Source organism: Halichoeres trimaculatus, unplaced genomic scaffold (genome assembly GCF_033239565.1).
Source record: "Halichoeres trimaculatus isolate MK-OKI-2021-1 unplaced genomic scaffold, fHalTri1.1 fHalTri1_scaffold_20, whole genome shotgun sequence".
Taxonomy (NCBI): domain Eukaryota; kingdom Metazoa; phylum Chordata; class Actinopteri; order Labriformes; family Labridae; genus Halichoeres; species Halichoeres trimaculatus.
This window is the reverse complement of record NW_027437198.1, coordinates 9,838,810-10,099,165: the sequence shown is the minus strand read 5'-3', so window position 1 is coordinate 10,099,165 and position 260,356 is coordinate 9,838,810. Positions and strand designations below refer to the sequence as shown.

At 41.8% G+C, this 260,356-nt stretch overlaps 18 protein-coding genes and 1 non-coding gene across 28 annotated transcripts; 7 read left to right on the top strand and 12 right to left on the bottom strand.

The window, feature by feature from the left end:
* Positions 1-3,542: 3,542 nt before the first annotated feature.
* On the bottom strand, positions 3,543-6,572 carry csf3b (colony stimulating factor 3 (granulocyte) b). Its single transcript, XM_074697327.1, has 5 exons — positions 6,297-6,572; positions 4,398-4,570; positions 4,184-4,294; positions 3,835-3,966; positions 3,543-3,740 (listed from the first exon to the last, which is right to left on the bottom strand). Exons 1-5 carry the CDS (start codon positions 6,310-6,312, stop codon positions 3,543-3,545), a joined length of 630 nt encoding a protein of 209 aa, XP_074553428.1. The 5' UTR covers positions 6,313-6,572.
* Positions 6,573-8,895: 2,323 nt separating this feature from the next.
* psmd3 (proteasome 26S subunit, non-ATPase 3) lies at positions 8,896-13,245 on the bottom strand. The gene is made up of 12 exons (XM_074695819.1): positions 12,902-13,245; positions 11,829-12,019; positions 11,568-11,708; positions 11,320-11,456; positions 10,954-11,144; positions 10,770-10,873; positions 10,528-10,642; positions 10,274-10,393; positions 10,056-10,159; positions 9,796-9,951; positions 9,291-9,341; positions 8,896-9,166 (listed from the first exon to the last, which is right to left on the bottom strand). The coding sequence occupies exons 1-12, from the start codon at positions 13,071-13,073 to the stop codon at positions 9,089-9,091; spliced, it is 1,560 nt and encodes a 519-aa protein (XP_074551920.1). The 5' UTR covers positions 13,074-13,245; the 3' UTR covers positions 8,896-9,088.
* A 1,395-nt stretch (positions 13,246-14,640) lies between these two features.
* LOC141810211 (serine/threonine-protein kinase WNK4-like) lies at positions 14,641-30,795 on the top strand. 2 transcript variants are annotated; one of them, XM_074697595.1, is made up of 23 exons: positions 14,641-14,847; positions 15,380-15,860; positions 18,840-19,012; positions 19,288-19,508; positions 19,596-19,753; positions 19,829-19,917; positions 20,053-20,272; positions 20,360-20,584; positions 20,672-20,849; positions 20,969-21,147; positions 21,254-21,327; positions 21,503-21,638; positions 21,730-21,846; positions 22,082-22,246; positions 23,546-23,600; positions 23,707-23,817; positions 25,639-26,186; positions 26,438-26,507; positions 26,671-27,136; positions 27,215-27,420; positions 27,512-27,606; positions 27,712-27,778; positions 29,896-30,795. In XM_074697595.1, exons 1-22 carry the CDS (start codon positions 14,843-14,845, stop codon positions 27,733-27,735), a joined length of 3,996 nt encoding a protein of 1,331 aa, XP_074553696.1. In that variant the 5' UTR covers positions 14,641-14,842; the 3' UTR covers positions 27,736-27,778; positions 29,896-30,795. The 2 variants fall into 2 exon arrangements, with proteins under 2 accessions (XP_074553696.1, XP_074553695.1); XM_074697594.1 differs by having other exon boundaries at positions 20,669-20,849.
* A 783-nt stretch (positions 30,796-31,578) lies between these two features.
* Positions 31,579-38,502, top strand: LOC141809720 (uncharacterized). The gene is made up of 4 exons (XM_074696884.1): positions 31,579-31,637; positions 33,546-34,317; positions 36,038-36,207; positions 36,615-38,502. Exons 2-4 carry the CDS (start codon positions 33,592-33,594, stop codon positions 37,519-37,521), a joined length of 1,803 nt encoding a protein of 600 aa, XP_074552985.1. The 5' UTR covers positions 31,579-31,637; positions 33,546-33,591; the 3' UTR covers positions 37,522-38,502.
* A 9,123-nt stretch (positions 38,503-47,625) lies between these two features.
* LOC141809823 (properdin-like) lies at positions 47,626-53,319 on the top strand. Its single transcript, XM_074697022.1, has 11 exons — positions 47,626-47,741; positions 48,371-48,509; positions 49,068-49,243; positions 49,383-49,550; positions 49,631-49,828; positions 49,911-50,078; positions 50,337-50,528; positions 52,089-52,262; positions 52,350-52,547; positions 52,639-52,750; positions 52,859-53,319. Exons 1-11 carry the CDS (start codon positions 47,681-47,683, stop codon positions 52,977-52,979), a joined length of 1,707 nt encoding a protein of 568 aa, XP_074553123.1. The 5' UTR covers positions 47,626-47,680; the 3' UTR covers positions 52,980-53,319.
* Positions 53,320-55,237: 1,918 nt separating this feature from the next.
* Positions 55,238-64,019, bottom strand: LOC141809054 (uncharacterized). Of its 2 annotated transcripts, XM_074695866.1 has the most exons (10): positions 61,789-64,019; positions 61,152-61,210; positions 60,872-60,976; positions 60,625-60,750; positions 60,352-60,491; positions 60,048-60,216; positions 58,928-59,056; positions 58,699-58,834; positions 58,459-58,601; positions 55,239-58,236 (listed from the first exon to the last, which is right to left on the bottom strand). In XM_074695866.1, exons 1-9 carry the CDS (start codon positions 63,540-63,542, stop codon positions 58,481-58,483), a joined length of 2,739 nt encoding a protein of 912 aa, XP_074551967.1. In that variant the 5' UTR covers positions 63,543-64,019; the 3' UTR covers positions 55,239-58,236; positions 58,459-58,480. The 2 variants fall into 2 exon arrangements, with proteins under 2 accessions (XP_074551968.1, XP_074551967.1); XM_074695867.1 differs by lacking the exon at positions 60,872-60,976 and having other exon boundaries at positions 55,238-58,236.
* A 1,143-nt stretch (positions 64,020-65,162) lies between these two features.
* kpnb1 (karyopherin (importin) beta 1) lies at positions 65,163-81,109 on the bottom strand. The gene is made up of 22 exons (XM_074695868.1): positions 80,731-81,109; positions 79,759-79,817; positions 73,912-74,094; positions 73,629-73,829; positions 72,983-73,135; positions 72,844-72,903; positions 72,654-72,743; positions 72,399-72,509; positions 72,203-72,304; positions 71,874-72,098; positions 71,594-71,785; positions 71,331-71,461; positions 70,919-71,066; positions 70,751-70,822; positions 70,101-70,245; positions 69,926-70,008; positions 69,080-69,187; positions 68,857-69,000; positions 68,662-68,767; positions 68,134-68,248; positions 67,717-67,878; positions 65,163-66,560 (listed from the first exon to the last, which is right to left on the bottom strand). Coding segments are annotated over exons 1-22 (2,631 nt in total). The 5' UTR covers positions 80,771-81,109; the 3' UTR covers positions 65,163-66,559.
* Positions 68,484-68,624, bottom strand: LOC141810251 (small nucleolar RNA SNORA79). The gene has a single exon (XR_012600067.1). It is a non-coding gene; the product is annotated as a small nucleolar RNA SNORA79 (small nucleolar RNA).
* Positions 81,110-82,597: 1,488 nt separating the features above from the next.
* fbxl19 (F-box and leucine rich repeat protein 19) lies at positions 82,598-97,502 on the bottom strand. Its single transcript, XM_074696168.1, has 11 exons — positions 96,774-97,502; positions 94,331-94,531; positions 91,903-92,046; positions 91,592-91,678; positions 91,154-91,339; positions 91,033-91,065; positions 89,599-90,878; positions 89,308-89,471; positions 88,446-88,607; positions 88,042-88,263; positions 82,598-87,922 (listed from the first exon to the last, which is right to left on the bottom strand). The coding sequence occupies exons 2-11, from the start codon at positions 94,514-94,516 to the stop codon at positions 87,654-87,656; spliced, it is 2,733 nt and encodes a 910-aa protein (XP_074552269.1). The 5' UTR covers positions 94,517-94,531; positions 96,774-97,502; the 3' UTR covers positions 82,598-87,653.
* Positions 97,503-99,217: 1,715 nt separating this feature from the next.
* ube2m (ubiquitin conjugating enzyme E2 M) lies at positions 99,218-105,609 on the top strand. The gene is made up of 6 exons (XM_074695806.1): positions 99,218-99,520; positions 100,832-100,926; positions 101,495-101,533; positions 101,620-101,723; positions 101,848-101,911; positions 104,210-105,609. Exons 1-6 carry the CDS (start codon positions 99,406-99,408, stop codon positions 104,348-104,350), a joined length of 558 nt encoding a protein of 185 aa, XP_074551907.1. The 5' UTR covers positions 99,218-99,405; the 3' UTR covers positions 104,351-105,609.
* Positions 105,610-106,168: 559 nt separating this feature from the next.
* On the bottom strand, positions 106,169-115,561 carry btr30 (bloodthirsty-related gene family, member 30). Of its 2 annotated transcripts, none has more exons than XM_074696718.1 (13): positions 115,460-115,561; positions 111,805-111,924; positions 111,268-111,714; positions 109,361-109,465; positions 109,152-109,247; positions 108,749-108,982; positions 108,476-108,653; positions 108,257-108,346; positions 108,121-108,147; positions 108,004-108,030; positions 107,720-107,895; positions 107,485-107,640; positions 106,169-107,307 (listed from the first exon to the last, which is right to left on the bottom strand). In XM_074696718.1, exons 2-13 carry the CDS (start codon positions 111,916-111,918, stop codon positions 107,101-107,103), a joined length of 1,857 nt encoding a protein of 618 aa, XP_074552819.1. In that variant the 5' UTR covers positions 111,919-111,924; positions 115,460-115,561; the 3' UTR covers positions 106,169-107,100. The 2 variants fall into 2 exon arrangements, with proteins under 2 accessions (XP_074552819.1, XP_074552818.1); XM_074696717.1 differs by lacking the exon at positions 115,460-115,561 and adding an exon at positions 115,100-115,154.
* A 1,042-nt stretch (positions 115,562-116,603) lies between these two features.
* utp18 (UTP18 small subunit processome component) lies at positions 116,604-121,449 on the bottom strand. Its single transcript, XM_074696604.1, has 13 exons — positions 121,035-121,449; positions 119,189-119,328; positions 118,991-119,086; positions 118,840-118,907; positions 118,658-118,761; positions 118,416-118,541; positions 118,149-118,323; positions 117,971-118,071; positions 117,795-117,885; positions 117,551-117,674; positions 117,283-117,457; positions 117,046-117,188; positions 116,604-116,933 (listed from the first exon to the last, which is right to left on the bottom strand). The coding sequence occupies exons 1-13, from the start codon at positions 121,263-121,265 to the stop codon at positions 116,909-116,911; spliced, it is 1,599 nt and encodes a 532-aa protein (XP_074552705.1). The 5' UTR covers positions 121,266-121,449; the 3' UTR covers positions 116,604-116,908.
* A 105-nt stretch (positions 121,450-121,554) lies between these two features.
* Positions 121,555-134,001, bottom strand: wipf2b (WAS/WASL interacting protein family, member 2b). 2 transcript variants are annotated; one of them, XM_074696346.1, is made up of 8 exons: positions 133,770-134,001; positions 131,845-131,941; positions 131,163-131,460; positions 127,130-127,249; positions 126,204-126,863; positions 125,883-126,122; positions 125,461-125,562; positions 121,555-125,358 (listed from the first exon to the last, which is right to left on the bottom strand). In XM_074696346.1, the coding sequence occupies exons 2-8, from the start codon at positions 131,908-131,910 to the stop codon at positions 125,318-125,320; spliced, it is 1,527 nt and encodes a 508-aa protein (XP_074552447.1). In that variant the 5' UTR covers positions 131,911-131,941; positions 133,770-134,001; the 3' UTR covers positions 121,555-125,317. The 2 variants fall into 2 exon arrangements, with proteins under 2 accessions (XP_074552447.1, XP_074552448.1); XM_074696347.1 differs by having other exon boundaries at positions 131,328-131,460.
* LOC141809360 (uncharacterized) lies at positions 133,469-137,685 on the top strand. 2 transcript variants are annotated; one of them, XM_074696350.1, is made up of 9 exons: positions 133,469-133,582; positions 135,356-135,449; positions 135,630-135,753; positions 135,840-135,997; positions 136,173-136,315; positions 136,396-136,573; positions 136,655-136,794; positions 137,041-137,203; positions 137,420-137,685. In XM_074696350.1, the coding sequence occupies exons 2-9, from the start codon at positions 135,432-135,434 to the stop codon at positions 137,483-137,485; spliced, it is 990 nt and encodes a 329-aa protein (XP_074552451.1). In that variant the 5' UTR covers positions 133,469-133,582; positions 135,356-135,431; the 3' UTR covers positions 137,486-137,685. The 2 variants fall into 2 exon arrangements, with proteins under 2 accessions (XP_074552451.1, XP_074552450.1); XM_074696349.1 differs by lacking the exon at positions 133,469-133,582 and adding an exon at positions 134,969-135,055.
* A 1,779-nt stretch (positions 137,686-139,464) lies between these two features.
* nr1d1 (nuclear receptor subfamily 1, group d, member 1) lies at positions 139,465-150,880 on the bottom strand. Its single transcript, XM_074697316.1, has 8 exons — positions 150,524-150,880; positions 143,692-143,961; positions 143,454-143,542; positions 143,017-143,161; positions 142,176-142,921; positions 141,819-142,004; positions 141,403-141,613; positions 139,465-141,162 (listed from the first exon to the last, which is right to left on the bottom strand). Exons 1-8 carry the CDS (start codon positions 150,573-150,575, stop codon positions 140,942-140,944), a joined length of 1,920 nt encoding a protein of 639 aa, XP_074553417.1. The 5' UTR covers positions 150,576-150,880; the 3' UTR covers positions 139,465-140,941.
* Positions 150,881-156,083: 5,203 nt separating this feature from the next.
* On the top strand, positions 156,084-166,559 carry med15 (mediator complex subunit 15). 5 transcript variants are annotated; one of them, XM_074697334.1, is made up of 18 exons: positions 156,084-156,258; positions 157,249-157,336; positions 157,455-157,506; positions 159,384-159,407; positions 159,576-159,740; positions 159,967-160,220; positions 160,353-160,739; positions 161,025-161,147; positions 161,330-161,470; positions 163,288-163,409; positions 163,502-163,629; positions 163,730-163,864; positions 164,291-164,354; positions 164,443-164,509; positions 164,778-164,935; positions 165,023-165,189; positions 165,642-165,740; positions 165,936-166,559. In XM_074697334.1, the coding sequence occupies exons 1-18, from the start codon at positions 156,191-156,193 to the stop codon at positions 166,070-166,072; spliced, it is 2,379 nt and encodes a 792-aa protein (XP_074553435.1). In that variant the 5' UTR covers positions 156,084-156,190; the 3' UTR covers positions 166,073-166,559. The 5 variants fall into 5 exon arrangements, with proteins under 5 accessions (XP_074553435.1, XP_074553434.1, XP_074553433.1 ...); XM_074697333.1 differs by having other exon boundaries at positions 159,964-160,220; positions 161,028-161,147; XM_074697332.1 differs by having other exon boundaries at positions 159,964-160,220.
* A 328-nt stretch (positions 166,560-166,887) lies between these two features.
* Positions 166,888-170,907, bottom strand: thoc6 (THO complex 6). Its single transcript, XM_074696725.1, has 13 exons — positions 170,771-170,907; positions 170,080-170,171; positions 169,924-169,988; positions 169,737-169,840; positions 169,608-169,645; positions 169,463-169,511; positions 169,232-169,303; positions 169,020-169,122; positions 168,880-168,929; positions 168,615-168,677; positions 167,650-167,760; positions 167,141-167,269; positions 166,888-167,047 (listed from the first exon to the last, which is right to left on the bottom strand). The coding sequence occupies exons 1-13, from the start codon at positions 170,783-170,785 to the stop codon at positions 166,967-166,969; spliced, it is 972 nt and encodes a 323-aa protein (XP_074552826.1). The 5' UTR covers positions 170,786-170,907; the 3' UTR covers positions 166,888-166,966.
* Positions 170,908-172,617: 1,710 nt separating this feature from the next.
* On the top strand, positions 172,618-198,291 carry LOC141809746 (uncharacterized). Its single transcript, XM_074696919.1, has 5 exons — positions 172,618-172,920; positions 182,875-185,648; positions 185,769-186,878; positions 187,946-188,805; positions 194,054-198,291. Exons 2-5 carry the CDS (start codon positions 183,094-183,096, stop codon positions 194,479-194,481), a joined length of 4,953 nt encoding a protein of 1,650 aa, XP_074553020.1. The 5' UTR covers positions 172,618-172,920; positions 182,875-183,093; the 3' UTR covers positions 194,482-198,291.
* A 2,943-nt stretch (positions 198,292-201,234) lies between these two features.
* stx1b (syntaxin 1B) lies at positions 201,235-257,927 on the bottom strand. The gene is made up of 10 exons (XM_074696927.1): positions 257,439-257,927; positions 225,564-225,638; positions 224,814-224,913; positions 219,115-219,189; positions 214,403-214,476; positions 213,406-213,514; positions 211,970-212,043; positions 210,856-210,993; positions 210,657-210,767; positions 201,235-210,561 (listed from the first exon to the last, which is right to left on the bottom strand). The coding sequence occupies exons 1-10, from the start codon at positions 257,466-257,468 to the stop codon at positions 210,481-210,483; spliced, it is 867 nt and encodes a 288-aa protein (XP_074553028.1). The 5' UTR covers positions 257,469-257,927; the 3' UTR covers positions 201,235-210,480.
* Between the last annotated feature and the right edge of the window lie 2,429 nt (positions 257,928-260,356).

The following is a 260,356-nucleotide window of genomic DNA, read 5'->3' as shown; positions in this document are numbered from 1 at the left end:
TCCGTTTCCTGTTCTTAGCTGACAGGAGGGTCACCCGGTGTGGTCTTCTGCTGCTGTAGCCCATCTGCCTCAAGGTTGGACGTGTTGTGTGTTCAGAGATGCTCTTCTGCAGACCTCGGTTGTAACCAGTGGTTATTTGAGTTACTGTTGTCTTTCTATCAGCTCCAACCAGTCTGTCCATTCTCCTCTGACCTCTGGCATCAACAAGGCATTTTGGCCCACAGAGCTGCTGCTCACTGGATATTTTCTCTTTTTGGGACCATTCTCTGTAAACCCTAGAGATGGTTGTGGGTTAAAATCCCAGTAGATCAGCAGTTTCTGAAATACTCAGACCAGCCCGTCTGGCACCAACAACCATGCCATGATCAAAGTATCTTAAATCACCTTTTTTCCCCCATTCTGATGCTCGGTTTAAACTACAGCACATCGCCTTGACCATGTCTACATGAATAAATGCATTGAGTTGCTGCCATTTGATTGGCTGATTGGAAACGAGCAGTAGGACAGGTGTGCCCAATAAAGTGATTGGTGAGTGTGAATCAGCAGGTGATCACAGAGCAAGTGTGTTGATGTAAAGTGGGCGGTGTCAGTGTAGAGTGGAGTTTTGACAGACAGGTGTTTAAACCAATGTCATGACATCAGGAGCACAGCTATCCATTTTACCTGGGTTACACACAACCAAAGAGCAGCAGTCAAAAACAGACTGGTAATAAAAAACTTTATTTTCAAAAGTTAAAAAAAAAAATCCATCAGCAGCTAGCTGCCTTTTAGCATCTCATAAAAAATAAAACACTGAAATAGAAAACGAACAACACTTATCTGATAAAAAAAAGTTTCATAAATAGAAAATAAATCAATTTGTTCTTCCACAGTGTTAAATTTAACATTGAGTTTCATACCAATACAAACCTTAAATATAAATAAATAAATAAATAAATAAATGTTTAAAACATTCAAATATTGCTTTACCTCTTCCGCCATTACCCCATCACCTTTTTCTAAATAAAGAAAATACCCTCACATCTATCAAAAATACACCAGCTCACAAAAGTAAACTTTTACCACAGAAAAAAAACAGTCTTCAATAAATAATGCACAAAAAAAAAAAATCAATAAATATTATTTAAATAAGCAAATTTCAGGTTAATTTTCTTTGTAAATTAGCACTTAAGATAGTCTGATAATGGCTGTAGAATAAGTCAGTCATTGATTTTATATTTTATACAACAAAAAAGGCACACTTTGTGAGGAAGAAGTGGCTGTTTTCAGCACAACCGTTTCTTTTCCGACATCACATCCTATGACGTAGCAAAGGGGACTCGCTTTTGGATCGTGTTCATCGCATTTTTCCACGGTATTATTTAATTTGACCTTTCACTTAGATTGTTAAAAATTGCAATCACACAGGATGTAGAAATACTGCTGTCACAGGACATCGAGTCCACTTTTTCCCTGATGGGAAGAAAAATGGAGTCAGCTTTCATGCTTGGGTTTGTTTTGTGCAGGTGAAGAGACGGGACTTTGTTTCTGCATCAGTAACAAAAAAAGTGGTTGTCTGTGGTGCGCATTTTTGGCAGGGAGATTACGTGCCTGACGATGTGATAGAGCTCAGGATGGGATACCGGAGCCAGGTCAGGTGAGACTGATGTGGCCCCATCAATATAGGCAACTACAGGTTTTCCCAGCAGCAGCAGCCCCTGGCCTTGCTCTCAGTGACAAATGTAAACAAGGTTTGTCAGAGATTCAGCCCAATGGAAATGTGTTAAATTGTATAAAATATAAATCTGTGCAAGTGTTAAATTTTGTTTCCTGACACTAGATTAGAGGACGGACCAAAGGACAACATCTGGTTCAGAAAAATGAAGCCTATGTGGAAGTGCTAAAAGTTGCTGCTCACCGAGAACCAGCTTGAGGCTGGCTGCGGAAACACTGGAAACCACATAAACACCAAGCCAAAAAACAGACTTCCAAGGCATTAAAATACCTTTTTACAGCTGGGTTCAAAACATGTCTTATAATACTAATTTCTCTACCGATACACACTGTACTGAGGATGACTTTCATTATAGCTCAGTGGTTAGAAGATATCAGGATCACGAGTTTGCCCAATCAGACGCACAGCTCAGCTCATGTGATCAACAGGCACCTATAGCTGTAACAGAGGAAGCTCAACGATTGGCTTCATTACCCCGCATCAGGAACAGACAGGTGACGCAGTCTGTGGGATTCACCTTTGATAGACCTTCGTCTTTCTCTCTATTATAACGACACAAAGCACGTTGTTTCATGATCAGCACTTACGCTTACTACTTATTTTGAAGTTATTTATCTGTTTTTAAACTTTACACATGCTTTTGTGAACATAGGAATGGGCTACACATTGCTAGCTAACAGCGCTCATGCACCGGGACACCTGATCCATTCTTCTCACACCATAACTCCACTGCTCTCCTACGGCCATCATTCCTCCTAATCCTGCTCTGTTCCTGCTCTCCATCTTTGCTAACAGGCCCATAATCATAACCCTGAGGACCATCACATGTATGGGAATACAGATTTTCTTCATCCTCATGGGCGGGGGTGACAGTCAGGTCCATGTTTATTCATGTTAAACAGAGGCAGTATCAGCAGGACTCCCTCTGTGACGTCACGGTCAAACGCCACTTTTAAATGCCTCCCGAAGATAATATTTCTTTCAAAAAATTATCTTTAAGTAATTTTTCTCTGAAGTGCTTAACTGTTGTTTTCAACCTGCAATATGCCCTTTAACACATTAAAAAAATCAACAATCTTTTTTCAAAAGGTGTAAAAAGATGTGAAATTTGAGCATTTAAATGATCTTAAAAACACTGGTCTGGTTTCAGTTTGAGACTGACTTTTCCCACTGCTAATCTGTTTCATGTTAACTGCTTTTTCAAGTCAGGTATTTCTGCATCCTCACGACTTCTACAAACACTGTAAACAGAAACAGACTCAGTCAGAAAGAACCAGAGGTTTCAGGAGATGCACAGGTTCAGACCTGCATGTCTCAAATCCATCAAAATCCTCCCTTAAAATTCCTTCACATTCCTGCTCTGTGGATTTCTGGGACAGAAGAGGCGGATGCTTCTGCTGATAGAGGAACATGCTGGAAAGTCCTACATCACTGATGCACGTCAGCCAGTCTGAGAAGAGATCATCAGGAAACATCTCGAAATATAAATAGATAAATAAATAATTCTTCAAGTGTAGCAGCAGTCAGCAGAGATGGTCTCTGCAGACAGATGAGTTGCTTGGTAGAAGTTTGTTTTTTAGTCAGAAAGAGAATCTGTTATCTGCCGCAGCAGTCTGGTGTTTGGTGTGCAGCAGCTCCAAGATGAAGCAACAGGTGGTTGCGTTTGAGCAACAATAAATACAACCCTCTCATGGGGTCGTGCGTGAGCTGATCCCTTCAGAGTTCACGACTTTTAGACCTTGTGTTTTTTGAAGAAACTTTAACTCCAAGGCTGTCCTAATTTTCCCCATGTCCCTGAATGCAGCATCTACCCAGCCCAGAGAGTGTCTTAACGTGCTCCTGAAGCTCTCATCCTGTGGGAGGAGATGGCTCTCAGGCTGCGTTTCAGGTCTTGGCAGAAGGAGCGGAGTTGCGTTAGCGTCAGGTGGACCGCCACCTGAAGGTTATAGCTGCCCTGAGCAGCCAGGTCCAGACTGTAGTTCTGGTCCTCCTCACCCCCGCTGCTGAGCTGAGCCACCTCCTTCATCTGAAACACAGAAACACGCAGAGACAACGAGTCAGCTCTCAATCCAAGTGAGGCACAGCAAGACAGGAAGTTCAGTGATGTCACATCCTGGTACCTTGTTGATATGTGTCACTAAGTTTCTGAGGTCTTCTTGCAGGTCGCTCAGTCCACTCAGTCTGTGAGATAATACTCCCAGCAGCTCCTGGTACATTTGGCTTCCTGCTGACATGCGGTTTACACATTGGTCCTGTAGAGGGCGACAAACAGCTGATTATAGTGGGATCACAGACTAAGAACAAAACTTCTTCATCAAAATCCAATCAGCTTTCTCTGAAGACCTTAAAACCCAACAAACCTCTGAATCACACATCGCTCAAAAACTCTCCTACCGCTCTCCACATACCCCAAATGAAATCAAAGACCCTGAGGGACTAAGGAGACCCCTGTACAGCATGCAGACTTACCAGTGTGAAGCGCTCAGACAGCGGTTTGAGAACAGGTGAGGCTGGTATTCCCAAGGATGCCACCATCATCTGCAGGTTTTCCGTCTGAGTGGATGGATCAAGAGTCAAACCCTGAGGAAAACAAAAAACAGGTTATAAACCTGTGAGGAAGAAGAGGAAGAAGAAGTAGAAAAAGAGCCAGTCAGAGCTCAGCTCGACCACATCTCTCAGGTACCTCTGTGTCAACAGTAGCTGAGTGCACAGCTGGTATGTCTGTTAAGATTTTCTCCACCAGCGTTTTTGCTTGCTCGGCTTCTTCTCTGAACGTTGGTGGAAGGTCTGACAGCGAGCTGAGAGGAGCTGATCGAACCAAAACTGCAAACAAGCAGTGGTGCAGCAGGACACGGACTGGAAGAAGAAGACGCATGATGTCTGTTAAGAACTGTTCTCAGCCTGGAGGTAGAGATTGACCGCTGACTTTTTCATTGTTATTGGTTAACAGAGGTGGAGAAAAGTGACCTTTAACCACATCATTAACCCTTCAAACTTCTACCAACATATGCAGAGAAATTGCCCAACAGAAAATAAACCAAAAAGTGAAATATGAATTCAGATTCAACATATTCTATTATTGATACTCCAAGTTTAAAATCACAATACTACAAAAAAAAAATCAAAAGTTAACCAAGTAGTTAAGTTATGAGGTAAAAGAATTATGTTGAGAGAATTAAGGTAAAATTCAGACCCTTAAATCCTGATGTTACAGAAATAGAGTTGTAGCATGAGAATAAGGTTGTAATGTTACAAGTTACACATTGTCATGCTAAAAGATTACAGTTGTAATGATACAATATAAACAATGCAGATTTATGATATTGAAGTCTAAATGTCTCATGACAATAGGGTGATGTTACAAGTTAAGGTTACTACTTCTACTACCACTAACAATAATAATAATAAAAATAATAATAATAATAATACATTTTATTTAAAAGTGCCTTCCTTGATACTCAAGCTCAGTTTGCAATTAATTAAAACACATTTAAAAAGAAAAAAATACAATACAAATTAATAACAACAACAGACAAACAAATTGTAATTTGTAAGTTGTAATGTAATGAGAAGTAAGCCACAATGCTATGAGATTTAAATCGTAATACTGAGGCAACATTTTATTCTTGTAACATAAGAATAAATTTGTAATGTTACAAGATAAACATTGTGATGTCACAAGATTGAATATATGATGTTTCAATATGAACATTTTTGTTTTATGACATCAAAGCTGTGATGCCACAATATAAACATGTTGTGAGATTAAAGTATTATAAATAGGATACACATTACGATGTTATAAGACAGGAATTGTTATGATACAAGAAACCAGCCATTATGCTACAAGACTAAAGCTGTAATTTTTCTGTAAGTTATTTTATGAGAAAAGAGTTGAAATATTAAAAACACAGTTTTGATGTTACGAGATAAAAGCAGCAACATTATGGGTTGAAAGGCGTTACAAGATCAAAGTTATAATGTTACAAGTATAAAGTCGTAATTTAATTATTACTATTCTCTGTATATAAAGCACTTAGAGTTACTCTTTTATCGTGTATGAAAGGTGCTTTACAAATAAAGCCTGACTGATTGATCTTACAAATTTAAAGTTATGATACAAGTTATAAAATTACAGTCTTGGAGTTTAAAGTTCTTGTGTTACCAGATTAAACTCATAATGTTGCAAGAATGAAGGACTGGCTGATGATCATAACATGATCAAGCAATAAATTAACTGGGAGTCAAATGTAAAAACAGGATAATGGTGATTTATGTCTGGACAGGTAATTCTGCCTGACTCCAGGCCTACATCCTGCTGGTTACAAGAGGCTTTCTATCCCTGAGCAGCGTGTGGCATTAACTCACCCCCACGGGCTATGGACCGTGGCACTAACAACCCCTCATACAGCAGTGCAGCTTTGCAGGGTGAATATCACTAAGTTTCCACAACTGTAACTTTGATTGCTCAAATCTCTTTCCTTCTCCACCAAACCATGCTTATTCACACGACATCAGCAGTTCCTTCCTTCACCAGTACCATGCGATAATAATGATTATAATAACAAACGTTAGCTCTTACCTATAAAGGTGTGCATGGCTGTCAGGGAGGCTGTCGGTGGTTCTGTCTCGGTGTTTGTCCGCCGCTAAACTCGGTAAATTCTGATTTAGGTTCCATTTGCAGGGATTTGGGTCTTATATTCGTGTGGTGGGGTTTTCCGTGGCGTGGAGTCATCTTATTAAAGTCGAAGTCACGAAGTTTGGGGAAAACGGATTGCGTCACAAGTCGTCACAAGGCGATCTGCGCGCAGTGCGCGGAGGGGCGAGTCAGACTCAAGGAAATCCGCAGGGTGGTGGGGCTTACCTGAAGCCACGTGACTACACACCTTCATTTCTTCACAAATCCAATTTTTTTCGTTGTTTTCCTTTGACTTTAAATTCCTCAAATTCTCTAATTACTTTACCTCACGGGTTAACTGTGGGAATATTTTTTTTTTATTTACTAAAGGTGTGAGAGAGGGTTTTTCAGGGTGTGTGGTCGTATTATTCAGCCGGACGTACTTCCTGTGTGTCAACCAAACTCTTTCATTTTAAGAAATCCTGGGCAGACTGTGAGTCAGCAGTAAAAATCAAACATATTTCCTGGAGGAAACAGAAAATGCACTTAAGGAAAAATACTCCAGAAGTGATGCAAAAATGCAGGTAAAAGCCCTGAATTTATACACAGGGGAGGTTATGGGGATATGATGTACGTTTTAAAAACCGTTTAATATTTATGAAGCCTCAGAAAAGCATTTAAAGTAATTAACATGATCTGATATCTTTTTAAAAAGATGAGTAAAATAAATCTATTGATGATAATTTTACATTTTTAGATGTACGTTAACTCTAAACAGATTATACAAATCATGATAAATTAACAAGTACATAATAGAAAATCAAAGTACATTAAAATAAAATTAAATTTAAATTTTCTCATTTAGTCCTGTTTGTTGGTATGGAAGCTCTAGTCAGAAATGCAGTCATACACTTTTTAAATCATTGTTTAATCATGATGTGAATTTAACTTTTATTCTAGTTTTAGAGCACAAAACACATAACTTAAATTACTGTATTTTCCTGAAAATTGCACCACCTTAATTATTTGATAATCCCATTTTTTACAACAAAATTTTAGAAAAAATATTTTTTGGAGAGGAATATTTTGTACAGGGAATAATGAAAGAATAAACTTATACAATGTCTTTTGTATGAAGATGAAGCATGGGTTTACTTCTTTTAAACAATTCTGTACACAGTGTCTTTTCATTTTTCATCACTGCGGCATCATCGTGGTGAGTCATGGCTGGCCTCGGGCATAAGGGATTCACTTTAAGAAAAAAAAACAAAAACATATTCTGATGGGTATTCCTGCTTTAAATTGGGGTTTAATTTAAGTGGCATAAATTAAATATTTTAATGTGGTTTCACATGTTTCTGCAACCACTCTTCGCACTTCTCCATTGCCTTCACGTTGTTGAACAGGAAGTTACTGCTTGATTTCACATACTGTTGACCTCGGGGTGAACTTTTTAAAATGCTTCAATTCTAGTTTGACTCAGATGGAATTTTGGGACACTGATTCAGATGAATTTAGATGATAATGAAAATAGTAGTAGATAGTGGAGTCTATCTGTTCATGGGCCAAACCTGTGGTTGTGTTAAAAGTTATTGTCTCAGAAACAAAAACATTCAGAAAAATGTAAACTATTATTGTATTTGAGCTTTTAAAAGTCATGAGAACTAAAACTTTCCACTGACTGAAGGAAGATTTTATTGTTTGTTACACAGAACATATTTTCCAGTGGGGCACTGAAAGGGTACAGCCTCAGTGGAGCAGAGCGTAAGCTGACTCAGAGGATTTCATACAAAGATTATGAAATAACCTGACACGGCAGCTGGAAGAGCTCAGACTGAAACTACAAACTGCGGAAGTGAAGGAAATTATACTTTAGCTGCATCTGTTCTCAATTTTAGTTTTTGGATTTGAACATTTTGTTTTTAATATGAACCAAGAGCAGCTGAGAACAAGTTCTTCTATTCAAATGTTGCAAGCCAAGTTTAACTATCTGTTTTAACTAATTTTTGTCACAAAACAACCTGATAAAAACTTTTAAATGTGAAAATGTAGAATCCTGTCTGTCTATAGAAAGCATTTTATTTTATTTTTTTCATATACGAATTAAAAACGAATAGGGGTTTTTTTGGTGCATGTTTTGAAGAAGAAGCAAAACAACAATTGAAAATACCAGTAGAACTTAAGTTCGTCTATTGGTCAGAAGAGGGCGCCACAAAGCTTTACAGTCAGTAAAACCGATCAGCTACAGTTCAATATCTAAAGTTTTTCAAAAAATTCAGTTGTACCTGGAGAAATAATGCATTAAATATTTAAGGATGGAACTTTTTGGAACTTCTTTTAGCATACAGCTTTAATAAAAAAGCCTCTGTGGGACAAAATTCACAATTTCACATTCTACTGGTCTGAGACAGGAGGGACAATTTATGTCCATTATTTTGATGTATAACCACATTGTGAACGTTAAATATCACAAAATAAAAAGTATTGTCAGTGTTTTTAACTTAAACTTATCCTAAATAGTATATGAGTGAAGTTTAGAGAGAAACCCACAGACACCACAGTGTAAACAAAACCAAGGTGTATTTTATTCGTGTGAGAGAAAGAACAAACAGTAGAGGTCCCAGCAGGAATACACAGCAGAGAGAAAGAAGCAAGGGAAGAGGGGGATTGTGGGTAATATCTGTATCACTAACATCAGCAAGCAGACAAACAGTATATATATGATTCCTGTCTGCATGGGAAGTCAGCAGAGAGGCTCATGGGAAACTGTCATCATCATCTTCAGCCATTTCTTTCGCAAACTCCAGATCCTGCTGCTCTCTTTCCCTACGCTCCTAAACGCACCATGAACGCAGAAACATCAACATGTCAGAGGTGGCGGGAAGTCTGACATTCATAGGGCTCATGATTGTTACAGGTGTGTGTGTGTGTGTGTGTGTGTGTGTGTGTGTGTTTTACCTCTGCTGACTCCAGGTCTTTGTTGTAAGCTTTAGGAGGAAACCTCATGGCCTATGGGAGAGACAAGGAGCTCAGTTATTTCTCATGTGATGAAAAAAAGCTCTTCATGGTTCTAAGAACAAAGCTCCAATTATTAAAAAACAACACGCATTTTTTTTATTATTATTATTTTTTTCACACTTATTTGTGATCTTTTTCCTTTTTTTATGTTTTATGAGATAAGAAGGGTACGTGTTAATAAGCTTTGCTTCAACGTACACTCTTTCAGGTTTTCTTGGAAATTTCAAAATTTTACTTCGAACTTGCAAATTGTGTTGCAAGGGAACTGAAATAAATTTCTTTCATTCATTGATTCAAAACAATAATAAAGCAGATCTGAATTTTTTGAGTTATTACATATTAAGCACATAAATAGTTTATGTCTGGGGTAAAAACAACACCAGGGATGTGAGTGGACCTTCTGCTCTTGGTGTGGGTGTCTCAGGAGCGTGGAGTGTGTTAATACCTTGACAGACATGTTGTGGATATCGAGGCAGAAGGAGATTCTCTGGTGGAAAGCCAGCTGAGGCTCTCTGGTGCCGTATATGTCCATCGTTTCTTTCGATTGAACAAAACCTTTCTCGTGGTTGATGCTCGCCTCAATCACTCCGTCACGGATAGCCTGATGGTCACAAAGAGGTTATTCTCTCCCAACATCCTCCAACAACGTTCTTTAAGGTCACAATTTCAAAGTCTTTAGCATGAGTTAGAGTAAATCCTGTCTACCTTGGCAACAATGAACTCTGCGTCCTCTGGGCTGTCGAGCTGCAGCTTCTGAGCGATGTCGGCCAGAGAGATTCTTGAGTACGACAGGCTGATCATACGCACACCTGCACACATACACACACACATACTCAAACAATGACAATCAGGATCAAATACACTCACAGCACAGATATGTTAACACGAGGTGTCAGATGTGTGGTGGGCTGTGATTGGCTCACCTGTTTTGATGACGTTGTGTCTCAGGCGGATGATGAGCGTGTACGTCCCATCTGTCTGAAATTTCTCCCCAAACTGCTCCAACACCTGGTTAAACTTAGCCAGGTTACCTGTTCTCACAGCTATACACACACAAACACACACACTAGGTAAGTTTATTCAGGGTTTCAAAGAAAAGTTGAGTCTTAACAGTTTGTGGGGATAATATTTGATTATTTTGAGTCTGTTTGGATTTTATCTTTTTATCTGAACTGACCCTGTGTGAGCAGGAAGTAGGGCATTAGAGATCTCTTGAGTGACGGCTGTCTGAACTGAAGTCTGTCTGGAATCTCTCCCAACAACAGCTCGACTACGATCAGCAGCTTGTGAACCTGTAGACAGACCAAACATGTGACTCACCTGAATCGAATTTTAAAAACATGTTTTACTGAGTTACTGACAGGCAATGTAGGTGGCTTCAAAACACAGTGTGACAGAGAATTAATATTTGTGACGGACCGTCTGTTTGAAGCCCACAGCAGTGTGTTGTGGAGCTTTCCTCAGGGCATTAGTAAGAGTCCTGCGAGCCTCAGAGTATTCCAACTGAATGGCCTTAATACGACCTGCAGGTTGACATCACACAGATTAACACACACATCACACAGACAGGAAGTCACCTGTGTAGTCAAGGTAACAGACCCACCTGTGTAGTAAAGGTAACGGGCCCACTCATTGTTGTTGGCAAGTTCTGGGAACACGGACTTGGACACGAGCTTCTCAGCCTGGTCGTACAGGTTGAAGTGCAGGTAGTTCCTGAGAAGGAGGTTCAGGAGAACAGCCTGACCGTCAGCATCGTGACGTAGAGTCGCTGTTCGCAGACGAGTGTGGAGGAAACTGAGGAGAGGAAGAGCAGCTTCAGAGTGGAAACTTACACGCTAAAAGTCATCCTATGAGCAGTCTGGTTGGTAAGAGTATTGGTATTAGGATTAGTGACTTTGAGGGAACACATCACACTCCTCTGCATGTCTCCCTGTAAGCTGCAAGCTATGGAGAGAGTAAGTGTGGGTACCTGCGCATGGTGTCAAACTGGTTGAGGAACTCGTACACTCGAGCATGATAATAGTAGCATTTGGCAGCAACCAGATCCAGGGCTCTGCGGTTCTTAGAGCCGATCTTCTGCAGCAGGTCATCTGAAACTTTCTGAGCCTGAAACACAGAAAACACAGCTCTGTGACCAGCACCACCATCATAATCACCATCATTATCTTTAAAGGCATAAAACAACACTAACAGTGTTTAGATGACATGAAGACATACCTCTGTGTATCTTTTGTTGTTTGTCAGGTAAACCACTAGCAGCAGCTGCAGGTAAGCCTCCACCTCCGGCAGCAGAGGAGCTGATGCAGCTTTACCGGTCCTTGGGCGAAACTGGACATCTCCTTCTGCCATCTCCATTGGCTGAGAAACAGAGATAAAGATGTTTTTCTCTGAACAACTCAAACAAGTTAAAACCTCTTGTGTGAGTTTCGCTTTCAGAATACTCCTGCTCTTAAATTCTGATGGTAAGATGATCCTCACCTCCTCCAAGTAGCCAAGCAGGAAGTCTCTGGTGGTGGCATTGTTGGTGAAGAAGCCGTGGATGGTTTTATGCAGCACGTTGGTGTTCAGGCGACGGCTGGTGGAGGGCAACGCGCGCAGGGCACGCAGCACAAAGCGAGGCTCTTTTCCCGACACTGCCTTCTCGATTTGCTTCACGTGCTCCTTAATGTCTGAGAAAGACAGGAAGTTGGATCAAACCAGGCAAGAAAGCAAATATCAGAACAAGAAAACAAAAATGAGACCTTTGCTAAAAATTCCAAACTGCCTAGCTTAATGTTGCTTCAACTGAGAGAAAACATTTCTGAACACTTTTTCTCTTTTAATTCAGCTGAAACCTAGGTCAGATTGAGGAAACTGCAATGGAATACAGACAGTGCTGCCCATTTACTCAACACACTCTGATTTACAGCCAAATGAGAACATACAGATTTCTCATTTTTACCCTGTGTACGATCATCATCTAAGATTGATAAACTAGTGAGCCAACAGCACTTGCCCTGCACCCTGTGGTCCAGCCCTCAGGATGCCAGGAAGTATTGCTAGTCAACCTGTACAGCGGGTCATGTCGGGATGGTTACCAAGCCAATTCGATCCCGTTTAGTCGTAGGGTCTAAAAACACCTTTATTGCATAATGCCCCAGGCATGATAATGTATATCCAGAAAATGAGGTGAAACTATTGTATGTTAAGTCACGAGTATGAAATTTGTCACAGAGTGTCCTGAAAGGGAGGATTGCACCAACAAAAACAGATTTCCTGATCAGAGGATGATGCATCTCTTTTCCAAAGCAGACTGCAGTGTGAGAATTCATGAAAATATGACAGGCCTCAGGCTTCTCTCAGTTAACCTTCCTCTGTCACAGAAGTGACTGCAGCTTGGCTTGTTGTTTGTTTAATAGTTACCTTTATTATTGCGTTAGTTAGCCATCCATGCTAACAGGCTAACTGCCGCTCCATGAACGTTTCCTTCATATAACCGGACTAACCGTTAACTTACACATCTCTCGGTCTCTCCTGAAAGTTGTAAAGATAAATTAAAGTATCACTCTTACCATCCAGAGTAAGGCTGTCCAGTTCTTTCGGCTGTTTAGCCGCGTTAGCAGCGTCTTCTTCAGGCATCTCCACGTCCTGCGGCTCCGGGCCCGGCTCCTTCGGCTTCTCAGCCTTGGAGTCCCGGTCCCGGCCTCCCGCTTTGTCCCGCCGCTTAGCCGCCGTTTCTTTCATGATGTATAAAAGACAAGCAGCTCAGGGTACGGATAAATACAGAACTCCTTGGTTCAGGGATGTACTTCAGCCCTTCAGAGTCTCCTCAAACTGTTTAGTGTGATCCTTCAGACGATGACTGGCAACTATTTTGAAGAGCAAGGGATTGTGGGATACGTCAGACAGCACAAGTCGACCGCTGAAACAACTGCACAGACAGAAGAAGAAGAACACAGATAAATAGATTCATTTTTTCCTTGTAACGGTGCTTTCTGCATTTTGTTATTCAGTCTATAGCTTTCTGTATCAAAATAAGTTTTAATGAAAATTTAATAAAATATCAATAAAACTATAATCAATAAAATTGATAAACATAAATCTTTTTTTGAGTCAGCACTGGTCGGGTTATAGAATATCTCATTAACAAGTGTGTGTTACCCTTGACCATACCATGTGTGAATGCATTTTATGTTCAGGAAATTATAAATAGCCTCTTTCATAGTTTTATACAAGCTACTAGGCTAAAACAAAGCAGTTGAAGTTTTAAAAACCAGTGTGTTGAGTAAAGTATGAAAACAAAACAATGAAATACTTTAGATTACAAAATATTTTTCTGTTTTTCTTTTGTTTTTCCTCTTGTAAAAAAAGTGCTAGGCTATAGATTGTACAGATTTGGGATTCCCCCCCCAGCAAACAGGAACTTTCATTTCATTCCTTAGACTTCGAAAGAAGATAACATGTATAATTTTTTAGGCTTTGTTATTATTTTATAATTATGAATATTGCGTTCATTATTAATATTGTTGGTTTTTAACCATTATGGCATTATCATTATTACATTGTATAATATTTCCATTATTATTTCATCATTTATTTATTTCATATTTTCTATATCTTAATTTATCTACCCAAGTCAAACCAACACTTCAACAGATTCCAGAAGTCTAAACAAAGTGCATGGCCAGTGGGACGGGTCGATTGTCAGTAAGTTACTTCACTTGCCACAGGGCGGCGCTAACGTCGCATTATATGCGACTTTATTTTTTTTCTCACGGGTCTTATTGAATTGAACGTGCAGTTTTAGACATGGAAACAAAGCATCTATGTTTTACTTTGCCATGTAAGTAAAACATAGGACACTGTATTAAAAAATAAGAACATAACACAAGAGGTACAAAATTCAAAATGCACTCACAGTGAAGTAATATATTTTTTGTGCCATGCATTATTATTATTATTATTATTATTATTATTATTATTATTATTATTATTATTATTATAACTAAGACTTCATATATGGAACTGGCTATGTGTACAAAGTATATTTTTCACGTTGTTTACAATACAATAAATTATATAAATAACAAGGTAATTTATGCTTATGATAGTTATGAAACGATAATACAGATATTATTATGAATAAATAGATAGAATAACCGTAGAACATTGTGACGTATGTCCGGTGTGTCTTTATCAGGCAGGTGACAGGTGACAGGTGGGCGGGGCTCGCTGTAGACTGTGCAGCCTGCTCACCCCTGATACGGAGCCCGTGCCCTCGCTCTGCACGTCAAACTGGTGAGGACATGCTTATCGGTAACATGAAGAAGATGAAGGATTTATTTACGTTTTCGAGGGTTTTAACACCCAGGGGTGTACTGAAGAAGTTCTCATCCTTCTCCTAACTTTGAAGAGATCTGGACCACAGAAAGCCCTTTTTGAATGTGGACTGGGGAGAGCCTTGCTGCTGGTTTTACTGGTTCCGGTTAAACGGATCAGCTTGATTCAGCTACATGCAGTAAGTAAACTTTGACCAGAACAAATTCATGTAAGCCTGTATAATATAATATAATATAATATAATATAATATAATATAATATAATATAATATAATATAATATAACACAATATAATATCTAATACTGGTTTATTGCTGGGCAGGTAAAAAATGTGAAACGTAAAACAAGTTAACATGTTATAATTCTGGAAAAGATGCATGAAGGGCACCCAATAAAATTAAACTTAAATATTTTGTAATTGATTTAATATCAAACTGTTACATAAAGTATTTAAGTTAATAATGAATCTGTGGTTCCTGGATAATCTGAAACAGTGGCTCCCAAAGTTGGGGTCTAGACTCCTGTGGGGTTGCCAAACACTCATAGGGGTTCTTGAAATGTCTGTATATAGCAGAAATTAAACAAATTATTAATGTGATTGGATATCAAAAAGAAGTCAAGACTGTTGTTACTCAAAGCATAAAAGTTGTTTTTGGATAAAAGTGAACATGAATCAGATAACAGATGGTCACAGTAAATGTTCTTCCATCAGCTCCATCTCATCACCAAGGGGCTCAAACCAGGGACACAGAGAAAACAACCTGCTGAGCGGGAGGATGCTGCCTTACACTGCCAATCAAACAACAAAAAGACCTGAAGAAGATGGAGAGGATGAAGAGGAAGAGGAGGAGGAGGATTTCTCTGTTTCTTCTAAACTTTCTCCAATCGACTTCTCAAACGACAGCCCTGCTGTCCAGTCCGATTCTGCCACCAACCCTCAATCCAATCAGGACATGAGCTCTGACTCAGGGGAGGACATGGCGGCCACGCTTTCAGACCCTAACAGGCTGCTGTTACCATGGCAGCATAAGGTGGAGGAGGAGCACGATGAAGCAGAGACACAGGCAGTCGCATCATCCCCAGATGGACGATTCCTCAAGTTCAACATCGAAATCGGACGAGGGTCTTTCAAGACGGTTTACAGAGGCCTGGACACTGAGACCACAGTGGAGGTGGCCTGGTGTGAGCTGCAGGTAGGCATGTTGGTCGTGGTTCTGAATAACACTGTCATATGTCAGCTATAGTTCAGGTGTCAGATACATGTTTAAATTACATACAGGAGTAAGGGTGTAGTTTTGGTGTTTGCAAATCTAGTTCAGGAGGAGTTTAGATGAAGTTCAGATCTAGTTCAATTGCAGGTCTGATACTTTTCGGGTGTAGTTCAGCCCAAAGTTTGTAGTTGGAAGATCAGGGGTTTGTTTGTGTGTGGATCAGACAAAGGTAACTTGTACTTTTGAGGCAGGTCAAACCTTAATCCCATAAGGTTAGGTGATCAGGTGTGGTCTAGGTGTAGTAAGGGTGTTGGTAAGTTGTTGTTTCAGTTTAGTTGAGAGAAATGGAAGCTGCCACAATTTAGATCCTGGGTAAATGACCAGGTGTAGTGTATGTGTAGTTCAGGTGTACTTTGGGTGTTTGTTAGTTGTAGTTTAGGGATAGATCTGCTGCAGATTGGCTACTACTACCAGGATGAGGTGGAGGTAGGGTAAAAGTTAGTTGTTCGTCGGCTGGTGTCATTTTGGTGATGTTTGATTTCAGTTTGGAATAGTTCAAGTGTCTGTTTGTGTAGTTTTTATGTAGTTTTGTTGGTAAAGTAGCTGATGTTTGGGAACACTCTGGTGTAAACATGAAGCAAATGTGCTCTCAATATCCTTTAATTAAAGTCAGACCAGTCATCATTATGACTGCGCTGATTAAAGAGGTCAGATAAAATTACATAACAGGGGATGGAGACATAAATCGGAAAGGGCATGTTCCTTTTTATTGAACCTTTGGAAATAAAAAGGAACAATGTGCTTCACAACTAATAAAGGAGAATGAAACAGGAAACAGTCAGTTATGAGTAATAAGTAAAATCTAAATAAAAAAAAAACTTGATCCTGCAGGTCAGTGAAGGTGTATGTTTTTGTTATCTGAGGCCACAGTGTCACAGACTTTATAGTTATATTGGATGCTGACTGGGAGCTCTGATTGGCTGAGAATAAGGAAGTGTTTCCTGAAACATTTATTACTCTTCCAGAGTAAATATTTAACACGCACACATGAACTGGTATCACTGTGAGGACATTTCATTCATTCTTTTGGTGAGCTCCAGTTGTGTCTCACTTTCACTGCAGGTCTGATGGGCTTTCAGTGGAATTCAGGATTTATTTTCCCTTTAAACATTAACTGTTTTTATATTACAGAAACTCAACTCGTGCTGCAGCATCAGTCAACATTTGGTCTGTGTTTCTACTCAAAGAATATAGGCTTCTGGAGCGCAGGTGGCCCAGTGGTCAAGGTTGCACTCAATGAAGTTTGACTTCACACAGGTGGTCAGGGCTCCAATCCAGCCCGTGGCCTCCTCTATCCAACTCAAGGCATAAAAAGCCCAAAATATATGATGTCATCACATGGAGCTTTGCATTTTCTTTTTCTTTTTGCATTTTTTTTTTACTGATAAGACTTTTTTGGCGAGAACTAAGAAGACTCTGTGTGTGTGTGAGTGTGTGTGTGTGTGTGTGTGTGTGTGTGTGTGTGTGTGTGTGTGTGTGTGTGTGTGTGTGTTCGCATTTGGGTGTGTGATGCAGAATTTGTCATGACTCAGCATTTTGCTGTACCGCACACACTATCTGATCGGACATTCGGCTGCTGGTTGATGTTGATAACAGTTCACACACAAACATACATAAATAGAAACAAAGTTAATGAGGTCAAAGGTGGCCTTTTTGTGGTTTTGTGGTTCCCTCTGATCAGATCATTGTGTTTATCTTTTTAAATATGTTTTTTTCATGGTGACAAACACCTTAACTGTCCTAAACTTTTGTTTTTAAACCAAAAATGTTTATAAAGCTCATAAACATGAAATTTGTTTTCTCCGTGCAGAACATTTTGTCATTCAGCCAGGACTAGGGGTTGCAAAATTCTGGTAATTTTCAAAGTTGGAAACTCTCTTTCATCCGCATTTACCTGTTCATACACATGTGTAAATATTAAACTTTTTGGTTTGTTATTAGCAGACATGCAAGCAAATGTCTAAAATGTAATGCAGTACTTCTAAATGCCATCTGTCTACCTGTTATGAGTATAGGCATAAATATTTGTTGTTGCTAGCGACTGAAAATGATACACATTTTGATGAGGATGTAGTAGCCAAACTTTAATGTGTTCATTACTTTAACTGAAACAATACCACCAGATATATTTACCTCAGTGTTATCATCAAAACTCTGCTTCACAGGAGTTTAGACTCCAAATCCAGAAATGTGGTCTCCATGGAAATGCTCTATGGTGGCGAAGTAGTGATTGATGATGATCAAATGTGCTCGGAATTGTTTGCACATGTGATTCAAGGTACAAAGTTCAATTTGCATTCAGTTATGTTGTTTTAACCAAGATCATTTTTAAAACCTCATTTAAATTGATAGGAAGAAAAAAAGAAACTGGACAATTTCCAAAATTTCCTGGGGATTAAAAAAAAAATATTTAAATTGATGGCAACAAACCCCTAAAAATGTCCTAATTCCTGAAGTAAAATTTCCATAGAAACTTTTATGAACATTACCTGAAAAGTTTACTGTAAATTTTCCACCACTCTGCAGCCCCAGCTGGGACTCACTAAAATTCTTTCAGTTATCTTGTTAGAGCTCTAGTATCACTTTTATTAAATATGTTTACAAACAGTTCAAAGTTCAAATCTGTACTCAAAATTCTTAAAAAAAACACTTCCATATTATTTTATTTTTGCGTTTAATGTATTTTACTGAACCTCTGATTTTCTCCCTGTTCTTCTTCATACAAGAGACATGTTTGTTTGTTTAAGTGGTTTCCCAGCATGCTCAGCAGTTATGTGAGATGTGTGTTTTCATGTCAGCAGATTCTGTCTGAGGGCTCAAAGTTGTTCCTGCTGCAGGTGTTTGTGTTCCTTTGGCATCACTGCATTTATTGACTGTCTGTCTTGACCTCTAACCCCTCAGACTCATCGACTGAACAGGGCAGAGCGTCACAGGTTCAATGAGGAGGTGGAGATGCTCAAAGCTCTGCAGCATCCCAACATCGTCCGCTTCTTTGACTCCTGGAAAGAAACACTCAAGGGACATAAATGCACCATCCTGGTGACGGAGCTTATGACATCAGGGACCCTGAAGACGTGAGTCCATAACAAGAAACCTTGTTTCTTGACGTGGAGTTTTACCCTTTATCTTTCCTATGAGTGGTGTTCCTCAGGGATTTATCCCTGTTCCCCATTCATTCCTCAAAATTATCAAAAAACATACTACCACTCTTTTCACAGAAGTTACAAAAAGAGAAAATACAAGAGATAGACGGTGTTGATGTGTAGCATAAGAGCCATCAGAACAGAACAGTGCTGTATGTGCATCTCTAAGCGTGTTTATAAGCATGACCACGTCTGCTCTGGTTCAGGTACCTGCGCAGGTTCCGCCAGATGAAGCTGAAGCTGCTGCAGCGGTGGAGCTTTCAGATCTTGAAGGGGCTGCAGTTCCTTCACACACGCTGCCCCCCCATCCTGCACCGAGACCTCAAGTGTGACAATGTCTTCATCACTGGTCCCTCTGCCTCTGTTAAGATTGGAGATCTGGGCCTTGCCACGCTCAAGAAAGCCTCATTTGCCAAGAGTGTGATCGGTAAGAACACAGAGAGCACAACCAGCCGGCAGAGGTGACTATGTAGAAATTATTTTTCCTTAATGTTGTTTCTGGTTGTGCATTCAGGGACCCCTGAGTTCATGGCCCCAGAGATGTACGAAGAGAAGTATGATGAGGCTGTGGATGTTTACGCCTTCGGCATGTGCATCCTGGAGATGGCAACATCGGAGTATCCATACTCAGAGTGTCACAACGCCGCCCAGATCTACCGCAAAGTCACCACCGTAAGCCTGCGCCCACATGAGCGCTGATAGAGTCCTGACACTTTTCTTTTGTTTGACTGTTTGTTTGGATTTCAGGGAATCAAACCGAATAGTTTCCACAAAGTGAAAGTCCCCGAACTGAAGGAGATCATCGAAGGCTGCATAAAAACCAACAGCAGCGAGAGGTAGTGTGACCGTTCACAGCACAGCATTGTGGTAGTCGTGTCCAGCCTGATGATCCCAATCATTTAGCAGTTAATCATACCCTTGATAAATGATTTCCCAAAGCTGCATTTGTTTAAGAAAGCTTCCTCTTACAGGTTCACGATCCAGGATCTGCTTGATCATCGGTTCTTCCTGGAGCAGCTTGGAGTCCATGTGGATCTGGCTGAGGACGACGATGGCTCAAAGACAGCCCTGAAGCTCTGGTTAAGGATGGACCCCAACAAGAAACTACACGGGAAGTACAAAGACAGCAATGCCATCGAGATCCTGTTTGAACTTTACAAAGACATCCCTGAGGAGGTGGCCCAGGAGATGGTACCTGCAGCACAACATGAAGGACATCGATGTGGTCATTTCACCTGGCAGGTTGACTCACCTGTTCCTCTCTCTGTCTGTTTTCAGGTGGTGCTGGGGTTCCTTTGCGAAGCAGATTATATACCTGTTGCAAAGGCAATCAGACACAGAGTAACTGCCATTAAGCGCAAACGGGAGGAACAGCGCCGGCTGGAAGAAGCTCTGAACAATCAACAGGAAGATGTCAAGAAGATTGAGTCTGATACTGCCCAGAAACCACCAGAACTGTCCAATCAGAAACCTGCAGCTGCCACAAGCATGTCTACCACTCAGGTGTGTCTGAGACAGATCCCTTTGAATTTGTTAATTCAGGAGACGTATCACTGGATTATACTTTATTAAAATTTCCACACCCAGCAGGACTCGGAAGCCGTTTCAGGCCACACCCCTGCCTGGATACCACCCACACACTTTGCAACAGCGACATCATCAAGTAATGGTCGAGTGGATTCTGGGTTTAGTAGTGTCTCCAGCAAAGCAGATGTAGACGAAGAGGACGACGCAGCCACCAAGCACACGTCCCACTCCACAGCTTTGTGTAAGGGAATGACCCCAATATTTCACCCACTTCACTTTGAATCATTTTACACAAACAGTAAATAACGATTTGTTTGGACTCACTAACTTTGAAAATGCATGTCACAATCTGTTCCTCAGTTTCCACTGGACAGGACTCTGAAAGCTCCCACAGCTCCTCAGGTGCTCCAGGGAGGGTTGAAGCCACGCCCCCTCATCTTACCAACCCCACCCATATCCCCTCTGCCCTTACTCCTGCTCCTCTTGTCAAACGGTCTCACTCCAAACCTCCGCCCCTCCCTGTTCTGCGTTTTCCCAGGGTGAGTTGGGGACGGCCTGGGGGAAAGCCACAGGTTGGGGTCGCTCCTTGAAAATGATCCGTGTCATCACTGAAATCTGTTTTTTGTTTCCTCTGTTCTCCTCCAGAGCATTGCTGTGTCCCAAAATGCAGAGAAACCCAAATCTAAATCAATCTCTGGCTTCTCCTCACCTGTTGACAGGTAAAACACACAACTGTTTCCATGCGTTTGGCAATTTTTGGCTTTAACCTGGAGTTCATACAAGAGGTCAAATGTCCTCTTTGTGATATTCAGTCCACGAACCCCTGAAGGTAGCATGCTTGTGTCCTTAAAAAACTTGCATTCACCAACTTTTTTTCTCTGGTTTGTTTTGTAGCTACGCCTCTGATGTGACCTCAGGCTTGAGTGATGGCACTGATGGCCCATCAGACAAAGGCAACAAGGAAGGAACCAGACAAGCAGCATCGAAGCAGTTCAAGAGAAAAGCGAAAGCTCGTCTGAGGATCACAGGGGTAAAAACCTGAGCGGAAGATGCTGTGGAGTTAGTAATACAATAAACATGACATTTAAAAAAACCTTAAGTGGATGTGTTGGTGTTTCCAGGTGTCAGAACTGCAGGACCGGGTGGTCGAGTGTCAGCTGCAGACTCATGACAGTAAGATGGTGACGTTTAAGTTCGACCTGGATGGAGACAATCCAGAGGACATCGCCTCTGTGATGGTGAGAATGCCAGTCGCAAAGCTGCTCTGATCCAAGCCACGATCCTAAACCAGTATTGTTGATCATCATGAAAGAACAGGACGTCAAGTTGATAAGACACTGTTTGAGTTTCTGCAATGGAGGAAATTAAAAACAGATACTTGGAGAAACAGGTTTTTTGAGTCATACTAAGAAATCAGAAACATTTAGTTTGTAAAAAGTTACACTGGGCTTTGTTTCCCTTTTCTGTGCTCAGATCCACAGAGACTTCATTCTGCCAGAAGAGCGACAAGAATTCATCGCCCGCATGTATGACATCATCACAAGAGCAGAGTCTCTGTGTGCTGAGCAGCAGCCGGCTAAAAATGACAGATCATCTCAGCAGGCAGCTGACACTGCCTCTACTCCACCTGAACCCTCGGTGAGTTTGAGTGTGCAAGTTTTTCTTGCGTTGACATGAAGGTCAAGCTGGTCTTTGGCGACATCTAGAGGTGGAATAAAGTATAACAGTCTAATATGACACATGAACAGGAGTGAGCGGAATTAATCCCAGGTACAAATACAGATAAATAATGTTATCAAAACTGAATCAGTGCATCATCATTTGTGCCTATTCTTAGTATGTACCTTTGTTTTTTTTTTACTTTTTAAGTTGGGTGCTTAGTGCATCTTCTTCACCTTTTGCCATGTATGATTTAGGATATAAACTACCTCAATACAACAAAGAGGCTTAAAAAAAATATGTAGGAGAAGTAATGTACAACACTTTGTAAGTCTGCCACCATGTGGTTGACACATAGTAACGCAACCAAATGGGTTGAAATAATCGTACAATGGCTACAACTGCCTACTACATACTACATGTGAATATAGTATGTAGTATAACTGTTCTGTTGGGTCTGTTTTGTAGTATACTACTCTGGTTTCCAGTCTTGGAAGGTGAAGCTACAGATGATGATGTTTTTTTAGCCTTTAATGTAAAAATACAAAACAAGCTGTGGGCAGATCTCGGTATTTAGTTATTTTGTCAATCATATCAAATAGAATCATAATTCTGGATTTCTAATCTTACACCAAAAGTTAAATCATTGACTGAAAATAAATCTGGATTTTTATTTTTACAGCTGATGAAAAACCACTTCTATATAATCCACTTATGGTTTAAAAAGTGAATTAGTGGTTTATATGTGCTAATGAATTTGTAGAAGTAAACACCTCTTTTACAACTGGAAGTGACAAGATTCACTGATGTTTCTTCACATTATTTCACTTCTATCTCACGGACCGTAGAACATTAACATTGTTGTATTGTAGTTATAGTGCTGACTCATTCCACTAGATGGGGGTAAATCACCAAAACCTGCCACCCACATCAACAAACAGCGTCAGTGCCATGCATTGTGGGAAACAGTATGCTTGGGAGACTGATCTGTCACATGCTGAGAAATTTTCCTGGATCAGTAGAACATTCAGGGATTTTTGACACACTGCAGGTTTTGCAAGTTTTCGCATATTGACTACTACGTACTAAGTTTCGGCCAAAATAATAGGCACTGCTAGTGTAATAGGCAGTTTGGAAAAGAGCCAATATCTCCCTGCTTTTGAGTGAAATGAGCTGGTTACTTTAGATAATCACTTTGGATAATAAAATAAATGGATCAAACTTTTGTTTTAATAGACAGAGTTCTCTTTTTTTTTTTTTTCATCCTGTTATTTTCAGCCAAATACAGCGGCCCCTGCTCTCTCCAGAAGTCATTCTTTTACTTCACTTCCTGGTAAGAAACTGACAGATAGTTTGAGGCACTCTGCTGCATATTTGGCATATTTGACTGTCTCAGAGTTTAAGCAGGCATGTTAATACATCTGTGTGGCTTCTTCCAGATGCTGCATTGTCTAACCCCTCCCTCTTGAAGCCCAGAGATTTCTACACCGACTCAGAGGCTCTGACCCCCAACAGACCCCAGAGGTCGCAGTCCTTCCACACCTCGTCAGGTACGAAAACACCAAGAAACAGCAACAAAACACAGAATAAAGTCTGCAATGATAGGAGAAGAAACATGGAGGAACATCTTCTGACGAATCAGGTTGATTTGCAACAGGAGGGTACAAAAGACAGGATAGCAAAGGGTGTTGTGATTTAATTATCTCCAAGATATTATATTACAAACTCAGAGACATGTCGGTAAGGGAAGTCTCTGCATGGTCATGACATTTAAAGGGGACATATCATGCTTGTTTCTCCTTTTCACTATGCCAGACTAGGATGCCTGGAAAGCATTTCTGCCCTCAGTACAAGTCATTTAGTTCCTTCTTTGCTCCACAATAGCGTTCTCAATATCCTCATTTTAGGCCATTCTGAAGATCTCGTTGAAACGCTCCGTTTGGAGAATGACCTCCAGTAATCTCGCAACGTCACAGCCCTTTGTGCTCTGATTGGTCAGTTCTATCAGAGAGGCGGGGGGGGTAGAGCCAGGGGGCGGATTTTGCAGCATGGCAGTATTTACAAAATCGCCACAGTGAATGGAGCAGACCGAGCGAGTTTGCTGTTTGCCAAAACTTCACCGTAAGGCATTGATAGCACTAATAAAATGACAGAGTGTAGGATACGTCCTTTTGTACTGGACCCCGAGTCAGACCCGGACGGTTCTGCAGCTCAGGAGGAAGAAAATCCACCTCAACACAGATCATCTCAGGACGCTTCAGTGTGGTGAGTCAAACCGGTACTGTAACATGTATAGTTTATACGTGGAAATATCGGCAGACTTCACCAATAAACTATTTCTATAACAGGGCTCCATCCTGCTCCTTCACTTTTCTCTGTCTGTTTTATCCATCATGCTGAAAGTTTAGTCTAAAAATTGCCTCTACCGTCAGTTCGTCACCATGTTATTACCGCAGCATTATTGTGGTCCAGGTTCACAGTGCATGCCAGAACAAGCATGCAAATATCACAGTCTCACAAGTATTACAACGTCTGCTAAAACTACAGCGTTTAAACTGCTAATTCACCATGTAAAGCCGAGCTGCTCAGCAGAGCAGAGTCCCTGCATCCAGCACTCAGTCAGTCGGTTCTTTGTGGGTGTATCCCTCGGTGGCGGTTGTGTGACTAACTGACATCACAGAGGAGGAGCTGCTTTATCAGATTACTCCAATAAAAAGAAAGGATCCTCGTGTCGTCATGAAGGTCGAAATCTCGAAGCCAAATGGCAATGACCTTTTTTCAGAGGCATCAAATCTCATTCTAGGATATCAGAAAAAATACAATATCTCATTTTTTTTTAATTCAGGGGGTGAAAGATCTTGTTTTCAAATGTATTATATTAAATGCAAGTATTAAATCAGGGATCAGCATGATATGTCCCCTTTAATCATTTTAAAACTTCATAACTAGGGATGGGTACCTTTCCCATTTGAAATGATAGGATACAGATTCCCAGTATCTGGCAATCGGTATCAGTACTCAATGGTACCAATTTTCTGTACTTTTGTGTGTACAAGTAGTAAGAAATATCAATTTGTTTGATAATATACTGTTAATTCTTTTCAATTTAACCGTGTTCATGTCTGGCATGGAAAATCACATACTCTTCCACTCCCTCACAGTCACAAGGATGCATTTAGGTACCTAAACATGGTACCTTTTGTTTTTACGTGAATCAGTACCCAGTACTTTTGACAGAATTCGGTCAGTACCTATAAAAGTACCTAATTCGGTACCCATCCCTAGTCATAACCTGTTTAGTTAACATTAAACTCATTGTCTGTTTTCTAAGGATTCACAGTTGACAATTTCTCCTCTTGCTCTTTCTCCAGCTTCCTCCCATCGTTCTCCTCCGTACCCCCTCCATTACTCCCACCAAGACTCTCTTCCTCCTCCCCTCTCACCCTTTCCTCCTCTTCCCAGTTACCAGCTCCCTTCTTCTCCTTACTCCCCATACACCTACCCAAATCAAAGCCCCCCCAGAGCCCAAAGTAACTCTTCCCCCCGCACACCCCCATCTCCTTCCTTAGTACTTCCTCCCCCTCCTCCTCCTCCTCCTCCTCCTCCCCCTCCTCCCCCTCCTCCTCCTCCTCCTGCTCAGTGGCACCCTCCTGACCAGCCTCTCTACTCCCTGGCTAATGTACTCTCTCTAGCCATGAGCATGGCCCAGTCCCTCATCCCTCCTCCTGGGACCCCCAACCAGGGATTTCACCCCCAGTCTCACCCCATGTCACCCCCCTATCCATCCGCTCAGGCCGCCCTCACTCCCCCCATGTCTCCAAAGCTGGGCTCCAAGTTCCAAGCGCCTGATGACGGCCTGAAGGCAATGCAACCTGGGAGGACATCAGACACACCCCAGACAGAGGAGCATCAAGGACAGGTGAGCTGCTGTTTATTGGGCTGCAGATCTGCTTCAGTAGAAATCACATCAAAACTAAACCTCCGATCATGAGCCTTCTAGTCCCGGGGACGGGACTAGATAAGCTCTGCTTCTCCCGTCTTCCCTTTCGGACATGTACAATGTGATCATCTATTGACAATGTGTGATGTTGTATAAGTGTGCTTACAAGACCGAAATAAAAATCAATTCAATTCAAAAAATCAATTCAATTCAATTCTTGTCTTCTCCAGGTGTCCTCACTTGGCTCTCTGTCACGCAGACTGTCCCTGGTGCTGGAGGATAAGAAAATCCCGGTTGTTGGTACGCAAAGCAGTAACAAGTGAAAATCCAAAGAGAAAATAAACATTTGCTCTATAATGAAAAGATGCTTTGAACACAGAACATGTTGCTGCTTCTGGCTCATAGTGATCCATATCTAGCCCAGTCTGGTTAGACCCTGATCCCTGGTCTGTTTCTGTTTCAGTGAAGAAACCTTCAGTCTTCAGTGTTGGTCGTTTCCAGGTAGCGCCCTCTAAAGACAGTACTAGTGACCAGCATCAGGAACCCCGCCCCCTCAACAAGACCACACCCACTATATACTCCCCACCTCCTTTAAGCCCTGACCAATCAGAAAGCTCAGAGAGCAGCACAGACGATCAGACGAGTGAATCTGAGAGCTCCTTTAGCACAGTGACATCGCCTCCACCTGGACATCTGCAGTATCATGAAGGCCATGGAGTTCAGCTGAAAAAGGAGGAGGAAGAGGAGGAGACGAAGAGGAGAGGGTGGCAGAAGAGTGTTAACCTGTGGGAGGGGTCTGCCAGCAGCCATGGGATGAGCAGCAATAGTTCTAGCCACTCATGGAGCCGCCCTGCACCCTACGTCAGCTCTGACGAATCAGACAGCGAGAACGATGAGATGTGGGCGGAGCTGCAAGAGCTACGAGAAAGGTGATTGGTTAATGTGAGTCCTGTCTTTTTACATTTCCTCACATTCTCATGAATGTCTTTTTCATGTGCCAATTCCAGACACCTGGCAGAGGTTATCAACCTGCAGGTCAGTCAGAAACAAGAAATTGAGGACATGTACCTCAAGATGGGGAAAGTCCCGCCCCCTGGCATTGTCCCTCCAGCTGCCATGCTGAACAACCGCCAACGCCGCCTCTCCAAGACTGGAAACCACCCTCCGTCACGCAAAAACAGCCTGCAGAGGATGGACATGGTGCCCCCTGCAGGTGGGAGGACACATGCTTAAACAAATCCTGGCTGTAAAATCGGATATTTGTGATATTAACAGATGTTTCTATCAAATTCAACCTGTCCCAGGTATCATGAGGAAAAGCTCAGTCAGCGGCAGCAGCAGTGGGTTTCATGAGCGAGCGGGGAAAGGTGTGACCTTTGTCCCAGGATACAGCCTCATGGTGAGCTCAACAGGTCTCCTTTAAGACCCCAGGCTACAATTCAGTGCCTGCTCGAATGTAAAATGATTAATACTCTTTGGTTTTTGTGTTTTTTTTTCTTCTCAGGGCTTCCAGGATTCATCAGCGTGACAAAAGCCAACCACAAAGTTTTATTTTGAAAAGTTGAAAAAAGGTACAAGAGAGACAATTGGCTCAAAAGCACAGGAAAGGAGTGACAGAGAGATTATCCTTCTATCTTCATACTAAGTGATTTTAAAGCTACGGTCTACGATCTGAAACCCAGTTTGGCTGATGAGACACATTTGAAAAAGCCTCACTCACCCCTCCCCTCTGTGTTCCAAGATCCCGCCCCCCAGCTTGTATCGCCCTTCCCCGCCTCCTAGCAACATGCCCCCTCCAACACGCCCCCTCCAACAGAGCAGGAAGCTGGCCGGCAGAAAATGTAACAAACAAGCCAGTCATCCTCCTTGTAACACACAGTGGGAGCTTTTTCAATTAGAGCGGCGCGATCAAAACCATGAGTTAGCTGGCGAAGCAGGTCTGGCATTGCCACTGTTGTGTCAAGGTAGCTACCCCCGCCGGGATTTCTACCCCTGCGCCGGGTGACAACTGCGGCGGATGCAACAACAAATTGGAAGGCGTCTACGCTCACAAACCATGGCGACAGACGCATATGGAATTATAACATTATATGTGGAGTATCTGAGGAATAAAACACTTGTGTAGGACACAGACCAGGCTTAATATGGGGGGGGGTACCTATAGTTAGTGAGTGCAGGCGCGCTCCAAAGTTACTTTTGCGGTGCAGGCACTTTTGTTGTTGTATCTGCCATAGTCGTCAACCAGCACAGGCGCTCTCCTGGGGCGGTTTCTGCCACGGAGGGGTTAGGAATCCTGGTGGGGTTAGATACCTTGGCATAACACCACTGCTAGCTGATCAGAGCAGAGCCAACTGTGGGCGAGGCTTTACCTTTCTCTGCGTGTCTTCACCAGCTCAGTTTACAGTGCTAAAGATGTGCTGCTAACTTATGCTAAAATCTATTGACAGAGCCGACCCGTTCTGACCAGCAGCCTTCAGTCATTAGCCAGTATAGACACAGACTAACCAGAGTTATTCAGCTGGCATCTCCCACTGTGGTAAACTAAGGCCCCGTTTACACGGAGACTCGCGTAACGATTCTTCCTTTGCGTTTCTAAAAGCCACCCGCGTTTACATGAGGACGGCGTGAAAACGATCCGCGTTCATACGACTCCAGGAGGACAAGTCATTTCTTCTGTTCTTTCTTTTTCTGCCATTTTGTTGTGTGACACGTCGGCAATCCAACCATGACGCGCATTACCGCCACCTACTGGACCGGAATGGCTCAACTGGAAATGTGGCTGAGCGCGGAGACGTCAGCATTTCACCCTGAAACGCTCTGCTCTGTGTTTACACGAGGCTGGATGGAGGAGCGGATTCAAATCTTTGCACTCTGGGGAGCGTTTTCAAAAGATTGCGTTTTCACTGAAAACGCAACGTGGTCTCATCTTATTGAGAGGCCAAAACGCAATGAAATGTTTGCGGAATTGACCATTTTCGGTGTCATGTAAACGGGGCTTAAGTCGTTACCTGTTCAACAGAAACTCAGCTGTCTCAGCATCAGTCTTCAGTCCCAAATCCCTCTGCAGCTTTTTCCACCGGTGATACATTTCTCCAATATTCAGTCTCTGTTGGCACCTGTATCGCTCATAATTCTTCCTTGCTTCAGCCTTTTCCTTGAAACTTTATCGTTTTCTTCCATTCGCTGTGGAGGATAACAGTAACAGCTTCCTGGTTTCGGTCTTCTCTGGCTCTATGACGCTTCGGTAGCTGAGCAGCTAGCTGACGTGAGAGGGGTAGTGGGGAATGACGAGGTGGGACCATGGGCATGACGGTGGTCCCACCTCGCGCATGCCATGCGCGGTTCAGATTGGTCAACTAGTATGCAGCTTTGCAGCGGATATACTGAATGGATTTTTTTCGTTCTTTTTGGTCTTTATATTGTGTAGATTGGACCATAGGACCAGTACAGCCCTATAAACGGTGTTATTAAGATGACCAAAGCTTCCAATTCGTAGACCATAGCTTTAAAGAAGACTTCACATATAGCGCCCTCTGCTGTTTAAAAAGAATGACACTATTCCTTTTTTTTTTTCTCACTGATTTATATCAAACTATGTGCTCTGAATCTCTGAGCTTATCAAAGAAAAAAACCTGACCTTGATGAGTAGACAACATAAAACCTCTGACCTTTGACCTTTTCCTTTCAGTGAGACAGAGAGGAACTGATGAAGCTGGTGATGAAGAGGAGTCCTCCCTAAACACAAAAGTCACTTTATAGACCCTGCAGAAATATGAAAGTCTTAGTTTTGTAAAAACTTTCTTTGTCTTTTTTTGTACCTTTTTCTGTTTGAAATGGACTCCTTGCCTTAAACTACAAAAACAGATGTGAATATCTGAAATGATGTAAATAATTCAGTATTTATGATTTGTTCTGATGTGTGTTGGTTTTCTGTGAGAAACTAATATTTTACATATTTCAATGGCATCTGAGCACTTTAAAAAGAAAATATATAAAAATAAGTCATTAAACAATTATTTATCTCTAATCATTTATTTATTTGTTTGATTGCCTTGTGGTTAAAAATGCACTATGACTCAAATGTGACGAAATCTTTGTCTTTAATCTCTTGCTGCTCAACAGTCCCTGCTCTCTCTTTTACATTAGAAGTATTACATGTACACATAAACAAAATCATGTGTTAAAATCATGTAAGAATTTACAGATTTCCAAATCAGTGACACTTTAAATCCTCAAATGTTATACTTATTAAGATTTTATGAACATCTAATCCAACAATGTTTTTAAAACGTGTTTTTGAACTTTCATTAAAATACTTTCAGTTTTGTTTTATGATGGAAATTTTCAGAAGTTGTTAAAACTTTTCTATTTGTGCATGTTTTTCTTAACTGTCATTCACTTAATAAAAAAAGTGTTCATATTTAGACTACATGTGCTAATACAGGTCATACATGTTACATACGGGGACTCTGAGTTTTACCAGCAGATGTGATGTACAGTGTGATCATTTCATCATGTGCCTTCTCAATAGATAATCCAGAGATTTTAACATTATCAACTGTTGTGTGATTGAAAAAGGGTAAAGGATAATGAGCTATGCAATGATTTGAATAAAATTACCTCAAATATCTGAGATTCAAACGGACCATCTCAGTGGTTTTTGTGACAGAAAAAAGTATTTGGCGTCCAAACGTGTTGGTTTCTCCCATTTGAAGTTTGATGATGGTCCAATTCTGCTTTGGTGAGGCAGAAGTGAACATTAAAAAAGATTAAAGTGAACAACCCTTCTATTAGAGTTTAAGTGACTTTATGATCTCACCTCTCATCCAGCAATATAAAAATATCTATTAGACGAAATAACTGTCTTCACTTCTGGTGTTTCCTTTTTTTATTATCATTATAAAAAGATTTTTATAAAAAGCTGTCCAAAGATGGCTATTGCTCTATGTGCACATTACTATTCTATCTTTATTTACAGAGAACAATAAATAACACAGTTTAATATGTTATGAGGAATCCTTCATCAGTATTAAACCTCTGATAAAAGACAGGCGGATTACTACTACTATGTCAGTATAAGTTCACTCTTAGCTCTTAGCTAATCCAAGAGCTAGGAAATAAAAGAATCAAACATGAAAATGAAAACGAAAACGTATAGAAACAGGATGTTTCTGAGACAGTCAGGCACAGATTGGTATCTCAGTGGGCCCTACAGGGGCTGGGGTTACTAAGTTTATCTCAGTTTCCACTGCTGCTGCCGGCTTCCTAGAAGTCACGTGACCTACAGAGGCTGAGCTGACTTGTGGTGGACCCTCGGCAGGGACCATCGGACCAATCACAAACTTACTTTCAGTTTGACTGTTACTTAAAGAACACAACAAAAAGATTTTCTCTGCAGACTCTTCGAACTACACTACACTCAAATCGCAGGTATGTTCATATTTCCCTGTTTTACTTTTCAGATATTTATAAAAAATGTCTTTTGCTAACAGAAAAGCTATATCAATATCACAAAGTGCTGCTTCTTCACGTTTAATGCACCAGGAGAATACGCAGACTGATCATTAACTCAAGAATGTGAAAACACGATGTCATTCCGCTTAATGCCACTTTGTACATTATTTATGGATAAATTCAGATGTTTAGATCGAAAGGATCTCAAATCAGTGTTTGTGACTTTGTATTCAAGTTTCTTTGACTCGACACTGCTTCATCTCCACATTCACATGAGTTTCTTTGAACTTTACAAAACAAAGTTTGTCAGACCTAAAACTTAATTTATTAAATTTTTAATCTGAAAGAATCAGCAGCTCTGCTTTGTGTCGCACCGTTTAGCTGAGGTGTCAAGTTTCTTAAGCCACAGTCAGGACGCTGGCATGGTTGGGTTGTTTATTCTCATGACATGGTTATTTATTCACACGTTACTGTGTCTTGCTCAAAAGATGAATCAGAAGAACCCACTGAGAGCTGGCTCCAACTTTTTTCCTCTTCCTTTCTCAGCTCTCACTCAGTCTCTGAGCTCTGATAAAGCAGCACTTTGTTTTGATTGACAGCATGGCAGCCAAGCAGCCAATCACATGTGAGGATGTAGGATCGTACCATTATGTGATAGCAGAGAGGGGAACACTCAGGACACCGTCCTGTGTATCTGTGGTCCTATCCCCACTGGGTGAGGCTGCAGACAGCAGTGAGGGGACAGTACATTACGGAAACAAAAATATTAGTGACAACCGCAAGGGAAGCAGCATCTGGCGTTCATCTGTTTTTTTTTTCTTTTTCTTTTCTTTTTGTTATTTTTTTTGACGCAAAAAGTTTAATATAACCAAAGTAAAGTAACGCCTGATTTTGAAACAGAATAAATGTACAAACTATGACAATTATACGATTCATTATAAAAACACTAAATGCAAAAGGGTTGATCAGTAACCATTCGTATTGCCCATGAGGCTACAAATAATATTAAATTAGGAGTTGTTTGGCGTCTCTGAAAATGAGCTGAACCTTCGATCACTACAAGTTGCAGGAAAAGACTTCAGCAACCGCAGAGTTCTGATACTTTAGTCTCTGCATGGTGTACATGATAAACTGCTCAGCACTGAACACAGGACCAAGCCTCAAGTTTTGGCTGGCTTTCTCTGTGCATACTTTGTGTGGAGTAAACATCCTGTCCCCAAAAGATGTGAGATTGTAGATGTGAACAGAGATTTTATGGCGCTGCCCTATATCAGCGATTTACATGCGCTTACTAAAGAAATAGCATTGTTTTTCCACTAGCTTTAACTTATAACATGTCACCAAATCTAGGTGCTTTACAAATTACAAATAAATACCAAAAGACACAGTATAAATATCTAAAGAAAATTATGTAAATAAGTGAATTCATGAATAGCAGTAATAAATTACAAATGCTACAATGAACACCTTTGTTCCTGATGCTGAAAAACATAGATGTGTTGGACTATGCATGGGAAATATACAATGTATGTTTTCTGATATGTGTATTGAATCAGATACAACTTTGTTATCATTGGTGTGAAACATTGATTAGCAAAGAAAACCATATACTTCCTCTATGAGAAGTGATTAAATTCTAGTTTTACTAATTGCCCTCTCACCATAGTTTGTGTGACTTTCTGCTGTTAAAATTATGTTTGTGTTTTCTGCTATGTTTTTTTTTTTATTTGCCCTTTGTTTTTTTGTCTTTGGATTATGTTGCAGCTCATTCCCGATTGACCTCACTCCTGCAGCATATTTCTACCTTATTGGTCACTGTGTTTTATAGTTTTTTTTTTAAAATACATTTTGATTAATGTTTAGGTGCTTAACTGTATGTTTCAGTCTCTCTCTTTGGTAGGAAAGTCAGTGAGACACAGAAACCTCCACCATGTCCACCGCTGACAATCTGCTGAAGGAAATGTTCTCCTGGATCGAGCAGAGGGAGCGATGTGCAAAGAAGCTGAAGAAGCTGGCCCAGGAGCTGGAGTCGCTCAGGGAGAATTGTAACGTCAGTGAATGCGTTGGCACCACAACAGCAGTAGTTGGAACTGCTTGTTTGATTGGAGCAGGTTTAGCTACTCTGATGACCGGTGGTGCAGCTGCTCCCCTGTTAGGGATCGCAGGAGGAGTGTGTTCAGCTGCAGGTGTTGGCATATCTGTGGTTACTAAAATCACTGAGCACCTCATGTCCAGCGACACCATGAAAGATGCACAGAAGATAGAAAGTGAGAGCAATGAAACCACGAAAACAATCCAGAAATTATTTGAGAAGCTGAAGGGAGAGAAGCAGCAGGTGAGTTCCTCTGCAGACGACCTGGACCAAAGGGTGATGTGTGAAATCCTTAAAGCCATGGCCAGACGAAGTGGACTGGAGCATCGGTTCATCCTGGGAATGCTTGATAAGGAATTTAACTTCTTTGGTGGAGGACCAGGCAACGCAGGGTTCAACCTGAGCTTCGACCCGATGATACTCACTCTTGGGAGTGTTTTATCATTCTTCACACTACAAGCCAGTGGGAGTCTCTCTAAAACACTGTTTGTAAAAGGAGGCCAACAACTGGGCAAAGAGTTCTCTAAAATTGGACTTAAAACAGCCCTGAAAGGAGGTGCCATGGTAAGTTTCTTCAGATGTAGATAAATAAACTGTTGGGTATGTAAGAGATTATTTATAACGGTCAGGGTCCGTATGCACGTTCAGTCCGTAGACTGTATATAGAGTGGACAGTGTGGCTCCGTCATTTATTATTGTACAGTTTTGAAGCTAAAATTCCACCGTCACAGGCGCAGCCATTGTAGCAGTTGTGCAGCCAGAGTCTGCGCAGTAAAGACAATGAGGGATTCTGGGAGAATCTGAGTGGAGCTGGGTGACAAAAATAATATATATTTTTTTTCTTTCAAGAGTCTAATCCAGTGTTTCACAATTCTGGTCCTGGGGCCCCCCTGCCCTGCATGTTTTACCTGATTCAAATGATCAGCTCATCATCAAGCCTGATAACGAGCCATTCATTTGAATCAGGTGTGCTGGAGTAGGGTAACATCTAAAACATGCAGGGCAGGGGGTCCCCAGGACCGGAATTGAGAAACACTGGTCTAATCACTTCTTGACTCTACCTCCCGACATATTTTACAACCCCCCCAAAAAAATACACGAGGACAGCAGCTGTCAATCATTGTTTAACGTAACCTAAAACCTTGTTTTTAACCTCGTATTTCTAGTGAAAACGAGACGTTTCAGAAAAAAGAGGACTTGAATACAAGACAGCCAAATGATATCTTCAAATCACCACAACAATCGGACGTGAGAAACATTTCTACGAGGTGTATTACATTTTTAAAAGTTTGACCACAGCCCATCTGGAATGACTGGAAAGCCGTATTTTTTAACCTATACTGCAGCCAGCCACCAGGGGGAGCAGTTTTGAGCGGAGAAAGCAGACGTCCATTTTTTTTACAGTCTATAGTTCAGTGATTAAACAAACAGGGCTATTAGTCCCTGAGGAACAGCCTGCTTAGCTGTAGTGTTAGCCGCATTGTTAGCCGCATGCACAACTTTAAATAATTGGCCAGTTGACTAATTACACCATGACAGTAACACGTGCTGATTACACCATAGTTCCAGGGAACCTCCTGGAAAACCCCGTCCAGCAAATTGGAACTGCGCATGCCTACTATGCATAAACAGCAATAAACCTGGTGAGTAGTAACGGTGTAACTGAGAGAAAAACAGTGAAAGAAATGGACATGAATAACTCTACAAGCAGCTGTTTGATGAACTCCAACACACTTTGGAAGGACCCATAAAAGCAGAGAGGGAAGCAAACTTGTAAAACTTACAGCAGCGGGCATTTCTAGTTTGAAACCTTGACTGCCTCCCTTGTCTCATCTGTTAACTGAAAAATGTTGTGTCTCCTAAATCTAGATTTGCTGTATAGCTCCACATCATCACACTTTTCCAAAGGATTATTTTGATCCTAGTGTTTCGATCCCTTTTCTTCATATTATTATGCAAAGATGATGTCCGCCTTTAAACAGCCAAACAGGCAAGGGAATCCTAACGTTGGTGCCTGTGATGGTGGGGTATACCATTAGTACGGTTCGTACAAAAAAATTAGTATTGTTGGTACAAACAACCTGTTTCCTTACTGATAGCTGGACATGCATACGGGCCTTGGTTGTTTTACATAATGGAATCCCAACAGGGCAAGGCAGATGGGTGATTTGTATGAGTGTGAAGCAACTACAGAATACAACATTATTTACTTTCCTCACATTGTTTTATTCTAGTCTGTTCTTGAATGATCATTAAACAAATAAAGTGTCCTGTTCATCACCAGGCTGTAGGGGGGGTGATCGGTCTGGCATTTGAGCTTCCTGAGGCCATTGATCAATGGAAAGAACTTATCTCCAACAATCATGTGACAGCAGCGAGCCAATCACTGAGAGATACAGCAGACGACCTGCTGAAGATCAGCCGAACACTGAGAGAGCAGCTGGACAAGATTCGGTAAGACAGTTTGAATCACCCACCAGAACCAAGAAATCTAACATGTCTGTAAAGAGCAGCTGCCTGTGCTGTGACACAATCTTTTTCAATGTTTATTCGTGTCGCCATAAAATTTTATTGAAGCACAATTTCACAGGGAACTAACAACAGACAAAGCGGAACACGAGTGCTGTAAAATCAGCTTTCATAGTGTAGCAGCAGCAGGAAGAAGAGAGAAGCACTGTAACTGAGGTTGATGGTGCTGTGAGCACAAAGAAAGCTAATGGTGGACACAGGCCCTCATGCTTCATTACAGTGAATGCAGGAATGACAAAAATACTTCTGAAAAAATCCCACCCTTTGGTAGAAGTGTTTTTTTTTAATCTAATGGCATTTTAAGTTTCTATTTCGGTCTTTTACTCCTGCAGACGGATGTTCAAGGATTTTGAAGAAATGAAGAGCTGCATTGAAAACAGCAACAGAAGCTCAGAGCAAATGAAGAAATTCATTGAAATTGTTAAAAAGTACTGTAATAATGAAACTGTCTTGAGATGGCTGAATGAAGTTTATAATACTGCAATCTTCTTCAAACTCGTGGACACTTTTTACTTCCTGAAGCAAGAGCTTGATAAGAAAAAGAAGAAGACAGACCGAGGGAAAATCGACATCATCTTTGTTGCACATGGATCCATTGAAGAGCCTCTGATCCCAGCCAGCGCTCTGCTCCCCTTGTCCACAATCGAAGACGTGGTGCTGTATTCTCCCTGGAACTGTCTCATTGATTCGTGTGCAGCTTATGGTATTGCTACAGGAGACCTAATGCCTGAGGACAGGTACTTCTGCTGTTCCAAGGGCAGTCCCTGTTCAGTTCCTGACAATGGCCACTGGCCCACCACCTTGCCCCCTTACTGGAACTCAATGACAAATGCTAGAGAACAGATTATACCAAACATCTTTGTTAGCCCTTTGAGAGTACCAAAAGATGGAGCATGGGACGGCTTCATGTTCCTACAACAAAGATATGGTGAGCCTGGGAGAAACAGAGTTGTCATTCCGTATATAATTCCCCAGTTGTTCGGTTGCACTATGACAATCCCGCTCTATGTGGTAACTCTGGCCCTGTCCCTGGTGCTCTTTATATTTCCATTTGATGCAACTTTCCACCTTGCTGCTTGTCTGGGTAGATCATCATCAACAACTCTGACCCAGTGGGACTGGTACCTAAACCAGCAGTACTCCGTCACTATTGACCAGACAGTGATGTCATGCTCAGAAAGTGTGTTCTGTCAATACCCTGAGCTGTACAGAGCCTTGAGGGCTGTGTTTGATCGATAGGTCATTTCAGTGTGCGAACAACAGAGAGTCTGAGAGCTCAAAATCATAAGAAGAGGCAAAATTAGAGGACACAGAGACAACATTTTTGACCACACATACACATCATTCAGAAAAAAACACCATATGTAGGCAAAACGACCAGATCAACAGCTTAAAAGTTTGTTAGCTGTTTGATGTTCAAGAGATTCTCTTTAAACTTCACTTGGCGTCTGATCCTGACATAGGGTTTTGTCAAAAGTTACTTACCAGGCAGCAGACAACCAATCAAAGTTGATGTTTAGATTTGTTAGACTAGTGGGTGGACAATAACATGATGTACAATATCAGCCAGTCACTAAAGTGGTCGTTAATGTTTTGATACAATCAAGACATAAGTTAGAGCGAGAAACCTGGCAATAGCTAAATGATTCATGTCAAGAGTCTTTGACCGTTTTTTTGTTGAGTTTAACCTCTGACTAATTATGTTGATCTGCTGTAGATTTAAAGAATAATTTTGAACTTCTGTTGGAAGAAATTTGTTATTCATGATATATAAACATGGAAGCAAAAGCTCTGTTGGCTTTCTGATTTTTGGACCATTTGCTGGGTCATGACCATTGTTTGATAGTTGGTCACCTGTGAAACCACGATGTGTTGGAGTCATTTTTATAACCTAGGTCACGATCTTTTCCTAAACTATGAAAACCAAACTGTGTTAAAATGCTTCTTATTATTGGGTTAGGTTTAAGAAAAGTTTAGGTTTTCAGTGGACACCTGCATGAAAGTGTTGTGAGATAGCAGGGGTGTAGTGAGGACTGGAGGACTGATATTTTTTTGTTACTCATAAATCTGTGTAACCACTGCAACTAACAGAACCTATTAAAAGTGGACAATAAAAAGTCCAACAGATGTTATACTTGTTCATTTTCATTTCTTATAATACCCCGTTAGTTTGAGTGTTTTTCTGAATCAAATGTAACCTTATATATCTATATGACTCAGCAAGAGAAACAGTCATTGTTTGTAAATGACTAAAATCGTGTTTTCTGCATTGAGGAAATCAAATGATCATCACTTATGTGTCGTCTTAAAGTTTCAATAAAAGATTTTTGCTGCATCAATTTTGAGTGTCTGAAGTCAGCCCTCCAGCCTATAGACCAGAGGTCGATCAATCCCGATCGACTGGTCGATCTTTGAAGCTTCCCGATAGATCTTGAAAACAATTGAAAAATGAATCACTTCGCATCACGCATGATAGAGTTCCGCTCCATAGCTCACACATTATAGAAAAATGTGGACCATGACTAGAAAAGTTGCTTCAGGGAATCAAATCCGCGCTTCCTACGATCATTTACCAGTGTTTTTCAGACGTGCTATCATCTACCTCTGTGATTCCTACACTGTTATGATTCGTCATATCCCGGCTTGAGTATCCTGTAAGTTGTGGAGAAAACTTCCGTTTTATGCTATGCCTGGGTTTATGAGCTTTAGCAGCAGAAGTTCCCTCTGCCAGTCTGTGTGGGTTATTTACTTATATTTACTTTAACTTTCATCTTAATCAGTCTGTGGATACTGTAATGATGAGTGCTGTGCTCTGGCGCTCGTGTGTATTTTGCATCAGCTGATCGTTAATCCTCCTCGCGCTCATAGCCTACAGGAGTCACCTTTCTGCTCTCTCTGTGACAGAAGTTTTAGTTTGTCTATCTTTCCTCTCATTATTTAAACCAACAGAGGAGTTTTCCTCCAGCTTTTGGGGGTCAACCCTGAAAGTCTGTCAGCTTTCATATCACATTGTTACTGTGTGTCTCTGTGCAGGGGTGTGTTCAGACTATCAGACTGGGGTGGCTCAATTAGGGCGGGGGGGTGGGGGGGGAGTGGGAGGGTGCACACTTACAAATTGTCCCCATTTATCTTATTTAACTTCACTCCCTACTTTAAGAGCTATGAATAACTATAATTGACAAGTTATTTAATCCCAGTTTTTGGTTTTAGCATAAAAAAATGTATTATACATACAGTAATGTGTGTCAGCCAGTCTGATATTCTTAAGCAGTACTTTCAAGAAAAAAATGACAAAAAATTCAAAGATAAACCTTTGAATTACTAAAAAAGGGAAATTTAAAGCAGTAATGACAAGAACATACTTAATGAAAAAATCCTGTATGTGCAACATTTCTTACAACTCAATTAATCACATGTTAATTTGATAGACACGCAGTCACATGCATACAAATCAAATAACAGGAGCCATCTTATTGTCAGCCACCCTACTGAGTGTCTCAGACTGGCTGTTTGTAGCTATGAGCCAGACAACAACACATGTTAAAGTTCCATTCATTCATAATGTAAAAGGAAAAAGTTGCAACATCCAAAGAGTTTCAGCAGGTAAGCCAAACAACGAGGGACTTGAGAATAATTCATACATCTAGGCTTGTTAAAAATGAAAATATATGATGTGTTTTCCTTTTTTCCTCAAGCCTTCAATAGGTGGAGCTTGCCTTCACGCCGGTTGGGTTTAGAGATCTTGGGCTCAAAAAGGTTAGTGACCACTGCTAAAACTGTATTTAATAAGTGAACTGATCCACAGAGTAGTCACACACACACACACACACACACACACACACACACACACACACACACACACACACACACACACACACACACACACACACACACACACACACTCCCAGTCTGTCATTTCAGCTCTCTGGGTTTGCTCTGCATCCTCCTTTGTTTTATTTGACACATGGGCACATTTTTTGCAAGACAGAAGATAATATGAACCGCAGGAATAAATCTACAGAGATCATATTTCCACAGACTTCTTTCCGCCATCAGATCAGGTCAGAGCTCTCCGGTGGACACCCCATCCACTTTTTTAATTCTGTCACAGGTTTTCACATTTTTCTCTCAGCACCAACAAGAACTAAAAAAGTGAACCTGGGCTTTGACTTTGTTTTCTTTCTTTAAGTTAAATCCTCATAAAAATGTGTTGTGTGTGCTTTGAGACGTACGTGCATCATGACACGTATGTAACACAAAACAAGGTTGTTTCCAGAAACTCAGCAGTTTTATCTTTCTTAAACAACAGATCCAAAGTCTTTTATTATTTCCCCGGGGAACTCCTCATTGCAGTGGTTTCACTTTCATAGGCAAGTGCTTTATAACCACCAGTCAACAAAAAATTTAGATCTGTACCTGCATCCGTCTCAAGCAGGATTTAAATGAAGGAAAGGGTCAGACTTTATATATTCCAACAACAATAAGCTGTGTTGATGAAAAATCTGGTAAGATACTTTATTGATATTTAATAGTTAATCTATTCTTCTCTTCTGCAATTTCTCCCAATAATATCATGTAATAATAATACTAGACTTTTAATTATTTAGAACAATATTTTGTAGGCTTTCAGGTGTTTTTGTTTGTTTGTTTATTATAATTATTATTTATTTATTTTTCTGCGGTCTTGGTAAGTGTTTCTGTAATGAAATCATTTTTTTTAATTAAATCAGGGGCCTAAACCTTTTTAATCCCAATTTATTCCCTGCAAAATAAATGGATGCATTTCATTCTGTACACCTCCATAGTGCATAATACATATGATTTTTTTAAGGTTTTGATGTTATTGTTTTATTATCTCTCATTACTATCTACTCATTCATTTATGATTAATTTATTATCTATTTTTCATTGTTTCTTATTTCATTTTATTTCAGTTTGTTTTATTATGTTCATATTTTCATTTTAAAACTTAAATCAGCTGCCCAAAGCCAAACTAACACTTTAAGAGATTCCAGAAGTTACAAAAAAAAAGTGTGTGGTAACTCTTGTTTCCAGTGAGATCGGACAAATTAATGATTACAAAGAACATGAAGATGTTTTTTTGATCAGGTATGATGTTTTAGAAACCTCGGGGAATATCGCAGTGAAATCCCCACCGTGGAGTAGATTCACTTTCATCTTCAACTCCTTTATTACACCTGAATCTCAAGCAGCCAATAAGAAACCTTTTTTTTTGGTATCCACCCCCTGTTGAACACACATTAAAAGGGCCAACAAAAGGCTGATTCTTCTCAGAGATTTGAAGCCATCACACTCGAAATCAGGTAAGATGTTACTGTATGTTAGCTATCCTTTCAATGACTATATTTGTTTAAATTTTAAGCTTTGTCTTTAAAACTTTATTTAATCTTTATCTTGATCTTTTAATTTAATTCTTAACCTACTGTCAATGTTTTTCTTTTTTCTTTAATTGGCTTAAATATAAAATAAATGAATAAACAAATAAATAACTTAATTGGTTGTCCATCCCTAAAATCAGGGCATCTGAACCTGTCTGCTTTTTACCTGTTCACCTTTCTACCTGCCTTCATGTCTGCCTCATAATACCTAGCATAAGTTGATTTTATCACGCACAGTGTCCTGGTCTGAGATGATGGTGCTTTGAATACAAGCAAAATTATCCTTTCTCATGTCATTAGTGAACTTGTGATAACCTCATTAGCTGCATATTAACTTCCTAGCCTCACCTGCCTGCCTCCATGTTACCTTTAACCATATTACTCACCTGTGTGGCTTTCTGCTTCTCATGTCTTTTGGGTCTCATCTCTTTTGCCTGATAATAAGAAATGAATAAATTTCTACTCTACTTTACTCTGCCAGCTCTTCTTTGTTCAAAGTCTAATTTGAAAAAAAAAAAAAACACAGAAAATTTTAATCCTATACAAAAACTAATCCAGCAAAAACTGTGGTAAAATGTTAACTTTGACCTGAGAACCAAAAAGTAACCACAAATACAGTCAGTCAGTTTCCAAGCCACAGCACTTGTATTTTATTGTTTTTTAAGGAGAAGACTTCAGCGCTTTAAAGAAGATCTATATTTTGCAGCAAATAACTAATGTCCCTGATTGTTTCTCTGAGTTTTTTACTGGTTGGAAGACAAGTGAAACAGAAACCTCCATCATGTCCACCACAGACCAGAAAATGATCCTCAATAATTACATATCATTTTACATCAGACCAATACAAAACTGGAATTCCCTGCCCAACACCACTGAAAATTTACTTAGATACTCCACCTCAACAACACACCTTTGAATGTGGCTTGCTGACAACTTTAACAGCACACATTGATCCCTGTCAGATGGGATATGTGTGTCTGATGTAACATAGTCATTGCTGCTGCCTGACCCCATGTTATGTTTTGTATGTGCTTCAAATATGGCCTCTATGATTACTCTTTTCCTTTTATTGCATGAACTGCTTTATTGTGCTTTGTGTGTGTCTGTGCCAACTGTGTGACATGTTGTTTGTCTTTTCCTTTTGCCTAAATCTGCTGTAATCATAAACGGGACTTTCCACAAAACAATAAACAAACAAATGAAACTGAAAGAATATCACAGTCCTGGTGACAATCAGTAAAAAAATAAATCTAATTCTGATCCTGCTCATCACCAGGCTGTAGGGGGAGCTGTTGGAATGGCATTTCAACTTTATGAAGCAATAAAGCAGTGGAGAGACCTGATCAGGAACTCGACAAAAACCAGCCACACACTGAGGGATACAACTGATACGCTTTTAAAGACCAGTCAGACATTGGAGGAGAGACTCAATGACAGAAGGTAAGAAGGAAAGAAGGAAGACTAGAGGTTGCAATAAAGAGGAGGAACACTGCTGTTATCTTCAATATCAAATTCAGAGAATGACCAAATGCAGATTGACCAAATGTTTGTTTATGCAGAAGTCAGCTGTGGAAAATAGATCAGTGGTTCATGATTCAGAATGAGAGAAAGACAGAATAAAAACCTAATGCCTCTTTTTTTTTTATCTCCGACAGGAGACGTCAGGAAAATGAGAGACTGATGTCTTTGGCAATAGAAAAGTGTGAGGATGAAAGTGTCAAGAAATGGCTGAAACAGAACTATGGATCTGCAGCCTTCAGAAAACTTGGAGATTTGTTTAACTTCCTGAAAAAACACATCACTGAGGAAGAGAAGAAAGACCACGGTGACAAGATTGACATCACCATCCTGGCACATGGAAACATCAGTAGTTCTATGATCCCAGCATGCCACCTCCTACCCCTGCCCACCATCACAGATGTGGTTCTGTATTCTCCCTGGAACTGCACCCTTCATGCAGATGCAGCATATGGCATCGCTACGGGTGTCATGAAGCCAAAGCACAGAGTGTTGAACTGTGCAAATAATGGCTGTCTAGTTCCAAAGGGGAAGCATCGTCCTGAAAAACTTCCAAACTACTGGAACTCAATGAAGACAGCTGGAGAAGAAGAGATACCAAACATCACACTCACACCTCTAAATCCACCAGAGGATGGCTACTTTAAGAAGTTTCAGTCACTCGCAAAAGAATATGGCCTACCAGTGAGAAACCGAATCATCATCCCGTACGTCATCCCAGCAGAAGAAACATACCAGCAGGAGGAACACAGAGTCCCGTTCTATGTTGTATCATTGGCCTTTTCACTGGCGCTGGTGGGCAGCAGGTTCAAAGCCACCATCCATCTCGCCACTTGTCTTGGTGATCGATCTGCTGGGACGAAATGTGACACAGAGTATCTGAAGAAGCAGTATGCCTGCACTGTCGACAACACTACCATGACAGCTTCACCAGACATGTTCAAGAAAAAACTTTTTTAACTTTTAGGGGCAGAAAAGAAATGTTCAGTTTTAATTTGTGCAACACTTTATCAGGGTTTCCTCAACAAAACTATCAGCTGAAAATTCAGCTACAGTACAATCTCTGACACCACAGGCTAAAATCTGCATACATGAATTTATCTTTTGATGAAAAAATTCTGTTTATTAGACTTACCCTAAATTCTGTAAAGAAATCAAATCTTCCGTTCAGAGTTTCAGTCAAGTTTTCCGTAAAATCAATGTTTATTTTCTTCATCAGAAACAGTGGTTGACCCTTTTCTGATACTTGATTCTGTGACTTTCAGTTTTGATTCCTTATGACCTATGTCATAATGGTTTGTTTATGTCAAGGAAACAGGGACAGCATTGTGCATGCAATCAATTTTCTGTACAAAATACTGGCTTTAGGCAATGTGTGGAGATAAGCTGGACATAAAGTGAATTTTGTATGTCAATGGCATTATTTCTTCTTCTTTAAAAAAAAAATACTTAATTTTAATTTCTAGATTTTTCACATCACTTTTTTTTATAAAAAATATTTATTTTTAGTTGAAAATAAATTTATCTAAATGATAAAAGTCTGGTTGTTTTTTGATGAATGTTGTGTTTGTAACCCTGCAGGTGTAGGTGTAGACAGCGAACAGTCTCATCCCAGATCCCAGGTCAGCAGGTTTGCATCAAGTATGAGGACAGAGTGAGGCTTTCCACACAACTATTTAATCTATAAAACTAGAAATTAACCACATGAAGCCAGGTCTCCACAGCACTATTTTCAGTAATCATACATGAGTAGTAAAACAGACAGGAGACCCTCACCACCAAATCCTCCTGACGTCTCGGAGCACAACAGCTTGTATGACTGAACAGCTGGCACCATCTACTGGCGCTATACGGTACTGCCATATAGTATAATGACATCAAGATTCTGGTACAGCAAAGGTATGTACTGTATTTCTATATGACTAACGTGTCATTATTCACATTAGTCTGATGATCTGTTGCATATAAAAGTCGGAGGGAAATTTACATAATCCCCTCAAAAGAACACATGTTGAACATTCATGAATTATCAAATTCACCCACAATGGGAGCATTTTGCCACCTTCTTAAATCAATTGCCCCAGTCAGTTGTTTTTTCTTTTTATAATGTATTCCTTTTAACTTTCTGATATTTTTAAAATCTTTTACTCAACGAGGTTATGAAAACATATCACTAGTGCAATGATAATAATAATTAATAATACTAATAACAACCAATTATGTTATTTTTACATGAGAAAAAAAAATTAAGCAAATTTAAAAACATATATATGTGACTTGTACAATTTATCAACTTGAATTGTGTCAACAAAAAGCTAACAAACACACTAACTTAATAAAATCCTGAAGAGGCTTATGTCACTCTTCAATACTTCAATAAAAAAAACCCCTCAAAACTTGAAATAAGTTATACAGTTCATTTCAAGACTGAGTTTAAACTTAACACTCTTTGTCCAAATAGCTGAGCAACACTGCTTAGTACATGCAAGTCATTTAGCTAGCTTTACGTAGCTAGCTATTTTTGCTAACCAAAAATACTGAAAAAACGATGATATGATATGTTATTAGCCTAGCTTAAATGACAGTAAACATAATCACTCACCAATAGGGAATAAGCCTTCAGTCATGTTATTTACCAAGTAGGTTTTCAACTTCCTTGAAGCAGCCACCTCTTGACACTTGTTCACTTGCCTGATGCTGCGTTACAAACATCTCGGACGTTAGGATTTTCCGAGTTCAGAGTGTACCAGACGTACCGTGTCAGATATTAAAAAAAATCTTGTGGGATTAAATGTAATTTAGATAAGTGTATAAACACCAAATAAAGCGTTTGAAAGGAAAAAGGCTGTGAAATGCATACAACTAGGATTAATCAAGGAAGAGTTTGATGTTGGTGTTCTCTGAGTGAGAGCTCTTGTGACAGATTTAACTAATATATATGATTATATATTTTTGTCATAACTTACTGCCAAATCAAGTTAGTTATTTATCAATGAATCAAATTAGCTACATTTTTTAACTGTCCTTGTGTGCTCCCCCTGGCGACTGGCTACAGTATAGGTCAAAAGCTCAGTTTCCTCTGTTCATTTGAATGGGGCTGTGGTCAAACTTTAGAAAATAAATACACCTCCTAGAAATGTTTCTAACATCCGTTTGTTGTGATACAAAGTCATTTATAGGCTGTATTATGTTCAGGTCCTCTTTTTTTGAAAAGTTTCTTTTTCATTAGTTATTAGAGTTGAAAACAAATTTTTATGTCACTTTTTACTATGATTGGCACCTGCTGTTTGTGCATATAGTTCTTTTGGGAACAAGAAGATACATTGGGAAGAAGAGCCTAGAAGAGATTAGAATTTCAAGAGAAAGAAATAAAACTTTTTTTTTTTCCTCTGGCTCCACTTTGGCTGCAAGATGGCGGTGCCTCAGAAGGGGGTATTTTGGCTTCAAAACAATGGTCAAAGTCAGAGCCACACTGTTTATTCTATATGTGCAGTCTATGGTTTAACTGTATAATTGACAGTGTTATTACAATGGAGAGCTGAAAAATGCCAATAAAAAAACAATTTCTGATAAAGTTTTACTATTTACATGTGACTTTTCAGTGGATTCTGTCATTGTTGTGTGACATAAGATATATCTTTGTCTGTAAAGTTGCGTTGGATTTTTTTCTCTAAATTTTTAAGTTGGAGCTTTTCTATTGCACTTTTTTGCACGTTGTAAGTTGTGAAATCCCTTCCTCCAAGTTGTTGAGAATGCAGCAGCAAAGTAAAGTGGCCTTAGTCACACTCTTGACAAGGGCCAATCATACTAAAGGTGTAGAATCACGTTATCTGTTAAACTGAGGTTGTAGGCAATTTTACCAAAGGTGGGTGGTATCATAAGGAGTTAAACTAGGCGGGAAAAAAGGAGCTTCAAATATGTCCAGCTGTTTTCATGACTTGACTTTTACATACTGTTATAAACCCTGACTTTTATCATTCTCCAGTTTCAATATTCTTAAACACCACTTTGGTTCACATTATTAGACACTTCAGATGACAAGAGTGATAAAAACCAGAACATTGACCCTGTGACTCCAAGGGTTACATTTGTGGTCTTATCCTCAGTGTTGTTGCTGCAGGCTAAAGAAAACTATCGCAGAAATTCCAAAACTTGTAGACCATTTGGCTCCTCAGATACAACAAGTTTATGATATATATGAGAAATGTTTACTTTTTATAAACAGATAAAATAACATTAGTTTACAACAATTTCTTGTTTATAGTTCAAACATCTATTTGAATGCATTATGAAAAATAGCAGACAGCTCCTTTCTAGGTCTCAGAACATTGATCCTAACAGGAAGTGCTCTGGTTGGAGCAGGCCTGGTTTACCTTATATGGACGCTCCTGTTTGTCCAAAAACGAAACTTTTCCAAACAAAACGAGCAAAGAAGACACGCTGCTCTGACTGTGCTCTCACGTCTCTTCAGCAGCAGCAGGATGCAGGTTCTGAGGGTTTTGTTGATCGTGGGTCTAGTGCTGGTTTCTGCGGAGCTTTCTGGTCAGTCTGAAAATTTGATAAACATAATGTTATATGTTAAAGTCATATTTCAGAGCAGGTTTCTGTTTCAGCTAAGTGAGGATATTTTAACTGATTTAACATTTACACCTATTTCATCATGAAAAGGTGTGAAAGAAACCTCTGCCTGTTATTATTTCGTCTTATTTGAAGTGCTCATGAGTTAAGAGTACAGCTCTGTTTTTTAAAACACTTTTGGTAGAGAGTGATCTGTCAGATTTTATAGAAAGAGATAGAATTACAGATGAACATTTGCCTAAAGCAGAAATTGAAGTTTTCTGCTGAAGCAAAACAAACTTATTGATAACAGAGTTTTTGGAAATTTGCCTGAAGTTGTGTAACTTTTTATGGGAAACCAAAGCAAACTCTTCCCTGTGTTGAAATCCTGGAGACCGCCCTCTGTAACATAAACACACACTCACACTCACTCACACACACACACACACACACACACACACACACACACACACACACACACACACACACTCACACACACACACACACACACACTCACACACACACACACACACACTCAAATTCATGCACTGCAAGTTTAGTAAGTTTTAATCATCTGTCATCCTGTTCTGATTTGTGTGTGTGTGTGTGTGTAGAGTGTGTTCAGTGTTTTGCACATTTCAGCCTGGACTCGGGTCAGTGTGATGAACTGATTGGTGAGGTGGATGAAGATGACTGCTGTCAGAATCCTCTGTATGGCTACCAGGCAGAAGATGGAGTGTGCCGCTCTTGTGGGTCAGTATAAACACACACACACACACACGCACACACACACACACACACACACACACACACACACACACACACACACACACACACACACACACACACACACACACACACACACACACACACACACTAGTCACACAGAATCTAATTAACTCTGTGCTATAGCTGACACATCCAAACTTGTGAGGACAAACCATCAGAGGCCTATCACACTGTTACCCACCCTGTCACAAACTCCTGACATTTTCTAGATTTTTACAGCCAGGATTTTCTGGATTTCACACTCCCACCTGACAATTGGAGATGCTCAGTCTGAATGAAGAGAATGAAAGAGAGTGAAGAGAATCCACTCAACATGACGGGGTCAGGCACTCACACACCTGACTTCACACTGATTTTTATAGGGAGCTGCAAGAGACACCTGAAGTCAGGATGAACAGATCAAAGAGTGTGTGTGTGTGTTTGTGTGTGTGTGTGTGCTCATGTATTCATCCCGAAAACGTTTGTTGAGGTTTTAATACAAGTCTTGATAAAACCAGCTTCTCTGTGTTGTTGTGTCTTCAGGCCGCCAACATGGTCTCCATGGTCACCATGGTCAGACTGTAACGTCCTCTGCGGGGACGGAGTGGAGCAGAGAAGGAGGAAGTGTGTTGGAAATGGCCAGTGTCAGACTTCTAGAGGCACTCTAGGCCTTCAAGACTATCTAGAGACGGTATCCTGCAGTGGCACCTGCTGCGACAGTACGCGTACATACATGTTTGATATGTCACAATTACATTACACTGGGTTTGGTGAATCACTGTATGTGTGTGTGTGTGTGTGTGTGTGTGTGTGTGTGTGTGTGTGTGTGTGTGTGTGTGTGTGTGTGTGTGTTTGAAGTTGAGACGTGGGGCTTATGGCAGCCTTGGTCGCCTTGCTCAGTGTCCTGTGGACAGGGTGGGGTCTGGAAGAGAAAAAGAGACTGTTTAAGTCCCCCTAAGTGTCGCTCAGCCTGCACCGGCCCTTCAGAGGAGACAGAAGCATGTCCTCCACAATCTACCTGTCCAGGTAACCTCTCTGTGCGTCTGTTACCTGTGAGCTCACACTTGTCTGACTGTCTGCTGGTAAACTCTCCGTCTGTCTCTCAGTTCACGGAGGTTGGACAGCTTGGTCTGACTGGTCTCAGTGTTCTGGATCGTGCATCTCTAACCAGGGTGCTCCAGTGAGAATGCGAACACGAACCTGCTCTAACCCCGCCCCTTCCTTTGACACTGTCCCACATGGTAATGGTTGCCCTGGAGACAGCTCCCAGGAAGTGGTCTGCAGCGAACTTCCAAACTGTCCAGGTGAGAGGAGGATTGATAAGATGAAACATCAAATACTTAGTTTGAACAAAAGCTGACCTGTGCTGATTGGTTGTCCGGACAGTGCATGGAAACTGGGGGGCTTGGCTTCCAGCAGGGCCCTGCTCTGTGACTTGTGGGGAGGGGCTTCAGCTCTCAAACAGGATATGTGATAACCCCGCCCCTCAGTATGGTGGCAGACCATGTGATGGACCCAGCACTCAGAGCAGCATCTGTCAGAGTCCCTGTCCAGGTGACACTTCCAGTCTATTCCTGAGTCTGTCTCTGTTTTCTTTTCCAGATTTTCATGTTTGACTTCAAAGTAATTGAAATGATCTTAAAATAACCTTCCACACTTAACTACACTATGAACTAAGTGTACAAAGTTTGATAGTTGTCACGTTTCAACTTCAAATAAATTCATTACCCCGTCACTTTGCATCCTGGGAAAAGTTGTCTTGAACAAAGAAAAGGAGAGTTATCCTGAAATCTGTCTCTGCGTCTCTGACAGTTGATGGGAGCTACACCGGCTGGTCGAACTGGGGTGAATGTTCTTCATCCTGCATCCCACAAAGCTCGGTCCCCACGAGAACTCGCCATCGCACCTGTTCCAACCCCAGTCCTTCATCCAACCCACCTGGGAGGAGTTGTCAGGGAGAGGACAGGCAGACAGACCACTGCAACCATCTGCCTCACTGCCAAGGTATATCTGTCTGTCTGACACCTATCTTTCTTAATACAGTCTTTCATCTTTCATGTTTCATGATAGATGTATGTTCATTTCCACTATGACATCTGCAATGCATCTTGACAGTTCTCACAGTGCTTCAGTGTTATGTTCCAGCCTCATTCCAAAAGTAAACTAAAATCATCTATTCTCCTCAAAATTCTTCACACAGCACCCCATAATGACAATGTGAATTTTTTTTTCATTGAAATTTTGCAAATTTATTAAAAACAAAAAACAGAGACATCACATGTACAAAAGGATTAACAGCCATTGCTCAGTATTTTGTTGATGCACCTTTTTTAGCAATTACAGCCGTAAGTCTTCCTGATTATGATGGTACAAGCTTGGCACACCTACCTTTGGGCAGTGTGAACCACTCCTTCTTGAAGAACCTCACAAGCTCCATCACACTGGATGAGGAGAGTTGGTACACAGCCGTTTTCAGATTCAGATTTAAGTCTGGGCTCTGGCTGGGCCACTCAAGACCATTCACAGAGATGTCCTGAAGCCACTCCTTTGATATCTTGACTGTGGTCTCAGGGTTGTTGTCCCGCTGAGAGATGAACTACCACCCAAGTCTGAGGTCAAAAGCACTCTGAAGCAGGTAAATTGTTGCACTCATCTTTCCCTCAACCCTGACTGGTCTTCCAGTTCCTGCCGCTGAAAAACATCCCCACAGCATTTTGCTACCACCGCCATGCTTCACTGTCAGGTGATGATGAGCGGTGCCAGGTTTCCTCCAAACATGTTGCCTGACATTCACACTAAAAACTTAAATCTTTGACCAGGGAATTTTCTTTCTCATGGTCTGAGAGTCCTTCAGGGGCCTTTAGGCAAACTCCAGCCAGGCTGTCATGTGCATTTTACTGAGGAGTGACTTCCATTTGGCTACTCTACCGTACAGACCTGATTGGTGGATTGCTGCAGAGATGGTTGTCCTTCTGAAAGAGACCAGAGGACTGCTGGAGCTCTGACAGAGTGTCCATCAGGTTCCTCAGTTTTTCTGGACCCTTCCCCAGATTTGTGCTTCAACATAATCCTGTCTCCGTAGACAACTACTTTGACTTCATGCTTGGTTTGTGACCCGACATGGAACCCGTGGGACCTTATATAAGCAGGTATATGCCTTTCCCAATCATGTCCGATCAACTGGACTGACCACAGGTGGACTTAAGTTAAGCTGTATTCCAAGGATAATCAGTAGAGACGGGATACAGGCGGGAGCTCAATTTCAAGTTTTGTGGCAGAAGCTGTAAGTACTTATGGACATGTGATGACTTAGTTTATTTTTAAGAAATAAAAAAAAATCATGTAGTCATTATGGGTTTTGTGTGCAGAACTTTGAGGAAAAAATTAATTTATTTGATTTTGGAATGATTCAGGGTAAGCATCAGGCTATCAGTCAGAGTTCAAGAGACGGAAATCAAGATGGCAAAGAACAATCTGGAATAAAGAGAGTGAGACAGAGTGAGCAGGGGACACTGCGAGGCTGAACATGATTACACTCTTAGTCATCTCATTCCTCCTTAACAGTCCATGGAAACTGGGGGCCTTGGTCACCCTTCTCCCCCTGTCCCGTTACCTGTGGTGTGGGGCTCCAAGTGTCAATCAGGAGATGTGAAAACCCCGCCCCCCAACATGGTGGGCAGCCATGTCCTGGGGAGAGTCGTCGCACCAGCACCTGTAAGACTGGTGTCCACTGTCCAGGTACACACAAGACTCTCATCTTTGATTTCACTCACTCAAACATCATCTGAATGATTTTAGAAACTTTTATCTTCTGTGTATTTCCAGTGGACGGGTCGTGGTCGGAATGGTCACAGTGGAATAAATGTTCATACCCATTTGGTGACAGAAAGATCAACTGTCGGAAGATTGGCGGCAGTCAGACCCGGGAGCGTGAGTGTCTTCACCGAGCTCACAACGGGTCCATCTGCAGTGGGACATCGCTAACGGAGAGACGGGTCTGCTACGATGTGGAGGGTTGTCCCAGTGGGTGGAGCTTAAACTGTGTAAACAACATTGTGATCAGAGTAAACAAAGAGCTGAACAGAAAGAAATGAAAGAGATGTGTGTGTTACAGTGAAGGGTACCTGGGAAGACTGGGAGCCATGGAGTCTGTGTCGACCCCCTTGTGGACAAAGATCCCTTCGCTTTAGGGTGAGACACTGCAAACTGGATTACACCGGTTACAGGTGAGTCTGCTGAATCTGCAGAGCATCGCAGTTCATTGGAGAGACTACCTACAGCTCTGTGAAGGGTGACCTGTGTGTGTGTGTGTGTGTGTGTGTGTGTTTTTTCAGCCTCAGAATTGGCCGTACGCAGGAGGAGGCAACTTTCTCTGGGAGACCCCTTGCTGACTGTGGCGAGAGAAGTAGGCCTGAAACGCAGCCATGTCTGAACGCTGCCTGCCCTGAAAACTGATGACTCTAACACCAGTAACACTCTCTTATGATGGCACAGTCACCAACACGACTCCAGATGAGTTTAACAGCATAAACATGGTGATTTTTAGCTTTTTCATGCAAGTAAAGGGATGACATTCGCACTCTGAATGTCTTTACTTTATATTAACATTCAGGGGTGGAGTTCAACACTGATAAAACACACTGGCAACACACTCAGCCGTAAATCAAGCTACACTTTAAGTGACGTCTTGTGCTTTGAGCAAGAGTCAGCGCCAACTCTTTTTTTCTACATGCTGAGTTTAAAAATGTTCTCCTGAACGCTGTACTTAGATGCAAACTTGTTATCATACATTTAAGAGGTCTAATAATCAAAAGTCTGAATAAGTGTTTTGTGTTTTTTTAAACTTGACTGTTTTTTGTGTTTTGGCAAAATTACATTCAAAATAAAAAAAACCCACTTCTGTTGCTTCACCCTTCTTGATCGCTCTCTTTTGCAGACACACTTGCATAAACACACATTTCTACAGTGGCTGGTAAGTGTCAGATGATACGCAAAAGCCACAACCATTGACTGTATAAGAAATAGATGTAGTGTCTGTGTCGTCACGTGTCTTGTTTCTGAAACACAGTTTTGAAGTAAACCATCAACAGGGGCCATAATGGAAGTAAGGCAGGTTTTGAACCTCCACATTAAGGGGTACAGGATGCCTGTCGATCGGATGAGCTGTGCCTTAACAGGGTAAAGTCATGTTCCAAATGTCTTTTTAACTGCTGCCTAAGAAAAATTCACCCTCCATATTGTGTGTGCTGGTACAGAAATCAGGTATTTTGGACAGTGTGGATGTGGTTTTTAGTACTTCTGTAGCCAGCCTCAACCAGATACTGAATTTTAGCACTTCCCCATTGTCTCATATTTTCAGACCAGAGGTTGTCGCATGGCCACGACATGAACGCAAACGCAGCGACGTAACAGAAGTACAGCCACAACTAGGGATGGGTACCGAATTAGGTACTTTTATAGTTACCGACCGAATTCTGTCAAAACACCGGGTATTCAAGAAAAATCAAAAGGTACAATGTTTAGGTACCTAAACGCATCCTTGTGACTGTGGAGGAGTGTAAGGGTGGGGGATTTTCCATGCTGGACATGAACACAGCATTATAAGGTTATATTTTGAGCAATATATATGTTAAATTGAAAGAAAAAATACATTTTATTATTAACCAAATTGATATTTTGTACCACAAACACAAAAAAATACCGAAAATTGGTACAGTTGAGTACTGATACCAATTGCCAGGTACCAGGCATCTGTACTGTATCGTTTCAAATGTGAAAGGTACCCATCCCTAGCCACAACGGAAGATTAAAGAGGACAATTTGAGCGGTTTTCCATCAGACGTTTATCCCAACAGACACAGAAAAGCTGTTGAAGTAAGAAAACAGGGTTTTCTTTTTCAAAACCAGCTATGATAAATATGCTATAATCCGAATGATTTGGCTTGGCTGATTCCCAAATATAAGATGACATTAACGGTAAATATTACAGAAATCCAAGTACTAGAAAGGCTATCACAAGGTGTGACCCCTTAAAAGAAAACAATGTTTTACTTACTTTTACAACTTTTCTGTGTCCCTCAGATCAGTGGTTCTGTGTCATAACCATAGACTGTATATAGAGTGGTCAGCGTGGCTCCGCCATTTATCATTGTGCGGTTTTAAAGCCAAAATACCCCCTTCTCAGGTGCCACCATTGTAGCAGTTTGGAGCCAGAGTCTGCGCAGTAGAGATGATGAGGGATTCTGGGAGAATCTGAGTGGAGCTGGGTGACAAAAATAATAATAATTTTTTTCTTTTGGGAGTCGAATCACTTCCTGACTATACCTCCCGACACATCCCCCAAAAAAATACACGATAACAGCAGCTGTCAATCATCGTTAAACCTTACGTAAAGCCTCGTTTTTAACCTCGTATAACTAATGAAAACGAAACTTTTAAGAAAAAAGAGGACTTGAATACAAGGCAGCCAAATGATATCTTCAAATCACCACAACAATCAGACGTGGGAAACATTTCTACGAGGAGTATTAATTTTTTAATGTTTGACCACAGCCCATCTGGGACGACTGGAAAGTCGTATTTTTAAACCTATACTGCAGCCAGTCACCAGGGGGAGCAGTTTTTGTGGAGACCTCACTCATTTTCCATTTTTTTTACAGTCTATGGTCATGACCCCAAATTTAACATGCATGTGTGTGTAGCCTGGAAGCTACATACAGGCTTTCTAAAAAAAGCGCTTGTCTTGTAAAGTTTTTGTAACACTCTGAAGATAAACTAGAACAGATTGTGCAAAAACAGGAAGTGATCATAAAAACGTCACATCAGAGTGAAAAATCAATAGGATTATTAATCCTAGGTTTATGTTTTGTGACCTGAATAAATGGAAAAGACCAACTTAAGCCCCGCCCACACTGTTTATTAACAGGTGACTGCACAAAATGACAGATTACGACTCCACTGTTCCTCAAAACACACACCCTTCCTTCATCAGTCCGTCAGTGTGCAGTATTGTGCCCCACCCCCTCTCTGTTTTGACATCATGGAAGTGTCCCCACAGGGCGCTCAGGTCCCAGCTCCAGTGTTCCCAGTCTCAGAACTCCTTCAGTGTCTGATTCATTAAAAGTCCAGTTCATCCAAACACCAGCTCCTTCCAGTGAAACAAAGTTCAGTAGTCTTCGCTGTAAGCTTTCTTCTTCTACTGTTTTTCATTTTTTGGTAATGTAGCCACAGCAGTCAGTGCGGCCAGTCGCCTCTGGGATCCTGAGTTTGTCTCCAACGGGACATTTGTCTGTTTGTGGTGTTTGTTTGACTGTGATATTTTTTAAAGTACAATAATGTCACAAAACTTCAGGAACAAAACAAAAACATTACAAACTTGTTGACTCATCAAACTGTTTGAGATGCTCTGCCTCTTCAAATTATCCCAATGAAATATTCATGACGTATTTTTGTTCAAGTACAACTTCAAGTCCTGCAGGAAACACAAACCCAGACTGAACGGGCAGCTGTGGAGTTAAGTTTAGTCAAGGCAACACCAATTCTCATCATAGGGACTGAAGTCAGATTTCACGTTTTAAACTTTCAACCCATTGAATAAATCAAATTCCTTCATGTTTGGGCTCAAACATGCACGCAGTCAGGTTGATGTCCCCTCAGTACTTGGATTCTTGGATTCAACCTTCAGCCGTGGAGTGACTGTCCGAACCTCCACTGTTGTACAGTTTCACTGCATCTCATACGTCACAGTAAAGTCTTGTGACAGGAGTATGAACTCCTAACAAACAGATTAACATGTTGACAGGATGCTGACATAACTCCACTGTGATGCAGATTCATTAACATTCTGCACGTTGACAAAACAACTTAAAATGTTTGTTTCATAAGTGGAGTTTGGTTCAAGCATTCCTGATAAAACATCAACTGATATACTTGCATGACGCCAATTCTGGGTTTACAGACATCCTTAAAGTGCAAACATTTGGCTTAGCTTTAAGTCTCACGAAGAGAAACGCAGACACTGATCTGACACCAAAACGACCATCTCTGTGTCCGACGCAAACAACTTAAACTAAATTAGTAATAAATCTCATTCATGTCTGTCTGTTCCAGTGTGACCAGCCCAGCTCTTGATAAAGTGGAAGTACCTTTAACCATGTATTCAACATGACAACAAATAATATTCAAAAAAATTAGCAACAAAGTAAACTTAGCAAATTCTCCAACATTTGCATCAGATGTTTGCACTGACAAGGTCTTTCTCAGCCTGAAGAGTCATTGGTTGTTTACTTTTGTGTCTTTACCAAACAGAGCACTGAAACCTTCAACTCTGTTATCAGGAAGTAGATCTAAGAGCTGAACAATCAACCCTGTAATAAAACATAATGATCTGGCAGCATAACCAAAAAACCTCTGTTGAATTTTTCTTGTCACAAATTTTTTGTTGATAGAAATAAAGAATTTCTTTAAAGTTACTTTCTTTTTTAACCTTTCCTTTTGAAAGTATCCTCTTTGAGAAACGTTGGGAGTAGGTCATGGCTGAGTCATCGCTGCTGGGAATACTGTAACCTCTGTGAAGAGGACACCCACTGACCCGTTCTTATCAAAGTGTAACTTTTACGAAATCCATGACAAACAAACGTCAACACTTTGGATTTAAAAGTAAAACTCATATGGGGTTAGAAATTTAACCATACATCTATATCACCTTAAATAAATATCTGTTTGCTGTGTTGCTTGAAACTTTTTCTATGAGCACATCCTGACTGCAAAAAACAGTCCACATCGTCTACAAACCACCTAAATAACCAAACATGATAATGTTCTATCCATTTACCCATAATGCACTGGAAGTTGGTCTGTGACGGTACATTCAACTCAGGTCTACATGTGGGAAACACTGGTGAAGAGTGTTTCACGGCAAGACCTTCACCTGCTGCAGCCAAGTCTGTACAGGGGAGAAAAGAACTAGAAAATGTAAAGGCTGACAGCGCCCTCTGCTGTTAAAAGAAGGTACTGTTTATTTTTTATCTCAAAGATTTAAGCGTACCGATTAACTTTTCTGCTTTTGTGTCAGAGTCAACCTGTGTTTTACTTGGTGGGTTTGATAAGACTTTGAGGTTGTTGTATTTTTAAAAATTTATCTTGTTACTCATTAAATCTTTAGCTTTCATTGTACGGTAATTTATCCTCCTGATCGTTGCAGTTTAGACTCAATTTAACGTGTTGGAATGTCAAAGTTCAACCCCTAACTCTTCACTGAGGAAGACCTCAAGTGTTACCGTGTAGTTTCACAAAGTCGATCGCAGCTCGTTTTACATTTCCAGCTGAGTTGGACTTTAAAGGATCCCAGGGGCGACAAAAAGTGTCTCTCCTCTCACCGAGGTTCTTTGTTTTTTTTGTTGTGTTCTGTTTTATCGAGATGTAGCATCTTTGCTAACAGTGATGTCATGTGTCCATTATTTAGTCCAGCTGCTCGGTGATGACATCATAAGAGAAAGGCGGAGTCTCCACATCCCCTGTCCCTCCCCTGTCGACTCTCCAGGAACCAATCAGAGTGCTCAGGGGAGGGAGGATCATCTGAAACCCGCCAAGATACAGGACGGAGCGGAGTGAGCTGATTGGCTGAGCTCTGTGAGTCAAGTTGGGATGTTTTGATCAACCAGCAGAAATCCAGTGTCCGAAAAATGCAGAAAAATCAGAGAAAAGAAAAAAACTGGAAGGAAAGCAGGAGGGAAGGGACAAGTTTAATACGTCACAAGCTTATTTTTTACTTTTGTATCGCCCTCACTTCTGTCTGAAACCTCACATTTAGATCCAAAAACAACAGGCTGCCTCAATTCGATCCACTAAGGATTATGTTGCCCCCATCACAGTCTGCTCCCCTGGGTGTTAATGTGCAGTTTATTTCCTGATTATTCAGACTGCAGAGACTCACCTGGTCCTCTGAGCCTCCAGTGCTACGTTTGAGAAAGGACCCCCGGCTGGCTGCTTGGCTCCAGCCCCCTCTCCTTTAACGGGGGACTGATCTCCTCCTCCGGGTCATAGTAGTAAAACTTCCTCAGGTATGAGATCAGAGGCCTACAGAGGGAAAGATTGGCAAGTATTTTTTTTTAAGTGATCCAGGCATCTTTTGTCTTTTTCATATCTAAAATCAAACATTCCGACAAACACTCACGTGGGCAGCGGCAGCTCCTGGATGTGGTCAATGCGAACCAACTGTCTGATGCAGAAGCGACACAGATGCTGCAGTGACTTGACACTGCTGAACCTGGACACAGGGTACAGTAGCTGGACCGGGGTCGGGGGCAGACCTGAAGACCAGAGAAAAAAAGTTTATAAAAATGACACGTTCGTACAGGCTGAGGAAAGGAGAGACAGACCAACAGGTGGAGGCAGGAGGTTACCTGGGACTCTGGAGCGCAGGAAGTAGAGGAACTTTCCGTTCTTTGAGTGCATGATGGCTCGTTCTATGAACTCGACTACAGAGTGACATCGATCCTCAAACTTTGGGTGACACCACAGACTGAAAGTCCCTGCAGGAAGGGGAAGACAGAGCAGATCAATAACAAACAGATTATGGAAAAAAAATCCAAGTCTTTTCTTTGTATATGTCCAGGGATGCACGATATATCCGTATCAATATCCGTATCGGTAGGGATGGGTACGAAATTAGGTACTTTTATAGGTACCGACCGAATTCTGTCAAAATTACCGGGTATCGATTCATGTAAAATCAAAAGGTACCATGTTTAGGTACCTAAATGCATCCTTGTGACTGTGAGGGAGTGTAAGAGTACGTGATTTTCTATGCTGGACATGAACACAGCATTGCAAGGTTATAAATTGAAAAATAAATTTGTTAAATTGAATTTTTTTATATTTCATTATTAAACAAATTGATATTTTTTACCACATAAACACAAAAAAGTACCGGAACTTGGTACCGTTGGGTACCGATGCCGATTGCCAGGTACCGGGCATCGGTACCGTATCGTTTCAAATGTGAAAGGTACCCATCCCTACGTATCGGCCAATATTTACTCAATAGCTGCTGGCATTTTCAGAGTATCTTCAACGATCTTTCAAGACCAAAATAATCTTATTTTCTATGAATATGTAAACACCAAAACTACCTAATAAGAGTGGACCCTCTTATCTTATGTCTCTCTTCCTGTTTTTGATCCAAAAAACAGACAAAACATATTTTTTTGATCACGTTCATCCCGGATGCTCCATCCTTTGATCCTCTCCATGGTCTTCTTTTCTCACGATGGCGCCGCTGTTTCTCTCTGAACTACCGCAATATCACCTCAGATTTTTTTTTTTTTTTACCAATATCAATATTAACATTGGTAATTATTGGTTATCGGCCATAACAACAATATTAATATCGGTATCAGCCAAAATTTTCATATCAGTGCATCCCTATATATGTCCTATCATAGAACAACCACATGCCTTGTTTCATACGTTTCTGATCAGAGATAATATATGTTCATGTGTGTTCATGTGCGTGTGTGTTACCTCTGTAGTGCTCCATGCGTGTGTGGTGTGTGACTCCCTGCGACCTGAAGCTCAGACTCAGGATGTACCGTGGGTCTGAGCTGTCCCGAACCAAAAACGACCCGTCAGGTTTCCCCTTCAACTTCATCTCTGCATCCTCCCAGTTCATCGGGCCCCAGTACCAACCACACTGTCACACACACACACACACACACACACACACACACACACACACACACACACACACACAGAAATAAGCCACCTCTGTCCAAACAGGTGATTTAAGTTCCCCTAACTTGGTCTCCAGTAATTTGGTCCCACCCACCTTCTCCAGCTCTCTGAGGCTGGTGGCAAAGCTGCCCGTGTCAGGTCGGCTGAGAGGGCAGCGGGGGACAAGTCTTGGCGGCGGGTGCTGTCCGTCAGGGCGCAGAGGGATGGGTCTGGGTAAACCTCTGAGGAAGGTGTCTGATGAACACACAGAGGAGGAGCAACAAGCAGATTTTACTCTCAGACACTTGAATTTACCTCCAGTAAAGCCTACCTCCAGAGCAAAACTTGATAATATCAGCTGTATGTATCAGGTGTGTGTGTGTCTCACCATTTAGGCTCAGGCTGTGCTGGATGGTGCTGAGGGAGGGAGGTAGGGCCATCGGTCTGGGGGGCAGAGACTGCATGGACGCTCCACTGAAAGGACCCTGCTGCTGTGGAGGACCGCCGAAATCATCTGCAGGATAGACAGAAAGACAGAGAGAAGATGATCATTCCCCAGACACAGCTGAGGAGGAATAGCCAACACAAGCGGCTAGGAAAAGAAAAAGAAAAGGAGAGAAGAAGAAGAAAAGTACCGAGCAGACTGAGGCTCCGTCTGGGAGGAGGAGGTGGCGTCGGGGGATGAAGAGAGTTCACCCCCCTTCGAGAGATATCCACATCAACCAGAGACACCGTCTCACCTGGAGACACACACACACACACACATGCAAGCACGCACGCATGCACGCACAGGTGTTAAAGCAGAGAAATGAAAAAGTAGAATGTTAGAGTTCAGTCGGAAACCACAGAAGAAGAAGAAAGAGGAAGTCTGGAGGTAAAAACAGAAACAGGAACAGTTTGTTGAGCTGCTCTTACCGGTGAAAGCAGGAGTGAAGGGCACCGGAGAGAAGGCACTGTGAGGTCTGACCTGCAGCCTGATGGAGACAAACAAAACATCAACATCATCACCATCATCATCACCATCATCATCACCATCATCATCATCATCATCATCTTCATCTTTACTTCCAGCTGCAGTGTGTCAGTCTACACCAACCAGTCAGGAATAAGGCTTGTTCACGATGCAGTGTTCAACAAAGCGATATGGAAAGGTATGGACTCAGAACATGACTGTGATATTTTCCAGATTAAAAAATGAAGGAAGAAAAAAATATATGATTTCACTTTGCTGCCCCCCCCCCCCCAAAAATATCATCTGAGTGGGAAAAACAAAATGCAAATATATATAAAAGGAGACTGAAGAAGAAAAGACAAAAGTAAAAAAAAAGATTGTGAACGAGAGAAGAAACAGGGAGCATCAAGAAAAAAAACAAAATAAACTGAATCAATACTTTTCAAATGATCATCTTTTATGTAAACTGTCAGAACTCTGACACCTGATTGGTCTGTTTACATGCCCCCCCCGCACAGTCTGACCTACAGCAGACCTCAGAGGACTGAGGTCCTGGCTGAGGTCATCAATCAATCGAACATGAAGCAGTCGCTGCCGTACCTGCTGCTGTCCTGCTCCGCTGTGCTGCAGGTGGACCCCCACACATCCAGCAGACTCCCTCCTGACGACGTGGATGATGCCAAAGACGGCCTCTTGTCCAGCAGACCCCCCGACCCCCCACTGGAGCTCTTGGTTCTAAACAGCTTACTGAGTCTGACCTTCAGAGACCCCCCTTTCCTGGACTTTCCCCGTTGTGTCTTCTCTCCCCCTCCCACTCCCAAATCCCCCTCCAGGACCACCAGGGGGGAGGCGCAGCGCCCCATGCCCCCTGAAGCCACACCGAGCTTAGGGGTAGTGGCACGGCTCTGGGGCTGTGAGCGGGACTGGTGCTGGTGAAGGGGGCGGGGGCTCGGGGCAGGGGTGGTGGACCGAAGAGAGTCAGAGGACATCTGGAGACCACTGTGGCCTGCTGCAGCCTGGGGGGGCGGAGGGTGGGCAGAAGGGTAAGGGCAGGGTGGGGTGGTGGTGCTGATGGAGGGCCGGGGGTCTACACAGGGGGTTAGGGACACTGCAGCACCCAGTACTGCCAGAGAGGACCGGCAGGACTGATCCGTGCAGACTCCCGCCTCCTCAGCCAGCCTGTGGACCTGCCGCATCAGACCGCTCAGTGTCCCGCTCGAAAATACGGGCCCAGCTCCCCCAGATGTCCCCCCTCCACTCCCCATCCCATCTCCTTTCTCAATGTCCATGTCCCCTGTGTCTCTGTCCCCTTCCTCTTCTAGTCCACCCACCTCTTCAGACCCTAGACCCTCCAGGACCAGCAGGGCATCGCTTGTCTCACTTGGGTCCTCGCCCCCTGTCCCAGAGGCAAGCACACTGTGGCATGAGCATCCCCCGCCACCCTCCCCTTCTCCCTCCCGTCCGTCACCCAGCTGGCCCAGCCTCCGTGCCAGAGCCAGAACTGGGTCCTCTCCCCCAGAGGAGCAGGTCTTCCTGGGCTCCAGCAGGCCCAGACGCAGAGCTTGGTCCAGCAGGCCCGGGGGCCATTTGGCCAGTCGGTCTGTCAGCAGGCGGTGTCGGTGACACAGAACTGACCCAGGCTCTGGGTCCAGGGCTGAAATGCCCTGCTGGGGGGTGTGTGATCCATCAGACCCCTTGGATAGTCTGAGGACTGGGTGCCACTGGAGAAGCTGTGGCTGTGGCTGCAGGTTTTCCTCTGCAGAGGGGGTGCAGTGTGAGTTCTGGTCCCTCCCACCTCCAGGCCCAGGACCAATTGTTGTGCTACCAGGACCAGGACCTGAACCAGAGTCCAGCTGCTGTCTTTGTTTCTCTGCATCTTCCTGAAGGAAACCCTGGGGCGGCTGCTCCAATCCGCACTCTAGGATCCGGTCTCCGGACCGCAGCAGGTTCTGAAACACCATCAGTTGCGCCCTGGATCCGTGTCCCCCCGAGCCGTGCTGCACCGGGTAGTCCACAAACCTCTGAGCTGCTACGGCAAAGTCCTCGGGTGGCGGTGGGGACAGCGGAGCCTCGGAGCCTGGCGGGGCCTGCGTCAGCATCAGTCCGCCGTCCAGCTCTCCTTTCCCGGGGAGCGGCGAGCTGTAGTGCGGTGAGGCCGAGCCGAGGCCTGGCGAGGGGCCGCTGGGGTCCAGATCAAAGCCGCCGCCGTGGTGACCCAGCACAGACTTCACGGGCCCGAAGCCGCCCCCTCCGGACATCAGGTCGTCGGGCTCGTCCAGCCGGTCGTACTCGGCCGCGGACACGAGCCGCATCAGGACGAAGTCTGGAGACAGGTCTCCCTGCGCGTCATTCATGCTGACAGGCTAACGTTAGCTCGGAAGCTAAACTGGCTCTGCTCTTACATAACAGCGAGATAAATAAACAGCTGCGGAGCTAACGGGGCTAACGAGCTGCCGCATCCTTCTCGCTAACCGGGCTCCCCACCGAGCACCGACCCACAGCCGGTCCGGACCGGCTCGTGAAGGTAACGGCTCCGCGGAACGACGTCAATACATAAAGAGACATGAGAAAAGCGCCCGGTGCCGCTGCTCTGTACCGTTAGCTCGCTGTTAGCCTCCTACCGACTCATCCTCCGGTCAGACAACACGGATGTGATGATGGAGGGGGGCGCGCGGGGCGGCTGCGCAGCGGCGGCATCAATTATCGATCAAAGCAGATTGATCCACGGAGGCTTGTTGGACCAAGAAAGTAAAACCTCCATCTGCAGAACACCTCCCGGTACCGGAGAGCCTCCGTCACGACCGGAGGTCTCTCTTCCTCCCTCTCTCTCCTTGCGTGTGTGTGCGCGCGCGCGTCTCTGTGTTTGTGATCAATAAATAAACACACACACACACACACACACACACACACACACACACACACACACACACACACACACACACACACACACACACACACACACACACACGAAGCTTTAATGAAAAGTGTTTAACATTTATAACAAGCACAAGAATCACTGTTAATCCAAGTTACTATATCCCTGATGGTGCTCTTAAACTGAACAGTAATTATTTTAATATTCTTAAATTAAAATAGTTTTATTTATAGAAAACGTGTTTTGTAATGTTCGTTTTTTTTGCATCTTTTTTTTTGTCATTTCTTATATCATTATTTAGTTTTTGTCATAAGTTATTTATTTTACGTATTATTGTTTACAAAAAGAAAAATGGACTACAATATTTATTGAAATAGAGAAACTAAACCTAAGGTTCTTCTGTTACCATTCCATTTTTCATTTAATTGACATTTTAATATTGGGGAAAAACACACATACACTGGCGTAAGTTTGAGTGCATTTGTAGACAAAACAGTTAACCCATACTGATACGTGACAAAATACTGATCTAGAGCAAAGACTGGATAAAGCCAGGTGATTAAAAAGCTATCCAAGTGGAGCCATATCTTTGAGAGCTCCCCCTGGTGACTGGCTGCGGTGTAGGTCAAATAGACATATACAGAAAGAGCAGCCCACTGCAAAAGTGAAAGAACTGTTGTTAAATTAGCTGTTATGTCACTCTTTATGTCTTTACAGCCTCTGTGACACAAGTCTTACTCTTTCAGCTTAACAAGAACAACAATGAAAAAAAAAATGAAATATAGAACCACACAGAGGTATATTTCCTCATTTTCTTTTAAGTACAAGATGTTTGTGTTTGTGTCAGAGCATGATTAGGATCTGTTGTGAATGCTCTCCTCTCTCTATCTAACCATCAGCCCCAGAGGGAAGGTGTGTCCACCTGTCAGCCGTGTTTGTGTTCTGGCTGATGTGTTCTACACTCCTACTTCGTGTGAGTATATTTGTTCTGTGAGAAGAAGCAGCAGCAGAAGATTCAGTACAATATAGACTTTATTAGTTCACTAAAGTTGAATATGAAATAAAAAGCAGATTGGCTTTAAATGATTCACAATTCAGAATAATCAAGAAGCCAGTTTCATCATGTTCAACACAGGAAGTATGTCCTCCCTACGGCTGCCGCACCTCCACAAAATAAAAGCCCTCAGAGGTGGTAAACACTTCATTTAAAGAGATAATCGTTTGAGTTTTGTTTTCCTGATGAGACTTTTTGTTGAGTAGAGGTGAAGTGATCCAACCCGGGAGGTGAAGGCGACAGACGGTACTGAGCGTGCTCACAGCTTTCTGTGATTTTCACCCGAACTACAAACTCGGCGTCCAGACAGAACTCCCCGTCAGCAAGGAGCTGAGCTGCTGCGACCAAAACAGCCAGGAAGTGAGTAAAAAAGAAGAAAAAAAAAATTAGGTTCTTTGTAGCGTAAACAAACCGTCAGTGAACGGCGGCCAAAGTTCAGCTTCCAATCGAAAGAGTCCATAGGGTTTCAGTCCGACAGACAAGAAGAGCCAAATCACCAGAACTGCTTGGGGAATGTTTCATATCATTTTATTATTTTTTACTTTATTTTCATCATAGCAATGGAAAAATATAACCTCATACAAACGTCTTCAATTCTCTGAATTTTTTTTTTTAAACAAGCAAAATGGTGAGTGACCCGTTCCCAAAACAAGTGCAGCGGGAAATAAAAACTGAAACGCTTCACCAGCAGCTCAAACCACGCGCTTTATTTCCACTAAACTATTTCCATTTGGCACTCGCTCCTTGGAGGATTCCTCGTCGGCTTTTGACTTTTATTTTGAAGGAATTTAGTGCTGTTGTTGTTTGTATAAGAGCATTAAGCAGCGGAGGCTGAGCAGGTGGAGGTGTCCGTCAGCTCTGCACTGCAGTTTGAGTGCTCGCAGGAAGAAAAAGAAAAATAAGAGCAACAAAAATCTAAGGTTTCCACAGAGTCCGCTCCCTTTGAAGCGCTGATTCCACAAAAGTCTTTTATTTTCTCGTCATGTTTTTATCTGTTTTCCCTCCTCCCCCCCTCCCCCCAGCTTGGGGGGGCGGTGGCGGGTCAGTGACGTCATCGTGATGTCGTAGGAGAGCCCGGCTACAGCGAGAGAGGTGGATTGTGGGAGGAGGAGGAGGTGGCAGTTTTTGTTTGTTTTGATTTTTGGGGAGGAGGGGGGAGTCAGAGTCCAGTCCACAGGCCGTCGATGGTTTTGGGGGTGGGGGGTGGGGTTGCCTGCTGGAACTGAAGGTGGTGTGATGTCATGGTCTCTCGCTCGCTCACACGTCTCTCTCTCTCTCTCTCTCACACACAGACACTCACTCAGCTCACACTTCGTCTCACTTCTGCTTCGACCGGACGCTCGACACAAAGACAGAAGAGTTTATTCCAGTGGGGCAGTTTGTCCTCATTGTTCACTGATGTCCAACTCTCAAAAATCTCTCGCGCTTTCCACCGGCGACAATCTGACAAGAGAAGAAAAGAGTCACAGGTCAGAAATGAAAAACTTGGCTTTCTTTTGTTTTCAAATTTACCTCTAGAGATGTGATCATTTTAATTTCTTAAAATGATCATATGTCAACAAAGCCAAAATTCTGAGGTTAATTTATCTTTTTCTTTACTTTGAGTCCAACCTCAGATCAGGTTGCAAAGAAAATTTCAACAAAAAGTGTCTGTGTTGGTCTCAGATGTTGTGGTTGTTTTTTGCATCACGCTGTCAGAGTGGTGCATGATTTCTCTTCATAGACCAAACACAGCACTCAACCATGGCTCCTTTGATATATCAAAGCACAAAACATACTTTAAATGGTCAGTGAATGAAGGTAAAAGCTGATGAAACAGAAACAGAATAAAAGTTTGATGCTCCTTTAGGACTGTCAGTCACATCTGTGGTGAAACGAGTGATGCCACACGAATCTTTGCTAAACACCTGTTGACTAAAGCCTCTGGGGATGGTTTGTGTCTGAAGTCAAGCTCAGCTTCTATTTTATACTGAAAGATTACTGCTGCAACGATTAGTTGACATAATTGAATCATCGACTATAAAAAATTCATATCGTGAAATGAAATACCAGGCAGGAAATGCTCATCTGTAACTTCAGTTCACTGCATGAGGCTCCACATTAACAGATACTTTTATGGGAAAAGATGACTAAGCACATAAATGAAGAATATTGATGAGGAAAAATCTCCACGCCCTGACGGCACTGTGCACTGACAGAGGCTCTGCATCTCCTCCTCGGACAGTGTTTAGCCCCTGATAATGTGATTTAGAGAGTCTCCTTCGCTCTCTGTTTTAAACAGTTTTTCAGGATTTTTGTCACAAACTCGTGTCAAAACTCCCCTAACTTTTTAAAAGAGAGGACATTTATCCGATGGAGCTCTCACTCTCAAGCTCACACTGCACCAGTAACACCTAGTGGGGGGGAGGAGGGGCGGAGTGCCCATGAGCAAAGTAGAAGTAGCCCATGATGAGAAACGAAATGAAACACGTTGTCATGGAGATTATACAGACAGAAAAGCAAGCCCCAATCAGCAAATAAACATTAGAAAACAAGCGTTTTCTAAGCATTTGTGTTGTACTTATATGTTTGTCATCATGATGTGTGTGTAATGTCGTACCAAGCCTGACTCTTAAGCTTGCGGAGCTCCTTAGTGGCCCAGGTAGCGAGCGTCTTTGTCTTGGTGGTTTTGGAGCGCCGACCCTCTGTAAGCAGGTCGTTGATGAGTGGACGAACCTCCACCAGCTTCATCACGTCTTTACCGAACGCCGTGCACAGGTCACTGATCACACAAGGAATATAAAACAATTAGTTCAGGTCAGAAACCAATAAGTTCAAACTGACATTTTCCAACCTAATCTCAAAGAGAAACAAAATAAATTCTGATTGTATTCTCTGTCACTTTCACCAGTTTCTGTATTAGTCTCAGATGTTGTGGTTGTTTTGTACATCACACGGTCAGAGTGGTGCATGATTTCTCTTCATAGACCAAAGAAACACAAATACACACAAAGCCAAATCAGATCTTCCTTCTTACCCGATGAGTCCAGCAGCGTTGGCCACGACTCCATCAGAGTGATCCTCGTCCTCAGCTATGTGATGGATAAATGAGAGAATAAACTCCACACGAGGCTGAACCAACATCACGTCGGCTGCAGGAAGAAAACAAAAGGTGGGTGAGCAAAAAGGTCATAGGGAGAGGCAGGTGAGACATGAGGACAGGAAGAAACGTGGAAGGAAGACGAAATGAAGAATGGGGAAGTAGACAAGAGAAGGTTTGAGATCAGGAAAGTAAGAGACGAGATAGAAAAGAAGGTGAGAAATAAATAAGACTTGAATTCTGCCTGACTCTTAAAAGTCGAGGTTTGTTTTTTTTCTTTGCTTTCATTTTGTCGGGTCTCGCAAAACCAGGAAGTTTTGTGAAGCTGGGATGCAGCGGAAACTTTCTGGGTGAAAAAGACCCACAATCATCTGTGACGTCATAAAATCCTCCTGAAGGACTCGAATCAGGAAGAGGAACGGACGTCACTTGTTACAAAGTGTCTGTGTGTGTGTGTTCTCTTACGGTGCACGTTCTCTTGGTCCCCCTTCAGGCCCTGAATGATCCCGGTGTATGCCTCCAGACAGCCCTCTCTCAGCTCATTCAGGTAGTCTACCATGTCATAGTCCGTCTAGAAAGAGAAGAACACAAGTCAGGTTTGATTTTTTTTTATGATTAGGTGTGGATAAAGCTGCTTTTTATGTGTATTTGAGTGTTTACCTTGTCAACTTGTGCCTGTGACGCCTGCTGCAGGGTGTCTAACACAATGTCCAGATACTTCTTAAACTCTCCTCCGATAGCGAGAGCGATGTCGCCAAACGCTGAGAGGATCTGGGGCTTCACTGACCGATGGACGTTTTCATTCTGAACACAGACAGAGTCGGGTTAGAGCAACTGAACGTGTTAGCGTCTCATTTGCACAGATAGCAGAAGTCTTGCTCACCCCAAGGTTCTCCAGAAGCAGCTGCATGATCTCGTCACAGTAAGGCAAGATGTTGGTCATCAGAGCTCTGCACAGGTCGCACACCAGACCCACTGCTGCCAGACACACCTGGAAACACATCAGCCTCATTGTTATAATTTCTTTTACCTCTTTAGACCCAGTGTTCACATTTGTGGACATCACATATCTGCCTCTCAGACCCATGATTAGGGATGGGTACCTTTCACATTTAAAACAATATGGTACTCAACGGTACCAGTTTTCGATACTTTTCTGTGTTTATATGATGAAAAATATCAATTTGTTTAATTATAAAGTATATATTTTTTTAATTTAACATATCTATTCTGCAATATATAACCTTGCAATGCTGTGTTGATGACCAGCATGGAAAATCACATTCTCTTCCACTCCCTCACAGTCACAAGGATGCATTTAGGTACCTAAACATGGTACCTTTTGGTTTTACATGAATCGATACTCGGTACTTTTGCCAGAATTCGGTCGGTACCTTTAAAAGTACCTAATTCGGTACCCATCCCTACCCATGACACTTCATTTCTTTAAACTTTGACCTATTGGCCTCATCTGGGGACTCTGCCCACATCATCTTTTAGTGATATCACAACATTACACCCATTTAATTGAAAAAACAAGGTATTTAGGTACAATAACACTACTAGCAAATAAATAGAGAACTCATAACACAAATAATCAAACATCCCTTACAAAGACTAAGTTTAGTGATTGTACTTACTAGGTCTAACTTATCCCAAATAGTAAGGTGAATTAACCTAAGTAACCCAACCAGCGGTTCATGTTCTTAAGAACAGCTTGTAGACTTGCCTGATACTCAGCGTAGTTTTTCAATCCGATTGCCAGGAAAGGTTTGAAGGGTTCCATGTACTTCTGGAAGTCGCTGCCCAGAACTGAAACAGAGAAAAACACTCAGCGTCCTTCATTCACTGAAAACACCCCAAAACCTCATCCAATCACCTGAGAGCAGCGTGTGTGAATGTACCTTCGACCAGCGTGGACACAGCCATCAGAGCGTCCTCCTGAACGCCTCCAGAGCCGGCTGTGCTCTGGAACATCCGCAGCAGAGACGCCATGACCACGTCAGAAATCTGCAGGGCATCCTGATGCTGCACCTTACGCAGGACGTTCTGCAACAGACAAGTCGTTTTTAATCACACAGCAGATTTGCAAGTGCAACGCCATCCAAAGCTTTTATTTTTTTTTAACAATTATGCTTAGCAGGATCTGTACTCAATGTGTTGGTCTCAGATGTTGTGGTTGTTTTGTGCATCACATAGTCAGAGTGGTGCATGATTTCTCTTCATAGACCAAAAACAGACACTAGCCAACTTTAAATTTATGTTTAAATCCCAATTTTAAGTCTCAGTTTAAAAATGAAAATGCTTTATAGAAATTGCTCATTTGGGAAAATAAGTCAGTGGATTTCCTCGTTGTATCATTTACCTCACAATAAAACCAAACTGCTTTTTAATTTACCACAGGATGTTAACTGTGACAGCCCTAATATAAACATGTAAAGGTCAGACCTTATTTTCTGTGATGTTCACTTGTACTATGAGATGGAGCCACACAGGAAGCTTCCACAATAAAAGCACAGATATTACACAGATTTAGAAAGTTTAAATGACTCACCTGTAGAGTGGCACACAGCAGTGACTGCAGGTCGTTAAACTGGATTCTGTCTGAAGTGCTCTGGATGTGAGACTGGGGATACAGGAAGTGGCGTCATTAAGCCGATTATAAAAAATATGTGATTTGTTTTTTTGCCTGTAATATCAAAGTGAAGAGTCTCCCTCTCACCTCCATCTGCAGGACCTGCTGCAGCCTCTCCATAATGACCAGCGTGGTTTTTTGTACAGCGGGGTAACAGTCCTTGGCACTGTTCTTCACAATCTCCATCAGAGCCTCGTAGGCGGCAGAGCGAAGGTTGTTCTGGTGGCCGTCGGGCCTGGGTTAAAAAACACACAAACAAGCTTTATAAACCACCTGTTCTTCACTGCTCACAAACATTGTGCAACTTTTTATCTCCACGGTTACAAGGTGAAATCTTGGTCAGCCAAACGAGGCTTAAAAGTGAAAATGTATCAAAGATGAAGATAATCTTCTGTTGGTCTCAGATGTTGTGGTTGTTTTGTACTTCACACTTTCAGAGTGGTGCATGATTTCTCTTCATTGACCAAACACACAGCAGTCAAGCTTGTAGTTTTCTTACCTATCTGTTGTCTCGAGGAGTTTCTGTACAATGATCTCGAAGGAGGAGGACAGGCAGTAGGTGCTTGGTTCCTCCTGATCCTCTGCAGCGTCTGTGGCTTCGTATGCGGCTTCAGCCAGAGAGGAGAAGGCCTGAAACACACACGAAGAAGAAGTAAATTCTGCTGTTCCTGTTTCCATTCAAGCCCATCATAAAGGAAAACTCCCCCCTTACTGTTGCTCATTGTAAGGAGTTTAGACCAAAGGAATAAGTTCGATGCTCACCCAGCACACGTTGGAGGCCACCCTGGGCTCGGCTCCCAGACCCTCAATGAGGCACTGAAGCAAGGGGGCAAGGTAAACCTCATTGATGGCAGCTTCAGGAAGCAGTTCACAGATCCTCCCAACTGTCCATGCTGTGGTGTCTCTAACCACAACGCTAGGGTCCTTCATCAGCTCGATCAGGGTCGGCATCGCCTGCAGGAAGGGAGACAAGGAGTCAGAGGAGGGCCTGGTTCTTCTTCATCTGCAGAGTCTTCTCTCTAAAACAGTTTTATGACCTGACCTGTATGACGAGTGGTTTGAGCTGGTTGAGTTCAGGCCCCTCCAGGATCGATCCAAAGGCCATGACAGAGGCGTCTCTGTAGCGCCAGTCGAGGTTTTTGATGTGTTCTTTGATGAAGGGTAGAACGTGAGGGACCACGTCGTCCTCACAGCAGGTGGCGAGCAGCATCAGACACACGCCAGCTGCTTTACATGGATTCCAGTCGTCATCATCATCATTCTCGTCCTGCAGGTTAAAACACAGAAGTTCTTCAGCCTTCATGTAACCCTGGATGTTGTAGGGTTTGGATTGACCAAGCTCTCAAACGTGATCTAAGTCCAGGTGTGTACCTGTTTGGTGAGGGTCTGGGTCAGAATGGGGACTAGATACTGCAGGGCTCCTTTAGCATAGAATTTACTGGTGTGCTCTGGGGGGCGCCCCTGCTCTGAGGCCTTTGATTGGACAAGAGATAAACAGGAAGTGAAAAACAGGCACAGTGACAGATTTCAATCAGACAGAAAAGCGAGAGCATCAGGTGACCCGGACCTCTGAGGCCTCAATGGCCAAATCCATCTCCTCATCACAGACGTTGGACCAGAACTCAATCCCCTGCAAGGCCACCTCATCGATGTCGCTCTTCATCGCCTCGATGGTGATCTGAGGAGGAGGAGGAGTGGATTGGAGAAGGAATAGAGTTATGAGATGTTGGTAACAAATTCTTTCTTCTTGGTGTTTAGGTATAAGAAGAATAATTTTCTTGCGTGTTTCAAAATTACATTCTGAAATTTTAACAGTTCTTACAGCGAACAGAGCTGGTCCCATGTAAGTCTCCATGTACTGGTAATACAGAGACATGATCTTCACCAGGTTCTGTAAGGCGGCCACTCGCACCTGAACACACACAAACAAAAAACACACAAACATTAAAATTCAGATGACATGTGAGGACATGTGACTTTAACTGTTTGATAAAACCTTTAAAACCACTCACTCTGGTGTCGGGGCACTGCGTAGCTTCACACACAACCTGCATGATGAAGTGTCTCTCCGTCTGAAAGGGACACATAGTTCATTAAAACCTATTCCACAACGACCAAACACACATAAGGTGTGTGTGTGTGTGTGTGTACCTCCTTATCAAAGTTGGCTTTGGTGAACTCCAGAGAGTTGAGCAGGGCGTTGGTCGCGGCCAGCTTCACGTTGTTGCTCGGCTCTTCTTTCCTCATTCCCTGGATGATGGCTGTCAGGATTTGGTTGGCGGTCTCCTGCAGCTGCTCAGGGTCCTGAAAGAAAAATGCATGTTAGAATAAGATCACAGGCCTGGACCCCAAGAAGTTTTAGGGCGTGGTCACACTGTCCAAATGATCTGGACTTCAGGGCTGAAGCGTGCTTAAGCAGGGTACAGTTTTGTCAGTGTGACCTCTTCCTTAATGAGGAGAGTATTCTGTGTCCAAAGCTTTTATCTTTGCCAAAAACTGTGCTGTGTATGATTAGACTGAAGAAAAAGATGAACAACTACTAACAAATTGTGGACTGACTGTTCTCTTCTGTGCTCGATGTTTTGGTCTCAGATGTTGTGGTTTGTTGTGCATCACACTGTCAGAGTGGTGCATGATTTCTCTTCATTGACCAAACACACCAGTCAAGTTTAAATTAATGTTCTAATCCAAAAATGTCACCCACTCGCAAATTTGCAGAGAAGTTTTCTTCTTAGGCCAAAAGAAAAATTTCTAACTGCGTAAAGTTTTACGTGTGTGTGTGTGTGTGATCACTTACTATGTCCTGGCAGATGTATCCAATGGCCTCCAGTGTGGACTCCTTCATGTGTTCGGTGCTGGAAGGGTCTGTGACATTGGCAACCAGCTGTGGAATCAGCTCGGGCCATTGGTTAACGGGGATCTCTGCGCAGGCGATTCCAGCGACGCACTGTGACGCTGAGCTGGGCCGGTATGTCTCTGTGCCCAGAGTCTGTAAAACCTGGAAACAGAGGCCTTCAGATGTTAAGACAGTGTTGTAAACATTTCAGTGGCTGAACTGCGAGATGCATTCAGAGTCTTACGTAGTTCTTGATCTCGCGGCGAGCATTGGTGTCGATGGCCAGCCACCTCTGCTGGTACTGTGTCTTTACGTCGGGGTCTTTGGAGGTGAGCGAGTTTTTCACCTGCAGACCGGCAGCGACTCGAGCCACCTGAGTGTTCCCAGGGTTTGCCAACACTTTGGACAACTCCACCAGGAATGTGGGCTGAGGAGGGAAGAGAGGAAAGTAAGGTTAAGGAGAAGAAGTGAATCTCTCTGTGAGCATCACCAGAACATGTGAATGATGAGACTTAGAATCAGGCTAAGATGGGAACTGACATTCGGGATCATTTAGGTCTCAGTTTTTCTTAAAGAAATCAAGAACATTTTAGTGAGGACTGCTAAATGAAAGAACCTTTAGGAAATGTGTCACTTCCTGGCTGCATTCAAGACTTCACTGATCACATCAAAGATTTATGACATGTATCATACACAGACATCACCTTCCTGTCTTCCACTGAAAGGTAAGAGCAGTCTGCCTCTTGCTTGGATCAATAAAGTTGAAATTATCCACACAGAGGAAGGAGTGCTGCATCATCACTGGAAAAAGTCCCATAGTGCTCTGTGCATGACTCTGCACAACACTGACACCAAAAAGAAAAGAGGAGGTCCCTTCACACGATCAGGGAGACAACATGCATGGCATTCGAGTGTTCATGTTGCTCAGCGATACTCCTCCTTACCACTAGAAGGCAGTGCAATGTCTATGCTAGTCAAATCATCAGTTTCTAGTTCTGATATACACTCTCCTTGTTTGAGCAGGAGACCCTTACGGCCAAATTCAAGTGAATCTGTGTCAGAAGGACGAAGGACTACTGAGGAAATGCAGGAAATATAACAACCAGCAGGCCTAGGCCTGTCACGATAATCAATAAATCAATGAACCAAACGATAAATAAAAACGTCCTCGGTAAGTTTGCCAGCCTCGATAAACTGACACGTGTATGCATGTTTGTTTTCCTCCTCTCTTTTGACCAAAGAGGCTGAATGAGAAGATGGCTCACTACGTATATCTTTCCTAACATCGGGGTGCAAAGGTTCCATAGCGGATTTATAGCAGAGTGAGCATCTGTCAAAAATGCGATTTTTGGGGTGAAGACGGGGCTGCTCGCACGTACACACGGAGAGCTGAAGCGAGCGTCCTGAGGGGTAAGGAGGAAACACACGCTAATATGAATGATGGCACGAAAGATACGGTTCTTAAGCCGCCTGCCACAGTCCCAGTGTGGGAATATTTCGTTTTTTATCAGAATGAACAAAGTGTGAGCTCATGAACACCAACGAGCTGATATGTCGCATTTGTTTGAAAATAGTGGCGACGAAGAAGAAGGGGAGGTGAAGCAGAGCCTTGTTCTTTGACAATCCGCTCTTACTGAGGCTTTTGGTCTGCAAAGTAAATAGAAATAAAAGCGCCAAATGGTGGGCGCTCAAAGACAGCTACATTACCAAAGAAATGCAGCCCTTCAATACGGTTGAAAGCCAGAAATGTTAAAAAAATGTTTGACAGACAGTACGGATTGACTGGGAAAAAGGACATGTTACAAACAATTCAGGAACTGTATAAACTCCCTTTTATTTAGGCTATAGTTTTTATTGTTGTTGTTTTTTTGGGGAGTTTTGTTTTTCTTTAGAGACAGGGTCTATGTTTTATTGTTTTTGATTAGTATTAATTATTTTCATTGACATGTATTTTTTTCTAAAAGAGAGTCCATTTTATTTTCACTGTATTTTTTTTCTCTTTCTTGTTTGTTAAATTAATTATATTTGTTTAATTTATTTTATTTAAAAGATCCTGACCTTTTAATTACAGTTAAATACGCTTAAGAAATTCAAGTTTCTTGCTTTTGATAGGTTGTACTGACTTTATTATCCCATTTATCATAATTACATCAATGAAAAAATGAAAAAAAATCAAAATAATATTGACAATAATATTGTTTATCGGCAATAATGTTTTGGAAAATTATCGTGTAGCAAAATTTGTTATCGTGACAGGCCTAAGCAGGCCAATCACAGGCCTCATAGGTCTGAGTCGTTTCTGCAGGGCTCGGTGAACCTGTGTTTATTCAATGCATGAGTATAAATCAGGCTTTAACACGTCCTCTGCATCGCCATCAGTCTGCCAAAAGCTTTTCATATATACAAAACATACTTCACACACAACACTGGAATACACAGCGATGAAAGACTGCCGCCTTCCTGTTTTACACACACACACACACACGCACTTTGGGAATTCTTTCAAAAACAGACATGTCTCACTGTACAGCTTCCCACAGGGACCATGGCTTAATGTTCAATAGATTTATCCCCACACCCCTAAATGTCAACAAACTGTGGTTCAATGCCTGAGATGCAGAAAATAAAAATTTCACCATCATTCCATGTCAAAACTATTTCACCAAAAGTGCTTCTTGACTCAAGACAAACAAAAGTTAGGTTTTTCTTTTTCTGTGCCCAAAGACTTGAGCCTGTCTGTCATTACTCTTTGTGTTGATGTACATTGCTCCATAGTCTATTACTTAATTTTAACACTCTAGATTTACTATAACAGCAGCCAAACTGCTCACTCCCGGGTCAAATTAACACATTAAATCTACTGAGAAAAGGACCTGCATCGTGTTGGAAGGTTGATGTCACAGGCTGAGTTTCCAAGACATTCAAAATGAAATTTAGATTTTGCTAGTCGACAGGTAAGAAAACACTCATTAAAAGTTTTTGAGCAGAAGTTATTTAACACAGGATCAGAGTCATGGTTTGCAGGATTGTGCCAACGTTAGCAGTGGTCATGCATGTGCTGGTCACACCCATAAGCTCTATAATTAATGAACGTAATCTCTGATGTCACCTGTATGTTTCTGAAACAGATTGATGAAGCAACTCCGCTATCACAGCCATATTGGAAGTGACGGGGGCTTTGAGTACAGCTATAGGGCACCCATCAGTCACGTGACCTGAGCTGTGCCTCTGATTGGGCGAGCTCATGATCTTTATATTCTCAAAACTACTGAGTAAAGAGTAAAATTCAACCCCGTACAGCACCAATAGTGAAACAGCAGGTTTTAACACTTCTGCAATGTCTTTTATTCTTAGACCAGAGGTTGCTGCTTGGTCACACCTCGCTCTGGTTGAGTAGTTCGGTCTTAGCTGTAGCTGACACAGCCTACATAAAATTTTACCAACATTTTCTAAACTGCCAAAAAGTATTTTTCAATTAGTTGCTGACCATCGTCTGTGGTTGAGCACAGCTTTTTGTGGGAATCCTAAGCTAGAATCAAGTTATGAGCTTCTCTAAAAGCAATAAAGAAACAATGATTTGTTACATCAAGCTACTTGCTTTCAGTCTTTCTTTCTTTCTTGCCTTTGTTGATGACAGAGCTGATATCCTTTGAATAAAAAACAGTGAAAACTGATTCTAAGAGCAAAACTCACAATTACAGCCAGCACTATTGTTAGCTGAACTACTGGGGAGCTGAAGAAATTGTTGAATCATTTACTCTTAAGATCCAAGGAGTGACTACACTGCAGTTCTGTGACCTTCTCTGGGACTCATCACTTTGCCGTTTTTCTTGGTTGTCATCAGGTAGCAACATGACTTCATTCATGACATTTAAGAAAAGCTTCTAACAATGAAGGCCAAACATATTACTGAAAGCCCTTAAAGAGGATCTTGTAGTGCTGCTATGTGTGATCAAATTCTATAAACTAAAACAATCCAATCCGTAGAAGTTAGTCACCTAACCCCTCCCTTATCGTTTTGACTGTACTTTATACTTAAAGCATTTACACTGATAAGTCCAAACAAGGAAGTAAAGCAGCTTTGGATGTTTCTTGTAAATAAAAGATGTCCTGAGTGCATCTTAATATTACAAGATACAACAATGTACATACACCACAGTAAAAAGATTACAGGCCATTAAAAAGAAGCTGTAAATATTGGTAAGATTTAACAAACCCAAGGTGACATTCTTAAACGTCTATTTTCATCGAGTCACTACGACATCGCATTTAGGGGGTTTGGAAAGCACAGCTAACATTGATAAACGCTACATGTAACAATGGAAATTTTTCCTTTTACTATTTTCACAAATGTAATCATATGGAAAGGTGATTTTTAATCATTCTGTATTAGCTAATGCATATTTTGGTAGCATTTACTGCACCCTTTAATAAAATGACTTCTTTTTGCAGCTCTGTCACAGAATTATAATTTCTTTTTTTATATGTGGGTGCTACATAACAAGATGAATTTAGGGATGCACGCCAACTTTTTTCCTAAACAGTCACCGATAACTTTCAGCTTCTTAAGGCAGATGCTGATAACTGTTAACCGATGACACACAAACACACACTTATATATTTACCCAGGACCATGACGTGAATTCTATGAACAAAACCAAAAAAACTTTTATAATTGCTGCTACTGTGTACAGTATAATGGTTGTTTATAACTTGAGTTTAATCCCGTAATTTTTTGTACTTGTGTGCTGGTTCTATTCTCTGCTGGAATCTGAATTTCCAGAGGAAATCTTCCCGAGGGATCAATGAAGTTCCCATCTATTTTAAAGGATTTTGGATAATGGTTTCATTCAAATGAATATCTTCTTACTACAGTATATGAGGGTCAGTTGTTCTTTTTTTTTGGAAGCCTTAGAAAAAATACACACACACACACAGAGGGCATAAGCTAAAGGCTTACTACTTTAAAAGGTGGCAATGTTCTGACCTGACACTGTATTCTCAACAATTCTTCTTGGCTTTACATTACTAGTGTCTGTAGTCTTTAGCAGCCTGGGTGTCCTTATATGCTCTCAAACCTCTGTTGAAGAGACAGTTAAGTTTCAGGTGACTGATTAAGTTTTGAAGCTGCTACCTTTTACTCCTCATGGAACTTGCCTGGAAGAACTGTCTTCTTCAGAAATGTAGATGTCCCACACAGTCGACCCAATGTTTTCTGTTTTGAAGCGCAAGCATGCTGTGCTGTGTGCACAACGCACATTTATGGTGTGACGGAAATTCAGTGTTCACACATTTGCTAGTCGTTCTTTTAGCCTTTTTTAGTACATATTTCTATTGTTTATGTGTAACGTGGAAAAATACTGTAGATGTCAATTCAAGTCTTAAACTACCACGATTATGATGGAGTCAATGAGCTTTTTGTCATACAAGGGGGTACTCTTCAATTTTCTCAGTCAGAAAACTTTTTTTAATACTTGACAGCACTTGAATGCAGCATTCACTGCAGGCTATTCAGGTCTTTTAGTGGGAGCAGGCCACCACCGTGCTGACAAAAATACAAACGTTATCGCGGCTAGTCATCATGATATCCAACCTATCAAAATGAGATAATAATTTCCTGTTATTGGCCTGATATTCATTGGTCCAATAGTTATTGTGCACCCCTAGTTGAATTATATATTATTGAGGACAAATACCACAACTGCAAAAAGATAAAAGGCAAAGGAGATAGGAGACACCATGTTGTACCTCAGGTGACATCAACCTTTTAGTGTATGCAAGATTAACATCGTTGTTAATTGAACCAGATGATCTGCAGTCTCCACCACATCAGATGGGTGTAGCTGCTTTCATGAAATGCTGGCGCGAGCAGGCTGCCCGAGTGTGTGTGAATGTGTGTGAGAAGGGGAGGGAGGCAGGAGGAGGAGGGGGGGAGCAATAGAGGAGAAGCCGGGCGGGCTCCAGCTGTCCTGAGCTCCTCTCAACTCCATCCATGCTGCAGCCTGACTGTAGCATCAGGTCAGTTAGCGCCTCACCCTCCGCCCAGCACTGTGACCCCACCAAAACAGCACCATACTAACGCCATACTAACCAGGTTCTCTATCGCTGCCTGCTCCAGAAACTTCTGTGCCGCCTCCAGTTCATTCCGATCTGCAGAGAGAGCGATGAGAGGAGGGGGAGAGGGGTTATTCAATGTAACGTTAGCCCATTAGCTGACAGATATGGTAGCCGGAAGGCTAACACACGACTTAGGGAGGAAGGTACTAATATGAAACAAAACCAGGGTAGTGGGACAGGTTGAATAACCACATATGCAGAAATTCATTGTTATTCTTGACAGAAGTAAAATACTGAAGTAAAATTTCACTGATGTTGCAGTTAGTCTGCCCAGAGAAACACGCAGAGGCTCCAACGTGCGTGAAGCCAGAGATCCGCGGTTAGCATGCTAACATTAGCCGGTCAGCGGGACACGTTTGGGGTGACAGAAATAAAGTTTTCCGGGCAATCACCAAACATCTTAAAACATGAATAACTTGATTTTATGCGGTGGGATGTAAATAATGCAGCAATGTGATGAACTTTTCTCCTTCATCGGTAGCTCTAAAGTAACGTTAGCACTGACAGGCGTGTGATGGAGCGGCCGATAGTTTGAATGATGTAGGCTAACTGCTAACTAACATGAGCTGCATCAGGCATGGGCAGGGTCGGCTCTGCTAGCCGGCTACATGCAGCTGTCAGGTTAGCCTCGAATGAGCAACACCCGTATTCTAATAACATGACATCATAATTAGATATCATTTCTGTGCAACTGAAGGTTTCTTTTCCTAAAAAGCTGTAAAAAGCCACCTGACAAGGTGCTAAGTCACCAGCGTTATCTACGGTAACTGAGGCCGAAATGTTAGCATTAGCACCCTGCTAGCGAGGCATTTCCCTCCTCCCTACTTCAAACTTTCACCGGTTCACCGGAGCTAACAGCCACCATGCTAACTCAGCAGCTTACATCGTAAAGCATTGCCTCGGAGGACGGACGCGGCATGGGGAGATAATCGGTGCTGTTATTTACCTGGAGAGACCGTTTTTTCGAGGATAGTGATGAGCTCCATTCCGTCCACCGGCTGCCTCTCTCTCTCTTTTCTCTCTTCACTCGGCCGCTAGCTCGATAGTTTCGGTTGCCGCGCAGCGCTCACAGCGGATTATATTTCTTCCACAGAACTCAGTTGGTGCCAGCCACAGGGCGGGTTTAATCAGAGTTTAAAGAGGCGTCAGTCCCCCGATGCTGGCTCGGCGTTTTTCACTTGGATGGTGTGGGAAATGTTAACGGCTGTGGCGCAGAGTAACGTCGCGTAGATTCACCGCCGCCCGTTTGCATCCTGTGTTGTCGGGAGGGAAAGGGCCGCGCGCTTCTCTCCCGCGGAAGGATATCACGCACTGTCGGCAGGGGCGTCGTGCTGCCTTCAGGGGGTGTCTGATATGCTGTAACTCTGCATTTGGCGCAGAGACAAGACGCATAAAAACAAGAAATACCCCACAGAAAAGAAGTCTTCGCACACAGTAAATGTGCTCCTTTAAAGACCACTGCTTATGTGAATAAATTTTAATCAGCACAGTTTAATCAAGCACTTAAATTTCTGTAGATCGAGAACTATGCCAGAAGCTTGACTGCAAACTGAGTAATTGGCCATTAACTGTTTTAGATAAAAACTTCTTCTTGAAAATAAAAATACTACGAATTTGATTGTCAATGCAACAAATGGGATTCTGAAAACACCACCACAAGATTTGAAAGAGTGACCTAACTTCTTCGTCGAGTACACTTAAACGCATCAGTACACTTCTCTTACCAACCTCCAGCACGAGCCCGTTTGCGTCTCTTTCGCGCGCCTAGCTACTTGCGTGTACGCTGGCTCGTGCACGAGGAAATTCTTCGACTGAGGTGCCAAAAATGTTTATATTCACAAATAACAGCATGATTGTAATCCAAATCCCGGATTTAGAAGGCAGCTGGAGTCAGTAAAAGTCTGGTCAAATCCAGTTGCTTTTTGGATTATATTTTCAAAGTTGAGTTGACTCTCAGATCTAACATGAGTTAACCTCTACCTACAATAAACTCAGTTTTTACCACCTGAATATTCTTAGTGATTGGCATATCCATTTAGGAGTATGCTTTGCCAACCTGCATTTGTTTGCAATTTATATGCTACAGATAACAGTGACATTTTTGTACTTTGGGTATTTATCGGTGTAATTTGTTCTACTCATAGTTAAAAATATTATGATGATGCTAATGGCACTACTTATATTACATGCGTACAATCAACTTTTATCAGTGGAGACAGAAGACGTCACATTTCTAACATGGAGCATTCTCTGCTGCTAAAAAGCAGCCAATGTGACCAAACCTTATGTGAGACAGTCCCATTGCAGCCCAATCTCAAAGTGTCCAATATTTCAGTAAAAATAAGCATGTTTACAACTTGTTACACAAACACCAGCTGCATTGTTTTTATCATATCAAGGCCAGGAGTTATGCATACCTTTTTCGATTATTAGAGGTGCAGTCAGTTGACTCACAGGTGTGTTGCAACCATAGACCGTGTCATGCTGCATTCATGTGGTGTTAGCCACAATAGACAAGTTTCCGGGTTAGAAAATGCAAGTGAACACCTGCTTGAACTAAAATAAGAAATACTTATGTTGACCCTAGTGACAAAAAAAAAAAGTTTTAGGCCACAAATTACTTCCTCTTGGACACTTAAGGTATAAATATCTAGTTGATAAGAAAACAGTACTGCCCTCTTTTATGTTAACAGACCTGCACAAAATAACTACTTTGTTTGAGTGTCTTCTTTAAAATGTGTTGTCATTTTTAGTTTCTTTGTAGTTGACATGCAGAAGTTAAATTCTTTTAATGAACAGACAGACTCACAGAATGTAAAAACAAACCCATTGCTTCTTTATTAGTTAGTCATTTTACAGTAGTCACTCATACGTAGCTGCCTTGAGTTGGTCTTTTTGTGTCTTTTCACTTTTTGTTTCCAACATCTTCCTCATTTTTTTCATCAACACAATGGAAGAGTCATGGACAAAATATAAAAAAAGAACAAAAAGCAAACAAAGAAAAAAAATGGGATAAAATGCCCCTTTTTCACAACACAAACTACATTTGGCAAAAGGTGAGGATGATGATGGTGATGGTGATCCAGTGCATCTTACAACATCCATAAAGACATGAGAGATTTTACTAAGATAGAGAAGAAAGGTGAGATATGTTTGGGCGTCTGATTGGATAAGAGCTTTCAGGGGAGTCAGGATAATTTCCCAATCAGATTCGAGCTCCTCACTTGTTGCTAGGCAGAGTTTGAAGCTGTGATATGCATCATTAACAGAACAGTGAGGCATCAAAGTCACAGTACAAAAAAAAAAGACATCAACAAGTAAATCACAACAGAATACAAAAAATAAAATATAAAAACTGACCCATTCAGATTGAACAAAGTAAAATGTTGATCTGGTGTTTATGGCACGACAAGGCAAACGACATGGCAATTTAATATTTCACTTCTAATACTTTAATTTTTGGACTACAGAGGGCCGAAACACCTCCATCAGCTAACAGGAGCCATAGGCTAATGTAGCTAGCTTTGTTGTTGTATTACCTCCACTGCACCGCACAAAACATGCTCCACTAAACTCTCCTCTTTTTTTCCAACGGTTTAACTTTGATAAGAATTTGTTTCAAAACTTGCATGAGTAGTAAACATTCTTTTCCAATTGTCCCAAATGCCCACTTTTGCGAGCATATACTAGCTAGCCTACTACTTTTCAATCAAGCTAACAGACTTACAAATAAGTTAGCTAATGTTTTTTAGTTACTTGGAAAGGTCAGGATGTTTTTACTTTTTCAAATCCTTACATGCATCTTTGTTTTTCATAATAAAATTTCTCATTAGCTCACATTAGTGTGGTCTGTCTCCATACGGTAATTCAAATGTTTTTCAGTAGTCTTAATAACTGCACATATCCTGGGGTGAATTTGCACTTGTTAACAAATAATTCCTATCTAGCCTGCTTTACTTGTTCATTAGTTAATAAAAAAAACATTACAACACATTTTTCATGAGCTAATGTTGGCACATATTGTTCCTTTGGCTTAAAAGGTCGTTTTTCCCACGTTACGTTTTGGAATGTAGACCTATTTGATCCCTGTTTTATCACTCATACTAACATTAGCTATCTGCTAATTGTGGCTGTTCTTTTGCCTGATCTCTCACGCTAAAAACGCTCCATTTATGTCTTTGTTCTTCAGTTTCCCTCCAGGAACAATGCAGCAGAGGTAATGCAACAGCAACTGGCAGAACCCTTGAACCCACATGCTGACCAACATGCTAACTAGTCCAGGAGGACCCTGACAGCTAACTTTCAGTACTTTTTGTCACAATAACTCTGGTTCATGATTTGTTTGGCTGTTTGATTTGTCACATACATATGAAAAAGAACAAAATGAAAAAAAGTAAATAATATTTCTGCCCCTTCCCCCCTCCCTCCCCTCAGTGCCACTGCCTCACATGAAGAGACAGCCAGTTCACAGAAATAGAAAACAAACACCTGACAGTCACAGCGGCATGTGCTGATATGAACATCTGGGCATCATTTATGAAACATCTGAATTTGTTTCCACCAGTAAAATCAGCAGCTTGCATTGATTCTTTTGGACATGTTACAAGCCAAAACAATGATTCTGTCAAAAAATCAGAATCTGACTGATTGATTTTTCATAAGTGAAGCCCTGAGAAAACTACAGAAGCCCAGTTCAGCCACATGAAGACCACAGAAAAGTAAATCACAAACACTCATGGAGTATCCTCATATTAAGATGGTAAATTGCCTTAACTTTCAGCTTGATTTTCTATTCATTTGAATATGTCAGGAAGTCAACATCTTGACTTTGACACCTGTACCATCAGTTGTGTATTAAGATCATAAAAGATGGATTCATGATAACACACTCAGTAAGATTTGTGAAATCAGAATCATGAGTTGTGAAAGATTATACCCTACATATTAAAATAATGGCACTGTAAAACAAGATCCTGAGATAAATTAAGATTACAGTGTGATGAATCAAGGCAAGCTGAAAATAAGGTTATTAATGGACAAGACTATTCTATTGAATTATATACAAAATGATAATTCAACATTGCACAACCAAGGCAGAGTTAGAAACCTGAAATTAAACTACGCAATGCTGTCAGGAAGTCAAGATCCTGAAAATGAATTAAAAAGCTGATATAAGTTGAGATACAAACTGGATCCAAATTTTAGTTGGTCAAATTGGGAAATATGGACATAAAGTGAAGATTCTGGTATCTTTAAAGATCAAGGGGGATTGAGAAAATAAATCAATATTATGCTACATCAACTGAGAGATCAGGATTGTAAATCAAGATCTTTAAGATAGGTAAGATTGGTTTATGAATCCAAACAATTAAGTTTATAACTTTTGATTATGAAGTTAAAAAATTCAAATTTTACTAAAACAAGATCCAATCTTAACCTAAACTGTGAGATGGAATCAGTTAAGATTGGAAATTTAATGGGGATAAGGAGTCTTTAAGTTGACATCTTTAATCCTGGTTTCATATCTCATGATCTTGACAAGCCATGAGTAGTTTCTCCCTAACTTTTTATGTTTTCTGTGGCAGAAATGGGCCTCTGTAGAAAAATATTCCAATTCATTCATGTCTGATAACGCAGTAAACACCGGACGAAATGTTCACCATGTAGAAAACACAAAAAACAAACAATATGAAGGATTGTTGCATACGAAATGGAGTGTGAAAAATAAAAAAAAACAACTTCTCTCTTTTGCAGGAATGTCTGTTTGGGCTGATGGGAGTGCTGCAGAGGATTCAAATAAATTAGAACCTGATTTAAAGAGAAGGAAAAAAATACTCCTGAGAAAAAGACGATCATCACTTCCCAGAGGAACATATGAAGGGAAAACCAGCAGGTACGAACACAAAGAGGGAAGATGAATGATTGAGGCGAATGTTGAAGACACTGAGGCTCAGTTTCAAACACACCCGGTGCTGTCGGTCTGATCACACACACACACATGCACACACCCACACACACACACACTTACATACAGGAAGCTGGAAGGAAAACACCTTCAACCAAATCCACACCTGAACACCCTCACCTGCAGGAGACATACAGCGTCTTTAGAATACCGTGACAGTCAGAGTACATTTACGGGATGGTTAGCCTAGCTTAGCACAAAGACTGGAAGCAGTAGGAAACTGTTAGCATTGATCCACTGAAAATTATTCCCCTTTCTGCATCTCTGACTGTCTGATTTAAGCTGTGTTCAGACCTCAGCCAAATAAATTTTTATATGACATGAATACAAAAACATAAAACGCTGGATAATTTGGATTTATTCTGGCCAGTTTAATGTTCCCGCCTCTTCTGTGAATCACTTTTCCACCTGCCTCTGCTGGGTGGAAGTTTTGCTGTATCTTACACCTTACGCATATGCAAATATGAGATATCACAGTGCTTAAAAAAAAGACAAATTGTGCAGAGATTTGATTGCATGAACAGGTTGAAATGATACCAATTTGAAAAAATATCTGGATTCATGATTTGTCTGATCTGACACAAAGCAAAACAAGTTGGTTTCCTTTCTAAAAAAATTCTCATCAGCGTGCCTTAATTGTCTTTGAATGTGTCAGGCAACTTCAAAAATCCACTTAGCTTTTGGTCTGAACACACCTAGAGGCTGGAGGTGCTCTAACACTCTTGAATGAATCAGGAAAGAAAAACACTGCGGCTGTAACTTCTGATCTGTAAATTCAATTCTGTGATGAGGTTCTTGATGCCAATCTTGTGAGGCGCTCTTTCACAATGCGAGGGAATCTGGTTTGAATTGTCGTTGCATATTTCACCCTGACCTGATCTCCTGTGCACACCCCTGACTGGAGGCTCACTGCTTTAGCTCACACTTATTTCATACAATCATTAATAACACTGATGCTGCAGTCTGTCTCTGATTAGATGTTAAACTCAACTGTGGCGTCTATACATTCATTAAGCAGCGTCCAGACTGAAGGAAAAACTGGAGTTTGACTGTTTCATTCAGGAAAGCGTCTGACTGTCTTTCTCCCCGTACATCTGTCGTCGAAGCTTTAATAACTTTGTTACTGAACACTGTCTGAGCTGCAACAAATCAGTTTATTAACCTTTTAGTAAATAAAACCTAAAAGGAGTCGCCCTTCTCTGACATCACGGTAGACTTGGAGTGTTTTCAGTGTTTAACCAAACTTGACATTTGTAAACGTGATATTGGAATGACAAAAAATGTTCCTCAGGTAGTTGTTTTGCATCATTTCAACTATAACTGAACTAAAAACAAAAAAACACAGGGTCTGAAGCCGAGGGAAATTGTTAGCCTAATTTTCAAACTGATTCTGAAGTAAATAAAAACAGACTGTGCCAAACAAGCCAAAGTTTGTTTAGGAGTTGTGGGGCAGAGATTTGGTCTGAATGGCAGCATCACCTTTCATACAACAACATCAGGCTCTGATTCCATGTTTCCTTATCTGTGGCTACTGACAAGCAGGTGGATGTCTGGCATGATGATTGGTCGAAAGGATGAAAGAAAGAAAGGAAGGATAGGGGGAAAGGAGGGAAGGAGAGTTGTGGGGAGGTTAAGGGTCATTTACAGTAAACTACAGGTATATACACACACCCAAAATTGTACAGAGAACAAATATGTACATGCTCAGGGTTTCTATTTTTTAACTACCACCAACAACTTTCCCAAAATATGTTTCTTCTCCCTCTCCTCTTCTTTCCCCAATACCAGGAGAAATGTTGCACAGCTCCCTCCTCTTCTTCCTCACCTGTCTGTAGTGTAACCAGGAAGGAGGCAGAGCGTGTGTGCCGTCTGGACTCAAGTGTCAAGTGACGTGAAGGAGGACTCTAGCTGTTCTTTAGCAGCGTTCTGTCTTCAGGAGGACAGGAGGAGGAGGAGGAGGCGGACGTGGTGCAGGATGAAGCAGCGACTGTGGTAGTGGCAGAGGAGGAGGTGGAGGAGGAGGAGGTGGAGGAGGAAGAGGAGGCGTGTGATGGGAAGGAGAGCAGCTGTCCAGTCTCAGAGGAGAGGAGGGAGCAAGAGCGAAGGTCCACTGTCTGCAAGGAGGTGCAGCGACGCAGCAACGGGACACACTGCTCCGTCACCTTCACACAACCTGACACACACACACACACACACACACACAATCAGATAATGCAACAGAACTACAACAAAGAGTGGAAACAACTAAAAGGCAGGAAATGAAGTGAGAGAAACATTTCAGCCTGGAGTTACCTGCCAGGTTGATGTGCGTGAGGCTCTCTCTCAGAGGTGAGATTGGCGAGCTGAGGGTGTGAACCGTCTGATCCGTGACGTTGACACAGTGGCTCAGGTCTAACTTGGTCAGGTGAGGAACGTAACGCACCAACAGGCGAGACGATGCATCCGACAGGTCCAAACCGGCCAACCGCAGCTCCGTCATGTTCTGGAAACGCCCAACCCTGGTTTCCCCGTGAGCTGGTCAACCAATCAGAGAGGAGGATTTTACATTTCATCATTAAAATCATATTAAGTTTACAATTAAAAAACAAAACCCTACATAACACTTATGGTAGAGGCTTTATGTTTTTTTTTAGGTTTAAAATTTTGTATGGATGAATAAAAGTTACAACAAAAACTTTAGATAACACAGCCCTCACCTGTCCGTGTGTCAGGCGGGGGGGCCAGCAGCTCCCTCAGGTGTGAGTCTTTGAGGTCCTCCACTCTGCTGAGATCTAGCAGCTTCAGACAGGGGCAGACAGCCTGACACAGAGCAGAGACCGCCGACCACGGACAACCAGAAACGTTCAACTCCAGGAGACCTGAAAGAGACAGACGGGGCGGGTGAGACTCAAGAGAGAGACTCAGAATAAAGTCGTTTCCACTAAGCAGTCTGGTTTAGATTAGCATGGTTTGGTACGTTTGGTAAGCCTGGTCCTGTTTGCGCTTCCACAGCCAACCGTGCTCCCGCGTGGTAGGCGGCGTGTAACCTGGATGCTGACAGCTACTTCAGTAACATAATGGCACGACGCCATAGCAGTGCAATACAGTGTACCCTGCTAATAAATCCAACAGTCCTCTTTGTGATTGCCATTGGGCTCTTTGATACTAAGTGCAATCAAGTTTTGTTTCAGAAAAGACTGTGTGCCGCCAGGAGAAATGCAGCCACCATTGCACGGTAAGTGACGATTCTTTTGACCAGTCAATGGTCTGCAGTGTTGTAGCTCCACCGTCCAAGATCGGATCCCTTAAGTCCGGCATCCCTACACTAGGGTGCCAAAAAGCGGTTATTTGGGGATCTGTCCCAGGATTATTCAGTGGAAACACCGTAAAATCCGTGCCAAGACAAACTGAACTGAACTGCTTGGTGGAAACAGGGCTAAAGAGTCTTGATCTTGTGGTTAGATCAAGGAAAAAAATTCCCTGGTGCTTCTTCTAGGTAAGAATCTGACTCTCTGAACTGTTGACTGAACACATTTCATGTACGGAGGAAGTAGGAGGGATTCAGACGACCGCTCTTACCTTGTAAGCGGTTGATGAGCCACATTAGCTGTTTCTTGGATATGTTGGTATAACCCAGGTTCAGGGAGACGGGCTGTCGGCGGATGATACCGCTCAGCATAGGGGGGGTGATGGAGCGCTGCCTGCTCAGGTCGATCTGAGTCCACAGACGTTTGTCACAGCACCTGAAGGAGACGCACACACACAGAACACTGATGAAACATTTATTTTACCAACCTCTGAGCCAATCATTGTATGAATACAATCAGGAAACAAAAATGACTCTGGCGTCTCTGTGATGTCGTCACTCACCATCGGCTCCACGTGCGACACACCCTCATGCACACGCACAGCTCTCTCTGGCTCAGGTGCGTGAACACTCTCAGCCACACGTCTCGTGTCATGATGTGGGAGGAGCCAGAGTCCAGCGGCAGGCAGCTTGGCTCAGGGCAGGCAGGAGGAGGACGCACCAGGTGTCTCTCCATCTGTACAGGGCGGGGGGGCGAGGGCACGGCAGGCGGGCTACGCTTCATCATCTGAGAGCGCGGGGCGAGGCGAGACGGCTGCGAACAAGGAGACGCCGCCATAGCTGACATCATCAAGCCACCTCCTCCAGGGCCCCCGTTTGAGGTGGGGATGGAGGAGGCGGAGGAGGCGATGCTGTTTCTGGAGGTCTGGTTCTTACTGTTGCTGCGGATCTTGTTGCCTCTGCTCCCGCTGCCTTTGGTCCCGCCCCCTCCTCCCCCACTGTGTCTGTGATTGGTCAGAACGCTGCTGGCATTCTCCTTCTCCCCTCCTTCCCTCCCCCCTCCCGTCCCTCCTCGTGTCCGTCCGTTGCGGGCTTCTTGCCCATTGCTGCGCTGCTTCCCAGTGAAGCCGTCATGCTGTGAGGACGGAGGCATCTGATTGGAGGAGAGGGGCGAGGGCGGTGGGAGAGAAGCAGAGTTTTTCCTGGTCCTGTCAGAGGCGGGCATGTCCTCATCCTCTCCGTCCAGCAGTCCACTTTTACGTCCACGGGAAGGCAGCACAACCTCCCCTACTCCCCCTCTCCGTCGAGCCTTGTCCCCCCCCAGCTCCTCCTCCTTCACCTCCTCCTCCCCCCTCCCTGTCTCACCCTCTGATTCCTCGCTGGCGCTGAAGCCCAGCTCCGCCAGACGCCGCTCCCTCTCCCTCTCCCGCTCTCGCTCAGTGCGACTCCTCTCCCTCTCTGCCCGACCTCCGCTGCTGTTACCGTAGACAACAGGAGGAGGCGGGGCAGGCGAGGAGGACGAAGGTGATGAGCCGCCTCCCCCCTGCTCCCCCCTCATGGAGTCGTCAGAGTCGGACTCAGAGTCAGACTCTGAGCTGGAGGAAGAAGAAGAGGAGGACTCAGGGCGGCGCTCCAGCATGCACATCCTCTTGAAGCGTTCCAGTTTCTCCCTGTGGTGGGAGCGCTGGTCTGCACTCGACGTCCCCCCTGGGCCTCCCCCTCCTCCCCCACCTCCTCCCCCAGGCTGAGATGATGATGTAATTGAGGAGCTCTGTAGTCCTCCTGCGCCTCCTCCTGCTGATGAGGTTGGACCATTGGACTCCACCGCCTCCTGTTTGGGTTTCTGTTGAGAAGACAGAGAGGAGTCAACACAGTCAGAACACCAGAGCTGGTCCACATGGATCTGGATCCATCAGGTTCAGCAGCACAGGAATGACTGGATTATTTGATCTGAATCACACAGGTGGATCTGTAAACTGTAAATAAAAGCTACGAACCTTTTTGAGGCGTTTTTCGTGGGCGCCCTTCATCTAAGAAAGACAGAGAGAGAAATAACAGTCAGATCTGTAAACAGGTTCAACACAAACACTGCTCCTCTAATCCAACCTCCTCTCCCACCTTCTTCTTTGCCCCGCTGTCCTGAGGCAGCTCTTTCTCCTTCTTCCTCTTGTGTCCCCCATCCATCCTCCCACCCTCCTCCAGGGAGGGAGGGGCTTTCTTTTTCGGGGGAGGGTCATCTGTGAGTTTCCAGCGTCCCACCTCTCCGTTATCCAGCCTGCGTTTCCCCGAGCCATCTGCCTGGTCCTGAAAGGAGACAGACAGGTACACAGGCTCACCTTTTCACCTGTCTCACCACACTATTAAACTAAATCATCAACTGTTTGCTCAGCATTCAGCATCTTTGTGTTTGGTTTTCTTTTGTGGTTTATTAATTCAGGATCAGACGGATAATAAGAGGAAACATATTTTAATTGTCATCATATTATTTAGTCTGTTATCATACGGTGAATCTCTATTCAGAGCCCCCATTGTCTTGACTTCTGCTCTCAGACTCACCTTACTGGTTTTGCCCTCTTTGTGGCACTTCGGACACTCCCAGCAGTTTGGGATCTCATCGTTGATGATTCCTTCAGCTTTTCCCATCTGTGGAGACACAGAGCGTACTGTTCCTTTAGTGTTTCCACCACGTTAGATTAGCATCTCCTCTAAATTCTGCTGCAGTGACCCAATTTATTCCAAACTTCATTAAAGTTTGATCTCAGAGAAAAAGAAACGAGAATCTACATTTCCAAACGGATCACATGAAGAGGAGTGAGACTCCGGGCTGGTGATCAAAGATGTTGCATTGAAATGAAGATATCACTGACCTTCAGGCAGCTTGGGTGGATGATCTCGTTACAGATGGTACACTCCATCAGAGAGAGGCTGAACTTCTCCTCCTCAGAGTCCACCGTGTCCTCCTTCCCTGCCTCGCCACACGCAAAACACACCGCTGTGTGGGGCAACACCGGCTGTATGGAGAGAGGGGGGGGATACAGGTGAGTCAATAAACACATATTTCACTAAATAACTCATTATTGAAACTTAAGGAGGTACTGTGCTTTTTTAAGTATTATTCTGTCTCTCTGGTACCCTCTAACCCCTAATTCACACATAAAGCATGAGCACCATGCACTACGCTGTGCTTAGAGACCACTCTAATCAATCACTGCATTCACACATCACTTTTTATCCTACACTGGTGTTTTATTAAAGCTTTATTTCAGCCTTTGTCCAAAACATTTTATTTAAGCTGCTGTCTTTTTAAGGCCCCACAAACCCCCTTCTCTTTGATTGGCCAGCCCGCTGGAGGTCCAGCTATGGGTAGACCTTGGTGTTTGAGACCCCATCCCACAATGTGTAAAGAACCAGTTCAGAATCTTTATGTGATGGCATCATTCATCCTGCGATGTATTTGTACTGATTTCTTTAGAGCAGTTTTCAGACAGATTTATGGATTTCTATCAACACAAATGAACAAGACAGTTTTTAAATCTGCTCACATTTAGTATGAACATTCATCTTTGTAACTTTACAGCCATGTATTAAATACAGAAAAGCAAGACACCCCATCTTTAAGTTTGTTAGCACTTGTGAAGTAACAGCACCTTCTGAGACAGTTATAAAATTATCTGTTCTCAAGCTCGAGCATAACCCAGATTATTTACACTCTGAAAAAAACACATGTACAAAATTAACATCATGGTTCAAGCAACACTGTGTGAGTGAATTGTCATCGACCAGCAGAGGGCGACACTCACTCAGCTCCCCCTCCCCACCTGTGAGATGAATAAGAGAAGCATCTACCCTCTACCACCCACCCACACACTCATACACACTGACACATTTATACACACACACACACACTGTTGAGTAGATGCTCTCAATTATTAAGTGTTGCTTACTATTTTCATGTTTATGATACTCTCATTGTTGTTGGTGGGTTGGCACGGGAAGCAGAGCTTTCCGTTTTGGTCTATTTCTTTTTTTTTTTTTTTAATTTTACCAGTGTTTGATTCATTTTTTTTTTTTTTACAAAGCTGAGCCGATGTAGCCTACTCTGTCAACACACAAACACACAAACACACACACACACACACAGTCATCTCTTCCTCAGATCTGGAGGCATCACCTCACTCTTCCTCCTCCTTCTTCTCCTTCCAAATAAATGAAAAAAAAAAAAATGAAAAAAAAAAAAAAAAAGGTAACAACTGCTCTCCTGGCCCAGTGTGAGTTAGTGAGTGAGCCTGTGTGAGTGTGTGTGTGTGCATTTGTGTGTGTCAAAGCATCTCTGCAAAACCACGGCGATGGATCAAAGCCAACTCACTCACAGCACCAGTAACCATTTCTGGTTGCCACGGAAACCCAGCATCCTCTCCTGCTGGGCTCCTTCTCTGTGCTGATGCTATTTGAAGAACACACACACACACACACACACACATACACACACATACACACCAAGATCACACCTCTTTAGCGTTTGAAGACTGTGTTCTGACAGTATGTGTGTATGTGTGTGTGTGTGTGTGTGTGTGTGTGATACATCAGTAGGTGTTAGGTGTATCACAGGATTATGTCGACATGTAAATCTGAGCAACGTGTTTGTGTTGATGTGTACATGTCCTTTTCAGGAGCAGAAATGATGCCAGCATGTGTGTGTTTGTGTGTCTGTGCCCGCCATGGTTCTTGTATCTCTGTGAGGACCGCTCTGAGTGTGAGAACATTCTGTCCGGTCTTCACTTTCTTATCAAGTTATTTCTCCCTGGTCTGTTTCTGGGATCAACGCTGATCCTCATTCAGAGGGTTAATACTCTGTTATTACTGCAAACAAATCAATGACAGATACTTTACTGAAACATCTGTTGATCTTATTCTGTCACAGAAGTTTATATTCCATCTGTTAGCCTGTCCTCTTGCTTTGGAACAACGAGGTAAAACCACAGTTACGCTTTTGTTACGCTACAAGCAGCATCAAAACCCAAATTGTGTAATGGTGATGATGGATAGCTAAATGTTTAAGTTGGACTGCTTCCCTGTTTTCCAGGGTAGTTAAGAGTTAGCAATCTTCCATGGAACTGATGGGGGAGTCTGAGGAACTATGTCACATGACCTCTTCATAACAGACATCATGAATCACTGAAAAGCCACACTGCTGTTACATGTTGATGGCTGCTGCTGCTGATGATGATGATCGAGACACTGTCTTCACAATGTCACCATGTCAAGCAGGTGTGTGTGTGCATGCCAGTGTCTTACCGCCGTGCACTGTCTCAGGAGGCAGGACTGCTTCATCCTGCCGGGCCCTCCAAACTTCTTCATGTCTTTGCAGAAGTGACACTCTCCACACTCCGTCCTCATGCAGGCCTGGCAGCGCCGGCACCGTGTTCGCCTGCGCCGTGCGCCCCCTCCAGCCCCCCCGCCCAGCGCCTTACTTCCCGACATCCCCAAACAAGTCAGCTGCAGACACAGGAAGAAAGATATATCCATTTTAACAAATAATTGTGATATTTTGGATCTATCTGAAGTGCAGAAATTTCTGAAAACATCACAGATACATATTTTTGTTAAGATAACTTTATGAGCAGCATCAGCTCGCTATTTTCAAAGACACCAAGCTCCATTCACAAAAAAAAACGTAAATCCCCTTATAAGACAGGAGGTGATGCTTGACTCCTGCTGAGATTAGATGTTTGTTTTACTGTATCACTTTGGTGTTTCAACACAGTTGATCAGACCTAACACAGTATTTTAGGGATGTACCAATCTGAAACTTTTGGCCAATGCTGATTTCCGATATTAATATTGCTGTAATAGCCAATAACTGATACCTACCAATATCAAAATTGGTAAAGAAAAAAAAATATTTTGACACAGATGACTTGTCAAGGTAGTTCAGAGAGAAAGAGCAGCGTGATCGTGAAAAAAGACAACTATGGAGAGGATCAAAGGATGGAGTGCCTGCAATGAACGTGATCAAAAAAGTCAATTTTGTCTGTTTTTTGGATCAAAAACAAGAGAAACATAAAAGTAGAGAGGCAAATCTTTCAGGTCGTTTTGTTGTTTACATGTCATAGAAAACAATATTATTTGGGTCTTGACAGATTGTTCAAGATGCTCTGAAAATAGCAGGCAGCTAATGAGTAAATATTGTCCGATACTAATGTGTTAAAAAAATGACCAACATCAGCCAATATGGTATTGATACCAGTAAATCGTGCATCCCTACAATATTTCAGTGACGCATAATGACACAAAGCGCTAGGACAGACCAACAACTTTTAGACACTGTCATGGTTGGTGTTACAATTTGTCTGTTTGACTGTAAAACAACTGTCACTGAAAGATAAATAAAGCCCAACATGCCTGATAATATTTTGGCAGTGGCATCAATAAAAGCAACTGAGCTTCAAAATTCTATCTGCACACATTTAACACCTGTTAAACTTCCCTTTAGCTACAAAGAATTAATTATTATGAAAAGCTATCTTCACTGTGGAGTTAAAATGTTTCCAGCGCCATTTTTTGTGTTGGCCGTACATAAGCTGCTACGGTGTGCAGATAATTGCTGCATCAACTTATCAACCATTATCACAGGCAGCAGTTTGTATGTTGTAAACTACCAGTAATTAACTTTTGAAGCTTTTAATTGTCAATACAAATGTTATGTTGATATTGCTTGGCATCACTAGTTTGACAGATTCCTAACTTTGACTTTATACCTTCTTTAGCATCTTTTTTTAGAGGAAGTAAAAAATGTTTTATGCTTGGCCAAACTCTGAGAAGTATTGATATGGATGTTTAGGAAGAAATATGTTGGTCTCTAAATTTGCTTTCCAAATGTATTATAAACCAGTCCGTCAAAAACTGAGAAGACAGTTTGCAGACAGTTTGGTGGATTAGAATTTAAATCAAACCATCAATTATTTGAACATATGTATTTGTATCTTTAACATTCCCATATTACATTTTTGAAAGGCAAGCAGTTTTGCACACTTATTTGCCTATTCTTCTTTCACTTTTATTAAAGCTTAGTCCTTATTTTTATTGTTTATTTGTAGTCTTATTGTCTTTAATTGAATACTGTAATTTTTGCATTATTCTAAATAAACAGAGAAAAACTGCTTATGGTTTGCTCTCACTCCTGAAATAAGCTAACACTGCATAGCTCTCTGAATTGTGTAATCAATTACTAATGTGTGAAAACACAGTGCCATCATTTAGCTCATCAACGGTCAGTTAACTCCTCTGTGACAGGCTGATAACATTTGCATCAGATTGAGTGCAGATACTACCAAATCACACCACTAGCTCACATGAATTAGCAGCCGAGAATAATGAAGACAGAGAGATGCTAATAGCTAACATCTAGCGCGTCACAGTAACCTATATTTCATCAATGTTAGCAATCACACTTGTGATTTAGAAGTGGTAACTGGTAAAATTTTATCCAAATCGTTGCTGCTGCAGATAAATAAAGACCTCACGAATGAAATGATGCACACTAACCCTCCCCATGCCCCCAGAATCTGATATGATATTGTTACGCGTGCTAACATGTTAGCAGGCTAGCTGTTGTGCCTTCGCAGGCTGCAGTATGCTTCCTCTTTCACTATCTCTTTGCTTCATAAATCACCAAACCTACCCAGAGAGATTAATGAAACGTGGCTAGAAATAAAGGAATAAACCAGTGTTAACTCACCTTTTCGTATTAGGTCGCATACTCCCTGGTCGCTCATCAGAAATAATATTAGCCAACAGTTAGCCCACGTTAGCTTGGGTTTAGCGCAACTAGCCGTCCGCTTCCTTGTTTCTTTCTCCGCCAGGCTGCTGTTAGCTCCCGGGCTGCCTCACAGTCCTCCCATCGTGTTAGCTCCCAGTGCTCCAACCAGCTCCAGGGCTAGCCAAACGGACCCGCTATGGGTCTTAATGTCTCGATTACCAAACTGATCGATATCGATAAAGTGAAGGGCGCAGTGCTGCTGATAGAGCCGAGCCCATTCACTCTTCTCTCTCTCTCCCTCTCCCTGGGTGAGCGTACCTCTCTCTCCCCTCCGCTCCGCACGTTACAACGTGTTCTCCTCTTCCTCCCGGGGGGCTTCAAAACACCTAAAATGGCTCATTTCAACAGAGGCGCAGTGTTTTAAATCGACACACTATAATAACCCTCCGCTGAAAATAGACCGCCCCACTCGTTAAATTAAAATAAATGTGATATTTTTTTAGTAAAGAGCAGCGCGCAGCTATTGTTCTCCGTTTCTATTGTGTGGCGCCTGGCTGCAGTGTTTGCGTGATTTGGTTCAGTTTTGTCAGTCGCCTGTGACACGTTCAGCCCCCCGCATTGATTACATCACACAGGTGACTTCAGATACCGCTCTCCGTTTTCCCCCGGAGAGAGAGAGATGGAGAGAAAAAAATAAAATAAATAAATAAATGTGTAAATAAAATATGGTTAACAAAATTATGCACGCCCCGCCTCTGCGTGATAACGTCACAACTAGTGCGCAGCAATGCATTTTTGAACGTGTAGTTCTCATTCTAATATTGCAGGTGACCAAGCTTATACAGACCTTTTTTGACTCGGTGTGGGTTTCAAAACAATCAATCTATCAGTCAATCAATCAATCTATCTATCTATCTATCTATCTATCTATCTATCTATCTATCTATCTATCTATCTATCTATCTATCTATCTATCTATCTATCTATCTATCTATCTATCTATGTTATATTAATGTGTCTGTAATTTTAATAATAGTTTGGGGAGAGGGGGGGGGGGGGTCTCAGTGTCTTTTCGAGAATTAATAAAGCTCTAAAAATAAATGAGATTTAAAAGAAAAATAAATAAACTGTGTTTTCTCAAATGAATGTTTACCTACATTGTAATTATTGTCCAGAATCGTTATGCATCAATCTTGGTTTGGGCTACAACGTCTAGACTAGGTTTAAGGATCATCTGATGAGTTCGTTATTGTTGATTTCATGTTTACTTGTTATCGTCTGTTGTTCCGTCTGGCTCAGCGTGTGATTTTTTTTATGCTGCTGTCTTGGCCAGGAATCCCCTGTAAAAGAGATATGGCATCTCAATGGGACCATGTCTTGTAAAATAGAAATGAAATGATTAAAAATAAAACTCTATACAGATTTTGTGTGACCTGAGATAATGTAGCAAACACGCTGTCATAATTCAACTGGTGCCATATCAGTGTTCACCAATGTGCAAGATCCTGTAGTTTATTTTGATTATTATGTGCAATAGTTATTCATTAGTTGAAGATGTAAACACTTTCACAAAGGTGCAACTTAATTTTTACTTGTCCCATTTCTTCATCTTGTTATTTAAGGCACAGTTTTTAGCACTTGATTTGAGTGAGACACTTTTTTATTCTGGCTCTCCACTTGATCCTTTGTGTTTTTAATTAGATACTTGTAAGTTTATATGTTATTAAGTGAAACAGTTTGTATTTTTACCTTTCAATAATATTTTACTTGGGCAAACAATTTCCCCAGTTGATCTTATATTAATTTCCCTGGTGGATCATTTTGACCGATAGGCACTTACTGCTTGTTTTTCTGCTGTACCAAATAGAATACTTTATTTATCCCTGAGGGGAAATTCAAGGCAAAGCAAATTTATTTATTATTTATTATATGCATATAGCATATTTCAGCAAGGCAATTCAAAGTTCTTTGCAGAGACAAAAGAAAAATGGTAAAATACATTAAAAGAAAAAGATTTAAGAGCGACTTAAAAAGCAAAAGTAAAAATAAAATACAACAAAACAAAAAATAAAATGGCATAAAACAGGGTTAAGACAGATTTTTAAGATATAAGCACAATAATTGCATTGCAGAGTTTTGCATTACAAAGAGATATTAAATGGTTTGTTAAAAGTCCCCAATAAAAGGTGAGTCTTTAACCTGAATTTAAATGACATGAGAATTTCAGCAGACCTGGTATTCTCTGGCAGTTTGTTCCAGATATTTGGAGCATAAAAGCTAAATTGACCTTAAACTTTAAAGTTTATTTTTTCTATGTATTTATGACGCAATTACACACTTTTCATGATAAACAAACTAAAACAGCGTTGTCTCCCCTCTCCTCCCCTTCTCCTCCCCCTTCCCTCTGCCCGGCCTCCCCAGCTAGCCACAGGCTAGGCTAGCTCAGCGGTTAGCATCTCTCCTCAGTGCAATTAGTTGAGACGCACCGGCTCCATCTACATCACGGTGCTGTTAGGACTGAATCGACCCCGTTCACTTTCCTCACGACATAGACAGAGCGAGCGAAGCACAGGGACACAAAGTACAGGCTTCACATTATCAATAACTGAAGATGATTAAGCTCTTTTCCCTGAAGCAGCAGAAGAAAGACGAGGAATCTGCTGGAGGAAACAGAACAGGAGCCGGGGGGAAAAAAGCCAGCGCGGCCCAGCTCCGAATACAGAAAGGTAGGCTAGTTAACAACACCACAGCCCGGTGAGCTGGTCTTGGTTACCTGAACCATAGGGTGACACGACCCCCTTCACTGTCCGACATACATAAACACTGAATCAAAACAAAACCGGACATTATAACTCAAAGAGGCTAGCAGCTAGCATGCTAACATTAGCATGAAGTAGTGGTAGCTAACCACGGCTAGCTTGTTCTATATTTGAAAACAAAACGCAGACAGTCAGTCAGAAGCTGGTCCATATTAGATCCTTTAGGCCAACATGTAATCATACAGCGAACACTTGACTACACTTAACTCTAAACACACTGGGCTTAACTGACCACTCGTTATTCCTCTATATCAACAAATCATATGTTTAATTTTAAGGCTAAGTTAAGATAGCTTTACCTGGCTAACTTGCTGTGTCAGCTCTCTATTTGATTGCCTACTTGCTTAAAACTTCCTCTTTAAATTTGGGGAGATTTTACAAATACTTTGACTGTCAGCTAATCAGTTAACACAAGTGTCAGCAATATTTTCACTTTTTATTAAGAAAACTAAAGCCACTTTCTTCTCTGAGAGTCATCGTCAAACTGGCCACCTTCACGCACAGGTGATGACAAATCTAACATGTATTGCGTTAATATGAGGAAATGCAGAGGGCTTCCTTCTCTTTGGGAAAAAAACACAATGCAGCTATGATGTAAGTAGTGGGGCACACCTGGTGAGAGAATCTCTGCGTCATTCAGGTGAACACTTGAGTCATAAGCAATCAGTTATTAATCCATTCCTTACTTCAAGATATGCCAAGGAGAAAGGAACGACCATTGCTCATACTGAGCACTGACCAATCAGGGCCAAGGATTTATTTGGTAGAATAAAAACAATCATAAGACATCAATCAATTGGTAACAAGAAAAATAAACAGAGAAGTGGAGAATGATAAAAATAAAACATTTTAAGACCAAGCTTTAATTTGTGTCAGGAAATGAGGAGGAGCGGTTCGCTGGCTGTGATTGTGACTAACTGATGTACTACCTGTCATAATCACCTTTACCTGCTACTGCATGTTTCTGAGTTCAAGAAATCACTAATAGCATAAACATAAACATAACTTTTCAAGTGTTGCTTATGAGCTGGGCCTTTTCTTTGTTTTGTAAAAGTTTATGTACACAAAGCTCAGGCTGAGATGGGGCTTTTCTGTCTAGGGGTTTAATAAGTCATGTAGCAAAATAAGATTTTCAATATTGATAATTTATCATATCTGATACTTATGTGACTATGTGACTTTTTTTAAACATATTTCTGGGTGTTGTCTGTTTTGCAGATATCAATGAGTTGAACCTGCCAAAGACATGTGAGATCAACTTTCCTGATGACGATGACCTCCTCAACTTCAGACTCATCATCTCACCAGACGAGGTCTGTTTGTGTGTGTGTGTGTGTGTGTGTGTGTGTGTGTGTGTGTGTGTGTGTGTGTGTGTGTGTGTGTGTGTGTGTGTGTGTGTGTGTGTGTGTGTTTGTGTGTATGTGTGTACATTTTCTATCAAGAAAACAGTTTTCCTGCAGGACTTTGGGCTGTGATTCAACTAAAGAATAAAAAGATTTCTGCTAACTTGTCTTGAGCTGTTGTCATACATACAGATCTTACATACACTAATATTAACTTTAACCAATGAAATGTAATCATGATTTCTGGGTCTGCTGCAAAGAATCGCAGAATTGTGAGGTAAAGAAACTGAAAGTGCAGTGCAGAAAAAAAGCTTTGCAGTAAATTGAAGAAAGATAGCAGAGTGCAATAATTATTCAAAGTACAGTGCAGGTAAGAAATGCAGCAGAATGAACTCAAGAACCTCATTAGAGAGCATTCAAGAGTTACAGTAAAATGGAATGCAGAAAAGCACACCGTGGTGATAAAAAGGAATCACAGCTGGGAGCAATCCAGTTTAAACATATCAGAGTGTAATACCTGTGTGTGTTTGTCTCATAGGGCTTTTACAAAGGAGGAAAATTTGTCTTCAGCTTTAAGGTGAGACACACTGTCAGTCATCAGCTTTCCATCACTGTGTTCACAAACAGACAAACTAATCTGGGTGTGCATGTGTGTGTTTTCAGGTAGGACAGGGTTACCCCCATGATCCCCCCAAGGTAAAGTGTGAGACAATGGTGTATCACCCCAACATCGACCTGGAGGGAAACGTCTGCCTAAATATCTTAAGGTGCCGCTGCTGCTACTGCTGGAACTTTTGATCAATTCCTCCTTAATTTCACGTTCAGAACTCTGGCTGCTACAAAGAAAAAGTGTGTTTTTTTTAACACTTTGTTGTGTGTTTTTGCCCACAGAGAGGACTGGAAGCCTGTGTTGACAATAAACTCCATCATCTATGGTCTACAGTATCTATTTCTTGTAAGTAAACACAGACAGAAGCTTTTTATGATTCACATGTTAAAAGCAAGGGTTGCATTCATGGTGCGTAAATAGAAAGTTGATGTAGCCTCTGGTGATGAGAGCAAAGCCAAAGGAAATGTGATTGACACCTGCGTTAATTCCAGTGTCCATTAAGGGGAGACCGTACTGGTTGCAAAAAGTAGCCAGATGGTACAGAAATTTACTCCTTCATTGATCGATTCTCTAAGTAATCATATTTCTCTGGAGTTATTCTCTGATTTCAGATCCTCAAAAGTAGGGGTGGGTAAAAATATTGATGAATCGATGCATCAAAATATTTCCTCTCCCAATTCAATATTGATTCAGCAAATCCTCTGAATCCATTCATCTCCTGGCAAGTGAGAGGGACTGTACGCGTTATTTGTGTTGTATGGACGAGGACCACCAGAGACCAAACAAAAAAAATGGCAGCCAAAGCAGCAGCAGCATAAAGCCAGATCCTTCGGCTTTAAAGTCTGATGTTTGGGTTGTTTATTGCTCCAAAACGTAAGGTGACATACCACATATGTTCACATGGGGCATAAAAATTGATAATCGGAGAATTTAATTCAATATCAAATCGAATAGATATCTAATCGAAACGCGACCTAAAGAATGGAAATTGAATTAAATCATGAGGTTCTAAGCAATACCCAGCCCTACTCAAAAGGTATATGTATTTTGTACATTTAGGGTCCCATTTAGAGTCACATACACCATAAAGCATAGGAGGATTTAGGGTGGGGCTACCTGAGGTGTAAATATATTGACTGCTGTCAAACTTGAGCCCTCTGAGAGGCACTCATGATCGAATGAATGAATTACGTCGAAGTATCCAAAGTGTCCACTCCCTCTTTTTGGGCCCTTCAGAGATGAATGGAAATACATTCTATTCTATTTTGACCACAACTAACATTTTTTTAAAGGGACTGTGAGGAGTATGAAAGTGAGCTTGAAAATGTATCCCTTCTAGATATGCACCTGATCGTAATCCATACTTTAAAATAAGATTATCAGCGCTAATATTACTGGTTGCTACTTCTTAGCTTCCTGATTGGGTCATCCGAGGACCGAATCGATTCTCAGCACGTCTAGGTCTCTATGACAGCACCACGCCAGCTGACGAAGCTTAGTGGAGAGAAGAGATAAAACACAGAGATCTGTGTTTTCCCCTGCTAAGAACAACATGACTGTCAGATAGAAAAAGGACAGAAGAGCAGAAGAAAGCTAAATGGGAGAGTGATAGGCTTATTAGCCTTTAGCTTGAGCTGTATCGCTCTATAACACAAGTGCTAAGCTGTTTGTGATAATGTCCATTCCAACCCACAGTCAGCAGTTATTCTGCAGTGGTCTGTTCTAACTTGGGAGTCTATCAATAAAATGAAGAGTGAGGTTACGTTAGCTCTGATTGGTAGATGACTGACAGGACATAACCAGGATTTACTGACGTTAGACATTACGGTTTTGTCTTAGAACACCAGGCCGTAGGGATGGGTACCTTTTACATTTGAAAAGATAGGGTACCAATTCCTGGTACCTTGCAATCGGTACCGGTACTCAAAGGTACCAATTTTCAGTACCTTTGAATGTTAATGTGGTTAAATATATCAATTTGTTTAATAATATAATATATATTCTTTTCAATTTGACATATTTACTCTTCAGCACATAACCTTGTAATGCTGTGTTCATGTCCAGTATGGGAAATCACCTACTCTTCCACTCCCTCACAGTCACAAGGATACATTTAGGTACCTAAACATGGTACCTTTTGATTTTACATGAATTGGTTCCTGGTACTTTTGACAGGATTCTGTCGGTACCTGTAAAAGTACATAATTAGGTACCCATCCCTACCCGGCTGTCAGCTGCGCTAAATATAAACAGCTACTTAACTACTTACAAACTGACAGTGTCTACTTGTTGTCATGTTAGTCTACAGATACATCGGAGCACTAACACAAAGCTGCTGCTACAACATTTGCTTGATGTCATGTTTCAATCTGTAGCGCTACGTAACTGTCTATATAAATACCTTACCTCGGCGTGTTGTATCCAGTAAAAAGTTGTCTTGAACAAAGAAACTTTGTTTTGATCTGATCTCCATTTAATTCCAAAACAAACACACACCACACTAAAAGTAATTTACGACAGTGTGTGTGAGGCTCCGAGCCACAAGGTGGTGAGGAAGTGCAATTAAAACAGATCCTCCTCATAGCATCTTTAAGCTTGTTGTAATTGTGCATGTGTTCATGTTTTTTCTCCCTCCTCCTGCAGGAGCCTAACCCAGAGGACCCGTTGAACAAGGAGGCAGCAGAAGTCCTGCAGACAAACCGGCGGCTCTTTGAGTCGAACGTCCATCGCTCTCTGAAGGGCGGCTATGTCGGCGCCACCTACTTCGAGAGGTGTCTTAAATAACTTGGCGTCCCATCATCCTCAAGACTCCCCTTCCCTCTCCCCTTACACTCCTCACCTCCCCCTCTCCCCTCTGCCTCAACATCCCTCCTCCATCATCCCTCTTTCCCTCCTCAGCCCTGCTCGTTGGCAGGAGCAGGAGCTGTGGCCGCAGAAAGCAGCACGCCAGAAGACGCTTTTCTGTTTCAAATCAAAAGATGAAGACAAAGAAACCCCAACCCCTGCCCTCCTCTCTTCCTTTACCTCCCCTTTCTCCTCCCTCCCCTAGTTTTCTCTCTGTTTAACTTCCAAGACGCATCATTTGACAGTTTACACACCATGGGGGGACGCCGACACGTGACACACACAGAAACTGGACGTGAAAAGATGGCTGACAGTAAGCTGCAGCTGCTGGTTGTGGAGATGGGAAGAGGGAGCGAGGGGAACGGTGTGGGTGGTCAGTGAATGTTGCTTGGATGCATTAGTGATTCAGAGAACGCCATTACACTGATGACGACAACGATGATGATGATAGCCACATGATTTTCTTTTATTTTTTAATTTGTGCGTGTGTGTGTGTGGCGCTGACACCTGCGTCACACAGGTATTCAGAGGAACACGTCCCCATCCCCCTCATTACATGGCAGCAAACTCCAAATTCATGAACATTGTTGGTGGTGAAGAATGCTAGGGATCTGCCCTTCGCAGTGGGAGGGGCTTGTAGGACTGGTCAGGGTAGGCCGTTTTAAAAAGTGTGAAAGAAGCACTGAGCTCAGACCGTAGCAGATCAGCCTTAAAAAGTCCCTGAAGACATCAACTTTGACAGCATTTAGTCACAGCTGTAGGTGATACAGTTTGGGGGAGTGGCCTGTTGGAAGGGGAGGATCTTGTTTTTTCCAATAAGATCATGCACGCCTTAAAAAGTAACTAGACAGCTACAATTTCCTCTCTGCAATGACTCAACAGTGTGAAGTTTTGAGCTCTGGAGGGCGGAGCTTGTGGATTAATATGAGAAGGCCTGTAAGAAGAGGATTGGCTTATATACAGGAGGGCGGAGCTTATGAGTGGAAGCTGGTTTGCCTTAAATGGTCCCCTTCAGAAAGGCTCGTCATTGAGTCGGGCAGATTTCAGTGAGACAGATTTTTCATCTTTGGAAGAGATTTGGAGTTTGCTGCCATGTTGAACACAAAGACACACACACTGAGCGTTAGAGGGCGGAGCGTCCTGTTAGGTAGGCGGATATGTTGGCGGGCGGGGATCAACATGTTTGTTAAAGAAGTCAGGGTGGGTGGGGTTTTGGGAGGGGAAGTGGCTTTTTTGGTTTTCAGTTGGGTGGGGTGGGGTGGGGTGGGGGGTTCGTTGTGGGTAGGGTTAAAAAAGGGCGGGGCTTTAAAATGTTATGATTCTATTGTGTATATTGAAACCCCAGCTGTTCACATTGACTGCAATATGATTTATGTTAAATAAAATATGAACTTGAATGATTATAACTGTTGTGACATTCGTTTAAGAGAAACAAAAGAAACTTTGACGGAAGTTTTCAAGATTATATTTCAGTCAGTCACCAGCTCTCATTGCTTAACTAAATTTTACAGGCCTAAACTTAAACTTTTTATCAACCTAGATTATTTCTCACGAAAGGAAGAAATCAAAAACGACAAATTTTTTAAATGATCCTGGACTCTTAACCCATCTCATGCCTTTGTAATCCAAACTCAAAAAAGATTTAACAGCAGCATTGCTGGGAAAAATGGTTAGAAAATAAAGAAAATCCTTAAATGATTAAAAAAAAAAGATAAGTTTTCTTCCACATTTCTGCTTCAAATGAGTCAATCAGGGGCAGTATCTGTCTTTTATTCAAACATCATTAAAACAGTCCGGTCAAACAGGTGACACAAGTGTTGTGAGATAATCCTGAAAGATGATGGCCCGGGGCCAAATCCACTTACCAGGTAGACATCATTGCAAATAAGAGTTCTTAAAGAGAGCATCCCATAATATTAATCTCTATGTGGATATTTTTAACAAGGGATTAATTAACATTGCATCATGACTTTTTGGGAATATCACACAAACTTTTAGAAATGTCACCGTTTATCAAACTTTAAGTATTTATTGGACTTTGTAAATATTTTAATTACATTTTTTTTCTTTAAGAAATTGTTAAAACTGTATTACCAGTTCCCAGCTTTCAAAAACAAATCACAAATCCAGATCCAGTCTTCTTAAAGTTGGTCACATGACAACAAAGTATTTGCTTAGTTTTGCGATGGGACGAGAAATTTTAGATATGTAATTTAGTTGTGTTATTTTAACAAGATCACTTTTTTACATCCCCACAGGATGGATTTCTTGCTAGAATATTTAGAGCAACACGTCTCAGAGAAGAAATTGTTGTTCTTCATTCTTCTGATAACATGGAGATTATTATTATGATTTAATAGTAACTTGCACTAACACAATTAGGATCTTATTGAAATTTGAAATGAATATTGCTAAGACTTCAAAATAATCTTGATGCAAGAAAAAATGATCTTGTTAGAATATGAAACCTTGATCATGAGGCTCTTATAATAATGTAACCAAAAAACTAAAGAGATATCCTGTTGTCGTGTCAAAGCATTACAAGTCTGTTTGTTTCGAGACCCGTCAGATTTCTTTCCACAATGAGATTCAGTTTCATTCATGGTCTCCAAGATGATCTACTGTTCCAGTGCCTCTGTCCGCCTCTGTCCGTACTTCTCAGGTTTTGACCCCTTTTAGGTCCTGGTTCTTCAACCGAGCTGGTGCTGAGCGGTCACAAGGACAATGGGGACTTCTTTGTCCCCAGTGCCCAGCAGAGGAAACATCCTCTCAGTGAACTCTGCTGATCCGTTGAAGGAGTAGATCTCTGAGCCGGACTTAACATTATAAAAAGACACCTGACCCTCTTCAACATCCAGAAACACACCAACCTGACGCAGCTTTGTGGGACCCTTTATCTGTAAGGCCAGCAGAAAATCCAGATTAAAGTCCTGGTAGTAAACAAGTCAAAAAACAGGGTCGACTGTGCTAATGTAAAATCACCTACAGAAGCCCACTCAGGCCAAAAGGATAAAGTCAGGTTAAAGACAGCATTTTGGACCTTTCAGGTGATGATGAGGAAAATATGCCTGTACCTTCGTAAGAGGTGGTGCAGTGAGTGCTCGCAGCTGGCTGCCACTCCACCAGATGGCGTAATATCCATTAGACGGACTCATATCAAACAGACCTTTCCTCTGCGCAGACTCGCTGACCACTCCCAGCTTCCAATCCTTGTTCTCCCCCACCATTACCTGCACAGGTGAACAGAGCAGGCGTTAGTACCTCACACTGGATGCTGGATCAGTTTCAGCTGTGTGTGCAGTATCTGACCTCCCAGTAATGTCGCCCCGTGCTGAAGCCTTCTTTAGCGATGACGCAGGACCAGACGTCGAAGCGCTGCTGACTGTTTCGGTAGAACTGCAGCTTCTCTCCTCGCTTCACCTGCTTCCTGTCCTCGGACAGAATGAGGAAGGGGTACGCCGTCACTGGGTTCAGCATCACGTCCTCTGGAGCAAACAAGAACACACAGAAACAATAAATCAGCTGGGTCAAATATAAGCGAATGTTTTTGGAGTTGGACAATAAATGTTTTAACCATTGTTTAAAATACTCACCCATGTAGACTCGGGCCTTCTTGTGTCCTGTGATGGAAAAAAGTTGAATAGCAGAATGAAGCAGCTTTTATTCTTATATTTAAGAATAACTAATGTAGTGATTGAGGAAACACCTACCTGAAATTGGTTTGTTCTTCTTAAACTCTGAAAGGAGACAGAGAACCCCAGAGTCATTCTTTCCCAGTAAAAATCCTCAGTACTGCAGCCACACTGGTTAAATAAGACTGAACTCTTGTCCTGGATCTTCACTAACCTTTCAGGGTCCACTGACTCTTCCTCAAACTGGTGGTGCTGGCCCTCAGACTGAGCATGCTCTCTGCCATCATCAGATCCCCTGATGAGACTGAAACACAGTAATGATTTTTGTAATGAATATGAAGCCTGAAATAAAAGTGTAATGGATTACGTCAAGCCAAGCAGCTTTATCTGGACTCATGGTTGAACTATCCATCAGACTCCTGATGAGACTCACAGGACCCTCTAGAGCCTCTGGACCGGACCTCTCCCATTCTGATGTCGTCCATCTTCTCCTTCACCTCAGACAGAGAGCTCTTCACCTCCCCCAGGTGGAAGTGGAGGGAGAACTCCTCATCCTCATCCCCGTCACCTTGATCATCTTCAGAAAAAGGGGCTGTGGCCTTCTCGTAGCTCTAAAGTAGGAGGAGGTTTCAGGTCATGATGACATGCTAACAGATGCTAAAGCTAACAGCTCACTCAGGATCCTACAGAACTGTTCCCGCCTCACCTGCAGGAAGCCGATGTGATCCTGGCTGATGGCTTGGGCCTCCAGCGTCGCTCTCCTTTCCATGAGCTGGCTGAGCTCTGTCTCCAGACGGCTCACACGCCCCTCCCCTTTAGACATTACAGCATCCAGTTGGTTCTCAATCCCACCCACCACCTGAGACCGGATCCTGTCCAGTGAGCTGGACACTTCGTCCAGAAGGCGTTCCACCTCACCCCGCTCACCGTCTGCATACGACTGAGAATAAAATCTCATTTTCAGTATTAATGTAATTAATGTTAAATACCACACAAACATTTAAGGATCATATTTTTGCACCAGAGACCTGAAAAGTTCTGATTAATGACAAAGACCAAACAGACATGCACAACATAAAAGAAAACTGTTTCACAACAAGAAGTCCGACCTTCACTCCCTCCAGTTTCCTCTTCAGCTGAGTGACGTGAATCTCCTTTTCTTTGATTCTGTTTAAGATCTCCTGCTCCGTCCTCGCGACCTGTTTCTGAAACCCCCATCAAAAAGAGTCTGTCATCGACTGAATGTGTACTCCAAGAACCAAAAAACATACTAAACAAAATAATTTGTGATACCACTGACTACATCATCCCTCTCTACCTGTTTGCTGAGTCTCTCAGTCTGGACAGAGACAGTTTTGTGTGTTCGATGTTCTTCCAGGACACAAATGGCACAAATGCAGCTCTGACATGTCCGACAGAACACCTGGACAAGTGGACATAAGATACTTATTTGATCCTCATTATTTATCCTCAGTATGTAACACAGAACATTAAGCTTCGTGTCTAAATCATGGATAATAATTATAACATTGTTTGACTGAGTAGAACATGTCAAATATAAACAACAGTGGGCTGAGTATTGAGCCCTGCGTGACGCCGTGTGTAAAACAATGTCCGTCAAAACCTGTTGAGCAACGCGTTCCACAAACTGACCAATATCAAACACATTTATAAATACACACCTTGTCAAAATTTTATTAACCAGTTAAAAAAATTGCAAGAATTTACATTTTGCTCTGTCAGATCTTAAAAAAGTTCTATGTAGAGCTTCAAATTACAAAAAGAAGAAACAGGAGTGACAGAAAAAAAGTTTGGGGTAATCAATTTCAAAAGTCCAAAATTTAAGACCACAGCTTTTATAAGCCAAAATCTGCTCAAAAATGTGGATTCAATGTCCTTTTCTGTCAGGTATTCACACCCTAATGACCTCCTGATGGCAAAGACTTGAAAGTTTTCTCTCTCTGAATGTGGTCAGTTTGTTGAGTTGCATCAGCAAGGCCTCTCACAATGCGCCATCACTGCTGAGGTAGGACGCAGTAAGACACATGTTGAATTTCTTCAAAGATCCTGAGGGTTATGGAACAAAAAAGTCAAGTAGAAGATCCAAAAAATGTACCAGTGCAGATCTGATTGGCTGTCTGTCAAGACACGGAATGATCCATGACCAAAATTAAGGTCGTTACTGGAGTCGACTGCAGCCCAATAACCATCAGATGGCATCTGAGAGAGAAGAGCTTTATAAAAAAAAAAGTCTTCAAAGGCCTCGTCTCCTTTGACGCCACAAAATTTCCTGTTTGGACTTTTTCAGAGAGCAACAAACATGGGACACTGAAAGGTTGAAGAAAGTTTGATTCTCTGAAGAGAAAAAACAGAACCGTGACGGTCCTGATGGGTTAAACCTTACTGACGTGATGAGGGGATCCCACTGGAGAGGTTTCCTACACAACACAGTAGAGGGGTGCCATCATTATCTGGGCCTTTTTCCTTCAATGGACCAATGGAGCTTTAGGTTGTTCAGGGTCGTCAAACAGCGACTTGCTCTGTGGAGATGTTGCAGGGGGCCTCCTTCATGACTGAGGGCCCTGGCCTCTGTGGTAATAACTGGGTTTTTCAACAGGAGAACGCTGCAGTTCACAAAGCCCGCCTGACAAAGGACTTCTTCCAGAGGAATACCCTCTCTGTTTGGACTATTTTGTGTGTTCCCCTGATCTAAATCACTCTGAGAGCATTTGGGGATGGATGGAGAGGGACGTTTACAGAAATGGACATCAGTTCCAGACAGTGGATGATCCTCCATGATGACATCTTCACCATTTGGAGCAACGTCCCCACTGGCCTCCTGGAAACACTCACATCAAGCGTGCTGAAACTAATTAGAGCTCCTCATTACCGAGTCCTTATTTCAAACTCTTGTTCCTATTTCAGTTTTTTTTTTCCAATCAATTGCTTAATAAATCATTTTTTGTCTCTTCCCCATTTTTTCTTTTTGCATTTTGAAACTCTAGTGAGAACTTTTTTAAGATCCAACAGAGCCAAATGTAAATTCTTGCAGTTTTTCAACAGGTCTTAAAATTTTGATCAGATGTGTTTCTTATGGTTCTGATACTTTACTCTCACAGTTCCCGACATTTGCCCTTCATATTAAAAAGCCAAACTATGATCATTGTGGTAATAAACAGAGGTCAACGGCATTACATCCTTCAAACAACAATCCCTATGCCTCACCTCCATCAGGCGGTGGTGTAGTGAGCATGTGCGGCCCCTGAGGGCCTCCTGGGGGTCCATAAGTGGGTGTTTGGCATAAAAAGGCGTGGTCTGATGAGGCTGCACATGCTCACTGCAGTATGAAGCTGTGCAGGTGAGGCAAGAGCTGACGGCAGGTTTTTTGAGACCTGTGCAGACGTCACACCACACCACCTCATCCCCGGACTGCGTCACAAACGGGTTGGTGCTGGTGCTGGTGTTGGCGGCTGTCCCAGCGCCTGTTGGTGCTGGTGTCCCATTCCTGACAGGCATGGGTATCCCTGCAGCGCCATACTGAGCCTCTTTGTATTTAAGTGAGATGAGAGCGAAGACTTTGTTGACGCTGAGCTGAGGGCGTTCTTCAAACTGACGTTTACAGAGCGGACAGGTGCAGACAGCACTGGATGCCCAGTAACCACCGATACACGCCTTCAAAAACAAAAACAGGAACAGAAGTTTCGATAAGCTGTCAAGAAGTTCCCAGTGTTTCCCTGATGGAGTCAGGTGTTGTGTGTTTACCTGGCAGAAGTTGTGTCCACAGGGAGTGGAGACGGGCTCGTCGAACACATCCAGGCAAATGGAGCACGTCAGCTCCTGCTCCGAGAACAGATCTGAGGCTGCTGCCTCCGCCATCGTCTCCTGCAGGACAGATGAAATGATTTCATATTCGACTATTAGCTCCAAAAGGTCTCATTACTACTCCACTTTGGAGTATTCCCCAAATAGAAATATATAGAGAGAATTTGTTAAAGAGGAAAGTGACTTTTTACACCACTCCTAACAAACACATGTCAGCATGGCTTTTAGCGGTGTAACAGTGAATGAAAACAAAGATCACTCTCCTGGTGGATTCACTCTGGATGATCATCATGTTTCAACAGCCTCAGATATTTTGACTGCTAACAGACTAAATTTGTTATTCAGCCAGATTGGAAAATACTGAATCATCTCACAGGATGAAAATAAAACAAACTGTAAGTGCAAAAAAGAAACCAGGTCAGACCACATTCCTGGCAAAAGTCCGACACAAAAAGATTTAACCAACAGCCAAAAATAACAGAACAGAATGCAGGTGAGTCACTGAGCTCAGGCGGACAGGTGTGCGGGCAAACAGACAGGAAGAAACAGATCTGATACAGGACTCTGAAACCAAACAGACCAAACATCTACAGATGGCACCAATTTACATACATATGGAAACGAGCAGAGAATTACTCCATTCTGCTGAACGAAAGTGTCCGACTTTGTAGAGTAACAGATGAAATGTGAGTCAGCAGATGTCAGCAGGTAAAGTCTAGTTTGAGATTAAATTGCAGACTGATTGCTCTAAATATTTCCCTTTTAATGAGGTTATATTTCACTCAGGAAAAACTTGTAACCTGAGCGGCCTTTCATATAGACTTCAGAAAATTTGTGTAAAATGGGTTTAAAGTTTAAGGCAGTGTGTGTGGTGTTTCAAACGTTATCGTAACCATCTCAAACATGTGCCCCCTTCCGTTTACTGTTCCTGTTCTCACACATATTTTAGATGTTTCCTCCTGTGACAAAGCTTTTCTGTTGGTGCTCTGAGTAAACTCAACTTTCACTCATCTGAGGAGAAGAGTGGGAGTTTTCTGTCAATGAACACTGACACTCACAACTCAGTTTCTTGCAATCACAATCCACTTTTTACCGCCTTTACCTGAGTCCAGAGTGAGGCAGGTACAACAGAGCGGATTTGCTATGGAGCTTCTCTTTTTTATTAATTGCTGCCACAGTTAGAGTTTCTTCGACTTCAGGAACTGAAACATCCAAACTATAGGCTGTATAAACAGATGAATGACATAACAGCTTCCCCAAAGTGAAGCCATCACATTTAGACTGCTAATGAACTCTCACAAACTATAAGTGTATCAGTGTTTGTTTTTGTTGTTCATAAGGACGTTTGAATTCTGAACATTAGAAGCAGATTACTATTTGTAAGGACATCCACGCTGTGTATGGGACACTCTCATTAGGGTTCACGTTTAGTAGATCCAGGTACAGCGCTCATCAGCGAGGATGTCTAGGTTCTTAACATTAAGAGAGAAAAAATTAAACTTTTGTGCAACTAACTGCTTTTAAAACATTGATGCTTGGTTGCAGAGACTGTATAAATAAGATAAACAATATGACAGCTCCACAAAAGTGAAGGCAAAACCTTTGTAGCTCCAAAGGTATACAAGCCATAGAGCTGAAATATTTTAAAGAATATTTCATTCTTACTGCCTTTTGTTTGATTTATCTTTTTTTTTATTGTGTTATTTGTTTATTTCTATTTTTTTATTTACTTCAATTGGATTCTTCTGAGTGTTAAATGGTCATCTTAACTTTTATTGTATCTATACTTGTTCGTCACATTATTATTGCCATTTTCACTTTCAGCTCTTACCACTGTTTTGTTTTGCTTTCTCTTTTTTGGGCTCTTGTGTAAGAGTACAGTTTGGTACAACTTGCAATAATTAATACAAGCCCAAAAAGTCAGTAGGAGGGCGACGTCAGTTGTGACCTATTAATGTCACAGTTTTTATTGTTCCGTAGTTTCCGTTGTATCGGTGAAGCCTTATCCTGTTTGTGTTTCCACAGCCACCCAGGCCCCTTCTTTATAGGCACGTGAGCTGGATACTGATAGCCGCGTCAGCTACGTAATAGCATGACGCCATAGCAGCGTGACACAGTGTACCCTGCTAATAAATCCACAAATGGAAGAGATAATTATTTCGTCCAATCAACAGAACAGTGTTTCTAGCTCCACATTCTGGGGTCGGATTGGTGTGTTTGGTACCCCAACAGAAGGGTCCCAAAAAGTGAGACCGTAAAGGTCGGTAATTCTTGGACCTGTCCTTGGATTAATCAGTAGAAACAGCACAAAATGTGTGCCATACCAAGACAAAGCGAACCAAATTCTACTGCTTGGTACAAACAGGGCTTTTGTGAACTGTTTTCAAAGGTGCTATGGAAGTAAAGTTATTTTTACTATTAACACTAGCCCAAAAAGTCAGTATCATTGTGACCTTTTAGTGTTAAAGTGTTAATTGTTCCGTAGTTTATTTTTTGTCATTAGTTATTTGATGATACAAAAAAGAATTAACACTATGATAAAAAGCTCTGTTGATGAATAAAGCTTTGTGGAAATGGATTATCAGTGCAGAGGAGGACTCAATAGTCAGAGGAAGAGGTACAGCATCAATCCTCTGGCTCCAAATGATGCCACTGGCACAATATGAAGATACTCTTGCAATATATAAACTATTTTTTTCTTGTGAGAAACGTAAAAAGTCATCTTTTTCTTGTTTCCATCATCATCACACCACTTGAAATGATTGGTTGGATACCAACGTTTAGTCTGTCACTGCATCAGTTTCTGCTCTGTGACGGCCTGATCTGACACCTTCACAACACATCAGGACAGATAAAACGATAGCATAGTCTCACCTTAGCATTAAAACCGTGTGAAATCACGAACTATTCAAAAGTCATCACATGTTTAAGTGTGATCCATTTTAAAAAATGTTAAAGTAAGAAAATAAGAAAGAAAGACTTTGGGTGTTTCCATTTCAGAAAAAGACATTAAAAGAAATGCGCAACTGAGCAACAGGAACCTAAAATGAAGCTTCAAACCAAACCTCAGAGGATAGCTGCTGCAGCCTGTTAGCTTATGAATGATGATGGTTAATATTTTCAGTTACTAGGGGAGTTTTGTGTCTGTACTTAAATGTTTTAACAACATGAACACACAAAACATCCCTCTGTCAAGATTAAAAAACAGGAGTTTACGGTACACATGTGCACACACCTGAGTACAGAAAACCACATCAAACACCATGATGAGCAGAAAGGTGAGCACCTTAAGCAAACATGTTCAAAAGAACATGAGTCCAGGTGAGTACCTACAGATAAGTTTCAGATCAGGCAGAAACCAGACTACTGACTAAAAAATCATCATCTAGGTTATTTGAGTTTTCTTTAAGCAATCTGACTTGAGAGCAGAAAACAATCAGACCACAGATTTACAGGGAGAGTCAAACAAAGACGCTTCATCATCAAACGTTTGAAGTTTGAAGTAAATTTAACATAAATTTAAAATTGTGATCATTCAGAATTAACTCGTTCCTCTGGATTAAAGAGAAACATTAAAACAGCAGCATTTTCTTACCTTTCACTCTGACAGTCGATGCTCTTTCTGAAATGTTGAAACTCAGGTTAGCCTGTGATGTCATCGGGGGCGTGGCTTTGCTGTTGATTGGCGGCAGCTGCACGAAGCTGTCCGGTGAGTTTGGGAGGCGGAGATGTTCGTGTTTGACTTTTTTTTTTTTTTTTTTTAAAGGATCTAAGCTTTGTTGCACAGCGTAAATAAACATTTATGTATTTATTCATACTCATTTTACAATAAATACATTATATCATTCAATTGATTCACTTGTTTGGTTAATAACTAGGGAGGTTAAAAAAATAATTTAATTAAAGTTTTTATCTGTGCCCAGTTTAAAATGTGTCCAAGGAAAGTTGATGCAAAATATATTAATATCTATTAGAAAAAAACTAAAAATCACAAAAGTTAAATGTATAAGAAATAAATAATGCAATATGGAAATCTCAAATACAAAAATCTTAAATAAAAATAAATTGGCAAATTAAATGTCATGAATATATAAAAAAAGAATCAAATTGCGTTAAGTTATAATCCAATCAGTGTTTTCTTTTTAAATATGTCAATGGGAAAAAAACTATATGAAAATTAAAATTATAATTATCAGACTGTACCGTTAGATATATCCTGTAAGAGTCATGCCTTGCTCATGGGCGGCCTTTTCAACTGAATCAGTGATCAGTAGCAGTTTAAAGAGGGAAAGATGCACTCTTCTCTTGTCAACACCTGGAGACAAACCTAAGGACAGACAGGACCGAGAGCATTCCTGCTGCACGGGCGTGTGTGAGAGAAGCGGTAAAGGTGTGTGAGTGTGTGTATGTGGGTCAGGAGTGAGGCGGCGAATCCAGTTTAGCTGAACGTCCTCTTGACATACAATTGGCTGGTTTATGTCCTGTTTTTATAACTTTGATTCCTCTTATGTAAGAGGTCCAACTATTCCTGCTTCTCCTCCCTGTATGGAAGCCCATAACAGCCAAAAGAGAGATTTAGAGTGTAAAATTTGATTTTCTTAGAGCTGCTTTATAACTTTGAACATTTAGAAATATATCATGTAGAGTTTCATTTTAATCTGACCGCCTGTTCTCATTCTATGCAAATAAACTCTGAACAGATCACTTACGCCGGATTTCTGTTTTCGAATTTAAAAAAAGAAGAAACTTAAGATATGAGGAGTGGTTTCAGTGTTTTTATACAGCCATCATAAAAATCACACAAGTGTCACAAAAGTTCATGTTCTTATCCAGCTGTTTGGATATCTTTCATCCCTTCAGTCCATCAGCATCTCCAGCTCCTTCTCTTTTCTTTGATCAGCTGATTTTGGTGTATGATGGTGAACCTTCAGAGACTTTATCAGAAAATAATAGAAGTTTACAGGATTTACAGTCATGAGGAGCAGGGAGTGAAAAAGGGGGAGGTGGAAGGCGTACTGGTCCTTCAGGCAGGTCGGGTTCCTCCTCAGAAGTCTTTGTAATGCAGCAACCTGAACACACACACACACACCCACCCACACACACACACAGTGTCAGATTTGGTCGGTACAGCTGAGCATCACACCTACGAGTCGCTTTGAAGGAGCTGGTTTGCCGTCTCACCTGAAGAGAGGGGCGCATCCTTTGTTGTTAGCCAGTGAGAAGAAGCCGCTGTGTGGGGAGAAGTCGAGGCAGCTGGCTCGATAAACCACCTTCCTCTTTGAGACGGGGAAGTTTGAGAAGACGGTGAGGCTGGGCATGTGCAGCTTAGTGGAAAAACCGGGACAGAGACGCGTTTAGGTTCAGAGATAAAGGACTGCCATCAAAACATCATCACAATCGTCATCATCATGGTCTTACCAGCCGCACAGCTTCGTCTTCAGCTCTAGAGGCCATGGCGAGGATCTCGGATGAGGTGTTAAAGGTCAGAGAGGTAGCTGGGGTCAGCAGGTTCTTAATGGCCTTCAAAGGTTTGGGATTGGCTGAATTCAGACACGCCTCCTGGGAGTAAATGTTGACGATCCCTGACTGAGAGCTGCAACACAGAGGAGATCACACTGAAAAAACTGCACACCACATGACTTTAACAGCCAATCAGAGAGCAGGACTGTGTGGGGGCGTGTCCTACCCGCAGGCGAGGTAGCGTCCATTCCGTGAAGCTGTGATGGATGTCGCCTTTACACAGCCGTTGTCTGTGAATCTGTTCAAACACCGACTGCTGCGCATGTCCCAAAGATACACCTCGCCCTCCTCTGAACACACACACACACACACACACACACACACACACACACACACACACACACACACACAGGTTAGCCACAGGACATGAGGTGGACCTGTGATGTCACACTCTTTAAATGCTGACTCACCTGAACTGGCAAAGACCTTGCTTCCGTCATGAGCAAAGGCGACACCGCAGACGTCTCCGTTGATCTTCATACTGCGAACCACTTCCCTTGTCTGACAAACACGATTGCACAATTCATCATAAAACCTTTTTTTCAGCACATTTAAATTTCAAAAAGAAGAAGAGCAGAGGTCACACCTTGAGTGTGAGGAGATGCAGGTATCCATTGGTTCCAGTCAGCAGCAGAGTGCCCCCCTCAGGACAAACGGAGAACTCCTTCACTTTAGCTTCATTCAGACCTGAAACATTAATCATTACGTTTATTTATCCTGTACACCGGATGGAGATAAACTCGTCTCTGTGAGACTCTTCTCACCTCTGACCGTGCTCACAGGCATGACTTGGCCCTCCATCATGTCGTACACGTAGAACATCTTGTTCTTCAGGCTGGTGGCAATCACCGCCTCTCCATCAGCGCTGAACGCCGCTCGGTAGACTGGGAAACGCTCCAGGTGGATGCTCTGGATCTTTGGGTTCGTCTTCCCGTCCACCTTTAGGAGAAGAAACAAACGCGCTGAAGTTTCCACCTACTTCTGCCTCCCCTTGTGTGATGTACTGTGATTGGTCGACTGGCTGAGAGTACCTGGAAGAGGGACAGTGATTCGTCGAGGCCTGCTGTCATGACCACCTGAGCGGAGGGGTGGAACTGGACGGTGGTGAGTCTGTCCTCTGACAGACGGGCACTGTTAGCGTGGAGACATTTCTTCATCTGAAAACAAAGGTAGACAGAAGCGTTTGATTGGACAGCAGGGTCACATGACCAGGTGAGGAACAGTTGATGGTGTGGCGTCTTTGAGTGACGACTGATCTGCAACCCAGACGTACCCTGAGGATACCGCTCGGCAGACTTTCTGAGGACGCCACGAAGTTCCCTGTTCTCCTCAGAAGCTCATCATCCTCTTCATCTTCATCATCCTCGTCTTCATCATCTTCATCAACACATAGACAAAAGTCAGATCATCTCTTCCTTCACTCACAAACAAGAGACGTCTCAGCGTTCCTCATACCTTTCCTCTGTTTCCTCTTGTCGCTGCTCTCTGCCCACGATGGCGTTCCTCCCATCGACTTCTGGAACCTGAAACACACCTGATCAGTACACAGGCATATACACTTAAAATGTGTGTGTGAGTGTGTGTGTGTATGTGTATGTGTACTCACTGCTCTCTCATCCTCTGCTGTAGCTTCTGTTTGGACATAGTTGACTCTGCCTCTCCTCTGATCAGATCTTTACGAAAACGATGCTTCATGTCCACCCTGCAACACACATGCAGTCACATGACACACCTGTAGCTCTGACACACTAATGAGCCTCATCTGAGTCTGTTCATTTGCCTGAGCTGCCTCACTGACACTCACTCTTCCTCCAGTTCATCATCCTCATCCACCCAGGCCGGAGCTTTCCTCCTGGGCTGCTGAGGACCTTCATCCTCAGCCTCTGATCCATCCAAATCTTCATCTCCATCATCTAATAAAATCGTTGTCTGCTCCTTATCCTCCTGCTCAAACACAGGAAGTGATGTCAGAGGAAGAGTCAGATAAACGCACATGAATTCTGTCTAAATGTGAAGTGAGAGGAAAGTTTTGAAGTGGAATTATTTAAAGGAGCACAAGTTATGCTCCAGACTATCAAAAAATACACATATTCACAAGTACAATTTGAATGGCTGTGATTCCTAAACGATTTGCACAATAAAAAAAAATTCCAACAGTTTCTGACAGCTGTGATTGTTAATCTCTCTGCCAACATGTGGTTGTTACAGTAATTTCACTCAGACATTTATGAAAGCCCGTGACTACACACACAGGGAGGCACAGAGGTGAGTTTGTCCAAAAATGCAAAAAGATCCTCCTAGGTTATGAAACCTCTACTGAAATTTCTGCATAATTTAGAGACTGAAGGAGCAACTTCATGTGAAAAAAGGAAACGTTGGACGAGTTGAATTTCTGGATGACTGAAGCTTTCTCTATGTAGGTTTTACTTCCTATACATAATTGTATGTGTAGATTGTTGGCTTTGTGAATTGACATTTTCTAGAACAGTCTACCAAGTCCTATTTGTACAATATGCACATAATTCAGTGATCATAATGGATGGTTACCCTTCTAGAACAGAGTCCAATGCTGTGTTAGCACTTTATATGTGTAAGTGTAATAAAGTGCATGTGTTTTTTGTAGACATGCACCGATCCATCAGTTCTGGTTTTCTTAATTTTGGGGGATCTGTGATCAGCCCATCCTTACATATGATCCTATTTACCTCCAGGAAGGTCTGACATGCAGCCACTGTTGCTTTTTGCTCTGAGACCTGAAGCTCAGGACACTTTATTGGTTGTTTAAGTTAAAACATAAAGATTTTATTGTTCCACAGGTATTGCTCAATGATTTTCAATGAAATAAGATTGAAACATTGAAAGTATAAGCTGTCAGTTATAAAAAATAAAATTTGGTCTTGGCAGGTCAGGCTTTTTAAAGACAGGTGATCATCCAGAAAATGGTGATCGGTTCACCCCTAGTTTTTTGTGCTATTTTAGAACAGTGTACCAAGTCTCCTTGTACCAGGTGAGCCTGATTTGAGGCTTGTAGTGTGTGCTAACCTATGTTGAACAATGTGTCATGTCTTGTTAGTACTACAGTACTATACAGTCTGTGTGAGCAACTGATTTTTTTCTCCATTACTTTCAGTTTGTCTCGTTATATGGTTATGAGGAGCAGCCATCCTCAAGTGGCTTGCAATCTATAAGAGGGACAGGCTGTGGGGATGCTGGAGATTTGGGTGACTGCCAGAGACCTTTTTCTTTTTCTTTTTCTTTTTAACAAAACAAGAGACAAAGACTCATAAATGAAATTGTACAAATGTTTTATATTGTTTAATTTTTAAGTTTATCTTGTAAAATGTGCTAATGTTTTTCCTTCACTAAACCTTTAGAAAATAAAATTCCCTTTTTGTTGTTGTTTTACCAAGTTAAACTGTTTTACTGTCATATAAAAGCAAATTGGAAATAACTACCAGATATTTAAAGTTCCAACTATTACAGAAAAAAATAGCCGAGGTATACAGGGAAAAACACTTACACACAGGAAATTTTCTGACCTTTTTATGGCCAAAATAAACGCGTGAACGCCATAGCTTGCTCTAAAATGCATATCAGTGACTTTCATTCAGAGAAACTGAGGATTTTGAAACGTGGTGCGGTGAGGTTACCTCCACCAGCCTCTCCACCAGCTCCTCCTCCGCCCCAAACACCAGCTCCTCCAGCAGCTTCACCGAGCTGTCCTCTTCCCCCAGCACTGACAGCATTTTCACGTTTTTCTGCCGCTTTCGTTCCTCTTCTTTGGGATCAGACGCCGGGGGTCGATCCCTCTTGTTGCTCTTCTTCTTTGCTTGTTTCTCTTCCACCGTCTCCGGTAGCTTGATAACGCTCAGGTCTTCCATGTTTGACTGCGTCAGTTAAACCAAAATCCTGGTGGAAATCTGAAATGTAAACGTCTTGTGAACAGACATGTGAAAACTCTTTTTTTAAGTGTTACTCTATCCACATTCAGCACCAAACACTCCCCATGTGGACGCTTCTGTTTTCCTCATGTACTTCCGGGGGAATGACCTCTGAATGCAGAGAATGAAAGTCCGCCCCTAGCGTTTGGTGGCAGAACTACAGCATAAATCCTTCATTCAATCATTGAGTGTGTTTTAGTAAAAACTGATACAACAGAGGAATGTTTCAGAGTTTATTTCTGCTGCAGTCAAAGTACAGAGAGCAGTTAGAGAGAGAGCATGCTGTTAAACTGGGATTCCAACAAACCACCAGTCCCAGTTTGAGTCTAAAGCTACGATCATCACTACGGTTAGAACGACAGTCTGTCCTCCTAATAAGTCACTTTAAACATTATTAACATGTTAGCTTTGTACAGTTTATGACTGAAGTTTTACAGCAAACAGTTTGTAAGGCAAACAGGAGGGGGAGAGGGAGGGTGGGGGCTTCACGTTGCAATTAACACTGCGCCAACACCTCTACCTCACATGTGCAACCCTTCGTCAAACATCAAAGAAAATAATGAATTAGCTGATTTTTCAATGGAGTTGCAAACAACCTAAATTTCCCTGTTGTTAAGTGCTGCAGAATCTACAAATATTAACTTACAATAACAATAAGCAGCTGAAGGTAACACCAAAAACGGACAAAATATCTACATAAAATCCTTGATCACTCCTCTGATGATGTTAAAAATAATTTTGAGCTAAGGATCGTAAAATAATGACAAAATCGAGGTTTACACTTTAACAAAAAAAAACAAAAAAACTTTCCTTTAAAATAAAAATCGTTAGCAGGAGGTTTCACCCTTCTGTCAAATTCTTCAACATTTTTAATTTTACTACAACTCAACTTGTATAGTTTAGTGCTGGGTTTAATTGACCAATCCTAGAATAGAGGAGTTTTTTTTTATTTAATCCTCACCAAACTCTATTCAAAACAGCTAATCTGATGTTTTGTTAAAAACATAGCAATGTGCATGCTTTTCAGAAAAACATGTTCATTGGTGACTTTTTCTAACAGAATGTAGGTGAAGATAAAACAGAATTTCAAAGAACCTACCACTTGTTAGCTTTAAAGTGTAAATGAATGTTTTAGGTAAATAAAGTCCCCATGCTTAAAGCTCCATGTGATTTATGTTAAACTGCAACTGAAGCTCCTCATCACATTAATGACACCTTCAAAATAAACACAGTGTTTTTACCCCGCAGCACAGAAACAAACTCAGTCACATGATCCAAACAAACCCAGGTGAAACACTAGAATCTAACAACAGGAAATGATGTCACGTGGCACCGAGAGAGGAGTTCATTTCTTCTGTTCAGGTTCATTAAGACACGTTAAGATGATGATGCGGCCATGTTTGAAGACTGACAATGAGGTGGACAGTAATTTAGTGGGTTTAAAATCTTATTGGACAACAAGAACATACACTAAGAAAAAATAATCACACCCATAAAGAACCAGCTCTCATGTTATGAGAAAAGTTTTATCGCTGAGATGTCATCTTCAGCGTAATTCTATCATATATTGAGAAAAAGCCATTAATTAACACAAAGTATTCTTCAAATGTAAATGACGTCATTATTGGTCTAACCACAAATACAAAAATGAAATGATTAAAAAAAGTTTCAGCTTTCACTCAATGTTTAGGTTGTAATAATAAGACCATAAGCAGAAAGTTGTAATAGTTAAACATAAAATAAAAGAGGGAAGATTAGACTTCACTAAGCTCTGTCAAAATTTCTTTCCTCTCAAACTTATTGAATCACATTTTCTTTCTCAAAACATTTCAAAAGAATATTACAGAAAGTCTTCCTGATAATGACTTTTTACTCGAATACTGTGAACTTATCCTTTATCTTTTTGTTTTTAAAGTGGCACAAAACCTGTGAAAGGAAGACAATAACCACACAAATCATGTTGTGTCTTAAGAGTTACATGAAACACTAAGAGTTATGGGTAATTTTTAACACTGCATGTAGAACAGAGGCCTCTGCGTCACACTCACAAACACTCAAATAAGGATGATGTGAAACAGGGGACCAGGGAGGATGAAGAGGGAGAGGGGAGGGTAAGGATGGAGGGAAAAGGGGATAAGGAGGGGAAACAAAATAATGATCAGGCAGAAGGAGGTAAGGAAGAAAGAAAGAGATCCAGGTAGAAGGAAAAGACAAAAGATGAGGAAGCAGAGGAAAGGGAAGCTCTGAGGGGGAAAAGTGAAGCAAGGAGGGAAAGAGGGAGTAAGGAAGGGAGTGAAGGAAGAAGGAGAGAGGAATGGTGAGAAAAAGAAAGAAAGATCGAGAAGACTTCAGGAAAGATCTAAGGAAAGAGGGAAGGATATAAGAGTCCTTGATGTAGGCGGAAGACCTCCTCTGTGACTGTGATTGTCTGTCCTTACAACCCCCCCACATCACCCCAACATGGTACAACCCACTCAGCAACTGCAGCAGGGGGCGGAGTCAGGCTTGGAGTCAGGGGGGTGGTCCAGGTGACTTTGTTTTGTCCATGTTGGCACTTAAAAGACTCAACCTCCCCAGGAACTGGGTCTCTGTTGGCGATCACATCAGGTGACGCGCCCTGACGGAATAATGCGCGGCGTCATAGAGCTGATATGATGCAGGTGAGCTGAAGTATTTACAGGTGTGTCACACGTCCTGCCATCTGTCTGTAAACTGTTAATCCTCCATGATTCACATCCAGATCCTGATCCACATCCAGATCCTTGTTCACATCAAGATCCTGCCTTCAAACAGGAGCTGACAGCCTGAGTTTATCTGAGTTATTGACATAAAAAACAGTTTAACATTTGTCTGAGGACGTCCACTCTGTCTACGCTCTCATTTGCGTTATTGGAATCAAGATCAGGGTCCAATAATCTTTTTTTCACACCATAAAATGTTATCAGGGGGATTCTGAATCCCATGGTGCATGATAAACAGTAAACAGGTAAATGCTACTCGATTAATTGGTCTAAAGACGACCTTTAAGTGCTGAGTCCAAATATAGTGAGATTTGGTGAGCTTAAAAGGAAGCAAGAGAGGAAAGAAGCAAAAATGGGTGCAAGAATATAATTAAAATAAAGAAATTAAATCTTTATATCAGATAATAATTCAGAGACTCAAATGCCGTTGCTAGCTTTAGATCTATGATTCATCTCTACACTTCAACCAACCAAACATCATTGGTCCTTCTTTCCTCTTCCTGATTTGCTCATACATCTGGAAATTTGAAAGAGACATTTTTTTTTGAATGTCTTGACAAACCTAAAAAAAAATTAATGAATATATAAGATATAAAACATTTTCTGCTACATTTAAATGGCAAATTATAGGAAATAAAGGTGAAGAAGTGAAGAAACTCAACATAGTCTTTGACCGTTTCATGCCAAACATCAGTTGTCCTCTGTTTTTTTTTTTACGCTCTAAAAGAAACTACTGATTATTTTTCTTTTTGAAAAAATGTTGAACTGTTTTGTTCATAACACAGATTCAGCTCCTGACAATTCTGCACTCAGAGTTTGTTACGGTAATCAGAGCGTGAGGCTGCAGCTCTCCGCTCCACAGACTCTTCTTCTTCCTGTGTCCCAGCTTCAGGTTCACAGGTGGAGCAGCTGCTTTCAAACCAAAAGTGCAAGTGCAAAAAAAAAAAAGCCAAACACTGCAGCTCTGTTGTGTTCCTCTTCCTCATCACCATCATCATCTCCATCACTATCCTTCCGGACACTCTGCACGACATCCTGGTCAGTCTTACACTGTCCTGCTGCATCAGCCAATCAGATCAGAGCTTTCCTCAGTCAATCAGCTGTGAGCGAAGATGAGGCAGAAATGGAGGCAACAAAGCTGGACATGACGTCATGAGAAGATGGAAGGTTGTGTGTAGGTGTTTATGTTTGTGTGTGTATGTGTGTGTGTGTGTGTGAATGAGTGTGGTCCAGCTGTGGCGTTATCATTGTTCACCTTCCGACAGGTGGCAGCGGGGGGGCTCCTCTCATCACTGCAGCAAACAAAAACAACAGACATGATGTGAAAAGGTCAAAACACTTGAAGTATGAAGAAATTATTTCTCAGGTCTAAGAATCAACAACTATCAACGCACCTCTGTTGGCCTTACTGGGGTAGATCTTGGTGAAATGTCTGTACTCGTCAGGAGGAGGGAAGTCATCCAGAGTATGAAACGAATACTTGGACTCAAAGTCGTCTGCAGAAGAAGAAATTGACATCATTCATCAGATCTTTATTCACTTCCTCTACTAAAAAAATGAGCTGGGTTCAGACGACTGAGGAGGAGACAAAAGAGAAGTGAGAGGAAAAAGAGGAGAGACTGATGAAGGAAGAAATGAACAGAGAAGTGGAGTTTAGATAATCTGCTTTAGTTTCAAAGGACAGCAGCATGACGGAGGAGCAGTGTGAAAATAGTCTTTAATCTCTCATTAAAAGGTTACGAGATGGAGATTGGGACCCATTTCTGGTGTCACTGACTCTGTTCTGCATCAGAGATGAAGGAGGGACAGGACTCACCGACAAATGAGCGAGGGATGGAGGAGGAGGTGGTGGAGGTGGCGGAGTGGCCGTTGCGAAGAGGAGGGGGAGGCGGGGGAGGAGCAGCAGGGGTGCGTGTTGGTGGGGGAGGAGGTTTCCCTCTGACGGGAGGGTCAGAGGAGAGGGAGGGGCTACCGTGTGTCCTGTAAGGAGGGGGAAGCGGAGCCTCTCTGCCCCCCGCCCGTGGAGTTGCTGAAGGCTGAGCGGGTACGGGAGGAGCTGTGGACAGAGAGGAATCATGGGGTCAGTCATGTGACTGATACTTATAAAGCTCACATTAACCTGTCAATGAGGCCTCACCTGCTCCTCTTCCTGAAGCCTCCCTGTGGGGGGGTGGTGGCCTGTTGGCGCCCTGTTGAGAGGGTGTCGGGGAGGCAGGTGGAGGTGGAGGGGCAGGACCTCTAGTGGGGGTGTGGCCTCCAGGTGAGGGGGCTGTCCTCTTGTTGCTGAGGGAGTTGTGGCGTGTGGGCAGATCTGGAGCTGCCTCTCCACCTGTTGGACCGTTTGTGATTCGGTAAGGAGGAGGGGGAGGGGCTAGAGTAGAAGAAGTCGTTGCAGAGGTGGGGTTACCACCTGAGGTGGGAGGGCGTCTGCTGTTGCCTGGTGATGGGGGAGGTTTGGAGGGCAGGGGTGGGGTGTTGTTAGGGGTTGGGGGAAGGGGCTTCTCCCGGTTATAAGCGGAGGAAGGTGGTGAGGGTGCGTTACCACGCCGGCAGAGAGGTGGAGGAGGAGGTGGGGCTGAGGAGGAGTGCTTCATGCTGGTGGAGGGAGAAGAAGCAGCAGAGGATGGAGAGGAGGGAGAGGGGGAGGAGGACAGGTTGGGAAGAGAGGGACGCTGAGTGCGACTTGTCTCCATCGGTGATAACGCCTGAGGGGAGGGGCTCTCGGCGTCATCATGGCGATGGCTGGGTGGGCGGGGCGCTGCTGCTCGAGTGGAGGGAGAGCGACCAGAGGAACCATCTGAGACAAATGTGAAGGACATTTTTTATTTAATGACAGATGACTGAACTGGAAATTTTTACCATCAAAAACAATTTGAAAAGTTCAGCAATGTGAAGGTGCGACACCTCCTTACAAAACCCTTGACCCTAACTGATGTCACCTATCTGTCACAATGTTAAGCAAAAAGAAAGAAACTAAAAATAAAGAAGATGAGAAATAAAACAATTGATTCCAGTTGTAAAAAACTGAAGTTACAGAGTGAGTCAAATTATTTTTCTTTTTACCTCCGACTGGTCTCAGTTTGGGGACTCCACCCGTGAACAGCCCTCCAACTGGGGGTACAGAGCCTGATGGACTTCCTGCTGTGCTCCCATTGGCTCCTCCAGCTCCTCCTCCTTTGGGCTCTGAGAACCACAACCATTGCACAGGTGTGTGAGGGGCTTTGCTTCCTCAGGTGAGATGCGACTACGCTACACTGACACTAGCATGACACTACAATGACATCACAGACTGAATGACTTAATGTGTGGAGGTGAGGGGTGGGGGGATGCAGGTGAGGTCAGGTGACTAAGTAAAACACTGAGGTGAGATGAAGTGAGACGAGGTGAGGTGATCTGTAAAATTAAATGAAGTGTTTACGCTCCCACGCAGCTCCGATGACTTCGTCGACAGCACAGTATGAGTGACAGACAGACAGTCGAAGAAAACATCAAATTAAAATCTACGACATCACAGGGCTGTAAGGCCACATCATGAATCAACACAACAATCCTTTATCAAAAATCAACATCAGATACATCTCAATTAGTGTTCAGACAGAAAGTGAAGTCAGTCCTTAGCTTTGCATTATTAGCACAAGTTTGTTAGCAGCTGTGTTGGCTTTAGCTGAAAGCTAGCTAGCTGCAGAAACACAGGCCTTGTACGCACGTAGCCAGGCATTTTCAGAAACAAATATCCCCCCCTCGTTCTTTTTTGGCAAATCACTGATAAGTGTGGCTCGAGGCACACCAAACATTATTTGGCAGTGTTTTCCATCACTTTGGTTTTCAGAAAACATTGTTTTCAGTGAAGTAAAACTGCGGTTTTGTGTGGATGACAGGTGTAAATGTATAAAAATATATATGCAGTTTCCCAGATAGGGATGGGTACCTTTACATCTGAAATGATACGGTACCGATGCCCGGTACCTGCCAATCGGTACTGGCACTCAACGGTACCAATTTTCGGTACTTTTTTGTGTTTATGTGATAAAAAATATACACTTGTTTAGTTAAAATATATTTAAAAAATCAATTTAACATTTATTCTTCAGTATTCAACCTTGCAATGCTGTGTTCATGTCCAGCACAGACAATCGTCTACTCTTCCACTCCCTCACAGCCACAAGGATGCATTTAGGTTCCTAAACATGGTACCTTCAGTTTTATATGAAGTGGTACTCGGTACTTTTGACAGAACACAGTCAGTACCTATGAAAGCACCTAATTCGGTACCCATCCCAGATATTTGGCTACGTGTGGACATGGCCACAGACTGTGTCTTAATGTGTTCAGTTCAGGCCTGCTAGTTTCTAGATAAAAAATTATCAGTTCCTACATTTCATCAATTCATCACAGTGTTTCGGTGAAATAGGGATGCACGATATTAGCGGCACATTATCGGTATCGGCTGATAAAAGCTTAAAAACATGTTTATCGGTATCGGCAGATATGAAAATTTCTGCCAATATGCACAGCCGATAAGGTGCTATTCAGTTAGGATTATTATTATTTTCCATCTGAAAAATAAGCTCCTTAAATAAAATGTAGCACTTCATTTATTTGCACTGCAGAGCTCTGTGTCTGTCACCAGGTTGTTACAGTAGCTCTAAAATAATCAAATGCAACTTGGTTATGTTTAAAAATGCATTGTGCATTTAAAGTTCATGTGATCTAAAGAAATTATTTTTCTGTATTTGAATACTGAATGTCTTGAGTTTGAAAAAATAATACATTTCTTATTTATGGTAAAATCAAATGTTTTTTGTCTTGTTTTATGTGTGTTTCTTAAACAAATAAGACAGTCAATTAGAGTAACATATAAATTCCAGTACATGATAGACTTAGCTTTCTTTACAGTGAAAAAAAACAACAAACTTGTGATTATCGGTATCAGCTAAAGGGGTTTCGATATATCGGCATATCGGATATCGGCAAAAATCCAATATTGTGCATCCCTGGCTGAAAATGACCAAAACATGCAACACTCTTCAGGACTTAAATATTGGCCTGGTCTCAAAGAAAAGACCAGGGTTGAAGAGCAAACCAAACAGCTCTTACATCACTCCAGGAAATAATCATACATGAATAATTTTCACCTGACCTGCTCCTCGGCTTCAGTTTCACATTGTGTCTGAACACTGAGGGAAAATTAATTGAAAGCCTATGCCCATTCACAGTTCACCTTCACAGGTGAGTTCACGCACAATCTCAGATTAGACCTTTTGTTTTGTTTACCTTAGCAGAGGTCTGACAACTTAGAGAGATTGAAAACACCTGTGTGGGAGCCTTTAGCAGACAGCTGTGGTTTATTCCAACATGGGTTCAGTACCAGCTGTTGGATGTCAGATACAAATTTATGGACAGCTATTCTTTTTAGAGTTTCAACAACTAATACACAAAAACAGGGCCAAAACAAATCTACAGTTGGAATAAATCAGAATTGTCAGATGCTTCGTGCAGCTCTAAAAAGCTACATGCTGTCAGTGTAACAATCAAAGATGTCTGCTGTCCAGTCAGGTGTTACACTCCCTAACTGCAGGCAAAAGGAATTTGATTCACGTACAGGGCTGCTTCAAAAGGCCTAGTGTTAGAAATTAGAAATTAGTAAAACAGATAGAAGATGATCAGAGGCACTTAAAATCTGCCAACCAGCTAGCTTAGCATAGCAATGTTAAAGTCAGACATAGCAGTTTATGGTCTGAAAGCTATTGGGCTTGTATGTGTGCGAACACTCCTGCTTGGTTTCACGTAACGATGGAGGTTGAAGAAGGTAAACTTCAGGTTTGACACATTGTGTTAGTTCCTCTAATTCAGTTTGATATCAAAGTTCTAAGAAAACCTCTGGTTCAAAAAGTGAAACTGATGCAAAAGTGCTGTAAAACTACAATACTCTAAATGTCCAGCAGAGGGCAACTACACCAGTGTAAAATCACTGGCTGTACAGAAGTTTATGAGAAAAGTTAGCTACCTTTCAGTTGATTTATCCCTATGTAAACTTTTTTTCTTTTCAGATGATGGTCTCAATCACTGATATCAACCTCTCACCTCAGAACATGCGACGATGCCTAAAACTGTAACCTGATTCTAACTTATCTGTTTTTTGTCTTCATTAGTTTCTGTAACATTCAAGCGGACAGCAGACACCTTTAAACCAAATAACTGACACAGCTGCAACATCCTCAGTCCAACAGGGGCTCTGCAGTAAGCTGCAGGATCGAACCAGCCACTCCATCACCTGCACGTCAATATACGGTTTACTGACAACACTTTTAGCCACCTGATTACAGGACTCCAGTGTCCCTGTGTGAGACAGCTGATGCATAGTATCTAAATGCTGATATGTGAGTATGAAAACCATCATCTCCACCTTATACAGGATGAGCGGAGGAGAAAAGTAAAATGTTAAAGCAGAGTTCAATCAGTATTTTCAAAGATAAGATTGTGACAGGAACAATACTGATGTGGTGGGACGGTAAGAAGTGGAACATAAACAAACAGAAAGATATGAACGAACAGTGATATCAGCTGATTCAGGGTCTGTCTTAAGATTTGGTCGATTTAAAACACTGAAAATGTGACGGTGGGCGATGTAGCTGCTGTTTCTAGGTACTAACTGATACAAATGCTTTACAGGGATCTGCACCTGTTTCTTCTCTAGTTTTTAAGCCTGTTTCTACCCAGTCTACAAAGCTTTTAATTTTAGATCGGTGGACATGGGACTGTGCAAACGGCAATCTCAAACTGCTAGAAAACTGACACATGCATATTTCAATCTAATTTTTCAAGAAATGTGCTGTGTGATGAGGCTAATAGTTAGCTGCTAAAAGCTGTTCAGAAAAAACAGTGAGGCTCTACTGTTTTTTTATTCTAGATTAATTTTAAAAAAAGTCAGAGCTCAGAACCAGAAACGACTCAGAGGTTTCAGTTCATCCGGAGTTTTACACTTTTGTTTGATAAAAAATCAGGCTACATGTGAGGTCAGAGGAATGGTGGCTGGCTGCGACCCTGCTGCCTCCTGCAGGAGTCCTCTAACATTACAGCACATTTTTGGTCTTACTCTCTAGGGACAGAGCAGAGCTTGTTTCTCCCACAGTCTTCTGCTGCTCCTCGGATGGCGCCCCCTGCTGTCTGGGCTGGCTCTGCTGCTGTTGTAGGTATTGGAATAAGCGAATGTATGGGTGGTCTGTGGGGGGTGTTTGGCTCTTTGGTGTTTGGCTCTTACTGTCGAGCATCGGAGCGCTGCGGTCGTTCACCACCGCCACCTTCTTCAGCCGCGTGCCTTGACAGATGTCGGACAGTAGAGCGCCACGACCTTTGGCCTCCTCTTTGCTCAGTTTGGGGGGGCTGGTGTTGGCCTGGGGTGGGGTTTGGGGTGAAAGGAGAAAACAGAGAGGAAGTTAAACCATCACGTAAAATTATGTACTTTTACAAGGCAGATTAAAGAAGCTGGACTCACAAGAAGGCAAAAAATGTGAAAAAAGGTGAGCTGTGAAAAATTCAAACAAAATCATATTCCACATGTGCACACATTCTTAGTGTGTCCCAGCTTGTTATTGTGTGGACATTTTCCCACAAAGGACACAACAAGGGTTTATGTGCAGAGGGCTCTGAGGATCGACAAAACTCAGAGTGACACAATTTAGCCTGGAGCGCTTCATCATCATGTGACCCAGCTGTGGAGGAAGAGGGGACGAAAGGAGAGGGGGACACGATAACATGATGATTGTGTGCTGACTTACCTGGCTGAAGGTGGGGGGAGGAGGAGGTCCCCCTGGTGGTGGGGGAGGAGGGGGAGGGATGGGCATCCTGCTGCTGTGTCACACACACCTGATCCTCCTGTAACACACAAACACACATTGATCATTGTACTCAAACTGAATGTTTTTATACGTGTCACAGCTACTCTGTTAGCAGGCTTCAGCTGCTTTCTCAGGATCTTGACCTCATTTGGTTGTAACTGTGCTCAGAATAAAAAACAGAAACTCTAATCTTACATCACCAGCTAAGGCAGTGGCAGCGTGTTGTGATCTGGCCTACCCTATTGTTTGGTTTTCTAGATCACTAGAAATTTATCCTGCAATCACAAGAAACAAAACAAGCGTTGTCATCGAGGGATAATGAAACAAATCCAATATAATGGATATTGTTAACTTTGACCTGAAACGACCAGAAACTCTTAAACTCTTAAAAATGTTTTCTAAAGTATTCTGAAGATTCCAGTAGTTAGGGCATTGTTTCTCAGGAATTACTTGGATCTCTATAAAACTTCCACACTGACTGAGGTTTCAAATTATATCAATTTGGAATCAGCATCTCCACTAGCTTGGATGGCTAAGATGTGATGAACATACACAGACCTCAGTTTCTCTTGTCGGTACATGACATTTGCTCGCTGACTGGCCGTTGTCCATCAACAGCGAAAATAATGTTGTGAAACCAATCCATCAGTGCTTTCTTGCCCTCAAGAGGGATTAACTTTTAGTGCATGTATTTTGATTCCAAGAGCATGCTTAACATTTTTCATTCATTATTATTTTATAATCCAGGCCCCATCAGGAAAGATCTTAATTCATCCTCAAAGTACACAGTCCTAAAACATCTCATATACTTACTTAAAACCTGATTATATTTGTCAGGAAAAGGGGGAGATCTATCTTTCAAGACCAGAACACATCAGACCAAAAACTGCTTGACTTTGGCTCTTTCTACCCATACTACACATCTTAAAGGCCTTTCAACAGTAGGATTTCATGATTCAAAGGCGATTTCCAGCTTGTTTACAATGAAAACCACACCAGACCAGGTCATATTCTGCATATAGTAATCATTATTTCTAAAAACCCAAATTCGAAAATGACATCATAATGTCAGCTAGCAAAGGTAATTAACAACAACCACAGACCGATTCTCCAAGTGAGTGAAGAGTAAAATACATTTTAATGTCAGATCATACTGCCATTTGTCAAACTGCCGATAAATCGTTCTCTACATATGACGTTCATGACATCTTGACATCATGACCGTGTGAAGCCCAGTGAAGAGAAGAAGTTCCAAGTAGGACTAATTTCCATTAATAATGATTGAAAAGGGACGGATGCAGAGGTCCACATACATGTGTCCGCTTTGGGCCCCCAAACTGCTAAATCCGCCACGGCAATCAGAGTTTGATCCATGACACATTTATTCATTTCGCACCCCACATCAGACCAGGTTTACATCAAAATCACCAAATGTGGTTTTACCAAATCTGGACTGCTTTAATTAATAAACTCTTAAGATTTCCAAGAAGTCCAAGCTGTGATTTCTGGGGGTTACATTGTTTGAAGACAGAACGCATCTCTTCCCTGTATCTTAGCACCGTGAGTTAGCTCCTCGCTAGCGTTGATCTCAGCATCAGCACCGGCCTGACTCTCAATCTCTGCAGACTGCTTCGCTAACCAGTTAGCATCACCGACAAGTTCAATTACAGATACTAAGGTAAAACTTCAACATGTCATCGGACCAACACACTGACGAAACGCCAAACTTCAAACGATTCAAGCTGTTAGTTGTTATAATGCGAAGTTAGCTGCACATCTAGCCTTGCCTGCTAGCTGTGCGCTAGCACTAGCAGCAGGTCCGTGCAGCATCACCGACTCTTGCAGGCAGGTTAAATAAATCCTACCTGAACGCGCACGGCTCCCTGAACGTTAACTCATATTTTGATCCGTCAGTCCGGTGTTCTCATGTCTTTGTCTGCTGTTTTTATCCTCAGGGAACAGTTAGCTCCGCGGTTAGCTGTTAGCCTCTCTGCTGCAGATTTCACAGTCAACACAACGGAGCACGTGACCCGGCCGCTAGGGGTACCACTGCTGCAACTACACGAGACGGATCTGCTTCACATGCAATACAGACAGTGATGGAGGAAGCAATGGAGACTAGAAAAAGTAATGATGCTGAGCACAAATACGGGTGTAATACTTGACTATAGAATAGAATAGAATTGAACTCATAATGTACACAGGTGAAGAGCAGTACGGGTCACCTGCACATGACTTTTTGCGCGTCGCTCTTAAAAATACAAATGAAAATGATGACAATAATGACATAGCAGCACGTGTTGATTTTTGTAAATGTTTTACATCAGAACATAAATACAAAGAATAGAAGAAGACCCCATTACAATGTTCTATATAATTTTATTGTCATTGAAACAAGGTTCTGAGTTTCTACTTTTTTTTCTTTCTTTCTTTTTTTAATTTGGAGAGCCCTTTTTTTTCTTGGTAAATGGCTGATCAATCACCGGGAACGAATAAGAGAGCAAAGAAATGTCAAATACAATGTGAAAGGTAAAAAGACACAATGAAACAAGGTATGTGTCGTCAAGGACTCTGAGCTATGATCACACCGATGTATCAACATAAAGAGCAAAGTCGATGTCAGCCATCATCAAAATCTTCTTTTTGTTCATTGAATAATTATATGATTTGTAGGTCCTGTAGCTATTAGTATATTATGTATAGATTAAAAAAATCACATTCATTAAACCTGTCATTAATTCGTATTAATACTAAAGCTGTAAAATGAACTGAATGTTAAAAAATGTATTTTTTCCTCTTTGTAAAAAAGGAAAACGAGAAAAGGAGTTTTTTATTACACTTTGTGCTTGAATCTAGTGGATTTTACTGGATTAAGACTGATATTTATACGTAAAAGATACAAAGGAATAAACTTAGTTTAATTTTATCAAGTAGAAATATAGAAATCCTATCGACTGTATAAAATGGGTAACCCAGACACCTGGATAGGTGTCGCTAGATGGCACTGTTGTCAAACGTATTAGGTACAATAAAGTTTTTGTTTTGCTTCTAAAGAAAGCTCTGATTGGTTCATATTTAGTGACGTAACAAACGGACAGCCAATTAATACACAAGCGAGACTTTTGAAAACAGAAATGGCAGACATTGGAGCGTAAGTCTTACAATAACCAATATTTTACGGCTTAAAACCAGATTTAACGAACGACACACGAACGACGTGTTGTTGAAATGGCCTATAGTTAAAATAAATACTGCTCATGTGATTTATAGATCTATTGAAAACGTAATTCAAGAGTCAACGGCAGTAACTGTTAAACTGACCCAGCTTAAGCTAACTGTTGCTGTTATCCGTGTTTTGGCGATATTTTGCTGTCCGATTAGTGATGTATTATGTGATCTGATCCTACCTGTTTCTCTTTGTGTGTAAATGTGTGCGTGTGTGTGTATTTAGTATACTGCAGCGCTGTGACCCTGCCCTCCTGGATCCATGTACAGACCCGGAGCCGGACTGTGCTGAAGCATCCCGGATGGTCCTCTATCTGACGGTCAGTCTGCTTCAGAATGCACGACACAGCTCAAGTCAGGCGAAAATAACACTCTAAGAAAAGAGAGAGGCCTTAAAACAGCGTTTGTATTATTATTTTGTCTACTGAACTTCGTGCTTTTGTTTGCTTTTCTGTCTTGTTTCTTTGATTTTAAAGTATGGTGGGGTTTTTTTTGTATAGGACAGCAGACGTGTCCAGAAAATTCTATGGCGTCAGCTCTTTGTTCTGGATTCCATGGTGTCTCTGTTAGAAGGTCTGGAGTCTGCCCAGTATTTGATGACAACACCATGCCCCTCACCACCAGGTACATACAGCTCACACAGGACAGACAGCGATGAAGAATTATACATGCAGTGATATGTTGGTTCAGTTTGTGTGTGTCTCTGTCAGATGGCGGGGCTCGAGGCAGGTGGAAGGCTCTGAAGGTGGAGAATAGGTTAGGGGTGGAGGAGACAGAGACTCTGCTCAGAGCACTGCAGGAAAAGATCCAACAGATCCTGGACAAACGACACAAACTCACACAGCTGGTTCAACATCTACAAAACAGGGTAATACAACTTTGTCTATGACACACATTTCATGCATGCATAAAAGATATGAAAAAGAGCTGCTGTAGGGATGTTTGGAAACAACTCTGTCCTCTCTTTGTCTTCTTTGACTGTCTCTTCCTCTTGTCTCTTTTGCTCATCTCCTCTTTTTGTCTCCTTTCCTTGTATCCTTCAGAAGCAGCAGAGTGAGCAGCTTGTCAAGTCACTGCAGACAGCCCAGAATGCATTGCAAACCTGTGATAATCAACTGAGACATCTCAGGGCGGAGTCAGAGGTGGTGCTCAGTCAGCTAATGAACTGGCAGCAGCTCAGAGATGAGTAAGTATCATCCGGTCACATGACCTCTGCTGTCTCACTGTCTGATCAGTAGCTTAATCAACTTCCTGTTCATCTGTCAGGCTGCAGATATACACTTCTGCTGCACAGGATGTTATGCAGATCAACCTGCTGTCCTTTAACCAGTCAGAGTTGTGCGTGGAACTCAGACCACGCTCCTCCTCTTACTGCTCGTCCAATGAGCTTGAGCCTCTGAAGATGACAATCACCTGGAGCCACGATGACCGCTTCAGACTACAGGTATTTGATGGTGATCAAGAGTATCAGACATAAATGTTGGCCTGACAGTGGCTCTTGTGGTGAAAGTGTTTCTGTGTGCAGGTAAATGAGGGGACGGCTGGTCTAGTGGAGTACTGCAGGTCAGGAAGACACTCTGAGCTTGGCGCTGCCCTGCTGGAGCTGATGCAGTGTTACATGGGCCAGTTTGAGCTGCTTTCTGAGATCCAGGGACTGAGATCCAGGTGAGCTGCTACTTCCTGTTGGTTCACAACAAAAGAAAAACTGCAGACAGGGTTTTTATCTCAGTCTGTGATGATGAGTGAGACCTCAGATTACGATTACGACTTGTAATGAAGAGCAGAAAACCCTGAGACTGACTTTAAATTGTCTGATCAGGATGCTGTTTTACTTAACTTAATTACTTAATTAAAAAATTCAAAAGTTCTTGCAAAAAGCATGTTTTTTTAATTGTTGTTTTTGTTTTTCAGTTTTGCTATCGACTGGCGTCCTGCGCAGCGTCTGCTGGTCTACCTGAAGTCGGCTTTGTTGGTGTGTCACATAGAGGTGGAGGAAGGATACCCGAGCAGTGGACAAGCCCGGCTGTTGTCTGTACGAAGAGACGGACAACCTGTGGACATTTCTGGACTGAAGGTAACAAACAGATAACACTGTTGTTGTCCATGTTAATTAAACAGTCAGCAGTAGCAAAGATGCAAATAATCTGGGCTTTGTCCAAGTGAATTCTACTTAGTGTTCTTGCCTGCATTTTTCAGTGTTCTATACAATGAAACAGATGTTATTCACTCATAAAGGGGAACTAATGAACTTCTGTCTTTCCGTCTCTTTGTTTGTCTGTCTGTCTCTCAGCCTCATAAACCTGATTTCAGTCTGACTGACTGGTTGGTTCTTCTCTGCAGCAGCCCTCTCATCTGAGCCACTCCTCTCCTTTTTTTTCTTTTTATCCTCACGTTTGACTCTTTGTTCATTTCCCTCTTTTTCCTCCTCTTTTCTCTCCTCCTACTTTCCAACAGTTTAAAAATTGTAACATTTATTTTCTTAAATGTTTGTTTTAAAATGTCTGTTTATGTAAAAACAAATGCACAAAACATTAAGATGTAAATAAACCCTTTACTTCAGTATAATCTTGTAATTCTTATTTATTTTACAAAAATTTTGGGTCCAAAAATTGTATCTGTTGTGCTACTGAAACAAAAAGAAAATGTATCCCTAAATAGTTTCCATGAACGATGAAATGACAGTGGCTGAAAATTAGGGGTAAGTATTGGCAGAACCTCACGATACGATAATATCATGATGTCACAATATTGTGATACGTTACAATATTCTACTCAATAACTACTTGATTGAAAACAGCTTTTCTCTTTTATTGTTTTATAGAGTTGTAATGTCAATATTTTATCACCGGTCAAAGTATCGCAATATATTGCCATATCACTATTTTTTCACTCCTCCACTGAAAATATCTTTTTGGTTTAGGACTTTCATAAAGCTTTGAAATTGTAGCCTCTGAAGTTGTAGGAGATTCTGCATCACGTTGTGGTATTTTAGTAATTTGACAGATTCGCCTGTTTGTTATGAAAACATAAAGACTCTTAAATTCTGTAAAAGTCTTAAAAAAGACACCTGAACACATCACATAAATACATTCAAAGCTCCAATGAGTGGGACTTGTGTGTTTATTATATTAAAAGTTGTACCTGAAATTCACCTTTAGGCCACTAGGTGTCCCTGTGTCCCTCTGTATCTGCTGCAATGCTCGGGCCTCCCACCATGCACTGCTGCCCTTCCTGCTGTATATACTGTGAGCTGTGACATAACACATACATATATGCATATTTGTATGTTCTCACACACACACATGATCACATGTTAGGGGACAGGCTTTTTGTCTCCGGCTGTCACCGGAGGTTCAAGGTTCAACTTAAGGACTCAAAGATGTTTGTTCTGCATGTGCTGAGTAAGAATAAAACAAGTGAGGTTAGAAACATTTATGACACAATTATACAAAAAGATTTAAAGTGTCACTCCAAGTGAAGTGATAACAATAATTTCTGTTTTTACCATAATTTTGTGTACTGAACTATATTGAAACAGAATCTCTCATCATTGCTATCTTTCTAGATTACAATTTCATTTTCATTTAGCAGATGCTTTTGTCCAAATTAGCCCCGCCTTCAATTCATCTTGCTTTCTAGTGTATCTGACATTTAACGGGATTTTAAGTTACTAAATGAACATCATGCTGTTTTGGAGAAGACCTGAAACTTAAATAGAGATTCAGAATAATGCAAATACCTGCAAAACAAATGAAATTATGATCGCTGACATGTCAGAATTTAACTCGGGGCTTTCACTGCTGGGTAAAACTAAAACAGATCTGGTATATTTTGATAGAGAACGGCAAAATTAGTAAAAGATCAAAGGCAGACATGATAAACTGGGAATAAGAAAAGTTGTCGTACATCCATATAGCATGACATAAAGCGGGACATGACTGAAGTTGGCAAAAAAAGAGAAAAAAAACATAATGGGAAAACTAATAAAACTTGAAACTTACTTTTGAAAATAGTTTATTTCACTCATTTATGGCAAGAAAGTTTTACTTTATCTTTTTTTTCTCACAACTGTTAGTTTGACAGAGTGTTAGAGATACTCTGAGGTCTATAAGTAAAGGAAAACACTCAGTCATGTTAGGGTAAGATTTTCTCTTTTTGGCTCGAATCTTCATGAGCCAAACAACCACAGTTAGTTATGTAAGATATTTTACAAGAAATCAGCACACTAACAGTGTCACATCTTCAAACAGGATGAGAGCAGTTCAAAACTGGGACACACTTCTTGTAGCCTCGCCTCCTGGCTCCTTATTAGCCAATGGTAATGCTCAGGCAGCTGGCCAATGAGAGAGCAGAGTGGGAAGTTGGTTATGAAGCTGCAGTTTGACCCATTTTATTTTCTTTGAATGGAAAAAAAACTGAGACTCATTAAATAATCTGCATCTTTTTTATTCTTTTGTCATTATCACAAGTTTTGGACTCTTGTCATTTTTGAGCCGCTTTGTGTTTTTAGAAGGAGCTCAAAGAATCCCAAAAACACCAACATTTGATGCATAGGATGTTTGATTTCGAATTCTTTATTTAAAATGGATATTAAGAAAAACACATGTCTCTATTGATGTATGTATTTTGGATGTAAAAGATAAAATATAATTTTTTAAACAGTATTTTCTTGATCTACTTTCTTCATGCATTAACACTTTACATTTATTTTTATGTCTGGATTGGAGGAAGGAAGCAGTTATTTCCAATGTTGATTTGGAAGTGTCCTTATACACAATAAGAGGCAGAAATAAGTCAGGTGACCTGAATACTTATTTATGACTGGTCTTTTTCATCTTTAAAAATTATTATGAACTAATAATAGACAAATAAAAAACAAGACATTCAGGCCTTAGAATTGTATTTATATTTTTGTATATACAGTATATAGTGCCTTTACAACATGAAACACAGATTAAAATACAAACATCAGATAATCTTGATTTCATTAGATGCATTTCAAACATTGAAGATACAGTCTGTGCTCCTCACATTTTCATACAGTCATAACATTTGCACAGGCTTTTCCCATATAAACAAAAATATAGATGTATAATATATCTTTGTGCGTTGAACACATTTTCAAGCATATTTGGATATTTACAGTTTTTTATACAGAAGATCTGCTGCATATTGTTTGTCAGACGCTCACAGCAGTGCTGTAACCTCTGACTTTGAACACATCCCCTCTCTTTCTCAGTCACATTCGTCAGTAGAGCTATCAGTCACGGCTGTTCCTCTGTTTGATTGGCTGGTGTTTGTGTAAAGTGAAGCTCCAGCGTCTGTCTGTGGTGCCAGGAAGTTCTGGATATTTCCTCCTGATGATGTTCAAACTGGAAGAGTTTGACTTTTTAACAGTTCTGTTCTGTCGTTAGACGATGGTTTTGGGTTGAATCTCTTAATCTTGGACAGAAATTAGTTAAGAGTATTTTGAGCCTACCTTAGCACAGTTCATGCTAAGCTAGACAAAACAGACTTTAATATTTCAAATTTGCCAATCAGCAAATAAGCATCTCTAGAGTCAGATGTTCCTTCAATGTGGTGAGTCTTGTGTCCTGGAGGCCAAAACGCCGCCCTGTACGCCACAGACTCTTATTTTGGCGGTGAGCCATGAGTTGAGCAGTTCTGATGATGATGACATCATCATTTTGCAGTCCTGGGATGATAACATCACAGCGATGGAGAGCACCATATGATATAGTTTTTATTCCCGTCAGCAAGCATCAACAGTCAAACTGATCTGGGAACCGCCTGTGACATCACTGTGAGGTCATCAGGCGTCGATACGGAAGGACAGCAGCTTCTCAGAGTGCATGTTGTTGAGCGTCCGCAGGTCTGGAAGTTTCAGGAGCAGTTTGGTGAAACGTGGTGAGTCCACGTGATTATGGTTGTTCCCGGGGACAGCTGTCGACTTGCTGATCAGTGACCGCAGTGCTCTGATCAGGTTCTCCTGAAGCTGCTCCACTGACGCCACGTTCTCGATGCCTGATCGGTCTGAGGAAGAGGAAGAGGAGAAAAACATTAGGAAGAAGTCACCACTGAGTCAGATGCTTGAATTATCAAATGAAGGCAAAATAACCTACAACAACAACAAAAAAATCTAAATTTTATTTGAACAAAAAAAATAGACTGGATTTCATATTCTTCTCTTTCTGAACAACCTGTCATCGAGATTTAATTCGCCCTAACCTGACTTTTGAAAGACTGCCTCGCTGATAAGAGAACCTGACTCACCTGCAGACACCAGCACCACAGCAGTGAACAGTCCCAGCTCCTGAGCGCTCAGCTCCAGCGCTGCCAGTTTGTGGCTGAAGTCAAACATGGCCCCCAGCAGCTCATTCATCCCCATGGCGTGCAGCTCCTCCAGGCTGTAGGTGGCGCCAGAGATGAAAGTGACTGTCTGCTCCTTCACATTGAAGAGGGAAGAGAAGCGTACCATCAGCACCTGGAGGGAAAGAAGAAGAAGAAAGAATCAGCTGCAGTCTCTCGAATGGCCTCTAGACTGAAAACTACTTGAATGCCAAGGAGCCATGCTACCAGTCCCCCCTCAGGCTTTATGCTAAGCTAACTGGCTAATGGTTGCTGTCTTAATTCCAAACATCTGTCTCGACATACTGAACTATCAAAAACAAGTAAAACTGAATCCGTACCTCAAAGGTTCCCGCCTTGAGCAGAGTGACCTGGTCATTCTGGGACAGAGAACTGAATCCTGGGATATGTTTGGCGAACTCCACCACCTCCCTGACAGCAGGTGTGAAGGAGAGGGAGAAGTCCTCCCAGATCTCCTGGGGATTTTTTGAGGGGTCAGCGTGAGGCTGCATGTTCATCGGACAGGCCTGGAGAAAAAGAGAGGAGATGCTCTTCAGTTTAAACCGGCCAATCAGAGACTCCTGACAGCAAGAGGGTCATCACTCATCATCAACATTATAACGAAGTAGTTACAGTAAATGAAGGGGGCGGATCCCTGGGACTGTCTCTTTAAAAATTAACATTTGTTCAACTCTTACCAACACTATCCCGTTGCTGTTCTTCATTGGACAGTTCTGCCCCTGGGTCACATGATCATTGAGCCCTTCTCCTCCAATCAGATTACTGTTGAGCAGACTCCTCTTCCCGTTGCCATGGTGATGATGCGTGATGTTCTTGCTGTTGTCCTGCAGGTAGCGCCCAGTTCCCAGGTTGTTGTTATGGTGGTAGATGGTGTTGAGGCCGTTGGTGTGGTAACCATTGGGGCACCTGTTGGGGCCCCAGTGCCCCGCCTCCCCATTGCCGAGGTGGGCGTGGTTATTCTGCTGTTGAGGTGGCACGTGTGGATTGGCCAGTTTGTCGTGAGCATAGAGGAAGGTCTCACGGTGAGCCCGAGCAATGGCACTAATGGTGGTGTCCAACCCGGGGCTGGGGGGAGGTGAGGAGGAAGGGGAGGGGCTCTGACAGGGGAGGGGAGGAAAAGACGGAGGAGGAGGAGGAAGAGAAAGAGGAGGGGGTGAGGAAGAGGTTGCCGGTGCTGGAGGAGACGGAGAGGAAGGCGCAAGAGGCAGGGCCGAGGGCTGAGGCTGGGGGGCAATCGTCACCCCTGGGCAGGGAGAGGAGGAGGAGGATGAATGAGTAGAGGAGGATGAAGAGGAGGAGGAGGAGAGGCTGGCGAGCTGGAAGTCGTTCTGCAGCTGGTTGTTCACCATGTTGTTCATCGCGCTCTGCATCTCAGCCAGCATCCTCTGCTTCTCACGCTTTGGGATCCGGCCAAAACGAACCGCTGTGGACAGGAAGGAGGAGGAGGAGTCAGATCAGACTGACAGGCTCGCAGGTGTGCAGAAACACAGGTGAAAAGAGAGACAGGTGAGTGCTTACCATCCCTGCTCATGCCTACAGACAGGCACTTCTTGAAGCGACACTGCTGGCAGCGGTTTCTGTTGATCCTCATGATGGTGCAGCCCTCGTTCTTCACACACTTCTTATACTGAATGTTCTGCTGGATGCTGCGCCGGAAGAAACCCTGGAGAGAGAAGAAGTCAGAGGGAGGAGATATATTACTGAAACAGGTATGTTGGAGAGTCTCAGTTTCACTGTTAACAGAAAGTGTCACAAAGGTTTTTCTTCAGCTGTATGACCCCAGGACCATTCTTTATTTTTCCTAAGTTTACTGAAACATCATAATGCTGGTTTTTATGGATCATTTCTGGTGTACTCCAGGAATTCAGAGATCTAAGCCCTGATTGGCTGTCACATGTCATCATGTTGAAATGACTGTATATGTTTGTGTGTGTGTGCTTTAATTAGTATCTCACCTTGCAACCTTCACAGGCATGGACTCCGTAATGGAAACCTGAGGCCACATCTCCACAGACCTTACACAGCAGCACCATGCCGTTCAGCTCTGAAACACAAAGACACACACATACAGCATCACCAATGCAAACACAACTCAGTTTGTCAAATTTATGATGTTATTGAGGAAAATAAATGTTAATCGTCATCTGTATAAACTGTTTTGTGTTTAACTCATGTATTAGTTTGTGTTCTTACTCAGGCTTGCCACAGACTTGCTAGGCGATGCTCTCAAAGACCCCCCATCATCCCGGCCTCGAGGTGAGCCCCCTGCTGAAGAGGAGGCCGAGGAGGAGCCATCGTCTCCCACAGAGCCTGAGCTGGAGCCGCTGCTGAGGAAGGAGGGAGTCAAGGAGGAGGAGGAGGAAGTGAAGCCGGGCTGAGAGTTTGAGTTCTCGCTGTACATAGAGACCGGACTGGTCCGGGGCGGAGATGCTCCACAGGAACCCACGTATGAGATCACACCCCCTGCAGAGAGAAGAGGAGCGGTAATCATCCACAACTGATGTTACAACCTTAGCTTTAGAGCATCACAATCAGGAAACACAAAGGAAGACAGGACAGGAAGATGTTTATCCTTCAAACCTCAAACATGTCTATAGGGTGGTTACATCCTATAACACATAATTTTTAAAGGCTATCTCCTTTTTTTTAAATATATTTTGATATTTTACTCTGTGACTTTGGATCCTAGACACTTTTATAACGAATTTACACACTGAGATGTATGAGTGAGGACATCTGTGGGATCAAATCTTGATTTTAGACACACAGTGGTGTTGCTCTTTGTTAAACATCCTCCTCCTCTTTCTGAAAACCATACAAATCAGAAAGGTTTGGAAAAAAATCATACAGCAAGAGAACAAACTGCAGCAACTGGTCTGTGTGTGTGTGTGTATGTGTGTGAGGGATGGGGGGATGAAACAGTGAAGGAGTGAAGGGAATTTAAACAGGAATTGTCGCACTGTTTTCCTGTAACCATGGTGAACGGGGTGGGCTTGTTTGGTAGTAAAATCAGAAACCAAAACAGCTTTCTAAGAATTTTGAGAACAGAGGAGGGAGGGGCAGGGAGCAGCCCGAGGGTAAGGAGAGTCCTCCTCCTCCTTCTGCTCTCTGCCTTAAAACAGAAACTACATTTTGGACTTAAGCTTCATGGAAAAATATGTTTCCACTCTAACCCTAACTTAAGGTAAAAAAAAAATGACAGAAAATGAAATTTAAAATTCAGCTTTAGTGGTTTAAGCATCGAAAGATTTTGACCAATGAGATCAGAGGCTGAAGCTCTGTAATGGCAGGAACAGACTGAACAGCAGATGGAAAAACACACACACCTACAAAAACACACAGTCCAACCTCACACCTTAATAATATCTACAGAGAAATTAATATGTCAGCTAGTTATTATTGTATGTGTTTTTTAACACCAAAAATAACAGGAACATTCAATTCCAGGAACTACTTTCAAGGAACTAAGTGGTTCCTGTGGCTTATTACTGTCTGTGTTTCTGCTGAGGCCTGAAGTCACGTTTTGATTAATCAAATTTAAGCCAGTGTCAAACAGAGAAGTGCTTAAAGAAACCTGTGACATTCAGGTTTCTTCTGCTTCTTTTTGCAGTATTCTATATTGTATAACATGGAGTGTTATCAGTCTGAGTTTCATGTGTGTGTGTGTGTACAGTGTGTAGGCATGTTATGACCACACTGTTCCAGCAGGTGACAGCCCACCTGCTGTCTGAGTCTAAACTCTATTCTGCTCTCCATTCCTGCAACAGCACTCACTCATTCAGTCTGTTTCCCACGTGTCTCTGCTGCACGTGATGCCTGAGCTCCGTCTGAGAGGTGATAAAGCACACATACACACACAAACACACGCACACTCAGAGCCTGCTTCCTCACATTCAGACGAACCCTCCTGCAGCATATAAAGCACACTTATAAACACAATAAACATGTTGATGAGTCAGAGTGTGATCGACACGTGCGCCTCAGGATGATTCAGATCGGCCATATCGATGCTTTTAATCATTCTTGTCTTCACGTGACATTTTTATGAAGCAGCTTCATGAATAGCTCTGTTTACCCTGCACACTCATCAAGCTGCTTCCTCGTGTTTGTTAAAACGTCTCAGATATTTGAAGGATGGACAGCTTCATGTCTCACTGGGGGAAAGACTAGTTAGGGTATGAGTGGTGGATTGTCCTGAATGTAGCCTCATGGAAGGTGTAAGATACACAAAAATAACATTTTCCAAATTGGGATTGGGCACTTTGGGTAATAATACTATCCTGTAGCTGCTGCTAATTATTTCTGTTATATGAACAGTTCCCTGCCTTCCACCATGCAGACATAAGGAGGCGCAGATCTGTCTAATGACTGCCCAAAGTTGCTTTAGGCTAGTTAAATGCCACTTAACCTCATTCCTTGTTGATTTCTTAGAAGTTCCTCCCAGAACTCTTTGTTATCTTGAATTTTTTCGATTTCAAATTGTGAACAGGTTTCAGGTGCTCTACAACCACATTACAACCAGGGTCAGTAAAAACAATTAAACAAACACATTCTCAAGACAAGATAAAAGTCACATAAACTACTCAATGGATTGTTCCAAAATCACGACTCATCTCTTTCCCATATTTTCGGATTGTTTGGAATCAACTCCTGAGTTGAAAGAGGCTGGAGTGTCAAAAACTGAAATGACAATTTTTTCATCCTCGTACAAAAACACATTAAATCTCTGTATGTTATTTTTTTCTTTATCCAACACTGTCTGAAGGTGAAACCTAAGACAGACATCGCCACTGACACCCTGAAAAGACATCACTGACCGGTTTCTAAAGGAATGTTTTCTAGTGGACGTTGCGGTTTTTCAAACTTCTTCATTGACTTCATTTTTTAACACATCATTCAACTAATGTAAGAAATTCATTACAGCTTAAATTGTTAATTTCTCCCAAACCAGCTGCTTTCAGATGAGTTCATTAGATAAAGCAGAGGAATCACTGAACCATTTGTTTGGGACTATTTTCAGCAGTGGATGAATCCATAAATGGGGCTGTGGGCTGAAAGGAAAAACAGCCTCTTTATTTTGTAGTGGATATTTTTGGTGTCAGGTTGAGTCTAAAAATCAACAGATATTTGACACATTATTTAGTTTTACCGTAGGTATAACATATGTGTTAAATGATGTGATATCTTTGTGAACTGTAGTACTCAGTGAATATTATAGATGTGTGTCAGTACATGCTTACCCTCTCTCTAGCAGACTCAGGGTGTGTGAGTGTGTGTGTGTGTGTGAGTGTGTGTCATGCCCCTGTAACACGTGAGCTCTTCACACAGCAGACTCTGCAACGGGACTGGCTCCAGTCAGGCCCGCCCACACGTACACACCTCCCCCTCCCTCTGCTGCACTCTCACGTTTCCTCCATTCATCACAGCCCACACGCAAACACACACCAACACACACCAAAGAGATGGAGCGATATATATGTGAGGACCATCATCGGAGTCCATTCTATGATTAACCCTCACACAGCCGTAAAAGGAAGAAAGGAGTGAACCTACTGTACTCCCTCTGATAGTGTGTACCCAGCAGAAGCACACACACACACTCGGATAAACAGTGTGTGGAGCCATTCAGGATGTTCTTGGAAACAGACACAGTTAAGGGGAGGTGGGGTTTTAACATGTGATGCCACACTGGAGTCAAAGCATCAATGAAGCAGGGAGGAGTTCATCTGCCTAACAAATAAGATATGTCTCATTTTTAACTCATGGTTTGCTCCTAATTATTTCAAAAAGTATAAATTTCTCAGATACTATTTCAATGAAACTGTTTCGTTATCTGTGGGTTATATAAAAGTTAGATTTTCTGTGATAAAACAAGGCTATGCGCAGTCAAATATACCTCAAAAATAAAGAAAACTTGGACACAGAAGTATCATACAGGCTACTTGGCCTTAAAAGAGCCAAAGATCAAACCAGTAAAGCTCTTCTTTTCTTCTTTAAGGAGTCTTTGAGTTTTAACAAGTCTCATGATTTATAACGATTCAACAGCAGCCTCTCTGTTGTTATTTACAGACAGATGAGTTGATTCTTTAAAGGCACTCTGAGGAGTTTTTAGGTTGCGTTGATTCTGGTGACCCCCCCCGGAGGAAAAGGTTGCTTTTACTCTTGCTACTTTTATTTTGTTTTGGGACATCTTTTTTCAGGATTCAGAGTGATGATGTAATGTAACACAGTGTTCTCTTATGTATTACTATTAGTTAACTTACAAAAGGGGAGCAGACCTAAACATTTTGGGAAGCACCTCCTAGTGGCTGGTTTGGTATAGGTCAGAAAGCCTGTCTCCTTCATGCCAACAGATGGGACATGGTCAAACGCATATACAGCACATGTTTTTTGCTACCAAAGAGGGCATTGTTTCATGTTTTGACCAGCCAAGAGGGCACTCTGGTGCACCTTTTTGGTCCCAAGAGAGAAGTTAAGTGCATTTTGGCTCCCAAGACGGCACTTTTTATGATGGGTGCTGCTGCTTTCTTGGCCAGATCACCCTTGCAGAAGAGATCCTGATCTCATAAGGTTATTTTACCTGGTTGAATTAGGGATGGGTACCAAATTAGGTACTTTAATAGGTACAGACCAAACTCTGTCAAAAGTACAGAGTAACCATAAACGTAAAACCAAAAGGTACCATGTTTAGGTACCTAAATTCGTCCTTGTGACTGTGAGGGAATAGAAGAGAAGGCAATTTTCCATGCTGGGCATGAACACAGCATTGTAAGGTTATATATTGAAGAATAAATATGTTAAATTGAAAAATATATATATAACATTTTTAAACAAATTGAAATTATTTTTACCATATAAGCACAAAAAAGTACCGGAAATTGGTACTGTGGAGTACAGGTACTGATTGCCAGGTACCCGCAATGGTATCGTATTGTTTCAAATGTAAAAGGTACCCATCCCTAGGTTAAATAAAGGTTAAAAACAAAACAAAAAGAAAAACATAATCAACAAAAAACTTTAGATTACATTTTTGCTCCCAAGAGGGCTCTTAAGTGTGTTTTGAGGCTCCTGAAGTGCTGTGCACACTGGATTTTTCCAATACAGGAGGAACGATTTAAGAGGCGTTGCTTTAAACCAGCACAAGGATCTGTTCTGACGTAGACCTGAGAGGTTTTGATATGTGGTTAGTGAGTTTTGTTGATAACATCTGCCATGGTTTGAAGAATCTTCTACAAACATCTTGGCCTCAAAAATATCAACATTACAATATTCCAGTCCGTCTTCAGTTGGCATTTTGGCTTCATTTTTGTACAACGGTAGGAGTTCTCGACATGTCATCCACATGTAGTTGTCACACAGTCACCCAGCTATCTTTTATATGATGATACCACCCGATGTCTGAATAAGACTTTATCGGTAGTGTCAAAGCATGACTCCCCGACAGCTGTGTGTAAGTTTCTATCCCTACACCATCTGTGATCCTTTTAACTTAAACACCTTTATCATCGGCTGCTTCATTCAGACTTTTTCATCACTAATTTATTCACACCAGCATGCCTTCCATGTGGCCAGTGTCATCCAAACAGACTAATGCAAACAATCAAAACAGATGAAACAGAAGAGGTTTCAGATCAAATATAATGTATTAAATTGTCTGTCCTCCTGTGAGTTTTAAATTTCTCATCTGTTAAATGAAGTTTGTCTTGCTCATGATGGATTAATGTTGAGTCTCTGCACCTGCTATTTCAGTCAGATTAGCTTGGACTTACTTGGAGGCTGAATCTTGACACAAATTAGTCTGTTTTTGGCGGTTGGAGCAGAGGCAAAGCGAGGGGACAGGTTCCTACTGCTGCTCCACTTTCTCTCACAGGAGGGAGGGGTGAGAGGGTGAAAGAGGCAGGAGGGGGGATATACCCAATCATAATTTCACAGGTGATGGAGTCTCTTAACACTAAACATAAGAATATCTAGATTTGTGGATGTTTTTCTTTACCATTCATGTTCAGATATGCTACCTTACGTTTGAATGGTTAGACTGAAATGTGCTGGGAATCATGATTCCAGGTGAACGGAGACAGAAACAGAGACGGAGGTGTGGAGGAGAATTACGCAATAAGCTGAGTCAAAGCAGCAGCCAATCACAACGCGAGCTCAGTGACAACAAAGCGCACATGGCCCGGTTTGCAGCTCCATGTGAAGCTGCAACGGCTGCTGTAGTGGAGGGAGGGAGCACACACACACACACATGTATACACACACATCCTCCTAGTCCACCTGACACTGAGCGACCCAGCGACCGAAGGCTGTCATCGTGACCCAGTTCCTTGAAACACGACCGGAATCACGGTGTCTGTCCCCGTGATGATGCTCCTCAGACTCACGGACATGTGGCAGGTCAGCAAGTGTGAGGCTGCAGATAAACCCGGATTTTTCAAACTCTTTCCACAATCAGACTTTCAATATTTATTCATATGAAAACACGATTCTGGGTTTGACTTCTCGCCTACGTCTTTATCCACCGGTTCTGGATCACCTCTGGTGTTCTCGTGTCAAGACGCAGCAGCAGCACATGAAAAGCATACGTTCTACTAACACGACATTAAATGCACTTAATCACATTACTCGTGGATTCATCGAAAATTTTGACGTCTATCACTGTCCTGCAAACACATGCCAAACATTCAAACACATGTAACAATAACCAGACATTATAGTAATGTAAAATTATTGAGCGCAAGGGCGTTTTTACGCACGGCGTCCCGCTTGTATCTGCAACTTGAGTTTGTGATGCAAAGTTGAGCGTATAAAAAAATAAACTTCAAAGAAAATAATCGTGAATTTTGAAAATGGAAACTAAACCTCACCGTTAAACATCACATGAGCGTTCACAAACAACCTGACAGTCCAGCACTTCCCAAACGTACGGGACCGTTACGCACAGACGCCCCACGCTCCTTTCCCTAAATTGCAGTGATTTATCAGGATAAAGGGGATGAAGTGGGAGCTTGAGGCAGGAGTTGTTTACCTGAGTTGTTGTTGTTGTTGTTGTTGTTGTTGGTGTCCATGGCAGTCGTCATCCTAAGATCCACAAGGGTCGCGCACAAGAGCGATCTTCAGACAACCCTGTATGTTTTCCGCTCAGCCGCCTGCATCACAAACTCGAAAGTTCAGCAAAAATGTTTAAAGCTAGAAAAAGAAAATGTGTCTAATGAAGTGCTTCTACTTCATTATTCCATCATTTTCCTCTTTCTTTAATTGAACTACAGTGATGTCTTTCTGCCGCACGAGGAGCCTGTCATTTGCTGTACGAGCTGCCCTCTCTCTTTCTCTCTCTGTATTCTTTTTTTCAAACGGGGCGCGCGCGCAGCAAGCAGGCTGCTGGATGATGACGACGTGAATGTTCGGAGGCCGTGGTGCCTGCACGCGGCAGAAAACGGGACCATGTGACCGCGGAGAGAGCCTCGTGCCCCAGTGACACACTTTCCGCCCCTCCTCTCAAACCTCCGCGGAGTCCATGCTCCTTTAAATCCCCGAGCACGTGGAGTTGCCCGCTGCTCTGCGGCAGAAGAGGATTATGGGAAGTGTAGGCAAAGGGATTCCCTCCTTCTCAATATAAACCTGCAACCAACATTCCCACGTCTTAGTTTCAAGAGAGATGGGGGAAAAGAAAAAAATGAGTTTGTTAAAAGTAATAAAAACAGATGGAACACGTTAAATCCTTTTACAAACTCAGAACTGGATGAAAGAACAACAAACATCTGACAGGCCACTCTTAATAGTTTTTTCTTATATGTCCTAAATATTTCTATATGTCCCATAATCAGGGACAAAAAAGGATATTTTTCTTTTTTTCCCCCAAACTTAATATTTTATTGAGTTCTCAAGAATTTGAAAATGAAAAAGGAATGGATATACAGAAATACCAACCAGTACAACAAGGTCTATATGTTACCCTGGTATAATAAACATAACAAGAGAAGAGGAGACAAATTGTTTATCATTCAATTAATTTATTTTGTCTTTGCATGGTTTACAGTGTGCAGTAACAGAGCATATGATATGATAAAGATCAAAACAGTAGTTCAAGAACCATCCGCCGACATTTGTGGTGTACAGGGGGCTCGTACACTCTGAGAACACGGCCTTGAATTTTTTTTTTAATGTACACATTTATGGAAGTTTCGATATTCTGGTTTACTTTTTGCAAGTCGTCACTGTAAATGGCTTGATGTACATCTTGCTCTTTACCTCATCAGACACCTACCCTCCCCCCCCATATCTACACACATGATAAAAATATACAACAAGATGCTTAATCTTTATACTGAGAGTGTAATCTGCTTTTGTAAGTCATGAAAGGGCATCTTCTTCCTCTTCTTCATCTTCTTCTTGCTAATAGTAATATAAATAATAATAATCATAATAATACAATCAATAATATTACAAACAACAATAACAACAACAATAATTCCCTTAGTTAAAAAGTGCTTTTCAAAAACTCAGATACTCTTTAAAATGTACAATAATTAAGTGCAAGTTAGAAACAAATAATACAAACATAAAAACATAATGAAATAACAATAAGAAAGAACAAGCATACAAGCAAAGAAGAACAACACAAAAACAGCTCGAGAGTGCATGTAAAAGATAAGAAAAAGTATGTGATGTTATGTATCATTAAATATGTAAATTTGTAAGACATTATAAGTAAGATCAGTGTGGAACAGGTAAGTGTTTTTAAATCCAATCTATTTGAAATGAACATAAAAACTCCTCACATCTGGTTTGCTCTTGGTTTCCTTTTCCTATGTTGTTGAAGCTTATTTTTAGTATATTCAGGCTTTGAGTTTTACTTTGTTTTGCCTCGTATTATTATTATAATTATTATTATTGTTATTATTTTTATTTTTAGTAGTAGTAGTAGTAGAGTAGTAGTAGTAGTAGTAGTAGTAGTAGTAGTAGTAGTAGTAGTAGTAGTAGTAGTAGTAGGAGTAGTAGTGCAAGTAGAAGTAGTAGTACCAGTATTATCCCTTCCTTTTCTTCCTTATGTTATGTATTTTACCGTATACAGCCTTTTTTCCTTTATCTGTATACCTTGTTATTGAAAATAGTCTAACAAACAAAGTTATAAAAAAAAAATAAAAGAAAAACTCCTCCTCACATGAGCTACAAGTGTAACTGGCATTTTTAAGGACCTCATTGAAGAGTTTATAACACCTTGAGTGCGTACACAAATGAAACTATGTTGTACAGACAGTTGACTGTAAATTATATCATATTACTGCATGCTATAAACAATGAGCTGTTCTCTATGACAGTGATGCCCAAAACTGGGGTTCTGAAACACTGAAGCAGAGTTTGCAAAATGTATCTTTATCATGCAGCAGACTGACTTTACTCGGCAAATAGTCATATCTGGATCTTAGTCCAATATTTCTTCTTAACTTTGTATTTTTTGCCTAACTACATGCACAGGCTGCAGGAAAAACGTCTAACCAGCACAAGGGCGCCCCCTGCTGCTCAGCTGCACTATGTAAACTTTTTTTCAACCCACAGTCAGATAGAAAACATTTACTCATTTCGTTAAGGAGGCCAGTAATTTTCTCAAACTAAATTCTGATTCAAACAAACATTTGTTCTGAAATTGTGAAAAGTTCCCCAAGAATGCTGAAACTTTATCTTAATGTTGGATCAGATACTTTAAAGCTTCATGATTAAACAGAATTTGAAAAAAGATGGTAGATGAAAAAAATCTCACATGTAGCCTGAGGTTAGTGAGCAGTAGTATAGAAAGCACAGAGCACATTTAAAAACAATGTTCACCAATATACGCAGTAAAAATAATAATAGAAAAGTAGGCTATAGGATACCCAGAACATGAAAGCACAAGACAACACTGAAAACCAGAGATGTACTGAGGTGTTGATCCATTAAAAGATTCTCATCTAAACAATATGTAACGAATCCCAAAGTGAAAAGAGAGCCAGAGGAGACAAGGTTGGGGTGATATGCTCTCACTAACAAATGATCTAATGAAATGTCCCCATCCAGTTCAGCCATATCATTCACTTTTAGTCAATTTCAAAGGAGCCTGTTTGAAGAACAAGCTCTGGTAGATCCTTTTCTATGTCAATTAAGTACTTCTGGGTGTCATGCTTCAGTCTGCCATACCTGTGATTGTAATAAGCCTCCACACACTCCGTGTAGGAGAGAAACAGACTCAAACGATGACGCTTTGAATCTTCATCCACCAGGGAGACACTCATATAATGCCGGGCTGTGGTGGTTATCATCCGAACTTTTCTCTTCTTGACCATTTCCTCATGTTCTTCACAAATTGTGTCCAGGTCTCTCTGGTAAACTGAGAGCAGTATTTTTATCGGGTCCACTGTGTGATTCCCTCCCAGCCTCACCAGGTGAATCAGCATCTGGATATGAAATGCTGCCCCGTTCACCCAGACCTTCACAGCCTGGTTTGTCATGTGCCCGTCCCTCAACATGGAGTTTTTCAGCTTGGTGAGAGCCTTACTCAGTTGGCCCTCAAGTCGCTCTATGTCATTCCTCATTTTGGTTTTGTTGTCAGTGTGCATGGTGCATCTTTTCAGACATTCATCGATCAGATCCCAGACCTCAGAGACCTTCTCCTCAGCAAACACACTCCTCAGAGCATCCTTTATGTTCTCCTCAGGTGGACTGAATGAGAGTATGTCAATGAGGATGGCAATGGCCAAAGCTCCCAGTCCATATGCAGGAGACTCTCCAAAGGCAGCCAGCTTTTCAACCATGTTCTTGGTCCAGTCTGCAGCACAGTCACCTGCCTCCATTTTCCTGGTTTCATAGTGCTGTTTCAGGTTTTCTAGAGAAACCAAACCAGTGAACTTCTGTAAACGGCCGTCGACTCCAAGATCAGGACCAGCATTGAGTTGTTTCACAAATTCATCCACAGTACTGGAGGTAGTGTTACCCATTGTCTCCTTTCAGGGTCAAGTTCTCTGTTTAATGAAAAGAGTCAATGTTATGGTCCATGTGAGTGTCAAACACCTCTGCTACTTTCAGTGTATCTCTCTTTTGTTAAAGTGATGTAAATGGAGCTTCAGCCAGTCAGACAGAAAGCACAATTAAAAGTCTGATTAACACAGACCAAGGTTATAATAGTTAACTAAAACGAAACTAAAAAGGAAAACTAAAATTTAAAATACACTGCAGTTAACTCAAACTTATAAAAACTAGAAAAGAAAACAAAAACGATAAGTAAACTAAAACTGTATCTTGTGTTCACAAAACTAACTGAAACTAACTAAAATTATTGACAAAATGTCCATAGTTGTAGTTTTTGACAATATTAATAGCCTTTAGGATTTAAATTAATCTGGCACATTTTCCCAACCAATTTTACGACAGTTTTCGGCAGTTGTCAGTGCCGTACGGCACCATCACAGCAACGTTCTGGGACGTGCTTGTTTACTGCACTGACTGGCTGTGCGCTGTGCTGCGACAAAACAGTGGAGCAATGAATCAGAGCATCTGTAATAGTTTAATTTAATGTGAGTCTGACTTTATTGTTACAGAGTCCAAGTTTCTAAATATTAAAGCTCATATTATATTGTTTTATATAATTTATGTTTTTATTATTTTTATTTAATTCATGTTAACATTGTTTTATATAACTTATGTTTATATTTTTATATTAAGTTTATATTATTTTCTTGTGTTTAAGGCAGCAGCCAACATTTCGGTATCAGCATTGACTGAGCAGTGAGCACTATGTTGGACTGGAAAATAAACTGTATTACAAAATATTTATTCTGACCTTTTTGAATCCTGCACCTGGTTAATAAGGTATGAAAAAACTAAAACTAAACTAAAACTTAAACCAAAACTAAACTAAAACTAAGCCTTGTTGCAAAAATTTAAACTAAATAAAAACTAGAATGCCCGCTCTAAAACTAATTATAACTAAACTGTAATGGTTAAAATATGTCAAAACTAACTAAAACTAAAGTATAATGACAAATCCAAAACTATTATAACCTTGACACAGACACAGAAAATCTACTCTTGAAATCACCGTTGACTTTGAAAATGGAAAAACACACAAACAATACGTTTATAGGTTTAACTAGTCACTTCAGCCTGACAGCATGTGAACAGCCTAACAAAAATGTCTTCCGTCGACTTAGCAGTTGAAGCTCAAGACACAAATGTTTTACCTCAGCTCAGAGATGAGTCCAGGAGTGAAGTCAAGTTTGCTTCAGTTTCTTTACCTCGAAAACAGGCCAGGAGGTGAAAGTACAGGCCAACTCAGCACATTGATGAGCCCCACCTTCAAAGCCTTCACATTAACCCACCTGCAGTGAACAAGCCTGTTTTATTGTTTTCTGACAGTAACAGGACACTACCGTGGATTGTTTTCATAAAAAGATTAAGTAATAGTTTTTAGTAAATTGCGATGTTTATCTCACATTTCCTCAATCTTGAAAAGTGAACATTTAGTAGTTGTTGGTAGTACCAGTGAACAGTTCATCAGTTGGTCCAGGAGGCGGCGCTGTGGTTTTTGTTAAACACACACTCGGCAGCAGCAGCCATTTGCCAGAGCGGAAGGAGGAAGAGCAGACAGAAAACATTTAGCCACTGAAGTAAAAAAAAAAAATCCTCCTCCAATTCATTTATCTCTAAATCTTAATTTTCTGCGATGGAAGTCCCTGGACCGGACAGCGACTGGAGGAGCCCCCAGTTCCGACAGAAAGTCGTCGCTCAGATGTGAGAGCTTTGTGTTTTTAATTTGTAGTTTTTAGCTAAAGCTTAGCGTGAGTTTGATCACACGAGCTAATAGTGGAAATCAATACGAAAGCGGTTTGACAAACTATGCTTAAAAACGGCAAATTAATACCAAACAGACAAAAACATCCACTAAATCAGGGGAAAATACGGCATGAAAGTCTTGAGCTGAACCTTTACATCTGCATTCATACATTAATCGGAACAATGGTTGATTCTGATTTTAACACGGGCTGTATTATTGAGAACCCTGAGATAAATGTGAAAATAGTAAAACCAATGTGTTCTTATTGTGCTAATAACATCACATTACAATAGTATTACAGCTTTACATGACGTATGCAAGTAAACTTTGAATACAGCCACCATCAAACCCGCTGGAATTGAGGTGTCACTCATAATTTATACAGCATTTATAAACCACTTTGTTCTTAAAAAATCTGGAAAAAAAATGCCAATTGCATCTCTTATGAAAGAAAACTAACTTTTCAAATCTTTAGATTATTGAACCTTTGATGAAGAATGCTTCGTTAGTAAAGCAGACAAGCAAAACACATTTATTTGTGTTGTTTTAACCAAAAAATGACAGTTAGTGCAGAGTTAAGTGTTTTTTTGGGGGGTTACATTTTATGCTCAGAAATAATTTGGTACTTGAGAAGATTGAACACCAATTGATCAGATTTGTGACCTGTTCCAGTAGTTTCCAAAATGGGGGTTACAAAACACAGATGTGGTGTTCAGGAATGCCTAACAAAATACAGAAGTGTTTGAAGTTGTATTTTTCATCCATTATTGTAAAAACAGAAACAAAAATTGGGGTTAAGAGTTCCCTGAGGTGACTGAGCCAGTTTAACGAAGGTATCATTGGAGGCTGATTAATTTAGGAAACAGCAACATGTTGTCGATTTATGTAGAGATGGAGTTTTTCCCAGCAGTGCCACTTTGAGTATCATCAATCTGTGTTTCCTTCAGTGAGGAGGCGATGAGGAAGGCAGGGACCGCTCACACCAAATCCAGTAATGACATGGAGAACCACGTTTATGTCAAAGCCAAATCCAGAGTGAGTATTGAAAGAAAAAAGCAGGAGCCAGTGTTTTAATAATTGATGCTTACTCATGGTTTGTAGTTGAGAAACATGCGAATATTTCCTTTCACAATCATGGTCTTCTTTTTTCCAGGAGGAGTATTTATCTCTGGTGGCGAGACTGATCATCCACTTCAGAGACATCCGTAAGTTGTAAAGCAACAACACGCCACACTTCAGGAGTTCTGATTTATTTTTTACAATAATGATCAAGAAGTCATCACCAACACCCAGTTACAAAAATTAGACCAAAATAATAAAAACAAATATAGACATCAGTGGAAGAAGGAAACTCAATCAACAAATAAGAATGTTGTAAGTTGTTAAAGAGAAAATTAAAGTTGGCAGATTTTTTTAACAGTTATTAAAAAGCCTTTACATAGACAGACTCTCACTAAATACAGACTGTCTGATCAGAAACTGGCTGTTAGAACTACTCGTTATAGAAATCAGTGGTTAGAGATATTAGAGAGTCTGTAGGCTTTGTAACATGGGACAGGTAGAACCTGAGATCCATTTTTCTCATCACCAAATCATACAAATATTTGAGACATATGTTAGGTGACTAAGTGACAGCTTGTCACCGAGTGAGACAGGCTGCTATCAGAGACAGTTAATAAGGTTTTATTAGGAAACAAAAACCATCTATGTCCATGTAAACATAGATCACTGGCTGTGTTTCCATTACACCTAGAATTGCGCAAAACCTAAATATCGCAGTAAAGAAATGGTAATGGTAACACCAAAATTTTACGAAAGCCTCTCAAATTCTGCTAAAATACTTTTTAACGCTCTCATGATGTGGTTTTTCAGAAGGAATAAAGGATATTGAAGTTTATCGCAAAAGTGCAATGGAAACACCTTTCTCGCAAAAACATATCTCGTCATAACAACGCACCTCCAACACCTCCTCATAGGTGTCCACTGCCACACTAACGGACTCTGGTGTTCATATTGTACCAGCTCTGCTGTTTCTTATTTGTACAGTCCAGATGTTTGTGTTTTTGACCGTCAGTAGTGAAGGCATCAGAGCTGTGAGCCGGTCAAAGTCAGAGTGCAGCAAGAGCAAGGGGCGGAGGTGCATGTGTGTGACTGGAAGTGCATGTGAGCTGAGGTTGAGGATTTTCTTTCAGTGTTTTGTTCCTGCCTGTTCTGAGTTGGTGTGATCACGGCCGACAGTTTGACCAGTGAATAAAAACACTAATATTCATGGATTGGCATCATCATGAGTGCAGCGTTCGGACTAGGGAAGGGTACCTTTCACATTTGAAACAATATGGTACAGATGCCCAGTACCTGCCAATTGGTACTGGTACTAACTTTTCTGTACTTTTTTGTGTTTATATGGCAAAAAATATCAATTTGTTTGATAATAAAATAAATAAAATGTTTTTTTTTTTTTTCAATTTAACGAATTCATTATTCAATATATATCCTTGTAATGCTGTGTTCATGTCCAGCATGGAAAATCATCTACTCTTCCACTCCCTCCCAGTCACAAGGATGCATTTAGGTACCTAAACATGGTACCTTTTGATTTTACGTGAATCGATACCTGGTAGTTTTGACAGAATTTGGTCGGTACCTATAAAAGTACCTAATTTGGTACCCATCCCTAGTCCGGACGGACGTTATGTTTTACTTTACTCAAGTTGTGCGCAGTTCTAGTCATAATGGAAACACCAGCAAGATGCAATTGTACTTTATCAAATCTTCAGAAACATTGCTTTTATTTTGCAAAGAACTGTAATGGAAACACAGCTAATTTTAATTTTTTTTGTTTAATTTCATTATTGTTTGATTTATATTTGATTGATGTAATTACTTTTTCTTGTTCTTAAAATGTGTTTGTTGATTTGTTTCTTTTTTAATCCATTTATTTGAACATTGGCTTCAGGAGCATATTAAAAAAAAAAACAACCTCTGTGCTTATAAAGCTTATTTTGAACTTTAAATTTGATCTGCTCTCTGGAAACAAATTTCAGAGCGCAGTGGTTACTAACAGCTTGTTTCTCGCTCACAGACAAGAAGACTCTTGGAGGTCCGGGTAAGTGGCTCGTGTTTCCGTCTTGGTTTGGTTCACTTTTTGTTTTGTTTTTCTTTTGCTGTGTTCTGTCTCCTGCTGGACCTGTCACTACCGGACTCATGGTGTTCATGATTTCTGCTGTGCATGTTGGAGCCGCATAATGTTGTCTGTTGTCTACCCTTCTGCTAGATCCCATGAATGCCCTGACTAACCTGACAGGGGTTGGAGGGGGCCCGGGCGCCATTGGCATGGGGCCTCGCCCCACCGGTGCTACAGTGGGTGGCATGGGGGCCATGGGGCAGATGCAGATAGGCCAGCATGCCATGGCAGGTGTGGCTGGAAACCCACAAGCCAGTGAGTGTGTTTCCTCCGTGTGGTGTGCGTTTTCAGTTAAAGCACATCTTCAGAGCGTTTGTGGATGCTGGCTGCGTCTAAACTGCATATTTTGGTGTCAGAGCTGGTCTTACTTTCAGTCTCCGCTTTGGCACGTTGTGTGTGTGTTTGAGACTCCAGAGCTTTCCTCTTACCTGGCTGGAGGCTAGCTCTGTCCTTCATCTTCTCCTAACCCACTCTTTAGTAGGAGGCCCAGGCCAGATGCCCATCCAGCAGATGGTGCAAGCGCAGCAGGGCGCACAGCAACAGTCCATCCAGTACCAGCAGTTTCAGCAGGCTCAGCAGCTGCAGCAGAACGCCATGCAGCAGCAGCAGAATGCTGCCCTCCAGCGGCAGCAGCAGTTTCAGCAACAGCTGAGAGTGCAGCAACTGCAGCAGCAACAGCAGCATCACCAGAACCAGCAGCAGCAACAGGCCCAAAACCAGCAGCAGCAGAACCAGGTATCCTTCATCTGCTTAGGTACTGGAGCAGAGGATGATCTCACGGAGGAAAATCCTTATCTTAGCCCCGCTTGTTTGCTGCTACGCCTTTTATAAACCCATGTGTACTCCACTGACCCACTGTGTTTGCAGATGCACCAGTCAACAATTCAGCAGCAGCAGCAGCAGATGGTGCAGCTGCAGCTCCAGCAGCAACAAGCTCAAGCTCAAGCTCAGGCTCAGGCCCAAGCTCAAGCTCAGGCTCAAGCTCAGGCCCAGGCTCAGGCTCAAGCTCAAGCCCAGGCTCAAGCTCAGGCTCAGGCTCAGTCCATCCAGCACATGGTTCAGCAGCAGCAGCAGCAGCAGCAGGTCCAGGCTCAGGCTCAGGCTCAGCCGGGTCAGATGCCTCCACACAGTCAGCAGCAGCCTGGCATGGTGCCTCAGTCCCTGACTGGACAGATGCCGTCTGCGCAGCACGTTCCCATCAACCCCCTCAGCCAGCAGCAGCAGCAGCATCAGCTCAAGATGCAGGCCTTCCAGGTGAGCCTGCTGCCCCCTTTAGGCGTGTTTCTGCATCTGTTATACACATTTTATTGTAGCAATTCTCAGATTCTTGGCCACTTTTAACAACTCTCTGCTTTAGGGGATTTGGGGATAATTGATGAAGCTGTTAAATTTTGTTTACATCATGCATCTTAAAACATTTCTATCAGACTGTGGGCTGATAAACTATGAAGGGTTCCTGTGGTCTTGCTTACCCACCCCTCTGCTTGCTTGCATGCTTTGCTCTGTGTGTGTGTGTTCATGTGTTGGTGTATGTGTAAGCAGGCTCGTGCAGCCTTGCAGCAGCAGCAGCAGGTGCAGCAGGCGCAGCAAGCAGCACAGCAAGCTGCAGCACAGGCACAGCTCAACGCAGCAGCAGCAGCTGGAGCCACCGTCTCTGGACAGGTGAGACTACAGCCGCCTCAAGCTAAAGGTCTCTACCTGAGCACAGACAAGTTGTTTTTGTTTGCTGTTACCATTAAATTAAAGGTCCTCAGAAGAGTAGAAATGCCATCTTTGGTGCTGCAGTGTTTATGTGTGTGTCCTCTTTGCTCACCTGTCCTGTCCTGTCTCTGTGTCCTCTGAAGTTGGTCCGTCCAGGGATGATGCCTACCCGGATGCCCCGAGCTCATAACCCCTCCATCCCCCCTCAGAATGCTGCTGCGGCTGCAGCCGCTGCTGCTGCAGCCGCAGCTGCTGCAGCTGGAGGACAGCAGATGACACCACAGGTATTGATCCTCAGCCTGACCCTCCTTGTCCTGTTCAGTGTGTGCTTCTGTTGCCTGTGCTCGCCGGATGCTTCTGCCTTTGATTGGTTTCACGGTTTGCTAAGTTTGAGCTCATGACTTCCAAACTGTGTTTCTAAGCAGAACATCACCAGAATATCTCAAAACTAAATGAAAGCATGTAAGCAGGACTAGGTTTATTACAGTGCATTATACAAGCATAAGCTATTTCACACCCACCCTGTCTCAGAGGCGTCATAAGGGCTTCCTTCTCTAACTTGGTCTGGTACTCTGTGCTACACAGATCCTGTTTTGATCCAAACTCAAATCTTAAAAGTCCAAAGTTTTTTTTTTTAGTTATTTTTTGGCTGTTTATGCCTTTAAATTAGTGGTGGGACTTGATTAAAAAAAAAGAATTAATTATGCTATTTGTAATTAATCGTAATTAATTGCATTTTAATCACATCAATATTCAACATCAGAAGCCACACTTTTCAATTCAAACAGATTTTGTGTAGAAGACTAAATCATTGAATATTCTCATACGCAAGTTTAAACAACAAAATCCTGTTTATTTTGTTCGGAAGATGTTTTTTTGGGGACACTCCTTTCAAGTACATTCATCAGCCTTTATGTGGTAAATAGTGCTGTCAGGAGATTAAAAAAATAATCAAATTATTTACATGATTTGTAATTAATTGATCTAATTAATCACATTTTAATCTGCTTAAGGTCCTCACATAAAGAATTTGAATTCTAAGGCATTACAAAATCATAGTGCATGACTAATGAGTAAATGAATGTATTGGAATGAATACATGAAAAAGAGAAGATTTGTAAATCCTTTTTTTTTTCAACTGGTCAATATTAATTAAAATGTCCGTGTTCCCTGCCATTGACATTCGATTACTGTTTACTAGGTCGATAGAAGTAAATTATATTTTTCAGCGGAGGGAGGCGGGGTCTAGTGGAGCTTGTCAATCAAAATCCTGCTTGTAAACTACTGTGGGTGACAGCGGTGCGCTCTTTGGACGAGAGCTCAGCATGGATATGAGGAGAAATGTAAGATGACAGAGACACAGAGAGACGCTGCAAGTCAGAAAAGTTCAGGCAGCTCACGCTCCAACTAAGGATGTGTTGCTGTAGCTCAGAGAGAAAGAGCAGCGCCATCGTGAGAAAAGACGACGGAGATCATGGAGAGGATCAAAGGATGGAGCGCCCGAGATGAACGGGATCAGAAAAGTTTGATTCGTCTGTTCTTTGGACTAAAAACAGGAAGAGAGACAAAAAAGAAGACACTCCACTCTTCTTAACTAACTTTGGTGTTTACATGGTCAGAGAAAACATGATTATTTGGGTCTTAAAAGATCGTTCCAGATGCTCTGAAAATGGCCGGTAGCCCATGAGTTAATCTTGCATTGATTTTTATAACGCGTTAATGTGCGGTGTAATTAATTAATCTAATTAACGCGTTAAAGTCACAGTTCTAATTTAAATATATGGTAGAGAGGACAGGGGATAGAGCAGGAAACAGGGCAAAAGCGGCGAGTGACATGCAGGACCTTAACCACTAGACCATCTATGCTCCAAAAGTCCATAGTTCAGAAATTATGAATACAAATGTCCAATCCCACAACACGACACAGCTGTTACATCATCTGACATTTACTATAAGACCAAAAACAGAGATTTCACCTCACAGCACACGTCACATTTGTTCAGTGTTGCAAATGAAAAGACTTTGATATTTTCAGTCACTTCAGTGTCTCCTCCTGTGACAGGCTACAAATGAATCACTTTTGTCCAACCGTGTTCTCCAGCAGGTGCAGCAGCATTCGATGATGTCCTCCCCGTCACCCGTGCAGGTCCAGACGCCACAGTCGATGCCTCCCCCTCCACAGCCATCGCCCCAGCCTCCAACCTCACAGCCCAACTCAGCCAGGTGAGCAGATGGTCACGAGACTCCATCTGTCTCTGACACTCACTGTGATTCTGCTTTTGTTTTCAACTCTCTCCTCCACCTCTTCTCCTCAGCTCTGGTCCCACCCCATCACCAGGAGGTTTTCAGCCCAGCCCGTCCCCTCAGCCCTCGCAGAGCCCCGCCAACAGTCGGACCCCCCAGAACTATGGAGTGCCTTCTCCTGGACCGCTCAATACTCCAGGTACATCTGAAATTCACCAAAGACTGAGCTCTGGCTCATTTTCTAAACTTGTAGATTAGACCCAGGATCTTCAAGTTTCTCTTTTTGTCCAAACCTGCAGGTAACCCAAGCTCTGTGATGAGTCCAGCTGGAGCCACGTCTTTGGAGGATCAGCAGTACATGGAGAAACTCAAACAGCTGTCCAAATACATCGAGCCGCTGCGTAGGATGATCAACAAGATCGACAAGAATGAAGGTCGGCCTCAAGGCTCAAACCGTCTGTTCATTAATCAGCCCTGTTACTGACCAATCATCTTTCAGTCTGCGAACAAAGCTGTGACGTGAGATTCTGGTCATAAAAAACGAGACAGCTGAAGACGCTGCACCCATTCATGGAGAAAAAAATCACAAAATGATCCAAGGAGTCTTCTGAAATTTAAAATCTGTTCACTTTTTCAGAATCAGAATCAGAAATACTTTATTGATCCTCAAAGGGAAATTACATCGTTTTGCTTGTTCAACGATAAAAAACTACATGAGAAAACAGATTTCTTCCCTTCGTAATCCTCTGAATATTTTAAGATTTAGAAATTTAAATGTTTTGGAAATTCCAAAGACAAAATAATCCTTTTTTGGAATTAATATTTATTCATGTATTTATCATATTTTTTTTCGTTGACAGATAGAAAGAAGGACCTGAGTAAGATGAAGAGTCTATTAAACATCCTGACTGATCCAAACACCAGGTAACAGCTCGTCAATAAAACACACTCATCATCCACTTACTCACAGACTTAAGCTAACGTGTGTGTGTGTGTGTGTGTGTGACCGCAGGTGTCCTCTGAAGACGCTACAGAAGTGTGAGATTGCGTTGGAGAAACTGAAGAACGACATGGCCGTGGTGAGAACGTCTCCTTCTGAAAGCACTCAGAGAAATGTGTTAAATTTCCAAAGAGATGAGTAAAAAGATAAAAGATCAAAAGAGAAACAGAACTGGGCTCGAGACGTCTCCCTGATTGGGATAAAATGAAAACAAATGTTTAATAGTGTGACAAAAAAAGGAAAGAAAATCATACCAAGGCGAGCTCAAACAGAACAACTCAAAACCTGGATCAGAACTGTTCCTATTCTTCAGATTTGATCAAGAGTTTTCTTCTATCTTGTTTCAGCCGACCCCTCCTCCACCGCCAGTCCCCACCAAGCAGCAGTATCTCTGTCAGCCGCTGCTGGACGCTGTCATGGCCAACATCCGCTCACCGGTGTTCAACCACTCTCTGTACAGAACCTTCGCCCCCGCCATGACCACCATCCATGGACCTCCTATCACGTAAGCACCTCCTTCTAGCCAGGTTCTTTATTTTTACACACAACTGTGGATTTTGAGGTTTATTTGCTGTCTTTTTATCCCAATCAGGGGTCCCATCGTGTCGGGCAGGAAGAGGAAACACGAGGAAGACGAGCGTCAAACCATCCCAAACATCCTGCAGGGCGAAGTCGCACGCCTTGATGTCAAGTTCCTCGTCAACCTGGATCCTTCGTTCTGCAGCAACAACGGCACCGTGCACCTTGTCTGCAAGCTGGGTGAGACGTACGCACAAGGGCAGGGGCTGAGAACACCAGATATTCTTAGTTTGAGGCCATGTCCACACAGAAACCGCATATACTGTATCTTTATACGTTTAGACTTGCCATCCACACAAAACCATTTCAGTGTTACAACACTAGAAACAATGTTTTTGAAAACCCAGCCAAAGTGAAGATTTTGGAAAACCCCTGTTTCATGGTTTCATGTATATACGAACAAAGTTTTTGTTTTTAAGTGTCACAGCTAAATGACAGAGGTTCATTCTGATTGGCTGGCACGAGTTTCACATCTGAAAAAACACTGCCACGGGGGTTTCGCATTCTTCAGGCCGCACTTATCTATACTTTTAAAAAGGAATGAATGAGGAGGGATATTCATGTTTGAAAACACTCGGCTACAGAAGGCCTGAGAGTGGTGTTTAAACATTGTGTCATGTTTGTTTCCTCAGATGATAAAAACCTGCCCAGTGTTCCTCCTCTGCAGCTCAGTGTTCCTGCAGAGTATCCCGATCAGAGTCCCTTCTGGGCCGACGACGGAGAGCAGTACGGTAAGACACACAGACACGCTGATAAAGAGCACATACTGGTGTACTCCTCCCGTGAAAGATGTAGAAAGTTTTATTCAATCCTCAGGAAAATGTTCTTAAACTTCTGCTCCTGTATGTCAAACCCAACCATCCTCCTTCAATGGATGACATCAATGTGTTTCGATCACATGACCACCTCTGTCTCTGATCCTCCAGGTGCAAACAACTTCCTGCAGATGGTCCACAAAAACATGACGTCCAAACTGCTGCAGTTACCCGACAAGCATTCAGTGACTGAGCTGCTCAACATCTGGGCTCAGAGCGTGCGTCAGGCCTGTCTGTCAGCTGCCTGAAGCCCCGCCCACCTCCGCTCACCTCCACTCACCTGACATTGCCTCTGTGACACTGACACTTTCAACGTGAACACTACAGGGTGACCTCTGACAGGCTTCTTTAGACACGTTACTGCTCCGTCTGTAGGTTTCCATTGAACATAGTAACTGCTTTGTCCTGCACTCAACTACACTCCTGAATGCACCATGAACAGAATAAAAGATGATATTATTTATGATGCATTCTGGGTAATAGTTTTCATAACAGACTGAAGTAGCTGCTCAAGTGTTCACAGAAGACTTAAATTTATTTAATATTTGTCTTTTTGTTGGCAGCAATGAGAAACAAAAAAGGGAAAAAATAACAGAACAGTGTGTACATAGCTGGATGCTCATTCCTGATATTCCTCTTGTTGCTCCCTGAATGGTTTGACATGTTTCTGTTTTGTACCTCAGAGAGGTGCGACTGTAAAGAAGAACTCTGAGAAAGGTTTGTACACTTTGCTTTTCAAAGTGGAACGATTAATGTATTTTTTTGCTATTAAACTTTTCAGTTTCAACTTTTTAAACCTGTTTCAATCTTCTTTTGCAACCAGACAAAAAGTTTAATATTCTGTTTTTTTTTCCTGAGTCTGAACATCTATTGTATTTTGATTTCACCAAGTCTGTTCTGCTAAACACTGCACCTTTAAGATGTCATTTCTGCTTTGAAAAGCCATGTTTAAAATTGCATATTCAAAAAATGCATTTTTAAATTTAGATAAAGGAGTTTTTCTTGATATTTTGTTATACAATAAGAAAAATGACAAAATAAGACAAAAATATTTTATTTTCAGGCAAAAATGGTACAAAAACTGTGAGCCGGGTCTCTAAAAACTGAAAATATAAACACATCAGCAGATTGTTCACCGTGTTTCAGAAGCTGAGTGAGAACGCTCGGTACGACAAGTTAGTAAACACATCGATGTGATCGCTGCTGCCACCCACAGTCAGGACCTAAAACACACAAACACACATTTAATGACTGTTTAAAGAAAAGCTTTACACAGAAAAAGAGGAAAAAAAACTGTGACACGTTCACTGACTCACCCTATGCTCGGTGCTTTTGGTGTTGTGCTGCAGTGTGTTCAGGCTCTGTGGTGTGCAGGGAATCTGAGCTTTGACGTCTCCACCCAGCAGACAGTGAGACACGAAGGGACCTTCACCGACAGACAAGATCTAAACACAATGCCAGAAAGATACACAGTGAGTGTGTGTACTGTTTGAATACATGTGATCAACATAAACTCAAAATATATTCCACAAGAAGCTGTTTTTTATCTGACACAGCAATAAAATTAATTCACAAAATGAGTCTAAAACTACTTTATTCAATAACTGACGGAAAACACTGAACTTTTTTATATCTTAAATAAGTTGATATGCTTCTGCAACGCACAAACATCACAACTTCACTGGATTTTTGAATAACATTTGAACACACAAAGCAATTTAACTACCCTTTAATGACAATCTATGACTTTAATTTCTAATTTCCCAGAAACTATTTTAAAGAGCTTTATAAACCACCCTGTCAGAGAATAAGAGAGAGTACTCACCATATCCTGGTGGAAGGCAGCCTGTCTCTGGCAGCCCTTCAGGGGGAAGACCGAGGTTGGAGACAGAGAGCGAAGATGCCACAAGGACAGAGATGGTCCTCCACCACACAGCTGGAGGGAAAGAATAAGAGTTTAAAGAATAATAAACTGTTTAAAAAAAAAAAAAGAGGCCCACATTGTTATATCCACCAAGGTGGTTATGTTTTTAGGAGAGTTTGTCTGTCTGTGAACAACATAACTCTAAAAGTTACAATCAGATCTTGATGAAATTTTCAGGAAATGTTCAAAACGAGATAAGGAAGATATGATTACATTTTGGAGGTGATCCAGATCACCGTCTGGATCCAGGATTCTTTGGCATTGTGAGATATGTGTGTATGACTCCACAAAAAATGGTCAGATTGCTTTGTAAAACAATACAAGACAAGGTCACCATAATTTCTGACAGATTTAAAAGTATGATCCCGATCCTGACAACATTCTGGATACTAAGATCCAGAATATGAAATATGAACTAGGTCATAATTTTCAACACTATCAGGAAACAAATTATTGTACAAACCTGCAACTAACACCAAATTGTAGCAGACAGTCTGCTGAAAGGGAGTACAGCATTAAAGTAGGACTTAAGTGTTAGTGACGATATGCATGGTGGAGGTCTGTGCTCTCAAAGAGCTTTTCTAGTTTTTGCTGTGAAATTTTGGGATGGCAATCTATCAAAGAAAAGAGATTTAAAATTTGGTGTTGTATTTGCACATCCATTGAGCCATGTAGTCTTTTATTTTGCATATTTCTGGATGTTTGGAAGTCTTGAAATGTAAAAAAAATGAAATCACTTTTGTAATCATGCCAATAAAAGTGCATGTGTTTGGATCAGTAGTTCATAACTTTTTTTGAACATCTGTGAAATATTATTTAAAGTTATGATAAATTTATTCTTCATCACTCCGTCTGTGTTTCCTCACCATCCAGTCTGAGTCTGTGGTCACACAGCTGATCCATTTCCCGTACTGAGGCCGAGCACAGCTCTGAAACACAAACACAGGGCTGACATCAACTACCCTGCCATAATTTTTACTCAGTGTAGCTTCTTCTTTTACATTTCTGTGTCACACTGTGTTTTTTTTTCAGAAAGTGATACCAAAAGGTTTAATCACTGAATCACTGAGTCGGAGAACAGAATAAGTAAAAATAATGAATAAAAGATGAAATGCTGGCTGCGTTTCTCACCTCGTACTTGTAGACCTCGATGCAGTGAACACACTGACCCGTCCGGCTGTCTGCAAAACAACACCAGAATGAATAAAAGTAATTAAAAAAGAACCACTCTGCTCTTCACACCTGAGACCAGCAAGGCCTCTGTCACTCACCCCACATCCTCACGGCACCGTCCTCCCCCCCAGACAGGATCTCTGCCTCCCTATCTCGCACAGTCACGCAGTGCACATAGTCTGAGTGACCCTGCAGCACCCCCTGCAAACACAGAGTGAGCTCCTGTTACAAAACAAACTCTAAAAACAATCAGCATGACAGCCTCAATGCATCCATCAGGAAGAGGAATTCTAGGATGTCCAGGACAGACCTTGAAGACACCGTGCTCCAGGTCCAGAATGTGGATGTTGTTATCTCCTCCTCCGACTACCAGACTGTTGTCCTACAACACAGAGAGACTGAGCTCAACGTGGACCCTGAACACATCACAGACTTGATTGGTCATTATTTCTCTTTCCTGTCATCAGTTTATGACAGATCTAACTTTATAACTAATAACTCAAGATCAGTTTGAGGAGAAGCCCAGTGTGTTCAGACTCACTCTGGGGTTGATGACCATGGCATTGATCTCAGGGATCTCCAGACTGGATCTGAGGACAGAAGCACAACACACCACACGGTTCAGAGCTGCAGGCAACATGATGGACAGACAGATGGTAGAAAGACCATAAGAAACTGAGTCTCACTTGTAGTTTGGTCGTTTTGTCCACACAGGTTTGACATTCTGAGGGAACACAGAGGCAGATTTTAAAAAAATGTCAAAAAAGTAAACCCGTCCTAGGATGATACTGATTAAGAGATGACATGACAGTCACCTTCTTGATGAGTTCATTCCAGCTCCATGCGCTGATCTCTCCGTTTCCTGTGCTGAGGAGCTGACAGTCGTTGGAGAGCAGAGAAAACACAGGACCCTCATGGGCTGATGAGAGAACCACAGATCAGGTCTTTAATTCATTCAGTGGTGCTATCTTCAAGCCAGCATCAGAGAGTGACGGCACTCACCTGTGAAAGTGAGGACTGGTTTCTGACTCAGCGAGGTAGCATCTGGACTCAGAGCTGCAGACAGGCTGTGACAGTGTGGGAATAATTATTGATAACACATCTTGACGTTGGTGGAGCAGGAGTTTTAAGCTCTAAGGTGTGTGTTTGTTGACTTACCTAAAGAGGGCAATCTCTCCATAATTGTTTCCAGCTGCCAGGAATCGACCACAGGGGGAGAAACTCTGGGAGAAGACGGACATGTGGAGCAGCTGTGGGACAGGAATGACACATTTTAAAAACTTTGAACATCGGTCAGACACACACCTGTTGCCTGAGCCTGCTGCAGTGTGAAGGCACTGTTTCCATTTCTTTTGTGGCGCCCTCTGGTGGCTGCATGAATAATAATACAGAGTCCACAGCAAACTAAACATTGTGATAAACTAAGGGACGATTGAATGTAGTTTGTCTGAGGTGCAGTCTACTTACAATTAGCAGCCATCAAAGCTGTATTTTAGCACATATTTTTCAATGGGAGGAGACAGAGGCGCATCCTCCATTCAATATCGATATTCAGTTACATTTCCTGCATTAAATTTAAGTTAATTTATGAGTGACACGGTCACACAACTTATTCAAACACGACTCAAATTTCTCCAAAGACTGTCTTTGACACATATAAGCTCACTTCAAAATTAGTTTTTACCCGCTGTGTTTTAACGACTGCTACACTGTTAGCAATACTCCATGCAACAATACAACACAGAGCGCACAAACAGCCTGAAGCTAAGACCTAAACCATGAGATGCTTCTTCATTCTGGCCAAAAAAACGGGTTACACATCAGATTAAACATAAACATAACTTTTTACCTCAACGGGGCCCATCCTGCTGCTGCTTTTTAAGTAATTTATTGACCCCGCTGAGAAGAAATGACTACGAGACGATGCGAGAGGGAAACATGAACGCAGGCGAGGAAATATCACGTCTTTACGGTGGCGCAGAGCATTCTGGGACATGAAGTACTTAGTGAACCTGCGGAGATTTTGCTTTCTTTTCAACATAAAAACATTACAACATAAACAATCATCGAAATAGAATTATTTCATTATTAATAACTGAAGTAGTTATTTATTTATTTTATTTGTATTCTTTTATGTTGCTGGGCTGTAATGGGTGAAGAACCTAACAAGTGGGCAGTAACTATACTAAAGAAAATAAGCTATTTGAAAAAAAAAAGGTTATAGGAATAACGCGTTTTGGAATCAAATCCATGTTGTTGTCATTTCGAAAGAAATTCAAGGAAATAAAACAGTCAAACAATAATTTGTATTACTCTTATTTTGAAAAAAAAAAGAGGGATGTAACAGGCAAACAAGAAAAAAACCAAACAAAAGGCAAACAAACAAACAAACAAACAAACAAAAACAATAAAAAAGCTTTTACTATTTGTTGTTGTTATTTTCATGTTTTTTCTGGTCAATTGTACCTGTTTATTTGTATTCAGTTCGGTTGTAAAATAAATTAATTCACAACCCCTTTGTGCCACAGCTGATATCAAAGCATTGATTTTCTTTTTAGCAACATGAACTATTGAGTGCATCAGTATGTTTTTTGATCAAATATAATTACTTGATGTTTTGCTTCCACTTTAGCGAGCAACAAGCTACTCTTCACTGACAGTAAATAAACTATGTCAGCAGTAGTAATTTACAAATTATTCAAGCAGATTTAAACCTTTCTTACAAAAAAGCTAATTTGGGGATTTACTATTTAGGAAAATGTAATTCTGGCTTTTTTTGATGCCTTAAAAAAACTAGAGTTTTGTTTAAAAAAGGAATTTCTGCTAAAGCAGATCTGCAACTCCTGGGAGAAAAGGCAGAGTGTACTACTAAATACTGAGTTGGGAAAAGATTTGGCAAGTCTCTGTAACTGTTATGAATTCTATTTGTAAACACCACAACCATATCTCTTTCGTGCCTTTTAAACCCATGGGGGTTGGGCCCTTTGTGTGTGTGTGTGTGTGTGACTATCTATCTATCTATCTATCTATCTATCTATCTATCTATCTATCTATCTATCTATCTATCTATCTATCTATCTATCTATCTGATTATTCAAAGACAATGTACTGTTTAAAGCATGTATTTGGCTCTGTATCCTCATTTTTTCCTCTTTTTTACCACCAGAATGGATGCAAAACTAATGGAAATTAATACTTTGAGCCGTCTTAAGAACTTATTATGGATGATCACCAACTTGCATTGGAAAAAACAATAAATTACAAACTTAAAATGGAAATGTGTGTTTCAATGATTCCTGTGGTGATTCCATTAAATTACGCTGTGTAAATTGATGATGCTTGTGATTCTTTTAATGCCAAAAAAAAAAATAATCTAAGGATTTTTTAGGTATATATGGGGTGGGGTGGGAACGCCGCGTCACATCTCCATTTGCAGCACATAAGCAGGCCGAACAAATATTAAACAGAAACAGTTTCATTGACAAAAATCATAAAGTCTCGGCTCATGAAACCTTGCAGCTTCCAGCCCAGGATGCCCCCTCATACGGTGCGAATTGAAAAAATGACCTCGGGTTGTCATTTACTACATCGTTCGATTCTTTTTGAAGGCCCGACAGCACCAAGTGTTTTTTATTATGTCTCTGCATTGCAGTGAATTTAAACGTTACATGTGAGATATGGTAGACGTGAAGAGAGACAAGGTGGCTATTTGAACCTAAAAATACAGTTCAAACACAAACCGGAGCTTTCCATCGCTGCTGTTTTTCATCCTGCGCATGATGACGCGTAAACGCGTGCGCTCCGGCTCCGCGCGGCTAGCAGCGGCAGCGGCAGGAAGTGTGCTGTCGAAGCGGTGGTAGGGGGAAAGAGCCAAGAAGCAAAAGTCGGTGGTGGAAGAGGAGGAAAAATAAATAATCATGCCTAATCCGTGAAAGCTGCACGTTTTGCATCTTCGCGCCGTGCATTGTTCAAGCTGAGGGAGCAGAGGCCGATTGAGGGGTAAGTGTGTAGCGGAAAACGTCTGAAAAACGAGGTTTTCCATCAAAGGGGGCCGCGGTGTGTTTGTCGAGATCTTTGTGTAGCTCCGGGCTAGCCTCGGGTTGCTAGGCTAGCTAGATGCTAACCTCTTTGAGCTCATGCAGCGGCGTCACTTTTTACAGTCTCGGTTTGCTTCACGTGGAAAAACATTATAGAGTGGTCCTCACCCGTGCACTTTTTCATTCGGGCTGTTTATGTGATTTGTTTACAGCACTGTTGATATGAACTTCCGTTTTACTTAATTTCTATCATCGCGGGGGGCGCTAACTAGCCAGGCGCTACTGCTAGCGTTAGCTCGGCCGTATATCCGTCTGTCTTTTAACACCTTTGCAGAAAAAAATATTTTATTGGAGCCCCAAAACAATAAATCTCTTTTATTCAAACTACATTTCATTTCTTTTAACTAACTAATCAATTGGCTTCAATCGTTGCATGCGGGACAGCAGGCTTGTTTGTGGGGCTAAAAAGGAGCTAGCTCGTTAGCATGGGGAAAATGGCTTGCTGCTCGAAAGCCATTTTCCGATGGAGATGGGGTCTCAGTGAAAGTGGGCTGACTGTAGGTGTTGTCTCCGCTCTGCTGGGAGCATCATGTCGGATATAATTGCGAACTCTGCAGGTTTTTTCACGGCTATCCTCTTCTCCGTGCACCGCTCTCGGCCGAGCGGGCTCGGGTGTCACTCCCCCGGTTAAATTGGGGAGTCGGCCGAAGGAAATGTCGGCCGTGTGTCGGTGGTGAAATGCCGCTTTTGTCCCGATAAATTCATGCTGGGGCTGAACCCGAGTGAGAGGAGACGGGCCAAGGTCAGGGAGCCGTGCTGCGGCTGCAGCGGCTGTTCCTCTGCCAAACCTCTCTGTAATGCTGGAAAGAGATGTATTGAATCCAGAAAAATAGTTCAATGTTTGGTAAAACGGTTGCAGACGGGATCAAAACAACGCGTGTGCATATAGACCCGGGTTATTCGTGCATGGAGGGGACCAAGTTTGAATTCAGGCTACCTGATCCCTCTTCGGGACCACACACAGAGAAACATACCGACTGTTTGCGACTAAAGCACAGTTTTAATGAATCGAGCGCTTTTTGGAGCGCAGACCCGGTTTGTTTACATTATCAGCAGCTCAGAGGAAGAAAAAAGTTGAAGGAAAAAACAGAGGGCGTTTTGATTGGCTGCTGCAGAGAGGAACGATTCAAATCTGTGAATGAGACGCTTCAAGTGGAAAATCTCTGCAGGGATTATTGTGCAGAATGATATCTTTGCACATTGTTGATCCACAGCAACGTGTTGAGATTTACTGTGGCGCAAGAAGCAGTGCAGCGAGGTGCGTTGGGAAATTATCACTGCAAGAAAAATGCATAGAAATTAACATACTATTAGAACAATAAAGTTTTGAGTTTAAAAGGCTAAACATGCCAAAATATATCATTTCTAACGGATGCACAATGAAGGGAACAGTGTGTATGCATTTAAAGGAATTTCTAGTCAATAATTATAAAACAATTATACATGCGTTCTGGAAATGTCACAGCAAAAGCTGCAAGAGATCAGTTCAACCACCCTTTTTTATTGAGTCACATGGCTGCAAAAATGCTATTTATTTGCATTCATTGGAATAACTAAAAAAAAAGTATTATCTTTTTTTTTCAATTAACACCTTTATTTAATATTATTAATCTTTGAGCCATCTAAAAAAAGTAACCATAGTCTTCTTTGTCAGTTTTGGTTTGCATACAGTGTGCAACCTTTTTCACACACGTGTGCTCTGTTGTCACGATGAACCTGTTAACTTCTTTAAAACAGACTGCATAAACTTTTCTGTTCGTAAAACATAATCTGTTTACTCCTCTAAAGTACAATAATAAAAAAAAAAACGGTAATTATGGTGTTACAGTGCAGATTAAGATGCTGTGTAACTCCAAGCCTGAAACTGCAAACCATAGTTGGAGCACCAACTTACTTTCATGTAGTTCACTCTTTTTTAATGCTTATCACCTAAAATGTGTCATCACATTTCAGGCTTATGAATCTCTAATGGGATAAATTAGACACCTAATACGGAAATGTTTTATTTTGCGTTACACTGGAGCTGAAGTGTGAGTTTAAAGTAGTCTGTGTGTTAAGATGAAGTGGTCTGCCATGTTTGATGTTTTAATGGTGCCTTCGCATTCTTCAGTGACTCTGCTATTTGGTTTTTCTTTGTCCGGTCTCACATCAAACATCTGGTCGCGCTCTGCTCCCCCTCCATGTTGACTCTGACCTCTTCTTTACTTTTCTTTACTTTTTAAAACCCAGCAGCTCTTCAGTCTGAGTCTGACTGCTTCAGATTTATACTTTAACAGTTAACATCTTTAATTATGTAGTTTAGCATTAACTTTTGGCAGTTTAATAAGTGTTGTTTTACAAATTTGTTGTTTGAAATAAGCTAGTAAAGATTAAGTAGACATTTAAGTGGTCGGTATAGCATTTTCTGCTCATTGTACTGAGCTTTAAGGGAAAAAAACAACATGAAAGCTACTTTTTAAGATTTTTTAAGGAAAGTTTAATAAAAAAAATTGAAATCTTTAGTATAGTTTGAGTTTATCCTAACTTTAACGATGTTGCTGTAGCTTTTAACTGTGCTCAAAGGAAATATGCATTTCTTTTTTTTAATCGACCAAGTTACAAATTTGGTAAGTTCTTTGGGTTTTTCATGTGGTGAGTTCATAAGTTTTGGAGATGGTTTTGAGAACATATTTAGGAACCCCTAGTGGCACTTAAACATATTCCAGGGGTCAGTGATTGTGTTCTAGGAGTCCATAAGGAGGTTTATCGCATCTCTCTGGTTTCTCTAATTGGCTTGAGTATGTTCCAGGGTTTAAAGGTTAAAGAGAAATGGACAAAGTTGTGGAGGCACTAAAGCCTTCTGGACTGTATAAAACATGGACGTAGTCTCCTCAACATCACCCGTCTGTTTCTGAAAGGGAAAATGAAGCAAATCAGGAATTGCGGCCATATTGGAAGTGTCAAGGGCTTCGGGTACAGCTATAGGGGGCTGGTCAGTCATGTGACCTGAGCTGAGCTTTTGATTGGGCAAGCTTGCAGTCTTTATATCTTCACCCCCGTACAGTGTGTGCCGATAGTAAATTTAGTGATTCAGACAGGAGAACTTTTTTAACAAGAGTGTAAACAGGTTAATTTCTGCTTTGAAAATGTTTTTTGGGCTTGGTGCGTATGTGACTAGGGATGGTGACTTATCACACTTGAGACAATACGGTACCGATGCCTGATACCTGGCACTGGTATTGGTACTCAAAGGTACCAATTTCCAGTACTTTTGTGTGTATTTGTGGTAAGAAATATTAGTTTCTTTTTAATAATAAGCTCTCAAAGTTTTTCAAATTAACATATTTATTTCCCAGTATATAACCTTGTAATGTTGTGTTCATGTCCAGCATGGAAAATTGCCTACTCTTCCACTCCCTCACAGTCACAAGGATGTGTTAGGTACCTAAACGTGGTACCATTTACGTAAATTAGTACTTGGTACAGACTGAATTCAGTCAGTACCTGTAAAAGTACCTATTTCGGTACCCATCCTTATCTAGAAGTGATGGCTTGATAGACTTGGAAGTCTTAGAAGTCTTGTCATAGTCAGGAAGTCTCCGTGAAGTAGTTTTGCAATGCAGCCTCTTTACAACATATTTAGTTTTTATATCTGTTGTCATAAGGCTCTGTCCTGTACTCCAGCTTAAGTAGTATCTGTTCGGTGGTGTGTGCTGGGTAAACTTGTCCCAAAAGTTTCAGTCTGGCAGTTTCTGACCAATAGACCCATGTCATAGCATCTGTTTGATTTGCAGGGCTAGGAGAAAATGCTTTTCTACCAAACCAATCATTTAACTATTTTTGGGATGCAGGTTCCATATAAATGGCACTAATCAGATATTCCCGATTTTGGCGATTTTTAGGGGCTGTGTACACGACTACGGTGTAAGGGGTGAAATGCAAAAGTTTTGTTGTGTTTCAGCCTCGGGTTTACACGGAAACGGCATTTCAGCCTATTTCGACCTAAAGCGCAAACTTTAGAGTGGGATTTTTCTGAAACGTTGCGACGCCGTTGCCAAAACAGTTATCAGTAGGCTGGCGTTATCAGTGGAAACACTGACGTCACACTCTGCTTTGAGCTTCATGCATACAAGAGGACAACAGTACCGTCGTAACAATCGTCCCGAACTACCGTGTTGTGCTTGTGCTGCTCAGTCTGCTGACTTTCTTTCAACAAAATGTGCAGCTGTCGCTCCACTCTTGAATTTAGTATTCCCCAATTCACCAGATGACCAGCTCAACTCTGCTTCGGTGGAGATCTCCCAAAAGCGGCTTCTGGACAAGACAGTTATGGCACCACCTACAGGCCTGGCATCCGTGTAAACGCAAATTTTTTTTCGCTGCGTTTTCGCGTTTTCAGATGAAACGTTTTCATGTAAACGGGGCCTTAATTTGCTTTTGTAACACCAGACTATGTGAAGAAGTTAAACGATGATGATGATCTCTACAGACTATATCAGGAGCCATACTTTCCTAAAAAATGTACATCATGTGAGTCAGTTTTTAGGATTTATTTAGGGGGTCTGTCACCATGTAGGTAGTTGTTGGATAGTTGGAAAAAAACATTTTGTGCTCTGCTAGAGAAAAGCTTACTGATCCCGGACAGGATCTGACCGGGATCAGTCAGTGGAAACGCCATAAAATGCGTGCTGTGCCGAGAAAATGCAAGATGAACCGAACTGAAAGTTTGGGCCTTGGGATATAGATTTTCCGTAGAGTCTTGCCGTGGGAGTCACTGGGCCAGATATTCTTGGTCTAGTTTTGGACTTGGTAGTCGCTACCTTTGTCTGTTTTTATAGTTCAGACAGTTTCCTGGCCTGGTTGTTTGTTTTTTCCTGGAAGTCTGGGCCTTGTTGTGTCTAGATTTAAATCAGATTTAATTTTCTTAACAGACTAATGGAATAATCAATCAGGTTCAGATATTCTCATGTGCCCTGTCGAGTGTTGTAGTTAAACGTTGGAAGCTTTAGTGATTGAACATGTTAGACAGAGGTGAAATGTCTTGGATCACAGCCTTAGTGATAAGAGTAATACCATTCAGCAGGGTTGTTCTTGAGCTAAGCAAAAAGGTAGATTTAGCAGGTAACACCTCTATGATGCTGTACTTTTGGAGATTCAAACCCTCAGAGCTCAGACTAAAAAAAAACTTGTGAAGAGCTGCTGTTTTATCCAAAAAAAAGTGGACACATACTGAATTCTACATGAAAAACCTTGAAGTGTGTTTACAAAAACTTAGATAGTTCAATAACAGAAGTCTTTGTTTCTTTCTTTCTCTGCTACGTTTCCTTATCATTACTTTTTCACGTTTTATCTATAACAGGTCTTGCCATGCTGTGTCTGTGATCCTACCTGTTCTTATCTTCTCCCACCTGTCACAGTGCAGCATGTCTGTGTGTGTTCCCAACCCCCCTCCACCATTTTCCTCCCCCGCCAATCAAATCCGCCCCCACACCTTTATTTTCCACTGCTCTCCTTTTTCATCCTTCGCTTCAAAACCTGAACAGGCAACTGCCCCTCCCCCACTCCTCCCTCAGCGCTACCTCTCCCTCCCTGTAGCTACCTCAGTGTGTTTCTGCTCCCCTTCACCATCAGCCCCTTTTTTTGAGCTATTTCCTTCCTTATCATCTCCTTTCTTCTTCTTTCTGCTATTAAATCTTTATAAAAAAAACTCTCAGGAATGATTTTCTAACCTTTGCTCATCCAGGATTTAGTCATGAGTCTGTCTTAAAAGTATGATAAATTGACCCCAGACTGTATAATTCTTGGAGAGGTGAAACTTCTGTGTGTATGGAATAGAGAGGTTTTTGCAGATTAACATGGCTGCTGGCAGTAATCTGTCACAGATTACAGATTAGCTGGTTAAGACTGTCACAGATGTCGTCTCAGTTTAATTACCTCTGGTCCTTAAGGAGCTATTGATCTGATCACAGACTCTGTGTGTGTTTGCATGTCTGTGTGTATGTTGTTTTTCATTTTCAGAAGCCCCGCAGTCTACGGATGTAGAGTTTTGGTTAACATAACAAACTGTAAATGTCACCAGAGAAACTAGTTGGTAAAAAGAGTTAAGAATAAGAATAAACGCTTCGGTTCGTCTCGGTACGGCACACATTTTGTGGCATTTTGTGACTAAGCCCAGGACAGGTCCCCAATTTACTGCCCTGCACTGTCCCACTTTTTGGTACCCTTATGTTACGATGCCAGAAGGTGGAGCTAGAAACACTGCAGCCTGTTGATTGGTTGAAAGAATTCTCACTTATTGTGCAAAAGCAGCTGCTGTATTTCTCCGTGCGGCACACAGCCTTTTCTGAAACAAAGCTTGATTGCACTTTGTGACAAAGAACCACATGCCAATCATAAAGGAGTTGCTGGATGTCACCCAATGTTGCTCTTTGTTTACTGTGTCACGTTTTTCTTTTCACATTTCCTCTTCTTCAGTGGGGTATTGTGTTGTGCAGCTATGGCGTCACACGATTTTGTAGCTGACATGGCTATTGGGTAGGGATGCACGATATTGGATTTTTGGCGATATCCAATATGCCGTTATATCATATCCCCTTTTGGCCGATACCGATAATCACAAGTTTGTTTGTTTTTTTCACTGTAAAGAAAGCTAAGTCTATCCTGTACTGGAATTTGTATGTTACTCTTATTGTGACGGTCTTATTTGTTTAAGAAACACACATAAAACAAGACAAAAAACATTTGATTTTACCATAAATAAGAAATGTATTATTTGTTCAAACTCAAGACATTCAGTATTGAAATACAGAAAAATAATTTCTGTAGATCACATGAACTTTAAATGTACAATGCATTTTTAAACATGACCAAGTTGCATTTGATTATTTTAGAGCTACTATAACAACCTGGTGACAGACACAGAGCTCTGCAGTGCAAATAAATGAAGTGCTACATTTTATTTAAGGAGCTTATTTTTCAGATGGAAAATAATAATAATCCTAACTGAATAGCACCTTATCGGCTGTGCATATTGGCAGAAAGTTCCATATCTGCCGATACTGATATTGTGCCGATAATATCATGCATCTACTATTGGGGCATCCCATTTACGCGCCACCTACCAAAAGGGCGCATGGTTGGCCGTGGAAACGGAAAGAGGATCAGGCTTTACTGGTACAACCAGTACCAAACTGTACTGATCCATACCGGACTGATTGTTGGAAATAGGGCTGTTGTGTGTGGGCTGTGTCTGGGTAACTTAACCAGAGCAATCTGTAACCCGCAGAGGCATGTTGACGCTAAACTGCGCTAACCTTACTTGATGAACTTACATGGGCATGGTCTGGTATTTTGCTTTTGTTTCCCTCTTCTTCCTCGTGTGTTTTTTTAACATCTAATGAAAAGGGGGTGCTGGGCACGCTGGCTGCCACCCAGTTCTCCTGCTCCTGTCCTCCCCATGTTATATCTCACTGCTTTTTTTATGTTTCTTGGAAGGGATAAAACTGAAATGTAATTTCCCCTCAGGGATCAATAAAACATTTCTGATTCTGATTCTGAACCTGTTGACATTTTTCACCCACAGTGGTCCTCAGTGGTTTTAATTGGGTGAAAATAACTGCTCAAATTAGACTTTTGTCCAATTTGGTTGTTTTTAAATTTTGTAGATGAAGTTTAACCCATGCTCATTGTTACAAAAAGGAGGATGTGTCTGTAAGATACTACAATTTTCTAAAGAGCAATGCAGCCAAGGAAGATAATATGATACCAAGACTTTTTAGTCTTAAAATCGTAACATTTTTGGATTTAATGAGATTGGTAGTATTTACATACACAGTAGTCTTAAAGATAAAAATATATAAATATTAGTGCTGTCAAAAATATCACGTTATTATCGCGTTAACGCAAATCATTTTTAACGCCGTAATTTTTTTAATCGCATGATTAACGCTCTTCGTGACCTAGTACTTTTGTAGTTTTTTTATAAGCTGTTGCCACTGCTAGTGACGGTAGGAAAACTACAGCAGGAAACCGGAAACAAGCCACCCGCCACGAAGAAGAAGTAGAAGAACCCGGAAACAAAACACACGCATGTGTTCGGTCTCGCTTACTCACTAGCCAAAGAAATGGATGAGAACAAAATTATGAACGGAAAGTTTAGTTTCAAAAAGTTGCCAGATGGGTCGACGGACAAGACTTAAGTTATCTGTGTGTATTGTCGCTGTGAACTGAGTTATCACCGTAGCACATCGAGTCTGAAATACCACTTGATGGCCAAACACACAGTTGATGCGAATTCGCCTCCTCCTCGTCAAAATCAGCCGACAATCAATGGCTTTAGACAGAGGCATATGGATACTGCAACTAAGAACAAGCTTATGCAGCTATAGCTAAATGGTGGCTACTGCATGTAGGCCCATTAGCATTATTGAGGACGAGGGCCTAACTGAGATCAAATGAAATGAAATGAAATGAAATCAAATGTGAATGATTGCACAAAGTGAGCGTGTTAGTGTGAAATATAACACTACAAGTTGACAATAAAAAAACATTTGCACAGAGCAAGCCTATCCACTTTTTCACAAGTATTAAAATAATAATTCAAGGAACATTTAGAAAAGATAAAAATGTGCGATTAATTGTGATTAATCACGAGTTAACTGTGGCATTCATGAGATTAATCATGATTAAATATTTTAATCGATTGGCAGCACTAATTAGTATATTTTCTAATGCAGGATTAAAAAATCAAACTAAACTTTTTTAATGTTGCAGGTTTGGTCTGTAAAAATAAAAGCTGGATGTAATCAGAATCTGCAGACACAGAAATATTTAGTTCAGCTGAAATAAATCAGTCTTTAAGTACTTGCATACATAACGGCCTGTTTAATAGGTCAGTGTGTGGCAGCTGTACCTCTGAGCTGCAGGATATTAATAGTGATGTCAGAAATATTTACCAGAAAAACAGTCCAGTAGAGGGCGCTGTGGTTGTGATGAAGGCTGGAATCTTCCTCAGTTTATTCTTCAGCTCTTCACCGTGTCAGCAGGTGCAGCGTCCTCTACCAGAGAGTCACGTGATGTCAGGAACAAACAGCAGAGAGTCAATATTAGACCATCAGCAGCCCTCTACAACATCATCCACACACACACACACACACACACACACACACACACACACACACACACATGAACAAACAAACCCCTTTTTTAAGAAAATTATCTGATAAAATGCATTTAGGGAAATAATCTGATGAAAATGTTAATAAAGCAGAGCAGCGTGTCAAACTTTAGAATTTATCAGGAGTGAAAAGTGCATGTAGATTTAGTTGCGTCTGACTTTTTGAATGATCATCCTTAATATTACTCTGTCTTTTTGCTGCGGGTAGTACTTCCAACTTCAAATATTTGTCTCAGTGCAAAAACCTTCCTGTGAACACTTTCACTGGTGTGGAACCAGGCTGCTGTGTGTTTGACAGCTGATGGGTGGTGGGTGGCAGCTGTAGCTGTTTGTTGATCCTGTGCAGGGTTTACAGCCCGTCCTCTTTATTGTGTCAACAAAGGTGTGTCCTGAACAGTGGTGTCAGGTGGTGCAAGAATTGAAGAAACACTTTTCCTTTTTCCAGTAGAGTAAAGGGGCAAAGAAAATGTTTTGATTCAAAACAACATGACCTGTATTAAAATGAAATATTGTCAACATATATTTTAAATGATCATTTGGTAATCAAACTGTTCTGTGATTGAAAATTTAATTCCCTGAAGTTGCTAAATCGGATGCATAAAAATCGTAGTTCATTGATGATTTATGATGAGGATTAATGAGTCTTCAATGTCAATCAAAGTGTTGAACTATAACTTACCCTCTCTTTTTCTGTCTCCACAGTGAAACCTCATTGGCTGGTGTGACCCCCGCAGGCCCACCATCTCCCAGGGTGGGCCTAGACAGGCTGGACCTTCACCAACAGCTCTTGGGGTGGAAAAGACCTCAATGGCCCCCTCCAGCTGAAGAGCTAAGCCCCCTCCTCCCCCTCCCTATCATCACTGTTCATTGCTTCGTTGTGAACTGTGACCCCCCCTCCAAACTGATTTGCTTTAGAGTACTATGGCAATGCATGATATGAGTCGTGCCAAGGGTTTCCCCTGTAAAGAGTGTGATATGGTTTGTCCGAGTACTCCAAGTCTTCTAGAGCATATGAAAGCACATTATCAGCAAGAAGAGACAGGACGTTTTGAGTGTGAACAGTGTGGCCGAGTTTATAAGCACGCAGCTAGCCTCGCTAATCATAAAAAATCTCACGAAGTAGGATCCTTCCAGTGTCCTGTTTGTACTCGTACCCTCCCCAACGCAGTAGCGTTAAAGAATCACCTTCGTATCCATACATTGTCCCCTAGTAGTGCGCACGCCGAAGAGGAAAGTGAAGAAGTAGTTGAAGAGGCAAGTCACGACGAGAGGGACTACAGCCTCGCCCAAGACCTCTCTGACGGGTTTGGGCGCTCTCATTTGAACAATAGTGGTATGGGACATAGTGTCCTCCAAAGCCACGACACAGACGACCACAGAAAAAAAGGCTCCCCTGAATCCGACGACGCTTGGGACAGACCGTTTAAGTGTGATCAGTGTGACAGGACCTATCGGCACCACGGTAGCCTAGTGAATCACAAGAAGTGTCACCAGCAAGGAACTTTCAAGTGCTCTGTTTGTTTTAAACAATATAGCAACCTGGCTGCCCTAAATAGCCACGAGAGAACTCACTCGAAGTTCAAGACTCCCGCCTCCATGGTGAGCAGCAGCAGTAGCAGCAGTCTGGAGCGCAGCAGTGGCGCCCAGTCATCTCAGAGTGACGACACAGCATCCTGTTTCTGTCACTTGTGCCAGATAGCGCTGCCGAACAAGGCCGACTTCCAGGAGCACATCCTGCTGCACAACACAGCCTCACCCTCCCTTGGACTGCCTCGCAGTTTCCCCGGCATCATGCCTCACAATCTGAGCGCAGTTCGATCCCCTGCTTACACACCTGCCCTGGGGGACCCTCTGCCTCTTCCCCCCCTGCCCAGTGAGAAGCGAGGTCCCTATGATCCCATCATGGGTCCTCCAGTCAACAATCCCATTTATACATGTGCATATTGTGGCGCAGGACACCCAGACCTGGAAACCTTGAAAGTCCACTATCTGACTCATGACCCCCACCCTGCCTCCCACAGCCAGGAGAACTCCATCCTGAACTCAGACACTCTCAGCTCTGGATCGCAAGGCTCTGTTTCCTCACCCTCAGGAGGCCGTGTGCCCCAGGCCAACTCTCCAGATGATGGAGAGCGCCGCTTTAAATGTGGAGAATGTGGCAAAAGCTACCGCCACGCAGGGAGTCTGGTGAACCACAAACGCTGCCATCAGACAGGCCACTATCAGTGCACCATTTGCTGTAAGCAGTATCCACACCTCGCCGCACTACACAGTCACCTAAGGAGCCACAAGGGGCGCAGCTCCAACCAGCCTTTAGGTAACGACAGTAATGATTGGCTGTCCCCAGAGCCCTTAACCCTCGACTCCCAGCAGAGCTACGTCCAAGAAGGCAGTGGTGCTACAACTCCAATATCACTGCCAGGAAATCTCGGTGATGCCGCCCACTTTGTACCCGATGCTGGACACAGCAGTGGGCTGGACTCCCTTGAGTTCCACGATCGCTTTGATGGCAGCTCGCTCTCCCAGAGCAACTCCTCTCACCGCCAGGCCGACAGACATGTATGTGCAGACTGTGGGGAGATGTATGGAGATGTTTCTGGTATCAAGTCACACATGTGTCCCCGTCGTGGCCAGCAGCAGCCCCAACAGCCGCAGGGCAACATGTCAAACGGTTTCATGGGAAATCTGAACTATCACAGCTCGAGTGGAACTTCTCTTCCTGCTGGCAGCTCCAGTAGCTTGAAAGAAGGAAGTAGCCAACGACAATACACACAGAGTGGAGGCAAGAGAATGGGGAGCAATGACAAAGATGATGATGATGATGGAGAGGTGTACCAGTGCTCTGTGTGCGGAAACCACTATGCCAGTCTCAGAGCCCTCAGGAGTCACCTGCGTAGCCACGCCAACAACCCAACAGGGCCAGGACCGTCCACCCTGGAGCAGGAATGGAGGATGATCTGCTCCACCTGTGGCCAGAGCTTCTCTAGAAAGCAGGACCTCTTGAATCACCAGCTGATTCATGGCCCGCAGAGGTCAGATGGGCAACAGGGTTTAGGAAGCAGTTCAGCCAATGGCAAGATGGATGGACGCAATCACATTTGTGTTGACTGTGGCATGTTTTTCGCTGACCGCCACCACCTGATCACCCACTTGTGCCCTGGCAAGAACAGAGGCAACTCGATGAGTAAGCAGGGTCTTAATGGAGCTAAAGGGATGTCTGGAGGAGATGGAGTTAGTGGTGGGGTCGCTGGAGGAAGTCGTGATGTTGGTGGGGATGGACGAAGGCCTTTGGTTGACCAAAGTGACAAGCCACACAAATGTGACCAATGTGGGCGAGGATACAGACACCCCTGCTCACTTCTCAACCACAAGAAGTCCCATAAGACTGGAGTCTTCCGCTGCTTGGTGTGCCAGAAACGGTACTACAACCTTCTGGCTTTGAAGAATCACCAAAGGACCCACTTTGATCTGAAAAGGTAGGTTCGAATAACATCTTTAATTTTGTAAGGGTTAATTTCTAAATACTGCATCTCACACACAAAGTATTTTATTCCTTTATTAAGTGCTTTCTTCATCTCTGCCCGTTATCGCTGCAGGCACAAGTGTGAAGAATGTGGCAAGGCGTTCAAGATTCAAAAGCAGCTGATCAACCACCTCCGTCTCCACGAGGAGCACCGGGCCAAAGGTCTTGTTCGAACAGGCCCGAATGGATCTCGCTTCCAGCAACCTGGCCCATCACAGTTGCAGACGATGGGAGGAGAGACTTCGAAGAGCCAAGTGATGGGTATGAAATACAGCCACCAAGGGTTCAAAAAGCCTTACTCCTCAGCTGGAACTTCTAGGCCACAGAAGTTTGATCCAGCCGAAACTGGACGGCGACCTTTCTCCTGTGAAGAATGTGGAAAAACATATCGACATGCAGGCAGCCTAGCTAATCATAAGAATCTCCACAAGATTGGGGAATATCACTGCAATGTTTGCAACTCCACATACCCCAACAGGCTGGCAATGAAAAACCACCTTCGTCTCCACTTTGCCCAGAAGAAGCACAACTGCCAAGAGTGTGGAAAAGGGTTTCGTACCCAGAGACAGCTAGCCACGCACACTACGGCGGGCCTTTGCAAGGGCCCCCAAGGTCCCGGGGCCCAGATGGACTTTGAGTGTGATGGCTGCTGTGAAGGCTTTACAACAGCTGATGAACTTGCAGCTCATGACTGCCCAGCCCAGCACCTGCCTTCATCCTCCTCCACCAACAGCTCCACCAACATCAGCATGGAGAGAAGCTCTGTGGACCTGGATTCTGATGAGAGACCGTACGCCTGTGACCTGTGCAGCTGTGCCTACAAACATGCAAGCTCCTTGCTAAACCACAAGCACACACACAAGACGGGCAACTTCCGGTGCAACTTTTGTGACAAGCCCTACACCAACTACATGGCCCTACGCAACCACATGCGTATCCACACACAGAGGAAGAAGCACATCTGTCACACGTGTGGGAAAGCTTTCCGACTGGCTCGGTTCCTCCGTAACCATCAGAAGGTCCACGAGGAAGGCGCCACCCCCTTCGGCTGCCCCACCTGTGGCAAGAGTTTCCAGGGGAGATCCGGTCTGGCCAGGCACCGCTGCGGGGACAACCAGGTAGGCATGGAAGTCAGGAGGAAGGCCACTGCACCCACGGGAGAGGGAGAAGAGTGTCGGTACACGTGAGTTCTCGTCAGTTGTTTGTGATTCTTCGAAGTTGAAAAAGAAAATAGTGAAGATAAATTTAGGTCTCTACATGTCTATTACAGGTATATGATCTCCAATCCGGCTTCCTTGGGACCATTCGCGTGCCGGAATTCGGATTTTTCTGAAGTTTGGACAAATTGAATTAGTGGAGAGACCAGATAAGTCAACCCTGTTTGCTTTCAGTTAGAATATATATCACACACTTGAGTTTTCTAGGCTACCTACAATCAACATTTCATGTTCAGATGTTTTGTTTTCATGCTTTGTTTTCTTAGCAAACACAGATAAAGTAGTGTGTAGCATTTTGGCAAAATATGAAGCATTGATGTTGTGTGTTCCCTGCTCTTGTAATGATTCTGATTGTAGTCTTTGATTTGTTTGTGTGTGTTTTCCTGGGTGCTAGATTTTGGCCGACTATCAGACTGAAATGCAGTTATGTGATGGGCTTTTGCATTGTTACGTCTTGGCAAACTAAATTCACAGGAAGGTTAGGAAGTATTTGGAGCTAGCTGCACTGCACATGTCGAAGGATTCTTTCTCATCTACAGTTTGGCTTGGTAGAGGTCATTAAGGCATCTGTGATTGATTTCTCCATCATTGCACTCAGATTATACAAATTAATCCAAAGAAAGCTGTGAATGAAGGTGTCAAATAGTCTCTTGATGTGAAAGAAGCGGTTTGAAGCTTGTGTTCATCTGTGCAGTGCAGGAAGCAGCAGATACCTCCTTGTCCCCTCCCCACCAATGACCTGTCTAGAAATCATAACTTTAAATGGTGCACCACTTTGTAATAGTCTTCTTTAAAAGTTTTAAGCCGGATTTCAGATCATATACCTGTATGTGCAACATCTTAGGTGATGAGTAGTTCACATTTCTTAGTTCTAAAGAAAAGTGGTAACCAGTAACTGAGAGTAGCTGACTGAAACAATGAGAAGAAGTGAACAACACCAGTTCCAGATACTAATCTCCTGTTTTCTGTTCTCTTGTCCCTGATCCCCCTCCTGCACCTCCCCTCCTGTTCTTCCTTGTTCGTCTCTGCACAGATGTGATCAGTGCGGCCGCTCTTACCGCCATGCCAGCTCCCTCCTTAACCACAAGAACACCCACACTGTCGGCATCTACCACTGCGCTGTGTGCCTCAAGACTTACTCCAACTTGCTTGCCCTGAAGAACCACCGCCGTATCCACTCTGAGACGCGGCGTCACCGATGCCACGACTGCGGGAAGGCTTTCCGTGTCTCCTCCCAGCTCTACAACCACCGACGTGTCCACCAGAAGCAGCGGGAGCTGACCTGCCGGTCCTGCCAGCGAGCCTTTCCAACACATGCCAGCTTCAGGCTCCACATGGAGATCACCCACGGACAGACTCCGCAGCCCCGCCAGCCCAGGTCCCAGCAGCCCCGACCAGGGAGTTCCCAGGAGCTGGGCTGGGGGTCTGGCCTGGACCTCACCTTGATGCAAGAGCAAGGACTCAACCCTAGTAGCATGACCAAAGCTCGCAGCCGTGGGGTCAGCGCTGAGGTCCTCAAGCCCCATGTTTGCGACCAGTGTGGGCGTTCTTACCGCCACGCCAGCTCCCTGCTCAACCACAAGAACAGCCACAAGACCGGGACCTACTTCTGCAACTCCTGCCAGAAGGAGTTCCCCAACCTGATGTCCCTGAAGAACCATCGACGGATCCACACCGAGCCCAAGCGCTACCAGTGCCCCGACTGTGGCAAGTCGTTCAGGGTGTCCACGCAACTCATCTGCCACCGGCGCATCCACACCAAGGAGAAGCCGTTCTCCTGCCAGCAGTGCGACAAGCGCTTCTCCTCCAAGTCCAACCTGAGGCACCACATGAAGGTGCACTGGAGCTCCACGGCGCCCCCTCCCATGGCCATGGGTGCGCCCAACTTCCTGGGTATGCCCGGCGGCCCCTTCATATAAGCTAGGGGATGAGGGAGGGGGGTGTGGGTGAGACGTGGGGAGGGGGGAGGGGGCGGCAGTCACATGTCAAGGTTTTCTGGAGGTGCCAAAACGTAGCTCTTCCTTCTGCTCACCCTCCTCTTCCTCATTTTCATGTGTGTGTGTGTTGTGTGTGTTACGGACAGAGCCCTTAGACTCAAACACAGAGCAGGAGGGAGGACACAAAATGGACACCACACACACACACACACACACACACACACACACACACACACACACACACACACATTCACACTACCCCCCCTACACACAGGCACACACAGGACAGAAAATGGAGGTTGTACACACACACACACACACACACACACACACACACACACACACACACACACATACACACGCATACACACACCTCCAGAGGCTTCATCGCAGATGTTCTCACAAGGCTGTAGTTGTTAATCTGTTTGACTGTCGCACGTAGACTGACGTACAGGCAGACATGGACTGTGCACAGACATGTCGTGGTTTGTTTAAACTACATGAACTTCACTACACCTGCCTTATTTCCTGCTGCATGTCGCCTGCATCGCTCTGTGAACCTGTGGACCCTGACGCCTCACAGCTGCAGAGACTGAGCTAACACAGACTGTTTGTTGGAGCTCATGAGTCCGGCTGTAGAGACCTTGATTGACAGACTGAGTGTCGGGCAGAGCTGCTGTCAGGGTCCAGATAAAGGCGTGAGGAAGTCAGCTGCTTGTTTTCCAGTTATGAGCCACCTTGTTCATTTAAACCCTGGGAGCTGATTGGTTCATTGCTGCAGTTGGTTTCCTGTTTTCCCGCCCCATTCTGGTTTAAGAGGAGTTTGTCTGGATGGAAGTTGTTCTCGTGGCCTTCGTCACAATCTGACTGAGTCGGTCTCAACAAGGTTCAAAATGTTTTTATTTATGTGTAACCAACATGTAGTGGATGTTCTGGTAAAGGGAGACATGGTTTATTTTTCTTTTTTTATATCTTAAAGGTTTTTCAGGAGACAGAAAGGACTGTTGTGAATTTTCAGGGCTGAAGATGGGTTACTAAAGTCCTGGTTAAGTGTGCGCGTGCCTCGCAGCACATCCTCATGTTCTTGTAGCTTCCAAACAGTCGTTGTTCTCACACACAGATTCAGCTGTAGCAGGGACTTGTGGGTGTATTAATGTTAAAAGTTCAGTTACATACTGTGCCTCTTAATCTCCTGAGCGATGGTTCCATTAATCATGTCTGCTGTAAAGGACCTTGGGTCAGCAATCTCAGCTCAAGGCCCCCCTTCATAGCTTTTCATCAGTACCTGGATATTGATTTCCTGTTTCAGAGTTAAAAAAAACACCTCTACTTAACTTTTAAGCAGAAAGTAATTTGAATAACAGCTAAAAAAGCTTCAGCTTATGGTTCAAATCTCCAGAAAAGCGACAAGTTATTATTTTTGTGGAAGCTGTGAGTTAATTTTTGAGACACAAGATTTAAAACAATTTATTTCATAGAGACATTTAAAGACCTAAATTGTGTGTTTCTCTTGGATTATGTCTTCCAACACCTGTGAGACTTGGTGTTTGTACAAAGCTGCTTCATTGTCCTTTTAACATCTAAATTGTGTGTTCATTTTAATTTGTTTACCCCAGAGGAGTAAATATTTACAGCTTTATTGAAACCAGTACGGCTTCTACAACCTGCTTTATTTGTAAGTATTCAAAACTCCCAAAGCTAGGAAGCTGATTTAGCATCAAAACAAGATATTTTTACTGCAGGCACCAGCACATAGAGATGTCACGATTTTATATACCTCAGTACTTTTTCAATACTGCATTTTTTAAAACCAAAATAATACAATCTGTTAGTTTCATGTTCGGTTGAATCAAAAAAGCTCTGAAGAATGAGGAAAAAAAACTCCAAAGATGATGTGCGACTCGACTCCACCCTCCATCACAGCCACTGCGCTGATAACTTCAATGCTAACACAAAGCTTTTCTCCAAGTTCCTTTCGTGTCTTTTAAAGATTCTCATGATAAGTTGATAATTGCCTCTTGATGGTTATTTGCCCTGATCTGTGGACTGTTAAAGAGAACTTCATAATGTATCTGAAATAGGAAGATTGTACAAAAGCTATGGAGAGCATACTGCAGACAGATATCACCACACACCACTTCTAGGTTGGACATGTTTTGTTTTAAATCCTTCATGTTGGAGAAAGTTTTGTGTGTTTATTTAGATTTTCTGAAAATGCAGTGTGTATAGGTTGAAAATCAAAAGTAACAGGAATTCAATTTCTTTGATACTGTGATATCAAAACAGGTAAATATATGTTGTTGGGTTTTAACTCTTATCAATCAAAGTTAAAATTCATGCATTGTATCAGCTCTTCCAGTTGTTTGTTTCAGTTCTTTGGTTCCCAAATCCTCACAGCGGCTCTCCTGTTACTTCACCCCCGTGTCTGAATCTGTGTGTGAGAACAGTACATGAATCTAAGTTTTTGATATCTGTTGTTTTCCCATCTGGCCCTGATCTCTGTCTCAAACACGCAGCTGAACGCGGCTGAAAAAGGAAAAGGAATCCACGATGAAAAGAAAACCAGGAGGAGTGAAGGGAGGTGTATATTGATCGGTTCTGTTTGTATCGTATCGTATTCTGACTGTACTCTCTGCAGAACCTCTTTTATGAGAAGGAGAAAAGATGACACATCATTGTAGTAATGCATTTATTTATATTATTATTATTACTATTAACACTTGTAATGGATGGCGCTAGTCTTTAGGATGTGTGAGTTTAGAGCTGTGTTGATGTAACCCCCTTTATCCACGACGCCCCCGCTCTGTGGAGACGACGGACTCTGAGACTCTCTGAACATTTAAGGAACTGTACACGATGGAAAGTGTTTTTCTTGCCTTTTACCAAGTGATGTTGTGACATTTTTTTTTACTCAGTCGAGCCTTCCCATCATCCTTCTCTTCCATATTTATGGCCACAGAGTTTGACCCTGCCCTTTGCCTCAGTGTGCGCCTCCTATCTTCCTCTCACAAATCAAACTCGCGTTGAAAAGGGACGACTCAGTGATCCTCCTCTTTACGGAGTGCATTCTGTCCTCATCATTTGAACCTTTTTTATGTTACACTTTTATGGTAACCTCTTGTATTTATTGGTGTTATTTTTCTCCTCATATTTAATTGCGTTTTATGACTATTTGGAAGCCTCAGTGTGTGTTAAAAACCACAGTTTGTCAACGTTTTCAGGAGCACTGGTGCTAGTTAAAAAAAAAAGAAAAAGTCAAAGCCGTGCAGTGACCGTCAAGTGCTGTAGGAGTCGATGTGATCTTGATCTAGAACACAGAAATAATAACTGTACATTCTCGACTTTTATTTCTGCATTTTCCTCCTTCACCATTTTTGACTTTGGTTTCTGAGTGCACACTTTCCCGCCTGCATTTCAAGTAGATCTTAGAGTGAAGAAGAAGAAGAAGGATCGGTTTGGAACAACTATAACCCCTTTTTTGTTTTGAGTTCTAACATTTTGTTTCCATGCATATATATGTAATGCTTACTATACACTTTTATAAACTATGTTTTGATAATTCATTTCTTAACAGAAAAACTTGTCCATATACTATAACCCTTACTGCTGAGTACTGAAAATAAATAGCTGAAAACAAACACAGCTCCCTGACGTGTTTTCTTCTCTGAGGTTGTTTCATCAGGTTCACCTGTACCTGTGTGGTGCTGAGCAATCCATTGGTTTTGTAGTAATGCTTGAAGAAATGCTTGTCATGTTTCAAACTATAGCGCTACCTAACTACAAATAAATACATTGTCACATTGCATCCTGGGAAAAGTTGTCCTGAATGAGGAAAAGTAGACACATCTTTACAACAGTGGGTGATGATGCTCTAGGGAATCGGTCTTTATTAAAAAACACACTACCTATTCCACCCACAGGTCTCACTGCAATCAATGCCACACAGAGAGTCCCAAGACCGTGTTCATGGAACCAGTCACTGAGTTACTACAGCCACACGGAAAACAAACGTGGGACAAAACCATTAAAGACGAATTGTCTGAGCTGCAAATAAAAATGTTCATCTTTAAAATTCAATTTAAAACCAAATAGTTAGAATAATGTTCTTATATTTGGGTTTTGAGATTAAACAAAGTACTTGACAAATGCATCATATAAAAGAGACACCCATCCAGCAGTTCATTTACTTGATAAGGCGTAAGGTAAACTGAAACAGAAACAGAGTATTACTTTGAGAGTGGTCTTCATATCAAGTGTAAACAAATTCTCAAAAACTTTTGTGACTTTTTTGATCTGATTTTAGTGACTGTCTGGGCGCAGGAGTGAGGTGTTTTTGAGGCACTTCTAAAAAAAAACACTGTCAAATCCAAGGTAATTTATCGATCTGCATGAAAAAAAAACAGTTACAGAAAACTTAATTTAAAGATGAAATGGCTATTGAAGGTAACCTTGATGTCTAAGATTAGAGGTAAAAACTGTGCTCTTCTCGTCCCAAAAACCACTGCTTCACCTGCGCCCCTTTTTGTAGCCTGTACCTGCTTGTTTACTGTAAGTGCCCCTTGTGGTGATTGTGCCAGTGTCAAAAACAAAACCCAAAAAACAACACAGGTGAAATGGCTTTGATATTCATGAGATGTTTCCTTTTATTTTAAATCACAGCGCATTGGCAGCAAAAGGCTTCCATAGATGCATATATGTCCATTTTTGATTTTTTAACATTGTAAAATAAGATTTAACAACTGTTAAATACAGAAGTTAATGTGAAATGTACTGGTCTTGTATAAGAAAAACTGTTGAGCTTGATGTTATTGTTTTCTGTAAATGTGATAAACAGACTTGTTTTAATTCTGATCATTAATATCTGTACTGTTGTGTTTATCGGACAGAACTTTTTTTTGGGATTCTGATGTCAATGTTTTGACCTTTCTCTTGTTCTTACTTTGATTTCTTGTACCTGTCAGTTGTTTGTAAGCCTGTATTTGGCTGCAGAGCTCAGCGATTCTCCGTAAACAGACTGGACTTTAACTGATGGACTCTAAAGGTTTGCAGGTGGACATTTTGGCTGTGGTTAAAGGGGGGTCTTTTATTTTTAGACACTGCTGTCAATCATGTGCCACATCAATTCTGAATCAGTTTCTGTCTTGTGTAACAGTTCACCTCAGTGCACTTGGTCTGAACTAAACCCTGCTGTTTATCCCCCTCAGATCTGAGTCCGGTGGGTTCGACTGACAGCACCCGGAGTTTCGTCTGTACTACGTGTGGGCGTTCTTACCGCCACGCCAGCTCCCTGCTCAACCACAAGAACAGCCACAAGACCGGGACCTACTTCTGCAACTCCTGCCAGAAGGAGTTCCCCAACCTGATGTCCCTGAAGAACCATCGACGGATCCACACCGAGCCCAAGCGCTACCAGTGCCCCGACTGTGGCAAGTCGTTCAGGGTGTCCACGGCACTCGTCTGCCACCGGCGCATCCACACCAAGGAGAAGCCATTCTCCTGCCAGCAGTGTGACAAAAGCTTCTCGTCCCGGTCCAACCTGAGGCACCACATGAAGGTGCACTGGAGGGGTCCGCCCCTGTCCAGAGGGAGATCATCTGCATTTCTCTCCGTACCGTCCAGATCTTTCACGTAGACGTCCCACCTCACTCTGGTTTTTCCAAATCTGGCTTCAGGAAGCATCTTTTTGGAGGCACAGTGTGTGGAGGGTTTGGTCTGGTGAAGGGTTTAAATCTAATGAGAAACTGAAGGTCAACAAACCAGAATACCAAATGTAGAATACGAAAAGATTTGAAAAATATGACGAAAAATTTACAAAACAACAAATTCTGCTCAGTATCAATAAGATGTTGAGTGTAGATTTTATTTTCTTACAAAGTTTCTTTTAAGATTCAAACCCTGTTCCTGTTTTTCCAACATGATGACCAAACTTCTCCTCAGCGGTAAACTCTCTGTGGATGGGATGTGTGGGAACTAAAGCTCTCCCCTCATGAAACAAAAATACTTTGTTTGATGTTGTTTCATTTTATCTTTATCGACTCCTGAACACTATTAAACAGGATCAGAAAATGAACCTTATCGACTGTAAACAGGAGACTCTGTCTGCCTCGATTTGCTGACTCTTCTTCCTCTGGTGTTAAAGGGAAATTGACGTCTCTGCAGACGGTTTCAGAAACTTCTGGCTCGCTGCAGGAAGGAGGTCTTTCATTATTTCCACTGATGGTACTCCTTTTTTTTATGAACGCTTTTTCTTCTCATGTTGTTTTTTAAACTTCTGCAAGGAATCATTTTTTTCAGTGCAGCAACAAAACATTATTTAGGTGTGCTAGCTAGTAAAAGGTAGCCCCACCCTTAATGTACCCCTGTTTTCTTGTCTGACTAAATTTGACCATAATTTAAAAAATTAACATTATGTTGTATTAAAGAAGACTTAAAGCAAGAGATTTAGTCTTTTAAGTCATGAGGTAAATGTTTACAGAGGGAATAAATCAGAAAAGAAGTAGGACTGTTTCTCATAGACTTCTATACAATTAGATTTAGTTATGCCCCCTGCTGTAGATCACAAATAATGCAGTTTTTCTTGTGTTTGTCAGCTGATTTCTGAGTTTAGTGGCAAATTTATCAAATACAAAACTTTCAGCTACTTGTGATGGGAAAAAAGAGCTCAATGTGCTTTCTCCGATCCTTCATCAGCTGTTAGCCTCTGTGATGTTTTCAGGTTCAGTGACAGTTCTTCCTCCCTCACAGGCTGTAAGAACAAACTCTTCCTTACGTCACGTGAATCTTTAATTTCTTACAAGATTCATCGCTGAAACCAGCAGGTCATCGACGTGACGGAGATCTAAAAACTGCAGAGGAAACTGAGCGGGAATTAAACTTCTTAACTTGTCATCTTTCACAAGTAGAATGACTCGTACCCTCCTCAGAGCGCTGAGGTCAAGATCTGTGGACGTCTTTCGTGACTCTTTTTGGTGATTCGGTTGAAATGTGGACGGGCAGCACGGTGGGACGTTCATGGACAGTCGTGGTTCTTCACAGAGAGTTTTAGTTTCAAACCTGCAGCGGATGGACAAGTGGCTTTAATGCTGGATCAACACATTTGAGTTGCTCTTGTGGCAGATTCAAGGATTTTACTTCAAGCACCAACGTCAAATCTACAGCTACGGAAGCCCATTAATGCCATTTGGGGAAAAAAAAATTATCCAAATTATTACGAAAAGGACAATTCCAATTTTTCTACATTATTTGCCAGTATTACAAATAAAGAATTTATCATAGCCATGAATCAAGTATCAGTGACCAGAAGCCTCGTAAGATTGATGTATTGTGTTGATTTATGTTTCACTCTTAAGTTGGTTTTAGCACAATGTTGTGGAACATGTTGCAATTATGATATACTCAGAATTTTTAATTAACTTCCTGTTTTTTGGACAGTCACTATTGAAAATATAGCAATTATGTTGAAATGCTGAGTCAGCATCTGTGACTTTATTTTACAACTTATTGCTCCAAAGAATTTTTTTTGGCATATTTCACAGCCAACAAATTTTCACAGATTTTTCCTGTTCAAATTTTACTTTTTACATATATTTTTTAATTATTTTATTGCATTTTTTTTTACCCGTAGATTTTTTTTTTTTTTTTAATATTTAATTTTTTCCATTAAAATGAATGGAGATGCTCCATCACCATGGAAACCACATGGCTGTTTATACTAACTAATCTAAACACTCAAGAACAAAGTCACACATGTTGGTTTATCTGCCTCTAGTTCTCTCATTTTCAGTCTTAAGCTCCAACATCTCAGTATTTGCTGCAAGGAAATGCTACTTCTCTAGTTTAATACTCATATACATTTTTCACATTCTAGGATACATCTATATGGAAAAGAAAACATTTACAATTGTGAGCATTTTTTTGGTCAAATGGCATTAACGGGCTTCCATATAAGCAGCTGTTGAACTATGATCCGTCACTGTTCTCTCAGACTTGATGGATTTCTTGCAAGGACAAAGCTGATGTCGGGAGCCATCAGTTTTGTTCCCAAAGAAACTCACCAAACTCACATTTCATGTTCCACCACCTGCCAACCAGTGTCTCAACTATTTATAACAGTGATTTTCCCCATTTGTCGACTTCACCCACCTGTTTCTGTGCTTTCAGTTTGGTTTTTTAATCTGTAAATCTGTTCTTACTCTGTGCCTGATAGCTCACATATATCCATAGTTAGAGGGTTGTGGTACAAAACTAAAGAAAAGTAGAGTTTTGAAAAGTAATGACGTGATGATAAATGTGTGTCTTCTGCTTTCACTTTGTCACAACCTGCAAGATAAAACTTTTGTAAAAGTGATCAGACATGTCCGGTTAGATATGGTTTCTCTGCATTAGGCCTGGTTTATCAGGTGAGGCGTTGCTGAAAAAGAGTGGAAGTAACTGTGACAGCCATTTTGGATCCCTTCTGGAAACAACACTGAAAGAGTGTTTCTATGCATTCTTTGTTTTTTGTTTTTCATTACCATCACAATATTATAACTTTGTCTCTCCCAGTTATGAGATCCCCAAATCAGAGAAATGTTTTCTGTTTGATAATTTGGAGATTTGTTTTGTTTAATCCAGAAATGTTTTATCATAAAAATGAGATTCACAAGACACTAAAAACCACAATTATTATCAGACTTTATCATATTTACAAGTCTCATAATAATGACTAATTTTGTCATAGTTCTTAAAACTTTTTTGAGACATTTTTGAGTTCTCATACCTCTAATTAATAATGTGAATTTTATTTAAGAATTTCCAAAGAATAACTTTATTTTAACCACGGTCAGTGTCTTACTGATATGATGACTTTCTTTTGCATGATTGTAAGATTTTACAGTTATTGGAATGTTTAGATCTCATCGTAATGAGATTACAGATAATCTATGGATCGATGTTCTCATACTCACCAGGTCTACTCTCACTGCTGTTAAAATAGATGTTTTTGAAAATAAAAGCATTTCGTTAAAATTTTCTCCTGCAGTAAAAAGATAAAGAATCTTGTCCTTTAGACAGCTCAAGAATCTCAGTTGACACCAAAAGAAAAGTTGTAGAAGTAGATAATTTATTTGCTGTGTTACTTTTGGAATTTAAACATTTTTGATTCAAAAAACATTCTTCCATTTACGTTGTCTTTGTAAAGTGTTTATTTCAGTTAGGGATGCAAAATGGCACGTCAGAGGTTGAGTTGTAGAAGTGTAGCAGTAGACTCTTGGTGCTGTCTGGTTAGATGATGTATTGTCATTGTACCTCTGTATTATAACCTCTGTATGAGCTTTTATATACAAATAACTGTAGATGACATTTATTTCTACCTGTTATAAAATGATGTTTATGACACTCAAAGCGAATGTTGGTTTGAATAATCACAGACTCTCATGAAACCCCAAACATCCAGCTGAACCTCTGGGAAAATGAATCAGGAAGCATTTTTTTTTTCCTTTTTACTTTAACAGTTATTCATTTCCAGGGGTGGAAGTAATTAATTTAGTTACTTCTATCAAGTTACTGTAACGAGGTCAATTTTTTGGTACTTGTACCTTCATGGGTCTTTCTTTCAAATGTGTAATTTTACTTATACAATTTACACCATGTATTCTACTTCACTACTTTTAAACTCACAAGTTGCCTCTGAGTACGCCCACCATCTGAATCAATATTCAAACCTTTCATCGGCATATTGAAGCCAGTTAGGCTCTCCGGTGGCAACCACACCGGTGACGTGAGGAAAGCAAAACTCTTTCCACTGCAAGCTTAGGTGTCTGGAGGTAATATACCAACACATCAGAGCTGATACTTGTTTCAGTGGCCATACCTGGAGGAGTTTTTCGTGTGCAGAGGGAGAAAAGGAGACATGGGATGCAATCCATTGGTTAGTCTGAGTGCTGTCCATCCTTTTCTGAGATCTTGAATGAGTTTTTGTTAAGCCTGCGTAGATAGTTTCTGATGTTAATTTGAGCATCCTTCTTGGACCCTGCTGTCAAACTCATGCTGTTGGAGCATTGTGCAAATGTCGATGAGGTCACAAACTATGATTGGTCACAAGTGTTTTTTTTGCAACATTAGCAACATTTTTTAAGCGGAAATGCTGTGTGTGCATGTTCATGCATAATGAATCTCTTATTTCATTTTATTTTATTTTACTCAGATATAAAGATTACAGGATTTAGAATGTGTACAGAAATAGATTTTTCTACAATGATCCAAAATTTTAACCAAACTTACCACTCACTCCTAATGTGCTAAACATTCAGAAAGTAGCTTATCTCCATAGAGGAAACATCTGTCAAAGATTGAGCAGCACCATAACATCACTCTGACAGCAACATCACGTCAAATCAATCAGAATGCCTTCTACTGACAACACAATAAACATCCCTCATTTAGAAAGTAATCAATACTCTAAGTAGATTTTGAGAAGAGTACTTTGTTCTCTTCTTTAAAGATGATATGAGGAGGATGTGTTTTAATTGCACTGCCTTGCGACTTTCTGGCCCAGAGTCTCAAGTACACTTTCATAGAAATGGGACTTGTGTTTGTGTGTTTGTTTTGGAACAAATTTTCTTTGTTCAAGTCAACTTTCTACTGGATACAACGCGACAAGGTAACATATTTGTCAGTACAGTTTTGTAGTGCTGTTGTTTGAAGCGTGACAACAAGCAAACATTGTAAGTTCGTCAGTAGCCAGCTAAATGTAGCGCCACTAGCAGCCTTGTGCTACAAAGTATCTGTAGGCTAACATGACAACAAGCAAACTGTCATTTTGGACAGTAGTTTAGTAGCCGGTCACACGTAGCACTACTGACAGCCTGATCCTGTGAGACGTGTCTGTAATGTGTAACATTAGTGAATCCTGGTTATGTCCTGCCAGTCATCTACCAAGCAGAGCTAACGTAACCTCACTCTTCATTTTATTGATAGACTCTCAAGTTTGAACAGACCACTGCAGAATAACTGCTGACTGTGGGTTGGAATGAACATTAGCACAAACAGTTTAGCTCCTGTGTTAGCCTTTAGTTAGTGCTCTATCTCTCTCCTGTTTCTCTTTCCTCTGCTCTTCTGTCCTTTATCTGTCTGAGTTAGGCTCCAGTGTCCAACATCACTACAAAATTAATCCAAAAAATTGTTTTCAAGCCAAGAAAAACACAGATCTCTCTTCTCACTTCTAAAGTTTGTCAGCCAGTGTGGTGTTGTCGTAGAAACTTGGACGTGCTGCAAATCAATCTAGTCTTTCTCGACCTGATCAGGAAGCTATGAAGAAGCTACAAAGTAGCATTTCCAAATAACCTACAATGGGGCTGATAATCTCATTTCAGATTGTGGATTACGATCAGGCATTTATCTAGAAGAGAGACTTTTTCAAGACACTTTCAAACTGCTCATGGCCCCTTTTACATATTATTTTAATGCCAGTACGTTTATTCATTATTATTATTTAGTACAGTTGAAGCAATGTAGCAGCACTTGTACTGTAGTACAAATTTTTAGTACTCTTTCCACTTCTGTTAATTTCTCATAGAATGAAATCCTGAACACACACTGGAGTTTAATCTGATTCAAATTAATCTCAAGTGAGCCATGAGCTGTAATGTGTTTAACAAAAGATTAGGTCGTTGATTATTTTTGTAGCATCTGAACTTCATAACTGAAATTCAAGAAATTATTCTCCTGAGTCTCTAAATGTGATGTTTTGGTAACACTTTACTTTAGAGGTCTGCAAATTTCATCACACTTAGGTAAAAATTAGACAAAGTTTTTTCTTATTTATTTAAAACTAGCACGTAGCTTCTTTAAAATAATGTCCAAATTTATTGTCGCAAGTCTCAATTGGTAGGTTACTGTTTTTTTCTCCAGTTTCTTTGAAATTTACTCCAAATTGCGAAGTAAAAAGGTGACAATTAGCAAACAATTTATTAAGCAGTTGATAGTTATTTGTTATTTAATTTCACCAACTTCTTTAGTACCCAGTTTGTTGATATGCATAATTGAGATCACATGTAAAATGATAAACCTTTATGATTAGGCCTATAATGTTTTACATGATACAACTGAAGGCTTCAGATGTGATATTCACCCAGAGTGGGGTTGTAAATCAGCCTTACCTGATTGTGATAGACACTGCGAGTACAGGTGCACTGCAAAACAGAAGCTGGCCAGAAGTTTTGTGCTAATTTTCACCAAATTCTCATAAAATTATGAAGAAATAAGAAAAATCTTTGTCCAAATATTACCAAAGTGCGATGAAATTTGCGGACCTCTAAGGTAAAGTACCAATGTTTTCTCTTCGGACTTTATTCTTGTAGGAGTGAAAAAGAGACACAGAAAAGAAGATAGCAACAGGCAGCAGGAGTACACTGAACAATCCTTTTCTTTATTCATTTTTTGTTTCATTTCAATATGTCTGTCAGGGTTTGTTTTTTTAAGTTTTTATTTTAAATTAAAATTTTGACACACTTATAAAAGACAGCATCTGCATAGAGTTGTCATCTTAAAGATCCATGAAGAGAGAGAGAGGGGGGAGAGGGGTAGAGAGAGAGAGAGGAAGAGAGAGAGAGAGAGGGGGATAGAGGGGGAGGGGGTGGGGGAGGCGAAAAGGTAAAGTAGGGGGGAGGGGGAATACTGGCACGTCACATGAACTAAACAGAACAGCCAACAGCAGTACGAGAGAGGGGGAGGAGGGGGGAGACAGGGCTGGAGGGGAGGGGAGGGGTCAGGATGGGAGGAGGGTGTCTTTTGTAGAGGGGTGTCAGAGAGGAGGGGGGAGGGGGAGGGGGGGGACAGATCGCTTTTACATTACGCTACGCACACATACACACACACAAAAAAAACGGGACACAAGTTGCATTTCCGGTCAAAGTTGCGTCTGGAGAGCGATGGCCCTGTCCTCTTTTTGTTTGGATTTTTTTGAATTTCAGAATTTTTCTTCTTCGGCCGCACATCCCCGTCTCTTACATGCCTGTTTTTCCCAAAGACAGCTGCAGTTCGCCTAGGTCCAAGTACTACGCTATTTATCGAGAGGGTCCGAACATGCTGCTTTTACGGCGTCTAAAATGAGCGATTTGAGGTCTGAGCTTTAGCATCTCGTTCACCCCTAAATGAGAAAGAAAGCCCTTGTTTCTCTACATATTGCACACTCTGTTTCAGTAGGCCTGTGTGAGGCGAGAAAGCGGGCCTGAAATTAGGTGACCGTCACATAAAGCTGTAGCCAGACTACATTAAAAGTTTACTGAATTTCCTCATTTGGTTTCTTTTATCCTAACTTCTTTTAATCTGTCGAAATCTGGATCGGAGTTTGATTTTGCTCAAGCGTAATTGAAGCTCAGACCTTTGAGAGCGGTTGGGAACAACTAAGTGGAAACAGCCACTGAAAGGAAGACAGTGGTGGAGATGTGGGGGATGACTGAGGGACCAAGTGGACGCGTGATATGGTTTTCAAAGCTGGTCTGAGCCTCACTTTGTGCATTTGAACACTGATGACTTCAGCCCGTAGATGAATAAAGCGAAAAGTAGCGTTAGCATGATTCGACAGGGTTAGATTGTGCTAGCATAGGTCAAAGAATAAAGTAGTTAGGAATCATCTGGATTTTAGTAAGCATTTTTTTTCATCGCTAAGCTAATTATGCTAACAAGACGGTCAGCAAGTTAGCGAGCAGGCTACGCTAGGTTAGTGGCTCAGTTCGACTACTACTTTTAGGACCAGGTGCAGGCTAAACTCTGGAAAAACAGGCAGGTAAAGAGTCTAAGTTTGAGTTTGTCGTTTGGCGAGCTAGCTGTGGTTGAGAGAGTGAAACAGCGAGGCAGAGAGTTCGGACACCCGCTAACAGAGCTGCAGGGGGCATAGCCTGTCTAGCCCTGAAGGTGGGGTTATTTCCTTATATGGAGGGAAGCACTTTCATCAGAGGAGCCAGTGGGCGGAGCCTCTGGAACTGGGCTGATGGACAAAGATGTGTTTGTGGCTGTGTTTACACCAAACAGGCAATGTCAAAAACCCGCCAACACGATCAAGATCTTTTTATTTTTATCTAAAGTGATTTTCATCTTGTTTTTAGAAAGAAATAAAGAGATTAGAGTGATAAGTAAAAGGAACAACGGTGTTTTTTTGTGTGATAAAACACTGTCGTACGTTTTCTTCTCACGTTTGTTAAATGATGATTGTGGCGGGCTGGTGTAAACACAGGATCTGAACTGAACATGACGGACGAGGACGCTGGAAGCTATGTTTCTCTTCCTCTCTGTCGCTCTCTCAACAACAAAAGAGGAAAACATGGGAGAGGGTTTTTCTGGAGGGCGGAAGGGTTTCGGGTGAAGATGGGTGAGTTTTGAGGGCAAAGCGAAAGTGGCAAAAAAGGACAGAGATCGAACTACATGTCAACTTTGACGGGAATAGATATCTCAGTAGATTTATACATAGACATGCAAGTCATTTTTTCTCTCTTTGAAGTTATTTACAATAATTACATAACACAAAGAATCCAGTTTCAGTTTGACAAAATTGCGAGCATTCAATATTCAATATTACTACTATTATTTATGATAACATAACTCCTTTTGTACTTCTTTAAATCATTGCTATTATAGAATCGTCATAACCTCCCTTCGTATGTTTTATGTTAGTTTGATCACTTTGTGTGAAGCGTTCGCTCTCCTTCTGGGTTTTTGCAAATGTTTACTGCATTTTTATTTGTCATTTATGGTAGTAATAATAATCATAATAATAACAAGAATAATGATAATAACAATGTTATTTTACTCTTTTCTACCTGCTATGGCAGAGACCTTATGGGCGTGGTCTATAATTGTGACCCCTCCCCCTGACTCCTCCCACCCTCCCACTAGGGAAATCAACACTGATACAAACTGAAATACTGTCTCATGTGACCAGGAGAGACTCATGGGTGAAGCTTCACGCAATAAAAACCAGAAACAACAAAAGCGTCACGTCGTCACTGCTGCTGCTACTGACAGGAGCAGGTCGAAGCCACGACAAACAAACATTTTCATCGAGCATCATCCAGAGCGGGGCACCGAACAGGTTTTGGTTTTTGAAAATTGTTTCAGGAAGACAAAAATCATCGTGGAGAAAAGTTTCATGGTCTGACATCATAGAAAAAAAGGGGGAGGAGAATCTTTAACCCTCAGTTTCTGGATGGGGTGTCTGGTCAAAAGTTGGAAGACAGACACTCGCCTGTGCCATCAAGAAATTAATCTGTGAAGTAACTGCTGACGTATTGCTTCCACACAGGTTTTCATGTTAAAAGTAATTGGACACTACGAGGACTACGAGTCATTTTTCAAACATGTGTAAAACAATACGCCAGCTAACAGCTAGCGGTGAGTTAACCCTTGGGGTCTTGATGTTGAACCCAAACTCTCTCCGGATGATTTTTTCCTGCTTTCTGTGCCCCGCTCTGACAAAAACTGTACACAGCCAACAAAAGCAGAGATGGCTACAGAGCCCCATACATACAATTATAGAAATGCAATGTGTTTGTGTAAGGTTTGTATATATATATATATTCTTCCCTACATATATAACTTCAGTTGACAAGGCTGCAGTCCTTTCTCACACAGAGAAAAATGCTTGCTGAAGGTTTAAAGCAGCTAGCTAGCAAGCTAAAAAACAAAACAAAGGAAGCTAAATTGGGGCCAGATTTATTATGGAATACAGATCAGAAAGAACCAGGATGTTATTACAACAGTTTTATCTGACATTATCTCGCTAGCAGTGGCTTCTTTGTAAAGAAAAATCAGACTTTGGAGAATAAATGAAAGTAAGGCTAATGTTAGCAACACCTTTCATCAACTGTAAGGAAGAAGAACAGTTGCTTTGTTAACTAAACTCTGCTTTCTTGTAATTCCTCAAACTGATATTTTTTGTGTAATTTGTGTTCATTGCATCACAACTTGGACAGTTGAGTTTTAGGAGGGGGTAGACAAGATACCTAGCAAGCTAGCTAATCCTTCAAACCTGCAGCGCAGCATTGATCCTGAGGTGTGAACACAGAGACTGATAAACAAGCTGTACAGAAAATGACTCCAAAAAGAACAAGAAATACAGCAATTCATAAATAGAATAAGAAAGCACCACCGTTGTCTCCGTATATGCCTCAAGTGGAGGAGATGCGTACATATTCTAATTGTTTTCAAGGATGATTATGTGTCGTGTTTGTGCACTAAATAAGACCACAAACTAACGTCTTAAGAAAGAAAGAAAGGAATGGGGATGTGGAGGCGGGTGTTGTGGTGTGAGATAACTATTGGGTGTTTTGGTCAGGGCGATTGATGTACAGACCAACATGCAGTGAGGGCTGGTGGTGGGCAGGGGGCAGGGCTTTGTTTTTATCGATATGTTAGCATTTGATGTTTTTGTTATATCTTTTTTTTCACTACTTGTGACGAACATCTCAGTGTAAACTTGACTCGCGTTGTGCTCTTTGATAGTAGCGGCAAACATTTTGAGAACACATGAGGGGAGGGCAGAAAACACTTTGGTTTGGATTTTAATAAATATAATAACAGTGATCATGGTGTCCATAAAGACTTCTGATTTCTCATCTCTGGTGATAATTTTTCAAAGAAAGAAAGAGGAATTCATTAAACGGCTGTGAAACCTGTGAACCTGCCATCGAATGCTTCACACGTCAAAACAAACTCGTGCTGCTCCGACACAAAAACGCACACACACAAACACACATTTATGCACCAGTCTTGTTTGACTGAACAGGAGGGGAGGCATGCTGCACACACATAAGGCCGGGTGGAGGAGCGATGGGAGGTTAGCCCACAGGTTTTCAAACTTCAAGGTGGTAATGAGCATTTGTAGGAAAAGTTCCCTCATGAAACACAAATGCAACTATGGCGGCAAATAATCAGAGAAAAATGCTAACACAGGTTTGACACCCAGTGAGAGATTTGAGGGTCGTGGTCAGGGGTCGGAGGGGAAGCAGAATGGCTCAAGTCGATGGCAGGGTTTCCAGAATTTTTGCCTTCACATGTTTAAATACAAACTCAGTCTTTTAACAGAACACCTAAAAGTCCAGCAATTGTTCCAGCAACGGAAATGTAGCATGTGTCGACGTGTTACGCCAACAAGTGTTAAGCTTCAATAAAAAAAAAAAAGTGGTTAAGAGTCGCTAGGTAGCGTGCTAACCAAAGACAGGTCCGATGAGCAGTAAAGTGCACAACATGGAGGGCAGGTTGGGGGTGGGGTACAAAAAACACCATCATGCAAACTCCACAACGCTTTTGCATGCCTTTTTTGTTATTATTATTATCATTATTACACACATCAGGATGGGCAGGGGTCTGCTGGGGAGGGTAATGGGCAGACTCCCAATCCTAAATGTCATCTTTTCCACAACCAAACAACTACAACACAAACGGGGAGAGGGAAGACAAAAGGAACAGGGGACTGAACATTCGGACAAACTTCCTATCCTATACCCAACCACGAGGCCTTTAATTATGATATTTGTCCGCTTTTCTTTCCCAAAAGGAGGCAGCAGGGTTTGATGGAAGGTTACCAGACAGGAACAGAAGTGTACAGAAAACACACACACACACACACCCACACACACCGCAAAAACATCTCTGTCAACAAGCTGGCTGGTGCTACGACAGCATCCTTGCATCACAGATCTCTATCCACCGCAGCCACCATTGCACGACTACTGCGACGACCGTGACGTCAGCTTGACCACCATCGACCATCAAGAACATGTAACTTAATAATATGAGGCTGAATTTCTGACGTTCATGGCTGGTGATGAATGAAGCATTGTGGCTGTAAAATGAACAGATGAAACTGTCTGAAATGCCCCACCTCTAAGGAAGTTCAAAGACTCCTGGGAAATGTAGTGACCCACATATGATGGTTTGAGTTTGGAAGAATTATTGAGTGATGTTTTACCAATTAGTGGACGGATTCAGTGTTTTCTACCGCTTTAAAAACCACTAAAAAAGCACCTATTCAGACAAAAAAATTAGCAACTAACATCGACAACACAACTGCAGAGAAAGTGCAAATTTTTAAAAAATATTTCAACAGTTACTTTGAACAAACATCTATTGGATTTTGCTGGGGGTGTTAAGCTTTGGTGAACACAGAAGTTAAGTTCTGGTTTTGGAAAGTTGAAGGATGACGTGAAAATTCATGAGATAAAAATATTCTTATTTCATCTAGCAACTACACAGCATCACAGACATTTACAACCAACAGAGCTATCAACCATGACGGCCAAGGAAAAACATGTTTCACAGAACAATGACTACTTTTCCAAGTCTAACACTCGTCCGGAGGATTGCAATATTTTTAGCAAAACGAAGCAGCCGACGTGAACTTGTGCTGAACCAAAATAGTACACAGCTTGGCTCTGATTGTTTGCTAACTATTTTTGTTACGCACAACGTTAGCGTCTTCGTTAAGCGGCTTTTTTAGCAGTTTCTCACAGTTGCGTTTTACTAGTAGACACTAAGTTGAGGGCAAAATGTAGACAAGCAAAGCTAGGTAGCTAAAGCTATACAGCAAAGGAACCTTACTATAACAAGCTGATTTTATTGCTTTCACACCAAGAGGAGTGTAGACTTTTTTTTGCGGTGTTTAAGGTAGTATTTGTGGTTGTTGATACCTAGACGACGATGGTGCTGGAATGCCTGTGTAGGCCTCAACCGAAGCATCATACTTCCGTATCACAGAGCCTGTACACAGACAAACCATCCTCCTTAAACCCTCCAGTCCAAAGCCAGAGTCACGTAACGTTCAGTCACTTTCAACATTTTGAGTCCAGTTTGAGGCAACACACTTCCGTGACTTTTCCACACAGACCGCATTAACAGTAACAAAATGAAACATGCGTGTACAACATATATAAACACACCACACGTCTGTTGCCCCAATCTGGAACAGCACTGAAGTCAATCAAAAGACTGGATGACTGTTGTAACGATGCTTTCCTCTTAACTCTGTTAGATTGGCTCCATCGAAAAAAGCACGCTATTTTTGCTGATGAATTTCTGCTGAAAGTAGCCACGCTACTGCTAATGCTATTGCAATGTGTAAACAAGTTCAAATAGAAACTTGTTTTAAATTAACTCTGGACAATTTTGGCGTTGACACTTGGCTGTAAATTTTCTGAGAGGGGACAATAGAGAAGTAAAACTTTTCTTAACGTGAACAAGTTTGGTAAAATAATCTTATATAGCTTCTTTTACAAAACTAATATCATAATCTTTTAAAAGAAAGCTAGTGTGACAATCTCCAACCACATTTCAAGATGCAGTGATGCATTCTTGGAAAACAGCCAGCATTTCAAACTTGTGTTGGGATTATGTTTGTCAAGCTATCATTTACAAATAACGGGCACACTCGCCCTCTTGTTACTGAGGTCCCTTTCACTCCTCAACACTGGTTCAGACACACAGAAAGTGTCTTTAACATCAAACATTTATAAAAGTGCAGAAAACTTGAGATCAATCACCAGTTTCTACAGGAGCTACACACGACACAAGCTAACGCTATAGCATGCTAAGCGATCGGTCTAATACGTTGTGAAAATGCGTGACACTGCAAAGTAAAGAGTGTGTATGTTGAGGGGAGTATTCAGTGTGTCTGTGTAAACATTGTATGGATGCATGTTCTGTGTCGTGAATGGATACGGGTGTGCGTGTCACATGTTCTGCCTTCCACAGAGACAAACTGCTATCTCCTGTTCAGTAGCACCTGGACAACTGAGGCATTTGAACGGATTGAATTAAGAACCACAATCCCCAAACACACACGCAGTCAGGAAATGAAGGGATGCTGGGAGGAAACAGGCAAATGCATCAAACCAGACTAAACAGTAACCACTATATGATGTCAGGCCGATACGTCACGGGACACGTCACGCACGCACTAAAACAGCAGCACCACAGAACAATGAAGCAACAAATGTTCCTCATAAAAAAAACGAACAAAAAACAATCAACAGTATTACACTCAGGTAACCAGGGCACCCCAGCGTCTTCAGAGTTTCTACATCTTCTGTTCAAATTGTTTGATGTTTAGCTTGTTTGTTAGTTTTGAAATGCTTTATTTTAGTTGATTGTAGTTCTTTACTTTTCAATGTGTTCTCTTCATTTTTAAGAATCTTCCGGAAGAACAGCTGTGACAGCTCAGAGATGACATTATTTCCTACATTGATTGGTGTGATGAGCCTTTTGGTGCTGGAATGTGAACCCCTGATCATTATTGGTTATCTCGGGTGTAGGAGGCGGGACAAGTCGTCTTCCTCTTATCTAAACTGCATAGATTGACAGCCCGTCTCCTCCCACCCTCTTTGAAACCCTTCTCTTCCTACCCCCTTCCTTCCCACCGTTCACCTGTCAGTCAGAGTTCACATTTTCCGCCGTTGGTCAATCTAAATAGCAGGAAAACCGGAGGCCCTCCCTCCCCCTGCTCTTTGGTTGGATAGGTGTGACAAGAAGGGGAGGCTGTTGACGTGAAAACCTGCCATGCAGTAATGACACCCCCCTCACCACATAGTGTTTCCTAACCAATGGGTTGGTGTGAAAAACAGTTCAGTGGGCGGGTGTCACACTCTGTTCTCGTGGTCTTAAGAGACATGTGGCAGATCGGGCTATGCCAGTTTAAACTCATTTAACTGGTTGACTGAGGTGAATGACAGGTGTAAGCAACCAATGAGAGGTCTTTACGAAGGGCAACTGCACCAACAGCGAGGTTGGTCCCTCCCTTCAAAAAACTCGGGGACAAAGTTGGTTCTACCAAAGCCAGAGGATGGTAATCCAGCAGGACAGCATTCCAGAACATTCCAGGGTCAATGACAGCATTCCAGAATACTCCAGTAGCATTCTGGAACAATGCAGTGTTGCTTATGACATTCCTTAATATTCTACTGTAGCTGACAGCATTCCGGAACCTTCTGTTCCAAAATGTGGCACAGAGTTCTAGAGCTCCGGAATGTTCTCCAGAAACGACAACACACAGTCTTAATTCCAGAGCACAGTGATTAAAACGTGCTCAGTTTCAGGGCGTGAAATAAATATACAAAACGACCACACTAAGAAGGCGGTAGCTCTGGAATGCTCGTCCTACAGAAGTTCCACCCAGCAGCAGTCACCACCACTGTCCTCGGAGACTCCCAAAAAACGAAAAAAACAGACAACAACAAAAACAACTTAAAAAATAAGAGAAAGCAAAACAAACAAACAAGTAAATATCATATTATAGGTCATGATTTTTTACAGGTAGCTAACCCATGTGTTGCTTCATATGTTCAATACATTTACATGTACATCTGTAATAAATAGTAGGTTTATTTGTACCCTCTTTTGTATATGTTATGTATTTAAGTCAGCTATAGCGTGATGGCGTTTTTATTGTGTTTTTTTTTGTCTTTGTTTTTTGAACCCCACCCAACCCTGCGGTGTTTCCTCCTATCTGTGATTGGATTGTTATCTCTTCCTAGCTGATTGGTTATCTGTCTTGCATTTGTGTTTCAAGTTTTTGTGTTGTTGTTGTCGATGGTGTTTCTTTTCTCTGCTGGCGGTCAGACGGTCGGTCGGTGTCGGTCGTCACAGCGGCAGGGGGCGGAGCGCCTTAGAAGCCCAGTGTGCCGCCGATAGACGACGCCAGGACCACGCCCAAGATGACACAGCAGATGATGATCATGATCTTCTTCTACAGGGTGACAGGAGAGACATGGAAGTCGGTAAAGAAGAGATTCTGACACACTAGCTAGTGTCCTGAGAGGCGTTTTCCAACTGACACGTTACCTTGCGGGCCTGGCTCTGGTATTTGACAGCCTTCTTGGTGTCGGATACGGCTCGCTCCACGTAGTCAACAGAGTGTTCAACGTTGTACTCAATTCTGTCAATCATCTCTCCCTAAAAGAAGCCACCCATCCCAAAGTTTAACGTGCTGGGCGTGAGAAACAAAAATGACACCACACATGTGGATTAGCGTGTCACAAACCTGGCTCTCGACCAGCATGGCCATGTCCACGAACATGTCATGCAGCTCGCGGATGCTGTTTTCCAGCTTGATGATCTCGGTGTGTCGGGTCTCGATCTCGTTCAGGGCTTGCTTGGAAATTTGAGAGTCCATTTTGATCTGCAGGAAGGGGGTGGGGGCAGGTTTCATCACAAACATTGTTTAGCTGACAGTCACATATCTGAGGAGAAGTAACTGAACCTCAGAGGGAAATAAAGACAAAATAAAGAAAACCAACAACCAAAAAGTAGAGCACAAAACAAGTTTCCCAATTCTCTTACGTTGGGGCACAGACAAACCAGTCAGTTAAGAGAAATGTCTTCAAACGTCGTCTGATTGGTGAAGAGGATAGAGGATGATGCTCTTTATGGACACCACTGTGTTGCACTTTTAACAGCTAATGTGACGTCTACAGTAAAACTTCATCAGCTGTTATCACATACACTTTGCTAGTCCTAGACAGGTTTAGGTAAACTTTGATATTTTGCACGCCAACAAGGAAAAACTTGAAATCTGTATGTTGCTAAAAAAAATCAAAGCAGTATTCTTCAGGATAAGTTTGCCTGTTTGACTCTGAGACTATATTTTTCAGGATGAACTAACGTTAACTAGCTTTGGCCTGACTGACTGACCTGCGTGCTGAGTAAGTGAACGCCCGGTGTAAACCTCACTTTTGCTGACCTCTACTGGTCGATGTCACAGGTGGGTGTGAGTTCAGCCAGTAGAGCTCAGTCAAATGTTTGGTTTTCATCCAAGTGTTCAGTTACCACAGAGCACACAGGTCACGAGGTCACATGACTCCAGAGACCCCAGCTTTGGCCCGCAGCAGTGAAACCTGCATGTGTTTTACTGACCTTTATTTTTAAGGCTTAAACTACAACACAGCTAAACTAAGAGCCTGACAGTACAGTGGCTAGCATCACATCCTCCCATCATCCTCTCTGCTGTGATATGACAAAGGCCATGTTCACTTGATGTCTCAGCGCACCTCATGGCCATTCTGCATCGCCGACACTTAACCACAATGATTGACGGTATGCAGAATGGCGCAGGTTCAAAGTGACCAGGCACAGCCCGGCTCAGGTGCGATGCTTACATCATCGGTGAAGATGGCCAGCTTGCCACTCTCCAACATATCCTCTAGTTCCTCGTTGGTGGTGGTTCTCCCAGCTGCAGACAGAACACAGAAACAGAGAAAGGGTTAGAGCAAGGAAGTATCACCTCAGTCACATAGTCTGTTACGGTGACATTATTCTTCAATGAGTTTCTTTTTTTAATGAGTCCAGCAAGTTCTCATTCAAGGGCTGACGAAATACTGAACACATTTAGCAAAGGGGATTGATTTCATGGTGGCCTTTCACTTCTTGTTGAGTCTCGACCTCAGCATCTGTTTCAAGGTACCCTGAAGTTGTCTCAAACTCTTTCAGCTAATTCAAATGAAAAAAACAGGAAATTAAAAGTCTTCAGAAAACAAAACACAATGTTAACAGGTTCTTTGAAACTAATCTCCTTTTTGTGTGTGTGTGTGTGTGTGTGTGTGTGTGTGTGTGTGTGTGTGTGTGTGTGTGTGTAAAATGATGCCGACAGGATTCTGTTGATATCAGACAATGTGTCTGGGTTTATTATGTCATGACTGAAGAACAACTCAAACAACAGAAAGTGAAACTGAAGGGCTGTGTTCGGTGTTTGTGTGTATGTGTGTGTGTGTGTGTGTGTATGTGTGTGTGTGTGTGTGTGTGTGTGTGTGTGTGAGTGTGTGTGTGTGTGTGTGTGAAGGTCAAACTGTTGCGAATAAAATATCTGCAGCAGCTCTGCAGTCTGTTTATCTGTCTGAATCAGCTTTATGTGCTGCTGTTACTCCACTATTTGTGTGTGTGTGTGTGTGTGTGTGTGTGTGTGTGTGTGTGTGTGTGTGTGTGTGTGTGTGTGTATGTGTGTGTGGCTTCTGCTTATTAGTCTAATTCAGAACCTGTGAGTGTGTTTGTGTGTGTGGACTCAGTGTGTTGTACTATGATGTTTATCTGCAGACCCAGTCGACCTTGTTTGTTATCTAAGAGACGGACCACAGGTATGAACTGTAATCAGAAAAAAAGGCTGAAAATTAAAATTCTTCAGTCGTTAAATTATTGTTTTTGGTTGAGAATAAATACTCTGTGCTGGAATCTGATTTTGTTGGAGACAAGCAGGAAGTAAACCAAGCGTGTCTTTAACATTAGTGACAAAACAGGGATGGTCCAGATGTTGTTTACTCCAGCTAAAGGCCCTTCTTTGGTAGCACACAAGCTGGGGGGATCTAGCATTTTTACGCCTTGAGTTGTTTATCTCCAGCTGTTCGTTGTGAATTCTGTGTTGTGGGTTGTATTTTTATGTCGTACTAAAAATTTCCCCTTTTATGCAATAATAACTATGGCCACTAGAGGTCCCTGCATAATTTAGAACTTTAACATGTCACTTAAATCTGCAGCACAAACAACCCAGTGTTATTTTCTGTATTCTGTGCGTTTTATGTTGTGATGTAAAATGCGGACTCACTGATCTCCAGCTGTCTCTGGATGCGGTCCTTGCAGCGGTCGCGGTACTTGGACTGCGTGGTGTTGTACTCAGTCATCACCTCCACAAATTTACGTGACAGCGTCGAGTGCTGCGGGACCACACGGGGTAAGAGGTAAAGAGACAAAAAAGTGATATGGAGACGGAGAGATAAAAAGAGAGAAGAAAGAAAAAGGTGAGAGTTGGAGGATTAAAACCACGTATTAACATTTCTGTCCTTGCCCCCATGGCCACACCCTATGGTTTTCATCAAGGTTTTGAAAAAATGGATTGGATCACCCCACCAAGAGGAGGAGTTAATTTAAGAAGAAACCTGGAACTGGCTAAATTAAGACTGTTCGTACCAAAATTTAAAATAGTGGACTTCCTGCTGGGTTTACGAAATGAGTACAAAAAAAACTCCTAACCGGAAAACACAGAGCAGTGTAGCAAGTGCAGTATATTTCCATCATCAGGTTTAAATGCAGCTCTGAAGTAGGTTTTTTTTTTGTTTTTATTCAATCAAAAATATTGATAAACTACACAAAAGTCTGTGAAATATATGCAGGATGTACTTTTCACTCTCCTTCCTGACACATTACAGTCACACATGATGTTTGAATATTAACAGAAATGTTTATTAGATTGATTTTAGAGTCATGCTCAGTGCTGATGATTTATTTGATGAAGGAGATGTGCCTGGTTGTGTAAACTGTCAGCACTACAGTTCTCCTTTTCTCCACCAGGAGGCAGCAGTGAGCAGCCTGCTTGGAGGAGAGGGGAGGCAGCAGCCAATCAGCAAACAGAATACTGCAGGGTCATATCAGAGCAGTCAGCCAGTGGGCTGAGAGGAGACAAACAGGAGAGTGTGACATCTGCTCAGCGGTTCGATGAAAGTCTTCTCTGCTGCTTTAAAACATAATCCTGCCACAAAACTGTTTTTTTATGTTGAGAATCAGAATAATTTTTTTAACAGATTCAGATTTCTGACATCTCTCACCTGTGTCTTGCGAATCCTGAGATCCGCTGATGATCTGTTGAGACCCTCCTCCTGCTCGATGCTCTGCTCGATTGCTGCAGAAAGATTCACAAACATGTCAGATTGCACAGGAAAACAAAACCATCTCCTCTCTTAAAATATTAACTGCAATTATCTTTGTCATAATAATCTGAGTGTGTCAGTGACAAAATCTGAAGCTTTATTGGTCAGGGATTATCCTGCAGCCATTGTAGCCTGCTTCACTCCTGCAGGCTGAAGAAATCAACTCCAGTGAGTCATTAAGATGTTGACTATATATCATTTAAAAAGAGCCCATGTCTGAAAAAAATAAGAGTTTCTGTTGAACATTTGGCAGATTTTTGAGGAATCATAATTTTGTTTTGTGAGAAGAGCCCACAGTTCTGGATTATGTGATCATCCTCTTTCACAGCTCAGTATTTAACCTGCAGCCTGCCCACCTCCATCTCTGAGGAAACAACACTTCTCCTCCTCCTCTTCCTCTTCCATCATCAGCATCAGCTCATCACTCAGACTTTATTATTCAACCAAGAAGACAGGTTAATAAAGTGTGTGGATATTCTCGTCCAAAGACACCCACAGAACTGAGAGGAAGGTTCTGAGTCAGCTGGACAAGACGATGCTTAAGTCCTCTCAGAGATCCATGATATTGACACCTAGATTACTTCTGCAGCGCCTCCCTCTGGCCAAACTAGCTCCGGTCAAGTGTATTTTGTAATGTAACTTTAAATTTTGGGATGAATTTCTTAGATCTTCAGAAGGAACCAGTGATTTTAGAAACACCAGGTGTATAATCTGTCCAGCTTGTAAAGCAGCTCATCTCTCTTGCAATCCAAAAGGGTGCGGCTATGCTAGCTTATGCTAGCATAACATACAATGCTAGCACACGCTATTTAAATTTTAAAATAGACATTTCTTTTTGACTTTAAAAGACTTCAAAACTGAAAAAACAAACAACAAAGATATTTGCCTTTAGAAGATGCCAGTACAACATCACTTACCTACAGCCACATACGAGCTAAGCTCTGCTTTTGAAGTAGCTGGTGAGGCCCCAAAGAATAAAGTTAGACTTAGCTAAATGATGGGAAGTAAGGCGCTTTTTGGGGGATTTGGGACAGAGAGCTACAAACTCTTCTGGAGGTTGGTCATTGGCTTGTTCTCATTCTTTTCGTGAAACAATGAAATTGATTTAAAGATGCCATGAGGAAGATCTGTTTTAACTGAACTCCTTCGCCACCTTCTTTCCCGAAGTCTCACACACACTGTCTTAAAGATGTGAATTTTAATCAGGCATGTGTTTATTTTGGTACAAATATTCTTTTTTCAAGAACTTTTTACTTGGTAGGTCGTGACAAGGTAAGATATTAATAAGTACAGTTTTTTTTTTATCTCTTTCGTTTTTTTAATTTTATTTATTTATTTTTTTTACTGAAATGGCCTTTAAATGCTAAAAAGAGCAGCAATGGAGTAAGACTTGGTTGGACTCGTTTGTTCAGAAAAAGTGGTAAAAATAAACTATTATCCACAAAATGCACACTTCTGACTAAATACTGTGAGGCTGGATCAACTCAGACCTTACAGACTTAAAAATAATTACAGCTGATAATTACCAGTAACTCATCAGCTGAATCTGCGTGTGTGTGTGTGTGTGTGTGCGTGTGTGTGCGTGTGTGTGTATATGTGTTCCAACACCATGGTAACCGGCTGCAGGTCTGTCCCGGTGTCATGTGAATCTCTGATGTCAGTTTGTCTCCAGTGAGTGATGAGATGAACTCACACTCTTATATAATATTTTCCACCCTGTGTGTGTGTGTGTGTGTGTGTGTGTGTGTGTGTGTGTGTGTGTGTGTGTGTGTGTGTGTGTGTGTGTGTGTGTATTTCCTGGCTCTTGGCCCAGCTGCTCTCTGCTGGATCCATGATGACTCAGCATTATTTCACAGCACTGATGGTGTGTGTGTGTTTGTGTGTTTGTATGTGTGTGTGTGTTGTATTTGCATGGATTTTGTAATTTTTATGTGACAGTGAGATAAAAACTGGGTGAGTAAGCAACAGATCGTGTGTTCCAGTGTGTGTACACGTGTGTGTGTGTGTGTGTGTTCAAGTGTGTATTTGTGTGTTTGAGGACACCTTTTTTGCCCCTCAGTTTCCAGCCCCAAATTATGTTTCACTTACAGAAAAGAGTCCTCTGGGTGTGTTAATATGGAGCGTAAACTTTTGACCCTTCCTTATAGTCATTCTTCTCTCTGAGCATCAGTCAGACCTCTTTATATGGAGCCACACACTTCATCACTATTAGTTATACTCTGCCTGCTTTTGCTCTCCATACTGGCTGTTTTTCCTGACTGTCATGAAACCTTTAGTATTTAAAGTAAGAAGGGATAGTTAACTCTTCATCTATGGGGACCTTAAAAAAAGAAACTACAAACAGCTCATAGTGATAGCTGAGCTAATTAGCACACAGCATAAACAAATATAGACTTTAATGAAGATGTAGCCACAGCTCACATTACTCCCTCTGTTTATATCCCTAAAGCTTCATCGGTTACATAAATACAGAGAGACAGAGAGAGAAAGAGGTGATAATATTCCTAAACTGTTTGATACGAACTTCATCAAGTGAAACAGTGTTATTACTATCATAAGAAATGACTCATAACAGCTTATCTAATCAGCTCAGACTCAGTCCAGCTCTGATGGTCACATGGCACGTCCGACACTTTTCAAGAACATAGACCTGCTGTCGGCACTGTGGGCGGGGCCTGTTTGCCACCCCACCACACCCCTTTCTCCAGGGCCTAGACATCTACAGTGGGAAACATGCTGCACAGTGTGTGTGTGTATGTGTGTGTGTGAGTGTGTGTGTGTGTGTGTGTGACTAAGAGAGGGGGAGAAAGAGACAGGACAATAACACTCAGCCCTCGTGGGGTTTCCAATTATAGTTTTATCTCCCGCATCACCGCTATTCTCAGACTGCATATGTACAGTGTGTATGTGTGTGTGAATGACATGTGAGTGTGTGTGTTTGTGTGTACACGTGTGCACACGCTTTTTGTGCGTGTATACATAGTCCAACCTCTGGCTGTTCACATTAAAGCGGTGATGTCCTTGAACCTTCAGCATGAACCAACACGGCTGCACCCACTCTCTGTGTTTGTGTGTCTGTGTGTGTGTGTGTGTGTGTTTGCATCCTCAGTAGCTTTAAGCTTATTGGCCAGTTTCTGCATGTGTGTACATACAAGTGTGTGTCTGTGAATAAGTGTGTGTGTGTGTGTGTGAATCTGTCTTAATGATTACAGCTTGATAAATCACCGCCATGGTTCTGAATATTTCCTGCTTCTTCCGCTGAAGGTCAACAGTCACTCTCATCCTGAGTACCGTAAACCTTATAATAAAGGAGGGCATGAAATGAATAGCAAAGTGTTACCTTAAACCTCATCATAAAACACAGTGTTAAGTGATGTCAGTATCTCAGTTAAAGGCCTGAGAGGTTCACTTGACCTGAGTGGAGTTATATTAAGCCTGAGTACCGTAAACCCTCTAATAAAGGTGTACAACACAACACTACGCTATTGTAATCCTTCTATGAAACAGTTTAATTCAGCCAGTGCCCCAACCTAAAGGATGTTATGGTATCACATGACCTTTATTTCTCTGATCTCTTCATTCATTCGCATTTTAAACAGGAATAGACTGTGATATTAGGACCTCAGAAACAGAAAGGGGAAAGAAATTCAGATTAAAGGGATCCTAAATGAGGTCTCCAGACTCTTATTAACCAGAAGTCAAGCCTCTATGAATATTCATGGGTGTATAATGTCAGAATGAGGGGACACTGGCTGCTACAAGTATTATTCAAGGACTTTTCAAGGTAATCTTCTCTGCTGTTTAAATTCTTGCTGAACACTTGAAGCACACAAGCTGGCATGGCTAATGAGCAGCGTCCTCGTGCTTTTATGGGTCAAAGAAAACCCTCCAGAGTTTCCCCCAGAGGTTATGAGAGGCAGATTTTCAATTTTCAAACCTCTTCATTTACCTGGAGTCTGGAACTATTTCTGACATCTTCCTCCACCAATGAGTCAGCTAATTTAAGCTGACTTTACGCTGATTTCACTGTCATGGACAAATTTCCAAATGTCAAAATGAATTCCTAAGAGCTTTGCTGGAGTTGTGGCACTCTTGTCACCTTGATGGTTTTGTGAACAGTTGTAATAAAATGTAGCCCAAGCTGTCTCAAACCAGTCTCTTTTTTGATTTTACTAGGGTTAAATATAATTTTTGAAACATTCAGCCTGCTGGGTGAGCAAAGGGAGACGCCAGAGATAAATATCAGGAAGTCTGGTTCAGTTCCAGATCCTCAGGTAGAGAAAAGGTTGATTTAGTCATTGAGGTGCTGCATTCAGGGACACTTTTCAGTCTCGTCATTCATCACAGAGTCTAAAGTTTAATGCCTCCTCCACCTTTGGTCGTAACTCGTCTTTGTGTGCAGATAAAAAGTCGATGTGTTTAAAATCAGACTGTTTGGCAGAGCGTTGAATCCAGCAGTGACCTCGTCACCTCGGATGATTCATCGCGCAAACTGTTTCACACCGTCAGCTGGAGCTCACCTGTCTGCGGTTTCATCATCTGCTCTTTCTGAATGTGTGTGTGTGTGTGTGTGTGTGTGTTTCTGATCACATCTGAGTGTGAGATCATACCTTTTAATTTTGAGCGAACTTTATTGGCTGTCTTCTTGATATCAGCTGTGAGGTCCTCCAACTCCTGCTTGGTCTCTACAGAGAGAAAAAAAAGACAGAGTAAGGAAGTTAGTTCATCAACAAAGTTTAGACGTTTCTATGTCGATGATTCATTCCTGACATCTTACATTTATTTTAGTTTATTCTTTTTAATTCAGTTGATCAGTGTTTCTGTGAGTTACATCGTCAATCTACAGGTCTGTCCAAAACCAACCAGGTATATGAGTCCATGTCAACCAGTCTAACTAGGGGCACAGCAGGGGCTGGGTTAACAAGCATTCAGTAATCATAGAAAGAGCCTTGTTGATTACCAATGCTCTTTGCCACATTGTCAACAGGAAGAGGTAAAATCATAGATTTTATAAATACGCTAGACTCCTTCCCACCACAGAAATAAGTGATGACGTGCACAATGTAACAATGTCATTCCCCTGGGTAAACACTTTAAACGCACCTTCTCTAAAGCCCCGTTTCCATCCAGCAGTCCGGTTTAGTTCAGTACGGTTTGGTACAGGTTGGCTCAGTTAAGCCTGGTTCTGTTTGTGTTTAAACAGCCAACCGTGCCCCCGTGTGGTAGGTGGCGTGGAAGCCAGATGCCAATAGCTGCATCAGTGACATAATAGCGTGATACCATAGCAGCGCAACACAGTGTACCCCGCTAATAAATCCAACGAAGAAGAAACACGCGACACAGTGAACAAAGAGCAAACATGGAGGACATCCAGCAATTTGTCTTCATGGCTCTTGGATACAAAGACTGATCAAGCTTTGTTTCAGAGAAGACTCTGTGCCGCCAGGAGAAGCTGCTATCGCACGGTACATGACAATTCTTTCGACCAATCAACAAACTGCAGTGTTGTAGCTCCACCTTCAGACATCAGATCGGTTTAGTCCGGCACTCCCACGGAACGGTCCCAGAAAGTGGGACAGCTCGTCTAAGTTATTTGCGGATCTGTTTTGGGATTAGTCTGTGGAAACGCCACAAACTGCGGGCCATACTGAGATGAACTGAACTGAACTGCTTGGTGGAGACGGGGCTTAAGGTCTTAGGTAGAGGCAGTAGAGGGACTAAAACTGCACAATGGACGGGGATATCCCTTATGACTTCAGTTATTCACAAAGTTAGGTCCCTGAGCAAGTACTGCTTCCCTCTGAAACGTCTGGTCTGGCACACTTGGGAACCCACGGATCCAGTAGAAAGAGGAGCATCCTGACGTCTTATGTTCTGATAGAAATATTAGTTTTGTTGTTTACACTTAGTGCACATCCACTGGGGACCGTGATCCTTCCCAGGACTTTGCAGTTGTTCAAGGATGAAACAATCCCAATGTCCAAGTCATACCTCCTACCATTACGCGACCTGGTTCTCAATATTCTGTTTTAAGTGCCTCTTGGTTATAATGGTTGCTTGCTATGACAAGGTTTTCAGGAAGTCTTTGTCATTCTTAACCCTAAAATAAAATCTAGTCATACTAATAGTGTTACCCCCTGGTAGTGAAGGTGCACTGGATTTGCTGACCAAGCTGTCCAGGAATTACATTAGAATTACATTAATATTATTAGACAGTATTTTGTGCATATATTACACCTAATTTGTGGCCAACTATTATTATTTTGTGTGCAGGTTATAACTATATTGTGGCCACAACTTTGTTACTTTCGACATGTCTGAGGCTCTGTGTTCCCCTTTGGTCAAACAGCAGTTATTGATAACTGATATTAGCTAGCACTAGCATGAGGTGTGTTGCATGAAACAGTAAGAAAGATGAAATTGACAGTTATGAAGCATTAACTGGTCATATATTGGTCACATGCTAGCTACTTGTTGCAGTGGTTTGTAAACATGCTTCCTTTTGCAGATGTGTTAATATGCATCACTCGACCCGACAGCTACTAAATGTGATGAGAAAAAAAAAAGAGCTTTTAAAATGAAATATTAAACTAAGGTTAAGAGACTTTCAAAATAAAACAAGGGATAAAGGCAAAAGCTGCTTAAAGATGTGATTTTGACACCTGGAAGTCAAATATTGAGAAAATTTTCTGAAGAAAACATTAAAGACAAAAACGTGCATACGTTTATAATATGTACAGATACAGACTTGGCTGAGCTGTTAAAATAATCACAGAAAACATAAAAAGCTAACGGTAGTTTTTCTGCAGAGGAGAGTAAACACGGTTCATTTAATTCATATATGGTAAATGTACCATGTGATACATAAATAAGCAACTTGTGTTTTTATTTAATTATAAATAGCTACGGCTACGCTGAGCTGGCTTCTCCGTCACAGAAACTGAATCTGGCAGCCAAAAAAGGTCATGAGAGAAGAAGAAGAAGAAAAGGATGTGAAGTCCGTGTTTGATGATGTGTGTGCAGAAACAGTAACATCTCATCATGTCAGCCATGTTGGTGGGAGGGGAGGCTGTGTGTGTGTGTGTGTGTGTGTGTGTGTGTGTGTGTGTGTGTGTGATAACTGCAGCAGTGCAGTCAGATTTACGAGCGCTGCAGTGCCATTCAGCCTCCTCTCCCTCTGACTCACCCTGCTCCCTCCGTCTGACCGCCTCCCTGCTCCTCTCTGCTCACTGCGCTAGCTGCTGTTAGCACATGATGCTAAGGCTATATTAGCTGCCAGTAAGATAATCAGATTTAATTCTTATATATTTAATCACATGAGGATTATCTCCTCTGTATCTTATGCTAAAAAGTAAACGTTTGTTAAAAGTAGAATGAAATGTTGGGTATTAAACAGGTATCATTTCATTCAAATGCTCTGATACCATCTATTTAATCTGTTTCTAAAAAATTTGCTTTGCAATTTAATCACGTTTTCTGTTTGAACGAGAGAAAAAATGAATAACTAGAATAAAAAATGAGACTATCACCACTCTCCTTTGTTGTTAAACCCATCCATCATCTCTAATCTGGATTATTAGTCTCTTTAAATCTCACTGATTGGCTGTGATTAAACTCTAACCCTTGATTGACAGTTCAAACAGCCAATGGAGCAGACCCTGGGAGAAACCATGTGATCACGTGAGGAGGAGTATCAGTGTAAACGGTCGTCTGCGGTTTGGAAAATGAAACTACATCAGTACCCTCTCCGCTCTCACTACAACTCCCATCATGCATTATTCAGGCAGAAACACTGGAATGCATTTTGTGTGTTGGTGTGTTGCAGCGGGGAGTGAGTGACCCAGAAGTGAGGAGGAGGAGAAGAAGAGAAGAAGTGACATGTCTCTACCCCGGGGAGGAAGAGGAGTCTGAACGTCGACTCGGTTCAACATGACGCTGTTTTTTTTTTTTTTACACAACACCGGTCTGATCTGTGTGCAAATATTTCACCCTGATGTGACAGAGTCTTCATCACTGCACGCTGCATCTTCATCACAGATCATTCATGGGTCATCTGTAATCCCAGAACTGTCTCTGTACGCCAAACCTCCTTCAGAAATCAGGTAAATTAAGTCTCCTTCATATCACACTGCATCAACATCCCCTCTCTGATTTTGATTTTTATATTTTAATTTAAAAAAAAAAAAAAAAAAAGGAACGAGAAAAGAGACTCGACCAGGCGTCACTCACATGTCAGCAGACGTCACCTCCTCCTCTGCATGCAGAAAAACTTCAGATTTAACACGCCACCCAGCAGAAACTTCACAGGCAGCATGCAACGAAAACACAGCATGGAAACACACAGGAGGAAAGAAGGAGGGAGGAGGGATGGGAGGAAGGATGAAACGAAGGAAGGATGGATGGTAAAAGGAAAGAAAGGATAATTGGATAAAAGGAAAGACAGAGAAAAGGAAACAGAAAGATGGGAAGGGTAGAGGAAAGGAGGGGGAGGAAGGGATAAGGGAAGGCCAAGTAAGGCAACAAGAAGGAGGGAAGGAAGAACTGAAGGAAGGTAGGAAGGGAGGTAGATAAAGAGTACACAGAAAGAAGGAAGGGAGTAACCAAGAAAGACAAAGGAAAGGAAAAAGTGAAGGATGAAAAGAAGAAGGGATAAGGAAGATAGAGAGAAGGAAAGACAGAGGACAATATCAAGAAGGAAGGATGGAAAGGGACAGGTATGAAATGAAGGAGGAAAATGATGATGATGGAGGACAAAAGGAAAGATGGAAGAATGGAGGGAAAGAAGGAAGGACAAAAAGAAGGAGAGGAGGTTAAAGGAAAAACAGAGTAAGGAAATGTTGGAAAAGAAGGAAGAATGGAGAGATGAAAGTAGGGAGAACAGGTATGATGAAAGAAGGAAATAGTGAAGAAGGAAAGAAAGGAAGGAACAATTGAAAAAAGAAAGAGAAAAAGGAAGAATGGAAGAAGCAGAGAGGGGAGGAGGAAAAGTAAAGAAGTAAAAACAGAAAGGGATGGAGAAGAAACAAAAAAGAAAACAATCATTGATCATGCATCAACAGAAAAACAGCAACATGCAGAAATATGCAGAAAAAAAACACAGAACTGTAAAAATAAGAAGACAGACGTGTGTTTTCTCATCCTGTCATTATGTAACAGAGGTTTGGTGTGGAGACAAGCAGGAATAACACTGATTCACAGCCAGCGGGCGTCCATTAAGGAAGCCCAGAGCTGCCAATATTCAAATTGAATCATTTATAGCAGACAGGAATCAGCTTATATGAGGCAGACGGCAGCACGCGCCAAAGACGAGCAGCTTTGAAGCCAGGCTTTGATTAATACAGAGCTCATGAGTCCATTTTTCATCGGCACAAAACAATAAATATGCATTATTTTCATCCATGATCCAGTTAAGCTCATTAAAAGTAACTTGCATTCCTCCTGGAGTCCAACAGGGGGCGAATTCACTGATTACAAGCGGTCTGATCAAACTGAAGCTATGAGGAAATAGCTTCATCCAATCCTAATATTTAATGACTGAGCTTTTTTTACACAGACTACAACATTTAAATGTGAAAGGAGAAGATGTGTGTCTCATTGTGATAGGAAGCATTATCTGCCCGGCAACAAGCTAAAAGCCTCTCTGACCAAAGTCTCTAGATGAACCTCGAGGTATCTGTGGCATCTGATCTGATGATAAACCTGGCGGCCATACTTGTTGAGAGATGTCTTTGAGGATGTCTGAATTCAGGCAGTAGGATTATTTTTGTGCCCCGCCCCTGGATAATTATGAAGCATTTTTGCAGGCAGACTTTTTTTTTTTTTTTTTACAGTGTAGTGTTTGTGACAGCACAGACTCGGCTCGGGGCCTCAGCGGTGACATTGAGTCAGTGCTGCTGAGTCACAGGGTCAGGGTGAAAACACAGCGCTCTGTGGCTCGATCCAACTGCTTTGACTTGAAACGATGTGTCAGGGGGAGGTGGGCTGAGGTGAAGGAAAGAAAAGAGGGAATTAAGGGAGGGATGAAGGAGTCAAGGGAGGAAGGAAGGAAGGAACAAGGTGGTTCAGGAGCACACTTTTAGGCCTTTTCAGTGGCTCATTAGATCATTATAATAGTGGATTCAGACCACACACAAACATATTTTAACGTGAACTTTGTGAGGTCAGCCACACTAAATGTGTAACCTGGTGCTCCCTACATGCCTATAATGATTCTTTTTTCTAGCCTCAGCTTCAAGCACTCGTTTCTTCTGTTGTTCATTTTGTGTGTGTCTTGATTCGCTCTGTAGAAATGTCTCAGTGAGAGTCTTACTTTCATCAGGGTTGGGTGCGGCCAGGATGGCGCTGTGCTGCTTCTTGACCTGCTCCACATCCTCCGACAGCTTCTCTATACAGCCTCTTATCTCTTCCACCTACACACACACACACACACATAAGCACGCACACACACACACACAGATCACAAAACACAGTTCAGAAAGTACCAGTAAAAAGCATCACTTTCCACCATCAGACGCTGTTTGTTCCGATAATCTGTGTTTTTTTCTTTTGTTGAGTGTGTATTTCTTTCACAAAGACAAACACACAAGATGATGATCGGCTCTGAAGCTTCCTGCCCTCAGGTGGAGGATTAACACTGAATCTGTGTGTGTGTGTGTGTGTGTGTGTTGTTCCAGTCGATGTCTATCAGCATAGGAGGATAATCTACCCTCCGCAGTGGATTGAAGGTCACTGCTCTCCCACGCCACAAACAACTTCTGATTTAGTCCAAAAATTAAAGGTACATTTCATCAAATTTCAAAAGATTATGATGTTTCACTTCCACTGGTTGGTAGAATTATATTTGTCTTCAAATGTTGACATAAAAAACAAGAACAAGAGACACAAAAGTTGACTGCTGGGCTACACCAGCACCGCTTATTTACTTTTCAACTTCAGTGATTTCAGGTTTTTTTTTCTTCCTGTGTTGAAAGAACTCACTCATATTACCACACACACACACACACGCACACACAATATGTACTTTTGTATTACTTTTTGTATTAGTATTAATTAGTCTCACCTGCTCAAAGAACTCATCCATAAAGTGGTCCCTGTCGACCTGCACCACCTCCTCATCATCATCACTGTCCTTAGCCTGAAGAGAGACAGAAGAAAAATAAAGATTTAATTCAACATTGCACTCAGATATATGAGACATTAGAAATTTACAGGTTATACTCAATGTATTTGTAAAAAAACATTATTTTTTAATCAAAGCCCAAGTGTTTTAAAAATTCTTCAGCTGCAGGTCAGTTTATGTCTGTAATCACGGAATAAGACAAGCTGAAGAATTTAGAGGAAGCCGAGCATAAGGTGGGAAACATTCAAGGATAAACTCAACCCATTTGTATCAAACTTCATTTTTCAATCTCTGACTCATTTTAAACTGATCTCACCTTTGTTTTTCTGTTGGTTTTATTCATTTATTCTTAATGTGATGTCTCTTTTTTATTGTATTGTTTAACTTCAAAGTGACCTGGAGTGTCCAGAAAGGCGCTTTAAATTAAATGTATTATTATAACTAGGGATGGGCACTGAATCAGGTACTTTTATAGACCAAATTCTGTCAAAAGTATCGGTTACTGATTCAAGGTAAAATCAAAAGGTACCATGTTTAGGTACCTAAATGCATCCTTGTGACTGTGAGGGAGTGGAAGAGTAGGTGATTTTCCATGCTGGACATAAACACATCGTTGCAAGGTTATATAATGAAGCATAAATATGTTAAATGAAAAAGAATTAACATTTTATTATTAAAAAAAATGATTTTTTTTTCCACATACGCACGCGAAAGTACTGAAAATTGCCAGGTACCGGGAAAGAGGTACTGTATCATTTCAAATGTGAAAGGTACCCATCCATCATTACAACCTACATTTACATATGGTTAGACAAACACAAATTCAGGAATTTCATACATCAGCCGAGCCTCAACATCTTGTCCCAGATAGGTGGAAAACATACAAAAAAGATTTAAAAATCTTCAATCTGTTTTTTTAAAAAACAAACAAAAACAACAACAAAAAACTAAACAACAACAAAAAAATTAAAACAATAGAGCAGTAAATCTGTAAACAGTGTTTCATTTCATGTTTGAAACGTCAAACAAAAGCCAGTAAAAAAACGCCACAAAGGATAGAGATGTTAAACTGTGTGTTTCATGGTATCACCTTTCAAATGGACACACCACACACACATACATACGCACACACACACACACAGGTAGGTTGAGGTGAGGTCAGCAGATGATACAGACTAAAGCAAACGCTCAATGAGTGTAAACAATTTCAAATTACACTGATTGGATTTGTGTTATTATTGATGGGGATAGAGACAGGTGTGTTCAGTTTACACTGAGTATGTCTGTGAGTGTGTGTGTGTGTGTGGGTGTGTGACATGCTGACTGCAGATAACGAACAGCTTGATGGTTTGTTTTCGCTGAATAAGTCACTGGACGGTGTCAATGAGGAACCTGATCGCTCTCGCTGTGATTGGCTGACGGGCCACAAAACCAAAACAACCCTGACCTGACAGCTGGAGACAGCACATTCATGCTATAGTTAGCTTCATTAACATCCCAGTCTAAATTATAATTCTTTAGATTGACAAAAGCTAATTCTAGCTTTCTTATTTCAAAGTAGATGTGGGAAGGATATAAAAACAAAGGTAACGCTAGTTTGCAAATGAGGAAGGTGTAACAGTTAAAAGCATCAGTTCATCTTCAGTGGAGCAAGCAGGCTAATGTGAATTTTACCCTGCCTATTATTTTACTCAGGCACTACAGCTTCACTATCTGATCTTTATTAAACACATCAAACAAAAACTGGCCAAAGACCAAAATCCCATCCCTCATCTGCGGCCTGTTTGAGTTTGTTGACATCAGATTAGCAGCCAATAAAACACTAGCAAGCTAACAGCCTGTGAGCTGGTGTAGCTTAACTGAAACGCTTCCTGGGTTGACTATTTCTGGTTTAACTAATAAGAGCTGGTTTTGAGGGTAGTGGTCTGAGGCGGCGTGCGGCTCTAACAGGATCCAGTGAGAATTAGCATAGCAGCTAGCTGTTTAGCATAGAGCAGCGTCCCCGCCTGCAGCTTCGTCTCTCTGTGCTCTGTGTGCAGTTAGCGTGTCCCCCTGTGCCCTCTCTCCTCCCCCTCCATACCCTGCGTCACACACACACACACACACACACACATAGGGACGAGCACAAACACTTAGGATGCTGCAAATCCAATAATCGTTGTTTAACTAAAGTCTATAAAGAAGTGAGAAAAATTAAATGTAAAAGTTATGTCTCTGTCAAACGATGTGAGCATCAGCAACTTAAAATAAATCTTCTCAGGTGTCTTCACCTGGATCGGCTCCACATTGAGACTGATGGCAGCATCCTCGACCTCCCTGCCAACATTGTGTGTGTGTGTGTTTGTGTGTGCATGTTTGTGTGTGTTGCTAATGATGTCAGCGAGCAGTGAGCTCGCAGTCTGTCTCCTCGACTCCTGCAGGATGCCAGAGGTCAGAATATTCCACCAGCCCTCGACACGCCTGCATGCTGTGCACACATGACATGAACACACACAAACACACTCTCTTTTCTCTCTCTCTCTCACACACAATGAAATGTGGTAATGAAAAGCCAGATTCCTCCGCAGTAAGCCACGCCCTCCTGTGGCACTGAGCGAATCAAACGTCTGATTGGTTTTACAGGATGTTTCTGTCTTAAAGGGGTCTGACGTAGTCCAACCTGGAGGAGAGGAAGTCTAAAGGGGTCCCAGGAGTCCTGCCAGGTACTAACAGAGGTCTTGCAGGATCCATCAAGGCCTACCTGGATTTAAAGATGGGTCCCCCAAGGCATGAGGACAAACAGGAGGGTCTTACTGAGTCCATCACAACTACTGTGCCAATGGGTGCTGACAGGGTTTGAGCCGGTCTAGGACTAATGATGGTCTAACTTGGTTTCAGAAGGTTTCTCTTGACTAAATGGGGGTCATTTAAGTCCTTTTAAGTACATACAAGAACCTATAAGGACCAGAGAGTAAGGGAAGTCTGAAGGTCTGTGAGGACTTAGATGTCAAACAGGATCCTACAAGCTCTGCCAGATACTGACAGGGGCCCAGCAGGGTCTAAAAAAATCTTTCTGGGGTTAAAAGAGTCCCAGCTTTGTTTAACAAGGTCTACCAAGGTGTGCAAAGGACTAAGGGTCTAACAGAGTCCATCAAGAGGGATAAGAGGTCTAACTGAGTCTAACTGAGTCTAATAATCCTCTGTGGGACTAACTAAAGTCTGAAAGGATCCTACATGTCCTAACGTGTAGACATGGATCCACCAGAGTCAAGTGAAATCTATTTGGGGAAAAAAAAGGTCTTAGTGGGATGAAAAGGGTCTGGATCAGTAGAACAGTAGGGTAGTGGAGGTCCATTAGTACCAACTGGGTCAGAAAAACCCAACTTGACTCTAGAAGAGGTCTCATGGGGTCAACTAGGGCCTTCCAGAGTCTCACTGGACGTTCCTGAAACAAACAGAGGTCTAAGAAGACTTAACCACGGTCTAATACATCTTCAGAGTCTACCGGGGGTCCAGGTGGTCTAGGTTTGATTGATGAAGGGAAACTGTGTGGTCTAATGAGCCTTTAGGGGTGAAGGGCCTCAGTCTGGTCTGACTGGGTTCTTCAGGATCTACTTATACTCTAACGTGGTTTTACTCATATCCACAGAGATCGTGCTTAAACCTTTGGCCCACAGTGACCCCTCCTCAGTCCAGTCCTGCAGAAACCGTCAGAGTCTGTTTCCATGTGTGTGCCGCTGAGCATGATGGGAAACAGTAACAGACACAATGGCAGCGAACATGTCTGCTGCGGGCTGATAAGCTGCGTGACAAAGAGCTGCTGTCACTGACACGTCAGGAAAACACACGCCGTCAGAGTTTAACCAGAAACACTGACGTCTGTGAACGCCTCATCACCTCTGAGAGAGACGGAGGGACAGCGAGCAAAGGCTGATGGGAAATATTTCAGCTGCCTGTAGTCTGAGTGGGAGCATGTCTCATCGTGTCTGCCATGTTCAGTCTCACTCTAAATGTGCAGCATCACTGATCTGTTCACGACCTTTGACCTCATTATCACTGGATGCTTGTGGGTATTTTAGGTCAAAATAAAAAATAAAAAAGCTGAATAACAGTTTGTTTTTAATGCAACATGAAACGTGAACATGCTCACCCTGTGTCCCACAAAACTAAAATATCATCTCCTCGGTCAGACTGAGGTAACTCTGAGTCAGAGGAGTGAGGATTGAGGAGAAAGGAGGAAAATCAGAGGAGCAGCATACAGGATAAATATCAGAGGCATCTTCCCAGGTCAAATATAAAATGTGGCTTTGAAAATAAAATAATTCAGTCTTCAGTCCACCAATCATTGCTTTTGCAGTAAAGGTGTACAAGGCCCGAGTCATTTATTCTCTCATAAATGAGGACTGACTTGCGCTGGCAGAAACACCCCACACAGTCAGTCCATGTACCTGATACAAAACTGTGTGTATTTTGCTGCTGAGCCTTCAATTAGCAAAAGTATTTTTTTTCCCATCTTGTGTTCATTAGATGTTAATTCAAGCTTAACACTGATCATTTTTAAGAACCCTGCAGCCTTGCTCGTGAAATAAAACACCACCGAGGATTATAGGATAAATTCCCCTCAGAGACTCAGTGCAGGAGAAGCCTTGAAAGGGAAATCCCAAATAAAGTTAAAGTACCTCAAACTCTTAGATAAATGTGTTTAGTCTCAGAGCAGAGAGTTTGTTTTCCCTGATCCCCCCGCAGCACTTAAATGCACCACATCAGTGAAACTGGGTCAGTGCAAGATTTAAAAAACTCAGACGGCTTTTGAATAACGACAAAACTGAAATCAAGACGTCTTCATTCATCTCGCGGAGTCTGTGAACGAGCCACAAAGTCTGAACATGATGGCTGCGTATCACTCTGCACAGGCTGCTGTGACCTCTGACCTTTTCATTTTCATCATCAGAGGCTGCAGCTGCCTCCAGTAGTGTAAGTCTGCCCAGTGCCTGCACAATCAGCCTGCAATTTGAAGACTGTTGTTGTGATGGCACAACTTTGAGCTCTGGATTTTTGTATCAAAATGCATGAGGACAGAAGAGTGAGCATTGAATGGTTTCAGATCTGCGGTCCTAAAACTGCAGCTTCTTGCCCTTTGCGCTGCCTCTGAGACTCACAATAAATCCCTCACAAGAAAAAAAAAAAAAAGGATAATAGTGCTTCTGAAGCAGAGACACTGTTTGAACTAAAAATAAAATAATAAAATAAAATAATCTACAACACATGAGTCAAACTCAAGGCCAGCTGACCAAATGTGGCCTGCCACGGCATTTTATGAGGCTCGCAAGAGCTTAAAAGGTCTGGTTGTCTCATGATAGATAAGTCAAAAGGGTGCATCGACCATAAACTACGTTTCCCATAATACCTATCGATAATGTTACCAGCAAAGTGACGGCATCCTGCCACTAGATCACTGGCTGTTTTCCAAACCACCTACTACACACTACATGTGAATGTAGTATGTAGTAGGCACTATATACTACCTACTGCTTTTGCTTGTAGTATGTAGTATGACTGTTCTGTTGGGTCTGTTTTGAAGTATACTACTCTGGTTTCCAGTCTCGGAAGGTGGAGCTACAGATGATGTTTTTTTTCGCCTTTATTATAAATGTACAAAACAGTCTATGGGTAGATCTCGGCCTTGTAGTTATTTTGTTAATCATATCAAACAGAATCATCATATTTGATTTCGAATCTTACACCAAAAGTTATATCGTTTACTGAAAATAAATCTGAAAGGGATTTTTATTTTTTATAGCTGATGTAAAAACGCTTCCATATAATCCACATTTGGTTTAAAAAGTGAATTAGTGGTTTCTATGGGCTAATGAATTTGTAGAAGTATTTCTTCGCATCACTTCACTTTGCTCTCACAGACCGTCTAACATTAGTGTTGTTGTATTGTAGTTTTAGTGCTGACTCATTCACACAGTAGTCACATCACACTCAGTAAATGGCGATAATTCACCAAAACCTGCCACCTACATCAACAAACATCGTTAGCACCGTGCATTGTGGGAAACAGTATGCCAGGTAGACTGGTTCGTTGCATACTGAGAAATTTTCCTGGATCAGTAGGACATCCGAGGATAATTAGTACACTGCAGATTTTGCAAGTTTTCACATACTGACTACTACAGACTGAAATTTAGCCAAAGTAGTAGGCACTACTGGTGTAGTAGGTGGTCAGATCAGCGCCATTTTCCAAACTATAGTGGGATTGAGAAATAAAATAATGATCCCAAAATTTCCAGAAAGAGAAAGAAAAAGAGACAAAGTTGATGCAGAGTGAAGGCTGTTTCAAGAAAGGTGGGAAGGCCAATGTATGTTTGTGCTTCATGGAGAAAAAAACAGTCTTTTGCGTTATGAGGCAGTGGCAGTTGCCAAGGAGTACAATCTACTTTGGCATTTTGACACCAAACACAGAGCTAAGTACGCCCAAGTGAGCCTCCGAGAAAAACAAGAAATAGAGCAAGATTTAGAATACGAATGGCAATTGCAGCAGGATGTGTTCAAAAAAAGCCACAACCACAAACAACGCAGCAGAGAAAGCTAGCTTTATTCTAGCTTTTAAAATTATTTTTAGTTACATTTAGCTACATTTTATACTGTCTTACAGTTACAGCTGGCCCTTTAAGGGAAACCATAATGCTAATGTGGCCCTAAGTGAAAATGAGTTTGACACCCCTGATCTACAATATCTATATTAAGACTACATTATTCATGATGCATCTGGTTTATTAACTCAAAAAGATTTTTGCGCAGATATTAACATTTACACATCAGCTGCAGATGATAAAAACAAGAGAAAGTGTTGCAGTTTTTCATTTCTGAAAACGCTGCAGATTGAGACCTCTGCTGAGTTTGATTCACCAAAGAGATTTAATAAGAAGGTTGAGAAGGTTATTTAATTAATGTGATAGAAAAGAGTGGAAATAAATTAGGTTTAAAAAAGATAACAGATTAGAAAATGGAAAACCTGTGCTACTTTCTCTTTAAAGCCCAGCCCACGCTCAGAAACAGTCTCTGCTCAAGCTTCTCTATGACTTACAGAGAAAGCACATCACTCACACACACACATGCACGCACACACACAGAGGAAAATGAGAGGTCAAAGGTCAGGAGTCTAAGGAACTGCAGGAAGTTTGATCAATAATTCATCCCCGCTGAAGAGTTCATCTTCACAGAGACACACAGACGCTCAAACCCACTGCTTCAGTTTCAACATGGCTGAATGAGAGGACGCTGAACCACACCCACATCAAACCAGGTCTGTGTTTAAACTTGGTCTACAACCGTCTCCTTTAGTCAAACGGGACGTTCTGCTGAGGAGATTTTTTTTTTTGAAAACCAGCCAGCAGTAAAGTTGCATTCAGCGTTGATTGACTGAAACTGTCCGATCCAAAAAAGCAGAACCTGTAGATACTGCTGAAGGAGTCTGTGTATGTGTGTGTGTGTGTGTGTGTGTGTGTGTGTGTGTGTGTGTGTGTGTGTGTGTGTGTGTGTGTGTGTGTGTGTGTGTGTGTGTGTGTGTGTGTGTAAGTGTGTACAGTAAATACAGAGCAGAGAGGTCATAAATATTTCATCTGCTCCTCCTCTGATGGGCTTTTACAGTTTCTGTCCCACGGGTGTTTCTGTAGATGCATTCAGGAAAAGTGAACCTCTCGCACAACAACTCTGGACCTTTAAACCAGATTTAGTTTGAGCTCGGTGTGTGTAGGTGTGTGTGTGTGTTTGTGTAAGTGTGTGAGTACAGTATGCATTGGTGCTTCCAGGAAACACAGTCAAAGAGTCCGATGAGAAAATCTCCCCCTGAAAGCGATGATCACCAACATGCTGCGTTTTCAAGGCGCGATATTCACACCTCTGTTACGCCTTCGCTGCGATGTGTAACGCATGGATTCCTAATGATGGGGCAGAGCTGCACCACCTCTGATCCTCCCTTGGAGGTAGTAACAGGCAGCTTGAGGGTAAGATGCTGTCGATGTGTTGCTGATGGAGTCGTGCTGTGTGCATGTGCATGGTGTGTTTTCCAGCCGTGCATCCCACGCTTCAGAAAGACCATAACGTGATGTGAAATCACACTCTGGAGTGTCAGTAGTGATGGTGTTCAAGAGGCTTCTTGCTACTTTCTTAAAGATTTAAGATTTGTTTCCTTCTCTTAGAATACACAAGCGAAGGATGCTCGTGGTTAGGGTTTATTGGCTGACACATACTCTGTGGAGCGTATATGCTTCTTAAGAAATGATACAAACTTTTATCACATGTGAATAAGATCCTCCCCAAATCTGACAGATCATTTACCAGCCTGATAAATATTTTGCATCTCAAAAAGTTGGCATATCTAAATTTGACTAGCAGAAGAAAGGGCTGAGTCACTCATGTCATCAAACTTCCAGCTGCTCTCAGTGAAACCAGAGAGAAAATGATGGGAGCTGAAACTTTAAATGACAAACATCAGCTGCAAGAGGGTGAGACTATGACCTGGACATTTAGTGACGACCACAGACACTCGTCATCCTCTTACAGCAGTGCACAGAGGAGGAGGATAAGGAGGAGCTTGTGGAGTCAGTGGTGTGTAAAGGCGTACACACGCAACTGCCTCCTCGGCTGGTTAAGTCACGATAAACTGCCTCCTAGAGAGTCAAAATGTGTGCTAGAGTGCCCACTAGGGGTGGGCGAAGAAATCAAAAAATCGTTATATTGGGATTCTTTGTTTCACAATATAAAAATTGTGATTCTTTGCCAAAAAAATTTTTGTTTGTTTTTTCAAATTCAAATTCTTCATTTCGGGCTTCAATGGGTAGCGCTGCAGCCTCACAGTAAGAAGGTCACCGGTTCGATTCTCAGCTTGGCCGGTGGGCCTTTCTGTGTGGAGTTTGCATGTTCTCCCCGTGCATGCATGGGTTCTCTCCAGGTACTCCGATTTCTTCCCACAGTCCAAAAACATGCTCATCAGGTTAAATGGTCACTCTAAATTGTCTGTAGGTGTGAGTGAATAGTTGTCTCTGTGTCAGCCCTGTGATTGGCTGGCGACCAGTCCAGGGTGTACCCCGCCTCTCGCCCAATGACAGCTGGAATAGGCTCCAGCCGACCCTGAACAGGATAAGCAGTTCAGAATGAATGAATGAAAATTCTTCATTTCAGTCTTTGTTTATAAACTAGAATGGAAAAAATTTCCTCTTTTCACCAGCGGAGGGTGAAATGTTTTCTCCGACCCACGTGATGTGCATTCTATGAGAAATATTGCTCCGGATAAAGTCTGTAGACATCATCATCATCATCATCATTTAACTTTTTCACATGGTCTGGTGTTACAAAAGCAAAGTAAAAATTTCAAAAATCTTTAACCTCGAAGAGTCGCAATTTAAATTGAATCAGCACCCCAAAAATTGTACTAGAATTGAATCATAAGAATAGCATATTGTCCCAGCCCTAGAGCCCACATGGGAGCCAAATGTGGCTAAACTGCTCTCTTGAGGGCCAAAACATACACTAAAGAGCCCCTTAAAAGCCAACATGGCAGCTGAAATGCACGCTACAGTGCCCTCTTGGGAGGCAAGAACATGATCTTTTGGATCAGGTATACATAACGCAAAAAAAAAAAAAACAGTGACAGAAATCAGCGTTTACACAGAAATGATGAGGGACCACTGTAGTATGTATGCCAGGCCTGTAGTCTGCTAGATACACCCCTCCACAGACCAGAAGAAGTCCAGCCAGGCAGTCTGTAGATTCAGTAGCGCAAACACAACATGTTAGTCCGCCATCGCTACTGTTATTGTTGTCCAGTTCTTACAAGGCAATCTAAGTTGCCACAATGAAAGTGCGATGTTAGTGTGTCCACCGAAAACTCTGGTTTGTTGTTTACACGGCAACAGCGGCATGGCTGTTTCAGAAACACGTTAACAAGAGGCTGAAATGCAACAATACTTTCTTCCTAGAACCTATGTTGTGTAAACCCTTTGCCTTCCAAAAAGTCTGTGCACGCCACTGCCTGGAGCTTGTTGGCTCTACTATCAGCTAACATGACTTGTTGCTGAGTTGAAACTATGGCCCCGTTTTCACCAACGGGTTCAGTTTGGTTTGTTCTGACACAACATGACACGTATTTCACGGTGTTTCCTCTGACTAATCCCAGGACAGATTCTCAAATAACTGAGACGAGCCATCCCACTTTTTAGGACCTTTCCGTAGGGGGACCAGACAAAACCGATCCGATCCCAGAAGGTGGAGCAACAACACTGAGTGTTTGAAAGAATCGTCACCTACTGTACGACAGCAGCTGTATTTCTCCTCTTGGTACACAGTCTTTTCTAAAAGAAAGCTTAAACAAGCTACAAAATGCTGGATGTCTCCCATCATTGTGCTGCTCTAGCATCATGCTATTATGTAACCATAGACTGTATAATTCAGTGGATGTAGTTTCAACAACGTCACCCATCTGTCTCTGAAATGGACTTTTGAAGCAAATCAGCTATCGCGGCCATATTGGAGGTGACGGGGGCTTCACTTACAGCTATAGGGCACCCATCAATCACTTGACCTGAGCTGTGCCTCTGATTGGGTGAGCTCCTGATCTTAACATCCTCTAGTGAGTTTAAAAAATTCACCCACTTCTGCTTTGGAAACGCCTTTTTTTGGCTTGGTGTATTTGTGACTTTTGGAGCCAGCCTCAGGTGGACACTCGAGAAGTAGCAGATTTTATCATTTCCACATTGTCTCGTATTCTTAGACCAGAGGCTGCTGCTTGTACATAACTGATACGACTATCGGCATCTGGCTTACACGCTGCCTACCATGAGGGAGCACGGTTGGCTGTGGAAACGTAAACAGGATCAGACTTAACCGAGCCAACATGTACCAAACCCTACTGTTCTAAACCAGACTGCTCGGTGGAAATGGGGCTAAAATGTCTTCTCAAGAGCTGTGTGTGATGAAAGAAAAACTGCTGCCAGAGAGGAAAAACTGGAGTTAATTTGTGTCATTTACAGGGTCTGAAGCATGAAAGAGAGAAGGAGGGAAGGAGAAGGAGAGAAGACAAGGAGGAGGAGGAGGAGGTGGAGGAGGAAGGTCACTGAAAGACGTCGGGGTGGGTCTTTGTACCTGATGTAAACACAGCTGTGATAAATCAACATGTCTGCTGCAACAATGTATGTGTTCAGCATGCTAACACACACACACACACACACACACACACACACACACACACACACACACACACACACACACACCTGCCTTGATTAGAAATCAGCGGCCGCACTCTGAATGAAGCAGTTTGATTGATTAAATATTTATTGAATGTTAAAAAGACGATTAAAAAAGATGGATCATGAGAAAAATATAAATCGTTTTTAAGATTTTATATTTTCATTTAGTGTCATGTAACCTTTAAACACTTAAATATAAGAAAATAATTTATATGTACATAATCAGATATGACAAAAAGAAAAAAAATTAGAATTAGAACAAATATCAATAATTGAAAATCAGTTAAGTACATATCCATTAGAAACCCTTGTGTTCATATCCATATTATTTTATCAATCTCTTTATAATCTGTGTATACATTCACATCCTGTCATCTGTTTACACTAACGGGCTAATGAAGGGTTAATTTGTGCAGTCAGAGCAGGATAACAGAAAGCAGGTCATGAGGTCAGAGGAGGTGACGATGACGACGATGAATACGAGGATGAGGAAGGATAATAATCCTAAAGTCAGATTATAAAATCCTTGAAGCCTGGATTATTGTTGCAATGTTACTTCATTTAAAGTGTGTGTGTGTGTGTGTGTGTGTGTGTGTGTGTGTGTGTGTGTGTTTGTGTGTGTGCGTGTTTCATGTTGCTAATAAAGCTCTGCAATTTGAATCTGCACACGTGACAACACATATGTGTGTACATGCGTGTGTTTATGAGCAAATTAATGTGATTAACGTGACTGAGTGAACACACACAGCCTGCAGCCGGCGAGAGAGAAGGGGGGATGAGGGTGGGGGTGGGGGATGGGTGGTGATAGAGATGGAGAGAGACGAGGAGGAGGGCGCAGGAGCAGCTCATACAGGAGGTGGGGGAGGGGAGAGAGGACAGTATTCTGCTGCTGCACTGTAAAAAAAATCAGGTTTCATTTGCAGGCTCTGAAGGAGGAGAGAGGAATATATTCGAGACTGGATGGATGAATGAACTTTTTCGCAGGAAGGAGGCAGAACCGAACCTGGACCAGTCTCTGAAAACCGGATGATTATTATTCACAATCTCTAAAAAATATCAACTGTAAAATCCAAATCAAGTGACGATGGGTGTCATTTTTTACAGTGTATTCCAGCCTGTGGGTCTGTGATGGACTGAAGGTTAAATTCATCTGCTCCCCAAACATCTCTTCACACGAACAGGTCGGCGCTCCTTCATCCATCTATCATCATCATCAGGTACCAACCTTAAATCCTTTTTTACTTTCTCCTTTCCTTTTTAGATTCCCCTTCTTGTTTCCTACTCCTCCTTTATCTTCTTACTCCCTCCTTCTTTCCTTTCCTTATTCACAATAATTTCCTTTCCTTTCCTCTCTCTTCCGCGCGCTCTCTTGTCAGGCAGACTTAAATCAGGACGTTGACCTCAGGTGTCAGAGTGTGTTTCTGATGCCAGCTGAGTGTGTGTGTTTGAGCATGCATGGCTACACACTGCATTTCTGTGTGTGTGTGTGTGTGTGTGTGTGTGTGTGTGTTAGCAGCAGACCATGCCAGCAGTGGGGCAAGTTACCCACAATCCTCTGGGATCTCTGGCTCTACCCAGAGTCCATCTGTGCTCTCTGTCACCGCTCGCTGATATTTCTTTGCAAAAACAAAAGTAAATAAAATAAAACATTAAACATATATATTGGATAATCAAATCAGTCCAATATTAATAAAAGCTTGTGATATTAAAAAGAAAAATTCTATGTTTTTTTTCTTGTGTTGCATTCATTGCCTCTTTAAATAAATGTGATATTATTGCGCAGACACTCAGACGTCAGATCCTCTTATGAGCACATGAACGCACCACACAGCTGCAGAATACAGAGGAATGAGGTGAATTGATGAGTCTAAATTTAGAGAATTTAAACATCTGGTTTTATAATCCCCCTAAATATACAACAATAGCTGGAGTGCACATTTAATATCAAAGGATTTTCTAGAAAAAAAAACAAAACAAAAAAAACACATGAATTTTTTTTTTATTTTTTGACATTACTCCAAACGTGTAGGAATCCAGCAGCTTGGTCAGTTAGCACTTATGACGAGCTCAAAGTTAGAGTCAAAGTTAACAATTCTTGCATCTTTTTTCCCACAGTGTGAAGCAGGAGTGAAAACAGATGGAGGATTTCATTTAACGGGACTTTACTGTCTTCACCTCCATCCTGACCAGGTGTTCAAAGCACACACAGTGACACACAAAAACATGCACACAGTCTGTCTTCTTATTTCTCCGTCCCTATAAATAAACGGCCGGACTGCCGACGACGCCACAGGGACAAACGCAGGACACAAAGAGATGCAGAGAGAGAAAAGAGGGAGAGAAAGAAAAAGAAAGTGAAAGAAAGTGAAAAGGGGCTTTTATGCTGGGCTGCTAATGGACTCGAGGACTTCTGGGCCCTCATTCGCCCCCTGTGATGTAATGTTGCACTTCACAGATCCTGTCTTGGCCTCCCTCACATTTCACGGACTCATTAGGTCTAGCCTGACATGAAATCTGGATCATCTTCTTTCAGACTGACACCAGCTCAACACGGTGATCTAGAAGAGTGTGTACTTATATATGTACCGTCAAGTGAGGGATGAGTTTTTGAGGATTTCATCAGACGGGGAGTGTCACACACACATACCTAGAAACACACACACACACACACAGGCCGCCTGCCAGCCGCCATTCCACTAAAAGAAGGAGATTATCTATTGATTCTATGACTCACTGCATCCTGGGAAAACAGTTAGATTACCCAGAGTGCCTCAGTGCTGCAGGCTCCTTCATCACACTGCTGCTGCACCGGCCGTGAGGCCTCCAAATATTTCCGAATTCTTTGTGAATATCTTTGGATTCTGTCCACTTCTTCAGAGGCCTCCATCTTGCTCTGCCATCTTTCTACAGAAGCTCAGGATGGACAAACTTGTGAGGGATATTATCTTTGTATATCGCAAGTAGCCCTGCAAAATTCCCCCCTGAGAGCAAAGCTTTTGCCGGGTGTGCATTTTTTATTTCTCTTTGCAGTTTGGGATAAGTAAGACCTAAAAGTATCATAACAAAACATGTTTTTTGAACAGGAAGTTATTAGTTTTTTTTTAATTAGGGTTATAGTTGTCAGTGTTATTGTACATAAATTTGGATATAATTTTTACCTTTTGCTATGTTACTTCAGGAGCTGCTGTAGTGTTTTGCAGATATACCCGCCATCTTGTTTTCTTTGAAATGAGGGTTACGTTATGATATAACCAAAATATGGCGTGGGCAGTGCCCCTTAATGTGGCTTATTGGTCAAAAAAAAAAAAAAGTTTTATGGGTCTGAAAGGCAGAAATCTAATGTCTTCTTATGAGTATGCAGGGTCTCAGGAGGATACACTATAAGTAGAAGAAAATGCATTTTTTTTTCTGAATTTCTTGCTGACATTAAATAGAAAATATCTGCTTTCTTTAAAAGTTAATTCTAATGTCAGCATCTGTTTTGTCGTTTTATCAACTCTCCTGAGCAGCAATGCAAACTAACATGAAAACATATGGAGCTCCTCAGGGCACTATCCTGGGTCCCCTGTCTTTTAGCACGTTATCTGATTTTTTTTAACAACCCATAACCTTTTATCAATGTCTATAAAAGGTTTTTATCATTTAGCTATAAACATCTTTTTAACCAGTGTGTAAATGTTTGTGTTTTTATTGTCTCATAGTAAATTTTTGATGCATTCTGTCCTTTTTTTGACTGGTTTAAAAGTCAGAAATACTGAATTTAAAAATTTACCAACAGTGCATTTTTTAGTCTTCTCCTTAAAACATCTGTTAAACCCACCAGCAACAGATCCGACTGAGCTTCAATGAAGTATTGATCCATCATTGATGAATCACACCAATAAACATCACAGCTGTGCTTCACAATCAGAGCTTCTCCTCAGAGTATTGATCACAGAACATGGTTAAATGTGTGATTTATTTCAGGCCATGAATCTGTTTACTTTAAAGCCTTTGTGATCTGAAAGTTATCTTAATGACATGGGATTTCATTTCAGTTGAACTCATTCATTTGAATCTGCTGCACAATTTTTCGTTGATGAAAACATGTATGTTTTCCATACTAAGCTTTTTGGACACTGATTAAAATTTTATTTGTGATTTATTTCTGGGTTTGTCATCCATCAGATCTGATGATAATAATAAAAACTTTTATCAAAGTTTTGCTTCAAAAAAGCAACGATCAATACAAATGAAGCTGTGTCTCCAAATGAGAGAAAAGCAGCTAATTAAAAAAGATGGAACTGTATTGGTTTGTTGTCTGAGGCAAGCTTAACACACATAGAAAGACACAGGAATACTTTGAGATGCAAAGAAAAACACACTCACACCCACAACTATGAACTCATGGATTCACAAAAATGTGAAATGTGTTGCAGATAGAAAGCATCCTCCTTCCTCTGCAGCTGAACCCAGGCAGACATGAAACCAGGAAGTGACATCACAGCAGCCACATTCATTATTTATGATCTTTAGGGACAGTCTGAACCATTTTTTTAAATATAATAACCCAACATCTGTTAAGATAGCAGACTCATCAGGATTCAAACAGGATGAACATTTGTAGAAATCCACATTTTTGAAAACCAAAACCAAATGTGGACCGACCTGAGGGGCTTAAATACGCTGAAACTAATTAAATTCAACATTTTTAAAGCAGGAAACACTAAAGACAGGCTGTCATTCTGCACAGTTTGGACTCCTTTCATTCAGGCTGGATGAAACCTCCTCCTCTGTTGTCACGCCGGGACGGTCAGGAGCTCAGATGATGAAGATAAGTGACTCCCTCTTCCTCTAGGTATGTGTGTGTGTCTGTGTGTGTGTGTGTGTGATAAATCTGTAAGTACACTGTTGATGCTTACATTCACTCATACAGGCCTCACCTGAGTAACTGGGTCACCTGATTTACACTCTATTTATTCATTTATCCTCCATTCCTCCTCTTCACTCCGTCGTCTCTGTGGCCTCTATCTGTCCTCAAATAACACTTGAACTTAAACACTTTTTTGTTTTCAAAAATACAAAGAAACAATAAAATACCTACAATGTTGATAGATTAAAGTTAAAGAAAGTGAATTAAATGTAGTAAACATTAAAAATAATCTGAAATAAGAGCATGAAGCTGTCCCGTGGGGTTAAAACAGACGCATCTGGATGAAAATATCACTTTGGGCTGTGATAAATCAGCCTCCTCCAGGTTAGCCTCAGTAGCCTAACTGATGACATAAAATCTACTCAAGAGGCTGGAAATTGAAAAATTTCAGAGTGACACATCTGACTTCAATCGCTGGGAGGATTCTTTTTTGTTCTCCGATTGAAAAACTTCAAGGCCAGGAGACATTTCCCGAGCCGTTGCCTTTGATGTGACCTCGCCATCAGTCATTATTTCTCCACTTTCTTCAGCTGTCTGCCCTCATCTAACAAGAACGAATCAGATTTCTGCTCCTCTTTACTCTTGTATTTGACATTATTATGCTCCCAATGTTCAGATAAGAGAATATAACATTATCTGAATAACACTGTGCAGACGATTCACAGATCAATATCACGAAATAGACCCACATTAACACTGAAGTTAACTCAAGTTAAAATTACATTAAACCAAATTAACTGTTTACTGAGTCAAAGAATTTAAGCTAAGTTCCTACTTTTATTCATTTCATCTGAGAGCAGGAACCATTCCTGATAGAGACATCATTGAATACTCACTTTTTAAAGTGGAGGTTTCACCATATCTGAGACAACACAAGCTAAAAAAAACAAGTCCTCACTATGTCTTATTTTATACATTAAAACCCCTTCTACACAAAGTTTAAGGGATTTTATTGCATAAAGGTGATTGAATGTCAGCCATATCAGATGTTGATTCTCTCTAATCCTCTTTGTGTGATTTTTGAGCCAAATGTCCTTCAGGATCAATTTACTGTGTTCTTGAAACATTTGGTTGTCCTGGTTCCACTTCCTGTTCCCCAGAGAGAGGTAACATGCTACTCAGTGTGTGTGCGTGTGTGTGTGTGTGTGTCAACCTGCAGGTGATGGTGACCCAAATCTGATTTCTCACTGACACAGATATGATTTTTTTTTTTCAATGAAAACATGAACAGTAAAATTCCACTTCAACACTGACTTTGATCAGATCTGCTGACCATTTTTTCTCCCGAGGTGCAGTTTATCCTTTAGGAGGCGCAGCATGACTTTTGTGCAACCTAACTTTAGCAACATTGCGACCTGAGCGGTGCAATGTGACCTCAGCTGTGCAGCGTAACCTTTCTGTGGTGTAGCATAACTTCAGTGCACAGCTTGTCTTAAACGGTGCAGCGTAGTCTTTGCAGTGCAGTGTGACCTCCACTCAGAAGCAAAACCTCCGTGGTGCAGTTTGACTTTGGCGATGCTGCGTTATCTGCAGCAAAGCGTTTCTTTGGCAGTGCAGCCAGACTTAAACATTGCAGAGGGACGTGGTTCTTGTTGTGAAGGTAATCACAGGAGAAGGCTGTGTGCCGCGAGGAGAAATATAACAACCACTTCCAAAGGGTAAGTGAAAAGTCTTTCGACCAATCAACGGACTGCAGTATTGTAGCTCCACCCTCTGGGGTTGATTTGGTATGACCCCAACAGAAGGGTACCAAAAAGTGGGACGGTATGGGGTGGTAATTTGAGGACCTGTCCCAGGATAAGTCAATGCCACAAAATGTGTCCCATACCATAAGGAACCGAACTGAACTGAACTGAACTGAACCAAACCGAAGTGAACTGCTTGGCGGAAATGGTCTTAAGGTGCAGTGTGACTTGAACGGTGCACTGAACCTCACCGAAACAGAGTGTTGCCATCAATATTGGAAGTGTGTTGGAACCTTTAAACTCAAGTGGTGCAACGTTATCTTGGCAGTGGGATGTGATTATCATGGTGCAGTGCGACCTTAGCAGTGCAGCATCATCGCTAAGATGATGCATTACTTTATAAGTGCAATGAGGTATTTGTAGTGCATGGTGCATCATCATTCTAGCAGTGCTCTGTCACTTCTGTTCAGATTAGGTTAGGTTAAAATCTTGTCTTGTAACAAGGACAATTCCAAAGTTTTTTCAGACAAGTTAAAGTCTAACCAAGTCAAGTTTTGAATGATTACATTTTCACTTTTAGTGAAACTATCTGTATATTTCCTCCTCCAGTCATGTTGCTTCTCACACTGAGGGGTTGTCAGCCTCTGGAGTCCCGTTTGTCTTCACAGTCCTGTTTTTCCATGCATTGGGAGTATGAGCTAATGGTAGCACACGGCTCAGCTTCCTGTCAAGCATTAGCAGCAGGAGTCTATTTAAAGGAAGAGAGAGGTGAGGCAGAGTTTGTGCCACTTAGTGTAGCCATCTACCGACCTTTTAATGCCTAATTCAATTCAATAACTGCCTGTAATGACTTGGGCCCAAGACTATTTATACTGCGTCTCCTCTGCTGGATCTAATACAGGACCACTACATGTGGACTGTGGTGGAGCTGAGGAAGCAGGGGTTCAAACCAGCTCTCAGTGCTGCCCACATGTGCCGCCAGAGGCCAGACAAAACATTTACACGCACACTCAGCGTTTCAGCACCATGGTCGTGATAACAGTCAGAGTTCATTAAATGAATGACGTGAAGCAAACTTTATCTTCTGGCTTTCTTTGGTCCTCTGAAGTCAGTTATTCCTTCAGAAACTCCCTTCATCTAAATCTGCTGATACTGAAAATTACAGTTGGGTTGGCATCCTGGAGGCGTGGCAGACCGTAACACTTTCTTTGATTTATCTGAACTGATAGTAATTAAAGCAAATTTAAAGTATTAAATCCTGAGCTGAGATAACGTCACCAAAGAGAAAAATGACTCTTTCCCTTCCTGTCAGTGTGACTCAGAGGACGACAGGAGCTTACACACTTTTTCCATCAGACTGTGACATCATGGTGACATCACAGCCCCGCCACCCAGCCGTCTGCAGCATCACAGGAAAAATGACAAGAAAAATAAAAACAAGCAAACAAAAGAAAAACCTGGCAGAATTAATTGGACCAAACTGTTTGGTTGAACTTGGGAATTAATATTTTGTTGATGGGTTGGTGAAACCATAAAATTTCACAGATCAAGAGGAGGAGAGGAGGGTGTTTGCTGCTGCCGCTGCTGCTACGAGGCTGCTCACTGAGCTACGGCGGGGGGAGGGGTACATCTATAATACATGAGCACACACACACACACACACACACACACACACACACACACACACACACATAAAACCCACATACACAAGAGCAGGGACAATCTCAGGGCCATTAAATGGAGACGCTGTCATAAATCACATGACCAGCCGCCTACTGACCAATCTGCCCACACACACACACACACACACACACACACACACACACACACACACACACACACACACACACACACACACACACACACATTTGTCTTCAGTCAGCAGATATTGTTCAATATTACGTTGGAGGTGTGTGTGTGTGTGTGTTTGATAATCTATCTTCGTGAGGACCCGTTGTACGCTGCACCATACAGGGAACTTTATCAAAAATGAGGACACGAGTTATAAATTTGAAGGTATTTAAAAATAATAGACCATTTATTGTCTAAGACCGTAATAAATTTTTGAATGCATATATATATATATATATATATATGCATTCAAAAATTTATTACGGTCTTAGACAATAAATGGTCTATTATTTTTAAATACCTTAAAGGACACTACAGTTTGAAAGAACAATTATATATATATATATATATATATAATTGTTCTTTCAAACTGTAGTGTCCTTGTTTACACAGTTTTTCTTTATGTATAAGGCTTTAGCATTTCCTGCTCTTGATGATTCTCTATGAATTAAAACTCGTATGAGGATATTTTGCTTTTTTCCTTGATTTTACGCCCCCTGTGGACAAAGCAGTCCTGTTCCTCCTATCTGAATGAAATCCAATACACACACCTGATCAAAATGTTAAGATCAGTCAAAACTTGAATGAATTTACATTTTACTCTGTTGGATGTGAAAAAGGTTCCAAGTAGAGTTTTAAAATGAAAAAGAAAAAAAAAGAAATGGTGGTAAAACAAGAAAGAATTGAGTAGCTCAAAACAAAGTGAAATATCCTGTTCATCAGGTTAAAAATTTTAACACCACAGCCTTTAAAAGACAAAATCTGAGCAAAAATGTGGTCTCTCTTTGAATGTGGTCATATTGTTGAGCTGCATAAGCAAGACCTCTCACAACGGGCCATTGCTGTGGAGGTTGGACGCAGTAAGACATCTATGTTGAACTTCCTAAAGATCCTGAGGGTTATGGAACAAAAAAGTCCAGTGGTAGACCTAAAAACATTTATGTGTTTTTTTTTAAAAAGACAACGCTGCAGTTCACAAAGCCTGCATGACAAAGGATGTCTTCCAGAGACTTAAGCTCACTATTTGCACCAACTCTGCGTGTTCCCCTGATCTAAAGTGGACATCAGTTCCAGACAGTGGATGATCCTCCATGCCACCTTTACCACTTGGAGCAACGTTCCCTCTAGTCCCCTGTAAACACGCTCATCAAGCATGCAAAAACTAATCTTTGAAGTTATCAGCAAGAACAATGGGGCTCCTTGTCATTTTTCATAGATATTTTATTTTAGGAGTTCTTAGGGTTTTTGTGGTCTGTGGTCTTAATCTTTTGATCAGCTGATGAACAGTCTATATTACACTAGCCGTTGTTTGCATTAAATGCTTACTTATTTTTCTTTTTGCATTTTGAAACTCTACTGAGAACCTTCTTAAGATCCAACAGTGCAAAATGTAAATTTTTACAATTTTCTAACTGGTCTTAAAATTTTCTCTGTGATAAAGTAACATTAGACTTATGCCATAATAGACTGAGAGATTTTCTCAGCTGTGATAATTTTATGTAACAAGCTATCAGACTGTTGCCTTTTCTTACAGTAGTGTAACACTTGTATAGTAAGGGATGCTTCAGATGGTTTCCAGATCTCTATGAACAACTTTTGTCATATTTTTAGGTGAATCAGCCTCCTGGTTCATTTAATATCCATAATGGTCCTCACAGTTATAGAATTACAAACCTGTATTTGTGTGCGGGGACTACTAAAAAGAGAAAATTGAAAACATAATTTGACCAATTAAATCTTCATTACTGTTTCTCACCTCTGGGTCAGTACAAGTATTAGATCTGGGAACAATTGACCAGAACCAAAGCACAAACCAAAATTGAAAACATAAAAGCCAAATAATATTGAATAATAATGAAACCACAGCAGTCTCAGAACATCCAGGGAACATTGGGAGAACATATGAGCAGAGAATAACGTCATGATGTGAAAGTGACCTCCTGTGTGCCCGCAGTAATGGTGTAATGGTGACTTTGTCCTTGACTTGGCTGAAGGATGGCCACTGGCGCACACACACACACACACACACACACACACACACACACACACACACACACACACACACACACACACACACACACACACACACGCACCACAGACCTTCAGACTCATGAGCTAGCTATCATTAGCATCAAGCCTGTAGCCAGAATACATATTTCAGAGCCAACACCAACTGCTTCATCCAGCTGGCTGTATCTGCATGCAAGTAGATGAATCTATAATAATATCAAAATGATACACACATCAAGTGTCACCTCAACAAACTGCAAACTCACAAGACCACTGACACCCAGACAGCCTCATCACATACTGAGATTTAGAGGGCGGGGTCTGTTGGTATCCTCCGTGACATACACCGAAGACAAACTTTCTTCAGCAACCACAAACTGTCTCTTCAGTTTCAAAATATGTAACAAACATTTGAGAAGATTCAAAAATGTATGATGTACATAAATATTTTTTTACTTCATGTTAACAGATTTTTGGAATAAGTAATGCATTTAGTAAAGCTGTAAAATCTCCTGTGCAAGTTTTCAGAGCTTTAATTTGAAAGTGCCAAACAACAGGAAATGTCAGACTGCTGGACCGCTGGCATCAAGGTGCCCTTGAGCAAGTCGCTACTAAAAGAACAGAGACAGCAGCAGCAGGCCTTCTGTCTGCAGCAGGTGTGTGTGTGGTGTGTGTGTGTGTGTGTGTGTGTGTGTGTGTGTGTGTCAGTTCTCTGAGTAAATAAAGTCAAACAAACATGGAATCAAACACACCTACCCACCTGGAGCCTCCAGGAGGACAAAACAAGCCAAAGCAACTGTTAGACTTTGATAATATCTACCCTCTCTGTCAATCAAGACATGAATAATCATAAGACAGATTATTTTGTCATCCTCTACGTTACTTGATCATTCATTATCGACAGCTATTTGTGAATCCCTTATTCAAAAAAATTCTGCATCTGTTGTATCAACATTCAACTTGCGAAAACTTCTGGTGTTGAAAGGCAGGGCAGATGTGAAAAAAACAAAACTGCAGTTCCCCGAGTGTCCACTTAAGGCTTAAAGCTAAGTGAACCTGGTACAAGTCTCTACTGTATGTAATTTTCAAGGCACAAATTCAACCGTATTAAACCAGGTACAGAGAAGTCGGAAAATGACAGTCAAAATTAAGAACAATTTATTTGACATGGCACGGCCGAACATACAGACTCATGCAGTTGTCTTAACAGACTGAGGACAGGCTTCAGATCCAACCCTATATAGAGGAAGGTACCTGATGATGCTTGATTGATTTTGAAACATGCAGTAGATAGATTTCCTGTCAGTGATGGTTTCCTTTCTTGTCTTCATGCCACTCTTTACAGGTGTAGTACATCAGCAGAGTGATAAATAAGGTTAATTGAGCAGGTTGAAAATCACCGATAAATGCAATAAAAATTGAATTCATGTAAAGCTGTGTCTGTGCTAGCTTGTATAAGTACTCCTAAAGGGACGGGTCCTCCTTTAGAGAAAAATCATAAACTCGTTGTTTTTCACAATGTGTGTAATAATTTAGGATTGTTTTTATGGCTAAGTCTCTACAAAGTGAAAGTGAATCAATGTAATGTCCTGGGAATGCACATATATATGGATCTGTGTGTATGTGGGTTTGTAAAAGTAGACAAAATGCACATACAGTCTCCACGATGCACAAAATCAAGCTCTACAGTAAAGATTTAGTTAGCAGTTACTTTGAATCTCTGATAAAATGATACAGATTAATGTGATTAAAACTCCATGTGTATATCTGTGTGTTTATTAAATCATATATTTGCACATTGTGGGGACTGGGCAAAAACTCTGTCCCCACAGTGCACATCACAGCACTAAGTTTAATGTGAACGTTTGGTTGAGAGGTGAAAGGTAAGTCTTTGGTAAGTATTTCACCAGTGTGAATACAGATGTGTGTGTTAGTGTGTGTGTGTGTGTGTGTGTGTGTGTGTGTGTGTGTGTGTGTGTGTGTGTGTGTGTGTGTGTGTGTGTGTGTGTGTGTGTGTGTGTGTGTGTGTGTGTGAGTGTGAGGGCATGTGGCCTTCTTTTTTTTATTCATATAAATCATGCATCGACCAGATTGTGGTTGATTATATTACTGCACACACACACACACAGCCCCTTCTGTTGTAATCAATAAAAGTGAAATGGGATATGGTGCAGTTACACACACACACACACACACACACACACACACACACACACACACACACACACACACACACACACACACACACACACAGAAAGCGAAACAGTTAATTACCCTGCAGCTTTTTCTCCTACTATCCATAAAAATATATTTGTGTGTGTTTACGTTTATCTATAAAACTCTTTAAGCAGATAAAACCTCTTTTTTTAAATGACATGTTCACAAAACAATTAAACATTTCCCTCTTATAACAGCAAACAAAGATCACTCTGGTAGATCACTCAGCAGTAATAATGTTTGTACTTGAAATTCAAAAGCGACAAAAAACAAACCCAGATAAGACATTTTTGAGCAAACACAGCTCTGTATAATTACCTTACTACTTAACAAACAAGAAAACTCGTCAGCCTTATGTAAAATATCAAATGCTAAAACATCAAAAAAGAATTCAGAACCAGCCGGAGGAAACGTCAAAATTCTCTGATAGATTTCAGAACATGACTTCAGCATCTCGACAGCTACAGACACGCTATTTATAGACTTCAGTAGTAAACCCAAATAATTAAAAATTCTAGTGTGATGTATGTGTGTCCCCAAATGCCAAGACAAACATAGTTCTGTTTGAATAAAAGCCAGGCAGTCTGCAGTCTGTGCAATACAAGAAATCTATTTTTAGTGTTTTCATGTGATGGAATTTTAATCCATTAAACAGAGAGTAGCTCTGAGGAGTTCTCACACCTTAAAACCAACGCCTCTTCGTGTCTTGTATAATAAAAAGAGATTATCAGCAACAGTATTTGTTACTGCCTTGTACTAAATTTTAGCGCCTGTGTTCACTTCCAACAAAAAAACACTGAGTCAATATTCATCACTCGCCCGGAAGTGTCTATGTTTGGATCTCTGCTGGTGAAGTTTGGCAGAAAGAAATAAGGAGTATGTGTTCCTTTATTTTTAAAATTTTATTTTGAAAAAAATTTAGGACCTCATGGATGATACTGAAGAAGGATTAGCTAAAAGAGTTTCTGTCAGGGTGTTTGGGACGTTTTTAGAGAAACTTGGTTAGCAAAGTTGTCTCTAACTTGGAAAAGTAAAGTTAAAAAGATCTGTTTTCATTTATTAGCTTCTACAACAAATGCACACCCTGTCAAAAGTCACATTTTTTCAACAGTGGATGATGGTGCTCGTAGGAAATGTAGTTTTCTATCCAGAATCACACCACCCGTTTCATCCAATGGGAATGCAAGAATTGATGCAAAATAGAAAACATTTCTGGGACCATTTCAATTTGATTAGTTATGTAGAAACATGATCCAGATGAGTAAATGAAACTTCTCTAAGTTCGAGGTGCTTGTTGAATATACTGTGATGAAGAATTCACAGAGGGATGACCGCCCTGCATCTTAAACCTCCACGAGCTGAGTCACCAACTCCACCTGTTCTCTGTGATGGGTTTAAACCTCACAAACATGCCACAGGAACCTGTAAGTGGGACACACAGCTTTAAAACTACCTGCTGCTGTAGCTGCTGCACAGTCTGGATGTGGTCTCACATTTACTGCAGCAGGCAGAACAATGATGCAGCATTTTTCTACATTCCTCGATTCAAAGTGTTCAGCTTCTCTCATCAAAACAAGAGCATTTCCAAACCTCTAACAACCTCAGCTCCTGGAGCAAACTAATCAAATATACATCACAAAAGCAAACTGAGTGACTTGTCCTGTCTCAGTTGCATCTCGGCACTTTTTACAGTTTTTTAGCTGTGTCATTGCACACAGGAGCAATGCAGGAGCAACTTGAGACTCAGATGCTCTTCAATGTGGCTCGGCAAGTTGCAAATGAAAGCTCAGCTGTTTTTTCTCCGACAGTTTAAGATCCAGACTCCTCAGAAAGTTGTCACATGAGTGTTAAAATATTGGATGACCAACCTCCAGAGCTCTGACAAACAAGTATCTTTATCAACTCAGTGAGCAAGTTTAACCCCAAGTCCAAGAAAGAAAGACGTGAAAGAAAATGCAAAAAAGTGCAAGTTTTAGACTTAAATTATACAATTTACTCCTCTGTGTCTTTGGTATAACCAGAAAATAAGCGCAATGTTCAAAGCATGAGTAAAATCAATATAACTAGTAGCAGTACCATTTCATTCAGCAATGTGCTGTTTTTGTGCAGATGTGAAGTGGTTGTAATTTACACACTGTACGTCGTGTCACAGTGTGGAGGACTTAAAAGTGATGAGACTCATTTTGAAAGTTGGTTCTTAGTGCTGATCAAGTGGCTACTTGTTGCAGCAACTCTCTCTTTATTCCTCTTTCCCTTTACTTTTTTCAGCAATCTTCATATGGATAGACATGGACACTAAACTGCTTCCGTCTGCAGCAACATCATTACCTTTTAATGTTCCTGCATATATCCAGAGACCCTACTTGTAGCCATAGTTTCGTTGTTAACATATGAGATCAACTGTTAGCAGCCTGTAGCATGTTGATGCTAACCAGTGCTACGCTTAGTGTTCCCTGTGAGCTGAGAAGAAGGATGCAGGAACATTGTGCTGGTACTGCAGTGCAAGCTAAGAAGAGATGACATTGACTTGTCTTTCCATCCATTGTTATGTAGAATGTAAGCTCTACCTCCAATAAGAAGGACAAGCTAGCACTGCTAACTTAGCTTCAGAAGGAATACCTAAAGTGTAGCATCATGCTATTTACAGAGACATGGCTTGTGGAGCTACCAACAGACAAAAATGCCACTTTGAAAGTTTTTACCTGCTGTGAGCGGACAGGAAACTTGTGATCTGATCTGAACAAACTAGTGAAGAAGGCTAGCTCAGTCCTGGACCCTGCGGAGGTGGAGGCTGACTGGAAAATTATGGCCAAGCTGTTGCCAAGCTGTTGTCTCTTGATGCACATTTTTGCACTATACACTTTACATGCTGCTGTGGCTCCCCTGGTGAATTTTCCCCACAAGGATTAAGTACATTCTATCCTATTCTGTTCTATTCTTTTCTATTCTATTCTACAATGACAGAAATAGCCCCCTGCTGGACATTCAAAGGAACACAGGTTCAAGATTCTTTGGCATTTGCCTCGCCTTTGAAACACAACTACTTCACCTTGTTATTCAGTGAGTAGTCTGTGCCCTAAATGGGAAACCAGCACAAAAAGTGAAATAGACACAGAATTTTCTAATTTCACATTGTTTGGTCATCAGGTTAAGCTGTCTAATGGACTTGAGGTTTACAGACCTTATCAAGCCACAACAAACCAGGACTTTTCCTGTTTCCTGCTTCTTTCACTCAGTGTCTCATCACTCATTCAGACTCGTCTGGACTCAGCGGCACTCGGCGCTGAAACAGCAGCATTCAAGAGGAGGAGAGCAGGCAGCGTCACTGTGATGTGGACGATTACATAAAAATATAATTATTACTACTGAGCTGCTGCCGCCGCCACTGCTGCTGCATGATACAGCAGCATCTGTTACCGGCAGGATTACGTGAGCCGGATTTCACTCCAGTGATCGTCCAACATGGCCGACAGCAGAGACAGAGTCATTAATGATAGAGGAATCATTCAAAAAGAGAGAGCTGACCGGAGGAATGAGGAGATTCAACCATCAAACAATGAGAATGAGTGCAGAGTGACAGGGTCTGCAGCAGGGAGGAGGGGAAGGAAAAGGAAAAAAGGAGGAGAGGAAAAAAGGCCGTGCAGATAGAAATGATGGCGGATGGATGGATGGATGGATGGAGAGACAGATGCGTGGAGGGATGAAGGGAAGGACACATGGGGGGCGGGATAAGAAGGATGAGATTTAAATGAGAGGTGATAGGTGCAGGGAGGAAACTGGGAACAGAAATGTAGAGAAAAAAAGGAAAAGTGAAGACGGATGAAAAGAGGGGAGGGCAGAGAGCTTTAAAAAAGGAAGAGACATGAAGTCAGGGGTGGAAATGTGGAAAGCTATGTGGTAGAAATACGAAGTCGTAAGACCCATAGACGAGGGAGGAATAGATTAAGGATGGTAAGATGATGGAGGGATGGAATAAGGCTAACAGCGAGAAAAGGAACATTGTCTTCACTTCTACTTGATTTATCATGTCAGAAAAGATTCAGCAGACCCTGAAAGGTGTTTGCCAAAAATACAAGGGTGTCGTCTGCATATTGTTAATTTTGCAGCATGCAATAAGCATACACTGAAAAAAAGGTCAATAGATGGCGGGGGGATGCTAGTATTCTTTGAAGGAAGAGGAAGAGAACACAAGGTTGTAATTACACAGTTTGTCCACTAGGTCAAAGTAGCTGAAAGTGTGAACTATGGAGAAAGACTTTGTCTTATTCTTTTACTTTCTGTATGACTGTTTCTATATGTCGTCCAGCCATTAGTAATGAAAACGGACCGTTTGGTGAAAAATAAATGATAAGTGGTATGGATGAGACAGGTTAATGCCCTAACACAGAACTAAATTTAATAGAGGTAGACCCCACCATTACAGGCGTTAACAGCGGAATTACAGCTCCAGCAAGGTGATTCTAAAGATGGCGGACATCATGCGAAGGGAACACATGTTTAGGGATTGAGTGAATCCTTTGGAAAAGTATAACAATGTGGACGTATACAGCAAATTTAGATCGCTGTGTGTGCAGAGTATGCAAGCGCAATTTGTATTTGTTGGACAGGAAGTCCCCTAGACATATGACGTTTTGCACCAGTGGGATGGACATTTTTTGGCAGTCGTGCTTGTGGCTAATGCTACAGTCAAATAGGCTATTCCATAACAGTAGGAAATAACTAATGGTCCCATTGGAGTGTTGACTGGACGATCATATGGGCCCTGGTGTTGCACAGACCTCTATGTCTTCACTGCCGGCCAACTGATGTTCATACCTTTTTTGAGCTTCACCCATCTGTACTGTTGTCGATGTTTAGAGTTGTTAACAATTTGTAATTTCCCACCATTCTTCCTCAGTACTGCAGTTATTTAACAACACGTTCAGTGTCTGTTTAAACTTAGTGCCATTAGTTCCTGAACTGACACAAGAGATTTTGGTGTCTAGATTTATTAAAATGTACAGTTTTCAAAAAAAGGGTTTTCTTAGAGTTAAATTAACCACAAAGCCAAGTACTTGCAAGATTGATAAGACAAGAAAACCAGCACAGTCATTTTTTAAAGCACAGTGACGCAGAAAGAGTAGCTGTATGTGACGGAACATCTGCTGTATAATACATGGATGTAGTGTCTATGATGTCACACATCTGTCTTTGAAGCAGAGTTTTGGGGCTGATTGTTGTAGAAAACTTTATTGGAAATGTTGAACTTCATCAAAATTTCAGTCGAGGTAGTCTTGGGTACAGAGGCTGGCTACGAGCTTCTGCGCTAACAACTATAGGACGTCCACCAGTCTGTCAGGTGAGCTGTGCCCCTAGTTGGAAAAACTTGGAAATGTGTTATTTTCCAGACTGCTGAATTATCGGGAAAACGACCCATCATTTATGTAAATGTCAGCTTTTTTGGAATAAATATGTATGTTGTTTCTGGAACTCATGGAGCCAGCCTCAAGTGGGCGCTTGATGACCTGCAATAGCTTCATGTCTTCGAGAGTGAATGCAAGTTAGAAGCTGCTAAAGTGACACTAGAGGGCGATACAAAGCATCACGAGATGTAACGTGGAGCTCCTGACGCCTTAAAGCAGGAATATGTTTCTACTTTGTTCGTTCAAAGTTTTAATGCCGAAAAGAGACGGTCTCCTTGTTAAAAGAGGCAAAGAGCGATGTTTGGGTCATGTGATTAATGTGACGTGATCATTTTTACACTCACGTGCAACAACTCGGATACATTTCCCTCCAGATTTCAGCCACTTTGACTCAACGTATGATCAGTTAAACCATGCTTCAGACAGACGAAGGTGGAAAAATGATTCACAGACGAAGAGATATCAGATTTAGGTGGAGAGGTGAAATAAGGGAAGGAAAGGAAGGAGACAGTGAATGTGAATGGAGAGTGTAGTTATGATAGACGGATGGACGATGGGGAAACGGGGGGTATAAAGATAAATTTAGGAAAGGTTGTAAGATAGAAAGAAGATGACAGGATGACAGAAGGATTTAAGATGGAGTGAGACATGGAAGGAAAGCAGAAAAAGAAACGATGAAGATTTGGAAGATGGCTGGAAGGAGGTGAAGAAGGAAAGACTAAATATGGAAAGCGGGATAGGAGAGGAGAGGCGGTAAATATGGAGGAAGATGGACACAGGAAAGAAATAATGTGAAGAAGAAAAAGGGAGGAGTGTGGATGAATGGATGGATGGATGGATGGATGGATGGAGGAAAGAAAGGGAGGATGGGGGAGGGGGAGGAGGAAACAAGGGAAGGTTGGGGGGCGAAATAAAAACGATGGAGGGATGGATGGACAGCAGTGCGGTAAACTCCGGGCGGTGCTGAGCCTGTCACTTTTTAAATGCAAATCACCTCCACACACACACACACACACACACACACACACACACACACACACACACACACACACACACACACACACACCATTCAGCTGTTGATATATTGATCAGATACTATTGATTAGTTCTGACCCTCTGAAATATATCTGTAACATAGAAGAAGAGGAGCTGAACAGAATCCAATTAGATCGATCAGTTAGGGGTGTGTGTGTGTGTGTGTGTATCTGTATGTGTGTGTGTGTGTGTGTGTGTGTGTGTGTGTGTGTGTGTGTGTATTTCTGGCTGGATTCAGTTCGTTTTGTCTGACGCGAACCCAGTTGAACCCGGATGGTGGTAGTGGGGGTGGGGGCGGGGGGTCTCGTGGAGCTGCTGCAGAGTTTCAGCAGCTGATGAGACCGAGCCCCCCCCCCTCCCATAAAAAAGAAAAAAAAAAAATCCGCCCAAACCTCCAGCATCAGCTGTTCGTCAAAGCTCCAGTCTCCCCCGATGCAGAGCCACACAGTCATAAAATGGGTGAGGCTGTGCTACAATGAAGGGACCCCCCCTCCTCCTCCTCCTCACGCACCACACACACACACACACACACACACACACACACACACACACACACACACACACACACACACACACACACACACACCAGCACCACCCCTCCCTCCCCCCTCATCCTCCGCCGTGCAGGAGTAGCAGAAGCAGCAGGAGACACGCGGTAAAAGCGGCAGATAAAGCTGCATCCGTATCATCCATCCCGCCGCGGATCGATCCTCCTCCCCGCCTGATCTGGACTGATGCTCCCACACTCACGCGGCTCTATCAGGGAGGAGGCGCGCGCAGGCAGCAAGATGCGGCCTCAGAAAAAAAAAATCACTGCATTTTGGTTCGCGGCTCATTTTAGAGTCAGCCCTCCTCCTCCTCCTCCTCCATCAGGTCATCCAGGCACGCATGCATGGACATGCGGGGCCAAATTAGCATGGATGAGAGCGTTTTTATTTTTTTTTCAGTCGTTTTCCCATCATGCATGCAGCGCTGCATGAGCAGAGAAAACCTGAGCAAGGCCTCTGCGTCTAAACCCGCCGAGACGGGCTCGAACTCTGGCCATAAAATGAAGAAAATAACGGCAATGAACGCGTCCAGGCTGGAACTGTGACCTCCAGCCGGAACAACCCGTCCAACAAACCAAACATCCACTAACACTGAGAGCTAAATCAATCTGATGTCTGAGAAAAAAGCCTCCATTTCAGGCTCCATCCTCACTGTACTCTGCAGCTCCTCCACATCACTCTGTATGCACAGCGTGAAGAGCCGCAGCTCAGCCTCCTCTCCTCCTCCGCACACCTCAAATCAGCTCAAATGTGTCTTTTAGCAGGTTTCTACCGCCCCGCTCCTCTGCGCTCCGCTCGCATCCAGATGCAGCGGCGAAGAGGCGGCGAGGCCGAGGAGCTGCTGCAGGAGGAGGAGGAAGAGGAGAGGGAGGGGGAAACATGGAGGCCGACATGGAAAGAAATTAAAACGAAAATTGTGCTTACACTTCGTAGTTCCGCCGTACGATCCTTCATGGTGTCGCCGCGCCGAGCTGGCTGCTAGAAAACGGAGAATCGGCCCTGGTCCGGGAGGGGAGGGGGGGAGGTTTCCAACACCGCGCCGTTCGTCGTTTTGCGCTCCGAGATTCCCCAGCAAGATTTTTTTTTCTCTATTTGTCCTCCTCTCGGTTTTTTCCCCTCAGGTTCGATTCCCCTGAAAAGCGGAGCAGAGAGATGGAGGGAGGAAGAGCGCGGTGTGACGCGTCTCCGCCTTCTGCTGCTGCTGCTGCTTCGTCTTCGGTGGATTTTTTTTATCCGTGCGGTGACGGCGCGTTGGAACCCTCCTCTTCTTCTTTTTCTTTTTCTTTTAAATAGCGCCTCTCCGCCGCTCTGGCTCAGGCTGGCCCCCCTGTCGGTCCGCGGCTTTCTCCTCTTCCTCCTCGGTGCGGTCGCAGTGTGGCCCCGCAGCGCGCAAAGCAGCAGCCCGGCAGGAAGAGCGACGAGAGTGAGAGAGGGAGCGAGAGAAAGTGGGGGAGGGAGGGAGAGAAAGAGGAGGGAGGGGGGAGGGAGTGTGGTACTGATGCTGCAGAAAAAGAGAGAGGAGGGAGGGGGGAGCGGGGGGCGATGCGGAGGGGAAGGCGAGCTAGTGCGCAGGCGTCAACTCCTTCCACCCTCCATCTTTACCTGCTGCTGCCTCTCCCCTCCCCCTCCTCCTCCACTCCTCTCCGCAGCAGCAGGGAGGTATTACTGTGTGTGTGTGTGTGTGTGTGTGTGTGTGTGTGTGTGTTTTCAGGTGAATGAGGATTTAAGGATGGGCGGCACAATCTGTTCACTCAGTGTCCTGATATAAAATGGGTTGAACGTGTGTTAGAAAAATTCTGCTTTGTCTGCACTTATCTAGAAAAATTGAACAGTAACTTAAGTCATGAAAAGTAAATTTGCATCAAAAAAAATTTTTTTTTTGCTCTAAAAATGTGTTAAGTTTTAATTCCTTGGGAGAAATTTATCTATTACATCACAAGTTTTATGTACAATTTCAAGGCTAAATACAGTTGTTCAACACATAATGCTTTTATTTTGTAAAGCCTGAGCTAATTAAAGCTTTGTGAGGTCATTAAACTGATGAAAAAGGCCTCTTTATGAACAATGAAATATTATCCTTTTTTTCCTGAAATTGCACTGAGGGGGAAGGTGTCAGACGAGACAACTGTGAGTACCCAAAAGAAAAGCTTTCAATACATTTTTTACCAGCAAACATTCAGATGTACTAAAAAAAGAAAAGGATCGCTTAAAAAAACAGGACAGTGTTTTTTTAATCCTTTTTTTGTCCACAAACAGAAAGTTCTTTATAAGCATCTTCAAAATAAAAGTGTATCAGGTCTTTTTTACAAGAATAAAACTGACGCCATAAATTGGGGATCAGGGGTCTCCAACAGGTAGCTTGCAGGACTTCAATAAGTGGCTCACCGAGAAAACAGGAAATATAAAAAAATAATAAGAGACTAAGGAAGAAAATACAAAAAATTGATGAAAACTTTGTCTACTTACTAAAATTTAATCATACAACCTTCCCTTCCACCCCACAAAGAATATCAGCCAATCACGTTTGTATCACCTGTTCTAACGAGCAGTAGCTAGAGTGAGGACTCAGTAGCCAGTGGCTATTGTTTTCAAATCGAATGTGAATGGAATTATTGTTACAAATTTGAATCTCATTTTGCTGTTAAGCTAGTGTACCATTTGGAGATGACAATGAGTGAACCAGGTCCATTGAGAAAAAAATCAAAACAAAACAAACAATAAAGCAGATAAATTACAAGGCCCTGGTTGACAGCAGCCAGTGCCAAACATCACATTAAAGGTGAGCCTATAGTAAGGTGCCAAATATGTACCTGGCAAAAACAAACAAATAAATAATAATTAAATCAATAAGGGAACTAAAAATAGTTTAGGTCTCGTTTTGTGGTTTTAAAGTAGCTCTAGCTCTCATCCTAAAAAATGTTCGACACCCCTGATTTAGAGCTTCCCCTGCTGACCGGCTGCTGTTCAGTTTAGAAAACCGGTCTCCTTCATCTAACAGACCAATCACACGTTGGAATATAAAATATAATCCTTTAATTTCTCAGTAAAGTTCATGGTTTATTATTTGATGCTGAAAAGAGGGGACATGGCATCATGATTAACAGCTCTGCAGACAGATGCAGCCTCCTGCAATGTTTTCCCCTGATTACCTCTTGTGTCTGTGGATTGTAGTATCCCAGTTAAGTCACCTCTTGGGTCTTTTGAAATCAAAGAGTTGAGGAAAACAGATGAAAAGTTCTCTGTTAACATAATTTTATATAAAACTGATCTCCAATATGTGTTCATATTTTTATAATAATAAATGAAATGACCCTTCAGGTGGTCCCGAGCCTCACTTTAGGAACCACTGGTAGAGGACTGGTCTGTTAAAACTTTGAGCTTGCCTTATGTATGTGGTCTCTCTATGAAAACATATTTAATCATAACACAATACATCATATCTAAATACTTTCACTGAAATCAAGATTAAGGAGGCTACTGACGTGATTGAGACTTACACAGCAGGAAGCTGATGGAGTGCAATCATGTAACTGTTCCTGAGGTGTAACTGCAGGCTGTCGCTTTCACCATCAACAGAAATTAACAGCCTTCAGAAAAAAGCTGCACTGAGGTGTGTTCTCCTCAAATCCACATAGAAACACACTGAGGTGAAATACATCGCTTCCACTGTAAATAAAACGCTCATAAACTTCAACTCACCACCACTGACCCTCCTCAGCTCAGGGGTTTAAAGTTTCCTGGTTGAACTTTGACCCTTGAGTCACATGACCTCTGTTGACCTGTATAAAGATTTTCATGTCAGTGCAAAGGAGAGGGAACATTTGTTTTCTGCCACTAGAGGG

Excerpts from the sequence above, each read along its gene's own strand:
- csf3b (XM_074697327.1), bottom strand. Across the intron at positions 4,295-4,397 it reads CAGCTACTGTTGACACAGAG|GGTTTGACTCTTGATCCATC; the intron begins GTACCTGAGAGA and ends TGTTTTCCTCAG. Across the intron at positions 3,741-3,834 it reads TAGTGACACATATCAACAAG|ATGAAGGAGGTGGCTCAGCT; the intron begins GTACCAGGATGT and ends TCTGTGTTTCAG.
- psmd3 (XM_074695819.1), bottom strand. The coding sequence starts at position 13,073 with ATGAAAGAAACGGCGGCTAAGCGGCGGGACAAAGCGGGAGGCCGGGAC. Across the intron at positions 9,952-10,055 it reads CAGAGTTCATTGTTGCCAAG|GCTATCCGTGACGGAGTGAT; the intron begins GTAGACAGGATT and ends TGTGACCATCAG. Across the intron at positions 9,167-9,290 it reads AAGACCTGGAGTCAGCAGAG|GAGCGTAGGGAAAGAGAGCA; the intron begins GTAAAACACACA and ends TGGTGCGTTTAG.
- LOC141810211 (XM_074697594.1), top strand. Across the intron at positions 20,273-20,359 it reads AGGAGGTGGCCCAGGAGATG|GTGGTGCTGGGGTTCCTTTG; the intron begins GTACCTGCAGCA and ends GTCTGTTTTCAG. Across the intron at positions 20,585-20,668 it reads CAAGCATGTCTACCACTCAG|CAGGACTCGGAAGCCGTTTC; the intron begins GTGTGTCTGAGA and ends TTCCACACCCAG.
- LOC141809720 (XM_074696884.1), top strand. The coding sequence starts at position 33,592 with ATGTCCACCGCTGACAATCTGCTGAAGGAAATGTTCTCCTGGATCGAG. Across the intron at positions 34,318-36,037 it reads CCCTGAAAGGAGGTGCCATG|GCTGTAGGGGGGGTGATCGG; the intron begins GTAAGTTTCTTC and ends GTTCATCACCAG. Across the intron at positions 36,208-36,614 it reads GAGCAGCTGGACAAGATTCG|ACGGATGTTCAAGGATTTTG; the intron begins GTAAGACAGTTT and ends TTACTCCTGCAG.
- LOC141809823 (XM_074697022.1), top strand. The coding sequence starts at position 47,681 with ATGCAGGTTCTGAGGGTTTTGTTGATCGTGGGTCTAGTGCTGGTTTCT. Across the intron at positions 48,510-49,067 it reads GGAGTGTGCCGCTCTTGTGG|GCCGCCAACATGGTCTCCAT; the intron begins GTCAGTATAAAC and ends TTGTGTCTTCAG. Across the intron at positions 50,529-52,088 it reads CCATCTGCCTCACTGCCAAG|TCCATGGAAACTGGGGGCCT; the intron begins GTATATCTGTCT and ends CCTCCTTAACAG.
- LOC141809054 (XM_074695866.1), bottom strand. The coding sequence starts at position 63,542 with ATGAATGACGCGCAGGGAGACCTGTCTCCAGACTTCGTCCTGATGCGG. Across the intron at positions 61,211-61,788 it reads GCGGAGCAGGACAGCAGCAG|GCTGCAGGTCAGACCTCACA; the intron begins GTACGGCAGCGA and ends TGTCTCCATCAG. Across the intron at positions 59,057-60,047 it reads ACGCATGGAGCACTACAGAG|GGACTTTCAGTCTGTGGTGT; the intron begins GTAACACACACG and ends CCCTTCCTGCAG.
- kpnb1 (XM_074695868.1), bottom strand. The coding sequence starts at position 80,770 with ATGGAGCTCATCACTATCCTCGAAAAAACGGTCTCTCCAG. Across the intron at positions 74,095-79,758 it reads AGGCAGCGATAGAGAACCTG|CCCACATTCCTGGTGGAGTT; the intron begins GTTAGTATGGCG and ends TTCCCTCCTCAG. Across the intron at positions 71,067-71,330 it reads CTCCTCGAGACAACAGATAG|GCCCGACGGCCACCAGAACA; the intron begins GTAAGAAAACTA and ends TTTTTAACCCAG.
- fbxl19 (XM_074696168.1), bottom strand. The coding sequence starts at position 94,516 with ATGTCGGGAAGTAAGGCGCTGGGCGGGGGGGCTGGAGGGGGCGCACGG. Across the intron at positions 91,679-91,902 it reads TCCACCCAAGCTGCCTGAAG|ATGGGAAAAGCTGAAGGAAT; the intron begins GTCAGTGATATC and ends GTGTCTCCACAG. Across the intron at positions 90,879-91,032 it reads ACGAAAAACGCCTCAAAAAG|AAACCCAAACAGGAGGCGGT; the intron begins GTTCGTAGCTTT and ends TCTTCTCAACAG.
- ube2m (XM_074695806.1), top strand. The coding sequence starts at position 99,406 with ATGATTAAGCTCTTTTCCCTGAAGCAGCAGAAGAAAGACGAGGAATCT. Across the intron at positions 100,927-101,494 it reads TCATCATCTCACCAGACGAG|GGCTTTTACAAAGGAGGAAA; the intron begins GTCTGTTTGTGT and ends TTTGTCTCATAG. Across the intron at positions 101,534-101,619 it reads AATTTGTCTTCAGCTTTAAG|GTAGGACAGGGTTACCCCCA; the intron begins GTGAGACACACT and ends GTGTGTTTTCAG.
- btr30 (XM_074696717.1), bottom strand. The coding sequence starts at position 115,129 with ATGGTGTTTGATGTGGTTTTCTGTACTCAG. Across the intron at positions 108,347-108,475 it reads CAGAGGCTCTAGAGGGTCCT|TCTCATCAGGGGATCTGATG; the intron begins GTGAGTCTCATC and ends ACTGTGTTTCAG. Across the intron at positions 108,148-108,256 it reads GAGTCAGTGGACCCTGAAAG|AGTTTAAGAAGAACAAACCA; the intron begins GTTAGTGAAGAT and ends GTCTCCTTTCAG.
- utp18 (XM_074696604.1), bottom strand. The coding sequence starts at position 121,265 with ATGGAAGACCTGAGCGTTATCAAGCTACCGGAGACGGTGGAAGAGAAA. Across the intron at positions 119,329-121,034 it reads TGGTGGAGAGGCTGGTGGAG|GAGGATAAGGAGCAGACAAC; the intron begins GTAACCTCACCG and ends GTGTTTGAGCAG. Across the intron at positions 117,886-117,970 it reads TGCATCTCCTCACACTCAAG|ACAAGGGAAGTGGTTCGCAG; the intron begins GTGTGACCTCTG and ends CGTGTTTGTCAG.
- wipf2b (XM_074696346.1), bottom strand. The coding sequence starts at position 131,910 with ATGCCCATCCCTCCCCCTCCTCCCCCACCACCAGGGGGACCTCCTCCT. Across the intron at positions 127,250-131,162 it reads CTCTGCTCTGTCCCTAGAGA|AGCCCAAAGGAGGAGGAGCT; the intron begins GTAAGACCAAAA and ends TGTGGTTCTCAG. Across the intron at positions 125,359-125,460 it reads CCCCAGTAAGGCCAACAGAG|TGATGAGAGGAGCCCCCCCG; the intron begins GTGCGTTGATAG and ends TGTTTGCTGCAG.
- LOC141809360 (XM_074696349.1), top strand. Across the intron at positions 135,754-135,839 it reads ACCATGCCCCTCACCACCAG|ATGGCGGGGCTCGAGGCAGG; the intron begins GTACATACAGCT and ends TGTCTCTGTCAG. Across the intron at positions 136,316-136,395 it reads TGGCAGCAGCTCAGAGATGA|GCTGCAGATATACACTTCTG; the intron begins GTAAGTATCATC and ends TTCATCTGTCAG.
- nr1d1 (XM_074697316.1), bottom strand. The coding sequence starts at position 150,575 with ATGACGACTGCCATGGACACCAACAACAACAACAACAACAACAACAAC. Across the intron at positions 143,962-150,523 it reads CAACAACAACAACAACTCAG|GGGGTGTGATCTCATACGTG; the intron begins GTAAACAACTCC and ends TTCTCTCTGCAG. Across the intron at positions 141,163-141,402 it reads TGTGGTGCTGGTGTCTGCAG|ACCGATCAGGCATCGAGAAC; the intron begins GTGAGTCAGGTT and ends CCTCTTCCTCAG.
- med15 (XM_074697332.1), top strand. The coding sequence starts at position 156,191 with ATGGAAGTCCCTGGACCGGACAGCGACTGGAGGAGCCCCCAGTTCCGA. Across the intron at positions 157,507-159,383 it reads CATCCACTTCAGAGACATCC|ACAAGAAGACTCTTGGAGGT; the intron begins GTAAGTTGTAAA and ends TCTCGCTCACAG. Across the intron at positions 164,936-165,022 it reads ATCCATGGACCTCCTATCAC|GGGTCCCATCGTGTCGGGCA; the intron begins GTAAGCACCTCC and ends TATCCCAATCAG.
- thoc6 (XM_074696725.1), bottom strand. Across the intron at positions 169,989-170,079 it reads GGAGAGATTGCCCTCTTTAG|CCTGTCTGCAGCTCTGAGTC; the intron begins GTAAGTCAACAA and ends ACACTGTCACAG. Across the intron at positions 169,646-169,736 it reads GGAATGAACTCATCAAGAAG|AATGTCAAACCTGTGTGGAC; the intron begins GTGACTGTCATG and ends GTGTTCCCTCAG.
- LOC141809746 (XM_074696919.1), top strand. The coding sequence starts at position 183,094 with ATGGCAATGCATGATATGAGTCGTGCCAAGGGTTTCCCCTGTAAAGAG. Across the intron at positions 185,649-185,768 it reads ACCCACTTTGATCTGAAAAG|GCACAAGTGTGAAGAATGTG; the intron begins GTAGGTTCGAAT and ends TTATCGCTGCAG. Across the intron at positions 188,806-194,053 it reads GGGTGCGCCCAACTTCCTGG|ATCTGAGTCCGGTGGGTTCG; the intron begins GTATGCCCGGCG and ends TATCCCCCTCAG.
- stx1b (XM_074696927.1), bottom strand. The coding sequence starts at position 257,468 with ATGAAGGATCGTACGGCGGAACTACGAAGT. Across the intron at positions 214,477-219,114 it reads AGTTCGCTCAAAATTAAAAG|CAATCGAGCAGAGCATCGAG; the intron begins GTATGATCTCAC and ends ATCTTTCTGCAG. Across the intron at positions 210,768-210,855 it reads CCATGCTGGTCGAGAGCCAG|GGAGAGATGATTGACAGAAT; the intron begins GTTTGTGACACG and ends GGCTTCTTTTAG.